The sequence below is a fragment of the Schistocerca gregaria genome, chromosome 5 (assembly GCF_023897955.1).
Source record: "Schistocerca gregaria isolate iqSchGreg1 chromosome 5, iqSchGreg1.2, whole genome shotgun sequence".
In the NCBI taxonomy this organism is placed as follows: domain Eukaryota; kingdom Metazoa; phylum Arthropoda; class Insecta; order Orthoptera; family Acrididae; genus Schistocerca; species Schistocerca gregaria.
This window is the reverse complement of record NC_064924.1, coordinates 180,083,604-180,371,961: the sequence shown is the minus strand read 5'-3', so window position 1 is coordinate 180,371,961 and position 288,358 is coordinate 180,083,604. Positions and strand designations below refer to the sequence as shown.

The following is a 288,358-nucleotide window of genomic DNA, read 5'->3' as shown; positions in this document are numbered from 1 at the left end:
GTCGAGTACATTGCACAGTTCACAACTGACGTGCGTCACATTTCAGGAAAAGACAACCTGATCGCAGATTGCCTGTATAGGAATTGTACCAGTTTAAATTCAGTTCGATGGACCGAGTTAGCGTCTAAACAACGAGAAGATCCTTTCTTGCGCCGTCTAATAGAGGAACAGAGAACTGCGCTGCAGCTCAGACGTTCCAGACGGAATTTGGTGTGATGTAGCAAAAGGAAAGGAGCGACCTTACATACCAGAACAATATCGTCGCGAGATGTATAATGCACTACATAACCTATCACATCCAGGAGTACGAGCTACAGCCAAGTTAGTTTCCTCCAAAGTAGTGTGGCCTGGAATACAAAAAGATTGTCGTGCATGGACGCGTGCATGCCTAACATGCCAGCGTAATAATATCAGCAGACATGTCTTTGCACCTATTGCTGACTTCCCAACGCCATCTGCAAGATTTTCACATATACATGTGGACGTTGTGGACCCGCTATCATGCTCTTCAGAACAACGCTATTTGCTCACAATCATTGATCGTTTTACCAGGTGGCCAGAAGTAGTTGTAATACAAGACATTTCTGTGGAGTCGGTTGCAAAAGCACTGTTGCATTCATGGTTCTCCAGGTTTGGCGTTCCGCAAAACATAACAACAGATCGCGGAAGGCAGTTTGAAAGCCAACTTTTCAATGAACTTTTACTACTGTGCGGGTGCAGCCATCTAGGCACCATAAGCTATCATCCATCTAGTAATGGAATGGTGGAACAATTACACCGCACGCTCAAAGCTGCATTAATGTGTAGTTCCACTTCATGGCGTGAAGCACTACCGCTGGTCCTACTCGGATTGAGAACGGCCGTGAAGGAGGACTTACAATGCTCTTCCGCAGAATTGGTTTATGGCGAGCAATTGAGGGTTCCTGGAGAATTTATCGTTCCAGCATCTACACAGCTGTTCGCCCCTGAGCTATGCACGCAATTCGCGAGACAACTCAGCGTTAGAATGAGAAACATCAAACCCACTAACCCTGTCAGACATGGAGACTAGAGAGTGTTTTTACGTAAAGACCTGCAAGCAACGTCCCACGTGTGGCTTAGGGATGATACGGTGCCCCCGCCGCTTGTTCCGCCTTACTCTGGACCATACAGGGTAATCACAAGAGGAAGCCACAGCTTCAAAATCGATAAGGATGGTAAAGAAGAGACAGTCTCAATTGAGCGACTTAAACCTGCTTACACCGAAGAGGGTACACTCCTTCCTCGGTCTGCAAAATCACCCTCAAACGTGGAGGCCAAAGAAACAGCAGATAGTCTCGCCGAGCCCTCGGTTTCAGATGAGGACAACGAAGCAGCAAGTGCAGAACAGGAGCAGCCATTGCCTGCACCAGATGTTTTCACGAGAGCTGGTAGAAACATCAAGTGCAAGTTTCCCCACATACCTGGTGCCCCCGGTTTCAAAAGGAGGGGGGCTCATATGGCGACGTCATTTATCCACTGCGCCAAAAACAGCGGGTGAAAGCTGCAGCTGATAGATATTTATCTTTGCCGTAGTCGGCTTGGTTACGAGTTGTTTATTCTTGTTAGTTTATGATCTGTGCTTAAAAAATAAAATGTTTTCTCATCTCATGAAAAAGCTGTTACTTCATAAAATATAAAGGCTCCCATAAGGTCATCGGTCTCATCGATTAGGGAAGGACGGGGAAGGAAGTCGGCCGTGCTCTTTGAAAGGAACCATTCCGGCATTTGCCTGGAGCGATTTAAGGAAATCACGGAAAACCTAAATCAGGATGGCTGGACGCGGGATTGAACGGTCGTCCTCCCGAATGCGAGTCCAGTGTCTAACCACTGCGCCGCCTCACTCGGTACAAGGGAGAAATCATGTATGGGGTTCCTCGAGGTTCAGTCTTAAGTCCACTACTGTTCCTCATATATGTAATCGATTTCCGTCTAGTACACAAGAAGCACAAACAAATTATAAATGTTCTGAATGTAGCGGTATGTGCAAATTAATTTGCGATGTGAATGTATAACAAGTCGTTCCACATCATTACGATCTATCATGCAAAGCTATCCATGGAGTATTTTACTTACTATCTGCAATGCTGTGCTAATTAGCCAAGAAAACGCTAAATGTCCACTCAAGTTCTTACAAAAAGATTGGTAAAATTTTCAATATTTGTCATCAAGAAACGGAATCATAACAATAGGTCTATTTATTCTTTTCATTCACTTTGCTTGACAGTGGAAGTTGGGAAACATTTCCTAAGGACGAAAGGTCATTGAAGTTCTGCCCGTTTTCGAATGCAGAGAACTCAGTCAAGTGCGCTTTATCAAAATGAGTTTTCGTTAGACGCTTGCCTTTCTTGTCTAAAGTAAAACGTATTACTGAAGGTTTCGTTACCTTTAGTTTGCTGGTGGTAATAAGATATGTATTAGCTAAGGAAGCCAGATCGCAGAGCTCACCTTCATCCAAGTTGATCACCATAACAGGTTTTTTTTTACTCTAGCTGTGGCTACCGTATTTTCTAGTTCTTCAGGCACCATGCATTTGACATTCTTTTTCCTTTTTTCTGTAATACCAAAACTCTCGATCGGAAGGTATGAACTGTGACCATACATGGAAAACTTGATTTGAACACTCTGAAACAAGGAACAGTAAAGCTATTAACATCATCCGATTTTTTTTCTGTCTGACACAGTTGTCACACTACAAAATGAGTTACACAATATTCAAAGTGCTACAATGGTATGAGCTTACAACATTCACAGGTTACAGCAATCATTGCCCTTAGGCACATGACATGTTCACTATGCCGCTGTCAATGGAATATCCATCATCCTACATCTATCGGACGTCTTGTGAACTAAAAGGGAACTTTTGTGGTGCTTCCAACCTTTTCCATGTTATTCGCATTAGCATATACAACATGAAAAATCTGACATTGTACAATTTTGGCACTTTCTACGTTTTCCAATTCGAGCCTTCAGTTGGTTTCTCTTGTGAGGGAACACTCGCACCATACAAAATCATTAAAACTAGTCCTTGTCCGACGTTTGAAACATGCCAGGAAAAGAAATCTGACAATAAAATGAAGATTAAAAAAACGCAACAGCACAAAACCCATTATCACAATATGAATTTGATAAAAATTAATTATAACTTCCGTTGCCAGCAGATGTCACAACCGTACTTACTGTCTGTGCGCATCAGCAGTTTTCAACATAATGCGAATTTCCTATTTTTGGCACAGTCAATAGATCATTGACGGCATTCCCGACGTGTTTCTCAGCTGATTTAAAAACGACGACACGTGCTGCATACCCTCCACAAATAGTCGGTTTCGATCAGGGCGTCGCTCGTGCAAAACAGGCAGTTTTGTGTTGAAGTGTTTTTGTGATTCGCAATAATAATAATAATAATATCATCCTCAATAGTATGTTCGTGGTGTAAAAAAAACACGCGTTTGAAGCATTTTCTCAATTCTTCAAAAATTTTAAATAGTGACAAGAAGTTTCTGTTGGTATGTTAGGAATATTGTATTTATCTACACTCCTGGAAATGGAAAAAAGAACACATTGACACCGGTGTGTCAGACCCACCATACTTGCTCCGGACACTGCGAGAGGGCTGTATAAGCAATGATCACACGCACGGCACAGTGGACACACCAGGAACCGCGGTGTTGGCCGTCGAATGGCGTTAGTTGCGCTGCATTTGTGCACCGCCGCCGTCAGTGTCAGCCAGTTTGCCGTGGCATACGGAGCTCCATCGCAGTCTTTAACACTGGTAGCATGCCGCAACAGCGTGGACGTGAACCGTATGTGCACTTGACGGTCTTTGAGCGAGGGCGTATAGTGGGCATGCGGGAGGCCGGGTGGACGTACCGCCGAATTGCTCAACACGTGGGGCGTGAGGTCTCCACAGTACATCGAAGTTGTCGCCAGTGGTCGCCGGAAGGTGGACGTGCCCGTCGACCTGGGACCGGACCACAGCGACGCACGGATGCACGCCAAGACCGTAGGATCCTACGCAGTGCCGTAGGGGACCGCACTGCCACTTCCCAGCAAATTAGGGACACTGTTGCTCTTGGGGTATCGGCGAGGACCATTCGCAACCGTCTCCATGGAGCTGGGCTACAGTCCCGCACACAGTTAGGCCGTCTTCCGCTCACGCCCCAACATCGTGCAGCCCGCATCCAATGGTGTCGCGACAGGCGTGAATGGAGGGACGAATGGAGACGTGTCGTCTTCAGCGATGAGAGTCGCTTCTGCCTTGGTGCCAATGATGGTCATATGCGTGTTTGGCGCCGTTCAGGTGAGCGCCACAATCAGGACTGCATACGACCGAGGCACACAGGGCCAACATCCGGCATCATGGTGTGGGGAGCGATCTCCTACACTGGCCGTACACCTCTGGTGATCGTCGAGGGGACACTGAATAGTGCACGGTACATCCAAACCGTCATCGAACCCATCGTTCTACCATTCCTAGACCGGCAAGAGAACTTGCTGTTCCAACAGGACAATGCACGTCCGCATGTATCCCGTGCCACGCAATGTGCTCTAGAAGGTGTAAGTCAACTACCCTGGCCAGCAAGATCTCCGGATCTGTCCCCCATTGAGCATGTTTGGGACTGGATGAAGCGTCGTCTCACGCGGTCTGCACGTCTAGCACGAACGCTGGTCCAACTGAGGCGCCAGTTGGAAATGGCAAGGCAAGCCGTGAAACGTCCCGAAACGTCCCCTTTGAAAAATTATACATGACTGTGCTTAAACTGACACACAATATTTTTGGCGCAACGCAATCTGACTTTCAATAATCTCTGCAAGAGAATGGCCCTGACTAAATTAACCTATACGTTTCACAAATCACTTACCTCACAAAAATCTTCGTTACTCGAACTACTGCAATACAGCGAGCGCCACTACTGCCAGCTAACTAAAAAATTCAAACTACGGAAGTCACTAACTACTGATAGGCACAGTTAGCAATTGAAAGATTTTAATAGAGAACAAACAATGTATTTACCTTAATAGTCATTATATATATATATATATATATATATATATATATATATATATATATATATATATATCAGTTCATGACACCAATTCTTACAAATTTCAAAACTCCGCCATCTCTCTCCCCACGTCCACCACTGCTGGCGGCTCACCTCCAACTGCGCAACGCTACACGCTGTTAGCATCCAGCTGCCGCTGCCCGACACTACAATGGCAGACAACAATGCAAACTAGCCACAGACTGCGCACAGCACAGCCAGTGATTTTTCATACAGAGCGCTATGTGGCGTTACCAATAAGGAAACCTAAACAGCCTACACACATAGCCCCCATGCTCCCCACAAAAAAATTTTACAAATTGTTTTGGGCAGTGGCCAATAATGATTTGATAAAATTTTTCACAGTTACTATAACAAAGATATCAAATGCACACAGTTATTGATACAATATTGGTCAAAAGCTAAAATTTTCTCACAGTCCATATAGACAGTCCTGATCATTCATCACAGTAAAATAGTAGTGTTTTTCTCAAAGACTGAGCAATAAAAGAACATGCACATGGAAGTAGTGGATTTCCATGCAGTCTTGAAGAAGTAGTGTTGTCCTTCCAACGGAAAGACAGTGCTGACTCTTGACATGCAGACAGGTAATGAGCCACAACAGAGCAAACCCACAGCACAGTCAGTCGAAGTTTTGAAGAATATTGGTAGGTAGGCCAACACAGAGTAGACCTGGTAGAGATTATGGTATTCGTGGGCCACCAGAGGTGCAGACCCATTGCAGTCCTTGTAGAAATAATGGTATTGGTGGGTCATCAAAGGTGTAGACCCACTGTAGTCCTTGTAGAGATGGCCAGCAGCCATCTGTTTGACTGTGCAGGCGCATAATCACCATTGAAGAGTCTTACGGATAATATAACAAGTCCATAACCACCACTTGTGCACTCAGAAATATTGTTTTTGAAATGTCCTTAGAACCAGCAATGCTGTTATCCAGTCCCTTACTGAGTTATTAACACACGTGCAAACACTATCAGTCCCTACTTCTCACATATTGTCCATATACTATGACCAACAGAAACGTGTGCAGTGAAATGTAATTTACAAGTTACTTAATTTGATGAACTGGTGTCAATTACAATTTTATAACATAAGAATGCAATAACAAAGGTACAAAATACATCTTTAAAGAACATAACAATACAGATAACATTTGCAGTAGTACAGGCTTTACAAAAGAATCGAAATAGCAAATACATCAGTGTTACAAAAATTACGACATAAGTACATACATAAAAGATCAGAATAACTTTTGAAACATCAACTTCACACGTGAGAATTAAAACAAAACAGAACAAATAATGGCTAAACATCTTTACAAAGTAAATAACATATTATTAACGCAAATTATATTTGAGAATAACAGTATTCTTCATCATAGTGAACGTAGCTTAGTATTAGAAGAGAAAAAATTCTATGAAACAGTACACAGAGACAGGAAGAAAACAAATACATAAGGGTACACAAACACATAGTGGGATAACACAAAAGGAAAGGACAGGGTTTGTTTTCAGGGTAACATTTGGTACTGCAGTTCAACTCAAAACTTCATTCTGTAGATCTTTCGTCGTATCTCAACATTTGTTTCCACCAAAAAAATCCTATCAAAGCATGCTTTCTGTATTTATATGTATACATATTTCTTACCTCATCATTTATTTTCCAGTATCTTACGTCATCATTTATTTCCAAGATAATCCTACCTATACCTGCTTTCTGTACATTTTTCGTATAACCTCTCAGTGCATTTCTTCCAATTCATCGCAACTCATTCTTTTATATAGGCTACCCCCTCTTAAGCTAACTTAAATCTACTGAGCTCAGATGCTTAACTAAGGGACGAGGCAGTGCAGCAGCACAAAACAATTTACACAAACAGCAATGATTAAAAAAATGGAAATTGGCAAAAAAAAAGGCAGCAATATTACAACTAATATAAGGCAATGCGCAGCAAACAAGCAAAATAAATCAGTAATAAAATTGGCTTAACCTAGTAATACAAAGTGACATTCAGTAGCACTATGAATGGCAAACAGCAGCAGCAAATGCTATAACTTATACCTAAACATGACAAAGCTCAAGCAGAAAAAATGTTACACTAAAGACAACAATGCAGATAAGGACAATGTCTATTCACATCTTAATGTCTATGCAATTAAAGTGGTGCACCACAAAAACTAATGCTACAACAAATTACCAAGTACTTGAAAAAAAATTATATATACAGTTACTGTTATTAGTCGCTTCTTATTGCTCTTTCCATTCCAAGAGCTCCTTTTTCGAAGAATGTGGATCATAAAATAATTATTTAATAGATCTGTCGACAGAAAGTGTTCACATTAGCAAATGCATTTAATTTTATAAAACTAATGCTGCAACACAGCTGGAAAACAGATATCAAATGAAATAAGCAACTATGGACAAAGCATAAAAATATCATTCAATAGTGATGTGGCATTTCATAAGTTAGTACAAGTTCTCTCAACTCTCGTAGAAAGACGCTTGTCATTATCAGGTGTGCAGAAGTAAATAAGTATCTTTTTCAGTAATGAGCGTGTCGTATTTGTGGTGCTTTCTACAAAGGAATGTCAATAGAGAGGATAATGGTCCTTTTTTTTACCTGTGCCTCTGAAAGGCACACACTAATGGCTCTCTTTTGTCAGGTGGTTGTTGCGCAGCTGGGTGCCCACGACGCATTACGTGCAGGTGGTCACTTAATTGTCTTACCGAAATATTTACGACACCAGTTTCCGCTACAGTGGCACAGTCTCATATAAAAAAATTTTACAGGTCGAGAATTTGCGTTACAAATCCGTAGAAATAAAATCCTATATATATAACAGTGTCCAAAAAAAGTTCCGTCGGCATTGTAATACATTCAGGCATTTACATACGTTTCATAACTCTTAAAATACGTTTCTCGGTTTCCAACATCCTTTTTCACAAATCAGAGTCCCTAACCACTACTCATTATTCCTTATTTTATTCGTCGACACTTCTTCAATATTTCATCATAACAGATACGTAGCATAATCAAATAACTCACATAGCATCAGCTTATTGATCATAAACATACCGCAACAGCATAATACACAAAGTCATCCTAATAATAACATCATAACACCTCATTCAACTCTCAAAACCGTCGTAGCTTCCTCCAATAATTTCAAAACCTAAAAAAAATTCTCTGCTCATGTCAAAGTGTCATCTGCGTCAAACGTACTTTAAAAATCATGATCCCACACCAAATACATCATTCAAAGCTCTCATAGTATCACAATAGTTCCGAAAAAATATGAACAGTTCACACAGTACAGACAAAATACAGTTTCATAACTGTCAAGTTATCCAACTGTGTAATTGTGTAAACATGTGTCACTGATGTAGTAACAAAAAAAAAATTTATCTCTCAGTTAAATTATCAGATAGCTGTGTAACTTATGTGTTAGAGAAATATGGTACCGATGTGTAAAGTTGTATAAGCAAATACCATATTAGCTAGGGCTCCTTGTGCTTGCCAAACACATGGTACACAAAGTAAGCGTGTACCCCCCTGAGGACAGATTACAGCAATGGAATGAAATGTATCAGGGAAAACCTTTATATCATTGTAGTTCAAAAATCTTTAAAAATAAATGTTTTAAGTACAAAATTAATCACTCAAATACGTGTACTGTAGCGCTAAACTGTGCGTCAAGTTGTAAGATAATCTCTGTGGAAGTGTCGTAGTTATCGTCCTCCGAAAGCTAAGTTGTGCAGAAGTCAATGTACTTACCTCATGATAAACAAAAGTTAAATGCTTTGCGTATAGATATCTTAGTCATTACGCTTATTGCCGTGATGAAGAAAGTACTGTGCTGTAACATATTGTTGTGCTACGGAAAAGGCTGTCTAATTGTAGCTATACCACAAAAGTTACTACTAAAACATGTTTTACTTTCCAGAATAATTCAGAAAAACTGTGCAGATATAAAACAGATACACCGCAAAACCAACATTGTAAATTGTCACTCATTAGTAGCGTCGTGATAAAATCGTATAGTTGTCACATAAACTAACCACTGTGTCATCTGGTATCTCACAGAAAGTACTTTAAATCCAGAATGTATCTTCAAGTAAACCAAAATGTTGCATAAAAATCTCATTAGCAGTACCAGTATATGTCCTAAGTATGTAAGCCAGATAGTCGTTACGTAATAGTGCAACTAACAAGCAAGAATGTACAACACTGTGTCGTCTGTTCGCTATAACAATGCATTCGTAGTTTCTGTTTAGAAATGTTCCCTAGGTTCTAGACTGGATATTTAACTTCAAACATTGTTGCATGTTAACAGTTGCTTAAGTCTGACAAAGCATACTAGAAATGCGAAGTGAAAAGTTTTATGGCAAAGACAAAAGTTAAAAAGCAGATTATCTTTCAATAAACGGTTTTATATGTGAAATGTGGTGTAAACCTTTACTCTTTTTCCTAGTACTTGTCGGTCACGTGGTGGAGAATTTCTCCCTGAATCGTAACTGCGCGCTGGACCGTTGCGTCTAAAGTTATTCTGTCTCCCCTGATAATATTTATTTTGGCTCCCATATTGTCTGTATCTCTGATTGTCCCTGTGATAGTCATTATTGCGGAGAGGTGATCTTTCCCTGTAATTATTACTACTCTGCCAACAGTTGTCATAGGGGTGGTGTCTGGTTTGGTCACGATTTGTGTTGTGAGAATAGCCTTGTCGTGTCCAGTTATTATTTCTTTCATCGCGGATTTGCGACGGATGTGACCTGTAATTGTTGTGTTCCTGTTTTCGCGATTGTCAGTGTCAATTTCTAATTCCTGTAAAAGTCCCTGAAAAGTTTCAAAGTCGTCTTTGCAACGTCCTGCCAAAATAATATGCCGTAAATATTCAGGTAATTTGATTAAGCAAATGCGGATGAGTTCTGAGGGGCTGTATGGGTTTGACAGGTACTGATTCTTGTGCAACATGTCTTCAAAATATTTCACAAAACTGGAAAATTCAGATTGTTCGAAATGTTTCATCATTATGATGCCATGTTTTACTCGGTCTTGTGTGGCTTGGGACCAATATGCTGAGAGGAAGGCATGGTAAAATTCTCCTTCACTGTGCCAATCGTGAATGACCGATCGCATTCTTACAGCTAGTTCATTCTCTAAGTAGCCACACATAAATTCTAATCTGTGCTCTAGTGACCAGTTGGGAGGAAAACAATGAGAGAATTGATGGAGCCACGCTTGTGGATGAATGTCGTTGCCAGAGTTCTTAAATGTTTTGAATTTACGTGTAGTAATGAACAGCTTATAGTCAAAATCATCGTGTCGGCGGGTCGCATATCGGTCATTGTTACGTCGTTTCGGCGGTTCCATCTCAAAATTCGGTGTACTTTGCCAATTTCTTTCATAATCTCCAAAGCGCCCTGAGTTGTTATTTTGCGGCAGTTCCGTATTTTTATGTCCCTCTTCCCATATTGGAGTGAGAGTGTCCTCTGAAATACGTAATTCTTGTATTACCTGTGTCAGCTGATCTTGTACTTCCCGGATTTCTCTTTGGTGTTGCGTATTAATTTGATTCTGATTTTGTTTGAATTTCCTAATTTGTTCGAACTCTTCTGTGTCATTAAAGACTACCGGTTTTGTGTCATTCAGATTATCATCTACCTTCGTAGATAAATTATTTAGCTGATCCGAAAGTTCAACTACTTTCTCTGATAATGAACTAATTTCCTCCATGTGTCTTTCTGAACCAATTTTCAGAGTATCTACTGTGTCCTTTAAGTTTTCTTGAGTTTTTGCAAGTTGCGTAACCGAATCGGTAGATGCAACTGAGTCAGTTTTAGCTTGCAAGGTCTCATGATTTTCATGAACAATAGTTTGCAGTTCTTTTATGGCTGCTTCGTGATTCTGTAATGCATTTTCATGCCGCGAAAAAATAGGTTGAAAATGCTCACAAATCTGTGTTTTTACGTCATTACAGACTTTTTGACATTTCGATTCAATGTTATGTAACTCAGTAGTTAAATCTTCACGTGTTTGTTCAAGTGTGGCGTCTAACTTTTGAAGCAATTGCTGTGTTTGTCTCTGATTTTGTTCCATTGTGTCTAACTTTTGAAGCTTTTGTCCCATTTGTTGCATTAATTGTAATGACAATGCACTGGTGTCTGAAACATGTTCCTCAGTGCTATTCGGCAATTCATTTGAACCGGCAATATACGCAGTTTGAAAAGCAGAAAATGTGTCTTGACTTATTTGAGAAAACGGTGAGGACGCAAAACCTGAATCTACAGTATTTGCAAGATTGTGTCCCGTCATTTCGGAATCCTGAGGCGAGCTTTTGCCGACCGATCGATAGATAATGCTTCCCTATTCACCAATTGTTTCACTGCCTACACCATTTTTTGCAGGCCGCTCCATTTCTCTATACACAATTACCAAATTACTACTTTGAACATTAGTTAATTCATTACTCGGTAGCGCTAACACACTGCTTTCGTCTTCACTGTCATTTCTCAGTTTCCTTTGGAGCCTAGTATTACGTTTTTCACACGCCATTATTGTCACAATACTTCACACAGAAAAGCACAATTTAATGAGCAAAAATAAGAGAACACATTAACGTAGCACTGAAAATAATATCTCGTTAATTGCAAGCGCAGCTGCGAAATACTTTCTGCAAATCTACATGCATGCCACAACTGTTTTACTGTACAACAATGAAAAACTACAACTGCAAAGGAAATTCTCTCTATAATTACGCGCTAGCAATAAACAAAATCTACACTTATTACACAAACTACAAGAAAAAAATCTGAAGATTCCAGTGAGGTATCCTCGGCTGAGGGTCGACATATGAAACGTCCACTTTGAAAAATTATACAAGACTGTGCTTAAACTGACACACAATATTTTTGGCGCAACGCAATCTGACTTTCAATAATCCCTGCAAGAGAATGGCCCTGACTAAATTAACCTATACGTTTCACAAATCACTTACCTCACAAAAATCTTCGTTACTCGAACTACTGCAATACAGCGAGCGCCACTACTGCCAGCTAACTAAAAAATTCAAACTACGGAAGTCACTAACTACTGATAGGCACAGTTAGCAATTGAAAGATTTTAATAGAGAACGAACAATGTATTTACCTTAATAGTCATAATATATATATATATATATCAGTTCATGACACCAATTCTTACAAATTTCAAAACTCCGCCATCTCTCTCCCCACGTCCACCACTGCTGGCGGCTCACCTCCAACTGCGCAATGCTACGCGCTGTTAGCATCCAGCTGCCGCTGCCCGACACTACAATGGCAGACAACAATGCAAACTAACCACAGACTGCGCACAGCACAGCCAGTGATTTTTCATACAGAGCGCTATGTGGCGTTACCAATAAGAAAACCTAAACAGCCTACACACAGCCGTTCCACAGGACTACATCCAGCATCTCTACGATCGTCTCCATGGGAGAATAGCAGCCTGCATTGCTGCGAAAGGTGGATATACACTGTACTAGTGCCGACATTGTGCATGCTCTGTTGCCTGTGTCTATGTGCCTGTGGTTCTGTCAGTGTGATCATGTGATTTATCTGACCCCGGGAATGTGTCAATAAAGTTTCCCCTTCCTGGGACAATGAATTCACGGTGTTCTTATTTCAATTTCCAGGAGTGTATATATATATATTGCTCCTTACATTTGGAAGAAGCGTTATATATAAAACGTAAGTTGTATTCCTGCATCAACATTTGGTTGTCTTGTGACTGCTTTCAGTCGCCGACTGACTGACCGCCTTGTAAACAAACGGAGGCAGTGACAATAGAGCGTAGCATCGCGTTGCACTAGGCTTCTGAACTGTACATCAGGCAGTTTCAAGCACGGGAGTGCAAATTCAACCTCCCACTCCTTTATTCGCCATGATGAATTTCGAGCTGTGACGTCACCTGCAGTTTGTTTACAACGGTGTCGTCCAGTGTTTCTATCGAAATCGTGCATGTGAGTTCGTGTTACACGTTAGTTTAATTCTTGTCCTGCCGAGTGTTCAGTTGGAAAGGAACTGTTCCGTGAGTCTTGTAGCTTCGTTCTTGGAATTATGTCTACAAATACGTCGTATTGTGCAGTTGTTGAATGTAGTAATAGTGCACGTAAGACAGAAAGCGTGATCTATCATCGTTTTCCAAAAAAATATTGAACTACAGCGTAAGTGGATTGCTCGTTGTAAACGAGAGGACAAAATTAATGTTAATAATGCAAGAGTTTGTTCTGAACACTTTTGTGAAAGCGATTACAAACGAGACTTGCAGAATTAATTGTTAGGTCTATCTACACGGAAACTGCAACAGGATAGTGCTGTTCCGTCTCTAAAAATACCAAACTGGCACGGAAATTAAGTCGAAGCAACACAGACGTTTTTACTGATCCGCTAATTTCACTTAAAGACCAGGAAATTCAAGCACTGAAGAAGAATTGGTTAGTTTGAAGATTAAAAATGTTCGACTAGAACAAAGAATTAAGTCCATGTTAGAAGTTATAAAGCAAGCTACATCTATAAAACGTAATGTGTCTCACACTAACAAGCACAAATATGTATGATCGGATGTGAGAAGTGTTGTGGTTGGCAGGCGAGCCAACACCGTGTTACTAGAGGAGGCCGAAAGGCACACGGTTTAGCTCACGCAGGCTGGCGTGAGGTCTGGAACAGGACAAGGAAATTAGACTTTCGAAAAACGGACGTAGCTGGTGGAATAAACTTTAATCCATTAACGGGGAACGTCGGTATTGACAGTATATAATTCACAATATCAGTAGTAATATAGAGTAGTACAAGTTTATATGCCAACTAGCTCTGCAGATGACGAAGAAATTGAAGAAATGTATGATCAAATAAAAGAAATTATTCAAATAGTGAAGGGTGACGAAAATTTAATAGTCACGGGTGACTGGAATTCGGTAGTAGGAAAAGGGAGAGAAGGAAACGTAGTAGGTGAATATGGACTGGGGCAAAGAAATGAAAGAGGAAGCCGCCTGGTAGAATTTTGCACAGAGCACAACTTAATCATAGCTAACACTTGGTTCAAGAATCATAAAAGAAGGCTGTATACATGGAAGAAGCCTGGAGATACAGACAGGTTTCAGATAGATTATATAATGGTAACACAGAGATTTAGGAACCAGATTTAAATTGTAAGACATTTCCAGGGGCAGATGTGGATTCTGACCACAATCTATTGGTTATGACCTGTAGATTAAAACTAAAGAAACTGCAAAAAGGTGCGAATTTAAGGAGATGGGACCTGGATGAATTAAAAGAACCAGAGGTTGTACAGAGTTTCAGGGAGAGCATAAGGGAGCAATTGACAGAAATGGGGGAACGAAATACAGTAGAAGAAGAATGGGTAGCTTTGAGGGATGAAGTAGTGAAGGCAGCAGAGGATCTAGTAGGTAAAAAGACGAGGGCTAGTAGAAATCCTTGGGTAAAAGAAGCAGGCAAAAAGGAATACAGACGTCTCAAAAATGAGATCGACAGGAAGTGCAAAATGTCTAAGCAGGGATGGCTAGAGGACAAATGCAAGGATGTAGAGGCTTATCTCACTAGAGGTAAGGTACATACTGCCTACAGGAAAATTAAAGAGACCTTTGGGATAAGAGAACCACTTGTATGAACATCAAGGGCTCAGATGGAAACCCAGTTCTAAGCAAAGAAGGGAAAGCAGACAGGTGGAAGGAGTATATAGAGGGTCTATACAAGGGCGATGTACTTGAGGACAATATTATGGAAATGGAAGAGGATGTAGATGAAAATGAAATGGGAGATACGATACTGCATGAAGAGTTTGACAGAGCACTGGAAGACCTGAGTCGAAACAAGGCCCCCCGAATAGATAACATTCCATTGGAACTACTGACGGCCTTGGGAGAGCCAGTCCTGACAAAACTCTACCATCTGATGAGCAAGTTGTATGAGACAGGTGAAATACCCTCAGACTTCAAGAACAATATAATAATTCCAATCCCAAAGAAAGCAGGTGTTGACAGATGTGAAAATTACCGAACTATCAGTTTAATAAGTCACAGCTGCAAAATACTAACGCGAATTCTGTACAGACGAATGGAAAAACTGGTAGAAGCCGACCTCAGGGAAGATCAGTTTGGATTCCGTAGAAATGTGAGACAATACTGACCCTACGACTTATCTTAGAAGCTAGATTAAGGAATGGCAAACCCACGTTTCTAGCACTTGTAGACTTAGAGAAAGCTTTTGACAATGTTGATTGGAATACTCTCTTTCAAATTCTGAAGGTAGCAGGGGTAAAATACAGGGAGCGAAAGGCTATTTACAATTTGTACAGAAACCAGATGGCAGTTATAAGAGTCTAGGGACATGAAAGGGAAGTAGTGGTTGGGAAGGGAGTGAGACAGGGTTGTAGCCTCTCCCCGATGTTATTCAATCTGTATATTGAGCAAGCAGTGGGGGAAACAAAAGAAAAATTCGGAGTAGGTATTAAAATCCATGGAGAAGAAATCAAAATGTTGAGGTTCGCCGATGACATCGTAATTCTGCCAGAGACATCAAAGGACTTGGAAGAGCAGTTGAACGGAATGGAAAGTGTCTTGAAAGAAGGATATAAGATGAACATCAACAAAAGCAAAACGAGGATAATGGAATGTAGTCGAATTAAGTCTGGCGATGCTGAGCTAATTAGATTAGGAAATGAGACACTTAAAGTAGTAAAGGAGTTTTGCTATTTGGGGAGCAAAATAACTGATGATGGTCGATGTAGAGAGGATATAAAATGTAGACTGGCAATGGCGAGGAAAGCGTTTCTGAAGAAGAGAAATTTGTTAACATCGAGTAAAGATTTAAGTGTCGGGAAGTCATTTCTGAAAGTATTTGTATGGAGTGTAGCCATGTATGGAAGTGAAACATGGACAATAAATAGTTTGGACAAGAAGAGAACAGAAGCTTTCGAAATGTGGTGCTACAGAAGAATGCTAAAGATTAGATGGGTAGATCACATAAATAATGAGGCAGTATTGAACACGATTGGGGAGAAGAGAAGTTTGTGGCAAAACTTGACCAGAAGAAGGGATCGGTTGGTAAGACATGTTCTGAGGCATCAAGGGATCACCAATTTAGTATTGGAGGGCAGCATGGAGGGTAAAAATCGTAGAGGGAGACCAAGAGATGACTACACTAAGCAGATTCAGAAGGATGTAGGTTGCAGTAGGTACTGGAAGATGAAGAAGCTTGCACAAGATAGAGTAGCATGGAGAGCTGCATCAAACCAGTCTCAGGACTGAAGACCACAACAACAACAACGTCAATAGTAACTGATAATGGCGCCTTGCTAGGTCGTAGAAAATAACGTAGCTGAAGGCTATGCTAACTATCGTCTCGGCAAATGAGAGCGTAAAAGTCAGTGAACCATCGCTAGCAAAGTCAGCTGTACAACTGGGGCGAGTGCTAGGAAGTCTCTCTAGACCTGCCGTGTGGCGGCGCTCGGTCTGCAATCACTGACAGTGGCGACACTCGGGTCCGACGTATACTACCGGACCGCGGCCGATTTAATGGCTACCACCTAGCAAAATACGGCGTCTGGCAGTGACACCACATTCATCCCCCGCAAATCGGCGTACGGTTGTGGCATAAGGCTTACGCCCGCCGTGGGGAGGACCTCATGTTGATTTATGCGACGAGGTGGGGAGCCTAACAACAGGCGAGGCTGTGCCACCCGCACCCCGCCATTTGGACCGCGGGGAGCTAGGAAACGCCTGAAAACCTGCTCGAGGGTGCACGACAACATGCTGTGTATGCACCCGTAGAGAGACAGGGGGGGCCAAAGGGTCGACCTCCATCGGGCCGGGGCACCCGACGGGCGAAGAGGACACATAGTCCGGAGCGGGCAAGAGTTTCATGTCGGAGGACAACTGGTCACGGGAAGCTACCGGCGGCGCGTGGCCCAGGGAGGCGCCCGGCTGTTGCAGCGACGCGTCCACTGCGGGCGTCGCCGGCGGGAGAACAGGCGGCGGCGGCGGTGGTGGCGGCGCCGCGTCGCCATGGGGCAAAATGGAAGGCAGCGTCGGTAACACCTGGGGCTGAGGCAAGCCAGTAGATGGGTCCCCGGGGCGCTGACCGCACGGCACCGTCGCTGAAAGCAGACGGCGAGCGGCAGATCCCGTGCGACGACAGAGGCGCAGCTGATTGAGATGCCGACGCACCTCACCAGAGCCCCCAAAACCAGATACAAGCGCGTCCGAGGCAGCGAAGAACGCGCCCTTTGAGCCAACGCCGTGAACCTCGGTAGTGGCGATAGTAGACAACGTCGCCTGGAGCAAACGCAGGTGTCTGCCGCTGCACAGGAACCTGATGCGGTGGATGTAGCAAAGACATCAAGGTTCGATGATGACGAACGTGGAGCAACTCAGCCGGTGAGCGACCGTTTCGGGGCTGAGAGCGATACGAGGACAAAAAGAGCAATAACGCATCCTCCAGAGAATGCGACTCTTTCAACTTCAACATCTGGGACTTGAAAGTCCTGACCAATCGTTCAGCGGCACCGTGTGACTGTGGCGAAAACGGCGCGGACGTCATATGTTGAATACCATTGGCCTTGCAGAATGACTGAAATTCTGCGGAAATGAATTGTGGGCCATTGTCGGAAAGAATAGTCTGTGGAAGACCTTCAATGCAAAATATAGCGGATAACGCTTGGATTGTGGCAGATGACGTCGTGGAAGAAATCCGGACAACAAAAGGAAAATTACTGTATGAATCTACCACAACCAACCATAGAGTATTCCAGAATGGACCAGCAATATCGATGTGTAAGCGTTGCCAAGAGGAAGTGGCTTTTGGACGTGCAAAGAATTTCCGCGGTGGTGCTGATTGTTGTTCGGCACACAACATGCAAGAAGAGCACATATTCGTAATCGCGGCATCGATTCCGAACCAAGTACAGTGCTGACGAGCAAGTTGTTTCGTTCTCACTATACCCCAATGTCCTTGGTGGAGAAGCTGTAAGACAAAGGACGGTAACAAATGTGGTACCACGACCCTAGACTGATCATTAGCAGAACGCAACAGCAAAACACCACGTCGTACAAAAAGTCTCTCCTTGTGAGCAAAAAATCGGCGAACCAACGGGTCCCCGATCCGCGACTTTGACAAGAGCCATTGGGTAGCAACAAAACGCAGAACGGGAGCAAGGACAGGGTCGGCAGCTGTGGCTGTAGCTACCCGACGAAAATCAATCGGAAATGATTCGACCACGTCATCGGTTTCCGCATCAATGAACATCCAAGCAAGTTCGGAGGAACCGAATGCCCTATCCTCAGCAACAGGCAAGCGGGACAATGCATTGGCGTTTCCGTCTTTAGCAGTGGACCGATGCAAGATATCGTAGCGGTACTGCGAGAGGAAAATAGACCAGCGAATGAATTTCTGCGCTGTACGTGGAGGTACAGGCTTGGTCGGATGAAAAAGCGATGTCAAAGGTTTGTGGTCTGTGATTATGGTAAAGTGACGACCATACAAGAAATCATGAAACTTTGTAACACCAAATACGAGAGCCAATTCTTCTTTCTCGATCTGTGAATAATTTCTTTGCGCACACGAGAGCAATTTGGACGCAAAGGCAATAGGGCGATCATGCGATACACCTTTGTGCACAAGCACAGCACCGATCCCGAAATCTGATGCATCCACCATCAACAAAAGGGGCTTCTGGGGATCGAATGGCGTAAGACAAGTATTGGAAAGCAACGCCGATTTAAACTGGCGAAAGGCGCCTTCGCATTCCGTCGTCCAGAGGAACGGAACACCCTTACAGAGTAAGCGTTGAAGCGGAGCTGAAATGGAAGAGGCATGTGGCACATATTTATGATAATAGTTGATTTTTCCCAGCACACTCTGTAGCTGCTTCAAATTCTGCGGTGAAGGCAAGTCTTGTATGGCACGATGGTGCGTGGGACTGGGATGTATGCCTTGGGCATTGAGTACATGTCCCAAGTATGGCAAGTCCCGAGAAAAAAACACACATTAGTCCTTCCGCAAGCGAAGACCATTTTGTCGCAAGACCTGAAATAATGATCTGCGATTGGCCAAATGTTTTTCTTCCGTCTTTCCGGAGATCACAATATCGTCCAGATAATTTACTGCAGTAGGGACCGACGCACAAACAGTTTGTAGATATTGCTGAAACAATGCAGGGGCGGATGCACACCCGAATGGCAGTCGTTTGAATTGATACAACCCAAGATGCGTGTTAACCACCAAAAGGCGCTGGAATTCTTTGTCCACCGGTATTTGCAAGTACGCATCTGCGACGTCCAACTTCGAAAAATATTTACCTGGGCACAGTTTGTCAAAAAGATCTTCCGGGCGGGGTAAAGGAAAAGTTGCAATCATTAGTTGTGGATTCACTGTTGCCTTGAAGTCCACACACAAAGTCTCAATTTGCCGGAAGGTTTTGGCAAAATTACTAAGGGTGATGCCCAGAGAGAACCTGCACACGTTCAATTACACCTTGTGATTCCAAATCGTGTAATGTTTTTGCGACCTCATCAGGCAATGCGTGGGGAACATTGCGCTCACTGAAAAACTTCGGTTGCGCGTTTACTTTCAGTTCCAAATGTGCTTTATAGTTCTTAGCGCAACCGAGGCCCGGTGCAAAAATGTCTGCAAATTCTTCACATAGACGAGATACACTGTCTGAAGGCACCGTCTGGTTCACTCATAAGACCTGATTTACTATAGACAAGTTAAACAACTGAAATAAATCGTAACATAACAAGTTCACTGCAGAAGAAGAACGAAGGACGTAAAATGACACAAGTTTTGTTTGTCCTTTGTATGTTGCAAGAAGGCTGCACTGTCCTAACACAGGGATCTCTTGACCTGAATAGCTAGTTAACTTAACATCTGCGGCACGCAACGGAGGAGTGCCCAGCAGTTTGTAACTGTCTTGATTGATCAGTGAAACTGTAGCTCCGGTATCGAGCTGGAATGGTATCACTATGCCGTTAATGTCCAAGTCTACAAAAAGTTTATTGTCCTGCTGACGACAAGAGCGACTGTCTCGCGCAACGTGAACTGACACTGGTACATAATCACTTGCGACTTGACGGGAGTTCCGGCGATGTCGACGCACACTATTTTTGGAACGAACACAGTCACTGTTAGAGAGAGTGGCACTGCGCGGAGTGGAATGAACTACATGAATTTCCATGGGCTAAGTTTCGCGAGCCTGAGTATCCTTGGTTCGATTCCAATTCCGGCGCGTAGCAAAGGGCTGGAACAGTTTTGAGCGTCCGATCTGAGCTTTTTCTGGCAAACACTCTGAACATGTCCTTTTTTATTACAATAAAAGTAAATAGCTTGGCGTGACGGGCAATTCCCACGCGAATGTTTAGTAGCACATCGCGGGCATGATTTGATCACTGCATTTGCTTGCCGGCGCGACACACGTGGCTGAGAGCCTAGCGGCAGCGGTGAGGCCGGGCGCGAGGGCTGTTTACTGCTCCGTGCAGCTCGCCCGGCGGGCCTGTTAACCTGACACACTGCTAGCGAAGTTTCAAATGATTCCTGAGCAAAGTCAAGTGTGTCCTGCCGATCCAATATGCCCATCACTTGTTGAAGGAGGGATTTACCAGGTTCAAAATCTGTTCCCTTATACGAATATCAGAAACGTTCTGTGCAATTGCATCACGTACCATAGTATCTGAATAAGGGAGTCTACATTGACACTCAAAAGCACAATCCCTAGTAAGGCCTTGCAATGTTGCAACCCACTCCCGATTAGTCTGACCTGCCGTACGTTTTGTAAGGTATACCGTTTCGCAACGACATTGACTCATTCTTTGAAATATGTATCTAATGCAGACAAAATTTCTTCGTAGGACAGAGTTGCTATGTCGCGTCGGGGAAATTATTTGACTATCACACGGTACGTGGTCACCCCTACTGAAGAAAGGAGAAAAGGCTGCCGCTCGTTACCGTGAATTTTGTAGGCGGCGAGATGGAATCCAAATTGGCGTGACCACTCCGTCCAACTTTCCAGTGCAGCATCAAAAGGTCGAAAAGTTGGTGCAACAGCGTGTTGTGGCTGCGTTAGCGGTGGAGCGGCTGCTACCGCATCCTTTTGCACCGCACATTGACCCTGGACGAGTTGTCCAAGGGCATCCAGTAAGGCCTGCGTCTGCTGATTCTGTAAGCGATAAAATTCGGACAGTACATCTGGAGATTGTGGCGAAGCCATTACACAAGTAAATCAGGGCAATATCGATAAGAACGCGGTTGTGCCTCGTCGTCAATTTTGTGGTTGGCAGGAGAGCCAACACCGTGTTACTAGAGGTCGAAAGGTAGGCGATTTAGCTTATGCGCGGTGGTCTCGCGGTTCTAGGCGCGCAGTCCGGAACCGTGTGACTGCTACGGTCGCAGGTTCGAATCCTGCCTCGGGCATGGATGTGTGTGATGTCCTTAGGTTAGTTAGGTTTAAGTAGTTCTACGTTCTAGGGGACTAATGACCACAGCAGTTGAGTCCCGTAGTGCTCAGAGCCATTTGAACCATTTAGCTCACGCAGGCTGGCGTGAGGTCTGGAACAGGACAAGGAAATTAGACTTTAGAAAAACGGACGTAGCTGGTGGAATACTTAACTTCAATCCATTAATGATGAACGTCGGTATTGACGGTACATAATTCACTATATCCATAGATCAATAGTAACGGATAATGGCGCCTTGCTAGGTCGAAGAAAATAACGTAGCTGAAGGCTATGCTAACTATCGTCTCGGCTAATGAGAGCTTAGAAGTCAGTGAACCATCGCTAACAAAGTCGGCTGTACAACTGGGGCGAGTGCTTGGAAGTCTCTCTAGACCTGCCGTGTGGCGGCGCTCGGTCTGCAATCACTGCCAGTGGCAACACGCGGGTCCGACGTATACTACCCGACCGCAGCCGATTTAAAGGCTAACACCTAGCAAGTGTGGTGTCTGGCGGTGACAACACAAGAAGTACACTTTCTCAGTGTTTCACATCAGGACAAATTCGTTGTGTGTTAAAGAAGAGGAAGCAAGTAAAATGGTGCTCAGAGGACACTGTAAATGCCCACACATTGAGAGCTTTGTTTTCTAAAGCATATGCCTACCTGAGGAGGAAGAATTATCCTTTTCCCTGCAGGTCAAGACTCCAGACATGGACGAAACAGTTCAAGTGGCAACCAGGTATTTTGAAACCAGTTTTGAAGTTAATTAAAGGTATGTCACAAATGTTCACATCATTAGAGGCGATGGGTTCCTAAGCTTTGACGTGACGGTCGTGTGACTTACGATTCGACCGACGATGTAGTACTCGGACCACACAACAATGTCCAAGTCGTCATGTTCGCAGCTTGTTTTCAAAATGGAAGCAGCCAGTCTATTATGACTTTGATGTTGCAGTGTCTAGTGATTTGTTACAGAATGTCATAAAAGAAGTTGAAACAGCAGGAATCCGTACCGTTAGCTGTTACGTGTGACATGGGACCAAAAAATATGAATGTGTGGAAACAATTTGGTCTGTCTACATCCAAGACATTGTTTTCAAACCCTGTTGATCATAGCAGAAAAGTCTGGGTTACTTTTTATGTTCCACATTTGCTTAAGTTATTAAGAAATCAATTTCTTGATGACGGAATCACTTTGCTTGATGGTACTGTGATTACAAAAATGGTTATAGAAGATCTACTTCGACATCTGAAAGGCGATCTTCCGATCAATCTTCATCTTAACGTTAGTCGACGTGATAGTCAGAATGTCCGAAGGGCTACACAGATATTTTCAAGTCGCACTGCCCAAGCTGTGAGATATGTTCTGCATAAAGATCGCGAAGGAAGCTTCATTGAGCTCGTGAACGATGTTTTCGATGTGCTCAATTCGAGATACCCTCAAGATGAGAAAGCTCCCCTAAAAGTGGTTACGGGTTTAATATCAGAAGTCAGGAAAACTCTCTAAAAAGATTTCTTAAAATGTGTTCTAATATGCGAGTAAGAAAAAGAAACAGTCTCCTCCCATTTCAGAAGGGATTCATTACATCAATAAATTCACTTTTTGTACTTTACAATGATATGAAAAATTACGGAGCTACTTATATATCCACAGCCAGACTTAATCAAGATTGTCTGGAAAATTTCTTTTCCAGAATCCGTGGCCTTGGTGTCTTCTACAACAATCCCACTCCTTTCGAGGTGAAAAACAGAATTCGTTTATTGATATATACTGGAAGTGCAAGTGAAATACCTTTGTCTTCTGGTGCTTCGACTTCAGAGCACAGAAATGAGAATTCTGCTTTTGAAAACTACCCGACATCAGCTGATGAAACTGAGGAAGATTTTGCAAGTTTTCTCTCGAGTGATTTATGTATAAGAGTAACTGATAAATCATTTGACGTCGCTACAGATGACGAAAACTTGCTCTTAGATTTCGAGCACAGTGTTGAGTGTGTACCAGTGAAGAAGACGTGAATGATGATGCTTTAAAATATCTAGCAGGATATATAGCATTCAAGTGCAAAAACGTTGACAGTTCTTTGGGAAATACAACAGAGCAGTGTGTTGTTGATACAGAATTAAGTCTGAAGCAAGACTGGATTACTATTATTTCAAAAGGGGGCCTCATTTCTCCCTCTACTGACTGGTTTGCTAAAATACGTGAATTAGAAATTATATTTGCTGCTTTTCTTGGATCAAATATTTCTCATTGTAATAGAGTGATGGCAACCTTAGCAGATCATATAAGTGCTAAATTTCCCGAACTTAATAGCAAAATAGTTCAGTTGTATGTCAGAACAAGAACTTTCATACGGATTAGACATTTAAACAAAGGAGCCAAAATTGATGCAGTGAAACGGAATTCGGCAAGGAAGAATCGGCTCTGGTCAGCGTCGCCTTCAGCATCTTCGACGTAGCCTCTGCATCAACTTTTTAAGGTAAGTTCGAAGATTACTATCTTTTTATTTACAAAAACATGTGTAAAATAGGCAGTACCCAACTGTCAAACATTTGCCGTAGGCAGATGCCTAAAACACGAGCATGAATGCGGATGCGAACATCGGCCACTAGTTTTGCGTGGCGATATATCATCATTGCTACTAATATTTAACGCAGATGCTGAAGCGTCTCTCTAGGGACTGCCAGAGACACAGCCTCACCATCTTTAACCGCATTTGGAGCGAGGGCGTGTTCCCGTCGCAATGGCGAAAGGGTGTTATTGTCCCCATCTTGAAGCCCGGTGCGGACCCTCTGGCGGTGGACAGCTATCGTCTCATTACCCTCACCAACGTTTTATGCAAATTGCTCGAATGTATTGTGGGGCGGCGTTTGTGTTGGGTCCTTGAGTCGCGCGGTCTCCTCGCTCCATCCCAGGGTGGTTTCAGTCAGGGCCGGTCTGCTGCGGACAATTTGGTGCGCCTGGAATCTGCTATCCGTACGGCCTTTGCCCGCCGTCAGCATCTCGTTGCTGTATTTTTTGATCTGCGGAAGGCATATGACACAACATGGAGGCATCACATCCTTGCTACGTTGCGTGAGTGGGGTCTTCGTGGTCAGCTCCCAGCTTTTCTTCAAAACTTTTTACTACGCCGCTCTTTCCGGGTGCAAGTCGGTGCCGCCTTTAGTTCATCTTATATACAGGAAAATGGGGTCCCGCAGGGCTCGGTGTTGAGCGTTTCCTTATTTCTAGTGGCCATTAATGGTGTGGCTGCAGCCGTGGGGTCGTCGGTGTCTCCTTCTTTGTATGCCGATGACTTCTGCATCTCATTTAGCTCAACGACTACGGGAGTCGCCGAACGCAGGCTGCAAGCAGCCGTTCGCAAGGCAGCATCATGGGCTCAGACTCATGGATTTCAGTTCTATGCAGCCAAGACTCGAGTTATGCACTTCTGAAGGCGTCGGACGGTCCACCCTCATCCGGAACTTTACTTCGATGGCCACCTACTTGAAGTGGTGGACACTAGCCGCTTCTTAGGACTCGTCTTTGATGCCCGGCTCACATGGGTTCCTCATATTACTCAGCTGAAGCAAAAGTGCTGGTGGCACCTCAACGCCCTCCGCTGCCTGAGCCACGCATCTTGGGGTGCAGATCGCTGCATGCTGTTGCGATTGTACAGAGCCCTTGTGCAGTCCAGGTTTGATTATGGGAGCCTGGCCTATGGGTCTGCATCACCCTCAGTGTTGACGTTGTTGGACCCCATACACCACTGTGGGGTTCGGCTTGCAACTGGCGCTTTCCGTACGAGCCCCGTGGATAGTCTACTGGTGGAGGCCAGGGTTCCCCCGCTGCTGATTCGCCGCCACCGACTGCTCGCCGACTATGCTGTCCACGTGCATTGCTCACCGGACCATCCCAATCATCGCCTGTTTTTCCCTGCCATGGTCTTCTCTCTGTCCGACCGGCGACCTAGGTCTGGGCTTTCCATTGCTGTCCGCGTCCAGTCCCTGCTGTCGGAACTGGGGTCATTCCCTCTTCTGCCACCCTTCCGGGTCCGTGCACCCATGCCTCCCTGGTGTATGCCCCGTCTGTCCGTCCGCCTGGACTTGGCAAGGGAACCCAAGGACTCGGTTCCGCCTGTGGCCCTCCGTCGCCATTTTCTTGCGCTCCTCGCCTCATTTTCAGGCTGTGAGCCTGTCTACACTGATGGTTCCCTGGTAGATGGTAGTACTGCCTACGCTTTTGCTCATGCTGCCCATGTTGAACAGCGCTCCTTGCCGGCTGGCTGCAGTATTTTTACTGCAGAGCTGGTGGCCATATTGCGCGCTCTTGAGCATATGCGTTCCTGCTCAGGTACGTCCATCGTCATCTGCAGTGACTCCCTGAGCAGCCTCCAGGCTATCGACCACTGCTATACCTCTTCTCCTCTGGTATCCTTTATTCAGGAGTCTGTTTTTGCCATTACCCGCTCTGGTCGTTTGGTGGTCTTTGTTTGGACGCCAGGTCATGTTGGCATCCCGGGGAACGAACACGTCGATAGGCTGGCCAAAGGGGCGATCGACGCCCCCACTTTGGAGATCGGCCTCCCGGCTCGTGATCTGCAGCTGGCGTTGCGCCGTAAGGTGCTTGGGATGTGGCATGACGAGTGGCGTAGCCTGACTTCACCGAATAAACTGTGGGCTGTTAAGGAGACGACCGATGTGTGGCGGTCCTCCCTGCGGGCTTCTCGCAGGGTCTCTGTCATCCTGTGTTGGCTCCGCACTGGCCATACCTACCTGATGCACGGACATCTTTTGTGTGAGGAGGATCCCCCCCTGTGTCAATGTGGGTCCTGGTTGACGGTCGCCCACATTTTGTTGGAGTGTCCCCGACTGCGCACCCTCTGGCAGTCTTTTAATCTCCCGGGTATGTTGCCTTTGGTTTTATGCGATGATGCCTCCATGGCTGACGATGTTTTAAATTTTATCCGTGATAGTCCTTTTTATGGTTCCATTTAGGGAGATCCTGCACCTTTCCCTTTCTGTATCTCTTGTCCTCGAGTCTCTCATAATTGGTTGCAGATTTTAGTGTGTATTCGGATGGTTGACTCTTTCCCTTTTTTGTTCTCATGGTCAGTCAACCAGTCTCTGGCCCTCTTCTTTTCTTCCGTTTCTTTCTGTCCAGTGTTCATCTGTACTCTTCTTGTCTCTAGTGTTCGCTGCCACATTAGTGTTCTTTCAGTGACTGGGGGGAGGGGCGTCTCCTCCCCCTTGGGGTTTTACCTGCTCCGTAAATTTTCGTCTCGCCTTTTTTTTTTTTTTTTTTTTTTTTTTTGAATGGGGGACTGATGACCTTAGCTGTTTAGTCCCCCTTAAACATCCCAACAACCAACCAACCATTTAACGCATTTCTTTTGGAAACCTTGTGTATAATATTAACATGGATGTGTTCAGCCCTGTGGGCGCGAAACTTTTAAGTTATATGAGAAGAGAAGAGACGTGAAAACAGTTCTTTTGCAATCTCTCATATTCTACAAACAGAGACTGCTGCCGTCTGGCTGCCGGGTGACGTAACAAGTCGCTGACCAATGAGAGAGCACTAAGCCAATCTGGCATACCTTTTTTATTCTATGTTCCTTGGTTTCAAGCGCAACATCCATAGGGATAATGTCCTATTTCATAGTTGTTTCTCGACAACTTCCAGTTCTTGTTAGCAGCTGATATTTTTCTTACATTAGCTTTGAAAAATTGCCTGACAGTAGAAATAAAACAGAGAGAGAGATTCGACATGACGAGCCTCACCTTTTCCTTGTGAATTCATGTACCAATGGTCACTGAAAGCAATGTCTTACAGAACATAGACTTCAAAGATACATACACAGATTGTATTGCGAAAAATATTGAAATAAGTAAAAATGTAACATCTGCAGTTCGCTAAAAAGAAAATAATTCATTTATCTGCATTTAATTATGGTATATACCGGGTGATCAAAAAGTCAGTATAAATTTGAAAACTGAATAAAACATGGAATAATGTAGATAGAGAGGTACAAATTGACACACATGATTGGAATGACATGGGGTTTTATTACAACCAAAAAAATACAAAAGTTTAAAAAATGTCCGACAGATGGCGCTTCATCTGATCAGAATAGCAATAATTAGCATAACAAAATAAGACAAAGAAAGATGATGTTCTTCACAGCAAAAGCTCAATATGTCCACCATCATTCCTCAACAATATCTGTAGTCGAGGAATAATGTTGTGAACAGCACTGTAACGCATGTCCGGAGTTATGGTGAGGCACTGGCGTCGGATGTTGTCTTTCAGCATCCCTAGAGATGTTGGTCGATCACGATACACTTGCGACTTCAGGTAACCCCAAAGCCAATAATCACACGGATTGAGGTCTGGGGACCTGGGAGGCCAAGCATGACGAAAGTGGCGGCTGAGCACACAATCATCACCAAACGAAGCGCGCAAGAGATCTATCATGCATCTGATAATACAGCTTCACTAAAAGCGCCTTTTTAGGTAACGTCAACATGCTGCGACTGCTGGTGCATCTGATTCTCTCTCTCATTACAGCTCCTATTATACATGATTGTCGTGCGCAGTCACTGATGTTTTGCTGTCCAGCGCCATCTGTCGGACATTTTGAGAACTTTGTTTTTTGTTGTTGTTGTTTTTTTTTCTCTAATTAAACCCCATGTCATTCCAAGCACGTGTGTCAATTTTTACCTCTCTATCTACATTATTCCGTGGTTTATTAAGTTTTCAAATTTATACTGACTTTTTGATCACCCAGTAATATGTTGATAGTATGACTTAATCTATTTTGTAAGAAAATATTGATGCTGGATTCTTGAATAATATTTTTTTTACTTAAAATTTTTGTTGGGAGATTTATGAGACATAGTCTAACGAAATTCAGTTTTCTGATTATAGACGAAATTGAGCAATGGGAGTTAATTCTCTGATGTATTTCGGCTGCAGCTCTGTAGCCTTCTGGGCTCAAACTGTGGAAAACGGTGACGCAAATTTCAGCTATTGTTTTCAATTTTCAATAAAAAAAAAAAAAACAACATATACAGGATCTCGCTCTTGACCACCGCCAGGCGCATTTCTCTGGTGTCTAGGTAGATATTGGCAGTTTCGTTTTTTCAATGTGTAGATAAAGTGGCGAAACAAATACAGCTCACCATATATTTTATATGACGCCCATTGTCAGTAGAATGCGTCAGTTTGTTTCCCGTTACAAACAAAGTTATTTATAAGGTGACGTTTTACATGTCCATTCGATAGAGCGAGCCCGATTTAGTCTATTGCTGTATTCGTTATATGGATATGTATACTGGTTTATATAAATATATATGCTGGAATATATAATCAAATAAATATTAACAGGGATGGTAAACCAGTACTCCAACAGCAACAGTAGCGCCCTGGCCTGTGCTGACTGTTGCCATGGATGTCACCGTCCCAAATATCCCAAAAAGAGATTAAAAATAGTCCAGCCCCCTATTGTTCTAAAAACTAATTACAAATAGTTACAACCCCCAATGCCAACCAAGGTTTTTGGGTAGATTTCCTTCCTCATCCTCAGAATGTCGCACCTGCTCTATGTGATCAAAAGTATCTGTACACGTGTTTGAAAACGACTTAAAGTTCGTGGCGCCCTCCATCGGTAATACTGGAATTCAATATTGTATAGGCCCACCCTTAACCTTGATGACAGCTTCCACTCTAGCAGACATATGCTCAATCAGGTACTGGAAGGTTCCTTGGAGAATGGCAGCCCATTCTTCACGGAGTGCTGCAGTGAAGAGAGTTATCGATGCCAGTCGGTGAGTCTTGGCACGAAGTCGGCGTTCCAGAACATCCCAAAGGTGTTCTGTAAGATTCAGGTCAGGACTCAGTGCAGGCCAGTCAATTACAGGGATGTTCTTGTCGTGTAACCACTCTATGACGGGCCGTGCATTATGAACAGGACCAGCCGCTCGACCACGAAATCCAAGTTTTCTCATCTCCCACCTGTCATAATACTTGCAGTGGATCCTGATGCAATTTGGAATTCCTGTGTGATGGTCTGGATAGATGTCTGCCCATTACACATTACGACCCTCTTCAACTGTTGGCAGTCTATTGTCAGTCAACAGACGATGTCGGCCTATGCGCTGTTGTGCTGTATGGGTCCCTTACAAACTTCATTATCACAGCAGAAACAGTGGACTTAGGGATCTTTCGGAGTGTCTAAAACTCGAGTACAGTCATATGACACAAGTGACACAGTGGACCTAGGGATGTTTCGGAGCGTAAAAATTTGGCGTACTGACTTATGACACAAGTGACACCCAGTCACCTGACCACGTTAGAAGTCTGTGAGTTCCGCGGAGTGCACTATTCCGCTCTCTCACTATGTCTAATGACTACTGAGGTCGCTGATATAGAGTATCTGGCAGTAGGTGGCAGCACAAATCACCTAATATGAAAAACGTATGTTTTTGGGATTTTCCGGATGCTTTTGGTCACAGACTGTATATATTCCTAACTGGCCTGTTTTCTTTCTTTTTTTTTTTTTTTACGTGGGCGCTATGTATTAGATATCCGATTTCTTTCGTGTGCATCACATGAAAAAGATTCAGTTATAAACTTGCAATCTAAGGGCTTAGCACGATGATTAGCGTATCCTAAAATCAAAAGACGAAAGGTTGTGGTGTCCAAATCCTTTTCGAACTGGCAGTATACTTACCGGTTTATTATTTATCCGCTCCGTATTTTTATAAATAAAATTAGAAGATTTGCAGTGAAAATCATATCATACTAATTAATTTCACACAACTTTCAGCATTCCAAGGGTGAGTTAAGCGAAGGGGAGCAGTATAGTCCTTGAAAACTCATAGATTTCAATCCTGTCACACGGAACCAGTCATATTTAGACTAAAGAGTTATTCATTTTGGGAAACGTCATTGCGGTACATAACAGACCTTTGACAGAAGTACGATATATTATTTTAGTCGTCAATCATCATATATCTGCGCCTTCAGATTTGACATCTTTTCATTGGTACTGATGAATTTAATGCGTATCAACGTTGTGAAAACAAACGAATTTTCTCTCTAGCTATAACACTGTTTTTAAGTTCTTTAAAGCTCTATCTTCATTCCATTCTTACTCAGTTCGTTCTGTATAGATTTTATGTCTCGCGTGTTAGCCAAAAAAGTCGGTCTTCTGTGCTTATAGCACTGAGCACTGTCTTCCAGATGCTTGTTTTCCGATACCGGTACGCTGTTGTCGGGGAACGTGATATCAATTGTTTTAAACACACTACCGCGAAGCAGTGTAGCATCCGTTTCATAGAGTGAGTAATTATAATCCGGTGGTGGTGTTTCGCTATGAATGGAAGTGGAGACATTGTAGTACAGGTTCGACAAGATAATGAACCGCGAATGACAAAAAAGTCTCTGCGAAAAATCTGCACGGACAACGACTTGTATGTGACGCCGCATTTAAATGATGTTTTGTATCTACATTACAAAGGCTTCAGTAAAATAGAGAACCTAGAAGAATACACTGGGCTGAAATGTCTCTGGTTGCAAAATAATGACATTGAGAAGATTGAGAATCTCGAAAATCAAACAAATTTGAAAAGTCTTTTTTTGCACTACAATTTAATTGAGAAAATCGAAAATTTGGAAGTGCTTCAGGAGTTAGATACAGTGGATTTGAGCCACAATTCAATCCGAAAATTAGAAACTATAGACGTTCTGCCAGTGCTTGACTCTCTGTACATAACACATAATAAGCTTCAAACAGTTGAAGACATAGAAATTCTTGCAAAATGTAAGCAGCTGAGTGTTTTGGACTTGTCTTTCAATCATTTGGACAGTCCCGACATTGTTAATGTGCTTGGTGCCATGGAAAACCTCCGAGTTCTTACTCTGACAGGAAACCCTGTACTCAAACAGCTTTCTCCATACAGAAAGTTAATAATAATAAACTGCAAACATTTATTACATCTGGATGAACGCCCGGTATTTGATAAAGACAGAGCATGCACAGAAGCATGGTTTGCAGGTGGGGAGGAAGCAGAAAAGAAACTAATGGAAAAATTTATACAAGAAGATAGAGATGTATGCCTAAGAAGTGCTTTGGAACTTATACAAATGCGTGATAGGAAAATTGCAGAGAGGGCTGCACAACTAGCCGATGACACACTACAGTGTGTTTCATTACTGTTTTCAGAATATTCTCAGTTACCCTACACACCATTACAAATTACAGCCAGTCATTCTAACGATGTCAAAAGTAACTACACAAATGCTGAGAAAACTGGGGAAAGTAGGTAAAATAGATAATAAGGCATTATATAAACAAATTTTAGACAGTAAAATACAAGTAACTAAGTGCAGCATGTTATGTAAGTCTCATATAAAAATGAAATGCTATCTGTTCTGTTTCAGACCTTGGAAAGCTAACAGTGCTAAAAAATACTCATGATGCAGAGCCCTCACAACATGCTGCCTCTGAGAGCAACAGCTGTGAATTTAGTTTGAATGCCATTACTGCTGCGGATAAAAGCACCTATGAAAGCTGCAACAAAGAAACTGCACTGCTCAGAGAACAAGACAATCTTGATAATTTAGGACACTGTGAATTAGAAACAGATAACGACTGCAAAAATACACCTGAAGTGGATGGATATAGAACCTGTGTGCATGAGAGAATCAAAATACATGACACTTGTGTAAACAACACAGATTGTACACAGACTCAGGCAGAAAATAATGGCAGGGATAGTCTAGTTTGTCATACTCATCATGATCATCAAATATTTTTTTCTTCAGTTTGTGGCCAGAAGGTCCCTGTACCTAATGAGCAGCAAATGTTCTATAGTGCATGCATAGAAAACACAGTGGAAAAACAGGAGGAGAGTGACACTGTTACTAGAGAAGGCAAATATAAAAACTTTACCTACGACAATTGTGAAAATGCAATAGCTTGTGATTGCAGTACAGAACATGCTGTTAAATGTAATGCAAAAATAACTGCTCATGGTCTTTCAAGTGACAAACAATTTACAGTACACAAAGCAGCAAAAAACATAGCATGCAACCTAAGCACTTCCTCATCTGAAAACAATAGCTGTAATAAAGAAAAAGAGCTTGCATTGCATGACAGAGAGAGAATGGTGCTTGACAAGCAGATGAAACCAGACTGTTTGAACACTAGGGTGTTGCAAAATGAAGGTGAAAAGAGCCCCCAGTCTGACTGTTATAACACAGATTTAATTCAGAAAGCAGTTGCACCAACCTCTGAGGAAAATGTGTTAATGTACAATGGGAATAAATTAATAGGTGTAGACATGGCAGAACAATTATTAAGTCAACAACAATCTGCATACAATCCTCAAGAAGATAATATTGTAGATGATCATGGTGAGGATAGAACACTGGGTTTGGGGAACAGTAAAGATGAAACTGTTGTGCTACAGAAACAATAGGTTCAGATTGATAATGCAAATGTTTCTTCATTTACTTATGGACAACAGGCTACAGGAACCAAATTTTTCACTTCACATTTGTTACTTTGATGGGTGCATACCAAGTGAAATGAGAAACTTCATAAAACACAATGTGCCAATTCTAATTAATGTATATGTGCCAATTCTAATTAATGTATATGCTTCTGATGAATTTGCTCTTACCTTACGTAAGAAAGCAGAGGTTTCTGAATCAGATTATTCTGTCTTCTCATTAAATAAAGAAAGACATACATGAAAGTGACGCAGAAAGCTATGAATGTAACAAATCCTACCAAGAATCTAGCACTACTCCCTCCTCCAAAGAATGTATGTAAGAAGACAATTTCAATAATCAGCCTTAGAATTTGGAAATACTACAATTAGTGCCAAACCATTTGAGTAATCACAATGACAGTAAGTTGTAATAAAATATAGAGTGTAAGTATTCAGATTTGGCTTCACATTAAACCCACATATTTTTGGACAAAGAAACAAAAAATTAACTGAAAATACAAAATATACTTGAGCATTTTTTTTGTTATACTTTTTTTACAGTTTACCAAATAACAATTGTTCTACATTCATCATTCCCAAACAATTTGATTAAAGGGTTCATAAGGATGGATGATTGGATTCTGCATTGCTGTTTTATGTTTGGTTGTTTTATACATATGTAATAACTTAGCCCCTGCAAGATTAATTTTGATGTACATGGCAACAATGTTAAATGAACATGAGAACACTTAAATTTAGACCACATTTGGTACCTTTTATTTATATGTTGTTACTCCTATTACTTTACCATAATTCTTAAGATGAATTCCAGCAACACTTTTGGATGAGTACTGGTGTATTGCTGTACAAAAACATTAATAGGTAACAAACTTAAATTCTCTTATCTGATGATAACATCCTCTTACAAATAAGAGAATTTCTTGCTCAGTGTGATGAGAATGAATAGTAAAGTGTTTATATTAATATGCTCACATGTGAGAGGCTGAACCAGCTGTATTTAACTGTCTGTCTCTCTGCACAGTAATTTTCTGGCGTAATATCAAATAGACAAAATACTGATGTTATTGCAAACAGTTGCTTATATGGCTACTGAATATTCATGTGGTGACAATGTGGTGGTAGCATTGATATGACGTCCCTTATTTGAAACTATTTTATATTTAGTGTTAATTTATCTACATAATACAAGTTCCAGAAAAAAGTTTTAAGTGTAAACTATATGTCTTCCCCTAGATTATTCAGTCTCTTGTAAGTCATGTTTCTTATTCACATGCTGACTTCATCTACGTCTACTTCTACACTTTGCAAACCACTGTGAGGTGCAAGGCTGAGGGTACATCTCACTATACCAGTTAATATGGTTTCTTTCTGTTCCATTTGCACACAGAGCAGGGGAAGAATGATTGTTTGTATGACTCTGTGCATGCAGTAATTCCAGTCTTATTCTCCTGGTCCCTATTTCAGCGATACATAGGGGTTGCAATATACTCCTAGAGTTATCATTTAAAATTGGTTCTTGAAACTTTGTTAATAGACTTTCTCAGGATTGTTTACATCTATCTTCACGGACCTTCCAGTTGCCTGGGGCACATCCAAAATTACTTCTGCGTCTGACACTGATTCTCTGTCCAAGATAAAATATTGTGTCCTCCCTACCAAAACATTCTTAATCCAGTCACAAATTTCACTTGATACCCCATATGATCACACTTTTGACAATCAGCTTAGGTGCAATACTGAGTCAAATGCTTCTCAGAAATCAAGAAATATTGCACCTGCTTGGTTGTCTTGCTCCAAGGCTTTCAGTATATCATGTGAGTAAAGTGTGAGTTGGGTTCCATGTGAATGATGTTTTTGAAATCCAAACTGAATAGTACTGGGGAGGTCATCTGTTCAAGATAGCTGATTATGTTTGAGCTTAGAATATGTTCTAAGATTCTACAACAAATCAGTGTCAAGGATATTGGATGGCAGTTTTGTGGATTGCTTCTACTATCCTTCTTGTACACAGGTGTGAACTGTGCATTTTTCAAAGTACTGGACATGGTGTTTTGTTCAGTGGATAGATTATAGTTAGAAGAGGGGCTAACTCAGCTACAAATTCAGTATGGAATCTGACAGGGATTCCGTCAAGGCCTGGTGCTTTGTTCAATTTTCACGATTTCAGCTGTTTCTCAACACCACTGACACTAGTACTTATTTCATTCAACTTTTCAGTGGCATGATGATTAAATTGGGGCAATTCTTTTGGGTTTTCCTTTGTAAAGTAACGTTTGAAAACTTGAGTTAAGCATTTCAGCTTTTGCTTCAATACCCTCAAATTCAGTTTCTGTCTCATTGGCTAAGGACTGGACATTAACTCTGGTGCTACCAACAGTCTTTACATAAGACCAGAATTTCTTTGGGTCCTGTGAAAGATCATGTGACAATATTCTACCACAGTTAATAATCTTCTCAATAACTGTTAACAGGCTCTGTACTATTTTGCATGCTGTATATAATGTATTCAATCTATCTAATGCTAGGTTCTTGGGCAGCAGTAATCAGTGACTCAGCAGTTTCCTTGTCACATATTTTTTTCAGTACCTAAGATGTATTTTATTTCTGCTGTTCAAATTTTACATCACGTCATGTGGAAGTATTAGTGTTATCAGTGTTGTTATATCTTAACAATGTTCACATCAAGTAGATCAATTACACTAGTCAACAGCCATTACATCAGCTAGTATGTATAGATGTGTAGAATCCAAATCTACCTTTCAAAATGTTTTAGCATGTACCATTTTTGTGTTTTTAAAGGTTTTTATTTTTCGTATTCAATATTTTGCTTTTTGCTGTTCTTCTGTTTTGACTTAATTGTTTGTTTTTGATTTGCAGAGGAGAGATAGGAGATCTAAAAATTGCCAGTAAATGGTTGGTGTGATAATCCAGTGGTGTGAAAGACATCCCCAGTGAGTGTTTCCTGTGAAAGATAGTGCAAAACTTTTGTGTTTAAAACTTACACTAAGAAAAATGGCAACTACTAAATCTCGTTTCTGTCTAGATCACCCCGACAACTTTTGTTATGTGTGTAGGAAATTCACTCCAAAAACCCAAAGAAAATCAGTCACTGGTTTGGTGAAGAAGGCATATAAATTGTGTTTTTATTGTCCTGTTGGTGATCAAGATAAACATTTTGCACCTCATATTGCCTGCATAACCTGTACTACAACCTTTACTGAGTGGTTGAAAGGAAAATGTCGAGCCATGCCATTTGCTGTTCCGACAGTGTGGTGTGAGCCTAATGACCATTAATCAGACTGTTACTTCTGTTTTACAAATATTTCAGAACATTCAAGCAAAACTAGATATAAAATAAAGTATCCAAATGTATCATCAGTGCATTTGCCTGTGCCCCATGATGAGGGGTTGCCTGTTCATGTCTGTAGCTTGAAGCCACAGAAGCAGACACTGTATCAAGTGAATCAGAAAGTATTGAACATATAGAAGAGTACTGCCCTCAATATCATGACACTTCACCTCAGCTCTTAAATCAAAAGGAGTTGAATGATTTGATTCATGATCTAAAAATTTGGAAACAGCAAGCTGAACTCTTGGGGTCTAGACTGCAACAACGGAACCTTCTAGCTCCAGGGACAACAATTTCCTGTTTCAGATCAAGAGATGCTTCCTTCGGTCAATATTTCAATAAGCAGAATTCATTGTGTGTATGTAGAAATGCCAATGGTCTGATGATGCAGCTAGGTGTACAACATAATCCACAGGAGTGGCGACTATTCACTGACTCCAATAAACCAGCTTTAAAGTAGTAGTATTGCATAATGGCAATGCATTTCCATTGGTACCTTTGGCTTACACAGTATACGTTAAAGAAACTTATGAAACCATGGCTTTGCTGCTAGAGGCAATCAAATATAAGAATCATGAATGGCAGCTTTACTGTGATTTAAAAGTTGTTGCATTCCTTACTGTTTTAAAGGTTGTGTTCATGAAATACTGCTGCTTTTTGAGTCTTGGGGACAGCCGTGAGACCAAGAACCACTATACAGTCAAGGAATGGCCTATAAGGAAGTCACATGTTCCTGGAAACATAAATGTGAACAATACACCATTGGCTGGGCCCAATAAAATCATTTGGCTCCCCTTCATATCAAGTTGGGCTTTATCAAGAACTTGGTAAAGGCTCTGGATAAAGAAGGTGAGGCCTTCAATCATTTAAAAGAAAAATTTCCCAAATTAAGAGAGGCAAAGCTGAAAGAGAGCATATTTGTTGGACCACAAATAAGAAAATTGCCGAAAGATCCAACCTTTATACCAAACTCACAGATACCCAATTAGCTGCTTGGTCTTCTTTCAAAGCAATTGTGAAGGGCTTTCTGGGTAAAAGAAAAGACAAAAACTATGTTACCATTGTGAATGACCTGTTGGACAACTATAAGAACATGAGGTGTAGAATCTCACTTAAAATTCCCTTTTTACATTCTCACCTTGATTACTTCCCGGAAAATTTGGGAACAGTAAGCGATGAGCGTGGTGAATGCTTTCACCAAGACATTCTTACCATGGAACACTGTTACCAAGGCCATTGGAACCCTTTGATGATGGGTGACTACTGCTGGGGTCTTGTTAGGGAGAGTGATGACAGGGCAAACAAAAGAAGAGCTCCGTTGTCACATTTAAAAAAAACAAAGATGATTAATGGTGAAAATATTTTCTGAACTAATTTGGACCTTTTATTGGCATCATGCCCATATATACATACAAAATAGTATTGATTTCAAACATTCTGAATGTGTAGTTTTGTTTGACTTAATTGTAACTTTAAATGCGAACATTTTTAGGTTAGGCTTTACCGTGACTGTTATTGACATTAAATGAAACAAGTTTACTGTTACCAGTCACTAACAGTGACTGGTAACAGTAAACTTATTGTTTCATTTAATGACTTAATTGTGCCAATTTTCGCTATTACCATTTTTTATTCTGCTGTGTATCTAGGAAATGTGACACCATAGAGAAAAACTGATTTTACCAGTGAATTCAGCACCCCAAAATTGGGTAAATCCACCCATTTACAAACCAGATCCAGAAAAAAGTTTAAACTTTGTTAACTAGTGTTATATAGAAAATCTTGGAATAGTTCCAGTCCTTTCTTTGTTGATGACAAATGGATGTCACCTCAAAATATAATGTAGTTTATAATCATGCTTTTGATGAACTAAAACCCAATTTTGTTTTAAGCAGCATACACTTTAGACCAGTGGTTGTCAAATGATTTTACTTGAAAGCCAATACTGACATTGTGGGATGGCACCTTGGCCACATATGTACTGATCTTATTATTAATTGGTAGCCTACAAAAGTTAAAGTGTGTTGAACCCCCAATATAGACTAGCTATAATATGGGCACAATAAGTTAGCTACTAGCCTCCAAGTACTGATCGTTAAAAGTGGGAACCATTTGGAACATTTTGTGATGACTTCTCTGTTTCAGATTGCTGCCACCCTCAGTGACCCCAAAGTTGTGACCCTTTAATTGCCTGACAAAGTGGTACAGTGTTCTCTGTGTGACTGGACGATCATATGATAAATAATAGTAATTGTATTTATATTTAAATGCACTAGTGTAACTAATGTTTTTTGCCCACAACTGAATGATCTGCAGAAAGCTCATCAAAAAAAATTCTTTGTTTAATGTGTACATCTTGAGGTCATCTTTGTGCCAGTGTTCCAAACTTTCACTTCTTTTACTACAACTTCAAAATTGTTTCATAATGTAACTAGATTTCCTTGCAGTTTGAAGAAGTTGACAGGTATTCTGTATATCAGCTTTAGGGGACTGTAATAATTTGGAAATAAGGTTAATATTTTCCAAAATCTTACTTTGAAATTTGAGAAGCAGGACAAAATCAAAAGTTTCCATATTTTTATCAAATTAGAAGCTTCTTTCCACTCTGCTTTCTTCTTACTGTTTAAAATGATACTGGATAGTCATAACAAAAATTTTATGAAATTGTGTTTGATTCATTGTTTCTTCAAAATCATCATAACGAGTCTGTCAGTTATAACAGTTTCATTTATTTGTTACCGTTGGACACACAGAAGAACTAAAGAAAACCAAAATTGTTGTAGTTCCTTTATATTCATGATGGACCATTCAGTACTAAATTAAAATTATGTGTTGAATGAAGTATAAGACCAGCATTTGAGACCCATGCTTTAATTCTTGACTGCAAATCTGAGTATTTGTCACTCATAGTTGCAGCACCATTGTATCCTTGACGCCTCAACCTGTTAAGTCGTATGTTAACCTTCTCAAAATCAGTTATTTCTTTTCAAAGCTCTTGGTGTCATGGCTTTGTACCTCCCAGAATCCTAAAAACTATGGCTTTATTTCAAACTCCTTTGTATATGGTTTGCTTAAATCTAAGTGCAAATATCTTAAAACAACATTAGATCAATTCTTTCTTGTTACATGAGGGGTTGTGTGTACAATAAGTGAAAAGAATGGCTGCTGTTTGGTTTTGAATTTGTGAGTTCAAATATTTAGTTTTAGTTTTTCCATTTGAAAGGTGTGCTTTTTAACTACTTCATCTTAGCAGGCTTTTAATTTTCTCTTTCGAGCACCACTTAAATATAACCTTGTTCTAGACATTGTGGTTTTAACTTAATGCAGATGTTTAACAGCAGTGCATATAAGAAAAGCCAGCAATATGTTTTACATTAATGTTAGCACTGTTTTATTTCTTCTTCATCTAAGCTGGGCACAGATAACTGATGTACATAGGTGCAATTTCTAAGTCACTTTTTATTAGCAGTTACTTGCACTGTAATGCTGCTTCCATCACAGACTCATGAAAAACTTAATGGATTGTTAGTAGGAGAGCCTACAGAAGGAAGTACGCAATGAAAAAGGTAGCGTATTATAGTGCACTAGCTGATGTTCTGGTCACTACTTGTGTAGAAAAATAATACTGATGGAATCTGTGTGCCACACACTGTTGCATTCTTGCTAACATTAAACACAAACAGGTCTGAAATGCTTGCAGCACACTTCTGTTCATTTCTCCTCAGTGGTTTTTCATGGGTAAAGTGAATATGAGATTACCTTTTTAAGTGAATCACTGAAGTCAGTTTGTGTCCTCACCCCTTGCCCCCTACACCAAAAGTAAGAGGTCCCATTAGTATGCTCCTCCCCCTGCCTCCACCTGCACTGCAGGTCATTATTTATGCCTCTGTTTGAAAGCATTATGCAACATGAGGCATGAATGCAAATGACTACTAAATGTATTGAATGCACCATGTTTGAAAATAAATGGTGCTGCTTTAAAAATTAATAACAAATCAATTTGTTACTTTCTACGGGCAAACATTACAGCACAAGCAGTGGCAACTGTCCAAGTTTTTGATGCATTAATCACAATCTTTCAATATCTTCACCCTTGGTCACACAACACACATCTACATGGTAATCAAATTCTTCCCATACTACGTGTTGCGCGTTCTCCGCGATGGTCTGCAGTGCATGCTTAATCCGATCACACACTTCCTCAAGGGGCACGAACATTGGTGGTACGTAAACTTGGTTTTTTAACAAACCCCCGCAGAAACAAATTGCAGGGTGTTAAATCTGGTGAATGAGGAGGCCATGGGAGAATGTTTTTGTCTGCTGTTGCAGCACATCCAATCCAGTGATGGTGAGATCATGATTAAGAGTCTCTTGTACATTCCTGTGAAAATGGGGCAGAGCACCATCCAGTTGAAAAACATAATCATCATAACTGGTGTTCAGGTGGGGAAACAGCCATATTTCCAACATGTCATGAAATGAGTTGCCCGTAGCCATTTGTTGCTTAAATAAAAGTTAGCCATGCACTTTCTCATGCAACACCACACAGAAAACCTTCAGTTTTGGAGAGTAACTCTGAAGTTCTATCAGCACGTGTGGTTTCTCGCTTACCCAGATACAGACAGTGTGTGTGTGTTCACCTTGCCTCTTATGTGGAAAGTGGCTTAATTGTGGACGATGAGTGTTCCTGCAAAACCAGTGTCCTCCATTTGTGACAGCAGTGCTTCACAAAAATCATGCCTTTTCACTTTGTCTGGTGGTGTAAGGACCTGCAATACATCCAGTTTGTATGGTTTATAACATAGCCACTTATGCAATGCCTTTCATGCAGTAATCTTTGGCATTAATAATTTCCTGCTTGCTTTACTAAGTGACTTGCAAGGACTTAGGTAAAATGCCTTGTGCATTCTTTTGACATCAGCATCAGACACAAGGTCAATCAGGACTCTTCCCCTTACAAAGGTATCCAGTTTTCATGAACTGTTGGTACCAAACACGTACATTATTCTTGTGTGACGGGTCTTTCCTTGCATTACACTGTAACTACAGATCTGTATGCCACCATGGAAACAAGTGCTATGCCTGCGAAGTAAGTGTGACAAGTGAACAGCAGGTAGCACTTCAAAAACTTGGACAATTGCTGGGGCTTGTGCTATAAGGTTCACCCATATAAAGTAATAAATCTATTTATCATTAATTTTTAAAACAGCAACATTCATTCATAACTACCTTGTATAATTTTTGTTCCACTCATTATGTCATATAATGACAGCTTACTGTAATTCCATATTTCTTCCTACAAAGACATACTGCATTTGAAGCTGACAGTCTCTGTAATGCCCATTAATAAATCCATGTTACTTTCATTTCAGATCTATACAATAGCAGCAGATTGGTACAAATTACACATGCCCTTGAGTTGTCAGTAAAGGAAGATAAAGAATAAAACATTCCCCCTTTCACATCTAATCCCACAGTGGCTGCGCTACTTACCCCTCTATCCGTGAGGTAAGCGGTCAACTAAACTAATGATTAGATCATGGCCAAATTCACCAGTGTTACTTAAAATTAATCACATCTTAAAAAAGTGCTGTCTCTGTTAGTATTTTTGTTTGTTACTGAGCAGGAAAACTATGCTCTTAAGAAGAACTTAACGAAAGTTGACATTTTTGGATTTGACTGTTTGTCACTAGATTCATATGACATAGAGGTGAAAAAAGTCATGGGATACCTCCTAATATCCTGGTTTTGCTGGGTGTAGTGCAGCAGGTCAATGTGGCATCGACTCAATAAATCACTGGAAGTCCGATTCAGAAATATCAAGCAATGCTGCCTCCATAGCCATCCGCAATTGTGAATGTGTTGTCAGTGCACGATTTTGTGCACATATTTATCTCTTGATTATGTCTCATAAATGTTCGATGAGATTCATTTCTGGTGATCTGGAGGGCCAGGTCATTTGCCTGAGTTGTCCAGCATGTTCTTCAAACCAATCACAAACAACTGTGGCCTGGTCAACATGGCATATTGTTATCCATAAAAATTCTATTGCAGTTTGGGAACACAAAGTCCATGAATGGCTGCATATGGTTTCCAGAGGGCCGCAAGTGACCATTTCCAGTCAATGATCCATGTAAACGCAACCCACACCATTATGGAGCCATAACCAGCTTGCAGAGTGGCTTGTTGACTGCTTGGGTCCATGGCTTCTTGGAGTCAGCATCACTCTCGAACTCTACCATCAGCTCTTACTTGAAATCAGGACTCATTTGATAAGGCCATGGTTTTCCAGTTGTCTGAGGTCCAACCGACATGTTCAAGGTCCAACCAACATGTTCACAAGCCCAGGAGCAGCACTGGATGTGACATGTTGTTAGCAAAGGCACACAGGTCGGTCACCTGCTACCAGAGTCCACTGACACCAAATTTTCTACACTGTCCTAATGGATACATTTGTCATACAGCCCACATTGATTTCTGCAGTTATTTCATGCAGAGTTGCTAGTCTGTCAGCACTGACAACTGTATGCAAAGGCAGCTGCTTACAGTCATTAGATGAAGGACATCAGCCACTGTGTTGCCCATGGTGAGAGATAATGCCTGAAATTTGATATTCTCAGCATACTCTTGATACTGTGGATCTCAGAATGTTGAATTTCCAAATGATTTCTGAAATGGAATGTCATATGCATTTAACTCCAGCTAACATTTTGCATTCAAAGTCTTTAATTCCCATCATGCAGCCATAATCATGTCGGAAACATTTTCACATGAATTTTCTGAGTATAAATGGTAACTCCACCAGTACATTGCCCTTTGATACCTTGTGTACATGATACTAGTGCCATCTGTATATGTGCATATTGCTATCCCATGACTTTTTCACCTCAGTGTATTACGACATGTAGTTGACAACCACAGGCCACACGAATAGTTGATTTGGACCACAGGTAGCCTGCAGCCCGCAGTTTGACGACCACCTCTTTAGGCAGTAGGATGATGTTAAATAAGCTGGTAATAGTCAACAACAGCAGATGAAACACAACAGACTGAAAATCCAGCTGGTAACAAAAAATTGGCCAACCTCTTAAATTATTATTATGAAGACTCTTTTAGAAAGTGATAGCTTTTGGTGCTGTTAATGGTTAGTTGGTTAAACCAGAAGATAATGTGCAGAATGTTCAAGACAATCTACAAGTGTCATTATTCTCAAGCTTTTAGGTTTCCTAATTATGTAGACAAGTAAACTGCAACAGTTGTTGCTTTTTCTTCAGTGGGAGCTGAATATGAGACTGCAAGTGATGCTTCCAAATCACATGTGTGATAGACTCACTTTCAAACGACCTTAGAGCTGATGAAATCCCTTGAGTTTCTAATTTACTTAAATAATATGTTGTAAGTGAGCGCACATACTGAAGCAGCTCATGCCTCCACAACCAACCTAAAGAGGCCACTGCACATTGGCATAGCAAGTATTAGCACCACGTGCCAAACAGCTGTATATGAGCCAGCATGCCAGGGTCGTCTGCATATTAATGTTTATGTGACTGATGTGTGCTCAATGTTAGACTGTGCATTAATGTACTTCTTGGTTATGTGTGTTTGTACTAAGTACTACTTCATTCAGTGTCTAAGTATATGCCTGCATGTGGAAACGGAATAGAGGTTTCTTGGTTGGAATTCTGATATGTTTGTGTAATGTTACAGTATAATCAAAATGTAATCAGGATTTTATGAGCAATCAGTTAGAGTGTGCAGGTACTGATTGTCTCTGGTTGGGACAGTCGAAGTTTAAGACACCTTTAGATATTTTACAGGTATGCAAGACTTGCATCTGTACCATCCCATTGCAGTCTTGTCAGGTGTTTCCTACCTCATCAAAGGTAGGGCCACCTGTGATAGGAGCCATGTGGCCCACCAACTTAACTGCAACCACTGTACGGCATTCTACACGGTCATGAACTTAAATAAGCTGTCTGTCTGCAAGAATGTTGCCTGCCAAAACATGGCCAAGAGACAGCTGGACCATCCATTTACTGAGTATGTAGCGCAAAGTGTAACGTGATGTGCTTGACTTCAACAGCAGTTTCACTGACCACACTGTCTGGATTTTTCTCATGAACACCAGCTATTCTGAACTGTGGAAGAAGGAACTCTCCCCTTCTTTGCTGCACACCCCCCCCCCCCCCCCCCCCCACCTTGCAGCCTCCGATGCTGCAGCCAGCCCATCATACTGACCCTGCCACATCCTTGCACAATCCCACATGCAGCATTAGAACATCCTCTACCACTCTTGTCCTGCTATCCCTCACCCTTCCTACCTCACGCTCGTCTGTCTCCACTAACCACCCCGGCCAAGATTTCTACTCACCTCTTCACTTCATAAATATAACAGTGCCCATTTAGGACCAATGTCCACAAAGGTAGGAAGGAAACACAACCTAAGTAGCTTGGTGTCAAGTGTAAGAGAGAGCTTGCAGTTTGACCAGCACTCTTGACTTGCAGCAACAGATGACTCCTCCCCCACATTCCCTATTGGATATACACAGCAAGTGAATCGAGGACAGATATGTTGTCAGCAGTTCAGGGGAACCAACAACCTTTTCTGAGGCAACAGTCTTACATGGCATGATGAACTATATTTGAAAAGTAATTTATAACATTTTTAAAGAACAGTTTAAGATAATAACTAGACAGGTTGTGAGATTTATTTATCTTGGAGGGATTTTGGGGTAGGGGTGTGGTGGGTGGGAGGCTGACCTATACAAATCTTATAGCTATGAGAAACAGAATGTAAAATTTACCAGATTGGTTATAAAAGTGTTACAATAATAACTTTTGTCAATGACTGTACAGTAGCCAGTACTGCTGTTGTTGAGGGCAGAAACAAAGGGTGAACATAGTGGTTCTCATCATCCGAAATAAGTGAGTGCTAAGAGTAGCATGAACAGAGGTTACTTGCGACATCCATATAGGTAAACTGTGTAAGTACAATATCACAGGAACACAAATACAATTATTATGGAATGTTTGGAAACAATTTTCTTTATGTAATAACCCAATATGAGTATTGAAAGTTAATTGACCTCCTTTCTTTTAGGTTCTATTGAGCTAACAAGTTTTCCACAGTTAGGAACTTAACTTAGCGGATAAATCCTGTTACAGAAATTTAAATTTTATGTTAGGCATCATTAAACCTTAGTTACAAAATATAGATGATGAAATGCAGTAAATGCTAAGAGCTATAATGGAACTGGATAGAAAAAAAAATCTACTCACCAAGAGGCACGAGGAGAAAACACATATAAAGGGTATTATAGCCTGCAAGGTCTCAGAGCCAGTGGCTCCTTCTTCCTTTCATACAGTGTTCATTAAAAAAATACATTAGCTTATTTGTTTTAGTTTTAAATATTTGCCATGTATTATTGTTTTTCTGACATGTTTTACATCCTGGAGGACCTCCTCACTACGGATCAATTGGAATGAAAGTAAATCTAATCTAATCTGGCAGAAGGGTTGAAGACAAAGAAAGAGGGGTGAAGGAACAGAACTGGTGAGGTTTAGGAAAAGGGGTAGAGTTTTGGAAAGTCACACAGAACCCCAGGTCAGTGGATAATTAATAGAAGTGGAGTTCCCAGTAGGTAAAAACCTAACTTGAATGGGAAAATACCATTACATCTTATGTTAAGCATCATTAAACCTGATTTAAAAACTATAGCTGTCTCTTCCTGTCTGGTAAGTCTCCTCTGACCTGGAGTTCTAGGCAGCTTTTCCAAACTCTATCCAGTTTCCTAAGCTCATCAGTCCATTTCCTTCACCCTTTTTTTTTTTTTTTCCTCTTCAACGCTTCTGCCAGAAGAAGGAGCCACTGGCTCTGAAAGTTTGCAAACTGTATCTGAGTGTTCTCTTGCCGCTGCTTGGTGAGCAGATTTTTTTCTATCTATCCAGTTACATTATATTTTCAAAAATTGATTATTTTCATTTAGATACTAAGAGCTGTAACTCAACACAGGCTCTCAAACCCTTCAAGGCACATATAGTAAGGATGGGAAAACAAAAATATTTAAGGAAAGCCCATGGAAAAACAAAAATATTTAAGGAAAGCCCATTGCTAGAGCCATGATAACATTAATATTCAGAATACATAATATGTAAGTATTATGACTTGCCATAATAAAAGACAGGTACTTATAACTGACAACTCGGCATCTTTTCTTAAAGCTAAGCCTATCTAGTAAAGCTAAACTCAATAAAAAATGTGGAACATATCATGCAGCTTGGATCACTGCATTTTTCTAATACAATGTGAAAATTTCATGTACTAAGGTAAAGTCTTTACCCCCCCCCCCCCCCCCCCCCCGCTCCTCTCCCTCTCTCTCTCTCTCTCTCTCTCCCCCTTCTCTTCTTTCTGTTTCTGACTATATTTTAAATGGTTGCCAGAAACTCTGAGCTGAAAGATGTAACCAGGTTGGATGACAATTCCTTTGTAAATAGATTTTCTAGTAGTGATAATCATGGCAGTACTGAAGGATTGTTCACCAGTAGCCTGCAATGAAATCCATGTAATGACAATTGAAATGATGTGGGGGTGCCCAGAGGAATAAAGTCTCTGTACGATTACAGGAAAACAAGGTAGTAACATGAATAATGTAAAACATGTCTAGAACAATAGTCACACAAACACTGAAAAGCAATAAAATATAAAATGGAACAAATGTTACAAATAGTCACTGCAAATTATCTTAAATATTAATGAAAGTTGTGCTCCAGCAATCTTCACAAAACTTCATCTACTTGTGCATGAATGGATGCTGAATGAGAGCATTAATTGTCCTCCAAGCTAGCTGAATGACATAAGAAATGTCCTTCTGTATTCACACTTTATTTTACAACAACACAGTCTCGGATACTAAGCAGGATGACTGATCATCTAAACACATGTAGCTTGTGCAAGAGCAACACAAGAGGTATATTTTACATGAGCCAATTTCACAATCATTTTTACCCATGTCTATTGCAGCCATGACCTCTTCTCTTTTTCACCTTGTCTTCTAGACTTCTTAAAATCATGATGCCAATGAACAAACACAGCAGGTGGAGATGCTTACTTGCCATATAGCATTGTAGAAATGATGGGTTCAAGCAGTTCTCTCATGTGAAAATATTGTAATGATTTCTAGCACAATAGGATGTCCCAAAACTTACTACTATTGTCACTAGTATCTTTTGTCATCACAGAAGCTTGAAAGCGGGCCATACAATCCTAAAAATACCATGTCACATCTTAACATGTAGTCATCGAAAGCCATTTGCATAAAAGGGATTCCTCAATTGGCTATAACATTACAAATCATTTTGTTACATTACACAGTGTACTTGGCATTCCAACAAAGAATTAATCATAGTGGTTCCAGATGACAGGTCTGCTAAATAGTAATGGAGTAAGACTTGAGAGACAAAACACACACTATGTGATGAAAAGTATCTAGACACCACCAAAAACATATGTTTTTCATATTAGGTGCATTGTGCTACCACCTACTGCCAGGTACTCCATATCAGTGACCTCACTAGTCATTAGATATTGTGAGAGAGTAGAATGAGGTGCTCTGCGGAACTCACAGACTTCGAATGTGGTCAGTTGATTGTGTCATTTGTGTCATACATCTGTACACAAGATTTCCACATTCTTAAACATCCCTAGGTTCAATGTTTTTAATGTGATAATGAAGTGGAAATGTGAAGGGACACATACAGCACAAAAGCATACACGCCGACCTCTACTGACAGACCACCGACAGTTGAAGAAAGTTGTAATGTGTAATAGGCAGACATCTATCCAGACCATCACACAGGAATTCCAAACTGAACCAGGATCCACTGTAAGTAGTGCCAACAGTAAAATTCAGAGGTGGTTGTGTTATGGTTTGGTCGTGTTTTTCATGGAGGAGGCTTGCACCCCTTGTTGTTTTGCATGGCACTATCAGAACACATCTACATCTACATTTATACTCCGCAAGCCACCCAATGGTGTGTGGCGGAGGGCACTTTACATGCCACTGTCATTACCTCACTTTCCTGTTCCAGTCACGTACGATTCGCAGGAAGAACGACTGTCTGAAAGCCTCTGTGCGCGCTTGAATCTCTCTAATTTTACATTTGTGATCTCCTCGGGAGGTATAAGTAGTGGGAAGCAAGATATTCGATACCTCATCCAGAAATGCACCCTCTCGAAACATGGCGAGCAAGCTACACCGTGATGCAGAGCACCTCTCTTGCAGAGTGTGCCACTTGAGTTTGGTAAACATCTCCGTAATGCTATCACGGTTACCAAATAACCCTGTAACAAAACGCGCTGCTCTTCTTTGGATCTTCTCTATCTCTTCCGTCAACCCGATCTGATATGGATCCCACATTGATGAGCAATACTCAAGTATAGGTCGAACGAGTGTTTTTTAAGCCACCTCCTTTGTTGATGGACTACATTTTGGAAGGACTCTCCCAATGAATCTCTACCTGGTACACGCCTTACCAACAATTAATTTTATATGATCATTCCACTTCAAATCGTTCCGCACGCGTACTCCCAGATATTTTACAGAAGTAACTGCTACCAGTGTTTGTTCCGCTATCATATAATCAAACAATAAAGGATCCTTCTTTCTATGTATTTGCAATACATTACATTTCTCTATGTTAAGGGTCAGTTGCCACTCCCTGCGCCAAGTGCCTATCCGTTGCAGATCTTCCTGCATTTCGCTACAATTTTCTAATGCTGCAACTTCTCTGTATACTACAGCATCATCCGCGAAAAGCCTCATGGAACTTCCGACACTATCTACTAGGTCGTTTATATTGTGAAAAGCAATGGGCCCATAACACTCCCCTGTGGCACGCTAGAGGTTACTTTAATGTCTGTAGACGTCTCTATATTGATAACAACATGCCATGTTCTGTTTGCTAAAATCTCTTCAATCCAGCCACACAGTTGGTCTGATATTCCGTAGGCTCTTACTTTGTTTAGCAGGCGACAGTGCGGAACTGTATCGAACGCCTTCCGGAAGTCAAGGAAAATAGCATCTACCTGGGAGCCTGTATCTAATATTTTCTGGGTCTCATGAACAAATAAAGCAAGTTGGGTCTCACACAATCACTGTTTCCGGAATCCATGTTGATTCCTACAGAGTAGATTCTGGCTTTCCAAAAATGACATGATACGCGAGCAAAAAACATGTTCTAAAATTCTACAACAGATCAACGTCAGAGATATAGGTCTATAGTGTTGCGCATCTGCTCAACAACCCTTCTTGAAGACTGGGACTACCTGTGCTTTTTTCCAATCATTTGGGACCTTCCGTTCCTCTAGAGACTTGCGGTACACGGCTGTTAGAAGGGGGCAAGTTCTTTTGCATACTCTGTGTAGAATCAAACTGGTATCCCATCAGGTCCAGTGGACTTTCCTCTGTTGAGTGATTCCAGTTGCTTTTTTATTCCTTGGACACTTATTTCGATGTCAGCCATTTTTTCATTTGTGCGAGGATTTAGAGAAGGAACTTCCTCTGTGAAACAGCTTTTGAAAAAGGTGTTTAGTATTTCAGCTTTACACATGTCATCCTCTGTTTCAATGCCATCATCATCCCAGAGTGTTTGGATATGCTGTTTCGAGCCACTTACTGATTTAACGTAAGACCAGAACTTCCTAGGATTTTCTGTCAAGTCGGTACATAGAATTTTACTTTCAAATTCACTGAATGCTTCATGCTTTGACATCGTTTAGTTTCTGTTTGTCTGAGAGGTTTTGACTGTGTTTAAACTTGGAGTGAAGCTCTCTTTGCTTTCGTAGTAGTTTCCTAACTTTGTTGTTGAACCACAGTGGGTTTTTCCCGTCCCTCACAGTTTTACTTGGCACGTACATGTCTAAAATGCATTTTACGATAGCCTTGAACTTTTTCCATAAACACTCAACATTGTCAGTGTCTGGCCTACATTGATGTTTTAAACACCTTCTTGCTTCCAAATGTTGAAGAGCAATGAGGGGATGGTGATTGCATCTTTCAACATAATTGAACACCTGTTCATAATGCACAGTCTGTGTCAGAGTGGTTACACACGGCAACATCCCTGTAATGGACTGGCCTGCACAGAATCCTGATGTGATACCTATAGAACACTTTTGGGGTGTTTTGGAACACTGGCTTCGTGCCAGGCCTCACCGAACAACATTGATACCTCTCCTCAATGCAGCACTCAGTGAAGAATGGGCTGCCATTCCAAGAGAAACCTTCTAGCACCTGACTGACACGCCAGCAAGAATGGAAGCTGTCATCAAGGCTAAGGTTGGGCCAAAACCATATTGAACCCCAGCATTACCGATGGAGGGGACAATGAACTTTTAAGTAATTTTCAGTCAGGTGTCCGGATACTTCTGATCACATAGTGTACATGTTGGCCCTTGTGTGGGCACAAGAGGAGGAAACTACTATAAGTGATACTGATTGAGGCTTTAGTCTCCTGAGTATACTAATAAGTCAGGAAGCAATGACAATCAAACAGCATAACAAATGATGACATAACACCAGATTGCATTTCATATCATGTGCATGTTGAGTAAATTACATAATTCAACTTTTTATAAAGTTTGGAATGCTGTTACTGGCCTTTAACAGGTCATCCAAGTTATAACTTCAGTAACAGAAAGATAGTGGAAGGGGGTGGGGGAAGGAGGCGGCACAAAGCAGGGAGTATTTCATTATACCAGATGATTACTGGCAACAAATGAATGGACATTGGAAACTGAAAATATGAATTTTTTGAGGGTGTCACAACACTGCAGTTCCGGTTATTGTGGGAGACTTCCCAAGTTGTGAACTAAGAAAGAAGTTTTCATTGGAGCATGGTTTACTCCTACCCAATTCCAAAATGTCCCTATTAATTTAGTATGACTATCACTGATACAAGATAAAATTGTACCATGAAAGTCATGGTGGTCTGGCTCACCCAACCAAGATTTTTCTCTTTCTGTGAAAAAATAAGGACTTACCTGTTCGAGAATTGACGTATAATTGCACAGTGTAGTTCCCACCTAAGAGGAAGATTAACAATAACATCTGAAGCACCTTTAGCCTCACAATTGAAAATGTGCCAATGTCTGAATGCCACCTGGTTGCAGTGATGGAATGTGACATGGTAAGGAAAATATTGGATGGTGCATAAGTTCATTGTGTTTTTCTGAAAGTTTAATAAACGCACCAGATACATATAACAGAGACTTTAGTCATCAATTATATATTCTCCTTCACTATTTAAAGTAATTGCCAACACTGGGGTAGCATTTCGATTCCGTGACTGTAAAATCACATGGTTTCAAGGTGACAAATTTTGTTGAGCCATGTTCAAACTGCATTTTCATCGAGAAAGGCTGTTCAATAGAGAACAGGAAAGGTGAAAATCTGAGGGCACAGGTGAATAAGATTGGTATGCAATGACTTCCCAACCCAACTCCTGTATAGTGTTTCTCACGTCTAGCAGAATGTGGGCAGGCATTATCACGGAGTAGCGTCACTTCATGCCGTCTTCCTGATTGTTGTTCGTGGACTGAATCTGCAAGGTATCTCAGTTGTTGACAATAAATGTCAGCTGTGGTGGTTACACCTTGAGGAAGCAATTTGTAGTACACCACACTGTTGCTGTTCCACCAGATGCATAACATTATCTTTTTTGAATGCACGCATGTTGTTGTACAGGGAGTTGCTGTTTTGTTGGGGCTCAACCATTCCTTTTCTTGTGTTAGCATAAAGACACCATTTCTTTTTGTCATTAACAATTCAGGATATGAATTGTTGGTGTTGTTCACAAGCCAATTTATGATGATAATGCAGAGATACACATATGGCCACACACTGATTTTTGTGATTTTGGCTAAGAGCATGTCAATCCACTCAAATTTTGAACATTTATCACTGCAAGCACATGTTGCACGATGGTGGTATGATCAGAGTGCATCACATTTGGCAGGTCTTGAGTGTCCTGATGTGGATAGTTGTGGATTAATGTGTTTAAATGATCTTCATTGAACCCCAAAGGTCATCCTGAATGTGGAGAGTTGCTAATGTCAAAACAGTTTCTAATGTCAAAACAATCCTCCTCAAAACAAGAAAACAATTTTGTTGCTGTGTTCTGTACAATTGCATTATCCTCATATGTGGTGCAATTGTTTCTGGGTGCCTCCACTGCTGTCACCCTTCTGTTGAACTGAAACAGAAGAATATGTTGGAAATGTTACAATTTCTCCACTTTGCACTCCATTTTCTAGCATCCTCAGCTCCATTCACTATCTCCAAATGACAAAATGACAATGCTTAAACTCAAACAGCAACAGTGAAGTACAAACAAAAAATGACAACCAATAAATAAACCTATAGCAACCAGAATACCACTCTTCAAAACAAAAACACTATGAACTAATGCACCAACGTAATACGTAAGCAGAGCAGAAGTTATGGGGAATGAGTCTAGTGGCAACATACGGTGTATATTTGCAAATCCACTGAGAAGCTTTTTTGGCAAATGACTGATTATTATGGCCCAATGTCAAGAACTAATATCTCAGAAACAGCAAAGCAGTTTGCATGCTATTGTTGTCAGCATCTATGGAAACATACCAAGAATTGGTTCAAGTTGTACTAAATCAATCAGGAAGAAAAACTGCATGTGGTTTTGATTAAAATCTGATATCTTCAGACTGCATACAACAGAATGTTATCAGAATGTCAACTATGCAAATAATACACACTAACAGCATGTTTGCAACTGTCTTGTCAGCAGTTCACAGTCTGTTGGACAGTGGGGTAAACACAAAGAGCTGGTCAGTAGTTTAATAAGGTGACCCAGGCACTTCATCATTTAGCAGATGGTTAAAGCATGAACATATTTGTCAATAAAATTCTTCTGGGTTTGAGGCTGCATTCTCAAGTATAGAATTCCGACAGTTCAGTGGTTATTACAAGACGCCTTCCTCAGGATGTATTGCTAACTGTTTATAGTTGACAATGAAGCCTCAAACCCAGAAGAATTTTACTGACTGTGACAATGGCCACAGAAGCCCACATTTACATGAGCATATTTATTAAAACTATTTACAAGAACATGTATTGACACATAACTTTTATAACATTGATAGTAGCTGTTACACTTTGTCTCAGTTCAATATTGTGAATCACAGGCTAGTGGTTAAAATGTGCAATCACTTGCTACCTGTTATCAGATTAGCAACATCATGTCAGGTCCTCGTATTCTCACTGTCAGTCTTCTGAGATCAGGATAGAGACCAGTGTTGCGTACTATGAACAGTTTGTGCTAAAGAGTGAAAACTGAAGATGAAGAACTATTTTTCAGATTAATTTGTCTGTTTTCAAGGGCCACTGTCAGATTGAGCCACATAATGTGGACACAGGCAATTGATCAGATACTTTCTCTTCCGAATGCGAAAATATTTTGTTGAGCCCAACCTACATAGGTAGGAATGATCATCAAAATAAAATAAGAGAAATCAGAGCTCGAACAGAAAGGTTTAGGTGTTCGTTTTTCCCGCTCGCTGTTCGGGAGTGGAATAGTAGAGGGATAGTATGATTGTGGTTCGATGAACCCTCTGCCAAGCACTTAAATGTGAATTGCAGAGTAGTCATGTAGATGTAGATGTAGATGTATTGTATACTATGAACGTATTGTAGAGTTTTACGTTTTCTCCTTATATTGTGTCACAAGTTTGTAGTGCCTCCTGTTCTCAATCTTTAAAGTAAATGAGGTATTGTGCTTCACTGACCCAGCACTTCATAAAATATTTTCAGACTGAGGATGGTGTCATTCTGAAATACAACTAATGTTCAATGACAAGAACGAGAAATCACCATACAGACCAGATGGTGCAAGTCACACACACAGCTTGTATATGTGTATAATCCAGTAGGCCATGCCGCCTGGTTGTTGTTGTTGTTGTTGTCTTCAGTCCTGAGACTGGTTTGATGCAGCTCTCCATGCTACTCTATCCTGTGCAAACTGCTTCATCTCCCAGTACCTACTGCAACCTACATCCTTCTGAATCTGCTTAGTGTACTTATCTCTCGGTCTCCCTCTACGATTTTTACCCTCCACGCTGCCCTCCAACGCTAAATTTGTGATCCCTTGATGCCTCAAAACATGTCCTACCAACCGATCCCTTCTTCTAGTCAAGTTGTGCCACAAACTTCTCTTCTCCCCAATCCTATTCAATACCTCCTCATTAGTTACGTGATCTATCCACCGTATCTTCAGTATTCTTCTGTAGCACCACATTTCGAAAGCTTCTATTCTCTTCTTGTCCAAACTAGTTATTGTCCATGTTTCACTTCCATACATGGCTACACTCCAAACAAATACTTTCAGAAACGACTTCCTGATACATAAATCTATATTCGATGTCAACAAATTTCTCTTCTTCAGAAACGCTTTCCTTGCCATTTTACTACTTGAAGTGTCTCATTTCCTAATCTAATTCCCTTAGCATCACCCGATTTAATTTGACTACATTCCATTACCCTCGTATTGCTTTTGTTGATGTTCATCTTATATCCTCCTTTCAAGACACTGTCCACTCCGTTCAACTGCTCTTCCAAGTCCTTTGCCGTCTCTGACAGAATTACAATGTCATCGGCGAACCTCAAAGTTTTTACTTCGTCTCCATGAATTTTAATACCTACTCCAAATTTTTCTTTTGTTTCCTTTACTGCTTGCTCAATATACAGATTGAATAACATCGGGGAGAGGCTACAACCCTGTCTCACTCCTTTCCCAACCACTGCTTCCCTTTCATGCCCCTCGACTTTTATGACTGCCATCTGGTTTCTGTACAAATTGTAAATAGCCTTTCGCTCCCTGTATTTTACCCCTGCCACCTTTAGAATTTGAAAAAGAGTATTCCAGTCAACATTGTCAAAAGCTTTCTCTAAGTCTACAAATGCTAGAAACGTAGGTTTGCCTTTCCTTAATCTTTCTTCTAAGATAAGTCGTAAGGTCAGTATTGCCTCACGTGTTCCAACATTTCAACGAAATCCAAACTGATCCTCCCCGAGGTCCGCATCTACCAGTTTTTCCATTCGTCTGTAAAGAATTCGCGTTAGTATTTTGCTGACTTATTAAACTGATAGTTCGGTAATTTTCACATCTGTCAGCACCTGCTTTCTTTGGGATTGGAATTATTATATTCTTCTTGAAGTCTGAGGGTATTTCGCCTGTCTCATACATCTTGCTCACCAGCTGGTAGAGTTTTGTCATGACTGGCTCTCCCAAGGCCGTCAGTAGTTCTAATGGAATGTTGTCTACTCCGGGGGCCTTGTTTCGACTCAGGTCTTTCAGTGCTCTGTCAAACTCTTCACGCAGTATCGTATCTCCCATTTCATCTTCATCTACATCCTCTTCCATTTCCATAATATTGTCCTCAAGTACATCACCCTTGTATAAACCTTCTATATACTCCTTCCACCTTTCTGCCTTCCCTTCTTTGCTTAGAACTGAGTTGCCATCTGAGCTCTTGATATTCATACATGTGGTTCTCTTCTCTCCAAAGGTCTCTTTAATTTTCCTGTAGGCAGTATCTATCTTACCCCTAGTGAGATAAGCTTCTACATCCTTACATTTGTCCTCTAGCCATCCCTGTTTAGCCATTTTGCACTTCCTGTCGATCTCATTTTTGAGACGTCTGTATTCCTTTTTGCCTGCTTCATTTACTGCATTTTTATATTTTCTCCTTTCATCAATTAAATTCAATATTTCTTCTGTTACCCAAGGATTTCTAGCAGCCCTCGTCTTTTTACCTACTTTATCCTCTGCTGCCTTCACTACTACATCCCTCAGAGCTACCCATTCTTCTTCTACGGTATTTCTTTCCCCTATTCCTGTCAATTGACCCCTTATGCTCTCCCTGAAACTCTGTACAACCTCTGGTTCTTTCAGTTTATCCAGGTCCCATCTCCTTAATTTCCCACATTGTTGCAGTTTCTTCAGTTTTAATCTACAGGTCATAACCAATAGATTGTGGTCAGAGTCCACATCTGCCCCTGGAAATGTCTTACAACTTAAAACCTGGTTCCTAAATCTCTGTCTTACCATTATATAATCTATTTGATACCTTTTAGTATCTCCAGGGTTCTTCCACGTATACAACCTTCTTTCATGATTCTTAAACCAAGTGTTAGCTATGATTAAGTTGTGCTCTGTGTAAAATTCTACTAGGCGGCTTCCTCTTTCATTTCTTAGCCCCAATCCATATTCACCTACTATGTTTCCTTCTCTCCCTTTTCCTACTGCCGAATTCCAGTCACCCACTACTATTAAATTTTCGTCTCCCTTCACTATCTGAACAATTTCTTTTATTTCATCGTACATTTCTTCAATTTCTTCATCATCTGCAGAGCTAGTTGGCATATAAACTTGTACTACTGTAGTAGGTGTGGGCTTCGTATCTATCTTGGCCACAATAATGCGTTCACTATGCTGTTTGTAGTAGCTTACCCCCATTCCTATTTTCCTATTCATTATTAAACCTACTCCTGCATTACCCCTATTTGATTTTGTATTTATAACCCTGTAGTCACCTGACCAGAAGTCTTGTTCCTCCTGCCACCGAACTTCACTAATTCCCACTATATCTAACTTTAACCTATCCATTTCCCTTTTTAAATTTTCTAACCTACCTGCCCGATTAAGGGATCTGACATTCCACGCTCCGATCCGTAGAACGCCAGTTTTCTTTCTCCTGATAATGACATCCTCCTGAGTAGTCCCCGCCCGGAGATCCGAATGGGGGACTATTTTACCTCCGGAATATTTTACCCAAGAGGATGCCATCATCATTTAATCATACAGTAAAGCTGCATGTCCTCGGGAAAAATTACGGCTGTAGTTTCCCCTTGCTTTCAGCCGTTCGCAGTACCAGCACAGCAAGGCCGTTTTGGTTAATGTTGCAAGGCCAGATCAGTCAATCATCCAGACTGTTGCCCCTGCAACTACTGAAAAGGCTGCTGCCCCTCTTCAGGAACCACACGTTTGTCTGGCCTCTCAACAGATACCCCTCTGTTGTGGTTGCACCTACGGTACGGCCATCTGTATCGCTGAGGCACGCAAGCCTCCCCACCAACGGCAAGGTCCATGGTTCATGGGGGTTGGCCGCCTTGTAGCATGTACATTATTGTCACAGCGGTGCTGTACCAGTTCATATGCCATGTATTTGTTGCTCACTTCCATCGGCACTATTATTAAAATAGCCCTTATCACTTTTCCCATTTTCTGTAATAATGTAATATTTCAAAACCATGCAAATTTTATGAATAAAAATTACTCCCTTTTCAAAAAATGTTTATTTAAACATGAAAAATTTTAGCATTGCTGCAATGGCTAATTGATATTTTGATTTTTTTACCCGGTTACTAGCAAAAAATAAAAACACCTGTTAAAACCAATACCAAAGAAACACCAAAAATACTGGTTATTCAGAACCAAAATATGGGTATCAGTTTTAACCAGTCAGTTTTTCCCATCCCTATCCTCTGATGGTGTCCATAGGACCACCCATTAGAAGATGGCAAGCTCTGGAGAGAGCCAGGCTCACTCAAAAAGTCTCTTCTTCTGCAGTGACCTGTGCCATGTGCAAATGACAAAGACAATGTCACTGCCACATAAATACTAGCTGAGCTGTATGCCCAACATTATTAGCAGCAGACTGTGGGCTTTTACCATGCCCACTGGCTACAGAATCCTTAAAAAGAACATGTCTATATCTTCCAGAACAACCAAGAAAATGTTCTGTAATATAAAATGTCAAATCACTAGCACTGTTACAAAAAACAACCAATAAACTGTGATGAACCACAATCTGTACTATTTGATTGCTGAAAAATGCTATGCACATCAATGAGGACCTCATATACACTGATGAACCATAACTTTATGACCACTGTGTGCAAGAGGACCAAATGCTAGCTAGTTTCATTTTGAGCACTCAGTGTAGCAAGGGAAGTATGTATGCAGAGTAGAGATGAATGGGAAATCATCCTAATGACAGTGTAGGCTGTTAATGGGGGAATCCACTGACATAAGCAGCTTTCACAAAAGGCAGACTGTTATGGCACAGTGCCTAGGAATTAGCATCTCATAAATGGCTAAGCTGTTCACTTGCTATTGAGCTCAGCATCTACGTGGGATGTTGGGACCATGAGTAGCTGACAAGGTGCCAAATGATAATGCCCCAAAAAAGAATGTGGAGGTCAGAGGCTGCCCCCTTCTGTGATGTATCTGACAACAGAGTACAGCTTGCACACCTTAACTTGGCCCCTGCGCAGAGGATGCTTGTAGTGGAAACATGTGATCAGCTCATAGTGCATTGGATATTGGGAAACCTCCCATCTCCTTCTCACAGAGTAGCCATCTAGTGATTTGGATCATCGCTCACCATTTATTGCATGCAAAATGATTTATTCATAATACTTTCAAAATTAAAACAAATAATCAGCTTTACATGAAAAATAAAGTTTTTCTAAATTTAAACAAAGTTTCACACTATTATAGCTTTCGACCAATAAGGCCTTTGTCAGCAGTAGACAAAATACACACACGCACGCACATACACATACACTCACGCAAACACAACATACACACACGTCTGCAGTCTCAGAGAGCTGAAACCACACTGCCTCTGAGACTGCAGACGTGTGTGCAAGTTGCGTTTGCGTGTGTGTGTGTGTGTGTGTGTGTGTGTGTGTGTGTGTGTGTGTGTGTGTGTGTGTGTGTGTCTACTGCTGACAAAGGCCTTAATGGCTGAAAGCTATAATTGTGTGAATCTTTTTGTTGTGCCTATCATGACTCAGCATCTCTGCTATATGGTGAGTACCAACTTTCCTTTTCTGGTATTCTACATCTACATCTACATCCGTACTCCGCAAGCCACCTGACGGTGTGTGGCGGAGGGTACCCTGAGTACCTCTATCGGTTCTCCCTTCTATTCCAGTCTCGTATTGTACGTGGAAAGAAGGATTGTCGGTATGCTTCTGTGTGGGCTCTAATCTCTCTGATTTTATCCTCATGGTCTCTTCGCGAGATATACGTAGGAGGGAGCAATATACTGCTTGACTCTTCGGTGAAGGTATGTTCTCGAAACTTCAACAAAAGCCCGTACCGAGCTACTGAGCGTCTCTCCTGCAGAGTCTTCCACTGGAGTTTATCTATCATCTCCGTAACGCTTTCGCAATTACTAAATGATCCTGTAACGAAGCGCGCTGCTCTCCGTTGGATCTTCTCTATCTCTTCTATCAACCCTACCTGGTGCGGATCCCACACTGCTGAGCAGTATTCAAGCATTGGGCGAACAAGCGTACTGTAACCTACTTCCTTTGTTGTCGGATTGCATTTCCTTAGGATTCTTCCAATGAATCTCAGTCTGGCATCTGCTTTACCGACGATCAACTTTATATGATCATTCCATTTTAAATCACTCCTAATGCGTACTCCCAGATAATTTATGGAATTAACTGCTTCCAGTTGCTGACCTGCTATTTTGTAGCTAAATGATAAGGGACCTATCTTTCTATGTATTCGCATCACATTACACTTCGCTACATTGAGATTCAATTGCCATTCCGTGCACCATGCGTCAATTCGCTGCAGATCCTCCTGCATTTCAGTACAATTTTCCATTGTTGCAACCTCTCGATACACCACAGCATCATCTGCAAAAAGCCTCAGTGAACTTCCGATGTCATCCACCAGGTCATTTATGTATATTGTGAATAGCAACGGTCCTATGACACTCCCCTGCGGCACACCTGAAATCACTCTTACTTCGGAAGACTTCTCTCCATTGAGAATGACGTGCTGCGTTCTGTTATCTAGGAACTCCTCAATCCAATCACACAATTGATCTGATAGTCCGTATGCTCTTCCTTTGTTCATTAAACGACTATGGGGAACTGTGTCAAACGCCTTGCGGAAGTCAAGAAACACGGCATCTACCTGTGAACCCGTGTCTAAGGCCCTCTGAGTCTCGTGGACGAATAGCGCGAGCTGGGTTTCACACGATCGTCTTTTTCGAAACCCATGCTGATTCCTACAGAGTAGATTTCTAGTCTCCAGAAAAGACATTATACTCGAACATAATACGTGTTCCAAAATTCTACAACTGATCGACGTTAGAGATATAGGTCTATAGTTCTGCACATCTGTTCGACGTCCCTTCTTGAGAACGGGGATGACCTGTGCCCTTTTCCAATCCTTTGGAACGCTTCGCTCTTCTAGAGACCTACGGTACACCGCTGCAAGAAGGGGGGCAAGTTCCTTCGCGTACTCTGTGTAAAATCGAACTGGTATCCCATCAGGACCAGCGGCCTTTCCTCTTTTGAGCGATTTTAATTGTTTCTCTATCCCTCTGTCGTCTACTTCGATATCTACCATTTTGTCAACTGTGCGACAATCTAGAGAAGGAAGCACAGTGCAGTCTTCCTCTGTGAAACAGCTTTGGAAGAAGACATTTAGTAATTCGGCCTTTAGTCTGTCATCCTCTGTTTCAGTACCATTTTGGTCACAGAGTGTCTGGACATTTTGTTTTGATCCACCTACCGCTTTGACATAGGACCAAAATTTCTTAGGATTTTCTGCCAAGTCAGTACATAGAACGTTACTTTCGAATTCATTGAAAGCCTCTCGCATAGCCCTCCTCACACTACATTTCGCTTCGCGTAATTTTTGTTTGTCTGCAAGGCTTTGGCTATGTTTATGTTTGCTGTGAAGTTCCCTTTGCTTCCGCAGCAGTTTTCTAACTCGGTTGTTGTACCACGGTGGCTCTTTTCCATCTCTTACGATCTTGCTTGGCACATACTCATCTAACGCATATTGTACCATGGTTTTGAACTTTGTCCACTGATCCTCAACACTATCTGCACTTGAGACAAAACTTTTGTGTTGAGCCGTCAGGTACTCTGTAATCTGCTTTTTGTCACTTTTGCTAAACAGAAAAATCTTCCTACCTTTTTTAATATTTCTATTTACGGCTGAAATCATCGACGCAGTAACTGCTTTATGATCGCTGATTCCCTGTTCTGCATTAACTGATTCAAATAGTTCGGGTCTGTTTGTCACGAGAAGGTCTAATATATTATCGCCACGAGTCGGTTTTCTGTTTAACTGCTCAAGGTAGTTTTCAGATAAAGCACTTAAAAATATTTCACTGGATTCTTTGTCCCTGCCACCCGTTATGAACGTTTGAGTCTCCCAGTCTATATCCGGCAAATTAAAATCTCCACCCAGAACTATAACATGGTGGGGAAATCTACTCGAAATATTTTCCAAATTATTCTTCAGGTGCTGAGCCACAACAGCTGCTGAGCCCGGGGGCCTATAGAGACATCCAATTACCATGTCTGAGCCTGCTTTAACCGTGACCTTCACCCAAATCATTTCACAATTCGAATCTCCGTCAATTTCCTTCGATACTATTGCACTTCTTATCGCTATAAACACGCCTCCCCTTCACTGTCCAGCCTATCTCTGCGGTATACATTCCAATCAGAGTTTAGGATTTCATTACTGTTTACGTCTGGTTTCAGCCAACTTTCTGTTCCTAGTACTATATGGGCGTTGTGACCGTTTATTAATGAGAGCAGTTCTGGGACCTTTCTATAGACGCTTCTGCAGTTTACTATTAGCACATTAATATTGTTATTCCTTGTTGCATTTTGCCTACTCCTGCATTGCCGCGTCTCAGGAGGCGTCTTGTCGGGCCTAGGGAGGGAATTCTCTAACCTAAAAAAAACCCATGTGCACTCCACACGTACTCCGCTACCCTCGTAGCCGCTTCCGGCGTGTAGTGCACGCCTGACCTATTCAGGGGGACCCTACATTTCTCCACCCGATAGCGGAGGTCGAGAAATTTGCACCCCAGCTCTCCGCAGAATCGTCTGAGCCTCTGGTTTAAGCCTTCCACTCGGCTCCAAACCAGAGGACCGCGATCGGTTCTCGGAACGATACTACAAATAGTTAGCTCTGATTCCACCCCGCGAGCGAGGCTTTCCACCTTCACCAACTCCGCCAACCGCCTGTACGAACTGAGGATGACCTCTGAACCCAGACGGCAAGAGTCATTGGTGCCGACATGAGCAACAATTTGCAGTCGGGTGCACCCAGTGCTCTCTATCGCCGCCGTTAGGGCCTCCTCCACATCTCGGATGAGACCCCCCGGCAAGCAGACAGAGTGAACACTGGCCTTCTTCCCCGACCTTTCCGCTATTTCCCTAAGGGGCTCCATCACCCGCCTAACGTTGGAGCTCCCAATAACTAATAAACCCCTCCCCCCGTGTGCCTGCTCGGACCTTGCTGAAGGAGCAGCCACATGTCCACTCACAGGCAGAGCGGGCGATGCCACACGGCCAGCCTCCACATTGACCCTCCGCCTCGTGCACCGCGAACGCCGCTGAACCCGCCACTCCCCTTGGGGAGAGGGTGGCCCAACCGCGCCCGGTACCCGCGAAGATGTCTCGACAGCAGGGACAGTGGGTGAAGCATCTAACACCTGGGGTGCACCATGCGACGCACCAGACTCCCCACTGCCGCTACACTCCGAGGCAGCAGCCTGAAGACGGCTGACCGCGGCCATCAACACGCTCAGCTGTTCGCGAAGAGTGGCCAGCTCCTCCTGCGTCCGTACACAGCAGCCACACATCCTAGCCATCCTAAGAAATCAATTTACTATAGAGTGTTAATCAGCTTTTAACTAGACTGCTAATTCACTAAAGGCGGTTGATTATTGACTAAACTGTGATTGCTAACCACTTCTTGTAGAAACAAGGAAAATAGCACTACCTGTCTCTGGACGGTATTGAAAACAAACACTAGCACTACGAGCACTATGGCTGACTAAAGGGACTCTCTGACTGTATTCGAAACACACACGAGATCTGTGGAACACTTAATAGCACTCTACTATTAAAGCTTCCTAAAAGCAAAAACACGCAGAAGAAGAAGTGACAAGTAAGAAAAATACAGATAATACTTAAATTAAGGTAGCTCGCTGCACAGCAGACGTGAAGCAGACGGCGGTTAGGGCGACACTGACACTACTGGCACTATGGCTGACTAAAGGGACTCTCTCTGACTGTATTCAAAACAAACACGAGATCTATGGAACACTTAATAGCACTCTACTATTAAAGCTTCCTAAAAGCAAAAACACGCAGAAGAAGAAGTGACAAGTAAGAAAAATACAGATAATACTTAAATTAAGGTAGCTCGCTGCACAGCAGACGTGAAGCAGACGGCGGTTAGGGCGACACTGACACTACTGGCACTATGGCTGACTAAAGGGACTCTCTCTGACTGTATTCAAAACACACACGAGATCTATGGAACACTTAATAGCACTGTACTATTAAAGCTTCCTAAAAGCAAAAACACGCAGAAGAAGAAGTGACAAGTAAGAAAAATACAGATAATACTTAAATTAAGGTAGCTCGCTGCACAGCAGACGTGAAGCAGACGGCGGTTAGGGCGACACTGACACTACTGGCACTATGGCTGACTAAAGGGACTCTCTCTGACTGTATTCAAAACAAACACGAGATCTATGGAACACTTAATAGCACTCTACTATTAAAGCTTCCTAAAAGCAAAAACACGCAGAAGAAGAAGTGACAAGTAAGAAAAATACAGATAATACTTAAATTAAGGTAGCTCGCTGCACAGCAGACGTGAAGCAGACGGCGGTTAGGTATTGTTACATTCCAACCTAGATTTTCCATTGTTTGATTCAAACAAAGTTTACAATTTTAAAACAACAATTCGACGATATAAAGCTTTCATACAGAAAAACAATAATTTAATTTAAAGCAGCTGCAAAATTTGTATGAATGACTTTAAGAACAATCCCTTAGTGGGCAAGAGGTCAGTAAGTAACACTTTATTTCACATGAACCAATTAGTAACATTTTTAGCAATTAACAAAGGGTTGAATTATAATGACAATTCCCAAAATTGATGTACAACAGATAATAAACCCCAAGGAGCAGCAACCATACTAATAATAATTTGCCCCTAGAAAGAACAAGATGATGGTAATAAAGGTCAAGAAATCAGTCCAGGAAAATGATGGCATCACAACCCCTGATTTTTAAAATTATTTTGAACAATACATGGTATTTACTATTAATGGTGACAAGGGATCCCCATACTCTTAAAGAATACCATGGACGAAATTCTTCATGCCCACCAACTTTTTTAGCAAACCATTAACATATGAACCTTTTTTCTTTCAGAAATATAAAAACAGAACAATGGTAAAAAAATATACCAAACTCAATTTACAATCCAAAGGCATGGTAATATACAACATTCATCTTCTCAATATACAATCTGAAGGTGTGGTAATATACAACATTAAAACCCTTTTCTTTAACATGGACTTTAGTGATCCCTTGCACAGCACAAACTACTACAGTGAACACCCCAAAATTGTGTTAAAGACTTTGAGGGGTAGTACAAGCTGAATACAGTTTATCTTGTATATGAAGTCCGTGCATGGAGTGGGCTTCAACAACAATGTCACACACAACAGTAGACACAGTTAATGCCTCACTAGTGTGACCGCTCAACAGTCACCGGAGGGACAAATAACATACCGATAGACTACGGGTGTATGAAACAGGAATCACAAGCCCCAATCAGGCTCAAATACTCACACCCACACACAGCAGTGCAAGGTTCAAAATCAACCAAGTTTGCCGTAGATGCTTAGAATACAGAGCGTGGGTTAGTAAATATTAAATTTCAGACACCCTAACCTGTACACAACCAATCAAATTAATACAACTAAGCCCAGAATACCTCCAGGAACCCCTATGTAGTGACAAAATTTCAACTGAGTGTACAAAATACAAATTACAAGCACATTTGGGTCTACAGCTAAATCAAGTGATCAGGAAATTTAAATCTTAAAATTATCGTGTCAAAACCACATCAAAATTGCCATAAAACTAGTCTTCCAGTTATCCAATTACAAATCAGTCTTACAGTCATTGCTTATCTGGTGCAGAGGCAACACCCAAAACTCTCCAGAAAATATCTGATGGAATAACAAGGCTGTCAAATACAACCTCTGATTAGCAATACACAGTGCTGCCTGGAACAGACTAAATGCCTCTACTGAAAGGGCTAAAATGACAAATACCCACACAGATTTTCCTGGTAGCAATCAGTGAAATGATTCAACCCCGCAACACCGACCCCCACAATAAATCATGAATATGAGTTCAGGAGCGAACAGCAAACTGCAGATATAGAGGCCAGAAAATGAAAAGTGTGTACATAAAACAACATAAGCAGCACTGGAAAATCACATTAAAACATTTATAAGAGTCCACATCTGACAGCATAAATTCTCCAATTAAGGGATAAGTGAACCAGGCCTACATAGCAGCAACAGCTGTAAATGACCCCCAATTGTCTAGTCTCCCCAGCTTGTCCACAACATACTGCAAGTACTGCCAACACTGACTAAATTGATGACCACTTTGTGAGGCACTTGTTAGGCTCATAGTGTTTCATGCCTCTCCATGACCCCTTTTCTCCCTGCCAGAGTGCACAACCTTGCACTCAAGTCGCAACCAATGATGAAAGACCAAAACAGAAAGCAAGGATCAATAACCAGAGAGCTGCCACAGGTCACACACATGGATTTTAAAAGAAATGAAAATCTAATGGATTAATTCATTTCAGAAGTGACACAAAAGTTCATGGCAAGTTGCTAAAAGGACCAGGTACCGTTTTTTCGCTCATTTTTGTAAATAATATTTCAATCACTTCAACAACATTGCACACAAATGAACACTAGATTCGCAGTTGCTATGTACTGCTACAGTGCACTGTACTGTTATGTAGCTAATGTTGGCAATAGGTGTAAACATTCTGGAATGGCACGAAGTCATCTGGCTTTCACCAGCTTTCAGAGCACAATGTTCTGCACACATTGTTGAATGTAAGCCAATGACATTTTCAACTAAAATTGCTGTGGGCACAGAATCATGGATGTTGAACTGTGGATCAACGTAAACTTGTCATCTGGTCAAATGAATCCTGTTTTCTTGTCACATCAGGTTGACAGCCACGTCCAAATATGCTGTCATCCAGATGAACCACTATGCAAAATATGGCTTTGGACTACACAAAAATTATTGCGAACCACCTGCACCCCTTCATGCTTGAAGCCTTCAGTCAGGTAAAATAAAATAAAAATGAGCAAAGAGATTGGGAAGCGCTGCTGAATTGGTATGTATTCAAAAACAGAGTTAGGAAATAAGACCAATTCGATTTGGTTGAGTGTATATGTCCTGGAACATCCAGATCCGGACCAGAATGCAGTATGAACACAGCATAATACAAAGCCAACTGACTGACAGCCAATGCTATGTATAAACTGAGACTGGTGTATTGTAATCATTTTGAATGGATTCATGAGCGGTACAAGGTGCCGTCATGTCATATGTGATGAAAGACTGGTAATTCAAAATACAACCAAATACATGAGAATATACCTTGACTAAATGTCAACTGGAAGACACACACAACAGACACTAGACAGGACAGAACAGAGATGGACTGATACAACTATTTCATGGCAGAACTTGTAATTTTTAAAAGGGCATGACATGTATTGAGACATGGATGAATATAGGTGGTTGAACTATAGCACACACACCATCAGTGTTAATAAATGTATTTCACATAATCACACACAATGTCTTTAAACAAGATATTTTGTCATGAACTATGAAGCTGCGCCACAGGGTTCAAATGGTTCAGAGCACTATGTGACTTAAGTTCTGAGGTCATCAGTCACCTAGAACTTAGAACTAATTAAACCTAACCAACCTAAGGACATCACACACATCCATCCCCGAGGCAGGATTCGAACCTGCGACCGTAGAGGCCGCTCGGTTCCAGACTGTAACGCCTAGAACCGCACGGCCACTCCAGCCGGCTGTGCCACAGGGCACACACAAAAAAATGAAGCACAAGCCAGAAATCTCTTGTTTGTGAGTGTTCTGGAAATGGCACTGAATTCAAATGATTGTCACCACATTAACTAAATAGAATTGCAACACTTTCCATTGGTGGACACCATAAGAGAATAACTTAATAGTCTCACACTAATAAATTCCAGTATTAAAAATAAGAACACAAATGAGACAAACCTTAACTGGCAGGTAGCCCAACAGAAAATAATATTATTTTAATCCTAATGTGTCTCTGAATCTCTCAGTTTTAATACTGCTCAGACATATAGTTAAAATGTCTGCCACATTGTCTCAATTGACACATACCTAAACTTAAGAAAACCATCCAGACTTTATGATAATGCACACTGAACGTTTTGGTTGTTTCTGACACATTCTTTTTCTTGGTAATCTCAGTGGCACCTGTGTTGTCAGCATTTGCCTCTAGGGGGAGCCTAACAAATGCACAGCACTTCACCTCATTTAGAAAATCTATAAGCCATTTCACCTCCTTGCATGTTTCATGCATGGAAATATATTCAGCTCCCACTGTAGAGGTCACTACAATGGACTGCTTTTTATTCTTCCAGATGATTGCTGCTCCAGTAACAAAATCGTGTATTCCATTATGAATTTACTATCAACTGGGTCATTTGCCCAGCCAGCATCACTGAATGTGCCAGTATCAGAACAATCTGTTCTGAAACATAAACTCAAATCTTAAGTTTGCTGCAGGTAATGAAACTCCTTTATTATTCTGACGCAATGAGAAACACTTGGTTTAGAATTGAATTGACCCATCCTTCCTGTAATAAAGACAATATCAGGCCAATTACATGTGGAGGCATACAGCAAACAATCCTCTGTCTTTTGATGCATGTTTTGGCCAATTGGCTTATCATTCTCATTTTTACCAAAACAGTTGTCATTACATAGTTTATCTATACTCTTGTAGCCATGCATTTTAAATTATCTTAGTGTCTGCCAAATGTAGCTAGTATGATTTAATTTCACCTGTCCTTGAAACTGTTCAATCTCAAGTCTTAGAACAAACAACATGTCATTGATTTCTTTAATTTTACAGTGCTCTCTTCCACACCTATTACAACACCATCATCAACATGAATCCAAATGATTAAATTATAAGAAGAATACACAAGGATCGTTTTGACATTGTTTCAAACCTAACTTAACCATCACAGAGCATAAAAATCATTCCAGCCCTTACATGCCAGTGAGGCTCATACGAACTCCTATTGAATAAACACACTTTACTCCTCACATCAAACAATTTGGGTTACTTCATGAAAATGGTGCCACTTATGGGGCTATTCAGATAAGCAGTTTCTACATCAATGTGTTTGGTTTTCTACCCTCTTAGTACTGCTATTGCTATCAGAATCCACAAGCTACTTTGTCTTATCACTGGGCTGCTTTCCAAATAAACTACTCCTAATATCTGGTTATAGCCAAGAGCTACTAACCTTGCTTTAAATTTAGTAGTATCACCTTCTCTGGTTTGCTTTGTTGTAAATATACGCTTAATTCCTATAATAAGATCAGCTTTTGATCAGCGTGTGAACTGAGGCTGAAGACTCATCTCCTGATGTTAGACCACATGGATTCATTTGGCACATTGTAACTAAAAAACATGGAAAGAGATACAAACCACACTTTTTCAGTTTCACCAGATGTGAAGCCTGTCATAACTCTACTTCACTATTTTCACTGGGAGTCTCACTTTTGAACACCACATCACATACTTCACTGTCTCCACTGTTGGTAATTGCACTGTCTTGTGTATCATATCTATCTTCTTCTCTGACCCCAGATTGGTTCCCAACTCCTCGAACAGCTGTTGACTCAACTACATCATCTGTTACTGGTTCTATATTCCTTGGTAGCATGTTGTCATCATCTGTTAATAGACCCTTGAAGGTCAACGGCACTGTATTGGCATCATCTGCTGTCATCTCATTGCTGTGTGGATCAGCTTTCTCCAGGTGACACAGTTCTTTGTTTACCACAGCTTTCAGGGGGCATACTCTCTCATCAAAGATGACATCTCTTCTCAAAAGGATTTTTCACTGTGCTAGGCACCATAGATGATATCCTTTTGATTCTGCTTCCACTCTAAGATAAACACATTTTTCTACTTTTCCCCCCAACTATGTCAGATATCAACATGCTTGTCCAGACTCTGCAGCCAACACTATAAGTGTTTTCAAATCTTCTTTAACAAGTTCTTTTCATTTCCAGACTTCATATGGGATTTTTCTACCAATGGATTTAGTTTAACATATATTTCAGATGTAGTGGGCCAACATCAAAGCTTCCCCAAAAAGGTGTTAGGCAAACCACCTTGGAATAGTAGACACCTCACAATGGATATGAGTGTCTGATTAGTCAGCTTGGAAGGAGGAGATAAACCGTGCATATCAAATGCAATATGCTATCTTCCTTGAACAACTGATATACTCAGCCCTATTATCCAGTAGGAAAGTTTGCAGTTTTCTTCCCATCTCACACTCTACAAGTCCCTTTAGAACTCCACAAAAGACTCAAACATTTTTCTGCTTTAGCAGTTTCACTACCAAATACCTTGAATGATCATCCAGGTAAGGAGCATAATAACATGCTGCATCCAAGGAGGACTGTCTAATATAACCTATATCAGTATGTACCAGTTCTAGAACATTTTCAATAGTAGTCTGACTTGGTTTGAAAGGCTGTCTTTACATTTTTCCTAGCACACACACTTCACTTTTTTTTTTAAATAGTTATCACTGCTTGATGATCTTCCTCTAAGCTCTTCCTTCTCAACAACAAACATACCAACATAACTGTTGGATGTAATGCACATTCTTTTCTTATCCACCTGTTTAACATTAAACAAGTGCTCACCCTGTTCTTTCAGCAGAAGCATTTCCGTTAACTTGACTGACTTGCCATCACATGATTTTACTGTTTCCATGATAACACTTCCCTTACCAATCACTTTAGTAACCTTCCTATCAGCCAGTTTCATTTCTCCAAATTTATCCATCTCTAAGTCCTGTAGCATCTCTGGTGACCAGTCATATGACGTGAGTCATGTGAATCCAGAACCCACACCTTTCCATCAGCACCACTTCCACCTTTGGCCACTGTTGTAGCTTCTATTTCATCATTATCATTCACACTTGCACTTGATGAGTCTTCTCTGTTTGGATCACTTTTAGTACTGTTGGGTTTGCACCTGCTTGCTCTGTATGCTGATTTCTTGGAAATATTCTGCTTGCTAGTTACAGTGCCTGATTGTTTTTCATGGAAATTTAGGCACTCCTTGGTGATGTCCTCTGCTTCACAGCAGGAGAAACAGAGTCTATTTCTGTTGAATGTGTTCTTTTGACATACTTGGTTTTGGTTATGGTGTTTGTAATGGCTCTGGATGAACTTGTGCTGTTTCTTACTTCCACGTTGTGCTGGATATGCTTTAGCTTATTCTCAGCTCTCAGTGGATTTGTACTCTGGTTCCAGGTGCTTCTCTTCTGATTTTAATCTGTTGATGACAATGTCTGTGGTCAACTGGTGCTTATCTCTTTATGAACTTCCAATGAGGCCTTCATACTTCTCCAGAGGCAGCCTGAGAAGCATGAAGCCTGCACCTATTTTGTCATTAAAGCGAAAGCCCTCTTGCTTCACTAAGCCATTGGCAGCCAGTACCTTCAACACATAGTCATGCATATTTGTATCTTCTTCTTTCTTCATATTTTCTATCTCTCTCATTTTGGATATTGTGCTGAGTAGGTCATTTCTGCAGTGTATGTTCTCAAGCTTCTCCCATGCTTACTTTGCTAGACTGAGAGTGTCAATCATCTCTCGATAGCAGTTTTTGACAAGAATTAGAATGATGGACAAGGCCATCTCATTTTTCTGCCTTTACCTGCATTCAGTTGATCATAAGATGTTCCAAAGCTGGATTCTATAGCATCCCAAGCCTCACGATGCTGTATCTGTGAACAAACATATAACAATCACATGAAATCATTGCTACTGCACAGGCAATCTACCTTCATTGGTAGTTCTTGTTATAACGTCAAGTTTAAAACATATATTTCAGAACGAGTAGTCACAGAGTAAGTTGACAAGCAAGACATATGTACACGTTAGCATTCGAATGAGCACTGAGTCCCAGTCTAGCGGCTGCTCCTCGGCTGGCTGCTTAGGTGGCGCAGCTGCTGCATGGCTGGCAGACAGTGCCACACATGGAGGACGCGCGTAATTGTGCAGCGGAGCTTTGAATGATCGGTGAGTCACAGCACTTTTCCCCCCTTTTAAATTGTTGCACTGGTACTGATGGAGGTGTTCTGGAGATGGCTAACGTCCATAGGCGTTGTTTCACTCGCCGTAAAGTTTCGAGGAGGAGGCTTCCCGTACAGACGGAAGTGTCCCCAATGATAACGGGTCGAGATGACAGGAGATGTAGGGGTCGAACCTGCTGGGGCCCCATGCACCAATCAGCCCATTGCGTCAAGTCCAGGAGACATGGGTGATGTGTCAGTGTCCGTTGGAGGAGGAGACGAGTATATTTGCTCTGACAGAGGATGGTTATCCGGTTCCTGCATGGGCACGTCTCCTGGTGGCGACCATTCTTGTGCTGGCATCGCGATGACGGTGAAAGGGCTGCGTTGTGAGTATTGAGAGATGCCAAGATCCCATGCGTCAGGTAGAGCCGAAGGTGGTGTAGCGGCATTCGGAACAGGTGTTGCCAGCACACGAGGCCGAAGCTAGTCCAAATGACGCACTGCAACATCCGTGTCTGGCTGGATTTCATACAGGCATCTGCCACGGTGTCGTAAGATGCGGCCCGGGCTCCATTTTGGCTGCCTGCCATATCCCCGTACCCACACGAGGTTGTCGGTGGTGAACCGACCAAGTGAAGGCACCTCCGACCGTGAGGTGGAAGGCCACAGAAGATGAAGTAGCGTGTGGGGCTGTCGGCCATGTAAGAGCTCAGCCGGGCTGTGGTCACCCATGGGGGTGAAACGGTAAGACGCCAGAAACTGGAGAAGCGCATCATCAGCAACAGAAGAAGTCAGAAGTTTCCGCATCTGAGCCTTAAATGTGCGGACAAGACTAGAAGGGAGGCCTTCCAAAGAAAAAATGCGGGCAAGAGCACTGGTGGCTGCTGCAGTGGTAGGCGACATGCAATGGACAATGAAAGGAAAGTTAGAGTATGTGTCAATTACGAGGAGCCAATAAGTACCCAAAAAGGGTCCCGCAAAGTCAGCTTGAATGCGCTCCCTGGGCTTCTCAGGCGAAGGCCACAGTGACAAAGATGACTTCAGGGCAGCGGCCTGTGATGCACAAGGGCCACAGGCAGCGACCATATGTGCTATTTCAGAGTCGATGCCAGGCCAGTACACATGACGGCGCACCAGAGATTTTGCTCTAGACACACCCCAGTGCCCTTGGTGAAGGAGGCGCAAGACCGAAGCACGCAAAGACACAGGTACCACAACACGTGCGAAGCATTGTCAGTGGAAAGGAGGATAACACCATCCCTAGCCGTGAGGCGGTAGCGCAAAGCGTAGTAGTTCCGCAACGGATCAGAAGTCTTAGCAGATGGGCGATCTGGCCAACCCTTCTGAATACAGCGTAAAACCCGGGAGAGGGTAGGGTCAGAACTGGTAGCAACCGCCAGCCTGTCCCCAGTGATGGGGAACCCGTCCACAACACGCTGCTTGGCAACATCCAGGTGGAAACACAAAAGTTCGTCCCTATCAAATGGCAGATCAGGACCCATGGGAAGGCAAGACAGAGCATCAGCATTTGCATGTTGAGCCGATGGCCAGAAATGAATCTCATAATTGAAACGAGACAAGTAAAGAGCCCAACACTGGAGGCGGTATGTAGCCTTGTCGGGAAGTGACGTTGATGGATTAAACAAGGAAACAAGTGGTTTGTGATCCAAAACAAGATGAAATTTTGAGCCATAGACAAAAACACCAAACTTAGGAAGAGAATAAATAATGGCCAAAGCTTCTTTTTCAATTTGAGAATACTTTTGTTGGGCATCCGTGAGCGTTTTGAAGGCATAAGCAATGGGTTGTTCCGAACCGTCAGAAAAACGATGTGCAAGGACTGCACCGACCCCATATTGAGAGGCATCTGTGACAAGAACAAGATGTTGGCCAGGTCGATAAGTAGCCAGGCACGGGGCCTGTTTCAGCATAGTCTTCAATTTCTGGAAAGCCGCATTGCATGACGCGGACCAGTGAAAAGGCATGTTTTTATGCAACAGGCGATTCAACTGCTGAGCCACCGAAGCTGCAGATGGTAAAAACTTGTGGTAAAATGCTATTTTCCCCAAGAAGGCCTGCAGTTCCTTAACAGACGTAGGGCGAGGAAGGGAATCGATCGCAGCGACAGTTTGCTGAAGCGGACGAATACCATCCTAAGAGAGTTGAAACCCCAAGTACGTGATAGATGCCTGAAAAAATTGTGATTTCTTAAGATTACACTTAAGACCGGCAGTCTGTAAGACATGAAAAAGTGTGCAGAGGTTTTGAAGATGTTCTTCAGTTGTGGAGCCAGTGACAACAATGTCGTCCATGTAATTGATACACCCAGGGACAAGGAGCAATAATTGTTCCAAGAATCGCTGAAAGAGAGCAGCGGCGCTAGCAACCCCGAATGGCAAGCGTCGGTATTGATAGAGGCCGAAAGGCGTGCTAAGGACCAGAAACTGCCGGGAAGCAGCGTCGAGAGGAAGTTGATGATAAGCTTCTGACAGGTCAATTTTAGAAAAATACTGGCCTCCAGCAAGTTTAGTGAACAGTTCTTCAGGACGGGGCATAGGGTAAGTGTCGATGAGGCATTGAGCATTTACAGTGGCTTTGAAATCGCCACAGACACAAATATCACCATTTGGCTTAGCAACGACAACGCCAGGAGAGGACCACTCACTAGAAGTGACAGGAAGCAAGACCCCTTAAGTAGTGAAACGATCCAACTCCCGTTTTACCCGATCACGAAGGGCCACAGGAATAGGCCGAGCCCGAAAAAACTTAGGCCGAGCCGTGGGTTTGAGCGTGTTATGAGCGTCAAAGTCATTTGCACGGCCTAACCCAGAAGAAACAAGGGACGAAAATGTCGTCGACAAGGAATCCAGTTGAGCATAAGGAATAGCATCAGAGACAATACTGACAGAGTCATCTATGGAGAGCCCAAAAACGCGAAAGGAATTGAAAACCAAAAAGATTTTCTGCATTGCTCTGGTCGACCACAAATATGGGAACAGTGCGAACGACGGATTTGTAAGATACCTCAGCATTAAACTGTCCCAAGGGAGAAATCTTCTGTTTATTGTACGTCCGTAATTGCCGAGTGACAGGTGACAGGAGTGGAGAACCCAACTGAAGATACGTCTGAGAATTGGCTCTGAGCACTATGGGACTTAACATCTATGTGAAACGTCCCCTTTGAAAAATTATATACACGACTGTGCTTAAACTGACACACAATATTTTTAGCGCAACGCAATCTGACTTCCAAAAATCCCTACGAAAGAATGGCCCCGACTAACATTAACCTATACGTTTCACAAATCACTTACCTCACAAAAATCTTCGTTACTCAAGCTACTGCAATACAGCGAGCGCCACTACTGCCAGCTAAATAAAAGATTCAAACTACTGAAGGCACTAACTACTGATAGGCATAGTTAGCAAATGAAAGATTTTAATAGAGAACAAACAATGTATTTACCTTACTAGTCATAATATATATAGCAGTTCATGACACCAATTCTTACAAATTTCAAAACTCCGCCATCTCTCTCCCCACGTCCACCACTGCTGGCGGCTGACCTCCAACTGCCCAACGCTACGCGCTGTTAGCATCCAGCTGCCGTTGCCCGACACTATAATGGCAGACAACAATGCAAACTAAACACAGAATGCGCACAGCACAGCCAGTGATTTTTCATACCGAGCGCTAAGCGGCGTTACCAATAAGAAAACCTAAACAGCCTACTTACATATGGACATCAGTCCCCTAGAACTTAGAACTACTTAAACCTAACTAACCTAAGGACATCACACAACACCCAGCCATCACGAGGCAGAGAAAAATCCCTGATCCCGCCGGGAATCGAACCCGGGAACCCGGGCGTGGGAAGCGAGAACGCTACCGTCTGAGAATTAATTATAGTGGCAGCAGAACCGGTATCCACCTGCATGCGAACATCTTGACCAAGGATTTGGACAGTGAGGAATAACTTCCCTGAAAGGGAAGAAGTGCAATTAACAGACAACACAGAATCCGAATCAGCGTCATGTTCATGAACATCATGTATGCGGTCGGGTTTGCACACATAGCCCAATGTTGGGGACAATAGTCGCGTGAATGTTTCGTAGGACACCGCGGACATGAAGGAAGTTGCCGGGGGTTTCGCTGCAGTTTCTTAGCGAGTTGTTTACGGTTAGGCCGAGGCTGCGCGCGGGAGGGCACTGCGGCCACATCGGACGGTGGGGACGCGCCGCAAGCGTCTTCAACAGCGCACAGAGGTTGTATTTTCCCGACATCACCCCACGCCTCCATTTGCGCCCCAGCGGCGCGAGAAATTTCAAGAGACTGCGCAATGGAGAGAACTTCATCTAGAGTCGGATTTGCCAATTGAAGGGCACGTTGCCGAACTTCTTTGTGGGGCGCCGACCGGATAATAGCATCCCGTACCATGGATTCGGCATAGGATTCTCTGTGAACGTCGGTAACAAATTGACACTTTCGACCGAGGCCGTGAAGTTCAGCAGCCCAAGCGCGATAGGATTGATGTGACTGTTTTTGACAACAATAAAAGGCAACACGAGAGGCTACCACATGAGTTTGCTTTTGAAAATAGACAGACAGAAGTGAGCACATTTCAGCAAAGGACAAAGATGCAGGATCCTTCAAAGGAGCCAATTGCGACAACAACCGATACATTTGAGGTGAAATCAAGGAAACGAACAGAGACTTACATGGTTGTTCGTCCATGACATGAAATACCAAGAAGTGCTGTCGAAGACGTTTTTCATAATCAGACCAGTGTTCCACTGTCTCGTCGTAAGGAGGAAAAGAAGGTATAGCCAACAACGAGAAACGCCCCGAATTTGACGCCACGACGAAATCTCGAATCGCCGCTGTTAGAAGCGTTTGCTGTTCAGGGAGATTTTGCAATAGTTGCTCGACAGTAGCCATGGAAACCTGTGGGTCAACGGTGAAAAGGAAAAATCCACTACCTCGTCGCCAATTGTTGTAACGTCAAGTTTAACACATATATTTCAGAACGAGTAGTCACAGAGTAAGTTGACAAGCAAGACATGTGTACACGTTAGCATTCTTATGAGCACTGAGTCCCAGTCTAGAGGCCGCTGAGCGGCTGGCCGCTTAGATGGCGCAGCTCCGTCATGGCTGACAGACAGCGCCACACGTAGAGGACGCACGTAATTGCGCGGCAGCACTTTGAATGATCGGCGAGTCACAACAGTTCTGTCATTCTGAATTGCTTTTTCATTGTCAGCTATTGTAGAACATCACATATGTCATCCTCATTGGTTCTGGCATTTAGTGTTCTTTTTCTTGTTGAACACAAACATGCTCACCACACTCGTGCACTGGGCCCATAACCTGTTGTAATTTTCAAAGTGCGTGATTCGTATTGTGATGTGGATGAGGAAAGGTGATTGTGGTGTCACCGCCAGACACCACACTTGCTAGGTGGTAGCCTTTAAATCAGCCGCGGTCCGGTAGTATACGTCGGACCCGCGTGTCGCCACTATCAAGGATTGCAGACCGAGCGCCGCCACACGGCAGGTCTAGAGAGACATCCTAGCACTCGCCCCAGTTGTACAGCCGACTTTGCTAGCGATGGTTCACTGCCTACTTACATTCTCATTTGCCGAGAATATAGTTTTGCATAGCCTTCAGCTACGTCATTTGCTACGACCTAGCAAGGCGCCATTATCAGTTATTATTGATATTGTGAACTATGTAGCGTCAAGAGCAACGTTCATCATTAATGGATTAAAGTTAAGTATTCCACCAGCTATGTCCGTTGTTTCAAAATTCTAATTTCCTTGTCCTGTTCCAGACCTCACGCCAGCCTGCGTGAGCTAAATCGCGTGCCTTTCGGCCTCCTCTAGTAACACGGTGTTGGCTCTCCTGCCAACCACAAAATTGGCGCGACGAAGCACAACCGCGTTCTTATCGATATTGCCCTGATTTACTTGTGTAATGGCTTCGCCACAATCTCCAGATGTACTGTCCGAATTTTATCGCTTATAGAATCAGCAGACGCAGGCCTTACAGGATGCCCTTGGACAATTCGTCCAGGGTCAATGTGCCGTGCAAAACGATGCGGTAGCAGCCGCTCCACCGCTAACGCAGCCACAACACGCTGTTGCACCAACTTTTCGACCTTTTGATGCTGCACTGGAAAGTTGGACGGAGTGGTCACGCCAATTTGGATTCCATCTCGCCGCCTACAGAATTCACGGTAACGAGCGGCAGCCTTTTCTCCTTTCTTCAGTAGGGGTGACCACGTACCGTGTGATAGTCAAATAATTTCCCCGACGCGACATAGCAACTCTGTCCTACGAAGAAATTTTGTCTGCATTAGATACATATTGCAAAGAACCAGTCAATGTCGTTGCCAAACGGTATACCTTACAAAACGTACGGCAGGTCAGACTAATCGGGAGTGGGTTGCAACATTGCAAGGCCTTACTAGGGATTGTGCTTTTGAGTGTCAATGTGGACTCCCTTATTCAGATACTATGGTATGTGACGCAATTGCACAGAGCATTTCTGAGGTTCGTATAAGGGAACAGATTTTGAAACTAGTCAATCCCTCCCTTCAACAAGTGATAGACATATTTGATCGGCAGGACACACTTGACTTTGCTCAGGAATCATTTGAAACTTCGCCAGCAGTGTGTCAGGTTAACCGGCCCGCCGGGCGAGCTGCACGGAGCAGTAAACAGCCCTCGCGCCCAACGCACCGCTGCCGCCAGGCTCTCAGCCACGTGTGCCGCTCCGGCAAGCAAATGCAGTGATCAAATCATGCCCGCGATGTGCTACTAAACATTCGCGTGGAAACTGCCCGTCACGCCAGGCTATTTGCTTTTATTGTAATAAAAAAGGACATGTTCAGAGTGTTTGCCAGAAAAAGCTCAGATCGGAAGCTCAAATCCGTTCCAGGCCCTTTGATTCGCGCCGGAATCGGAATCGAACCAAGGATACTCAGGCTCGCGAAACTTCGCCCATGGAAATTCATGTAGTTCATTCCACTCCGCGCAGTGCCACTCTCTCTAACAGTGACTGTGTTCGTCCCAAAAATAGTTTGCGTCGACATCGCCGGAACTCCCGTCAAGTCGCAAGTGATTATGTACCAGTGTCAGTTCACGTTGCGCGAGACAGTCGCTCTTGTCGTCAGCAGGTCAATAAACTTTTTGTAGACTTGGACATTAACGGCAAAGTGATACCATTGCAGCTCGATACAGGAGCTGCAGTTTCACTGATCAATCAAGACACTTACAAACTGCTGGGCACACCTCCATTGCGTGCCGCAAATGTTACGTTAACTAGCTACTCAGGACAAGAGATCCCTGTGTTAGGACAGTGCAGCCTTCTTGCAACATACAAAGGACAAACAAAACTTGTATCATTTTACGTCCTTCGTTCTTCTTCTGCAGTGAACTTGTTTGGATTCGATTTATTTCAGATGTTTAACTTGTCTATAGTAAATCAGGTCCTATCAGTGAACCAGACGGTGCATTCAGACAGTGTTTCTCGTCTTTGTGAAGAATTTGCAGACATTTTTGCACCAGGCCTCGGTTGCGCTAAGAACTACAAAGCACATTTGGAACTGAAAGTAAACGCGCAACCGAAGTTTTTCAGAGCGCGCAATGTTCCCCACGCATTGCCTGATGAGGTCGCAAAAACATTACACGATTTGGAATCACGAGGTGTAATTGAACGTGTGCAGGCTTCTCTCTGGGCATCGCCCTTAATAATTTTGCCAAAACCTTCCGGCAAATTGAGACTTTGTGTGGACTTCAAGGCAACAGTGAATCCACAACTAGTGATTGCAATTTCTCCTTTACCCCGCCCGGAAGATCTTTTTGACAAACTGTGCCCAGGTAAATATTTTTCGAAGTTGGACGTCGCAGATGCGTACTTGCAAATACCGGTGGACAAAGAATCCCAGCGCATTTTCGTGGTTAATACGCATCTTGGGTTGTATCAATTCAAACGACTGCCATTCGGGTGTGCATCCGCCCCTGCATTGTTTCAGCAATATCTACAAACTGTTTGTGCGTCGGTCCCTACTGCAGTAAATTATCTGGACGATATTGTGATCTCCGGAAAGACGGAAGAAGAACATTTGGCCAATCGCAGATCATTATTTCAGGTCTTGCGACAAAATGGTCTTCGCTTGTGGAAGGACTAATGTGTGTTTTTTTCTCGGGACTTGCCATACTTGGGACATGTACTGAATGCCCAAGGCATACATCCCAGTCCCATGCACCTTTGTGCCATACAAGACTTGCCTTCACCGCAGAATTTGAAGCAGCTACAGAGTGTGCTGGGAAAAATCAACTATTATCATAAATATGTGCCGCATGGCTCTTCCATTTCAGCTCCGCTTCATCGCTTACTCTGTAATGGTGTTCCGTTCCTCTGGACGACGGAATGCGAAGGCGCCTTTCGCCAGTTGAAATCGGCGTTGCTTTCCAATACTTGCCTTACGCCATTCGATCCCCAGAAGCCCCTTTTGTTGATGGTGGATGCATCAGATTTCGGGATCGGTGCTGTGCTTGTGCACAAAGGTGCATCGCATGATCGCCCTATTGCCTTTGCGTCCAAATTGCTCTCGTGTGCGCAAAGAAATTTTTCACAGATCGAGAAAGAAGCATTGGCTCTCGTATTTGGTGTTACAAAGTTTCATGATTTCTTGTATGGTCGTCACTTTACCATAATCACAGACCATAAACCTTTGACATCGCTTTTTCATCCAACCAAGCCTGTACCTCCACGTACAGCGCAGAAATTCACTCGCTGGTCTATTTTCCTCTCGCAGTACCGCTACGATATCTTGCATCGGAAACGCCGATGCATTGTCCCGCTTGCCTGTTGCTGAGGATAGGGCATTCGATTTCTCCGAACTTGCTTGCATGTTCATTGATGCGGAAACCAATGACGTGGTCGAATCATTTCCGATTGATTTTCGTTGTGTAGCTACAGCCACAGCTGCCGACCCTGTCCTTGCTCCCGTTCTGCGTTTTGTTGCTACCCAATGGCCCTTGTCAAAGTCGCGGATCGGGGACCCGTTGGTTCGCCGATTTTTTGCTCACAAGGAGAGACTTTTTGTACGACGTGGTGTTTTGCTGTTGCGTTCTGCTAATGATCAGTCCTGGGTCGTGGTACCACGTTCGTTACAGTCCTCTGTCTTACAGCTTCTCCACCAAGGACATTGGGGTATAGTGAGAACGAAACAACTTGCTCGTCAGCACTGTACTTGGTTCGGAATCGATGCCGCGATTACGAATATGTGCTCTTCTTGCATGGTGTGTGCCGAACAACAATCAGCACCACCGCGGAAATTCTTTGCACGTCCAAAAGCCACTTCCCCTTGGCAACGCTTACACATCCATTTTGCTGGTCCATTCTGGAATACTCGATGGTTGGTTGTGGTAGATTCATTCAGTAATTTTCCTTTTGTTGTCCAGATTTCTTCCACGACGTCATCTGCCACCATCCAAGCGTTATCCGCTATCTTTTGCATTGAAGGTCTTCCACAGACTATTGTTTCCGACAATGGCCCACAATTCATGTCCGCAGAATTTCAGTCATTCTGCAAGGCCAATGGTATTCAACATCTGACGTCCGCGCTGTTTTTGCCACAGTCAAATGGTGCCGCTGAACGATTGGTTAGAAGTTTCAAGTCACAGATGTTGAAGTTGAAAGAGTCGTATTCTCGGGAGGACGCGTTATCGCTCTTTTTGTCCTCATATCACTCTCAGCCCCGAGATGGTCGCTCGCCAGCTGAGTTGCTTCACGTTCGTCATCATCGAACCTTGATGTCTTTGCTATATCCGCCGCATCAGGTTCCTGTGCAGCAGCTGACACCTGCTTTTGCTCCAGGTGATGTTGTCTACTATCGCCACTATCGAGGTTCACGCGTTGGCTCAAAGGGCGCATTCTTCACTGTCTCGGACGCGCTATGTATCTGGTTTTGGGGGCCTCTGGTGAGGTGCGTCGGCATCTCAATCAGCTGCGCCTCTGGCGTTGCACGGGATCTGCCGCTCGCCGTCTGCTTTCAGTGACGGTGCCGTCCGGTCAGCGCCCCAGGGGCCCATCTACTGGCTCACCTCAGCCCCAGGTGTTACCGACGCTGCCTTCCATTTTGCCCCATGGCGACACGCCACCACCGCCGCCGCCGCCTGTTCTCCTGCTGGCGATGCCCGCAGTGGACGCGACGCTGCAACCGCCGGGCGCCTCCCTGGGCCACGCGCCGCCAATCGCTTTCCGTGACCAGTTGTCCTTGGACATGGAACTCTTGCCCGCTCCGGACCATATGTCGTCTTCACGCGTAGGGTGCCCCGGCCCGATGGAGGTCGACTCTTCGGCCCCTCCTGTCTCTCTACGGGCGCATACACCGCATATTGGCGTGCTCCCTAGAGCAGGTTTTCAGGCGTTTCCTAGCTCCCCGCGGTCCAAATGGCAGCGTGCGGGTGGCACAGCCTCGCCTGTTGTTAGGCTCCCCACCTCGTCGCATACGTCAATATGGGGTCCTCCCCACAGCGGGCGGAAGCCTTATGCCAGAACTGAACACCGATTTGCGGGGGAGGAAAGTGGTGTCACTGCCAGACACCACACTTGCTAGGTGGTAGCCTTTAAATCGGCCGTGGTCCGGTAGTATACGTCAGACACGCGTGTCGCCACTATCAGGGATTGCAGACCGAGCGCCGCCACATGGCAGGTCTAGAGAGACTTCCTAGCACTCGCCCCAGTTGTACAGCCGACTTTACTAGCAATGGTTCACTGCCTACTTACGTTCTCATTTGCCGAGAATATAGTTTAGCATAGCCTTCAGCTACATCATTTGCTACGACCTAGCAAGGCGCCATTATCAGTTGCTATTGATATTGTGAACTATGTACTGTCAAGAGCGGCGTTTATCATTAATGGATTAAAGTTAAGTATTCCACCAGCTCCGTCCGTTGTTTCTAAATTCTAATTTCCTTGTCCTGTTCCAGACCTCACGCCAGCCTGCGTGAGCTAAATTGCGTGCCTTTCGGCCTCCTCTAGTAACACGGCGTTGGCTCTCCTGCCAACCACAAAAGTGATAACACACATATAGTCACAGCTAATAAATACAATGTATAGAGTGGCACTATCACCATAGTATTGTCTTTACACTGAGATGTTTTGCTGCAAACTACTAAGCTGCCCCAAAGAGCACACGCAGAAAACAGAAGCGTGAGCTGGAAATCCCACAGTTTCCAAGTGCTCTGAAAATGGCGCTGAATTCAAAAGATGGTCTCCGCTTTAAGTGGACAGAATTGCAACAAACTTCGAAGCTGTGCATGGAAAGCTATCCTACTTACATCTAAGGCATTTATTAGAGCACCATTTACTACTTGACTGCTTGACAAGCTTCAAGAAAGACTCTACACCATCGAATGTGTAATGGGCTACTGTGCTCCCTCATGAGACTATCCTAGATAATCACAAGATAACAAGCATTTTATGGTAGTCTATAATAACTGATTACCATATGAGGGGAATATAAAAATCTCTTATTAAAATGATAGCTTTCTTATACTACTGTTGTGCTGTCATTGATTTACAATGACGAGTATAGCTGCCACACCACAGCAATGCTGTATTGCACAACAATGATGGGTACAGCCATCATGTGGCTGTAATAGCGAAGCTGACAAATGTTTTGAGCTTTTTATATTTGGAAGTGATATCTATAATTATTACACCATTTTTTTCATAAACTACATTTGTATGGTATTTTTCTTAAGAAAGCTCATTCCTTTGTTTGACTTATAAACTTTCCACTAAAACACTCATTGTGGTTGCATGACTATATTATGATGTTAAGTTCAGTAAGCTCCCTGATGCCATGAGGCATTATCGATGTCTCCCACAATCATTAATGTATAAAATTATCTGAGAATAGTTTACCTCAGCTTGCAGAGTTCAAGATTCCACACCTGGTGGCAGAGAGTTAAAACAATAATAATTATGGGTGCTGGTTTGGATGAAATGAAGCATGATGGAAGAATTCAGATTGGTTGCTGGTAATTTAAAAAAAAAAAAAAAAAAAAAAAAAAAAAAAAAAAAAAAAAAAAAAAAAAAAAAAAAAAGGTTCTCGTCCTCTCAACTATTCCACTATGGTGCACATAACACACAGAACAATCATCTGCTATGTAAGCTGCAGAGTGGTCACAAGCAAATGTAATGTCGCTGATGGAAGAATATAGATACATAGGTGATCATGGGATACAAGAGAGTCCCAAAATGAAATACCAAAAAAAAAAGTTTAGTAGTAAACAGCCAAAGCAATCAAGGGTGCAACTAAGCACATGAGAAAACTAGTAATTTCATTCACTGGATGCTAAACAATAATGTTGTATTCCAAACCAAACAATGTGCAATGTATAATGTAAATATTAAATTGAATAGACTGCCAATTAAGAAAATGTAAGCAGCACAACATTTTTAGGAGCTGTTATGGATAAGCAATCGACATGAGGGATAGGGGTGAGGGGTTGGGGTTGATGTTGTGTGTGTGTGGGGGGGAGACATAGATGTACTGTGTAAAAAGATAAACACACATATTTTTATCATGCTCAAACCAGGAAAAACTGTTTAGTATCTACACAGGTGTGACAACACCACTAGACTACACTGTCAGCAAGGGTACTTCACAGGCTGACAGTGGCTCAATAAAAAAGAGGACATGAAAACTTACCATTTGATTCAATCTACAGAAACAGTAAGTCTGGCCACATAAAGACATGCATGGGGATAATCTTAGCATGTGGTGGGTGCAGCCAGCAGATGACTGAGTACTAGGCAACAATACTCAGCACCGAGCCCACTTCTGCCAATGAGTTTGCCCATAGTATGAGTTGTGTGCACCATCCTTGGCAGGTTTCCACACTATTCCACTGTGCTAGCCACTCCAGCTCATCAATCTCCATCGCGATGTCCGGTGTCGGGTATACTAAACTGTGGCTGATAAAGTTCATAGTACAGTGTAGTATGGATTTGGGTTCCCACATATCTCCAACTCAGTTCATATATGGGGAACTGCACAAGCTATCTACTTAAAAAGAATATTTAAAATTCAGAAAAGAGCAGTGAGGTTCAGGCCTATAGCAAAAATACCACCCAGACATACCTACAGACAAGCTTCAGTACACTTTAATATTATGGCTGTGTACTCACTTTATATACAAGGTCGTTATAATTAAACTGACAGTGTGCTGAGTGCTGCAGTATGGTCTGTATTCACTTCCAGAGGCAAATACATTGTAGTTATACTTTCTGTTGTTGTTGTTGTGGTCTTCAGTCCTGAGACTGGTTTGATGCAGCTCTCCATGCTACTCTATCCTGTGCAAGCTTCTTCATCTCCCAGTACCTACTGCAACCTACATCCTTCTGAATCTACTTAGTGTATTCATCTCTTGGTCTCCCTCTACGATTTTTACCCTCCACGCTGCCCTCCAATACTAAATTGGTGATCCCTTAATGCCTCAGAACATGTCCTACCAACCAATCCCTTCTCCTAGTGAAGTTGTGCCACAAACTCCTCTTCTCCCAAATCTATTTAATACCTCCTCATTAGTTATGTGATCTACCCATCTAATCTTCAGCATTCTTCTGTAGCACCACATTTCAAAAGCTTCTATTCTCTTCTTGTCCAAACTATTTATCGTCCATATTTCACTTTCATACATGGCTACACTCCATAGAAATACTTTCAGAAATGACTTCCTGACACTTAAATCTATATTCGATGTTAACAAACTTCTCTTCTTCAGAAACGCTTTCCTTGCAATTGCCAGTCTACATTTTATATCCTCTCTACTTCGACCATCATCAGTTATTTTGCTCCCCAAATAGCAAAACTTCCTTTACTACTTTAAGTGTCTTATTTCCTAATCTAATTCCCTCAGCATCACCCGACTTATTCGACTGCATTCCATTATCCTCGTTTTGCTTTTGTTGATATTCATCTTATATCCTCCTTTCAAGACACTGTCCACTCCGTTCAACTGCTCTTCCAAATCCTTTGCTGTCTCTGACAGAATTACAATGTCATCAGCGAACCTCAAAGTTTTTATTTCTTCTCCATAGATTTTAATACCTACTCCAAATTTTTCTTTTGTTTCCTTTCCTGCTTGCTCAATATATAGATTGAATAACATTGGGGAGAGACTGCAACCCTGTCTTACTTCCTTCCCAACCACTGCTTCCCTTTCATGCCCTCGACCCTTATAACTGCCATCTGGTTTCTGTACAAATTGTAAATAGCCTTTTGCTACGTGTATTTTATCCCTGCTACCTTCAGAATTTGAAGGAGAGTATTCCAATCAACATTGTCAAAAGCTTTCTCTAAGTCTACAAATGCTAGAAACGTAGTTTCTCCCTTCCTTAATCTAGCTTCTAATATAAGTCGTAGGGTCAGTATTGCCTCACGTGTTCCAACATTTCTACGGAAGCCAAACTGATCATCCCCGAGCTCGGCTTCTACTAGTTTTTCCATTCGTCTGTAAAGAATTCGTGTTAGTATTTTGCAGCTGTGACTTATTAAACAGATAGTTTGGTAATTTTCACATCTGTCAACACCTGCTTTCTTTGGTATTGGAATTATTATATTCTTCTTGAAGTCTGAGGGTATTTCGCCTGTCTCATACATTTTGCTCACCAGATGGTAGAGTTTTGTCAGGATTGGCTCTCCCATGGCCGTCAGTAGTTCCAATGGAATGTTATCTACTCCGGGGGCCTTGTTTCGACTCAGGTCTTCCAGTGCTCTGTCAAACACTACACGGAGTATCGTATCTCCCATTTCATCTTCATCTACATCCTCTTCCAATTCCATAATATTGTCCTCAAGTACATCACCCTTGTATAGACCCTCTATATACTCCTTCCACCTTTCTCTTCTTTGCTTAGAACTGGGTTTCCATCTGAGCTCTTGATGTTCATACAAGTGGTTCTCTTATCTCCAAAGGTCTCTTTAATTTTCCTGTAGGCAGTATCTATCTTACCCCTAGTGAGATAAACCTCTACATCCTTACATTTGTCCTCTAGTCATGCCTGCTTAGCCATTTTGCACTTCCTGTTGATCCCATTTTTGAGACGTTTGTATTCCCTTTTGCCTGCTTCATTTACTGCATTTTTATATTTTCTCCTTTCATCAATTAAATTCAACATTTCTTCTGTTACCCAAGGATTTCTACTAGCCCTCATCTTTTTACCTACTTGATCCTCTGCTGCCTTCACTACTTCATCCCTCAAAGCTACCCATTCTTCTTCTACTGTATTTCTTTCCCCCATTCCTGTCAATTGCTCCCTTGTGCTCTCCCTGAAACTCTGTAGAACCTCTGGTTCTTTTAGTTTATCCATGTCCCATCTCCTTAAATTTCCACCTTTTTGCAGTTTCTTCAGTTTTAATCTACAGGTCATAACCAATAGATTGTGGTCAGAGTCCACATCGGCCCCTGGAAATACAATTTAAAACCTGGTTCCTAAATCTCTGTCTTACCATTATACAATCTATCTGATACCTTTTAGTATCTCCAGGCTTCTTCCATGTATAAAGCCTTCTTTTATGATTCTTGAACCAAGTATTACCTATGATTAAGTTGTGCTCTGTGCAAAATTCTACCAGGCAGCTTCCTCTTTCTTTTCTTTGCCCCAGTCATATTCACCTACTATCTTTCTGTAACCAGGTGAAAATATGTTACTATAGGCAGTCAGAATGCAGGGTGGGAACATGAAATGGGGAAGAATGATCAGACACATGACAACTATGCTTCTGTAACATTTATTAAGATATGGTCAGAAGTTACAACATGTGTTCAGTGTGATCTCTTGACTTGGTAACATGCTGCATCCATAACATGGCATAGTTGACATTTGCTCAGAGCACATCTAGAATAACCAGAGCAATATGTGGTTGTATACTACCCTTCATATCAGGAAGAGTCTGAATAAATCCCTGATAGACACCATCTTTCAGATATCTCTACAACCAGAAGTTACATGGATTTAGGTAAGGGGATCTGGAAGACCACATATCTTGAAATTGGCTAAAGATGATGTGGTCGTTAACCGAAGGCATCTTGAAGCAAATCTTTCACCTGGCAAGTGACACACATTGTCACCCCATCTTGCATGAAAATAGTGATGTGAATACAGTTATGTTCTAGGATGGCTGGAATCATGTGTTGCAGAAGGCGGTTCTTACAACATGCAGATGTCACTGTATATCTCACATGCCTGCAAGATGTCATCTCCTCGAAGACAAATGGACTCAGAATGAAGGAGCTTGTGATACCATACAACACAGTCACAAAAGCTGAGTTCAGTGGATGTTCCTGCACAACATGGGGTTGAGTAGAACCTCATATGTGACAATTCTGTTCATTCATGGTACCATGCAGAGTAAAATGTGCCTCGTCCATCCATAGAACATTCCCCAGCCACATGTTGTCCATTTCCATATGTAGGAAAAAATGAGGGCAATGTCCAGTGCTTCAGTCTATCTCAGGACTTTATTTGGTGCACACTCTGAATCTTGTAGGGATACTAGTGTAAAATGCACCGCAGAATCTTTTTAAGTGTTAATAATAATGTCGTGTGACTGGAGCCTCCCGTCGGGTAGGCCGTTCGCCGAGTGCAAGTCTTCCAATTTGATGCCACTTCGGCGACTTTTGCATCGATGTGGATGAACTGATGATGATTAGGACAACACAACACCCAGTCCCTGAGCAGAGAAAATCTCCAACCCAGCCGGGAATCGAACCCGGGCCCTTAGGATTCACAGTTGTCACGCTGACCACTCAGCTACCAGGGACAGACTTTTGAATTGTTGACCCAGAGAGAGACAATTCCTGTGACACAGTTCCAGAACTGGATGCAAAAACCTGACACTTTTTTCTGCACTGTATGCTATACTTAAAGCGACTTCATCAACAACTGCCATGGGCCTCCCTCTTCCTGCTGCACCACCAATTCACGTGTTTCTTCAAATTTCTTGATCATATTCTGTAGCCTACTTATTGAAAAGGGGCCTCTTCACAGCTCTCACAGCTGTTTCTGTCAGCAATATTCCTGCAGTGCAGCACTGCTATTGCTACTGTTCTGAGAAAACAACTTTACCAGGAGTGCAAGATCTGTTTTCTCAATAGTCATTGGCTTTCATACAAAAAACTTCAGTCTACTTAACCCTTTACACCAACAGATAGTTCACAAAAGGAATCAAGACAGGTTGTCAAGCAACAGGCAGTGAAATAGGAAACTGACTCCTCACATCACCATATTTTCACCTTGTGGCCTTAAGTGAAAACATATCTAAGGAAGAGTTCTACTAGGAAGTCAAAATAAAATTCAAAACAGGACCAAAAGGTAAACAAACAGTTAATAACATCCTGTAAATCACTCCAAGGGTTCATCTTCTGCTGCTGCAAAGGGAAAGAGTCTATATTCAGTTCGAGTCATACCTCAGAGATTTTGTGACTGTTCGGAAATGCTTCAATTACTGGGTCCTATGTCACATATTAAAATGTTGTGATATAGAATCAGTCTGTGGAAAATGTGTGAAACCAGACCACAAGAAGTTAGAATGCTGAGAGGAAGCCACAGTTGGAGTATACCACGTAAATATAGGAACATGTATTTGACAAGGCAGGGGGACCTGATCGTTCTATCTACAAGCAGTTTGTATGAGAGGCAAATAGAGTCCACTGAAAATGACTTTACCAACAACATTCACTGAAACAGAGTACAACTACAATGATCAGATATTAAATCCCTCCTGAAATAAAGGTACAGATATGCAAAGAAACAACACATGCAAGCTTAAACATAAGTCTTCACCAACTAAAATGAGAGACTGGCGGTGTGCAGTCACCTGGTGACAAAATATGGATAGCACAATTAACAGATCTAGAAATGAACAATCTTACATTGCTGCAAATATTTAACATAATACAGCAAAGATATTTTAACATCACTGATTATGTAGATGACATTTGTGCAGGGCGCCATTGACTACCTTGTAGGAAGACAGATAAAAACACAAAATATTCCAGTGGAAAATCTTCCAGATCGGACTTCTACTATGAATGAAAGACCGGAAGAGGAAGGTTTCTGCCAGTGTAGTGGGGAATGTAACAAAACAACCAGAAAACAAACACGAAAGAATGCCCTGGGGCACTCCAGTGATACCAACACATATTCATTTCACAACACTGAAAAACAAGGAACAGATATTGACACACCAATACAAGAAACACAAAACGATACAACAATTGTTAACAGTTCACTAGGTCAAAACACATCCTTAAAATTACAATCAGAATATCACTAGCAAGTGCAGACCATACACGAAGCCCGTACATTTTACATGTGGTGGCAGCACACACAGCACAAACACACAGAAAAATAGCCACAAAGAAAACACTCAGTTGCCAAATAACCTTGGGTTAGGCAAACAATATTCCAAAAACAGAGATACTGGAAGTCTAATGCTAGGTACAAACAATCTACCTAATAATACAGTAAAAAATACTTCATCCACACACAATTCCCAGTGTACACAAACGATAGAGAAAGACAAATGTTTCACAGGACATGCACAGAAACCTTATCGACACAATAATATGATTCCTGATTATGATGGTTTTGAGAGTAACTTATGCATAAGCAGGTTAGGAAACAGGGAAATTTTTCAGACTACTCTGTGTGTGATGATGACCCAAAGTGGGGAAAAATATGTTTTCCTACAACATAGCAGACTGACAGAATGATACTTGGGATAGAGAACCTGCCAATCAACCATCGTGAACTCTGCAGTCTCTTAGGATAAGCTTGCACATGAAGAGGTGCAGGTTTAAATATAGATAAAGTCTATAAGAACTTTGTTAGGGTGAATGGGCACATTTATTATGACCCTAAAGAGACAACAACTAAGTTTTTACTAGATACCCCCTGCTGTGAAGGTCATACAACTGAACTGTAATAGCAGCACTTTGGTTGAAGTGGAACTGGGTAGACTTCTGAACGAAGTACAGATAGATATAATCTATCTTGAACAGGCATATATGTGTGGCAGGAGACTTCCAGGCCAACCCGAACAGGTCATCACAATTATCAGGACCTAATTTTCGACAGCTGCAATTGTAATAGTGAACTTACATTACACACTCACAAAAACACTAAAACTTTGTTCTGAACATGTAACCACAGCTGAAATTACTCATGGATGAGAATCTTGGATTATCTCATCCATGTACACACAGCTTTCATATGACATAGGGCGCTTTGCTGACCAAGTAAGAAATATAGCACAATTTTCTAGGGACAAAATAGTTCTCATTCTTAATGACATCAATGCACGGTTGACTCTATAGCACTCAAACAGAACATACATTAAGAGACAAATTGCAGTTAACACAATAAAAAAATGAATGCAGCCTCTTTGTTCTAAACAAAGCAGGACAAATGCCTATGTATTGCAACAATGCAGGAGGAACTAGCAACATTGACATCTCACTAGTAAATGTGAAGTCCATAATACACGTCAAGAAATGGGAAGTAGTAGAAAATGCCATACACAGTGGCCATAGCAAACATACTCATCTACCTAAACACATACACATACACAACCTTCACATCAACAAAAACAATGACTTCTTCTAAACAGGCCTGACTGGCAAAAGTTAAGATGGTTAAAGAATTTCCCTCCATACAGTCAATGGTGGCATAGACTATAAAACTCAAATTCTGATGAACTTACTTCAAAAATCACAACAATTAAATATAACAAAGACCAAGTGTGCACTGAAATAGAAACTCTCCTGGTCCAACGAGTTAAAAAAACTAAGGAAAGATGCTAGAAGCAAAAGGAAACATTACAAAAAAGCAAAGGCAGCTCAAGAGAGGGAGGTAAGATTGCAACTATACCACGATGCAAAGCAAGAATATGAAAACAAATTGTACAAGAACAAACAGGATCACTAGAACAATTTTATCAAAATTCAGCTACAAAACAATACATGGAGGGGGGGGGGGGGGTCTTTTAAACTTCAAGGAGATAAAGTAAGGATGCCTACAGCACCGTCAGCTCTTGGCTGCACAGACAACACTACTACAAGGGGCTGCAGATTTTCAGCAACATCATACAGACTTATGAAGACAAATGGATCACACATACACAAATGGCCCTGTTACGGTCCCATTTGCCCAATAAGAGGTAGTATTAGCAATAGAACTATTAAAGAATAAGAAGACTCTTGGACCAGATGGTATACATTCAGAAACATTAAAATACTGTTGCACAGGTCAGCCCCCCCCCCCCCCCTTTCTGACAGAGTTACTAAATGAAGCACTGCTGCAAGGTAGGATCCCTGCCATGTGGAAAACAACAAACATAATAATCATCAAAAAATCAGAGAATCATGACCCAACAGACCTAAAGAGCTAAAGGCCATCTGCCTCTTGAACACTTTGGCTAAGGTGCAAGAGAGGTTCCTGTGTAATCGATAACAGTCATACAGGACGCTCTTCGACCTTCATCCACATCATCCGTTTAGAATGATGCACTTAACCACACACTGGAAATGATGCAGGACTTGAGAAAAAGATGGATTAGCAACAGTAATTGATATAGGAGGTGCCTTCGACAATCTCCGGTGGCCTGTCTTGTTTGACAGATGCAGACACCAGTAGTGCTATACAATAGGTTACTCAACTATTGAAAAGATGGTGGGGGGGGGGGGGGGGGGCAATGGAAAGCAGGAATGCAAAAGGCTATCAAGAAAACAAAAGTATGACCACAAGGCTCAATCTGCGGGCCAATTTTCTGGGATACTGCCATAAAACCACTCCTAAACAATCTGGACAAAGGTGATAGGGTGAAGAGTATAGTAACTTATGCTGACAACTTGCAGGAAGTAATAACTGCAAACCTGAGAGTGCAACTCAAAAGCAAGGTTACACAACTCATAAAATTAAGTGACTGGTGCAGCCATAACAAACTCACAATTGCAGCAAACAAGACAGCATATTTACTGATCAAAGGGGCCTTGCTGAGAAACCCCACCATTAGGCTGAACAACACTAGCATACAAAAGAAAAAAACCACAAGATACCTAGGGATAAACCTCGACAAAAAACTGACATTCAATGAACACATAAGACTTACAACTGAAAAATCTACAAGACTAATGCACAAACTCGGCACGCTAAACTAAACTCACTAAGACTACCATTGCAGGCACTGTGAATGTATCATACAGGCCTCTTTGAATCTATAATGTGTTTTGTGGCAAGTGCCTGGGCACACTGACTGTCACTCATGACCCAATAATCCATTGTGAGGCGTAGACAAAGAGGTGTATTGCTCAGAATGTCAATGGCATGTCACACCATATCCACGGAAACCCCATGTGTTTTACTTGCAACATACCCTATTGGCATAATCATTAGACACAGTGTGGCAGTATACTGGCTCAAAAGGGGCAGACTGGATAAGATGCATGACATAATAGGGGATAATATTACAGAAAATTTTCAAGTAAATCTTTGGAAGACTGAGACATGGAAAAGAGAATGAGCAATGTGACAGGAGCCATCAGGTTTTCTCCTTCTGCCCAAACATCTGGAAATCATTGAGGCTCAGATACATTGACCCAAGTTGCAGTATGGTACATTTCCTAACAGACTACAGGCCTTACCTTACACATTTGCGCCACTTTGGCCTTAGCCAAAGTGATATGTGTGAATGTGGGTAACATGGATCCCCCGAGCACATAACACTAAAATGTGGCCCACCCTCACATGAAAGGTTAACATCAGAAATTGAAGACATGTGGCAAGCTTTAAGAGACCCAGGTAACTGGAGCATGCTTAATCACATCACTGATGCAATATCAAGAATGCTACGCAAGAGTTATAACTAACAATGACCATGTATAAGATCATGACTTGAACACACCTACACCACAACATGATGCATGGAACAACAGAGATTCAAACACTGATATGGAAACAGATGAACGTATAGACACAGATGAATGAACACTCTAATACGATCAGATACATATACAGCATTATAGCAGATCACATTATTGCAACAATACTACAAGCAATACATACATGGAATTTAGAAATAAGTTAGAAATAAATAAAACAACGAATTTTCTTGTTTGTACAAGTAAAACAAGTAATTATTTAGTTGTTTGTATCGTTATTTTCACACATGTAATTGTGTAATTTGTGAAATGTATAAGATGCAAACTGTAAAACATGTGAACTTTATAAAATTGTGCATAAACATACATATGCAGTATAATGAGATGTAAATACACAAACAGAAATGCACGACATAGATAGAAGCGCCCATTGGGGAGAGGATGCTCAAGGTCAACTTCTGAGGCTCCTTTCCTGTGTACTGGGTAGTTAAGTTGAGGAGGCAATTGTAGTAACAAACAGTACTGTTGTAACATATATACACATTATGTAGATTTAATATCACAACATACATACATACAGTAGTAGCTATAGTGGAATAGAATATACTCGAAGTGTTTACCAAAGACTTCCCACTTGAAATAGTTAGGTAAAGCGACCTCTTTTGCTGCCTAAATCTTTCCTTTTGTGAATTATTTTCTTCTTAAGAATATAATAATTTTATAATTTTTTTTTTCCATTCCCAAATTGTACAAGCAAACAATTCACTATAGTCACCAGGGTGGTGAGTCACTCTGTAATGTTATCCTTCACATCGTTTAGTTATCTTCACTTCATTATTTTTCAGATATTTGTCAACTGGGATGTCTTTCAAGACACTGCCACACTCCTTTCAGATAGTTCTAATCACAGTTGCACAATACGTGCATGAAACGTGCTACAATATGGGAAATTCTGAGCCGTGTACACCTGCCTCCTACTACTACACAACACTAGTATACCAAATGCAATTATCTGAACTGTGTGGGGCCACTGACAGCAAGCATGTCAGGGGTGAACGTCCTCCTCATTCTGAAACAATGTACCATGATGTACAAAAACAGCCCTTCACCAAAAATTTACAAAAATTGATATACTGACATCATCTATAAATAGAATGATGAACTATGTATCTATGGGACCAGTTTCACCAAAACAATTCCACATTAAAAAAATATTGGTGTTAAGTAAGTCCATGTTCTACAAAAACAGTTTTTTTTTTCTACAAGAATGACCCTTGTAAATGGATGTTTTTGTTAGAAATGTTGGCTATTCTGATAACCAAGAAGACTGCCTCCATTTCAAGAGTTACTCAATTCCATTGTTGGTTTTGTTACATTATTCTGTTACATTTACACATCCTTTTCAACACAGATAGTGAGGCTAATAGTGCAAGAAAGCATGCAAACAAGAAAGAAGAAATGATTACAGATGCAAAAGTAAAGGGACAAAGTCGTATTAATCATGCTGGAAAGATGGCGTCAGAAAAACAATTTGTTTTGCATTTCCTTGTCAAAAGCATGCAATATTTGAATATAATTCTTCACTATTGTGTTTAGCTTTACAGATAACAAAATTTAAATAACTTTAAATAACATATAGTAACTTATTTTCATTGTTGTCTTTCAGTGCATCTGATACAAGCGCTTTGTAAGAATAAATGCATAGCAATGTGAGAAATCTTCACGGAGTTCTCCAAGATGCCAATTAAAAATGTTCAGGAGTCTTATTTAGCTGGTTGAATTACAACAGATGCTGTGCAGTGCAGGAGAGAAATGGAAGGTAAATGGAAATACAAAGTTCAGCCACTTGTCATTGTTCTTCTACAAGGTAAGGATTAATGAAAATGGCAGTCCCACAGATGTACCCAAATGTAGAAATGCCTTTTTAGTTTACCAATAGATTACAAGGCCACATCAGAGGCACATTGAATCCTCTTTAGTCTCTGGCTGTCCATCACCTAAAGATCAGAGAAGCAAACATGATTATAGTCCATGGATGTGTCCTGAGGATACAGAGAACTTGGTTATTGAAAATATTATGTCTTTTAAACCAAAAACATGTCATTAATCAATCAGAGATGCTCCAGACTGCAGACACTAACTAGAAACATGGAGTATTAATACAATGCATACCATGTTTCTTGAGATGTATTACAAAAATATTCCATACAAGTTATATTCAGCTGCTTTTTCTTAAAAGTTTAATATGAAGTTTGGAGTACCTATTTCTGACATATGTACTCTTTGTGACATTCTAAAGGTTAAAATTCAATCACCATCTTCTGGCAAAGCAACCAGTGTGAGGGAAGAGGAGTTGCATCTCTGAAAAACAGAAATGTTTCAGGAAAACACAAGGAAACTGAAACAGCAAACTCAGAATGGAAAATGCTCAGTAGTTTCATTTGATTGTGTGCAGTATTTATCTGTATCAAACCTACACACAAACCAAACATTTTATGCTAGACACTTATGGCATCTTGTTTTTTGCAACTACAATTTCTATGACAATAACACCTCTCTATACATGTGTCACGAGGGTGTTGGGAAATGGGGTCTAAGCGAGGTGGCATCACATCTTGTCCATTACATTAGAAATATGAAAAATGAGAGAGATGGTCTACCCTTGGTGTCCAATAGGGTTCCTGGCAAGAATAAGAACTATAGGTCCTGTATCTGTTGGTGCACTGTTTGAAAATGTTCAATATGATCACTACATGTTTCCAGTTAGGGGTCATTCATACCTTCCCAATGATCAGGACTTTGCACTCATCTGCAAGGGAAAAACCGTGGAGACTGTAGATACTCCAGAGCAGTGGAATGACACAATGGTATCATGTCATAAGAAACCAAGCCTCTTGAAGCTTGTAGGTGTTGCACAAAAAAAGCACTCCGTCTTCAGACCACGAGTGGCCTACCGGGACCATACGACTGCCGTGTCATGCTCAGTGGAGGATGTGGATAGGAGGGGTGTGGGGTCAGCACACCACTCTCCCGGTTGTTATGATGGTATTCTTGACCAAAGAAGCTACTATTTGGTCGAATAGCTCCTCAATTGGCATCATGAGGCTGAGTGCACCCCAAAAAATGGCAACAGCACATGGCGGCTGGATGGGCACCTATCCAAGTGCCGGCCAACAGCACTTAACTTTGGTGATCTCACAGGAACCGGTAAGTGCTGCCCAAGAAAATGTAAAGGACAACCTCCCCAGCTGAAGAAGCTTAGTGTGTACAGGGTGGATAGGCAACATACACTTGCAATTGTGAGAGACACTTATACTGGGCCATTGAGAATATGAATCATTTGACACAAGGAACGTGTGTCTTCAGAATTTAATTTTCCCTGGCTGAGAACAAGATGACTTCATATCAATCGTGCAATAATGAATGATTTGCAAAGTATGTGTCCTTTATTAACGGATAAAGGAATGAAATTTTCTTAATTATTTTATAAAAGTAACAATGGACAGTGCTTGCACTGATGAGGCAGATATAGCAGTGATGAAGAGCCATGAACAAAAAATTGGAAAAAACTATATGAAGCAAGTTTCTATGTTTTAGCATGCTCAGTTATGTTGTAACACTAAAAATTAACCAAATGAAAGCTATTAAATAATTCAGTTATGTTATAACATTACAAATTAACACAAATATAGTTATTAAAGAATATACTGGAACCACTTCTTTTCTCATTCAAAAAAGAACTTATTTTCCATGGTTTTCTTACAAAAACAGCTCATGTCATTAAATAATCATGTTTACTACATCATATCTTGGTCATAATCAACCAGAAATAAACCTATTCAAAGGTTAAAATATATGTTTGATAGTCTAGTTATAATGTAAGACATTTCAACTGTCTGAAAACTGTGGATTACCAGAATGTTTTTTCTGTAATCTGAAAAATTATATTGTAAAGACCCTTCCCATTACAATTTTGTCTTTTTTCGATTGCTTGACTAGCTGTAGCTGACTAACTGCAGATTAACAGGAATTGACCTTGGAGGTGATGGCAAGCAATCAGATGCCAGGACATTTAGGGCAACTAATCTGTAAAATGATATTTTGAATGTTCTGCAAAACTGGCTACCACTGAAGGAATTAGGTGGCGCATTAGTGAAAGTCCCTTCAGTGTTGAGGGAAAATGAAGCCTTTCCCCTTTTGAAAAATTTAGTGCATCCATTTCCTGGACTGCCACTGAGTGAAGAAGAAAGGTTATTTAACAAGAGGTGATTGCTGGCAAGAATGTTGGTGGAACACACATTTGAAATTACAGCCAGCAAGTGGCATATTCTCCAAAAGGAAATTGGAACTTTGGTTTGTTGTGTACGACTTCATACACAATGGTAGGGAAAGGTGGGCTACAGACTGGTACAGCAACTGTCATCATGGGAAAGCTGGACAGGAGCAGAAATGATTAGTGAGCAGGTTAACAAAGTGAACAGAAGATTTACTTAACCTGTATTTCTCCATTACGAATAAGTAGTAACTGATCACATGGAACACAAACTAACATACGCATACGTTGGAGTTATCACATTGGATCGCATCACATAGCTCGACTCAGGCTGCCTTGTATGGGCATTTCCATCATTAAACCATGCCCCAAATTGTGATGTGATTTCATCACATCACTGCTAGGCTTGCCATTGCATTGCAGGCGGTGTACATTCAGTCAAAGTGATAAACTGTGCCTAAATAAAGATATACATAATAATGCAACAAGAAGAAAGGAAAATTATTACATAAGGCAATGAAATCTCAAATTGATGGTAAGTGTTCCAGTTGAAGCACACAAAAGGTCTTTTAACAAGGAACCAAAATCAACCACAGAAGAAAACCAACTGATTGATTGATTTATTGATCATCCATCTTATCACATACCATGACATGGAACATGTCATATGTTGATACAAAAAAACTTAAATAATAGTGTCTGTACACAACTCATGCAAATAATTAAGTGAATAAACAGAAGCAAACCATACAGATACGGATAAAATCATACAGATAACCAAATACATTCTAAGTTTAAATTATATCCAGTTACACACGGCTATGTTTATCTTAAGTTATGGATGTCCACAAACTCATAAAATTTATGTACTCATCAATACTATGAAAGCTTTCGGTTATAAGTATTATCTTAAGTTAATATTTAAAAGTGTGCAGCTTTGGTATCTTTTTAATTCTTAAGGAAAGGGCACTAAAAAGAATTTTGGAATTACATTTTTTGATACATGGCTTTCTTATGTACTTCTCTATGGAATCAGTTTCATAGTCGTGGTAATCACTGTTCAAAGAAAAGAACTGAGGATGGGGTTTCAAAAGGCATATACTTTCATGGATATATATAGATGGTAGAGTCAAAACTTTCAGTTCTTTGAATATTTCTGTACAGGACTGCCTAGATGAAGTACCTTTTAAAATTCTTGTTACTCATTGTTGAAAAGTAAAGGACTGTTTTGCTAGACTTGAAAAATCCCAAAATAAGACACCTTATCACAGTAGATTATGCATGAATGTATAATAGGGCACTCATAATTGTTTCTTCACTGCAGGAATTTTTGAGCATTATTAATATGTAACAGCATTTACTTAACTTTTATTGAGTCGTTCTATACGTTTATCCCATTCAAGATGACGATCTAACCAAATTTCTAAAAATTTTGTATTTGAAGTTGTAGTGTTCTCTGTTTGCCTAACTTCACTATTATGTTAGGGATTACTTTACTTGATGTATGTCTGCAATTCATCCATAACATTTTGTTCTCATTAACAAATACACTCCTGGAAATGGAAAAAAGAACACATTGACACCAGTGTGTCAGACCCACCATACTTGCTCCGGACACTGCGAGAGGGCTGTACAAGCAATGATCACACGCACGGCACAGCGGACACACCAGGAAACGCGGTGTTGGCCGTCGAATGGCGCTAGCTGCGCAGCATTTGTGCACCACCGCCGTCAGTGTCAGCCAGTTTGCCGTGGCATACGGAGCTCCATCGCAGTCTTTAACACTGGTAGCATGCCGCGACAGCATGGACGTGAACCGTATGTGCAGTTGACAGACTTTGAGCGAGGGCGTATAGTGGGCAGGCGGGAGGCCGGGTGGACGTACCGCCAAATTGCTCAACACGTGGGGCGTGAGGCCTCCACAGTACATCGATGTTGTCGCCAGTGGTCGGCGGAAGGTGCACATGCCCGTCGACATGGGACCGGACCGCAGCGACGCACGGATGCACGCCAAGACCGTAGGATCCTACGCAGTGCTGTAGCGGACCGCACCGCCACTTCCCAGCAAATTAGGGACACTGTTGCTCCTGGGGTATTGGCGAGGACCATTCGCAACCGTCTCCATGAAGCTGGGCTACGGTCCCGCACACCGTTAGGCCGTCTTCCGCTCACGCCCCAACATCGTGCAGCCTGCCTCCAGCGGTGTCGCGACAGGTGTGAATGGAGGGACGAATGGAGATGTGTCGTCTTCAGCGATGAGAGTCGCTTCTGCCTTGGTGCCAATGATGGTCATATGCATGTTTGGCGCCATGCAGGTGAGCGCCACAATCAGGACTGCATACGACCGAGGCACACAGGGCCAACACCCGGCATCATGGTGTGGGGAGCGATCTCCTACACTGGCCGTACACCTCTGGTGATCGTCGAGGGGACACTGAATAGTGCACGGTACAACCAAACCGTCATCGAACCCATCGTTCTACCATTCATAGACCGGCAAGGAAACTTGCTGTTCCAACAGGACAATGCACGTCCACATGTATCCCGTGCCACCCAACGTGCTCTAGAAGGTATAAGTCAACTACCCTGGCCAGCAAGATCTCCGGATCTGTCCCCCATTGAGCATATTTGGGACTGGATGCACGTCCAGCACGAACGCTGGTCCAACTGAGGAGCCAGGTGGAAATGGCATGGCAAGCCGTTCCACAGGACTACATCCAGCATTTCTACGATCGTCTCCATGGGAGAATAGCAGCCTGCATTGCTGCGAAAGGTGGATATACACTGTACTAGTGCCGACATTGTGCATGCTCTGTTGCCTGTGTCTATGTGCCTGTGGTTCTGTCAGTGTGATCATGTGATGTATCTGACCCCAGGAATGTGTCAATAAAGTTTCCCCTTCCTGGGGCAATGAATTCACGGTGTTCTTATTTCAATTTCCAGGAATGTAGACTGTTTTCTCTAAACCATTTAACTACTTCTTCGTTTGTTATTTCCATTTTTTGTGTAAGTCAATCCACATTCTGAGCTTTAACAAAGAGACTGGTATCATCTGCAAACAGTACAGCATCAGCCTTTGTTAAACAAGTTGGTAAGTCATTTATGAGTATCACAAGCAACAAGGGTCCTACCACCAATCCTTGGAATTTAGTACAAGTTTTAGGGAATATAACAACGAAAACAGTCAATTATTAATAAAATTATTTAATTGGATAGATAAAAAATCTACTCATCAAGTGGCAGCACAACATATACATAAAAGACTGTTGTGAATGGTAAGCTTTTGGAGCCAGTGGCTTCTTCTTCAGGCAGAAGGATTGAAGGGAAAAGAGGAAGGGTGAAGGAAAAGGACCGGAGAGGTGTAGGAAAAGGGGTAGATTTTGGGAAAGTCACCCAGAACTGTGAGGCTTACCATACGGGATAAGAAGGGAAGAATGATTGATGGGGACTGCATCGGACGAGATTAGAAAACCTGAGAGCTTAACAATGGAAGGCAGGGTAATATGCAAGACAGAGATTACTACTAAAACAACATCGTGCATGAGTTTATTTATTTATTTACATTTTATTTGCGTGGAGCCATCGTAATGATGGCTTTTGCAAATGCCAGACTTAATACTATGGTTATATTTACACTTACAAAATACACTATGTTCTGTAGCTGTTGCTTCTTATGTCTATTTTTTACATTCATCACATTACAACTGATATGCTAATGCCTTATGTTACAATCACTATCTTAAAATTAGTGGAAAGAATACAAACATTTTTCTATTAGAAAAGATTTTAATTTTGTTTTAAAAACATTTCCTGTGTACGTTCTTAGAGAGTTTGGTAGCTTGTTGTACCAAATCAAACCACTGATATTTGACATTTTTAACATTGTTCTGTTACGGAAATAGTTACACTTTGTTCTAGTGTTGTGACCAAGTACATCACTGCCCTTGATAGCTTCTGTTGGTTGACTTATAAAAAATACAACTATTTTTAAGATGTACAGAGAATATATTGTCAGATATTTGTGCTTCCCGCCATGAATCTCTATGACCCAACCCATGTATATGTCTTATTGCTCTTTTCTGTAGTAGTAGCATTCTTTTTAAATGTACAACAGCTGCACAGCCCCACAGTTCAATTCCTAATTGAGAAAAGAGTAAAAATGTGGTATGTCCACCACAAATTTTCTTCAACATACACACCCAGGAATAAGAGTGAGAAGCTAACTGCACTGTATGTAACAGAGGTGGGAGGGGGCGGTGAAAAATAGATGGGAAAGACAATTAAAGATGTAGAAAACTAAAACAGAGTGAAGCAAAGAGTAGTTACAGCGAAGAAAGGCTGACAAAAAGAAATTGACGTACATTGACCAGGTGAGTGGCAAGAATTAAGGACATGTTGTGGTGCTACTTCCCACCTGCAGAGTTCTGAGAAACTGGTGTCTGAGGAAACAATCCAGATAGTATGTGCAGTGAAACAGGTGCCGTTCATGTTGTAGAGCAGGCTCTGCAACAGGATATTGTGTGTTGCCAGTATATATCCTCTGCCTATGTCCATTCATCCTAATTGATAATTTGTCACTCTGTTTTAGTTTTCTACATTTTTCATTGTCTTTCCCATCTATTTTTCACCGCCCCCTCCCACCTCTGTTATGTACAACGCACTTAACTTCTCACTATTGTTAACTCGTACACAATGTGGTAGTAGTAGTAATCTCTGTCTTGCACATTACCCCACCTTCCACTTTTAAGTTCTCAGGTTTTCAAATCTTGTCTGATGCAGTCCCCAACAATTAGTCTTTTCTTTTCATTCTATACAGCAGTCTCCCCTGACCCATGGTTTTGAGTGACTTTCCAAAAATCTACCACTTTTCCTAGACCTCTCCAGTCCTTTTCCTTCACCCTTCTTCCTTCCCCTTCAACTCTTCTACCAGAAGAAGGGGGCACTGGCTCCAAAAACTTGCCAATCACAACAGTCTTTTGTATGTGTGATCTGCCGCCACTTGGTGAGTAGATTATTTATCTATCCAATTAAATACAGTTTTAGGGAATTATATACACACTACTGGCCATTAAAATTGCTACACCAAGAAGAAATGCAGATGATAAATGGGTATTCATTGGACAAATACATTATACTAGAACTGACATGTGATTACATTTTCACACAATTTGGGTGCATAAATCCTGAGAAATCGGTATCCAGAACAACCACCTCTGGCCAAAATGAGAGTCTTGATATGCCTGGGCATTTAGTCAAACAGAGCTTGGATAGCATGTACAGGTACAGCTGCCCATGCAGCTTCAACACAATACTGGCGTATTGTGACGAACCAGTTGCTCGGACACCATTGACCAGCCGTTTTCAGTTGGTGAGACATCTGGAGAATGTGCTGGTCAGGGCATTAATCGAACATTTTCTGTATCCAGAAATGCCCATACAGGACCTGCAACATGTGGTGGTGCATTATCCTGCTGAAATGTAGGGTTTCGCAGGGATCGAATGAAGGGAAGAGCCACGGGTCGCAACACATCTGAAATGTAACGTCCACTGTTCAAAGTGCCGTCAATACGAACAAGAGGACATCGAGATGTGTAACCGATGGCACCCCATACCATCACGCCGGGTGATACGCCAGTATGGCGATTACAAATACATGCTTCCAATGAGCATTCACCTTGATGTCGCCAAACACAGATGCAACCATCATGATGCTGTGAACAGAACCTGGATTCATCTGAAAAAATGATGTTTTGCCATTCGTGCACCCAGGTTCGTCACTGAGTACACCATCGGAGGTGCTCCTGTCTGTGATGCAGTGTCAAGGGTAACCACAGCCATGGTCTCCGAGCTGAGTCCATGCTGCTGCAAACGTCGTCGATCTGTTCATGCAGATGGTTGTTGTCTTGTAAACGTCCCCATCTGTTCACTCAGGGATCGAGACGTGGCTGCACGATCTGTTACACCATGTGAATAAGATGCCTGTCATCTCAGCTGCTAGTGACACTAGGCCGTTGGGATCCAGCATGGCGTTCCGTACTACCCTCCTGAACCCACCGATTCCATATTCTGCTAACAGTCATTGGATCTCAACCAACGCGAGCAGCAATGTCGCGATACGATAAACTGCAATCATGATAGGCCACAATCTGACCTTTATCAAAGTCGGAAATGTGATGGTACACATTTCTTCTCCTTACACGAGGCATCACAACAACGTTTCACCAGGGAACACTGGTACCAACCTTGTGTGAATGCTGTGAAAAGCTAATCATTTGCATATCACAGCACCTTCTTCCTTTTGGTTAAATTTCACGTCTGTAGCACATCATCTTCGTGGTATAGCAATTTGAATGGCCAGTAGTGTAGAAATTTCAGATGATCTGTATTTTTTTTCTAAAACCATTTTGTTTATTAGCTAATATTCCACATTCATACAAAAAAAGCAGAGTGTCTTTTGTACATTATTCTTTCAAAAAAATTTTGAGAAATAAGACATCTTTAATGAAAGTGTGTAACTTTTTACCTTATAAGAATAACTTTTGTTGTATAATGGTTTTATTTTCGATAGATTAAGTACTCTAGGGAAAGTACCAGCAATGGAAGAAGTATTAATTATATCAACGAGTGGAGGAAAAATATATTTGCTGTGTTTAATTACTTTACCAGAAATGCCATTTGCACCACAGGAAAATTTAGTTTTCCGTTTGCTGGTTGCATTCTCTGTGTCTTAAACTGTTACAGTTTTAGGATTTACAGAGATGTGATGATTAATCTTTATGATTGATTTTTATAAGATTTTGTACTAAACTTGTGTGGTGGCTACTGAATATAGTGACAATTTGTGAAGAATCATTTACATTTTTGCCCTTGCTTTTAAGAACAATGTTGATGTTTTTTTCTTTGTTTCTGTTTAAGTTTGTATTTATCATATTGTAAACTGATTTCATTTTTTCCTACGCTTGTTTCTGTCGATGTATGAATTGTTGCTTAATTTTTTTGTTGCTGTAACAGTTTACATAGTGTTTCAGAGCTGGATTTTGCCTAGCTTAATTAATTAAATTTTCCTGAAGATTTTCTTATCCCCTGTGTTACCAAGTGTACCTCACAGAGAAATGTATATACAGTATGAGTAGGTATTAAGTAATCGAATTAAATATTACATCTATACCTATATTACATGTTATATTGTAACAGAAAGCATCTAATTACCTCATATGTACCTGTAATGTGTAGTTTTGTTTTCTTTATTGTACTTTTGTTGTATATGTACTGAATTTAATCTTTGATGTAGCAGTAATGTGACATGGTAAATGCAATCGGAATACATATGTTCGTCTGCCATGGTCTGTCTGCCTATAAAACTGTATGATAGATACTGTACTCTCATCTGAAAATTATGAGTTGGGTCCATTGATAAAGAATGAATGAATGCACAAATAAATAAATTTCATCAGGAGGGAATGAAGTGAATAAGCAAAACCTCTGCAGTTTTTCTTTGTAAGTAAATGTAGATTTATCTTTCTTAAGCACACTTTAATAAAATCTTTGAAGTGCGTTCGTGTCTGCCACTACCAGTATCTGAAATATAAGGCTAGTAGCTGTTGATATGGTAAACAATTAGTCTCCAGTTGTTCAGAACAATAGTGTAAGTTATTTCAGGTTACCATATGTTGCTTGTCAGCCATTAGTGTTCTGCTTTTAAATTAATCCCTCACTTGTAACGAGACAACACAGAAAATCTTTCAGTAATGTGCTGCATTGGTATGTGGAAAGTTTGGGAATAATGCTAAGGATTGCTGAATCTGCATTTCAGTGTTTAGCACACTATGCCCACAAAAATTTAGACACTTAAATTTTTCTTTACCTACGCCACTTTGCTTCCTTCACAAGAATTAGTGTACTCATGATGTCAAATAATCCTATATGAACACCAAAGGCTTGCATCTTTGCTAAAACTTAACAGGTGAAACATGTGCACTGATTATTTGCACAAAAAAATAAAAAAAACACATCATGCATAGGATTGGTATACTATATTTGTTCTCTCATGTTCTCTTCCATTCCCTCTGGTGTAAACCATTGTACAAGGGAATAGTAGTGGAAGAATCAGATGCAGGTGGATTTTACTGAAAAAGTGCTTAATTTCTCAAATTTCTTCAACCAAATAAATCTGCTTCCCTCACCCCCTGCCACAGAAATCAGAAGTTTTGAATATTGTTACAACATTTTTTTTACAAAATACTGTTGTGAAACACATGTTTTTAAAACATAATTTCTTATAATCAAAACAATAAAATCACAAGATTTAATACAAAGTACAGGTACTGTCATCTGTGCCTGTAGCAGTGTCACTTTGCACCCATATTCTGCTTCATTTACTGTGCTGGTAATCCAAGATAGGTTGAGCATTGACCTATAGTCTAACAAGGGTGCAGGACAGAGAAAGAGGAAAAGATCTTGATGTCATGGGAAAAGAAATGTGAATGAAAAAATTACGTACTGGCTTGATAGGCTAACAAATTTTAGACATGCATGCCCCATGCACACAGTTGACCAGCAGGTGAGGCATAAATTATGACACAGAGAAACAAGATTTTTTGAAGGCACATTATACTGATGCTCACGTTCAGACTCCCTTACATTATTTATTTCTCATTAACACACTTAACACGAGACATTGCAATTTTACTAGATCACTGTGGTTGCTGGCAGTCATGAAGGAAAGGCGATATTGTTCGGACAGTATATTATGCCAATTTTAGATGAGGGTGTTTTGATCTATGGTTGCTGAAGTTACTGGCAGACATCAGGCCTGTCTCACCACTATTGCAGCACTGCCAACCATTATCGAAAGCCTCATGTATTCTCCACTTTGTTTTGATTTTTGTTGTGCATTGCTAACCTCAAATTTTGAACTGAGTGAAGACACTGCTCCAGATCCATCATGGTGTTCGAGCACGGCTCCTGTGACGCCTAAAAGGAAAGGGAGATTCATATTATGAAGTAGTGAGCATAAAAGACAATGTGCTGGAAGATGGAAAAGGATCACGAAAAGCTCCTACATCCTATATCTCGCCCATAAGAGGGATGCCACATACACTGGCAAAAGTGCACAACCTCTAGAAAGGATCACAAAGTTAGCAAGCTCTCATCCAGGCGAGTTGCCTGGCATTCCAGAGAAGAAAAAGTCAGTTTTCGTTCTAATTTGTACTGCAGGAGAATAATGTTGTTTATATTTGACAATGCTTTCAACTAGGCAGCTGGTAGGTTCGAATTATTATACTTTTATTTTGTTTCACTTAGAAAGGGCATAGTCATTTTCAAGAAGAAGTCAGCGTCTCGAATAAATTAGTTATAAATTACAAGAAATACAATTGTGGAGTTCTACACACAACAGAAAATAGTTCCTAGCATGGCAAAACTTCTTCCAGGGCTTTGTGAGAACATAACTTGGAGATAGGGCAGTACGTTATTAAAAACTTTACTGATACTGATAGGATTCATATGGAAATTCGTAATGAACAAACTAAATCACTTGTTAGAATGTGAGGACATTCTCCTTTGGCTGTCTTGATTCTTTGCACACGTGGGGAGTATTTGGTAAGGTCAACAAAACTTTTTTTTGTCTTGATGAGCCGCGGACTGACAGCAATCTAATATCCGCCAAACGCTAGCAGAGAACACGAGATGTATTGGGTGTTGTGAGCCTCCAGAAGTACGATTGCGGCAAATGTTGCCTTGAAAAACGGATTTGTGAAGCAAGAGGAGCTTAAGTTTTGGGCGAAATCGAGGCAAGGAGATTATTATGGCCAAATGATTTCTGAGAATTTCGAGAAGAGATGGTACTCCCAAATCTTCTGCCCAATTCTATCATTTTTATGGACAGTGTGTCGTATCACTATAGGCCGGTGGACGAAACAGCATCAATGTACTACCCAAGAGAGGCGACGACAGAACGGAAAGTTAAATTTAACGACAGCATGACAAGGACTGAGCTGTATGCTCGGGTGCAGGCAAATCAGCCAAATGAAATGAAGATTGCAGTAGACGAACTGGCTAAGAGTGAAGGCCATATTGTGTTTCGCGTGCTTCCATACAGTTGCAGTCTGAACGCAACTGAACTTCCATGCGCGAAAATTAAATGTTACGTAAGGGAGCAGAGCGTCTCTGGTGGCATGTCTGCAGCCATTCTCAAGAAACTAATAGACGATGCTTTCAATTCTGCCACTCCAAACTACTGGGAACAGTAGTAGAAAAGTGCTAGAGGTGGCTTATAATTATTGGGTGGGGAGGGGGGGGGGACAGTGTAATGCAAAATGGCAATAAATGACATTATAACACGTGCTAATGATTCTAGTGATGACTCATCTAATACAGACACAGCGGAGCATGAGAGCTCATCCCATACGGACATAGCTGATAATTATCTTCACGTACCGATATGGCAGACAGTGACTGTGAAAGTTAAGAAGCGCCAAGCATTTTCATGTAATATGTAAATGTTCTTTATATTAAATTACATTGGTCTTATATCAAACATCGTGTTGATATTTAATTATCCTATCATTTATGATGACTGTTAAGGCCCATCCACGTCTCCGCACATCACATCTGCGCAGACAGATCGTTGCGTGTGGACAGAAGATTTGCACCAACCTGATGTGTGGGCAAACCTGGAAGTTGCAGTTGGAGGTTTGAGCGAAACCACTCAAATCTGTGGGTTCAAACCACATCTGCGCAGACAAGTTGGAGCGTGTGGACAGGAGATCGCCGCAAATCTGGCGCGAAACAGCTGTTTGCTCAATCTAGTGTTTGTATTTGTGCGCACAGGGTATCAAAATGGCTGATAACTCGTCAGTTTTCTCGTGAGCTTGTCAGTGAATTCATTTAAATATATAGAAACCACCCATGTTTGTGGAAGATTAAAAGTAAAGAATATAATGACCGAGACAAAAAGACAGCACCATACAATGCTCTAATTGAAAAATTGCGGGCAGTTGACGCCTCGGCAAACAGAGAAACAGCAATAAAATAAAAAAAAAAAATTGTTGCGATCTGTTTACCGAAAAGAGTTATCCAAAGTTCAGAAATCTAAAAGATATTGTGTAGGAGTAGATCAAGTATACCAGCCAACGTTATGATATTTTGATCTGTTTGGCTTTCTTAACATTCGCCCTGCAAATCTCGCAGTAACTTTACGTGAGAAAACTGCTTTCACTTTAGCAGCCACTGTCTACACCATTTTGACCGCTTTCTTTGTTTCCTGCGGTTGGTCTGAATGTTTTTTGCAACACAAGTTGCGAACACAGACCACAACAGAACTTCCTCCATTTCAATATTTCAAAATAACTGAAATAAATTTTTGGCGTTTACGGGTAGCGCAGTTGCTTGCCACTGATTTCTTTTCTACACCGACAGATGGCGGGCGAGTAGTAGATTGGGGTTTGTGTCGTGTGAGCACACCACATTAGCAGCGACCTTTTGCATGTACAGACATCTGCGCCAATGTCTGCGCAGACAGATATTTGCGTGTGGACCGGGCTATACGCACTTTGTAGCAATAGATATCTTCATTTGTCCCAGCATTACTGTAACTACGGTTGGCTGCCCTGGCACATGAGGGAGACGGGGAAACTCTAAAGGCCGTTGTGCTCGTTTGTTTACACTCGCCGCAGACTGCAAAGGAGGTTAACGGCTGCCACTTTATCGTGTTCGTATAATAATGATACTAATATTAATAATACTGTATTCAACATAGAATTATTCATTGTATATATGTAATATGTATTGATCAAATCTTCGTAACGAAGCCAAACAAATTTTGGTTGTACTGTAATTCTCTGAGGTTGCTCGCACTCGTAAACAAAAGACAGTCAACACGAAGGTTACGGATACATACTGAGCACAACTTACCGTAGGTATAATACACACACACACACACACACACAGAGAGAGAGAGAGAGAGAGAGAGTACATTATCCCACAGCCTTGCCCGTCGGATTACTGGTGCCGTCATAATGGCAAATTATACTTAGGATAAAATATAGCGGCACTACTTTAAATTGCCGGTGCCGAATTGTTCCAGTGAGTTAAAAAATTTCCTGGAAGTTATCGGAACGCCGTTCTAGCCCAATTGCAGCCCTGCATCTAACAGCTCACGTGCTACGTTCACAGCTGCGACATACTTTCGAGTGACGCAAGGACGTCTCGGCTCTTAACTTTCAAGCGTGTACGCACCATCACAGAGAGCGGGGAATTCCAAGGCCAGCGACGCAGAGACGCCAATGCTTGCTTCCTCGCAAGCAGTAATGCTTACATGTTTTCTGGCTAACAAAGTTAAGTTACGTCCACACGATGCCTTTTTTGTGTTCAACTTTGCGCATGGCATTTGTGCGTGATTTCTTGCGAATGGAGGCCGTGCGTAAGGCGCATTGCTACCAGCATTCGGTGGGAATCACTGCGCTTCTTAGCAGACGACAGGTAGCTGAGACCCATGTGTATTTGGCCGCTATTACTCTATCATATTTCTTTGTCAAACTTGGCATATCAAATATCTCTGTCGAAGAAATTCGAGACTATAATAGGGACGTTTGTCAAATCTCGCCTTTCGTCAAAGAAATATGATCAAATCCACAGCCTCCCCGCAGATTTAATCTTCAACATCGTTCGTCTCTGTTCACTACAATGTGAAATGTAACCGCTGCAGCTATATGACGTCTCTGTAGTGTGTTTGTAAACATGGCTTCAAATGTGAGACCCGTGTTGGTTGGTACTAGAGATGGGCAAACTGAAACGCCTAACTGTTTTGAAACAAATGAAACAGTGCAATGTAATGTTTCGAAACGCTCTTTCGAAACAGTGAAACAGTTTGTGTTTTGTAATAGTATAGGCCTTCACATTGAGTGTCTACTGTATAAATATTGTCACAAAAACACAAATGAGGTGCGAGACCGTCAATCATATAACAGAAAGTATGAAACTTTCACTTAGGCGTCTTTGTAGTTCCATATTTCCTCAGACTAAATATGTTTGCCACAACAGATTTCTCCAAGCTCGTTTCGCTGTATTCTAGTGCATAATTTTGATAGGTTTAATGAGTGATAATCTGTATGTGCTCTTGAAAAGGCATGTCATGAGATATAATTTATTGATATAACATTCTGGGAGGCGAGGCACTGAATTAACATTAACGAGTGTGCCACTCAGACTTTTATTACTCACAGTTAAATTTTCCATTGTTTGTCACACAGAGCAAAGTGTCTGATGGACACAGATCAAAAAATCACCGTAACAGACTGGAGGATGTATCACAATGGTCAAGTATGGCAGTTTCTCATCAAACATTCACAAGTTAGCTGGATACATCTCATAGTAAGTACACTTGATAGAATTGGAATTTCAAGGAAACTGAAATGCAGAGATAGGTATGTTTCTTTGAAGTATAAAATCCAGACTAAAATTTAAAACAATTCATACAGTGTAATGCCTTTGTGATACCTGTATCATGGCAGATCTGCCTCTACACCACTTATAGTTCTTGCTAAAGATGTTTGTTTGAGGTACAGGTACATGGAGTTGCCACAAGTACTCTCAGCAAGCAGATGTATTACCATTTTATTATGCACTTCACCAGGAAATCAGAGATGAAGTTCATTTGCTGTTGAAATGCAGTTTTTATCACAGTATCTGAGCGCCAAAAACAGAAGTATCGAATTACCATTGTTGATTTGCCTGAGAATTATTTATCATAAGTATCAAGATGCCTATAGTGTAATAACCAAACACAGCACATTTACAAAAATAAACACACAAACATATACATACACAAAACAGATAATTATTCTCAAACGCATAAATGAATAAATAACATACTAAAAAAAATTAAACCCACTGAATGGTGAGTAAAAACGTGTTTTCTGTGTGCAACAAATTTGAGAAAAATGTTCTTGTAAAGTAGCTACATGCACACTTTAGTGGACTAAACAAAATACAATCAAATATAAATTCAGTGCACTCTGCCCAGAGAAGAACAAAATCAATTGAAATTTTACTGTTTCATTTCTGAATAGATCTGCTGGATCTATTTTAAGTTGTAGTTTAGAAATATCAATTTTGATATTTTTTTCTTGAAAGACGGGATCGTCTGTCTGTTATTGTTTGCCCTCGCCTTGAAAATATGCCCTCACATGGAACAGAGGTGGCCATAACACAAAGACGTCGTTTCATTATTTCAAACAGTGTAGGCAACAACACATGATTTTCTTTCCACCAGAGCAATGGATCTTGTGATATGTGTATCAGTGGCTTCCTCATATATTTATCAAGCCCGACTATTCTTGAAGCACGTGGATTGTCTACACTTTGGATCAAGCCACCTACAGATTGGTCAAAATCTTGCCAAATGTTGCCATTGCTAGAGGTGAATGTGCTCACCACAACTGGTTTTGCTGGTGGTGGATTTTCTGTAGAACACCGAGTGGGTTTCTGTGGTATTCCACAGCACTTGTTAATTATGGCAATCTTTTCTTTCAATCGATGCCCAGTTTTTGGAAAACCATGCTCCCTGAGGCGAGGGTCTAATAATGTTGCTTCACAAGCAATTGCTTTATCTGCAAACTTTTGAACGAGGCGGGTACAGATTCCGTCCTCAAGTTTAGCAGTTACTGTATTAGTTGCTACATTGCTGTGATCTGAGTTTTTCAGTCTCAGACAATGACTTTGTAAACCTTTGCTTAATAAGATAACTTTTGACAAGGTTACATTTCTTTCACTGTCAATTTCTGTTGTGACTTGTTCACAAGATTTTTCAATAACTGACCAGTCTTCATTGGACAGTTTTGTTTGTGAATCCACACTGAGGATGGCGAGAGTTCTTTGCAAAGGCTCTTTGATTTTCAAAAGCCTGTCAAACATTTCATATGTGGAATTCCATCTCGCAAGGCAATCTTGTTTTGATGTTAAAATAGGGAAGCTTGCTTCTGGATATTGTGTAACTTCTCAAGTGCTTGAGGACTTCTTTTGAAAAATTCCACTAATGACTTCGCTTTTGCCCTTGTGTCTGTAATTGGTTCAAGGCTTGCTTGCACAATTAAATTCACTGTATGTGCAGAACAAGGTACATGCCACCATTTGCACATCATCACTGACTTCACCATATTAGGTGCATTATCTTTAGTGCAAGCTATAATTTTATTGGAAATACCCCAAGTTGAAGTCACATTTCGAAGTTCACTGGAAATGTTTTCTGCCGTAAGCTTGTCATGGAATTTTGCAGTTTTCATCAATAAAGTGAACAGTCGCTGCAATATAATTCTCATTTTTCACAGATGTCGATCCATCAGTTGTAATGCACATGTACGATGCAGCTTGCACTGCAGATATTACTCGCACTAGTGTGCTGTCGAACACTTGAGAGAGTAAACTGTGGGAGAGTGTTTTTCTACTGGAAGGTACATAGTTTTCATTTAATAAATAAGTCATTTTTCTAAACTCTACACTGTCAACTACATTAAATGGAAGGTTTTCTTTAACAACAAGTCTTAAAATCTGTTCGTCTATTTTGGCTCGTTTGGATGATGGCACTGGTCTTGATGCAAATCCAGTAATCTTTGTTTGTGTACCACATCTACCCAGAACTGAACTGCTGGAAGTGCTGGATATTTCTTGCACAGATTGTTCATCTTGACGCACAGTCACTGAAATGGCAGATTCCTGAACAGTTGCTGTGGAAACTGAACTGGCTTCATCACTGCCCAGATTCATAAAAACTGATTTCGAACGAGTTTCACTTAAATTAACTGTTGGATGCTTATGTCGCAAGTGTATGTTTAAGCAAGAAGTTGAACTACTTTTAAACGACAACACTGCCGAGCACTAGTTACATTTAATTTTCTCAAGATTTATCTTCATAAAATAATCCCACACTGGGCTTCGTAATGCCATAGCTGAAGACAGAATAACCAACACGAACGGTACTGGAGGCTGGAATAAACTGCAGAAACAACGGATACGGTACTGGGATTCCCACATTTCGTTATTATGGGTAATATATACCCGGCCTGCTAATATCCATGCACACACACAAAAAATCATTGTGGACAATAGGCACATTGACTATAGACTCACAAATAAAGACACATAATTCGAATAAATAAAATATAAGAGAAAGAAATTTTGTCCCTCAAGGTGTTTCGAATCATTACTGTAAATTCACTTTGCTTCCCAGCCCTTCCCATTCACCATTACATCATGAATGATCCGTAAATCACATTGCTTGAAAGTACATCCAATTTACGTATATGTCTAAAAACTGCCACCTTTTTTAATTCAAAATGTTGTAGGCTTAGTTGCGTTTTTTTTAAAATATGATTACTGTAGATAAACAGAGAAGCATATATTATAGGAGTTGTGTAATTTAACTGAATGTTTTTCACACTTTTATTAGAATAGAATAGAATCTTTATTTGCCTTTCAATATGTTTTCCATACAATTGGCATCGTCAGTGCGTTGAATACATTTTATTAAAAAAAATTACAATAATTATTATTGTACATAATTGTACCTGTGTGGGGCAAGCACATGCCATGCTAAAGTAATATTGATAATACCACAATTATTCATTCACCATAGTAATAATAATAATAACAATAATAATAATAATTCATCATAACAGTTAAATATACAATAGTATCAAGATATATTTATGGTCCATCTTACGTATCCATGTAAGAAGTCTTTGCTGGTACATTACTGTCACAAACATATATGTGTAATTCGCATGGCAGTTTTTTTGTTTCATGTAGCATATCACTTTTGTGTCACTGTATAGAAACACGTCAAGTGAATAATATGGTGTACATTTGAACCACACTTCTATTGTCTGCTTAAAGTTATTCATCGATAGTTCGCTCACAGCTTTTGGGAGTTTGTTATAAAATTTTAAGCTAAGGTGTTTATGGCTCTTTTGTGTCAATGTCAACCTTATGTATGGTAGGTCTATGTTACTATTATTTCGAGTATTATGAACATGCACTTCAGATCTTAAGTTAAAGTTTTTTACATTCTCTTTAGCATATATTAAACAATTATAAATGTATATACTAGGTAGTGTCATTATCTTTAGTTCTCGAAAATAGTTTTTGCAACTTTGTCTTGGTGCTAGTCCTAAAATGCACCTGACTGCTTTCTTCTGCCCCTTTGAAGATGGTACTTGAACCACCTGAGTTACCCCAAAGAAGTATTATTTTGAATGCGAATAGTGTGCTTTATTTTATTGTCTGTTAGTGTTTATAGAGCATATATTACGCCATTTCGGAATAGAGCAGTCAATTAGAAACGAAGCTTTATTTTCGGAAATCTTAAGCTTCATGCTGTTGTGTGTCAAAAAGATTTCGACACTCTTGAAAGAGTTTGATGAAGTATTATATTAAACGTATTTCCGTATCTGTGCCGTGCCCGAATCTCGTCCGAGACAAAGCGAAATGAAACATCACTGTTTCGATACAATTAGTCCGTTCCAAGCACAAGTGGTCTGAAATAGCGTTATTCTGAAACAACGATATAGTTTCTGTGGCTGGTTCGGGATCGAATCTGGTCCCGTTGTCCGACACAGAGTGGAATGGAACACCACTGTTTCGAAACAGTGAAACATAGCCGTTTCAAAACACTGAAACAGTTCCACGTATCGATACACTATACCGAAACATAGAAACAGTGGGCAAGTCTAGTTGGTACTCTTTAAAGACCTTGCTTTGACTGAAGTGGGGAGGGGTTGAGTAAGGGCACTATGCATATTATTATTCGCTGCAGGCGACTTCACAATCACAGAAACCGCTTCCACTATCCACCTCTACATCTGGAAACATCCAGGCAGCTTTTCAGCAAACCAGAATAGAGGATGTCGTCACACACTAAAGTAAGAAGAAAAATGTTAGCTCTCCATTTTAGTTTCTCTATTTTTGAACTCTGGACTCCACAAGTTAAAAAAAAAATGCGTCATCTGTTTAGTACTTATATTAATTTTATGGTTGTTGGAATACTAAAGCTATCAATCAAATTATTCAAAAGTAAATATTGTTCTTAGTACACATATAGTGTACTAATCATTTATTTGCCAGCAGATATTCCCCCTTCATTGCTTTATTAAATCGCTTCACACCTTTCTGGAATTATTTTGGTTAATGTCCAGTGTGGTATTCTAGGAATGCCAGAGTAGCTCTCTCCTGTATCAAGAAATCGTAGTGTCATGGTGAGCCTGTCTTCTGCACATACAGCATTTCGCAAGTGAGTATTCTGTTTTGTAATACGATAAGTCCCTTTACTGAGCAAATATTAAAAGGCATACTGTATTTGGTTTGCAAAATGTGATCAGTTTGTGTTACAATGTACTTTTCTGAAGTAATTACTTACGTAAAAGTCTCCTTGCAACATATTAAGACAAGAATAATTGTAAAATAACTGTAATGCTGTACCTGTAAGACATATGTCGTCACCAACATGTTTAAAGGTTAATAAATATTTTATTGTATTCTACTCTATGCACTCTCATCCATTCGTTAGTAGTGACTTAATGTCCTCCACTTGCAGCTCTCGTAACAAATTTTGCTGCACGCTGTTATTATTGAGACGTAATACCCATGGCATCACCCAAGTAAACTTCCTTTTTTCCCCGTCGCATTTCCTCCAAATGTACACACAATGCAGTTGTGGTACAAGTAAATGCAGTGCATAATAATAAGTAGTTGTTATCTGCGATATTGAAATTTGACGAAAAATATGACGACAGTGTAATACACCAAATAGCACCACACCATAGATCATTGTCAAAGAAATATGACGAATATTTGATCTTTTTTCTTTGTCAAAGAAATATGATAGTGTAATACCGACCTAACGAAATTTCATTGCGAACCTTATCGTTGGAGTTTCCCGAGCAGAAAAAGTAAAATCTCGGCGTGACCTCTTCGAATTTTGCGGACAATACATTGTTGTCACGTTGTATTTTTCGTACCTCTGTTATTTAGATACCGTACTTCTTTACCAACAGTCGCTTTTGTGTATTCTTTTTATGTCGCCTTTTCATCGCAATAAACGCAACAGAAGCTCCCACGCAAAGAAGAGAATTCAATGCAGATTGCTTGCACAACGAGGCAACGTGTGAACAAGAGAACGTCTTGTGTACATGCGTTCTTTCCCCAAATTTTTGTGCATGCCCTCTTATTCCCGTGCGTCTGCGATTGCGCACGACGGAAGAGGTAGGGAGAGGATAGTTCACTGTGTACTATATGAGAAGTCTTGTTAATTATTCTTCCAGCGTAATGTAATACCCGAACAAGCAGCGAGCCAACAACATACGTTACATCTGGAATTGATTTAGTGTTAGGTATACGCTCAGGAAGTTGCCCTGTATTATTCTTGTGTCAAATTGTGGAAACAAATTATGAGACTTAACATCTGTGGTCATCAGTACCCTAGAACTTAAAGAACTACATAAACCTAACGTTAGTTAAGGACATCACACACATCCAGGCTCGAGGCAGGATTCGAACCTGCGACCATAGCGGTCTCACTGTTCCAGACTGAAGCGCCTAGAATCTCTCGGCCACAACGGGCGACGCAAGTTTTGAACAACTAAGTTCATGTGTCAAAACAAAACATTTATGTCATTACCGATACCGTACTGATTTTTTAAGTTGACGCAAAGTATTTTGCGTACGTGAAAAGAAATGCATGTAAAACTAGCTGTTTAAGTCATTTTATCTTGTTATCAGATCCATTGTGTTCGAATATTTTTTACACTCGCAGACCGGCACCGGTATATGTAGCAGTGTATATTTCTCTCTCTTTGGTAAACACGAAAGAATCGCACTAAAAATTATACTGATTACTGAAGCTAAAGATTATACCGATACGCTCGCTACCTGCAGGCTAACTGACGCCGTAAACTGCCGTCAGGCTAATGCTTGTTTCTGTATTTGCTGTTGTCAAGGGGATGCGAAATCAGTTGTTTTCAACACACTGCTGAAAAGTATGTTGTGGTAGCGTTCCTTTTAAAGAGTGGCTATTCGTAATTAACTAGTATTTCACAATGGATGGAAGTGGTGACTTCCTGGCACGATCCTGTCAAGATGATGGAATACGAATGACAAAGAAGTCCCTGCGAAAAATCTGTAAGGAAACCAGCTTATATTTGACACCACATTTAAACGACGTTTTGTATCTACATTATAAAGGTTTCAGTAAAATAGAGAACCTAGAAGAATACACTGGACTGAAGTGTCTGTGGTTACAAAATAATGGCATTGAAAAGATTGAAAATCTCGAAAAGCAAACAAATTTAAAATGTCTCTTTTTACATTATAATTTAATTGAGAAAATCGAAAATTTAGAAGTGCTGCAAGAGTTAGACACGGTGAATTTGAGCTATAATTCAATTAGAAAATTGGAAAATTTAGATACTTTGCCAGTATTGAATTCATTGTACATAACACACAACAGACTTGAAACTGTTGAAGACATAGAAATTCTGGCAAAATGCAAACAGCTGAGTGTTTTGGACTTGTCCTTCAATCGTTTGGACAGCCCTGACATTGTTAATGTGCTTGGTGCAATGGAAAACCTCAGAGTTCTGACTCTGACAGGAAATCCTGTACTCAAACACCTTTCCCCATACAGAAAGCTACTAATAATGAACTGCAAACAATTATTACATCTAGATGAACGTCCTATATTTGATAAAGACAGAGCATGCACCGAAGCATGGTTTGCAGGTGGAGAGGAAGCAGAAAGGAAATTAAGGCAAAAATTTATACAAGATGAGCAAGACAGATGCCTCAGAAGTGCTTTGGCACTTGTAGAAATGCGAAACAAAAAGGTTGCAGAGAGAGCTGCACAAGTAGCTGATGACACACTGCAGTGTATTGCATTACTATTTTCAGAATATTCCCAGGTGTCCTACACTAACTACACTTTTGGGACACCAGAAGATGCACCATTAGACACTACAGACAGCCATTCTGAAGATGTAAAAAATAGAAACATTAATGATGAGAAAACTGAACAAAATGTACAAGGTATAGTATATAATAAGACACTATATAAAGAAAATTTAAATAGTGAAATGTACCGAAATCAGTGTAATATGTGTCAGAAGCCTCATACGCAATTCCAATACTGTTCATTCTGTTTCAGAGCTTGGAAAGCCAACGGTTTTAAAAGAGGCTAATGATGCAGAGTCCAAGCAAAATGTTGCCCCCAACAACTGTGCATTTAGTTTAAATGATATTAATACTGAAGATAAAAGTACCTTTGAAAGCTATAACAAAGGAACTGTAGTGGTTAGAGAACAAGAAAATCTAGGAACTTTAGAACAATGTGAAAAGACACATGAGATGGATGGATGTAAGACCAGTGTATGTGAGGGAATCAAAACACATGACACTTATTCTGCAAATAATACAGAATGTACACAGACTGAGGTAGAATATAGTTACTGCCAAGTTTGCACTGAAAATACAGCAGGAGAAAAGGAGAAGATTGTGAAGGATAGTAGGGAAGGTGAATGTAATAGCTCGGCTTACTGTGATAGTGGAAATGCAATAGTTTATGACTGCACAACAGAACATGAGGTAAAATGCCATAGCAAAAAAGTTGTTCCTGATATTTCATGTGATATTCAGTTTACAGTATATAAAGAAGGAAACAGCACAATATGCAATATTAGCAGTTCCACCCCTGAAAAAATGAAACCAGATTGTTCTAGCAATGGAGCTTTGGAAAAAGAAAGTCATAACTCCAGAGTTGATTGTAATGTTACTGAAGAAGTTTACGGAGCCAGTGAATCACTTGTCTTTTGTGCCTCTGAGGAAAATATGTTACTGCATGATAGTGATATACCAACAAATCTATGCTGTCTGGAACTTGAAGTCATCAATGATGCTCAAAATCAAATATCTGCTTGTGGTCCTCAACAAGATAATGTTGCAGATGAATATGATGCTGATAGAATAGTGGCCCAAAGGACTAAAGAAGATGAATGTATTGCAATGGAGAAAGAGGAGCAGCAGATTGATAATGCAGATTATGGAGATGAAAGGACAACTTGCTGTAGGGATCAAATCTTACCTTGTACACCTTTTACTAAAGGAGCACATTTGGAAAGGGAAACTAGAAACATTTTAGAATACAATAAACAAACTACAATTGTCACATGTAAAGCAGATGTGTGTGCCCTTGCCTTACATAATAAAGAAAAAGTTTCTGAAGTAGCAACTGATTCTGTTCTGCCAGTTAATGCAGAATCAGAGAAAAATACATGTGACAGTGACACAGTAAGTTGTGAATGCAAGAGAACTTGCCAAGAAACCAGCCCTTCTCCCCCCATGAAAAGACTTGACCAAGAAAACAAAATACATATTCAACTATTTGAGGAATCAGAGTGTCTTGATAACAAAACAATAGCTTCACTTCACAATGACAGTACATTGCCACAAAATGTAGAGTGCATGTATTCAGACCTGGTTTCCCAAAAACAAGAAATGTCTAACTGTTCTCAGCAATTTCCAGAAAATGTGCAAGATAATAATTCCAATCCTACCTGGATGACAGGCTACAAGAAAAATGATATATCCTTGGACAAAGAAACAAAAAAATTAAGTGAGAATCCATAATATACTTCTGTGCTTTTAAAATATATAAACATATTATTTTACAACCTATCAAAAAACTGTTGTTAATTCATCATTCCCAAATAGTCTGAAGACTGCGTGAAGATGGATGGTCATATTGTGTGTTTCTGTTCGATTTACAAAGGATAATTTTGCTTATGCGAGATTGTTTTTGACAGAATAATATATTTACAGTCAAATTGAAATTAATTGTGATATTGGAAAATGTACACAACAAAAATTTTAACTAAAAGTGAGAAAAATGTATGTTTAAATTGAAATATAATTTTGTATTTTGTTAATCAGATTGCTTTATGGTGGGTGTAGAGATGATTTCTGGCAACAATTGGATTACATTTCAACACCATAAAATGTAAATAATTATTCTCACTGCCTAATAAAATGCATAATACACCACATATTTGGTAAAGGAAGAATGTACTTCTTATGGAAAGCACTTACTTGTAACATAGTTAAATTGAGTATATGATGAAAACACTGTCTTCCACTTAAATGTAAAAATATGTTCTCAATATGTGGTAAAATGTTTGTGCTAACATGGCCACTTGTGCGATAATGTTGCCCATCTCTTTGAACAAGCTGTAATCTAAAATTGTTGTCGAGTGGTGTTGCTGACTGTTATTTACAGGTTCAACATTAAAAAAAAACCTGCAAGTGTAGTTTGGTCAAGTGACAGATCAATACTTTTGTTGTTACTAACTGTTGCATTTCAGGCTGCTGAAGATTCATGTGGCATCATTCATGTGACCAACATTATGTAATCGTAACTCACATTTATTATTGGTTTATCAATATTATACACACGCTTCAAACATGTTTTAAACTCCACCTGTCTGTCTTCTTCAAGATTGTTAATAAGTATTCCCTCTTCTTTACATACTGATTTGTTCAAGATTTTTTTATAATATATGCAACAATTCCAATGCAAACCGTCTCTTTCCTGTGAGAACAAATTGATAAGTTTGTGACTATACAAAATATTAATATTTTCCAAAAAAAAGCAACTTTGTATCTCAAGATGCCTCCTTTCAGCTCAAGTCACCACGCCCAATGTTTCCTCACTTTTTTTTTTATTCTCCTAAAAATACAATTGTCACAGTCTCCAAATTGTGAGTTTGTTTCTGCCATTATGTCTTCATCGGACTGAGCCAATTTTTCATTTTGTGATGAGCAAGAAAACGCTCAGAGCCAAGAACATTTTCTCCACCATATGGTATCATTTCTGTAACAATTTCTTGTAAAATCAATCCATTAATGCACAATAATATGAGCCTCTGCCAGATAGTCTATAAATATTGTGTGGGTGAGTACTCCAAAAAACCTTAGCTGTGAGTTTTTGTGACAATTTATTTATTTATTTATTTATTTATTGTTCCGTGGAACAAAATTAAGGAGAAGTCTCTATGGTCATGGAACGAGTCAATACATGAAATTATAACACAATATTAGAAACAGATCAAATGAAATATAAAAAAAAAAACATATTCAGGTGACAAGTCGTAAGTTTAAATAAAGAAAATCAACAATGTAACACTGGAATTTGCTTAATTTTTTAGCTCTTCCAGGAGCTCCTCGACAGAATAGAAGGAGTGAGTCATGAGGAAACTCTTCAGTTTAGACTTAAAAGAGTTTGGGCTACTGCTAAGATTTTTGAGTTATTGTGGTAGCTTATTGAAAATGGATGCAGCAGAATACTGCACTCCTTTCTGCACAAGAGTCAAGGAAGTGCATTCCATATGCAGATTGGATTTCTGCCTAGTATTAACTGAGTGAAAGCTGCTAACTCTTGTGAATAGGCTAATATTGCTAACAACAAACGACATTAAAGAAAATATATACTGTGACGGCAATGTCAGAATTCGCAGACTATTGAATTGGGGTCGACAAGAGGTTCTCAAACTTACACCACATATAGCTCGAACAGCCCATTTTTCAGCCAAAAATACCCTTTTTGAATCGCATGAATTACCCCAAAAAATAATACCATACGACATAAGCGTATGAAAATATGCGTATTTACAGTAAGAACTCTTCTGAGTGCATTATTGTTTTGTTACAGGTTGTAACTAATGGAAACACATTTCATTAAGCAGAAATGATGCCACAATAGGACATTTAGATTGTTCTTGAATTTGTTTAAACATTCCTGTGAAGTGATCACACAATAATGCTTTTCATGAACTGTGTGAATTTGTGGCAGCCTTCCTTATATTCAATGTTCATGCAGAATATTACGAGTTCACTTGAGAAGTTTACAGTTTTGGCAGTCTCATGAATTTTTGCTTGGCAGTGTTCCATCAAAATCTCGTGAACTTTGTACAACATTTCAGTAACTGTGACCTCAACTGAACATCTTGCGTGCCTGGTACCTCTCATACTCAAATTGAAACAACTGCATGGAAATTTTGTGAGCCATGCCATTTGATGGAGCATAGTCCATGTAATACATTCTCAGTGTTTTTCCCATTCCTTCCTTGCCTTACCATGTAAAACGAAATGCTTTATCAAAAAACAAAACTAACTATTCTCCATTTTTGCAAACAACATGCAATGATGCTTTCAGTTGCTTTCAAAAATGCACTAGGACACAAGTACTGCTGAATTTCTGTGATTAGACACAGAATAGAGGACTTCAGTGCCAGTAAGAAATCTGCGATTTGAGTGTGATTTCTTCTGAGTCATGGACTTAGCAATTGCCCTTGTATTTAGCAGTTCCCAGGCGAGAAGTTTGGCCGCCAAGTGCAAGTCATATTGAGTGCGATGCCACATTGGGCCACTTGCGCATCGACAGTGGGGATGAAATGATGATGAGGACAGCACAATACCCAATCCCTGAGGGGAGAAAATCTCACACTCCACCCAGGAATCGAACCCAGGCCCCCGTGCGTGGCATTCCAGTGCGCTGACCATTCAGCTAATGGGGCGGACTATGAAAAGGATAGATTGTTACTGATCAAATACCAAAGGTGTTGAGTCTCCAACAGGCTGAAAGCTTACATGTTTAGTAGTATTTTGTTGTACCTGTCTGTGACTCAGCACCTTTTCTATATGGGTCACCTTCACTGAGAGTAGCACTCTTACCTACTCTTGGTATTGTTGTTGTTACAATCTGGAGTCTCCTAGTTCCTCTAATGCAATTAGCAACAAAAAAGTTGTGGGAACAGATAAAATTTGTACACATGCAGAGATTGCAAAACATAGTGTACATTCTGTAGTAAAGGTGTCTCATAGGTTTCTTATAGAATCATCTTCTAGGGCAGTGCATCTACAGCGTGTGTGGCTCATGATTTACTTTCTGGCAAAGGTTGCAATCTTTACTGATCAAAACGACCATAGACCTTGGGCTACACTACAGATCAGTCAGTTACCACCATTATATGGGGAGGGGAGGGGGGTGGTGGTAATATCATATTCTAGCCAAGAGTTGACATATTTTCAACTCCTTTCCATTTCAAAATCAACTTTTAAATAATATAAAGAGCTATATCAACATAAGATCTACAGGTAGCATATATATCTCTCAATGTCTCATTTCCTGACACTTTATCACAACAAATCATGCCACAACAAATGTTTTGGAGAGATTTTTAATGAAACACACTAGCTTCACTGCATGCTTAACACTCTCATGTTTACAATTCTAAACTTGAGACATTGTTCAATATGGGGCATTTATGAGTTTGTGAAGTGAAACAATGACGTTTCTCTAACATCATGGATCTTTTGCTGTGTTTGGTTGACAGAAACAAACCAAGAAGCCACCAAGTGATTTAAGTGTTTGCAAAGGTAGCATATGGTATTTGTTGTTTTTCGTATCAGTACTTGTGTATTATGAAAATATGTAGTTCAAGTGATTTTGCATTAAAATTATTCCAAAATGCATCATTTTCAGTAAGGTTTGCTGTACTAAATAGTCATATAATGCAATGTTTGTAGAAAAACACGTTACTACCCATTTTTAATCACTTCATATGGTAAGCAAATAGGTAGTTACAGCAAAGGAAGTGCTTTTTATCACCTGTTAGTGCACATTTTGCTTACCTTAATGCATTTGTTTGTCCACAAAATCAGCTTGTCTTCCATGTTGCAAAGTGGTCTATGACTATTTCATTAAAATTTGGATGGTTCAGTAGTTCTTATTCAAATTCATGTTCAAAATTTTTGCCTATTATATTGCGCACTGAATTCATGTTGTGCTGTTTTCAGATTTGTGGTACACGGCAGTTATTTGCAAGAAAATAATACTCACTACAATTCAAGGTGCAATATATTTACAAAAAGGAACTTGCTAATATTAGTAACAGAACATTTTTCGCAAGCGTATTTCCACTGTTTATTCATGAATGTCTCGATATGTGGCAACATGTATTTAATCATATTCTAGTGGGCTCTACCAAGACATTTGCAGACTCGTAACTACAGTGGACAGACTTGCCAATGTCAGAAAGGAAAAACTACAACAGTATCAAAATATTAATACTATATGTTGATTAATGATGCATAAAGCATAATAGACACATACAGAGAGAGGGATTTGATAGCAAAGCTTCAGCTGTTCTGTTCATCGCCTTTTGATGCAAGCAGCAGAACAAAAAATCATGTGGAAGTTGGTAGGACACCATTCGGCTACATGAACAAAGCCTTTGTTGGGTCCATAAGACTCATACACCATAGAAGCCACATCCTCAAGCTCTTATTACAAGAACTAACCATATTTTCAAGGCACAACCTTAAGACTAGCTATTGCTTGTTCAAAAATTGTCACTGGACATCAACAGTTCCAAAAGTGTTAACTGTTATTTGTGTGGAAAATATTCCAAATGCATCATAATAATTTATATTCTGAAATACATTACTGAGAAATATATTTTAATATATATTTTGAGGTGGCTCCACCTCCAAGCCTTTAAGAACAAGCCACACCTGATCTAAATTAGATAAAGTGTTTATTCAGTGAAAGTGACTAATGCAAATATTGAAGCCTTTTTAAAGATGTTGGAATTTTTTACACTCACTTTCCAATACATTTACTCTTCAATGTTTTTTGTTGCTGATAGTAAAAAAATCAGTGTCAGAAGAAATGTGAAATACACAGTCACAATATAAAACACAAAAATAATTTTCATGGAGATTTCGCCTCCTGGTCCTGATTTCAGATGGAATTATGTACCCTGGATGCAAGATATTCAACAAGTTCCCATCCTAACATGTATCAAGAATCAGAATACTCACCAAATCAAAAGACAATTAAAAACAAACTTCATTAATGTGTCTTTCCACAAACTATCGAAATATTGGATTGAAAATTTCTATTAGCTACATGGCAAGTAGCAATGTTTGTTACAAAGCTGTATGACAAGAAGTAACGTACAGTAAAATAAAACTCAATACATAAAGATAAATATATTTTTTTGACATATTGTACTGCAGTTAAGTTAATATTACAGTAATAGGTAAACAGCAATAATATAGTACAACTGATGAGGAACCAGTTCTTTTTAGTGCGGCAGCTTTCTTATTAATTTACTCAACTAAATTAAGAGTTATAGCATAAGCATGAACAGCATTAAGTAGTACTGTGATAGTTTGTTGTTAATGCAGTATAGAGATTAAGTTTCTACAGTTTCCTAATGTATACATTGACTCGTTCCATATCCCTGAAGGTGTTTATTCTTGATGGAATCTATGGAACAAGTCAAATAAATAAATGAATCATGATGCTTAATTGCTAATATTCTGTGGCAAATAATAACACGTGGAAGAAAAGCAGAGTGCAATGAATGAATGTTGTCATAAATTCAAGAAGTATTTGCAACATACAGATATACACAACTCACCTTGGTGAATTAGTAGTATATGCTATTGTTTCTTTGGGTACCTAGGATGCAAAATAACCAGTAACTTTCATTGTAGTCAATAAATATAAACAAAAGTAGCTACTGAAAAAGAAGTAGCAGTATTTTCTGCAGTCGATTGAATAAACAATCAAGGAAAATATCAGAAGTGTTTAGTATGGCATTTTACCGTATATGGTGTCAAAATACAGATACTATAATGAAGAGATGAGAAATGCTTAGATGCTTTAGAGAAGCACATTTGAAGAGGAATGGAAGGTGTAAATGAAAATGGCAAATACTCGAAATACTTAATCCTAGATTACTAAACCCTTGTAAAAATTTATGATTGAAGTAGCATATAAAACAGATGACATTTCATACTTAATTTGGTATGTAACATACCTTCGGAGATCTAATAATTATAATTAAGTAATGCATAACTTGTAAATTATGAATTCCTTTGAATAAAATGTGGAGTAGTAAACTTTACAATGGTTTAGTAGCACTATAACATTTTCCGCCCTTTAGAATTCTTGGGTTGCGAGAGGGGAAAGAAACTGACCAGGATTCTGGATTAGAAAGTACTGCATAATAAATGATTCACTAGAAGGTATGAAGACTAGAAAGATGACACAAAGAAGAAGAAACTAGCTAATTGACAAAATCGAGATAAATGTATTATACACAGCTACAAAAAGGATGATGAAAAACCAGGATTGAGTGATTTTAAACTTGGAATGATGTACCTGCCTTATGGGCAAAACTCACCACCACCACCACCAACAATAACAACAACAACAACAACAACGACGACGACAATAATTAACAATTAATATTGATGCCAGAAAGTTTTCTGATATACTGTATCTGATAAAGTGATCATCGATTATAGGCTACTGCTGATCATTGAAACTGCAACACCAGGATGGAGAACAAACAATAGAATTTTAGTTGGTGTGTAGTAGGAAGAATACATGGATAAATTTCTAGGTAATTTAGGGGTATAAATCAGTAGGGATTTTATATATATATATATATATATATATAAAAGAGAAAGAAACTTCCACATGGGAAAAATATATTAAAAACAAAGATTCCAAGACTTACCAAGCGGGAAAGCGCCGGCAGACAGGCACATGAACAAAACACACAAACACACACACAGAATTACGAGCTTTCGCAACTGGCAGTTGCTTCGTCAGGAAGGAAGGAAGGAGAGGGAAAAATGAAAGGATGTAGGTTTTAAGGGAGAGGGTAAGGAGTCATTCCAATCCCGGGAGCGGAAAGACTTCCCTTAGGGGAAAAAAAGGACAGGTGTACACTCGCACACACACACACATATCCATCTGCACATACACAGACACAAGCAGACATATTTCTGCTTGTGTCTGTGTATGTGCAGATGGATATGTGTGTGTGTGTGCGAGTGTACACCTGTCCTTTTTTTCCCCTAAGGGAAGTCTTTCCGCTCCCGGGATTGGAATGACTCTTTACCCTCTCCCTTAAAACCCACATCCTTTCGTCTTTCCCTCTCCTTCCCTCTTTCCTGAAGAAGCAACCATCGGTTGCGAAAGCTAGTAGTTCTGTGTGTGTGTTTGTGTGTTTTGTTCATTGTGCCTGTCTGCCGGCGCTTTCCCGCTTGGTAAGTCTTGGAATCTTTGTTTTTAATATATTTTTCCCATGTGGAAGTTTATATATATATATACCACCTACTCCAGTCCTGTAACCCGGAAGGTGTACAAGATCAAAGGGAGAGCCACGTGTGAAAGCACCCACCTGATTTACCAACTGACCTGCCTGCACTGTGACGCTTTCTATGTGGGAATGACCAGCACAAAGCATGAATGGACACAGGCAGACAGTGTTTGTTGGTAATGAGGATCACCCTGTAGCTAAACATGCCTTGATGCACGGCCAGCACATCTTGGCACAGTGTTACACCGTCCGAGTTATCTGGATACTTCCCACCAACACCAACCTATCCGAACTCTGGAGATGGGAACTCGCCCTTCAGTATATCCTCTCTTCTTCAGTATATCCTCTCTTCTCGATATCCGCCAGGCCTCAGCCTCCGCTAATTTCAAGTTACCGCCGCTCATACCTCACCTGTCTTTCAACAACTTCTTTGCCTCTGTACTTCCGCCTCGACTGACATCTCTGCCCTTACTCTTTGCCTTTAAATATGTCTGCTTGTGTCTGTATGTGCGGATGGATATGTGTGCGGATGGATATGTGTGTGTGTGTGTGTGTGTGTGTGTGTGTGTGTGTGTGTGTGTGTGTGCGAGTGTACACCTGTCCTTTTTTTTCCCCTAAGGGAAGTCTTTCCGCTGCCAGGATTGGAATGACTCCTTACCCTCTCCCTTAAAACCCACATCCTTTCGTTTTTCCCTCTCCTTCCTGAAGAAGCAACCATCGGTTGCGAAAGCTAGTAATTCTGTGTGTGTGTTTGTGTGGTTTGTTCATGTGCCTGTCTGCCGGCGCTTTCCCACTTGGTAAGTCTTGGAATCTTTGTTTTATATATATTCTGTGTCTTTGTCATCTATTGAAACCATCTGGTAATGGGTCACCAAGAGACTGGAACATCGTCACTCGTCAGGCACTACAATTGATGAACTCTGACACAGAGTTGAAGCACCAAGGAATGACATATCTGTGTCTCTCATAAAAGCTCATTTCGACTCAGTGCCCAGCCAGATTAGAGTCACCGTTGCTGTCAGGGGTGTCACTCTCCATGTAATAAGTTAAATAAACAAAGATTCCAAGACTTACCAAGCGGGAAAGCGCCGGTAGACAGGTACAATAAAATAACACACAAACACACACATACAAAATTTCGAGCTTTCGCAACCGGCGGCTGCTTCATCAGGAAAGAGGAAAGGAAAAGGAAAGATGAAAGGATGTGGGTTTTCAGGGAGAGGGTAAGGAGTCATTCCAATCCCGGGAGCGGAAAGACTTACCTTAGGGGGAAAAAAAGGACAGGTACATGCTCGCGCACACACACACACACACACACACACACACACACACACACACACACACACACACACATCCATCCGCACATACACAGACACAAGCAGGCATTTGTAAAGGCATATAGTTTTTTGCCTTTACAAATGCCTGCTTGTGTCTGTGTATGTGCGGATGGATATGTGTGTGTGTGCGAGCGTATACCTCTCCTTTTTTCCCCCCTAAGGTAAGTCTTTCCACTCCTGGGATTGGGATGACTCCTTTCCCTCTCCTTCCCTCTTTCCTGAAGAAGCAACCGTTGGTTGCGAAACCTTGAATTTTGGGTGTATGTTTGTGTTTGTTTGTGTGTCTATCGACCTGCCAGCGCTTTTGTTTGGTAAAATATATATATAGTGATAAACTTATTACATGGAGAGTGACACCCCTGACAGCAACGGTGACTCTAACCTGGCTGGGCACTGAGTCGAAATGAGCTTTTATGAGAGACACAGATATGTCATTCCTTGGTGCTTCAACTCTGTGTCAGAGTTCATCAATTGTAGTGCCTGACGAGTGACGATGTTCCAGTCTCTTGGTGACCCATTACCAGATGGTTTCAATAGATGAGGAATATGGATGATATGCTGGCCAGGGCAGCATGTGCAACATGTGGGGAGTCTGTAAAATGAAAACCACTGAAGAGATTCTAATGCCTTTGCCTACAGAAGAAGTTGTGATCCCTGTAAGAGTGCTGAGGTTTCAAACAAGCCAGTAGAAGGATATGAGCGCACACCCATAAGGTGACAGTGATCATGTGCCTGCATCTGATGTCCACTGCATTCAGTAGTGCTGAAAACAGAGAAATACATATTTCAAATGAAGACAGAAAAGGTATAACATATTTTCTTAGCGTGGAAGGTGTGTGGGGAATTTAAATTCATCAAAGAATGGTACATGCGTATGAAGAGTGCTGCATGTCCATTGTAAGAGTCAAGATGTGGCACGAGCAATTCAAGGAAGGATGGGTCTCATTGACCGATGACGCATGACACGGAATGTCATACCACATTACCAATACCATGTCCTGCAGGTAGATGCCCTCATTATTGAAGACCAGTGAGTTACAGTGGTAGCCATTCCATTGCTCCAGAGATGGAACTGAGAGTGGAATTGAAATGGGTATGTGCAATGCTCTTCGCACACTTGTGCCATTCTTTTTTTAGAACCCCAATTTCTCTGTTTTCAGCACTATTGAGTGCAGTGGATAGTCAACGCATACAAATGTTCACTTGGTCGCCATGTGGGTGTGCATCTGTGTCACTCTGTGGCAAGTTTGGGGCCTCAGCACTCTTATGTGGACCACACCACCTTCTGCACCCAGAGGAATTACAATTCCTTCAGTAGTTTTCACTCCTCCAGCTCATTTATTTTTGAATGTACCTTATACATAGGAAAAAGGAACAAAGTCTGTCTTCAAGTGTTTTTCCAGGTGGTAAATGATATTTTTGAAAGATAACATGGAGACCTGCGAGGACAGGATGTAACACTTCAGAAATGGAATGGTTGCTGTCCAAACTATTGACTATACAAAGTGAGGTGATCGTGTTGCGTACCCAATGGACCCACACCATCTCATCAGTTACTGGGCTAGTATGACAATGACAATGTTGTTGGGTCACTACTGTCAGAGTACCTCTCTTCTCTGCTGCACTAAGGGAAGCCCCACAACAATCACTGTGCTGTTAGTCTGTGGTGCTCCAGGCTTCATTGCATCACCTTTGTGAACACTTTTCTTCTTGCAAACTAGCCCATTTCCTGGCTCAAAATATGCGACATGGCTGTATGGATGAGTGAACATGTGGTCTGTTCTTTCAGGGGCTAGTTGTGTGGGGCTGATCAGATCCTGCACAGTGTTGAGTATGCCCCTCCTGAACTTGTCAATTCCATATTTGCATGACAGTCATGGGATCCCAACCAGTGTAGGCTTTATACTTCCCAACCAGTGTAGGCTTTATACTGAATATGTGGTTGAGTTAAGCCCTCTTCTAACTATAATCTACCATAGATCCCTCAAACAAAAAATGTGTCCAGTTCTTGGAAAAAAGAACTGGTCACATCTACAAGAAGGGTAGTAGAAGTCATCCACAAAACTTCTGTCGAATATTCTTGATGTTAATTTGTTGTAGAATCTTGCAACATATTCTGAGCTCAAATACAATGAGGTCTTTTGAACAGAATGACCTCTTCAATGCCAACTGCCATGGATTCTGAAAATATCGATCATTTTAAACTCAACTCGCTCTTTTCTCACACGATATACTGAAAACTTTGTATCAAGGCAATCAGTCAGATGCAGTATTTCTTGATTTCTGAAAAGCATTTGACTCAGTACCATACCTACACTAATTGTCAAAAGCATAATCATATGGAGTATCAAGAGAAATTTGTGACCAGATTGAGGCCTTTTTGTTAGGAAGGATGCGGTGTGTTATCTTGTATGGAGAGTCATCATCAGATTTATAAGTAAATTCAAGTGTACCCCATGGACATGTGTTGGGGCCCTTTCCATTCATGTTGTATATCAATGACCTTATATACAATTTTAATAGTAAGCAAATACTTTTTGCAGATGATGCAGTTATCTATGATGAAATAGTGTCTGAAAGAAACTGCATATATATTCAGTCAGATCTTGTTAAGATTTCAAAGTGGTGCAAAGATTGGCAACTTGCTTTAAATGTTCAGAAATGTAAAACTGTGCGTTTCATAAAATGAAAAAAATGTAGAGTCGTATGACTATAATATCAGTGCGTTACTATTGGAATTGTCCGCCCCCGGTAGCTGAGTGGTCAGCGCAACAGAATGTCAATCCTAAGGGATTCAATTCCCAGCTGGGTCGGAGATTTTCTCCGCTCAGGGACTGGGTGTTGCGTTGTCCTAATCATCATCATTTCATCCCCATTGACGTGCAAGTTGATGAAGTGGCATCAAATCGAAAGACTTGCACCTGGCAAATGGTCTACCCCACAGGATGCCCTAGTCACACAACATTTACATTTTACTATTGAATGGAAGGATCACACAGGCACAATTGTGGGTAAAGTATGTGGAAGACTTTGGTTTATTGGTAGAATACTGGGGAAGTGCAGTTCGTCTACAAAGGAGATTGCTTACAAATCACTTGGGCGACAAGTTCTAGAATACTGCTCAAGTTTGTGGGACCTGTACCACAGGGATATTGAACGTACCATATTTACCCAAATCTAAGCCACACCTGAAATTTGAGACTCAAACTTCAAGGGAAAAGTTATAGACCGCACCTCCAAATCGAAACAAAGTTGGTACATTGTAACATGAGAGACAATTTAGGTCAAATGGGTGAACATACAGCTACAGTAGTTTGGTTCGAGTCGTACACTTAGCAGTTAAGGTAGCTATTGCTATGCATCAGGCACTCCGCTTGTAATTATACGGGAACCCTTCCTTTTTTCACATGCTATGTCTGGTTTCAATCGATTGCTTATTTTGCTTTGATCTGATAAGTGCTGTTCTCTTTGTTATAGGTGTTAACGTCACTCTGAGCTGAAAATGCATTATTGTACTGTGTCATGCATTGTTTGCTGATAATGAGTGTTTACGACCTGTCGCCGCTTGCGGCATGGCTTGCTACTGGGCGCGCTGCCGCCGCTTACAAAAAAAGAGGAATTGTCTCATTAATGAAACAATGGGAAGAGACTGCTATTTGTTGTTACTTACACTGCTGCTTTCTTTGATAATGATCAACAAGAACCAAATAATAGACTGTGTATGATAGATGATGTTCTGAATGAGAGTTTAGCGAAAATTTTCTCCGTTTGAGAATCTTTGCAGACACCTCTTTAGTGCATTACATTCTGCACAGAAATTAGAGTCATCTTAGACTTAAAAATCAAGTCAGTTGCTGTGCTTCATTTCTGACTGCCTCACTATTCAGCATAAGAATAATATGAATATAAACAGTTTCGTAGTTTATTAGGCATACAGTATTTAAATGATATAGCAGCTAACCCAAAAGAATACATGGCATAATGTGTACATTCATATTATTGTTATAATGAAGAGAATACTGCATGTGATTCATAATTCATAAAAGTTCCTATTACCATCTCTTGTCACAGGTAGCAAAACATTCAGAATGTAGAGTTGGCCATATTGACATACATCCCAAACAGTCTTGCATTTTCGTAGTAGATTTTTAGTGATGACTTCAAATGCACAGTGTGTTGTTGTTGTCTTCAGTCCGTAGACTGGTTTGATGCAGCTCTCCACGCTTTTCTATCCTGTGCAAGCAGAGTAGCAACACTTATAAACTAGTGAAAATAATTTAGAAATTAAACACTGAAATTTACAACAAAATTCTATTAGGTTCGTAACACATCTTATACGAAATGTTTACAATATCAGTCACGATTCTGAATCACTATCACTCGATTCTTTGTTGCTTATTTCTTCATACAGAGCATCGTCCTCCGTACCATCTAGTGCATTGGATATCAAACATTTTTTTAAATGCTTGTTGCACAATCTGATTTGGAACACACTTCCATGCATCATAAATCCATTGGCACACTTGCACATTTTAAATGTCCTGTTGGTGTCAGATGTCTGTCACTTTTTGAAAGCCAGTCTGTGTACAAGCGGCTAAGCTTGTCCTTAAATGGTTTATTCAAACAGACATCAAGTGGTTGCAGAATTGACGTCATCCCGGCTGGAATTACTGCCAAGTCCGTTTTGCTGTCCTCTAATTTTCATTTTACTGCAGGTGTTGTATGGCCTGCGTATGTATCTAATACCAACAGACTGCGTAAACCAAACATTGTGCCAGCACGATTCCACACACGCCTAATCCGTTCCAGCACCATGTCGTCCGAAAAACACCCAGTTTTGTTTGCTCGTACAATTACAGTTTTTGGAAACACTTCCGATTTCAGTTAAGTGTTTCACTTGAAAACTATGAATGGGGTTAATTTATGTCCAACTGCTGTGCAAGCAACCATGATGGACACCCGCTGTTTTTCACCCCTGATGTAAGAACACTTATGTCTTTCTTTCCTTTGGCATCAACCATATAATTTGACAGCATGTCAAAATATACAGGTGTCTGGTCAGCACTTCCTATCTGACCAGAAAGGTATTATTGCTTTCCTGTGCGCCGCCTAATTATGAGGCGCTGAAATTCCACAAGTTTTTCTTCATAATTTTTTGGCAGCTTCTGTGCAACTGAAGTTTGCCTCCGAAGTGAAAAAGCCCAACGCTACATAAACAGATCAATCCAGCTGCGACTAGCATTAATATTTTCGATTTTTTTCTCTCTAGCAATTTCATGTGCCTTAATTTTTAAAATTTCTGCGTTCACAGACAGGAATTTCTGACACTGTTCTGTAACAAATCCATTTAAAATCACTTCTAGTGCACGATATCGGCCACACTTTGGATCATTAAATGCTTTCCTGCTCCTTGAACATTTGCTCTCATCAATCCCGTATAGCAGACCTGCAGCATGATTAGAACTTTGTTCCGCAAAAGAAATAACTTGCCTCTTGAATTTGGCACTATAATGAAAGCGCTTCATTGTGGTTCACTAACACTAACAAGCATTTCACAAAATTCCACGAAGCAACAGGTGCTCCTACATGAAATCTTATTGAGCCCCAGCATATCATTTCGTGCAACAATCCTAAAGCCTTTTGCATTGTTGGTATTTATGTGTAAAGAAATTTATTTTTGTTGCTATGAATATTTGAAAGGCTGCTACATTTGAAGATGAACAATAGGAAATTTCTATTTACTTTGTTGGATAATTTATGAAAATGCAGTGGTCGACACTATGGGCGGAGAAAAAAGCTCGTCTTCTACCTTTTTTTCAATTTTTTTGTACAGAGGTTTTGGCGCCTGTATTTATCTTTGTGCCTGCAAAGCATGCCTGTGTAGTGGCTACATGTATTCGAGAAGTTAGTTGTGGCGGCACCTACCAACATTTTTCAGAACTTCCGCTTACTTTGCACTCAATTCTACGCCGCAAGCTGTTTTCTGGATTAAAAAAAAATAGTGCGGCTTAGATTCGAGTAAATACAGTATACAGAGGACAGCCCAGATGGTTACAGGTTTGTTTGATACAGAGATACTGAAGAAACTGAACTGGAAGACTCTCGAAGATGATGTTGTTGTGGTCTTCAGTCCTGAGACTGGTTTGATGCAGCTCTCCATGCTACTCTATCCTATGCAAGCTTCTTCATCTCCCAGTACTTATTGCAACCGACATCCTTCTGAATCTGCTTAGTGTATTCATCTCTTGGTCTCCCTCTACGACTTTTACCCTCCACGGTGCCCTCCATTGCTAAATTTGATATCCCCTGATGCCTCAGAACATGTCCTACCAACAGGTCCCTTCTTCTTGTCAAGTTGTGCCACAAACTCCTCTTCTCCCCAATTCTATTCCTCCTCATTAGTTATGTGATCTACCCATCTAATCATCAGCATTCTGCTGTAGCACCACATTTCAAAAGCTTCCATTCTTTAGTCGTAAACTATTCCGAGAAAGTCTGTTAACAAAGTTTCAAAAATTGGTTGTAAATGATAACTCTAGGAGTATACTACAACCCCCTAAGAATCACTTACGTAGGGACCATGAAGATAATATTAGAACAATTACTGCCTGCACAAAGGCACTCAATCTATCATTCTTCTCATGCTCTGTATGTGAATGCAATGGGATGAAACTCTAATAAATAGAACAATAGAATGTTCCCTCTGTCATGCACAACACGGTGGTTTGCAGAGTGAAGATGTAGATGTATATGTATATGTAGATGCAAGCTGCAGTATTGTAGAATGGTAAACCATATACTTGAAAAGTCACAATCCTGTTGCTGTCAAATTCTGACACACACTTGTTGACATTTCTTCTTCTCACATCTGATCTAACACTATCTTCTCACAAACAAACCCCACTCATATGCAAAATCTGAGTGAAAACTTGGTGCAGAATCAATCCTTATACAATGAGTGTATGTGTTACCCCTGCCTACTCTGTGTGTTTAACTGGTAAATCATTTTCATATCCTAGGATGTACATTTGATGCCATTTTGTTGTCTTCACGATGTTGCAATTTTAATGGCCAACATTGTAGCATTTGCATTTTTTTCCTATTGTTCTGTTAACAGTTTATAGCTCTGAAGTGTGAAATTAATCCTGCTACAGTTTTCACAATGTATTAGTGCTTTCTTTCAAGGCCAATATTTTCTTTATGTTACATCTGTTTCAGAGTATCTGGGTAAAATACTTGGTGATAATCTCTGAAGCCTTTCATCAGTTATCTTGCTCAAGTATAGTAAACTACCCAGCTGGCACTGGAGCAATGTACCACTTATTTCTTTTGTTACTAGGATAAGTCTCTTGTGTACAATATTCCATCCCTGTGTTAGATAAACTGTGTATTGTTTTCATCCCTCTGTCTTGCAATTCAAACATCAATAACTTTAATTACTCTTTTCCTGGTACCATTAATGTGGTAACAGATTAATGCTCATGTGTGGAAGATGGATGTACGGTGATAACTGCTCAGCTTTGTAATAACTGCCAGCTAATGGATAGGCTGGTGAAAAGTTGAAAAACACTTACTGAGAAGTCAAACTTTCTGTTTCATAGCAAAAAATAGCTTTCAAAAGTTTAAAGTTAATGTCTTCAAAGGAATATTTTCTTCCAACAGGTAGAGGTTAATATGAACTTTGACGTCTTGAAAAGATTTCAACTCTAATTTCAAGTAATAAGTGTGTGTACTGTAAAAGAAGTGTTAAAAATATACTGCTGTGTGTTGATAATTCAATGGTGCCCAGTCTTATGCTGCATAGGAAAAAGGAATGAAATCTACCTGCATGTAAGATGTTTGGTTGAGACTCTTCCACCCAAGATTAACTCACCACAATGGATCCATTGTTACCAGGACTGATACCAATAAGCCTGACAGTCATGAACACTGCATATTTAAGCCTAAAATTCATGATCTTTATATCCTCCTCAGGGGTGAAATGTCATTGGAACCGACACCAATCCGACTAGTGGCCCCTAAAATGTTGGATTTGATATTTGTGTTGTGAAATATTATTGAATGCAATCAACTATATATACTTACTTAAGGTGGTGATAATATCATTCATTCTACTACTCAGCTATGTTTGATTCTATTATAAAGTGAAGGGGAAATGGTTTAGCTGTTACCAATTCTGGATTATTTAAAACTTTTGCAGCATATCAATGTGAATACTGCATTATAAATTTCACAAAAAGTTTATTTACTTGAAGGCACGAGAAAAATGAAATCAAGTGCTAAGATTATAAGTGTGCCATTAAATCGTAAAACAGGAAAGACACTGCTGTGCATTAGCTTTCCATATAATACTACATAATTCAAATTATAAAAATACTTTCAGTGGTGTGAAAAGAAAAAATGTACTAAATATAACCATGCCGTGACACTGCTTCCATATTTTTGTAAAAAGTAAATGTTAACCTTTATAAAATCATTTAATCAAAACCATTCAAACACAGTAAAAGATTGAACTGACAATGCACATGCAGGAAGCAATACGTTAGACAAAGATAGAGAATACTCTACGTTCCTCTTCAATGTGCCCCTGCTGCAACATTTAGAAAGCAGTGCACAATCATTTTGATGACTAATAATATGAAACTCAATTAGAATCTTAATGCAGCAGTTTCATTATAATGTAATAAGTGAATAAATGTGAATATGTACTTATAAAAGATTATAAATAAGGAATACTGCAGCAATAATACAGCCACCGGCGGCTAAAGTTGATCATAATTCAAATGTAAAAAAAAAAAAAAGCTGGTTACTGTTACATAAAAACTGTTTATCAACATTTTAACATTACAACAAGAAAATATGTTGTTCATTCTGACAGTATATAGAAAATGAATATTTGATAATAAATAAATAAAGGAAACAGCTCTCAGGACACAGTTATCTTTACAGACAAGCACTAACATTCCTCAAAAATTTACTACTACTTATTCAACATATCCATATCAAAACTAAACACCACTTAGAAAACAGAATAACATTTGAATTAAAAAGTTCGTGAATCATTTTAAAAATTTCCTGTTTTTATAGACAAGACATTTTGTACTATCATTAAATGAAGGAACCTATCATGATAGTAAAGTCAACAATCAAGCCATGTTCTTGAGCTTCATAACTTATTGAAAGAATTATGTTCCTCTTCTTCCACTTATAATCAGATAATGCAAGACATCTCAGAGTCATTGTTTTCGACACAGAGTACCTCTTAATATTTTTACATGTAATAATGGAGCTCAGATAGATGACTGACATTGAGCTACCAATGGAATGTCACAATACAAAGATTTTACCTTTATTTTGTCCTCTCACAAGTATCTTAAACAAGCATGTAAACATTTTTTAAACTGTAGTATGTATTATGCCAAACTGCTTATTATAAACTATTGATAATGAACTACAAAACATGAGTGTGTTTGAAATTGCACAATACTCCTGATACAATAACAACAGGGCTCATTTTTGATTACACACAGTAATATTTTCCTCCTTATGGGCCACATCTGATGTTCACTTAGTATGGCAAACAACAACATCCCCCATCAAATATGCTACTAACATTATCTGCACAAACCAACAGCACTGTCCTCTGGATTTCTTCTGTTGCAATCTTTTCTCGGCTGATTAAAGATGACCTGCATCTCTTTCACCTCAAATATATTTTAATTTTTACATACAGACAGGTTATAGTTTACTGCACATATTGCTATACTCGCTCTGCTTTTGAAACTACATTTTTTTGCGTTATACTTTCATATGACTCCAAAATTAATTTTGTTTGTTTTCATATATACCAAATATAAAAGAAAGCGGGTACTAAAGCAATATTAAACCTATACTGTAACAACAGACTATTCATAACAAAAATAAAAGTACACACAAAAATCACATGGTATTTGGTAGTGGTTCTAAGATAATAGTAAATCATTATTTACATTAAAAAAACAGAAAACTGGTAGCATTACATGTGGCTTTCTTTGGATTATAACTAGAGTAATCATGGATTCTAAGCTTCCATCTCCATAAACAAACTTGCTTTGATAAGAATTTTCATTATTTTGTCTGTTACAATTTGTGGCAATAAAACAGCCAGGGAGTAAATAACAGACAATGTTTATATTCTCTTATATCTCACGTGTAACCGCAAAGCAGGTAAACACGGCTTTAAAAAATTTATACTAGTCACCAACATGAATAATTTCATTTACCCCTTGAACATTACCATATTAGCATTAGAAAGGAGATAAAAATGTTGTAAAAATAGATGCAACTTTAGAAAAATGTATTGTTTCTGAGATACTTGACCTGTCTTGTTGTTCAAGTTTTAGAAACAAAATTTTGCAGACAGAAGATATCAAAGGTGTATTTTACAAATAACTTTCTTCCTCCAATTAACAAGTTGTACATTGTCAACAGCAACAGCTCTGACATAACACATTTTTATTACATAAATATATCTTATTTACTGAGTACCATAAAGTTACTCTGTATACAAATATACTTTCATGGAATATATATACAAAGAGGATAAATTTACAATGTACAGTTTTTACATTTGTATTTGGTGGCATATTCTCAAAAATGATGATGTAACACTGCTTGCAAGTTCCATGAACTTAATAGAGTGGACAAAACGCGATCACAGATAATTATGAATGAATACCTTCATGAGATATTGTGGAATGCTGGCTTAATCAATATGCAGTCTTCCTTCACCAAACAACCACAAACAGATCCGGTCTACTACAAATGACAGCACAAAATCTGCAATCAGTACCTGGACCAGAATTACCCGGAACTGAAAATAAGAAAAAGTCACAGGTTAGTGAGCACACTGGATCTGTGTATTTTGATAATCACTAAGCTAAAAGGTCTAATATTTGCATGCATGAGTGTGTGGCTCACTACATTGCACTGGTATTGCAGCTCAACTGAAGTGAGGAGTTGCATAGTGTGGAGTGAGCAATGGCAGAAAGGAGACAGTGGAGGGGGTGGGGGGTGGGGGTGAAAGGATTGGGAAGAAAGGTGGTTGGCGGTGGGATAATGATGAGGCCCAACTGAGCTCACTCTGGTGCCAGCAGGTGGACTTGTGTGCGACACACACTGATGTGGACAATAGGTTTTGGGGTGGGGGAGTGTGTGTGTGTGTGTGTGTGTGTGTGTGTGTGTGTGTGTGTGTGTGTGAGAGAGAGAGAGAGAGAGAATGGACGAATAGGGAGATTGCAGAGAGGAAGGTGTGAGTATAGACTGAGTGATAGTGCATGCAGAGGTGGTGTGGGAGGACATGGGTAGAGTTAGGTGTGGGGCAGAGGCTACTGAAATCAAAAAAAATTTTTTGTTCAGTACAATTTCCATTTACAAAGTTCAGAAAGGCTGCCACCCCATTAATTCTATAAAGTCTCACCCAACATTCTGGCTACTCATGGAAGGCATATCAGCAGTGACAAGGGTCCATTGCTTAGTATGCTAAAGAGCTTATCACAGACCTACTCCACAAGCAGACTACCTGTGCCACAGCCATGCATGGTAGCATGACAATCTATCTTGGAATGTGGACAGATGGGCAACTGCAGTCAGACACCCATCAGATGTTCAAAGGAAGGTAAACATACAAGATTGACATATGTCAGTGAGGTGTAGTCGCTGGAGCTACCTGATAGGAATGCAGTCAAAACCAAAAAGGCATGTCTGACTCATGTTGGTCAATGGGTAAATGCAGCTAGAGCATCAATTTCCACCAATGACCAAACTGGTGAAACAGCAGAAACTTATCATCTCGGTAATACGATTATTAAGATTGTCAACGTCTATAGTCATAAAACATACAAAACCACTATAGGACGGAGAATTCTAAGTTAAATCATGTGCAGTGCATATCCACAAATACCACACTATGGGTAATTATTTATAGTTAATATAAGAATAATAAATTTACTAATATCAAGAAAATTAATAGCACCAAAAATAATTAATGTTAACAGCCTGAGGCACACCATTGTATCTGGCTGAGTGAGCACTATTTAATGACACTATGCAATTTCAGGGTAAGCACTGTACTCAGAAACAAGCCATAATTAATTAAAATCCATCAATAAATTGTAATAATCACTAATTATACATTTCCCAGATAGGCAAGCATGTCAGCCTGGGAAAGCTATACTGTATAGTCATAGTGTAGTGTGGTTTGGTTAGATAGATATTTTATGGTGGTGGTGGTGGTAGTAGCAGCAGTGGAGGCACTTAAAGTCAGGAAATAACTTTTTTTGTACATAAATCCTAAACAAAGTGACGTATTCTGATGAACGCTAGCACACACAGCAGGCAATGCCCATTAAAACAAATACCATGTATGTAATGACAGGTGCAAAGGATTAGAAGATTCTGGTTAGAAACAGTTCGAAAAAGTCTTAATATTAATTTCCTGATTTCTCTCAAACTATTAAGAAAAACATTTTGAGTTTTATATATGTCAATAGGTGGCATATGCAATCATGAACATTCATTGCTTTAGTTTTCCTGTGTCCATTAGATTTTACAAATTATTTCAAGTTGTGCATTTTGAGCTCAAAATTGTGTATTTACTGACGTGGAGGAGGAAAGAATTCAATGTAAGACAAAACTGTTGAAGTGTGTGACACCTTATTCTGGCAGTGTGCATGAGACTTCCGTACCACCTGCACTGGGAGACACTTGGTTTACCCGTTATGTTTGAATGAAGTTTTTGTGGTAGTCCGGGTGGCATCTAGCTGACGATTGAGATATTTTACCTTTTCATCTTGTAGCAAAGTTGTTCCTTCAAGCTGGTTTTAGTTCATTAACTGTTTTTACAATTTGTTTTGTAATATCTGTTGCTTCTGTTAAATCAAGTCTCCCTTGTCTTTGCAGTGTTTCTATTTTAATAGTCTAGCATTCTGATTGAGTGAACTAGTAGAAAGCTTTCTTGACTCTTACTGAAACAGTTTTGAGCATTTGTTTATTCCATAAATGGGGAACATACTATTCAAATAAATTCGATGTTACAATACTGTAAGCATGTCATTCGCCACTGCATGGCAGTCTGCTAAGTGCCTCTGTCTTATAATTTTGAGGTCTAAAGATGGTTATCGAAGACTGAAATCAATTACTTAGTATCAAATAACAGGGTCTATAACAGAAAATAAGTATAACAAAGTAAAAAAGTATTTAGAAAATTGTGGTCACAGATTTGTAGAATTCCGTGAGCTGCTGAGCCTAAATTTGTCTTTATTTGACCATCATTCTCAAACAAAACAGCCTTTGACTTTTTCATTGATCTTCAACCATAATGTATTCCACACCTTCCTCTCTGCAGTCTCTCTCTTTCTCTGTTCTGTTTTGCCTCCCAGTCCCTTCCTCCACACCATTCCACAACAGATGAAACTCTCCCTGCCTGTGGCAGAGCGAGCTCACCAGTACTATACTTCTATCCCACACATTTGCTGCCTTTCCCTCACTGCTGTCAGCCACCCTTCCTTCCAACTCTCCTCTCACCTCTACATCTCCTTCCTCCCATCATCCACTCTACAAAACAAAATGCTCACCCCCGCACATGTAGGCATACATGTGTATGCATGTGTCTGTAGGTGTATTCTGCAATAGCTCTGGTGAACGACATCATTTGACAGCTTAACAATGTTTGCAGCCTCATTTACTTGCATCTCAACCATTCAACCCAAATCAATTAGTTCTGCTGAGTGGACCCTTACTCCTTCCATTATTTATGTTCCACCAAGATCTTTTGATTATCTCGTTAATACTGATTTGTTAGAGTTGTGGAGCACCTTGTGTGCTTGCTTATGACTATTTACTTAGGCAAAAATAATACGTCTGCACAAATTAACATTCCACAAGCAGTGATTGTTCAAAATTCAGGCTGCTCACTTGTTACAAGATTTAGAAATGAACGAACAATGGGACTACGATTTGACTGATGTTTGGCATACAAAGATGAAATGTAATACCAAATATTCAATGCAATCATGAACACTATCTGTCAAAACCCACTAAATCTCTATCAATGGCAAGATCAACAACTAATTCACAATACAAGCAAACACAAAGTGGCATGTAAGCAAACAACATCTCTTTCGTGTTACTAGACATACAGACCTAAAACAGAGCAGCATCAACAATTTAACTGTTTGGTAATCAGAGAGCAGAATGAGATTCACTGGAATAATTCAGAAAAATTTTAACTTGTCTATGAAGGACCCAACTCACAAAACTTTCAAGTATTGGCAAATGAGATTTATCTGTAGTCCTTATCAAATATGACTACTAGGGTTTACAAACAACAATTTAAGAAGCCCCCCCCCCCCCCCCCCCCCATGAACCATGGACCTTGCCGTTGGTAGAGAGGCTTGCGTGCCTCAATAACACAGATAGATGTACTGTAGGTGCAACCACAACGGAGGGGTATATGTTGAGAGGCCAGACAAAGGTGTGGTTCCTGAAGAGGGGCAGCAGCCTTTTCAGTAGTTGCAGGGGGCAACAGTCTGGATGATTGACTGATCTGGCCCTGTAACACTAACCAAAATGGTCTTGCTGTTGTGGTACTGCAAACGGCTGAAAGCAAGGGAAAACTACAGCCGTAATTTTTCCCGAGGGCATGCACCTTAACTGTATGATTAAATGATGATGGTGTCCTCTTGGGTAAAATATTCCGGAGGTAAAATAGTCCCCCATTCGGATCTCCGAACGGGGACTACTCAAGAGAATGTTGTTATCAGGAGAAAGAAAACTGGCGTTCTACGGATCGGGGCGTGGGATGTCAGATCCCTTAATCGGGCAGTTGGTTAGAAAATTTAAAAAGTGAAATGGATAGATTAAAGTTAGATATAGTGGGAATCAGTGAAGTTCGGTGGCAGGATGAACAAGACTTTTGGTCCGGTGAATACAGGGTTATAAATACAAAATTAAATAAGGGTAATGCAGGAGCGAGTAAAAAAAAAAGGGGGAGTGAAGCAGTGCGGGTAAGCTACTACAAACAGCATAGTGAACGCATTATTGTGGCCGAGATCGACAGGAAGACCACACCTACTACAGTACAAGTTTATATGCCAGCTAGCTCGGCAGATGATGATGAAATTGATTAAATATATGATGAGATAAAAGAAATTATTCAGGTAGTGAAGGGAGACGAAAATTTAATCGTCTTGGGTGACGACAGTAGGAAAAGGAAGAGAAGGAAACGTAGTAGGTGAATATGGATTGGGGGTAAGGAATGAAAGAGGAAGCTGCCTGGTAGAATTTTGCACAGAGCATGCCTAACTTAATCATAGCTAACACTTGGTTTAAGAATCATGAAACGAGGTTGTATACATGGAAGAAGCCTGGAGATACTAGAAGGTATCAGATAGATTATATGATGGTAAGATAGATATTTAGGAACCAGGTTTTAAATTTTAAGACATTTCCAGGGGCAGATGTTGACTCTGACCACAATCTAATGGTTATGAACTGTAGATTAAAACTGAAGAAACTGCAAAAAGGTGGAAATTTAAGGAGATGGGACCTGGATAAACTGAAAGAACCAGAGGTTGTACAGGGAGAGAGGGAACAATTGACAGGAATGGGGAAAAGAAATCCAGTAGAAGAAGAATGGGTAGCTTTGAGGGATGAAGTAGTGAAGGCAGCAGAGGATCAAGTAGGTAAAAAGACGAGGGCTAGTAGAAATCCTTGGGTAACAGAAGAAATATTGAATTTAATTGATGATAGGAAGAATATAAAAATGCTGTAAATGAAGCAGGCAAAAAGGAATACAAACTTCTCAAAAATGATATCGACAGGAAGTGCAAAATGGCTAAGCAGGGATGGCTAGAGGACAAATATAAGGATGTAGAGGCTTATCTCACTAGGAGTAAGATAGATACTGCCTATAGGAAAATTAAAGAGACCTTTGGAGAAAAGAGAACCACTTACATGAATATCAAGAGCTCAGATGGAATCCCAGTTCTAAGCAAAGAAGGGAAAGCAGAAAGGTGGAAGGAGTATATAGAGGGTCTATACAGGGGCGATGTTCTTGAGGACCATATTATGGAAATGGAAGAGGATGTAGAGGAAGATGAAATGGCACATACGATATTGCATGAAGAATTTGACAGAGCACTGAAAGACCTGAGTCAAAACAAGGCCCCAGGATCAGACAACATTCCATTAGAACTACTGACAGCCTTGGAAGAGCCAGTCCTGACAAAACTCTACCATCTGGTGAGCAAGATGTATGAGACAGGTGAAATACCCTCAGATTTTAAGAAGAATATAATAATCCCAATCCCAAAGAAAGCAGGTGTTGACAGATGTAAAAATTACCAAACTATAAGTTTAATATGTCACAGATGCAAAATACTAACGCGAATTCTTTACAGACGAATAGAAAAACTGGTAGAAGCCGATCTCGGGGAAGATCAGTTTGGCTTCTGTAGAAATGTTGGAACATGTGAGACAGTACTGATCCTATGACTTATCTTAGAAGAAAGATTAAGGAAAGGCAAACTGACGTTTCTAGCATTTGTAGACTTAGAGAAAGCTTTTAACAATGTTGACTGGAATACTCTCTTTCAAATTCTGAAGGCGGCAGGGGTAAAATACAAGTAGTGAAAGGCTATTTACAATTTGTACAGAAACCAGATGGCAGTTATAAGAGTCGAGAGACATGAAAGGGAAGCAGCCGTTGGGAAGGGAGTGAGACAGGGTAGTAGCCTCTCCCCAGTGCTATTCAATCTGTATACTGAGCAAGCAGTAAAGGAAACAAAAGAAAAATTCGGAGTAGGTATTAAAATCCAGGGAGAAAAAATAAAAACTTTGAAGTTCGCCGATGACATTGTAATTCTGTCAGAGACAGCAAAGGACTTGGAAGAGCAGGTGAACGGAACGGACAGTGTCTTAAAAGGAGGGTGTAAGATGAATATCAACAAAAGCAAAACGAGGATAATGGAATGTAGTTGAATTAAGTCGGGTGATGCTGAGGGAATTAGATTTGGAAATGAGACACTTAAAGTAGTAAAGGAGTTTTGCTATTTGGGGAGCAAAATTACTGATGATGGTCAAAGTAGAGAGGATATGCAATGTAGACTGGCAATGACAAGGAAAGTGTTTCTGAAGAAGAGAAATTTGTTAACATCAAGAATAGATGTGTGTGTCAGGAAGTCATTTCTGAAAGTATTTGTATGGAGTGTAGCCATGTATGGAAGTGAAACATGGACGATAAATAGTTTAGACAAGAAGAGAATAGAAGCTTTCGAAATGTGGTGCTACAGAAGAATGCTGAAGATTAGATGGGTAGATCACATAACTAATGAGGAGGTATTAAATAGATTTGGGAGAAGAGGAGTTTGTGGCACAACTTCACTAGAAGAAGGGATCGGTTGGTAGGACATGTTCTGAGGCATCAAAGGATCACCAATTTAGTACTGGAGGGCAGCGTGGAGGGCAAAAATCGTAGAGGGAGACCAAGAGATGAATACACTAAGCAGATTCAGAAGGATGTGGGCTGCAGTAGGTACTGGGAGATGAAGAAGCTTGCACAAGATAGAGTAGCATGGAGAACTGCATCAAACCAGTCTCAGGACTGAAGACCACAACAACAACAACAATTTAAGAAGGGTGACACGGAAACAAAGATACTCATCAGGAAAAGGATTCTTGTAACAACTGTGAGAACTATCCTCCAGGAGGAAGGCGATCATTCCTCTGGTGCAAAATTTGTGAGTAAAGTGTGGCTTTCTCTCTTGCAGCATATAATATGATGTTTTGAAATGCAACACATTTTAATTCTCCAACAATTTCTGCACTATTCAAATAATCAAATGTAACTTGAGTTTTCAGATCTCCTCACAAGTTAGATCACAATCATGGTCATCACACACTTTAAAGGACTCCTACAAGGGATGTTAAAAATGTATCCGACCTTATTTTTTTAATGTTGAAATCAAGAATGGTGTCAGGACTCGCACACTTTCTTTGTTTGTAAGTACATGTAGTGCACATGCCTAATTTTTTTCATGACTTTGGAAACAATTAGTTACCAGCTAGCTGTTGACAAGTGAACATGTGTAAGTGGTAGTTAGATTTTATGTTATTGGCAAAATGACAAAAAAGTGAAACAGCATTATTGCATCAAATTTTGTTTTAGGCTTGGTAATTCTCAAGTTGAAACAATCTGCAAGATTCAACGAGTGTTTGGGGACGAAGCAATTGTTACCACACATATAAAGGAGTGGTACAACCAAAGATGGCCACTCACCAGTGAAGAGTGAAGCATGTTCAGATAGGCACTCAATATCCACAAATGAGATTGTTATTTATCACATAAGGACTCTGGTGAGGCAGGTAGGCAAATCATGATCAGCAAACTTGCGGATGAGGTTAAAATTAGTACTGGATTCATTCATTTAATTTTAACAGAACATTTGGCCCTCAGGATGATCAAAGCAAAATGTGTGCTAAGGTTGGTACAAACTGAGCAGAAGCAACTTTGTTCAGAAACTGCACAGGATATGCTTGATACTGTGACCAGTAATCCCAACTTTCTGAACATAGAGGTCACTGGTGATGAGTCTTGGGTTTATGGGTATCATCCCCAATTTCTCCATTCAGTAATGAAATTTTCAGACTGATGGTCTGAAGACTGAGACACAAAGATCTGGGGAAACTGGAGTTGTAATGTTCTCAGCTGTGGCAAACTTTTCTCTTGCCATTTAATATTTGTTGCATGAGCTGATTTTTATCTCCAAAAGACTTATTATAGCTGACACAGAAGAGAATTTCTATGATGGTTGCTATGTGCAGATGAGATATTTGTCTCATCAACCTGCGGATTGTGCAATAACTTTCTCTGGTAAAATTACAATTTATAAATAATATTTCAGATGGAACAGTAGGTTGCACCTGTGTTTACTGTCATCCTGTGTCAAATCCCATTTTCCACTAGACTTGCCATTCATTCACAAAAGTTTCAATATCAAGTGGATATAAATTGCTCAACTGCTCTATATGGAAATTTCAGATTGAGACTTAAATCAGTTACACAATCCCAAGACTTCTAAAAAACCTGCACCATGGCTTTGACTGACTTTTTGTGTGTCCTTAAATTAAAAAGGTCCTCTCCAAAATCACTTTTAGCCTTAGACATTGAACTTTAAACATTCAAAATAAAAAATTACAGTCGATGATAAAGACAGTTGATAAATAAAACCATAGCAATTGGAGTACCATCATACAAAATGGAAACTTATCTCTGTAACCAATAAAATTTGGATACATGCTACATAAAAAGTTTTATACGATTTAGTCTGTACTAACATCCCTGAGGCAAGTCTTGTACTGCTGCAAGTTGGGCACAATTAAATGCATGTTATATGTGTGTGGAATAACAGAAAAGAGAGTTGGAACTTATTTCATCATAGCAATTTCTTATTACTTCCACCTGCACAAGAAACAGTAACATAAAGGGAACAAGAACATTTATTGTGGAGAACTGATACACTCATGACTTACCATCAAAGCTGATGACATATGGTCACTGACTACAATATAGATAACAGAGTTTCACCGCAACACTGTTTGCAGCACAGAATAAGCACGCCGACAGCGCTCCACATGGCAAACACATACATACCTCTCTGACAGATATTGGTGATCAGCTGATCACACCCCCACTGCATACATGATCTGTACTGGTCCTACCCCCCTACATATAAATCAAGCCTCCTGAAACACTGTGTGTGTGTGTGTGTGTGTGTGTGTATCATACACTTGAAAAATAATATACATGCTTCTGTAAGTAACAAATATAACAATGGAATATCAACAATATTATGAAAAGGATAGATTACTACTCACTGTAAAGATGACACATTGAGTTGCATACACACACAACAAAAAGACCACCAACAGTACTTGCAAATTCAACAGCTGAAATCTCTTTTGAACCCAAAAATCCCTCCCATACAACCTGGTCACTCAGGGACAGCATATCTGCAGAGACAAGAATTCTTTTGCCCAATATGATGGTCTCACGAAGACCTTCAGAGACAGGCACTATCCCCAGACTTGGTCCGCACACAGCTTTGCTGTGCCATTTCCCCTCACTCTCAATCCTCCCATCACACCCAAGAACCAGCTTTGTCACCCAGTACCACCCCAGGCTGAAACAACCACACACATCCTTCATCAGCACTTTGAGTATCTCTCATTATGCCCTGAAATGAGGGAAAACCTACCCAAGATCCTTCCCACCCCTCCTAAAGTGGTGTTCTGTTTCCCACTCAACTTCCACAACATCCTAGTCAATCCCTATGGCACTCCCACCCAGCCTCTTGCCACATGGGTCATATCCCTGTGGAAGACCCAGTTGCAAGACATGCCCAATCGACCCACCCAGCACTTCCTATTCCAGTCCTGTCACAGGCTTATCCTGCAACATCAGAGGCAAGTCCAGCTATGAAAACAGCCACGTTACATACCAATATTGCTGCAATCATTGCACAGCTTTTTACATAGATATGACTAGCAAACAGCTGTCCACCATGATAAATGGCCACCACCAAATTTTGGCAAAGAGCAAAGTGCACAAATCTGTGGCACGACATGCAGCTGAACATAAAATGCTTGATTTCAATAACTGCTTCATGATCCAAGTCATCTGGACCCTCCCCTCCACTACTAACTTTTATTAACTGCAGTGGTGGGATTTATCCTTACAACACATTCTCCACTCCTAAAATCATCCCAGCCTCAACCTATGTCAACCTACTAACCCCACATCCTCCTCCCAACAGTTTCTGCACCTTCTGTTCCATCACTTCTTCCAAATTAATGTCCTATCACACTTACTATGTGCCGCTCTCTGCCAAGGCCTCCATCAGCCTTTTCTCCTACCCAGCTCCTCTCCTTTTTTTACTCCCCTCCCCCCATCCCCCAACACCTAAGTGCGACTGCAGCCTTGTCCTGCCACCATGTAGACCCTGCATGTCCTCCAGGCATCACTGACTTTTCTCCCCCACTCATACCCAGCTATCCCTCCCAATTTTCCATCCCACTCCAGACGGCTGCTGCCTTTCAACATGACACAGTTGCATTTTGGATGGAGATAGTGGTTATGTGCACGTGTGTGTGTGTGTGTGTGTGTGTGTGTGTGTGTGTGTGTGTGTGTGTGTGTGTCTGTGTGTGTGTGTGTGTGTTTCTGAAGGAGGCTTTAGGCAAAATCTCAATATCTGCAAGTCAATGTGTCATCTTTACACTCAATAGCAATCAATACCTTTCATAATACTGTTGATAAGTGACAAATCTTTCACAATTTACCTACGCAGTAATTCTGTTCCCATCAAAATGTTTTACAATTACTGTTAACTGAATCTTAACATTTGTTATCATCTTACCACTGCATCCAGTATCTGAGTTATTCAGCTTTGGTTCAAAGCAAATTGTAACAACATGCTAAACAACAGCTAGTCACAAACTGTGCAAAGTCTCTCACTCCCACACCCCAAAAAAATCATCCCACTGAATTTTCCAACAGCCATATCTTGTCACAACATCTCCATAATGTTATTTCTATTTAACTATCAGAAAGAAATTAATCTTTTACATTTTTCTGGGTTTTATGAGCAAGAATGCCATATAAATACCAGTTTTACCTCTTAATGATGTAAATGAAATAGAAAGAAACTTCCACATGGGAAAAATATATTAAAAACAAAGATTCCAAGACTTACCAAGCGGGAAAGCACCGGTAGACAGGCACGATAAAAGAACACACAAAATTTCGAGCTTTCGCAACCGGCGGTTGCTTCGTCAGGAAAGAGGGAAGGAGAAGGAAAGATGAAAGGATGTGGGTTTTAAGGGAGATGGTAAGGAGTCATTCCAATCCCGGGAGCGGAAAGACTTACCTTAGGGGGAAAAAAGGATAGGTATATACTCGTGCGCGGAACTGCCGGTTGCGAAAGCTCGAAATTTTGTGTGTGTGTGTGTGTGTGTGTTATTTTATCGTGCTTGTCTACCGGTGCTTTCCCGCTTGGTAAGTCTTGGAATCTTTGTTTTTAATATAGTTTTACCTCTCATTTTGATATAAACCATTAAATAACAAAATGAATATTGTTATTATTAATAAGCATGACTGCTCTAAATTCTATGCATAGGTGTACTTACCTCTGCAGGAAATTCCACTATTTCAAACTGGTACGCCATTTCAGGCACTAGTCCCATAGCTAAAATTAAAATAGCTGCAGCCGACCCAACAATGCTGTACAGTAATGCTTTGTTCTCTGTTAAACTTTCCATGAATGGATGACCCTGTAGAAGTCAATTACAAATGTTAATATAACAATTAATAGAAATGTTATTAGTATTAATTACAACTTGATCTACTGATAAATCAAAACTTAATCATGTTGCATCAGCAAGATTGGCAATTATTATCTGAGATGCAGCCTCCAATAACTGTGACAGTCCTTCACCAGCAATGAAAATAAAATCATGCCAGCAAAACATCAAATAAACGTACAAACATCTACTGAAGACCGCATGAGAAATTTGACAGGCAAGAGATCAATAAACAGTCACAAATGCCTCAATTAGTTAGGTTGTATCCATTCTTGTTATTTATGTAACACCTAAAGTGAATCTCAATCTTCCACATATTGCCTAAGATCCCCCAAGTGATAATAGCAGGGTAAATGAACAGCAAAAAATAGCAAAAGAATCATAGTCTATCGTCCTGTACACATACAAAAATTAACTGTTTCAGACCTGAATTTTTCTGGAGGAAGGAAAATTTTTCTTTATGGGGTAATGCTCTTAGGTGATTTTTTAACTGATTTCAGGTGCAAGATTTATACAAAAATACATAGTTTGTGCATTTTGCTTCATGTTATGGACTAAAATAACCGATTACAAATTATTATCTACTGTAATAAATAGTAAAATGACAATTCAATAATTACCACACAAAATAATAACAATATTCAATTACACAGTGGAATATAGCAAACCAATCACATTTGTGTACTCTGGTGGTCATGAGCTCAACAGTTGGCAGTACTCGTGTATGATTGAAAGGCTGGACATTCACAAATATGTATCTCAGGTTTCCATAGAGAAAAATAGACACAATAAAAGTAAATGTACACAGTTGTAGCCAGAAGGACCGAAAGGGTTAAGGTCTCCCAACGCAGTTTCTGTCTGTATGTTCAGGCCAATTTCAGAAACTACTGTAGGGATTTTGATATGATTTTCACAAGTAGATAGACTGAGTCATGAGGAAGGCTTGCAGGCACAGGTAACGTAAGGTTGATAACAGTAGTGCCAGGCTGGCGAGAGCTACTGCTACCATTATCATACTGCAACAAGGAGGCCAGTGTGAGTTACTTGCGACTTCCTAAATGATATAAAGTTGAAAAGAACAGATTTTTTGGTACAGAGATAATGCTTGGACAATGAAGGGAAATGTGGGAAAAAGTCTCACAGAAAATGTAGCTGGCACTGAGTCGGGTGGCCTGCAAGTGGCAGTAGCTTGTGCCAGACTACACTGTGGTTAGGCAGACCTCTCTGAACTGGAGCTTATGACCGGCAGATAGTAAACAGAAGCTGATCACACCGAACTGGCATCACAGTCAGGCAGCATGAAGTAGGGTCCATCGAACATACATTTATTGCGTTTAGTACTGACTTGAACACAGAACAACTTCGAGCAGTGAACACATGCAGTGTTACTGGTTATTTAAATATATTTGGCGAGTTTACAAACCACTATATTGGGGACTTGGGCTATTTTCAATTCATTTGCCAACTGAGACATTGATCCACAGTCTGCATTTTAGTCTTGTGATAAAGGTGAATAAACTGTTAGTACTGGACTTTAAAAATTTCAGTTGGTAAACGTCATTTTGCAAATTGCATCTCTCTTCAACCTAAGATTTATTTATTCTGATCTCTACACCAGGACCAATTATTTTTATTTTATAAATGTCTGATGAGGTTACAGTATCCCCATGATGACAACAGAACCAATTAGTTAACAAAAAGCAATACATGCCCAATACTTCATATGAAAATGATGAACTTGTTCTCTGTATTTTAATTGTATTCCCATGGCCCATAAACAAAATTACCACTATGCCAGGTAAATCGTCAGAGGTGGGTCACTAGTTGTAGAGATCTAAATGACATTCACTGCTAGCATTTTCCTATGACCTTCTTACAACTATCATTGATGGCCATGATCTCTACCCAGTCTCAGGTGTTGAAAATAAAGAAATAAGCCAAATTTAAGATGTCACAATTACTGGTGGCACTTCCATGTTAGTTTCAGTGCAGAGGCAGATTTAAAAAGAATGATTTCAACTGTTATTGCAATCAATGTTTTGACATTATTGCAAAATATGAAAATATTACAGCCAAATTGTTGCAAAAGGAACATTTTCATTTCTTTCTGAATCTCTTTCATTTATTTATTTATGGCACCTCTATTCCATATATGTTTCTGCCTACTATGATTTTTATGAAGCATGTAAAAATCAGGTGGAAAGTGTTGCTGTAGGTATACTGTCACTTCATCAGGCATTTGGAAATAATAAGTAATGTATATCATCATGGACTACTGTTGCTGTTTATCCATGCCAACAGAACAAATAATACTATACAGGAGACTACTTTCTTACATAGCTCAGTTTATGTTTGTTATAACCGTTCTGAAATTCCCACTATTGTAGTATTTATTTCTATTTACACCCATGATCTGTTGTTGAACTCAGACAACCCCTCATCAACACACGAGTGCCAAGGCAGTATTAAAAGATCACAAAAAATTGTGTTATCTTTTAAGTGTGCATGTGTGCCACTAACATCTGCATGTGAAGGGTTGGTCATTCTTCATATTTGTTTTACTAACATAAGCAGCTAATAGATACATTTCAGGCCAGAAGACCTGTGGTGAATGTACATGCTCTCTGCTTAAGAGTAAGACTGAAACCTATTTTATATCTAAAATTAGAACACTCTGCACTAAAATACATTCGTGTTTGGTAGATGACACACTGTAGTTTCTACAGAATCTATGGCCACTAAATAATCAACTTTTAGAATAGTACACAAGTTTCTTTCAATAATCTATCAAATAAAGTTGTGTTCTCTCATACACAACGTTTCACAACATTTAATGCCTATAAATGATTTTAAAAAAACTAAAAAGTTTGAGTTGTAAGAAAACAATCTCCCATTAAATGTTAATTTAAGGGATTGGGGGGGGGGGGGATTGGCACCATAAATAAGTTATGTATAAAGTTCTACATAGAAATTTAAAATGACAGTTGAAGGAGAACGGTTCAGAACAACTGTAACTGCAAGGCTTCGGAAAAATTTGCATGTCATATAGTGACTTTGCCTCTGAACTACACAGACAATAGTTACACATTATATGTGATCTAGGTAGTTAGTTTTTTGTGAAAGAGTCATACAATTACATCATGCCACAAGAGAAAACAAGACTGGATAAAAACAAAAATAATTAGGAATGAACATTTAGAAATACCTTAAAAAGAGATAAAAACCCATGATCTAGGGGTAGCATCTTTGATTAATAATAGAAACGTCCTTGGTCCCGGGTTTCAGACCCACCACTGTTTAAATATAGATCAATAATCAGCATTGGTGGCCAAAGACTTGCAGCATAAGAAGTTATCCTCATTCAACCAATGGTCTTGTGAAAAGAGCAGAGGAGTGGACAGAGATTCAGGGCACACTCTTGTCCGTGGAGTGGGAAATTGCCCTTAAAGGCAGAAGAATCTGCAATGATCAACAGCATGAGGATGCAGAAGGCAATGGGAATCCTTGCATTACAGACACATAAGGTGTATCCACACGACATGTGGCCAGTAGTTGAAAAAGTGTCATGATGATCTCTCCTTTGGCAAAAGATTTTGGAGTAGTCCCTCCCCCCACTCAAATCTCTGCAAGGGGACTGCCAAGGGGTAGGTGACCACGAGAAAAAGACTGAATAACCAATGAGAGGATAATGTTCTACGATTCAGGGTGGGGAATGTCAGAAGCTTGAACGTGGTAGGGATGCTAGAAAATCTGAAAAGGGAAATGCAGAGGCTCAATCAAGGTATAGTAGACATCAGTGAAGTGAAATGGAAAGAAGACAAGGATTTCTGGTCACATGAATATAGGGTAATATCAACAGCAGCAGAAAATGGTGTAACAGGCATAGGATTCGTAATGAATAGGAAGGTAGGGCAGAGAGAGTGTTACTGTAAGACGTGCAGTGACAGGGTTGTTCTCATCAGAATCAACAGCCAATCAACACCAACAACTATAGTTCAGGTATACATGCTGACATCGCAAGCTGAAGAGGAAGATATAGACAAAGTATATTTGGTTTGGTTTTGTTTAGGGCGCAAAAACATCTAGGGTTATACGCACCCATGTGAGAACTCTAGAACACAAAGACAAAGAGAGGAGTTAAAAATGACTATATGTTAGTCCCAATCAACTGAAGAGAAGACAGTTAAAAACAGGTACATAGAACAAGGTCTATAAAAATATGCCATAGAGAAACCATATTGTTCCGATGGATAAAAAGTAAAACCTGGTCGACAGCCTGTGCATCATTCATTAAAATGGTTGATAACTCAGACGGCAAACAAAAATGAGAATTTAAGTGGTTGAAAAATGGGTATGCCATCAGGAAATGACAGACTGTCAGAGGCTGATAGCAATGGGACAAAGTGTTGGGTGAGCACCTCTTAACAAATGGCGTTAGCTAGAAAGACAGTGCTCAATAAGCAACCCAGCTAAAATGATTTCCTCATGGCGAGAGGGCTGAGAGGAGGTCGTCCAAGCTGCTGGGAGACATTTAATAAACCAGAGCTTGTTCCTTTGAAGGGAGGACCAGTGGTGATGCCAAAGTGACACCACCTGCTGACAGACGGCAACACAGAAATCACTGGAGGGAATGGAAGAACTAGTGGGTTGAGGTACGAGGACTGTGTCTCAGCAGCGCCCTCACGTTCTGTCAGACTGAAGTGACCAGGAACCCACATAAACATCACAGAGGCTCCATCAAGAGTGAGCAAGTGGCAGCTTTCCTGGACCCTTGCACTAAGGGATGGGTGGTTTACAGCACTGAGAGAATTGGAGCAGATGAAGCAATTGAAAATCCTGTGCCGCCGGATGTACTGTGCAGCCTTATAAAGAGTGAAGAGCTTTGCTGTAAAAACTGAGCAGTGTTTCGGAAGCTGATACCAAAGAACGTTGGTGCCAATGACGAAGCCACACTTGACGCCTCAGTCAATCCAAGAGGACCAAAAAGTTTCCTATTGAGCACGAGCCCCAGGAATTTTGTAGTTTCAATGAACAGAAGAGCAACAGGCACAAGATGTAAAGATGGTAGAAGAAACCAATTGCACCACCAGAAATTCATACAAACAGTTTTGTCAGTGGAAAAATGAAAGCCATTGTCGATGATCCATGAGTAGAGACAATTGAGACATCGCTGAACACACTGCTAAATGAGGCAAGTCCATGGAGAACTGCAATACATGGCAACATTGTTAATGAAAAGGGAGCTGGAGATTCCCATCTGGAGACAGGTCATTATAGCATTAATGGCGATAGCAGAGAGGACGACACTCAGGCACATCGTTTTACTGGCTAAAGGTGTCCGACAAGGCAGAACCCACATGTTCATTGAAAACTCGGTCTTTTAAAAATTCCTGAAGAAAATGGGGAATGCAGCCATGGAAGCCTCACGTGTAGAGTGTACGGAGGATACTCGACCTCCAGCAGGTGTCGGAGGTTTTCTCCAAATCAAAAAACACGGCCATGGTTCTGGAATTTCCGCAGAAAGCTATTCATAACATCGATGAAAAAGTGATGAGATGGTCAACTGCAGAACAGTGTGCTTGAAATCCACACTGTGCAGTGGTTAGTAAATTGTGAGACTCGAGCCATCTTGCCAGCTGGGCATGTATCAAACATTCCATCACCTTGCAAACACAGCTGGTGAGAGAAATGGGGCGGCAGCTAGAAGGAAGATGTTTGTCCTTCTTGGGCTTAGGTATGGGTATGATAGTGGCTTCATGATGATGCGGTTGTACATAAGGAAAAAAAAAATAAATAAATAAATAAATAATGTAAATGTAAATAATGTGTGACTAGGGCCTCCCGTTGGGTAGACTGTTTGCTGGGTCCAAGTCTTTCAATTTGACGCCACTTCGGCGACTTGCACATCGATGGGGATGAAATGATGATGATTAGGACAACTCAACACCCAGTCCCTGAGTGGAGGAAATCTCCGACTCAGCCGGGATTCGAACCAGGGCCCTTAGGAATGATATTCTGTTGCACGGACCACTCAGCTACTGGAGATGGACAAAGAGAAAGTGCTTGCCTGCAAGAGAAAGGTGCTGCAGCATCTAAATGTGAACATCATCTGACTCTGGGGCCGAAGGTAGGGATGAAGTGAGAGCACGATCGAGCTCCCTCATAGTGAAGGCAGCATTGTAGCACTCACTATTCTGAGAAGAGAAGGGTGTGGCCGGATCCTCTCGTCTCGTTTCCAATGGAGGAAGGCAGTGTGATAGTGGGAGGAGCTCAAAATCTCCACAAAATGGAGACACAAGGTGTTGGAGATAGCAAGAGGATCCACTGTGACATGGTTTGCTACTGTCAGGCTGGAAATTGGGGAATGGCCCTCGATCCAAGAGAGCCGTCGGAAGTTGGCCCACACGACGGAAGAGGGAGTGGAACCGTTAAAACAATTAGTAAACGAAATCCAGACAGCCTTTTTGCTATACCGAAGAATGTGATGACACTGTGCACACAACTGTTTATAGAGAATGCAGTTTGCCATTGTTGGATGGCGTTAAAAATGTGCGGCATGCCTCAGTCCATCAAGGGACTTGGACACGGCGCGAAGCAGAGGGAGTATGAGGAATGAAATGTTCTGTGGAGGTAAGGATAATGCTTGTAAGATATTCAACCTGGTCATCACAACTGGGGAAATTTTGTTCATGAAGGTCGCCAGGGAGGAGTAAAGCCTTCAGATGGCCTCAGAAAGCTGCCAGGGGATGGTGTGCATTACAGTCACTGAGCAACTGAAAGGGGTGAGGTAGGTGCCCAATAAGCTGGAGGAAGGTTGTTGTCCTGGTGACATCGAATAACGGAGGGGAAATGCCGAGTGAGGACGGATAATGTGGACTGCGATGCTTGAAGCCGCGTAGTCAGCATAACTACCCCATGAAATGGAATGCCATCCTTGAGGGGAAGGTCAAACTGGACCGGGACGAAATGTGAGAACTCAAAGTGGTCCTGAGGATGAAATTTTGTTTCCTGGAGGCAGAGTACAAGTGGATACTGCAGTTCTAAGAGCAGCGGGAGGTCCTCTTTGTTGGATCAAAGGCTACGAAAGTTCCATTGGAGGAGAGTCATGTCGAAGAATAATGGAAGGGGTTTCACCTCGGCAGTACCAGAGTGCCAGCCTTCGAAGACTCACTGCTACAGGACACAGAGGCTGGAGGATCCTGCTCATGAGGTCTAGAGGTGTCAGCATTCTTCTTCTGTCTGCGGAGTTCAGGGCAGAAAAATGGTTGGTGATGTGCACTGGCAACACGGTCAACTGGCCAATGGTATCACAGGGCGACACTGTCGAAGAGGATCTGCAAGTCAGCGAAGGAGAAGACCATTTCCCTTCATTTGATTTCTTGGAGCCTTTCATGTTGACAGAGGAAGACACAGATGTTTGTTGGCTGGAGGGTGTAGGAAGTGGGGGTATTCCTTCTGTCCTTTCAGCCTGCCGGTTGTGTAGCAGGGTGGTGGTGGTTAGTGTTTAACGTCCCGTCGACAACGAGGTCATTAGAGACGGAGCAGAAGCTCGGGTTAGGGAAGGATTGGGAAGTAAATCGGCTGTGCCCTTTCAAAGGAACCATCCCGGCATTTGCCTGAAACGGTTTAGGGAAATCACGGAAAACCTAAATCAGGATGGCCGGAGACGGGATTGAACCGTCGTCCTCCCGAATGTGTGTAGCAGGGACTTGGTCCCCTTGAGGCATATGTTTGGTGGCTTGTTGCACAGTTGGAGGAGGAGATGGGGACTCTACCATGACGCTGGGCATTTTCCCAACCGCGGTGCTAAACTTGAAGCTGCATGTCTGCGTGGCTATGTCCTTCACGTAGCAAGAACAGTACTGTAGATGCTAGATGGTAGAACGCAGGGTTTCCGATTAACCACAACTTGCAAGTGACTGGGTAAGGCACTTTTCCCTTCACCTGGCTCTCCTGGACAGCCGCTCATTGAGGTACATGGGACAATCTCAGGAGGAAGCAGCATGGTCGCCATTACAGTTCATACAGCAGAGGGAATGAGGCGGACAACTGCCCTCACGAGCATCCCTACTGCGGATGATGGGTATCGACATAACTCCAGAGTGTGATTGTAATGATGATATTGGTAACAGCTCATCGGGTTCAGGATGTACGGTTGTATCATGATAACTTCATAGCCTGCTTTGATCTCAGTCAGAAGCATCACTCTATCAAAAGTGAGAAAAGAGTGCATGTGGGCACTAAGGATGCATCTACATTTTTCACCACCTGATGGACTGCAATGACACTCTGATCAGAGAGGTACATTTGGATCTCTGCCCCAGTCAGACCATCGAGTAGCCTAGTGTACATTAACACTTTGGAAAGAATTCAGCATGCAATGGACCTCAACATGAACAAGATAGCCATGGAGAAGTGAAGCTGCAAGCAGCTGTTGTGCTTGAGAATCAAAAGTAGTCTCCAAAAGCAAAGTGACGCTTATAAACAAGAGAAGGATTTCACAGGGCTGGCAACTGCATCAAGGCCTTTCTAAATAATGAATGGACTTACTGTCGCAAAGGATGTGAAACCACGAGGAAATGTGGTGCAGCTGGGAGAATCTTTAAATTGTTAGCCTCATTCCGTTTACAGTTGGTATACATTGACGGTGAAAAATATGATTGGCTCATAGCGAGAAAATCCCCCATCATTGCCAGCATTTCCGATAGTGCGCTCCTTCCAACTGGGATGCTCCCCTCAGAAAGGGGTGCACCTGCCTTAGATGATTGTTGACACCTCAGGACACACCTCCCAAACGCCTGACAGAGGGACCAATCAGCAATTTAGGAAGGTAGTAGCTCAGACAATCACCCCTCTCTGGACCGGGCCTTTACCAGGGACTATGTGCGAACCCTGCCTGTCATGTTACCCAGTCACCTGTTATGCGTCAAGACGCATGGGATGGCTTTCAGGAGCTCACAGGGATGAAGAAGAAAAAGAGGAGCCTTGAACGCCTAAGTGGAGGAAGGATAAGGGAAGGAGAACGAAAAAAAGAAAGAAGGAATGAAAGACAGTGGAGAGACTGTTCTGATATCAATGACTGAATATGCATAACACAGTTCCAACAACATCCCAGACATGTTACCCAAGAGAGGAAAAAGAATAGCAAGAAGAGAGACATGTAGCACAGAAGGGAAAAGATGCTGCAAAGACCGGGGCCCTATGGTAGCCAAGCACAAACCCACCAAAGAGCAGTGAGCCCTTGGAGGCAAGAGAGAAAGTATGTGAATATTGAAAGGGTAATACAGTACATAAGGGGAGATGAAACACTAATAGTCATGGGGGGAATGGAATGCAGTTGCAGGGGCAGGAGTAGAAGAGATGGTTACAGGTGAATATGGGCTTGGAACAAGGAATGAAATAGGTGAAACACTAAGTTCTGTAATAAATTTCAGCTAGTAATAGCAAATACTCTGTTCAAGAATCACAAGAAGAGGAGTTGTACTTGGAAAAAAGGCCAGGTGATACGGGAAGATTTCAGTTAGATTACATCTTTGTTAGAGTGATATTCCAAAATCAGTTACTGGGTTGTAAGGCATACCCAGGAGCAGATATAGACCCAGATCACAACATTATAGTGCTGAAGAGTAGGCTGAAGTTAAGAGATTAGTTAAGAAGAATCAATATGCAAAGAAGTGGGATACAGAATTACTAAGGAATGATGAGATACACCTGAAAATCTCTAAGGGTATACATACAGCAATAAGGAATAGCTCAGTAGGCAGAACCGTTTAACGGGAATGGACATCTCTAAAAAGTGCCGTCACAGAAGTTGGATAGAAAAACACAGGTACAAAGAAGGTAATTGCAAAGAAACAATGAGTAACAGAAGAAATACTTCAGTGAATTGATGAAAGAAGGAAGTACAAATATGTTTATTGAAATACGGAACTACAAGATACTGAGGAATTAAATGCATAGGAACTGCAGTGGGGCTAAGACGAAATTCTTACATGAAAAAAGTGAGGAAATCTAAAAGAAATGATCGTTGGAAGGACTGACTCAGCAGATAGGAAAGTAAAAACAACCTTTGGTGAAATTAAAAGCAAGGGTGGTAACATTAAGAGTGCAATGCAATGCACAAAAGAGTGGATACGTGGAAAGAGTACACTGAAGGCCTAAATGAGGAGGAAGAGTTGTCTGATGTGATAGAAGAAGAAGCAGCAGAAGTCAATTTAGAAGAGATAGGGGAGCCAGTATTAGAATCAGAATTTAAGAGAGCTTTGGAGGACTTAAGATCACATAAGGCAAAAGGGATAGATAACATTCAGAATTTCTAAAATCATTACGGGAAGTGGCAACAAAATGGCTATTCACGGATGGATGGGTGGCGAAATACCACCTGTCTTTTGGGAAAATATCATCCACACAATTCTGAAGATTGTAAGAGCTGACAAGTGGGAGAATTAATGCACAATCAGCTTAACAGCTCATGCATCTAAGTTCTTACATGAATAATACACAGAAGAATGAAAAAGAAAAGTGAGGATGCACTAAATGATGATCCATTTGGCTTTAGGAAAGGTAAAGGCACCAATTCTGACACTGCGGTTGATAAGGGAAGCAAGGTTAAAGAAATATCAAGACATATTCATATGAATTGTCAACCTGGAAAAAGCATCCAACAATGTAAAATTTCTCTTGCTGTTTGAGAGATGCTTTCCATTAGAAATTCTAAAATGGGTACTAGCAGTAAAAGGCAGCCTGTGTGGCTGACTATTGGGATAAGGATATCATGTAGAACAAAGAGGGAATTATATCAAAATGTTAGAAGTAGTCACAATCAAGCTGCACTAATCCATTACAAATGGTATTGTGAGGTGCTTAAATATGTTATTAGGAAGGCAAAGAGTATGTGGTATGCAAATACAATGGCTAATTCACATGATAAAATTAAAACTATATAGTCAGTCGTTAAGGTCAGCAGCAAGCACATGGTTGATGATATAAAGTCAGTTTGTAGTAAAAATATTTCTGTTACTGATAGGTCAGATATATGTACAGTATTTAATAATCATTTTCTGAACATTGCAGGTGAATTAAATAGATGACAAATATAATGCTTTCCTTAACACATTTCTCATGCTGTTTGACAGGACATGTGGCCAAACCATTGCGAGGACATGTGGCCAACTTTTGGGGCAACTGAAGCAACACATGGGAGCTGGAATGTACCGTTTCACGTCACATCTGTACACCATTATCTTGGCCTTATCAGGCAGCTCCATTATCTTGGCCTTATCGGGCAGCTTATCCCCATCAAGCAAACAGCAATCAGGAAGATTAGTACCTGCATCACATTCCTCCAGTACATGGGATACCGTCAGTCTGACACCAAAACCACATTGTGAGGATGGTTTGTTACGCAGGAGGAAACAGTGGGTGAGCCTGGTGTGACCGATGTGTAGATGGCATAAAACAGTGGACTCCTTCTCAGAGGAACAGAAGGAAGAGCGCCAATTCTCCCCGATTGTGCAGAGTTTATTGTTGAGAGCAGTAGCACACCAGTTGTCATCCCATTTTTGGGCAAAAAAAGATCTGTCATAGATCCACATATCTGCAGGTGGAGGCATGAAAGGGAACAATGGGTGAGTATTGACTTCTCTAGCCAAACGATCAACCAGTTCATTCCCTGGTATACCCACATGACTTGGGACCCAGAGAAAGACAATTGAGCACGCGGCACAGCCAAGGGAGCAGAGGAGGTCATGGATAGCAGAAACCACAGGATGACAAGAGTAGCATTGGTCGACTGCCTGCAGGCTGCTCATTCAGTCAGTACATATTAAAACACTGTGGAGGGAGGCCTGAGTAACAAAATGGAGCGCCCTGGTAATGGCTAGCAGCTCTTCTATGAACACACTACATGATTCCAGCAATTAATGGTGTTCTAAGCCAGTAGGAGATGTGAAAGCATATCCTGCTCTATCTATTGTCTTAAAACCACCAGTGTAGACGATGGTAGCACCCTGGAACTGCAAGGATGGAACGTACAAGACATTGGAATACCATAGAGGCAACATAGACCTTACTATCCTGGAATAGGTTGGTCCTATTCCATGGCCTAGGCACCATCCAAAGGGGGTGGGGGGGGGGGGTGGGGGGGGGTTGAGACAAAAGATACAGGGTGCATTCCAGTGAGTGGAGATGGAGATCCCAACAGAAGGAAGTGGGACGCATTTCAACGGGCTATCCCACCCATGGGTGTTACCATCCCTCGCTTGCAAAGAGAACACGGTACACAGAATGGTCAAGGAATCTGTAAATGGCAATTGCACAAGAAACCAGGAGTTGGCTTCATCATATTTGTAAGGGGGGGGGGGGGGGGGGATGAATCACTGCTTCTGCAAGGAGACTGTCAACAGGATAGCCAGACACAACCCACAATGGTGAAGACGATCAAGAGTTTTCAGAGTGGAAGGAGCCATTGAGCCATAAGCCAGACTTCCATAAATTAGTCTGGACAACACCAAGGCACGGTATAGATGGAGAAGAGTAGCATGGTCTGCACTCGAAGATGTGTGGGTGAGGAGGAGGAGAGTATTAAGCTTCCACATGTATGTAATCTTTAGATGGCCAATATGGGGCAGCCACGTCAGCTTTTTATCAAAACTAAGGCCCAAGACTGTGCTACAGCATCTAGGAGCTTGTCACCTAAATAAAGTTTGGTTTGAGGTGTACTATGGTTTGACAACAAAAATGCGTAACTGGTGTTTTGGGGGGAGAAAACTGGAAACCATGGGAGGTAGCCCTCACAGAGCTCCGTCAGATGGTGTCTTGGAATTGGAACTCAGCAGACGCTATCAATTGGGAGCTGCACCAGATTCAAAAATTGTCAACATACAATGCCAGGATAACCAGAGGCCCAACAGAGGTTACAAGCTTTTTGATGGCTATGAGGAAGAGTGTGACACTTCAAACTGAACCCTGTGGGATACCGTTCTCCTGAATCTGACGGGTGCTGAGTGATGTGCCCAATTCGAACCCGGAAGAGGCAGTGGGATAAAAACTCGTGAATAAAAATCAGAAGGGAATTGCGAAAGTCCCAGTCGTGGAGGGTAACTAAAATGTGATGGCACCAAGCCATATCGTATGCCTTATCTAGGCCAAAAAGACCACGATAAGGTGCCAGCAGTTAGTAAAAGCCTGTCAGATTGCAGTTTCCATTCTGAGTAAATGGTCAGTTGGAGATCATCCTTCCCTGAAGCCACACTGATACGAGGACAAGAGATTCGAGTACCCAACATAATTGAAAGCTAACCATCCTCTCCAGCAGTTTACAAAGTGCATACGTCAGGCTAAACGGGTGGTAGCTGCCGAGAGATGTTTGGTTCTTCCCAGTTTAAGGACTGCGATAACTGTACTGTCTCGCCATTGCGAGGGGAAGGCACCTGTGAGCCAAATGCGGTTGAAGACCCTGAGTAGATACTGCCTCTGTGTAACATCCAAGTGTTGCATCATCTGGTTGTGGATGGAATCTGGGAGGTAACAGCCTGCGAGAATTCATTTTCAGTGAAGGGGTCATTATAGAGTTCAGCTTGGTGAGGGTTGAAACAGAGGGAACGGTCTGTTCAACTCAGTGTTTCTGCCAGAGAAAGGAAACAGGATATGAAGAGGACACCAATGCGGTCGCAAAGTGTGTTGCACAGTGTCCTGCAAGTACATACGAATCATTAGACAGAGCATCTTGGAAGATAAAGGCCCTGGACAGTTGACTGTCACTGGTGGCCCAGAAGGCTACAGAGCTTGGACCAAACCTGCAATGAAGAGGCATACATCCCCAGGGAGCAAAGATAGCATTCCCAGCATTCCCTTTTACTCCGCTTAATAAGGTAACAAGCATTAGTCAGGAGCGCTTCAAAGTGAGAAGGATGGACTGTGAAAGTGGTTGTTTAAATTGCTGCAGCACCCGTTGGCAGTCCAGGACTGAATGCTATGTCCTTGGGCCATTACGGAACAGGTCAACAATGAGCGAGATCTCTGAATAGAGGAACAGCAGTGCCAGCAGCATGAAGAATAGTGGCAGATATGCCCTGCACGACTGCATCAATGCAATTCAAAAGAGAGGTGTGGAAGTACACAGCAGACATACATAAAGGCCAACTGGTCCGACGGAATGATCAACGTGGGGGCACGTCTGCCGGGCGATGGCAAGGGAATGATAGAACCACTGGAAAGTGGTCACTGCCACAAAGATCATCTTGGAGTTACAGATGTAGGGAAGTCACAAGAGAAGGAAGGAGATTGTGAGATCAATAGTAGCAAAGGTGCCATGAGCAACACTGATGTGGGTAGGGGAACTGTCATTGACAAGACACAATCAAAGTCTGCAATAAGTTGGTCGAGCAGGAGACCCCTACCCGATGAAGTGGCTCTCCCCCCAGAGGCGGATGAAGCACCCTGGAGGGAGGTACACATTGCAAACGGTGATTGCTGGAGTCATCTGCACTTTAATCGTATTGCTTCCATGCTGGTATGAAGGTGGATCCAGTCACTAATGACATCAACGCAAACCGAATTGTAGACCTCTTCAGACACTGTCCGGAGCTGGCATGGCTCAGACAGAAAACACGAAAACCACGAAATGTTGGAGAGTGGGTATCGTGAAGTGCGTTTCTTGAAGAGCAAGACAGAAAAAAAAGAGTAGGAGGAAACAAGGCCTTCTATTTCCAATAGGTGATGGCAATATCCGTTTTAATTCTACTGGATTATCAAGTGGTGAGAGTCCAGGTGAGACATAAAGAAGCCGAAAGGACGTCACATCACGTGGTCTTCACCAATGAGGATGGGGTGGCATGACGGTCTGATTCAGGATGAGGAGAAGGGGGCAAAGCCCCCGGAAGCCCAGTCCTTTGACTTACATTTCTTCTTCTTCTTCTTCTTCTTCTTCGGGACGGAGGAGGCATTATCAGTAAGGGAACAAGTGGCAGTGATGTCGTGATTGGACAGAGATATAGTGGCTTTGGAGCCCTTGGAGCGTGGGTCTCTAGTCCGACCTGAGGGTGCAAGCTTCCTGTACTACAAACACTTGGGAAGGATGTTCCAAGAGGGAGCCCCATCCATAGGATGTCTTCCCTGGTCGAGGAGGAGGAGGAGGAGGATGATGAGTAGGGGCAGTTCCTGGAGGGGAAGGGACAGGAGGCATTGAGGTTGAGGGAAGGGAAGGGGGGCAGGATGGGGGTAAGGGGGAGAGTGGGGTGAAAGGCCTTCCCACATGAAGAGGGCGGCCACAGTCACCACAGATGGGAGGGATATTGCATTGCGAGGACATGCGGCCAAATCCTTGCGAGGACATGTGGCCAAACTTGAGGCAACGGAAGAAACACATGGGAGGCGGAATGTACACTTTCACGTCACATCTGTACACCATTATCTTGACCTTCTCGGGCAGCTTATTCCCATCAAATGACAGGATGAAAGCCCCAGGGTCTACGGGCAAAATGGACACCACATTGTACCAGATTTGCCCTGCGTTCATCATCGGACTGGAGGAGAAGGTCCCTATAGAAAATTACATCCAATGTCATACTGAGTGACTTGTGAGGAGCTATAATCATGAGGATGTCTCCTAAACGGTTGCAGCCACAGATGCAGGCTGGCTAACTGGCAGAAGTTGTCTTTATAAGCAAAGCGCCAGATCTCACCTTGCTTAACAACTCAACTTCACTGAAATTGTCCTCAATTTGGTCCACAAAGAAAAGGGGTTTGGTGGCGGCAAAAGTCTCCCCATTGGTCCTGGTACAAACCAGGAAGCGAGGAAAGGGTTTTACCCCAAGCCATTGGGCCTGGCTCTCCTCCCAGGGGGTAAACAAGGAGGGTAAGGCCAGTAAGGCAGAAACAGGAACTGAGACAGAACTACGTTGAGAAAGAGGCACGGCCACAGAAGAGGGGTCAGAGAGTTTAATACATTTCATGTGCCAAACATCTGCCCACATATCACCTACTCCGAACAGGGGCTCGCCTTGTGAGCATCACCCAGCCACAGCATTGGCCACTTGGAGGACAGTCGTTGTTGGGTGTTCCGATGTCCCAAAAAGATGGGCAAGCACTCCTAGGATTGCACAAGGCGTTCACAGGACAGGTCCCAGCAGTGTGATCTCTGTGGAGTCAGTGGGCCCATATGGGTACACAACAGCCCTACCACACAGACTGGCTACCAAGCTGGTGACTTTGCAAGGAGGCAAAAGGGCTATGGCAGGGAGGGAAGCGAAGGGAGGAAAAGGTAGAGGGCGAGGAGGAGGAGGAGGAGGAGAGGAGAGGAAGATGCTAGGGAGGGAGTTCTTCCCCATCTGGCTCACACTACAGATTTCAAATTTAGAGATGGAAGTCAAACGCCTGAGGGGGACCAAAACAGAAAAGCCAAAATAGAGGAGGAAAAGCAACCAACCAAAATCACAAGATGAAGCAAAGTCATAAGGATAGCTGGGCCGACATGAAGAACAACACCAAGAGAGGGAAAGGAAGGGGCAAAGGGAAAGGAAGACGGATATGGATGGAGAAGGAAGGGGAAGGTACAGCAGCTTGGTAAAGAATAAAGGCTGCAATAGCTCGGGGACCCATTCACATCGCGTATGTAGCCACAAAAGACAGTCTGTTGTCCCCCTGGGGTACAGCGCAGCTACTGACTCTGTACCTAGCGGCCCTATCCCCCCAACATCCATACTTGCTCCCACAGCTGCACATCATCTTCCATCACCCCTACCCTGCCACCCTCTCCCCACCTCATGCCTCCTTTTTATCCACACCACTCATTCCAGATTGTTGCTCATGCTAGATGCTGGCAGATTCTGCAGTCAGGGTCTGAGCAGCCATAGGCAGTATCCATGTGTACACAAGTCATTTTCGTCTTTGTTTTCTGCTTCTGGAGAAGGCTAAAAGTTTAGCAATCTTTTAACTGTGTGTCTGTGACTCAATGCCTCCTGTATGTGGTGAGTAGCAATAATTGTTTTTGTATTACTGTTATACCATCCTGGACTTTCCACTGCCTGAAGGTTACATGGGTCAACTGAGTAACTAGTGAGCATGTAATGAATCTAACTGGGGAAAAAATTATGTCACAACTTGATTATAAGAACAGATTGGTTGGTAGGACAAATCCTTCAGCATGACGTCTCATCATTTGGTAATGGAGGGAAGTGTGAGGGGAAGATGACTTTCTCTTCGCAAAATGCTATTGAGAAAATTTAGAGGTGAGAGATTTGCAGCTGACTGCAGAATGGTTGTATTGCCTCCAATGTACATTTTGCATAAGGACCACAAAGAGGAGGTACAACAAATTTGGGTTCATATGGAGGCATATAGACAGTAATTATTCCCTTTGTGGTGTATGGTACCTTCTGCCACATGCCATACAATGGCCAGTTGTCGGACTGAAGACCAGCAGAAAAACAACAACGAAACATCCCACAACCTAAGACAAACAGTGTCATGCTAGCAATGACTCTGCTTTGCTTACTACTGAAAGTACACAATGACTGACAAATTCAGGTATGTAACCTAAAATACTGCAACTGAAATTACAGTTTTAGTAGCTAATAAAAGCAGTATAATAGATATCTTTTTGTTTACAATGAATCTTTACTTCTGCACTTTCTTACAAAAACTTACAGTCTATAAAAATTATAATAAAGTAAAACATAGCATAATATACGTTATAGAGAATAGAGGATTCATGTAGCATAAAATACATTCTACTCTCGACATAAGACAAACAAAAATGACAAAAAAGCAGAATTTTAAAAATGAAGAAGAAAAAGAAGAAGAAGAAGAAGAAGAAGAAGAAAACAGAGAACTAATAATGCAACAAATGCAGGAAATTTGGAAATACCTAATGCTCAAATTGTTACTCAACACAAATTAATATTGTACAGTTACAGTGTAGAAAATTTTATTTATTTTATAAAGATTCTGCATACTAATAACTTTATACATATCTGTTCCAATACAGCTGAGAAACAGAAGACAATGCAACCATAATCTCAGATATGTAGTGAAGTGAACAGCTTCAGAAAATTGTTCCAAAAAATACATGGACTTTGTCAAACATGAATTCACTGTAATGTGGAAGTTACAACTTACCCTATAATTAATGGCAAATGTTGCAACTTGCAGTGCCATTGAAATTATGTACACTGTGCTATTAAGTAAGCTTGGAGCAAATTCTTCTTCTTCACTGTCAACATCACCAACACTTTCTGTGGGCTTTTCATCCCTGCAAAACAATAATAAAATCAGAAAAGATAATGTTGAGAGAAATATATATGGAATAGCAACCCAAAAATAAAATCTAAATTATAGGGAGGGGGAAGAATGAGTTAATTGTTCTTTGAAAATATTTTCTGGCTCATATACCATCTTGAATTTTTTTTCTATTTTAATAATCAGTAGCTCTGCACTCAGGATGGTTGGATCACAATGGTAAAAGTAAAAATTAGGCAAGGAACAACTTTATTGCTCATATGACACATTTCGAAATTTATCCATCGTCAGATATCCAGAGCGACTGCCGCATGTGAATGTATGTTTCACATACAACTGGAAACACTTCATCTACATGCAGCAATCACTCCTGGATATCTGATGATGGACAAATTCTGAAATGCATCATATGAGCAGTAAAGTCATTTCTTGACTGTTATTTGACTTACGACTGACCCAGTCAGCCTGAATGCACTACTACTGATTATTATAATAATTGTCACCTGCCTCCGGAATGACTTTATGTCACATTTATATTCTTCTATTTTATTGTATATTTTTACATTCATGGGAAAAAATGGAGCACCAAGGAGGAGAGATGCAAACAAAAGTTGGCAGATGTGTTTCTACTTCTGAAAGATGATACCTATTCAAATTTTGGATTTGTTGCATAAGAGTGAGGATGCAAATCATGTTTGCTTTACACACACTCTGTAATGGTTGCGTGAGTTTGGATGTGGTGTGCTGATCTCAGTCCAGAATTCCTTTAAACTGACAAGACACCATTACCAACACTCGACTGTGGCATGTGAAACTACCGAGAGAGAAGACCACTGTGTTCGACATATGGTTCAAATGGCTCTGAGCACTATGGGACTTAACTGCTGAGGTTATCAGTCCTCTAGAACGTAGAACTACTTAAACCTACCTAACCTAAGGACATCACACACATCCATGCCTGAGGCAGGATTCGAACTTGCTTTAGTCTGCTCTATCACATCATCTGTCTCCAATCGAGCACATATGGGACAACATCTGATGACAACTCCAGTGTCATCCAAAACCAGCATTAACCGTCCCCTGTCGTTTGACCAACAGCACTACCCATGAACACTGCTTGCTGTTTGATTCACCCTTTAGAAATTTCAACCTCCCACACTTTTTGTTGCGAGCTCTATATTTTCAAAGTAATTTGAAAGTAGCAACTTCATAAAGGCAACTGCTTGAAAAATCAAGGTGTAGTAACAACAATCTAACAACATATTTACTCTCTAATGAAGTCTGTAATGAAGAATCACGAAATAATTCCAAATAATTGTAGCATTCACAGATATAACACGAGGAACAAAAAATCACTTCTTAATATTACTCCTGTAGAGGAAGAAGTATGCTGCCATAAAAATATTTGACCATCATCCTTGTGAATTAAAGGTTCAGGCAGATAATGGAAGTTAAACACATTACTATCATTTCTACATGAGAATTCCTTCTACTCCATAGATGTATTTCTGATTAGGTAGTATATGGGAGGTGCGTCCATAAAATATGTTTTCCCACTTGTTCCACAGCTAGCAACCCATATGACATGAAATGGTGTATGTGCTAACAACTTCCTGGGATCTCACGTTAACTTTGCAGCAGCAGCTGAAAATTGAGGTTTGTATTCCAGCCCCCCACCATGTGTGATGTGAGACAGGTGATAAAGTTTATGAATGCACAGAACACAATGCCGATTGAAATTCATCATCAACTGTGTCAAGTCCACAGGTCTAACGTAATGAGTAAGCAGACGATGCATCACTGATGCAGAGACTTTACAGGACGCACCAAAATGTTCATGCTGATGAGCGCAACACAGAAGGCCATCCATAATTACAGTTACTCATGTATGGAGAATCATCACTTCACAATCAAGGAACTCGGCAGTCAGTTTCCACAGATGTCTGCTCTTTGTTGCACGAAATTGTCAAGAACACCTGTTCCATTTATGAATATGCCTCTTACATGATTGGGTTACATTTATCAAATGTTGTCATGCTTTAAGATTAAAACAAGAAACCCGATTATGTAAATGGTCAGCAAGTTATGTTTTCTCTGAGAAAAAATATCTACTGACCTACTGACACATTCCATGCATCATGATGATTTTTCCCAAATATGATCTGCAAACATGTGAAAGACCCAAACTAACTGAACTAAACATCAAGGGCACCAAAATGGGAACATTACATTATTGTTAAGTTCCTCAGTCTGAAGAGTGGTTTGATGCAGCTCTTCATGCTATTCTATATTGTGCAAGCTTCTTCATCTCCAAATAACTATTGCTACCTATAGCCTCTCAACATCATTGTGCACTGATGGTTTCTTCCCAAGGAAGAAATTTGACTAAAATGATGTCTTTTCAGTATTAAAATACTGAAGTCATGATTTTTTTGCCCGAAATTGTAGTTCTGAATTTTCTGGCAGATAGAGAACTGGTGTCATGCCCCTGTGATGACAGTCTTTTGGTTTCAGGCATGTAATGAGCCACCCACATTCCATATCAAATCACAATAGAACTCAGAAAATCCTTACCATCCAATTCAAGTCACTCAAGTAACTCGCAGGTACTACTGACCCAACCTTTCTTGTGCTGCTCTGTCAGCTATTTTGAAACCCATCTTCAGCACACTGGCAAGTATCCCAGTGTTCCTGCAAGTGTCTCTTAAGGTCTTCCAATCCTCTGTTCATCATCAACACTTGTTCTGCTTCCACTAAACTACATAAACCACTTAAAAAGACTCATTCTGTTCATAAAACTTTTGCAGTAAACTATTTTTGTTCGCGAAAAAATTATGATTGATGTTATTCCTTCTACAAAAAGGAAGCTGATCACAGAATGTGGGTTGCACTTGGTGGGACTTCTTATCAACTTCTTTCATACAACTGGACACTACAACATGAGTTAATGTACTATTTTGTTCCTGCGATGCTCGCTCTTATCAGAGGATACCCCCTACCACTCAGTGTTGCCCACCCTCAAAAAACCACAGTCCATTACGGTCACAGTATACTTACTTTCTGAACATGCATCACAGTTACAGGGATGTTTCTGTGTAAAGGGGGAGGTGGGAGGGGGGGGGGGGGGCGGAAGGATTATAGTCTCATATGAACTCTGATTTTTTTGTGTTTGTGAGAATCGGCACCACCAAAATATATTTTAAATCACGTGTTTTCATATTTTATTTCTCATTGGTAAGGACATTGCCGAAGCCTTTAAATAAGACAGTGCTCATTGATACATGGCATGTGCTACATTACACACTGGTATTAGTAGTCTGCGACTTGTTCTTAGGAGGATGTGTGAGGAAGATAACTATGAGTCATTTACCACAGAGTTACTGTTGACTAAGACTTTCAGTACTTGCAAGCTTGATCTTTTTGTCTTTAACACCAAGCCTAACAAATGTTAATTTCACACTGAGCTCATCCACCTTGAAATTAAATTAACTTTGTCTCAGAATGGGATGGACAGGATTCTGAGAGACAGTGGAATTCCAATGGGATAGAAGGATGTAAGCAGCTTAGAGGGCTTCCTCAGATGCTGTTGAGAATGACATTCTACATATAAACTGTTTCAATGTATGTATATATATTGTTTAAGAAATGGCTGCACAAGCTAAGGCTGACTCAGTTATGTTCTACATATTATGTCTGCTGTAATACGTTTGACATACCACTACAAAGAACAAGAAGCAAATGTGGTACCCTATTTTTAATAAATAAATAAATAAATCTTACAAAAGCAATTTGGTAGTTTTGTTAACAATTTTCACTTACTTTGGTGGTGATCTCAGTGACGCTTGTTGCACTAGGTATATTAGGCACACAAAATGTACCGTAAATTGAAGCAAGACTGTTAGAATAGTGTAAAGGTTGAAGATGTTTGGAAGAGGTCTTTGCTTTGATAATGTCTTCAATGGCTTGAAATGAAAGAAAAACAATCATCATTTGATACGAACAAGTCAATCACTGGAGTACAATTATTTGTATGAAATATGATTTTTTTATTACTAACAAATCACTTTGAATTAACAGTAAGACCCACATTATCATCAATATCATTATACATGTCAATAAAACACACACACACACACACACACACACACACACACACACACACACACACACACACACACAAAAATAAAAATTAATGTTTCTTACATGTCGATGATCTAATAATTATATACCATATGTAAAACTGGATTGGTCTAAATTTAAAAGCTAGATTTGTAAGGATGATTACATGACTACTACATTTAACTTCTTGAGTTTACTTTAACATTTGTCCCACGTACCCCATTAATGAATCAAAGCTACTTTTCTATATACAATTTTGAATTTAAGTTTCTATATTTTGATCTAAGAAAGAAAAATTTTAATTTTGTGTAGCTCGTATCTGCATTTTATTAGTATCTAGTGTTTGTTTCTTCAACTATACTGCTGTCATCATGCTTATTTCTCAGCTTACCACTACCCTCCCCCCCCAACCTCTTTTTCTGCAGTCAAGTGTGACCGTTATTTAAGATGTTTCTTCTTTCATAAATAAAACTGTGTTACGTGATGATCAGATACCAGCAATTTATACCTTTAGTAAGGAAAGGTCTGGTAATGTGTATATGATAAGGAGTAAAGGAGACCAGTCATCCAACTACAGAGACTTTAAGGGGACCACACCGTCATTCAGGTTGGGAGGGGGGGAAGTCGATTTTCAGTTTTCATCATATTTCGATAGATTAACGCTTTATTTAAATACTCTGAAAAGGACTTAGATGGGAAAAAAAAAAATCCGAGTCTATTCCTACCACGTGTGTTTATGTGCCATGCCCACTTTTTTGGCATATATTTTAGATCTTTATATCCCCTGCAATGCATGTTAGGGATTTTTTTAAATTTTTTATTACCGAGTGTTTTGGCTATCCTTGGAATGCAATGGTTGGTATTCTTTTGTTTCTGCTGTTTTGTTGTGTTTATTGAAGATAACAAAACGTATAGGCATTTTCAAGAAACAACAATTTAGAGGAAACAAGTTTAGAAAGCTTTCTATACAAGAGGTTATGTCACCTGGTAACAATGTTTCTAATTGCAATTCTTCAACAAGTGCATCATCAAAGAAGCTCTCACCATTTCAAGAGAGTTACAACAAATTTACTGTAATTGACAAGGGGTGCAGTAACATTATTATAAATTTGAGAATATTATCAGATGTAATTTCTAAATTTGTACAATGTAGACAGTGTGGTCAGTCACAGAGTGTGAAAATTTAAGAGTGTGCCAGTGGGAGAAAAGGCCTAGCAATTGCTTTGGATTTAACTTGCACTAAATGCTCAGCTGTTTATGAGTTCTTCAAAACCAGAAGCAAGTGGCCCTTGGGAAACCAATACTAGATTAGTTTATGCCTTATGATCCACAGGCAAGTGCATGGCTGCAGGGAGAACATTTTGTTTAGTGATGAACCTACATCAACCACCAAATAAATTTGAAAAACTGACTGCAATATTAGAGAAAGCTGTATGTGAAGTCAGTGAGGAAAACATGAAACTGGCTGCTAGGGAAGCAGTGGAAGAAAATGATGGATGTTCGGATATTGCAGTTGCACTTGATGGAAGTTGGCAGAAAAGAGGACATACTTCTCTGAATGGAGTAGTGGACATTTCATGAAGTTTTAGTGGGTATGTTAGCAATTTGTTTTTGGATAGAAATCGGGGCTTCAGTTATCACTCTAGTTCTCACTACAATATCATTTTTATAATTTCCTCACTACACTGATCTTCCCCCTGGATCAAACATAATTGCCATTATTTCACTCCATCAATGACTTCCATGGATATATGAAAAGAAAATATGTTGCTCAAATCTCTTGAAAAAATATCTCTATTACCTTCTTTCATTGCAACCAAAGGAAGAAAATAATAAAGTATGGATACTAAAAATAATTTAACTTACTTTTGATCTAGATATGAAGAGGAAGCAAGCAGCTAACAAAAGACCCTGAAGAGTTGCTTGTGTATCACTAAATTTAATACCATCTAAGTACAGAACTGATTGACTGTAAGCCAATATAAGGGCATTCAGTGCAAGTATCTTGAACATCTGTAATGTTGTAACCAGGGTGCATCTGCCTTGCTTCACAACATGACAAACTGAAAATAAAAAACAATATCTATTAGCGATTAGGTCGTATTACTTATTATTCAATAATATACAAAAGTTACAGCACTATCTGTATCAAAACTAGTGAAAGGTAGTTTCAGTTGTCTTGAACTTGGCAGTTAAAAAAAAGGTTTTTCTGACAACTGTGTGTTATACACTGAAGAGCCAAGGAAACTGGTAAACCTGCCTAATATAGTTTAGGGCCCCTGCAAGCACACAGCCACAAGACAATGTAGCGTGGACTCAACTAAAGTCTTAAGAAGTGCTGGAGGGAACTGACACCATGAATCCTACAGGGCTTTCTTTACATCCATAAGAGTAAGAGGGGGTGGAGATCACTTCTGAACAGGATGTTGCAAGGCATCCCAGGTATTCTCAATAAACACTTCTGAACAGGATGTTGCAAGGCATCTCAGGTATGCTCAATAATGTTCACCTCTGGGGAGCTTCGTGACCAGTGGAAGGGTCTGAACTCAGAAAAGTGTTCCTGGAGTCACTCTGTAGAAGTTCTGGACATGTGGGGTGTCACATTGTCCTGCTGGAATTGCCCAAGTCTGCCAGAATTAAAAAATGGACAAGAATGGATGCAGGTGATCAGACAGTTGCAAGTCACCTGTCTTATTATCTACCTGTCGTATCTACATGTATCAGCGGTCCCATACCACTACAGAGCCTCCACCAGCTTGAAGCCCCCTGCTGACATGCAGGACCCCTGGATTCATGAAATTGCCTCCATATCTGTACATGTCCACCCACTCGATACAATATGAAGCAAGACTTGTCTGACTAGACAACTTATTTCTAGTCACCACCAGTCCAGTGTCGATGGGCCCAGGTGAGGTGTAAACCTTTGTTTCGTGCAGTCTTTCCCTCTCACTCCATTTGGTAAGTCTTGCCTGGCCCAGAGTTCTGGGTGACTTTTCCGAACTCTACCCCTTTTCCTAAACCTCTGCCATCCTTTTCCATCACTCCTATTCCTTCTCCTTCAACCCTTCTCCCAAATGAAGGAGCCACTGGATCTGAAACCTTGCACACGTAATACATTTGATATGGCGTGTTTACCTGCCACTGCTTGGTGAGTAGATCCAATCACACTAACTATACAAAGAAAAATTTAAGACGATAAAATGTCCTGACAGATTTGAATATTATGGACACTTTACCAGAGACAACATGTGATGGAAGTGACAAGTTTGAAAGATGGTAGGAGGGCATCAGTGCAGTTAACTGTTTCCTGGGAATAATTTTAACTGGTTAACTATGTCATTTTATGCTCGTAGCATGCTTCCCCCCCCTCCCCCCCATGAATTTCAGTATTTAAAAACTCTGAATACCCGCTAAAACGCTTCCTTATAGTCATGTGATACCTAGTGATGTCACTGGCTAGCATGCTGCTCCTACTGTCATCCACAGTGATATTTGTTTTTGGAATTTACAGTTCTGAAAATTGGTTACAAATGGAGTATAGTGCCATGTGTACATCTATAAAAACTGCTGACAAATTGCTTTTGAGTCTTCAAACAAAGGAGAAGATGAAACTTCCTGGCAGATTAAAACTGTGTGCCGGACCGAGACTCAAACTTGGGACCTTTCCTTTCGTGGGCAAGTGTTCTACCAACTGAGCTACCCAAGCACAACTCACGCCCCATCCGCACAGCTTTACTTCTGCCAGTACCTTGTCTCCTACCGTGCTTAGGTAGCTCAGTTGGTAGAACACTTGTCCGCGAAAGGTAAAGGTCCCGAGTTCGAGTCTCAGTCCAGCACACAGTTTTTATCTGCCAGGAAGTTTCATATCAGCGCACACTCCGCTGCAGAGTGAAAGTCTCATTCATGAAGGAGAAGAAGCATAAAATGTGGTTGCAACTCCCTCGTAGAGATCCAGATGGGAATGGAGTGACTATGTGGTTTTATTTCTGTGAGGTTCATTTTGATATAAGTAAGCACTCCATATTAACATGTTGTCCTTTTATGTTCCAATGTAATGTTTGCAGGATTGTTCCTCATTTGGAGCAAGGTTTTTTTTTAAGGATACTGCAGTCTTTTTTATTTATGATACAATTATGTAAGAGCTTTAAATCCTATATCATATGACATTTTAATATCTATTTTCCTTTATTAGCTTAATTTTACACCTGATCAACTTGAAAGGAATCAGGATGAGGGCATAAAGAAATTCTATTTTGTACCTAAAGTAGATCTTTGTCTGAAGAATCTGAGAAACCATTTAACAATTTCTGAAACATTATTCTTCCCAACCAAGTCATTAGAGATAATTTGCCACTTCCAACAGTCTCCATCGAGCTTGTTGTAAAGGGGTCTCACAAAGAAAAAAAATTGACCATTGCTTGGAAGCTATGAGAAAATGCATTAAGACCAGGGGATTATGTTAAAATGAAAGATGGTCCAGCTTAAGACTTTTAAATCATGGTGTTTCAGCAGCAGTTAAATATGTAGTAGAAAAAATAGATATATTAAGGTTCCGCTGCATCAAGTGTGTATTTTATAGACATATTTTTCCAGTTGTTTAAATTAATGAGCTAGAAAAACAGAAATACTGCAATGTGTAAAACTGTTGGATGCAAACACAATGAAAATGTCTGAAAATTGATAAAGAGAGGTATCTGGAAAACAATAGTTCTGATAGCAACACAGCAATTAACAACCAAATTATCTTCTGGATGAAAAACTTTTGACTGTGTTTTATTGTGCTGGCTTTCATAAGTTATTCTGGAAAAATATTCTCAGCATGATCCAATCAAATAATCCATTTCCAGATTCCTTTAGTTTTAAGATGTTTTGGTACTTATTGCTGTGTCACGGTACTTCCATTCCAGTCAACACGCAATGCAATTTTCACATTCTTATTTCTGGATGATAAAACCTGTGTTGTGTTTTTGAAGAAGAAAGAGGCCATAGACTCATCAACTTCAGGAAGGTTTCCACAATCAGCCTTCACAAAATTCCTTTCCATTGTTACTTAAAAGTTGTTAACAAGTTTTCCATGACTAAATAACTACACTGTTTGCAGAAAAAGTACAGAAAAACACTAGCAACTTTGGCTAACACTCCTACAATGCACATTTAAAATTTAATTATTCTTAGGTTTTATTTACATAAAAATAACAGATATTTTGTGAGAATATTGACCAAATATGCTATTTGAATGTTATAATCATACAAAATATCAACAATCTAAACCAAATTTTTACCATGGGTAAATAGCCTATTGGATGTAAGGAGAAGATAAAGCACTGAACTATTATTTAAGAATTAAAATACGGAACAGTGAAGCTTTAAAATGGGAAATTAAATTCACTGCAAATAAGTTTATCACCATAACTAACTAAGATTTTGGGAAAGGGGAGCGGCAACAGCACACACTAGCCATAGGTTTGTGGCTATCCATCTTTCCCTATCACAATCAACTGCTAAATAACATCAAAAACTAACTCCAAGTTAAATCTGTAACTAGCTTATTTATCTGCTGTCAAGTGTGTGTGTGTGTGTGTGTGTGTGTGTGTGTGTGTGTGTGTGTGTGTGTGTGTGTGTGTGTGTGTGTTTGAGGTTTACGGGCGCTAAACAGCGTGGTCATCAGCGCCCAAACGCATAGAAACAGGAACACAAGCGGTGAAGGGACGAAGACGGACGCCGAACAAGGAGAACGGCTACAAGACACAGGCCTGACGCAGTTCCAAATGCGCACATACAGAGGAAAAACAAGAGGATAAGAAACACACTAAAAAAGGAAAGGAAACACAAGGAAAAGAGAACAGATACTGAAGGGGAACAAGGAGGTAATCGTGACTGGCGGACCTCTTACCTAAAACCTGGGTGAGCCAGTCACCCAGCAGCACATTAAAACCTTCTCCCTAAAATCCGAGGCAACAGAATGGACAGGACACAAAACCTTAAGACCTTAACCACAGTCGCTGCGTCGTCTTGCAAAATAGAGGGCAAATCCGGAGGCAAAGAAACCACCGCCCTCTGGTCAGAGAATAAAAGACAGTCAAGTAAAATATGGCGAACAGTAATCTGGACGCCACAAGCACTGCAGATTGGGGGGTCCTCCCGCCGGAGTAAAAAACCATGCGTGATGGGACTGTGTCCAATGCCGAGGCGAGTGAGGAGAACCTCATCCCGCCTGTATGACTGGTAGGACGTACGCCATGGTCGCGTAGTGGCCTTTACCCGACGCAGCTTATTGTCAGAAACTGCCAACCACCATCGAGGATGGTAAACGCCGCAGGAAGCCGTAACTTGACGACTCGATCAGGGAAAACAACAGCACAACCAACAGAGTCCCCCTGTTTAGAGCCATCTGTGAATACAGGTACATGGTCCGGATGCTGGTTTAAAATATCGTAAAATAAGGAGGTAAAAACAAACGCCGGAGTGCAGTTCCTCCGGTTCTCCGACAAGTCTAGAAGGATGCTGGGCCTCTGGAGCAACCAGGGAGGCAGGCGAGTAAAACCTTGTCGTTGGTGGGCCACACGCTCCACACCAAGGGACTCAAGCAAATGCTTGGCACGAAACCCAAATGGTTTTGTTGCCCTGGGACGACTGGAAAAGAGACGTTCCATAGGCGGTCGGGCAACGGTAGGGTACACAGGGGAGGTAGGACAGGCAAGGAAATGACACACCCGTCGCACCATGAGGATTTTCCGCCGGATGGCGAGCGGCGGTTCCCCTGCCTCAGCACACAGGCTGGGGATGGGACTGGTACGGAAGGCACCAGTGGCCAGCCTGATACCCTCATGGTGTACTGCGTCAAGGATCTTCAGATACGAAGGCCTTGCTGACCCATACACGGTGAAAGCATAGTCAAGACGCGATCGGACGAAAGCCCTATAAAACTGCAGCAGACGCGCCCGATCTGCTCCCCAGGACCGATGGCTCAGACACTTCAAAATATTCAGTGCCTTCAGGGCCCGCACCTTGAGGTCTTTAAGGTGAGGCAACCACGACAACCTCACAGTGTCTCTAAAAGGAAGAACGGTGTCCCTCAGACGCAAGTCAGGGGAGGTAAAAAGACGCCGAGAACGATTAAAATGAACACACACAGATTTGTCTGCAGAAAAGGTAAGACCCGTCTTTGCAGTCCATGCCTCTAAGCGCTTTATCGTAAGCTGTAACTGCCGACTAGCACTGACAAGACTGGAGGAAGAACAGAAAACAGCAAAATCGTCCACAAACAAGGAGCATTGGGCAGGACTCCAAATAGTGGACGTGATACTGTTAATAGCAACGGCAAAGAGGGTGACACTTAAAACACTGCCCTGAGGAACACCATTCTCCTGCACGTACAAATCCGATAGCACATTACCAACCCGATACCGAAAGAGGCGGTGAGAAAGAAAGGACCGAATGAAGATGGGGAGACGGCCACGAAAGCCCCACTCATGGAGTTGATTGAGGATAAGGCGGCGCCAAGTAGTGTCATACGCCTTATTAATGTCAAAGAAGACCCCTAGACAATGCTGGTTACGTAGAAAGGCCTGCTGGATGGCAGCCTCAAGCAGGGTCACGTTGTCTATAGTGGAACGACATCTGCGAAAGCCACACTGAGAGGGGCTAAGGAGCTGCCTGGTCTCGAGCAGCCAAACCAGGCGGCGGTTGACCATGCGTTCCAACGTCTTCCCAACACAGCTCGTTAAGGCAATACTCCGATAACTACTAGGATGCATTCGGTCCTTCCCTGGTTTGAGGAGGGGAATCAAAATTGCCTCCCTCCACGAGTCAGGGTACGTGCCAGATAACCATATCATATTGAAACAGTTCAGGAGAACTTCCTTGGATGGCAGCAACAGGTGCCGCAGCATGCTGTACCGGATTTGATCATGACCAGGCGCAGTATCATAAGCCACAGACAGCGCAGAATCCAGTTCCCACATTGTGAAGGGCAGTTATAGGGTTCAGAATTTAGAGACCGGAAGTCCAAGTGACCCCTTTCGATGGCAGTGCAGTAGCGGCAGAAATCTGGATCACAGTTAATAGTGGCGATAGAGTCCGCAAAATGCATGGCCAGTGTCTGGGCAATGTCTCTCGGCGCCGTGAGGAGACATCCCTGATGCAGCAATGCCGTGACAGGTAGCTGGCTGAGTTTCCCGGAATTCCTCCTGATGGCTTCCCATACTTTCGTAGAACTAGTGGAGCGAGAGATGGAATTCAAGAACGATTGCCATGACCGTCGTTTGCTCTCTTTAATCACTCGCCGCGCTCTGGCCCTTGCCACCCGAAAGGCCGCAAGATTGTCAGCTGAGGGACGGCACTTGAAGCGGCGCAGTGCTGCACGGTGGGCGCGGATGGCTGAGTGGCACTCAGTGGTCCACCAAGGGACAGGACGCCTCTTGGGATGACCGGATGACCGTGGGATTGACAATTCAGCAGCATGTGAGATCACGGCTGCAACATGGTCTACCCATTCGTGGACGCTGGCACGGTGTTCCAAAACAGCCAGTTGGCTGAAAAGTGTCCAGTCAGCTCTGCAAAGGTGCCACTGGGGTGGCACTGGTAATGCCACAGCCTCATCCAGGAGGCGAATCCAGAGGGGGAAGTGGTCACTAGAATGGAGGTCAGCTGCAGCCTCCCACAGAGCAGAATCCGCGAGTGCTGGAGAGCAAAAGGAAAGGTCAATAGCCGATGACGATCCGGAAGCAGTACAGAAATGAGTGGGAGCACCAGAGTTGAGGAGGCACAGTTCTTCAGACATCATGACGCTTTCCAGAATGCGACCCCTGGGACAAGTAGTCGGAGAGCCCCATAAGACATTATGAGCGTTGAAGTCCCCCAGAAGAAGAAATGGGCGGGGGAGTTGGCTAATAAGGTCTGTGAGAGCCTCAGAGTCTATCGCATCCGGAGGCGGTAAATAAACTGAAAAGACTGTGAGCCTCCGACCCACAAGAATGTCAACTGCAACTGCTTGCAAGTCGGTGACGAGAGGGAGCTCAGATGAGGGGTGCACGTCACGGACAAAAACCGCAACACCACCCTTTGCCCTTTGCCCCGTCAGATCATCTTTTCGATATACGGTATAGCCCCGTAAAGAAGGAGAATCAGTGGCCCGAAAATGTGTCTCTTGGAGACATAAGCACAAGGGGCACTCTCGTATAAGGAGTTGTAATTCGGCCACATGCGTCCTGAAACCATTCAGGTTCCACTGTAATATGGGAGCCAGTGATCAGGGTGGCTGAACTTTCACCCTGCCTCTGTGCTTTGGAGGAGAGACCGTACTGGCCGGAGATTTATTCCTGGGGCGAGAAGATCGCCCCCGGACGACATCAATGTCCATAAGATCCGATGACGACCCACGGGAGATGTCAGACAGTACGATGGCATCATCATTGGACCGACGCTGACTAGTTTCCTCAGGTGGCAGAACCTTCATCTTCTGAGGCTTTGTCTTGGGGGGGCTTGGAATGCAGAGCCTTGTCAACAGTTGGAGGTTGACTCGCCTGGGCAGAAGGCGCCATATGGGGGGAGGCTGGAAGTACCTCAATGTCAGCAACCACGGCCTTGTCCGATGTAGCGGGGAGAGCCGCAGATTGCAAAACAACCGCAGCAGCACAAGTGCACTGGCAAGCGCAGGTTTTAGTGCTAACACTAGCAACCTCCGTTTGTGTAGCAACAGTGGCCAGTTGTACCGGTTTTTTGAGAGCGGAAGCGAAAGATGTTGAAAACACAGGAGGTTGCATGGCCTTAAAGAGCTTCTTGGCCTCACCATAGGGGATGCGCTTAGATGTTTTAATCTCCTGTACCTTCCGTTCTTCGAGATAGATGGGGCAGATCCGGCTCCAGACAGGGTGACTCCCAGAGCAATTCACGCACTTCACAGGCGATGAACAATCGGCTCCGTCATGGGCAGGCTGACCACATTTACCGCAAGTGGCTATCCCATTGCACCCCAACGTAGTATGCCCAAAGCGCTGACATTTAAAACAGCGCATTGGGTTGGGGAAATATGGCTGTACGGGCAAACGTAAGAACCCTGCTTTAACATGCTCTGGGAGTCTCGGGCAACTGAATGTGAGAATAAACGAGTCAGATTTGACGAGGTCCCTATTGACTCGTTTCATAATGTGCTGCACGTCAACAATTCCTTCGTCAGCCCACTCAGATTTGAACACGTCTATGGGGATATCCACCAAGTCCCTACACTTCACAACACCCTTACTATAATTCAAAGTGGAGTGGAGCTCTGTCTCGACAGCGTACTCTCCTAGACAATTTGCTTTCCGAAGGGCAGCGACTTGACGGGAACTAGAAGTTTCAACTAACAGAGTACCATTGCGCAGTCGCTTTACAGATTTCAGTGTTCCTGCAATTCCCTCAAGACCCTTGTGGATGTAAAAGGAGAAACCCTCTCAAAGCTACCCTCCTTCCTTTTAATAATCAAAAACACATTCTGATTATCAGCATGTGCTCTGTTACTACATTCTGTTAAATCTCTAGCAACACCAGGCGCTGGAGGACTCGCAGCGCGTAGCCGCTTTTTCGATGGGGTGTGTTTTCCTACCAGCGGCCCACCCAAGCCACTGGTAGGGGGAAATGTAGAGGTCGAAGGGTCCATTGCGGTCCCACGAGCAGCTAGGGAACTGAAAGTCCGCTCAGACAGAGCCCCGCGTGCCTGAGTAAGCCTTATACAACTGGGGTGCGGCAGGTGCCCCAGAGGTTGCCCGCTTGCGACTGTTCCACCCCAACAGCCATGCATCTTCTAGGCGCGGAGCTCACCGAAAGATTGAGGGGTTTTTATAGAGGTTGGCCTTCCTCGCAATCCAGGTGGTCAAGCCAAGATTACCATTCCCCGCAGCACACAACATTTCACCGACGCGCCGTACGGTGGTCGCTGAAGCATGTTCGGGGGTTACGGTGACAGGACACTGGTGGTGCAGACCAGTCCCCAGCTCAGGACCCTGGGGTCGCCAAGCCCGTACTCAGCAAGTGAATGCTGAGCCCCTGGGGGAATCTGCTGTCAAATTTCCTGTGTTCTGGAGAGGTTTTCAAGGCTGCATATGTTAGCTTCACTGTATGCTTAATGTTTTTCATGTTTTCAGTTCTAAACTTTAGATGTTTAATGTTTTGTGTGTGTTCAATCCAAGGCAAAATGGTGATGTTTCTGTGATTTTATGCCTCTTTTGCTATATTTGTGGTAAACTTCTGTGTATATGTGTCTTATTTTATGTGAGCCCATTAAGGCATAATGGCCAGTATGTCGTTAACTGATTTTTAATTATAACTATCATATTAAGAACAAAGTGTTTGATACATCTTCAGTGCACCATTGCCTTGATACAGCATACTTTCATAACACCTAAGTTACAAAACAAAAACAATGAAATATGAAAATTCTTAACTACCAACATGATGTGTACCATCATTTCTTACAGCAAATCATACAAATAATGATGCATTTTTGAGAAATTTTCTATGTGCTGGTGCTTTGAAACAGCAATTTTCAAAGGATGTAAGTTATAATAAGAAATCCATGAAATATGGGCTTCAACTGATAATGATGAAATCCAATATGGTATCTCCAAAGTTCTGCTTGCGACACAGATTTGAAATAGGATGGCTAGAATGAAGGACTGAGCCTTCAGAAGGCGACAAGAACTGTACACTATAGATGTCACTCCCTCAAACCTCTGCTATATATAGCTAAGTGAAATTTCAAAGTACAGTCTTAAGACTAGACCTGTTTGAAAAACATCAGCTGACATCAACAGTTCCAAAAATGTTGAACGTCATTATGTAAATTCACATGGGAAGTTTAGTGTCGTAATAATTTAAATTCTGTAATCCATTATTGAGAAATGTATTTTAATAAATATTTTGGCGCAGCTCCACTTCAGAGCCCTTAACTATGAGTCACGCCTGAGGTATGATGATATTAACATAATTTAAACAACTGTCTACATTACAATTTCTAGCTCCAACTGTGGGGACATTTCAATAATAACTTACTACACATGATGGAAGATAGTTTTGATGTGAAGGGGGCAGCAATACTGGCATCTCCAAGTTTAACTATCTGAGCTTGATCTTGCTCTTCCATTTCTTTCAATAATTTCTGAATCTGAGCAACACTCTGAAAATAGAACAAAATTTTCATTTTAATGTTCTAATAACTACTGATATCCAAAACCACTCCAAAAAGGTTAATAGGGAGTTTTAAAATTGTATTTACATGAAAAAATTCCAAAATCATGTAAGAGTCACATTTAATAAAAAATTCAGTGTTTGCAATATAGTAAATGGTACACACAAGAGCTTATAAAATGGAACAGCAGCAAGAGGTATTCCTAAAAAAATTTATGGCTCTTCAGATATAGAGGTAAGCTGTGGTTCTCACATACTGCTGTCACAAGGTGTTCCTAAATAAAACATCCAATTTGAAACAATTATACGCATTACTGCACACATAAGATAACATTAAATATCCAGTAAGTCTCTGTGTTTCATCAATCATACTACAATTGTTGCTCATATCCCTCTTACACTGTAACATAAATATTAAGACAGCATTAAATTCACCCTGAAGATGTTTCAGATCACATTCCTGCTCAAAATTAATAGCCGCTCCTATGTTTCTTTTTTTTTTCTTCTTTAGCTGAAACAAGTCAATTCAAAAATGGTAGAAAAAATGTTTTATATATCTCCACAACAATAAGTAACATTATGGGATCTGGTTGAAGTCAACCTACAAATGGTGAAAGAAATGATTACCTTATAGATCTCAACAATAATAAATAATATTAGGGTATTTGGGTGGCCAAGAGTCTGGTCCCAAAATTCTGTAATTTAGTTCAAAAGCGAAAGCACTGGTGTCTTCACAACACTTGACAGAAGCACAAAAGGCCACCGTATACAGAAATTTCCTTCTGTATAAGATTGGCACAAAATATGTTAATAGCAGACAATTCTTCATCATTCTCCTCATGCTTCCACGCTAAAATTCAAATTGAGGAAGTGACTTTTGTCTTCCAATTCCTTTACAACATAGTCAATTAACTATATTTTCTTCTACCAGTTGTCTGCAAGCAAAATACGCACTAATTGAAGTCACTCTGGTCTCATTACAATTCACTGTATGAAGCTTTTTAAACACTTGGGCAACACAATGAATGAATAAGAATGTGACTTCACAAAAAAAGCTCCTTTAATTGTTTTCAGATTTTCATCATAATGACAATACATGTATTTTTTGCAGTTCTGATTTTTTTCTTTTACATAATAGGTTGTTTGTTCTGACTACTGATAGTTCCAAAAACAGTGACTATCATTATGTAAATTTATGTGGAATATATTCAAAATGTGTCCTAAAAATTTAAATTATGTAGCCCATTTTCGAGAAATTTATTTTAATATCTATATTTAGGGTTCAATTGACGTCAATGATGAATGCTTCTTTGCTACTAGTTTACCAAAACAAAAACATTTTTGAAACCAGCAAAGTATCACAATTGTAAATTTGGTCTGGAAATTCTGTAGATCACACGCCCACTGTAGCTGTGAAAATTACCAATGCACTGAACTTTTTTTTTTTTTACAAAATATTGTATCTTGTCCACTTGAGTAAGCCTCTCTCTCATTAACAACAGTCCTAGACTAATTTTGCAGAATCCTTAAGGTTCACCAATCTTTCTTACTCTGATCTTTTCTTTGCTTCTTTTCTGCCAAGAGCAGCACCTAATTTCCAAGTAATACTGCCTTTTTACCTTCAGCTGCTCAGTGAGACCTTCCGTAGACCACAATGCCATTGAACACCTTAAGTAAGAGAAGTGCAAACAGCAGTGTCAAACTCTATCACATGTCCATACAAATACTGTTCGGACTGAATCACTTATTTTCGTTACGTCTCTGATGATAACAGACAAAGACACAATTTGTAATTGTTATGGTCTTCAGTCCAAAGACTGGTTTGATGCAACTCTCCAGAGTGTAACATTTATGTTGAATGGATCATAAGGTACCAGACCTTCAGTCCGAGCAGAAGCACGTGGCAGTTTGGTGATGTGAGGCCTCCAGCAAGGCGGGAATGATGTGCTGGCTAGCTATTGGCTAACAGAAACCAAATCTTATATGGGCATAAGAAAAATTCAGACCTCTGGTTGGCCAAAGAGTTTTGAGGTCAGGAATGACTTAGTCACAGGTTGAGGTGGCTCACAGTGATGCCTAAGCAGACAGTTGTGTATTGATCACATGTCATACAAAGTGTTGCCTAAGAGCTTAATTATTGTCAATCGAAGTAAAAATCATTGTTAAAAGAAAACATGAACAGTCGCAAAACTGATGATGATCACACTTGCTAAATTGGTCAGGAATGTGATGGTCGAGAATCACACATATCACAAAGTGTAGACAAATTGCTACTTACCACAAAGACAACATGTCAAGTTGCACAATTAAAAGATATGTACATAGGTTTCTCCTACCCCCTCAGTGACTGGGCCACCTGTGAAAGCAGCCTTGTCATTTACCAGCTCTGCTGCAATTACTGACAGCTTTTTTATATTGGTATGATTATAACCAGCTGTCCACCAGGATAAACGGCCATCGCCATACTGTGGCCAAGAGCAAAATAGACCACCCTGTGGCACAACATGCAGCTGAACATAACACACTTCATTTCAATGGCTGCTTCACTACCTGAGCCATCTGGATCCTTCCTTCCACAATCAGCTTTACTGAACTGCACATATGAGAGTTATCCTTACAACAATTCTCCACTCCCATAATTATCCCGGCCTCAACCTACAGTAACACACTGTCCCCCACACCCTCCATCTAACAGTTCCCCCACCCCCTTGTCCTGTCATCTCCTCCCCATTCTCATCTCCCACTCTGTATGCAGCCCTCTGCCAAAGCAACCGCTCATCTTTCCCCGCCCCTCTCCTTTTTGCTCCTTTTTTCCTCACCTTCCTGTCCCACAACCTCCTGATGCTCTGCCTGTTGGCAGTCTAGTCCCTTCACTCTCCACAGAGTGTTCGTCTCTCTCCTCACCCATACACTACTATCCTTCCCTTCCCCAATCCCCACAGATTGCCACTTGCATCCCAGGTGATAGTTGCATTCCAGCTTGAGATGCTGGAGTTGGCAGTTGCGTGCTCGTGAGGTGTGTGTGTGTGTGTGTGTGTGTGTGTGTGTGTGTGTGTGTGTGTGTGTGTGTGTGTGTGTGTGTTACCTGTGGTCGAAAGCTATGTGTGTCTTAATTGTGCCTGTCTGCAACTTGATGAGTCTTCTTTATGGTAAGTAGAAATCTGTCTTTTCCTACATTGTTGTTATTCCTATCTACAGCTCAACTGTTTGATAAAGTGTAGTTAGGCATTTTTGGATTAATGTGCTGTAGATTATTAGCGAGTGTAAAGTGTTTTGATACTGTTCTGCAGTAAGACTTGCAGACAGTGATTAAAACTGACATATCTGTTTGAAGTGTTTATTACTGAAGAAAATTTACTTAGTAGCCTACAATATTCACTTAACAATACTCGGACATCTTGATGAGTCAACAAGGCCACGAACTGGAGCTGTTATCTGCTGCAAGAGAGAAACTTTCATAAAAGATGCCACGCAGGAAAACTCTGTACATACTCTTTTGGGGGTTTGATGGATTAGCACACCTCCAAACGTAACACCTGTGGTTATAGTCGATAAATGTCAGGGCACATACATATTAACATACGTTTAGTGTTGTGACACTGGTCCATCCTGCACAAGAATCTCTATCTCTGCATAATTATTGTGACCCACATCTAAACCTGCTTGCTGTAGTCATGTCATTCTCATGCTAAAATTTTTAACATGCAGGTATCATCCATGTATTCTACTTTCTATCACGATTCTTAAACCAAATACTGGCAATGATTAAATTGTTATCTGCGAAATTCTAACTTGCAGCTTCTGTTTTCATTTCTTTTCCTGAGTTTATGTACTACTACTTTTCCTTCTCTTCCTTTTCCTAATATCAAATTCCAGTTTCCCATTACAACTGAATTTTTATCTCCCTGATCATCTGAATAATTTATTTCATTTCATCATAAATTCTTTTGACATTTGCAGATACAACTGCACCACATTGCAGAGCATCTTAAAGACTTTATTTAATTGTCATCAGTACACCTATTCATGTGAACCATTTGTAGCACAAAGAATATAGAGTCTATATTCAATTTCTTGCCAAGTTCTTTGTAATATTTCCTCTGTTATTGTTGCAATCGCATTAGTGATACGATGTTGTAACGTAGGAATATCATCCACTTTGGTAGCATACACGCGGTCCTTTACGAATCCCCACATGAAGAAATCAAGCGGCACAATGTCAGATGAATGTGGTGGCCAGGTAATGGGTCTTCCGCGTCCGATCCAACGATTGAGAAATTTTCTATCCAGGAACTTGCGAACAGCTGTTGACCAATGCAGTGGAGCTCCATCTTGTTGAAATATGATTTTGGGTTGCAAGTCTTGTAACTGCTCCAACATGTAAAGATTCACTGGCCCATTCAGTGTTTGTCCACAAAGAAGAACAGTCGAACAATCCTGTCGCGCATTAGCACACACCAGACATTTAGTTTAGAGCTGTCACAAACATGTTCAGTGACAACGTGCAGATTTCGCGAACCCCAAATTCAATCATTATGCCTATTAACCCTTCCTAATAGATGAAAGGTTGCCCCATCTAAGAACAAACATCTTTTGAGCAAGCCGGCATCCATATCAATACGCTGCAGCATATCCGAGCAAATTGTTGTTGGTGTGGTTTGTCGTTCGGCATCAGATGTTGTAGAATTTTCACTTTGTAAGCACACATACACTACATGATGCAATGTTGATCGAAGTACATCAAGTTGCCTAGATGCTTGAAGAATTGACTTAAGTGGGCTTCTCAGAAACATTAGTCTGATGTCCTCCATTGTCTCTTCTGAAACTCCGTTGCGTGCACCGCCAGAATGTTTCAGAACACTTCCTGTTGCCAGAAACTTCCTATACCATTCCTTAATTGTTTTCACATCAGGTGGATCACATTCATACACACAGCGATCATTTCTTTGCACAGTAATCGGCGATTTTGTTTCTGCAAACCACACTATTGCTTGCACACACTGCTGTGGAGTTGGCATTTTCACTTCACTGCACTCTGGCAACAGTACTTGGCACTTCTGATGTGGGAATATAAATTCTTTGAGATGCTCTACAATGTGGTGCACTTTTCATTGTTGTGTTTACCATGGTTTTTCTCTCCTGTGTCCTTGAAATCAGGGAGGTTTGAGTGGGACATCCTGTATAGTATGCACATAAACGTTTACTACTGTGGTGGATGTTGGCTTAGTATCTCTCTTGGCTATGATAATTTGGTCACTACGCTGTTTACAGTAGCTTAACTGCACTCCCGCTTTTTTATTCATTGCTAGACACACTCCAATACTGCCCCATTTCACTTTATAGTTACAACTCTGTACTCACCTAACATAAGTCCTGTTCTTTCCACTACTGAACTTCACTAAGACCCAATACGCCTAACTTCAACCTATCCATTTATCTTTTTTAGTTCTCCTATTTACCTACTCAGTTAAGGATGCTGGTGACATGCCAAATATTTTGTAATCATGCTGATTACTGAATTAGGATTTTTCTTATTGCAGCAATATCTACAACTAAATTTCAAGTTGTTGCATGACAATTTCAAATGGATCACCTGCACATAATGGAAATAAAACTAATGAAGCACGAACACTTGTTGTTCCACAAGTGTACTGAAATACATCTGGAACCAAATAATTATAATCCAAGTCTATGAACTTACCTGAATATTCTAATACTGGAGCTACTTGTCCTCAATGAAAGACATTTCTAATTTGAACAAAAAACTAAAAATCAGGCTACATTCTGAAAATCTGTCACATATATACTTACCCTTTTTTCTAGAGTATCCTTATCATGGTGCCTAGTTCCTCCAGAACTACTTTCATTGGAGAAATTTCTTCTGAACCTTTTCTCCTCTGTTTGAGCTTGTGCATCTTTCCCATGGGGCCTCCACTGGCCCTAAAAATTATTGTGTTTCATTAACATCTACAATTCTTGAGGAATAAAAGCAGGAAGCATCCATCACACTAGGAATTATCAGCAATGTAAACATGAAGAAATGGTAACTATGGTTTGTAATAAAATACAAATTTTAAAATGTAGTGATGTATAAAATCTTTCACTCTAATTTGTTTGTGACAGTGAAACATTGGATACAGAAAGGGAAAATTACAAAAATCTCAGCATCACAAAACATTAAGTACATCTACATCTATATTCTGCAAGCCACTTACGTGTGTGACAGAGGGTATGTTGTGCACCATTACCACTTCCCCCATCCTGTTCCAGTAGTAAATTTTTCACGGGAAGAATGTTTGCTGCTAAGCCTCCACATAGGCCTGAATCTCTCTAATTTTACCTCCCTGGTCGTTTTGTGAGATGTACATATAATGAAGCAATAGATTGATTGATTCTTCTAGGAACGTATGCTCTTGGAAACTTTTTCAAGCCATGTCAAAAATTGCATTCCTTTATTAAGTCTCTTTTTTTCTTTCCCTACACAAGAATGAGAATATTGCTCTCATTGAACAACAAAACACTGAAGTTCAATCTTTAGGAAACCAACTTAACAGGAGACCTACATGCTTATTGGTGCCTAGGATGAACATGGTAACCTGCTCACGATAAATGATTTCTGGCTGTAATATACTTGCATTAAACCTGTCAAAAATTTGGTACTACACAAAGCAATTTGCCTTTTAAATGGGATTTATGTGGCAAATCGGCAAGTTCCACCTGATCAGGCACAGGAGCCATTTCAAATGAAATGCTAAATGATCTCAAAAATAACTCAAAAACAGATATAAAATTTACAGTATCCTCAAAAGGTTTAGAAAACTGAGCTTGTAATTCTTTCAACAGCATGATAAATTCTTCAAAATTTGCATTTTCTTTAATGCTAGTGAGCTTTAGGAAAATGGACGGTGTTTTATGTCAGCAGTGGTTTCTTCCAGAATTCAGTTCTCTTTTCAAGTGCACCCACTTTCTCCTTGAAATCATAAATAAATTGCTTCTCACCTTGTAATGTCTTACCAAGGGCAGTTTGCAGCCAATTCAATTTAAAACATGACATATACAATCCATTCCACCTCTTTTAATTTTTGTTCTTGCTTTCCTTTTGCCATCAGAAATATAACAATCTTTTTTGTTCAATTTCATCAAAATTTTTTGCAACTGACGATGTAATTATGTGTTCAACTTCAGACCATTTATCATTCATAGCACCAGTTTCATCATGTGCTTCACACCCACAAATTTAGCACATAGTGCAGAACAATTAATCCTGTACAAATCATCTGTTGATCATTGTAATTTTTTGTTCTTTCATGATCAACTAAATCCTTAAATTCTTTTTGCATGGTGATATAATACAGTTTCATAGCAAATTTGTGGGAGCCATCAATTACGCAACTGCATAATACATAATGAGAATTCTCAACCTTCTTTTCTGCAATACGCGTTCATTTTTAGAGGCCTATGATGACAGATTGCCAGATTGTCTCTTTTTGTGCAAACAGGCACTGCACCTGTGAACTTCCTTTACACCACAAAGAAACTGCAGGTGATAAACAGTGTTGACAAAATGATTCTGCCTAACTCAGAAAAGTTATTCCAACTGAAAAATTCTGTACAAAAGGCCAGAAGAAAGTGTAACATTGCACTTCATTGCAGCACATCGTGCTTGCATGCAATTTTGCCTGCAGTGGCCAGCCCTACTGTAGAAGCATAAATGGCTTTAGGAAACATGTATGCTGTAAGAAGGAAAATTAAAGAAACCTTTGGTAAAATAAGCAGCAGCTATATGAACAATAAGTGCTCTGATGGGAAGCTGGCACTAAGCAAACAGGTGGGCACTGGAAAGTAGAAGGAATATGTTTAAGGGCTCTATAAAGGAAAGAAACTTGATAACAATATAGTATGTCTGTGTGAAACATCCCTGACTTAAAAGAAACTATGAGACATAGGTACTTGCAGTTTGAAGCATCATGCAAGTTAACTCAGAAAATTTTGTTTATGTTTTCCCTACACGATTCCTTTATTATTGTTTCAGGTGCTAAATTTTTACCAAAAATAACTACATCTCATTAAAGAGCCCAAGTTGCGGTGTGGTATGATCTGCAGAAACAAAATCACCCACTGCTGTCCAAAGAAATTACTGATGTGAATTTCAAAAGGAAACCATAAGATGTTACTACAATTAAAGCTTGGTATGAGAAGTTCCTAGCCATGGGAAAAGTACACAGTCAGTCAGTTTCTGGCAAAAAAAAAAAAAACACATCTGACGAGATGGTAGAGGGGATCAGAGAGACCATACAAAGAAGTCCATCAAAGTCAGCATCACAAGAGTTAAGCATCTGTTGCTCAACAGTTCACAAGGTGCTGCACAAATGACTTTGCTTGAATGCACTCCTGGGGTCTGGAAATCCCTGACAGTTTTGGGGGACATGTCGAAGACAGTGAAACGGTGAAAGTGTGGTGTGTGCTGATGAAAGACAGCATAGTTGGACCATTTTTCTTCACTGAGAAAACATTAACAGGAACCGGAACCATTTATTTGGACAAGCTCAAGCTCAAGAAATTTAGTATCCCTCATCTTCTGCCAAAAGTGATCCTCCAGCATGATGGTGCACAACCACACTGGATTTTACATGTTCACAACTTCCTGGTCCAAACATTTCCACAGAATGGATAGGATGTGATGGATCAACCAAGTGGCTACCATGACCTCCGGACATTTCTTCCCGTGTGGTTATGTGGACTGTACGTGACTTTGGCAATCTCCACAGAAGAACTGTGGATACAATAGCTTCCATCACAGCACTGTCTAGACATTTTATGGGTTATGAAAGGAACCCGCACTGAAATTATTAATTTTTTGTACAAAACTTACTTTGTTGGTTTTCATGATGCTACAAACTGCAAGTATCTTTGTCTCCCAGTATTTTGCAAAAAAAACATTTAGAAATCATGAAGTTTTCATGTGACATCTTTATTATGGGAAGAAAACTGAAAGTGGATGAAGATGAGGTAGGTAATGCAATACTGTGAGAAAAATTCAACATAGCACTGAAAGACCTAAAATGAAACAAAGCATTTGGAATAGACAACATTCTCTCAGAATAATATATCCTTTGAACAACCAATCTTGATAACTGTTTCACCTGGTATGGAGGGAATCTGAGACAGAGAAAATGCTCACAAAGAATTTAGTACTCCTAAATACCAAGAATGGTAGGAAGATAGGTCTAACTAGTGTCAATATTGCTGAATAAGCTGTTTATAAAGTCATGATTAAAGATACTAACATGAATTTTCAATACATTTAGACTGACCCCTCATCCATGCTTGACTGGTAGGTTGTTTGAATGAGTGACAAGCAGCAAAAGACTTTCCGGTGGACCGATGTTAAGGCCTCCACAATTTGTCTGACAAAAAGGTTTCAAGCACTATCTGTGGCACATAAAAATCCTGAGCCAGCTGTAGTCATTTGCCCTGTTTCTCAGCCTGCAGTATGCTGGCATTCATAGGGGGTACAACTACTGATACTTGGCAGCTCCAATGTCAGATGTGTGATGGAATCCCATAGTGAAATGGCTGCAAAGGATAGGAAAAAATCCAGTTTGTACCATGGAGGAGTCATTGCAGATGTGGAATGGGTCCTCCTGGATGCCATGAAGAGCACAGGTTGCAGTCAACTGCAGGTGGTGGCTCATGTTGATATGAATGACATGTGTTGCTTTGGATCATAATGGATTACCTCTGGTTTATAGTGGCGATCTGAAGTGGTAAAGCAGCAGTTTTGCTTGGAAGATTAAGGCACAGATCACCATCTGCAGCATTACTGACAGCAGTAATTGTGGACCTTTGGTACAGAGCCAAGTGAATCAGAGGCTGAGACAGTTCTGAAGCAATACAGACTGCAGATTCATTGATTTGTGCCTTAAGGTGAAAAGGTGTTGGGATCCACTTAAAAAATCATGGGCCATTACACACAGCAGGCATTTAATTGATTAGCGGGAGCTGCGTGGCATGGAGTGGGTAGTTTTTTTAGGTTAGAGGGTCATGGAGAATTACAGGCAGGGGTTCAGTTCCAAAGGGTGCAGGTCAAATACAGGATGCGGGTAGATTAACGAAATATTGATATTATAGTTTTAATCTGTCAAAATTGGGTTTGAAAAGAATGAGTTCTAAGCATTAATGAAAAGCACTGAATCTGAAATTGTTCTAGGTGCTGTAAGCTGGTTCAGCTGGAGGTAAGTTCAGCTGAAGTTTTTCAGATGTTCAAAAAGGTTATATGAAATTCGGTTGGTTGTGGCATGTTTGCTGCTGTCTATAGGGAAATTTAAGTAGATAGTTACTTTGGCTAGAAGTTATACTTGATAACCAGAATTACTTAATAAATAATTGTTTCCCTTTACGAAGCCTCCACAATGAAACTGTCTCAAAATCTGGCAGAAAATCCAATGAGAGTCTGGCCATATGTAAAGCATAAGGGGAGTAAGATATTATCAATACCTTCACTGTGGGATAATGTTGGTAACGTTACAAATGACAGCGCCAATGAATATACAGTAAATATCCCAGAATTTGAAACTGCCAACATGGACAACATAGAAGTAGGTACACTCAGTGTAGTGAGGCAACTTACGTCATTTAATAAGGTCAAGTCTTCCCGTTCAGACTGCATACGAATTAGGTTCCTTTTGAAGTATGCCGAGGTAAAATGACCTTTGATTTATCCACGCAAAACAGAGATGATAGCGTGGCGCCACTGTACACAGTAAAGGAAGAGACCTTTATGCGCATGCATGAATTTTGTCCCCACCTTCCAGCACATCAGTTGCTGCCTGTCAGTCGCTGAGTGAGGTGCTACACAACGTCTTCGTCGGATTACCGATTCTCTCAAGATGACTGAATGTGTTGAGAAGGTTACTTCATCAAATTTGGTCAAAAGCTTGGTGATTCACAAAGTGAAACACTTCGTAAGATTCAGCAGGTGTTTGGAGAAGATGTGATGGGTGTAACACAAATTAAGGAGTGGTTCAACCAATTCAAAAGTGACCGAACATCATCAGAGAGTGACCAGCATTGGCAGGCCCCAAACTGCTTGGAGTGCAGCTGTTGTTGAGAGGGTGCAAAATTTGGTGATGGCAGATCGTCATTTGACTGTGTGGGAGATTGCCCAAGAGGTTGGAGTGAGTAAAGATTCTGCACATGCAATTTTGCGTGGTGATTTGGACAAGCACCGAGTGGCTGCAAAATTCATGCCCAAGTTTTTGTCGCCGGAACAAAAAGACCTCCATTTTGACATTGCACAGGAACTTCTGGACATCACCAACACTGATCCTGGATTTCTGAACACCGTGGTAACTGGAGATGAGTCAAGGGTGTACTGGTACGTCCTAGAAACAAAGACAGTCATCGTAATGGAAGCACTCTGAGTCTCCAAGGCCAAAGAAAGTGCGGCAGGTGCGAAGCAAAATCAAGGTGGTGCTGACTGTCTTCTTTGACGTCTGTGGAATTGTGCATCATGAATACACGCCAGAAGGACAAAGTGACAAAGAAGTACTATCAAGATGTTCTCCGACAACTCCGTGACGCAGTTCGGTGCAAAAGACCAGATGTGGACAGCGAAAAACTGGCAGCTGCATCAAGGCAACACACACACATATTCATCCCACTTGATCCAACATTTCTTGGCCAAACATGGAATTACAGCTGTTTGCTGATCTCCAGAAGACATGGTTCCTTGCAACTTCTGGTTGCTTCCAAAATTGAAGGATTCAGTTTTGAGAGCAGAGTAGAGATAATGCGATACATGACTACAGAGCTGAACCCCATTCCAAAGGAAGACTTCCAGAGGTGTTTCCTGCAGTGGAAAGATCGGTGGGCTAAGTGAGTGCAAGCACAAGGGGCCCACTTTGAAGGGGATTGGGGTCTCAACCCCGTCTGTTATTAGAGAAATTTTTCTGGCCAAACGTCAAGACACTTTTTAGACAGGCCTAGTAGTTCCACATTTAGCAATCGTATTCAATCATTCATTCAACAAAAGATCTGTAGTTAAGGTCTAGAAAGCTGCACCGGTCACACCAATACACAAGAAAGGAAATAGAAGCAATCTGCTGAATTATAGACTCATGACACTGACATTAATTTGCAGTACGATTTTGGAACATATACTGTGTGCGGACATTATGAACTACCTTGGAGGAGGGGATGGGTGTACTGACACACAGTCAGCAGGAATTCAGAAAATATTGTTCTTGTGAAATATAACTGGCTCTTTATTTACACAAAGCAATGAGTGCTATTGACAGGGGATCTCAAATTGATCCCAATATTACAGATTCACAGAAGGTTGTCGACACATTTCTCACACATCACTTCTAATCAAATTTTGTGTCTAGTGAATATCATTGCAGCTGTGCGAATGAACTCACAATTTGCTGTCAGAAAAGTCACACCTCATAGTAACTAACAGGAAACACCAGATATCACTTCTGTTTCCCTTGATGACTTCCCAAGGACCCGCTATATATAGACCCTCTGCTGTTTCTAATCTATGTAAATAATTTAGGAGACAACCAGTAAACGCCTCATTCTTCTCTTTGTGTAAAACAGTTTCAAAAATTTGATCACTTTACAATTGAGTTAATGTATTAAATATTTGGCATTATTCGTGTAAGCAAGAAAAGTTTCAGAAAGGGTTTGAAATTATGTTTAAAAGTTTGTTGGAAGTCACTAAGCGCTCTTATTATCAAATATTGGGTAAGTATAGTTTGTGTAATTTGTATTTTATTTTATACAAAAGCTAGTTTTTCCATCATGCATCTCAATGCTTATGATCCTATCTCCTGAACTATATGGCATACAATGATGTAATTTTGCAAATATGTTCAGTGAAATATGTGGATACCATCTACAAAATGTATTGCACACAGAATTAGTAGCTCTCATGTGCTATTTGAGAGTGAAATGGTAAAGAAATAGTTTTACAGTGATTTGATGAATCTTCTGCCAAGCATATCAGTTGAACTGCGGAGTAGTCATGTAGATACAGATGGTCCAAAGTCTGTGAAGGAAGTGGTTCTTATCTTTATTATGGCAGGCTATGCTATGGGCAACTGGTTGGAGGTGTTGATCAACAAGAGCAGATGTGCCACGTCCTGGATATTGACCTCCATCTCCATCTCTCTGTTGAGTTCACACATACCTCTGTCCATATCACACCTACCAACTATCAACAGTACCTGCATTCTGATATGTGTCATCCCAAGTTCTGGCCACTGGTAGACAGCACATGTGCAATAATTAGAATTCTCTTGTCCAACATGCAGGACGTCTCCAGGATCTTCACAGACACGCAATAAATCCCTAATTCACAGATAAATTTCCTGCACCATATACCCACCCCTCTAAGCCTTCCAGTAAGAACTAGCTGCAAAAGAACACCCTCTCTTATCAGCAAACATAATTCTGAACTGGAACAACTGAACCATATTATTTGCTAGTGTGTTCACTATTTATAATTGTGCCCAGAAATGAGAAACATCCTACCCACAATCCATCCCGCCACATCAAAAGTGGTATTTTGCCTCCCACCCAATTTTCGTAATATCCCAGTGTGTCCTTACGCCACACTCATGGCATATGGGTAATGCCTCTGTGGAATGTCCAGGAGCAATTCTTTTCCAATTCATCAATTCCAGTCCCATTACAGGCTTATCCTACCTCTTCAGAGGCAGGTCACCTGTGGAAGCACCTACGTCATATACCAGTTCTGATGCCTTTCCTACATAGCATTTTATGTGAATATGACCACCAACCAGCTATCCACCCAAATGAATCAGCACTGCCAAACTGTGGCCAAGACTAGCTAAGACCACCTAGTGGCAGAATATACTACATATACTACAGAGCACAACTTACTCTTATTGCAATGGCTACTTCACAACCTGTGCCCTCTGGATCCTATTCCCGAACACTTTTTTTTTTTTTAACTACAACGATGGGAGTTTACCTTGCAGCACATCCTTCATTCCCATAATCCTCCTGGTCTGAATTTCTGCTAACTTCCTGCTCTACACTTATGTTCGCACTGCCTCAGGGCTCCCCCAGTCTCCCCACCCTCTGTTCTACCACCACCTCTCAAAGCACTCCTCCACAGTCTTCAGTGTGTGCTGCACTAACTGATCTGTGCTGGTGACTGTGCTGCTTTCCTATCCCAAGTGTCTGCTGCCTCTACCTCCCACATTTCTATCCCATGCACCTGCTACCTCTTTCTGTGCTATCTGTCAGTTCTCCCCAACCCTCCCTCTCATTCCCTGCCTCATTTCTCCCCTCATCCACTCCACTAAAAACAACCTCTCACCACAGTCAAGCTGCAAAACTGCAGTTTCGGCACTGCAAGTTCAGCTGGCACAGTGCCTGTCTGTTTCCAGTCTTTTTTATGTTCCTGTTGATAAGTGAATAGCTCTATCGCCAATGAGTTGTTACCTTTACCTCAATTACAACCTCTGACAAAGTTCAGTTAATAGTCTTGTAACATTAACATAGATGAACTATGAACTACAGTTACCTTACTGTAATATGATAGTGACCTCCCATAACTACGCATCCCTGAGCTCAGTGATACATGTCCTGGAAACTTTACACAAAGTCTTCCTTTGAGATGGTGTTCAAAAGCTACATCATGTTTCATTGGATGTCAGGACTATCGTCAAATCTCTTTCCTTTCAAAGTGATTTTGAGTCAAGGGAATAAGAAGAAGTCTTGAGAATTGAGATCCTGCAAGTTTGGTGGATGTTCAAGTTGCACCACCCCGTTTTTTGCTGGGAACTGCTTGATGATATTGGCTATGTGTGGTCGAGTGCTGCCATGAACAAAAAACCAGGAACCTTGATGTGCGTACTGGGGTCATACCCTGTGTAGACGTCACACAAAACAGGTCAAGGTTTCAACGTACCATGCAGCGTTCAATGTCGTTCCGTCAGGTAGAAATGTCTTGACTATTGAAAAAGATGATGAGCATCATTTTGATGCATAGTTTTTCAGCTCTGACCTTTTTTCCGATGAGGTGATGTCGGAGAATGCCACTTCTCGCTTTGCCGTTTCGTTTCAGGGTCGTACAAGAGACACCAGGTTTCATCCTTAGTGACAATATGGTTAAAGAAATTGGGTGTCGCACCCACTATTTCGACAAAATCCTATGAAGCCTCTAAACATGCCTGCCTCTGATCGTCAAACAAATGATGTGGCACAAGACGACAACACGTTTTCCTCTTCCCTAGCTCCTGGGTAAGGATTTGTTGCACAATTTTACGGTTTATCTGGAGTTCATCCACTATCATACACACAGTTATTCGACGGTAATTCATGATTAATTTCCTCACTTTTTCAATGTTTTCGTCACTGACAGTGGTCGCTGGTCGTCCGCTACAGGTATTGCCAGAAACAGTTTCCCAGCCTCCCCAAAAATGGGCAAACCACTCGTACACACACTTAATGGACAGTGCTTGATCCCCATACACACGTACAAGCATTGCATGCTTTTCTTTCGTTGTCTTGCCAAGCTTATAACGAAACTTTAAATTGATCCTTTGCCCGTTCATTGTCCTGTTCTCAGTTCAGAACCAAAGCACTAAACAAGCACTTCGTGGAACAGGTCTAACACGAAACACACACAACACTCAACTGAACTACGGTGGGGGCAGATTGTCAACAATGGCCACTACGCAGGTGCAGTGTTGTGAGTCGCCAGTGTTGCCCGATTGACAGTTCTGACCGTCAGATGTTGTATCTACATTATGTGAGGAATTTCAACTACAATATTTATAAACAATCCATAATTCAATAATTAAATGGTCAAAAAGCTCAGAGTCATAAAGTTTCATACACAAGTATATAGGCTATCTATGGCTGTCTAAGAAGGGGCAGTGTTCGGCTCCTCAGAATGGTTATACAACTCCAGGAAAACACACACACACACACACACACACACACACACACACACACACACACACACACACAGAGAGAGAGAGAGAGAGAGAGAGAGAATCATTGTGGAGGAAAATATGTAGCATCATTCCAAGACTGATGGGTCAATGTAGCCCTACTGTACCTTCTCAAGGTTCAGTTAAAATTCAAGAACATTTTTTACATATGATTATACTGGTTTTCAGCCACTGCTACACAAAATATTTTCAACAAATTCAAAACACAAAGCTATATGTGCTCTGCAAAAAAGGCAAAACTCCTGAAGCAAATATGCACATGCTTTATTTTGTAATGTGTGTGTGTGTGTTTGTGTGTGTGTGTGTGTGTGTGTGTAAAAATCTGGAGTTATGCCTTCCGCAAGTAACAAAAGTACACATTTAGGATACCAAGATACCAGTTTATGCATTGCATCAGCAGGATGCCTTGAAAGCTGATATTCCATTTTGAGATGCCAGAGATGGTGGTCATGTGTGTGTGAGGCGTGCTTGCTTGTGTGAAAGAATGTGCATGTGTTTTCTTTTCTGAAGATGGCTTTGACCAAAAGCTAAATTGTAATAATCTTTTTGTTATGCCTGTCTGCTACTCAACACGTCATCTTTACAGTGAGTAGCAATCTATCACTTTCCTGGTATTGTTAATTACTCATATACAGTTTTATAATGTCCACGTTTTAGAATCATGACCATGGACATAATATACACAATACTTTCTTACAATTAGTTAATTTCATCAAAAATAAAACAATATTTTGCTGGAAAATGCATCTCTTATACTTCCAATCGCAGTCTACATCCACATACATACTCCACGAGTCATCATACAGTACAATGTGGAGGGCACCTTGAACCACTGTCAATCATTCCAAGGAAAAGTGACATTCTATATGATTCCGTACAAACCCTGATTTCTATTATCTTATCTTCACAGTCCTCACGTGAGATACACATTGGTGGCAACAGAATTGTTTAATAGTCTGTCACAATTGTCAGTTCTTTAAGCTTTCAATAGCATTTTGAAAAAGGATACCTTCTTGACTAGAGCGGTTCCCATACAAGTTCATGGAGAGTTTTGTACTTGTGATGCTTTCTAAAACTGACCAATATGTGGACAGCAGCTACTCTCTTTCAGGGGACTTTATCATATTTAAGCTTCTAATATGTTTACGTGAAACAATGTGACTGAGTGATCACACAGTTTAGTGGGTGCAAAACAATTTTCAACATACCATCTGTTAAGAAAACCTACCTGTCTGGTGTGTGTAACCGAGTTTGGCAATGATGGAGGCATTCTACTCCTTTCTCTCTCATTCTTTTCTGTCTTTTTCCTCTCTGGCAATTTCTCTGGTGCATTTGAAAGAATAGCAACACCTAAAACAAATAGAGCACGATATAAAATTTTGTAAAAGTAAAAATAATAATTAATGGACAAAAAGAAGAGAACAAGTGTGTGTGTGTGTGTGTGTGTGTGTGTGTGTGTGTGTGTGTGTGTGCAAAAGTTAACAAACACATAACTCAGTAGTGGTTCATGAGTCTACTTGTGTACTTCAAACTCATTAGCCTGTTTTCTGGTGTTGTGGGATCCAGACAACTTGCTCTTGAATCTACTCAGATTTCAATAATACAGGCAACAGTCAAAAAAGTGGATATACAGGGTGAGCACAAAGTCTTGCACTGATTGTAAAAATGTATAACAGCGTAACCATTTGACATTTGATGTTGTTACGTAGGTTAGTGTTACTAGTTGTTGTGACCAATAGATGGCATTAGTGCTCCATAACACCGAAGTGGTCTGTTGGGACATTTTAGTTGCTAGCAAAATGGTATCGAAGCAGGAGAAACCGCAATGTGTGCTTTGGTTTCACGAAAAGAAATCGTCCATCTGTGTTCAGTGTAAACTTCAGGATCCTTATGGATGCAGCCCTCCTGATGTTAAATCAATAAAGCAATGGTATGCAATGTTTAACAAAACAGGCAGCATTGAAGATCGTCCTTGAAGTGGCATGCCTCGTGTGAGCGATGCAACTGTTGATCATGTTTGGCAATCGTTTCAACAGAGTCCATCTAAATCAACTCATCAAGCATCACGTGAACTTCAAATACCAAAAGCTTATCATGGAGATTCTTCATGATAGGCTTAGGATGCATGCTTCCAAAGTGCAAATCATGCAGGCCTTGCAACCGAATCATTTGCTGATATGTGCTGAATTTGCAACTGAGATTCTTTACAGGATTGATGGCACTAACAATTACTTAAATCACACATGCTTTACCGATGAATCAACCTTTCATGTCCCTGGAATGGTAAATAGCATAATGTCCATATATGGGGTTCAGAGTCTCCACATGCTCCTGTACAGTTACAGTGAGACAGCGAAAAAGTGAATGTTTGGTGCGGCCTCATGCATAACAATGTTTTTGCAGAAAAATCCATTACCACTAACATTTACTTAGACATTTTGCAACAGTTCATTGCCTCACGGTTAGAAGAATATCAACCATGGATAATTTTCAAGCAAGACGGAGCAACCTTGGTACAACAATTTGTGTGCCCTGTAGTCCTGGTGCTACTTTTAATTAATGTTTATGCCAATTCTGTTGGATGACAGCATATAGTATAAACTAAATTGGAGTTTTGATTGATACTCCATCAACAATACAATGTGTGGTACCAATCTGAGTGTGTGACGTACAGAGCTCGAGTGAGAGAGAAGCAGATAGACAACAACTTTGCTACGTCAGCATCTGATATGGGCTTTTGAAGAATCCCATTACTGGTTCCTGTTTTATTATCAGTAGTTTAAATAGTCACAGTATCTATTTTTGCTGACATATGCTGCAGTTGTTATCGGAAGGCAGTCCACTGGGCATAAGGTAATTTAAGTGGCAACAACATGATAGATGTCCTGCACATTCTCCATGGATAATCATTGACTTCCTTAGCAAAACATTTGGAGATTGTTTGATAGGTCATTCAGGAACCACAAATAGCTACAAACTTACCTGTCTCTGAGGGAGAATGGAGGAGAGGGTGGGGGACGCATGGGGATATAAAACAAGAGATCTAAAACGAAACACTAACAACTCCTGAAGACATGAAATGTCATTTAACACACGTACTGGGATGAGTGAACATGCCATTTCATGTGCGGTACTGTCTGACATGGCTTCATAAGATGTATCAAAGCTCAAGGTCAACATCTAAGCACTTCAGACAACAGTCACAATAATAAATACATGAGCTCCACCTGAGTTTTGTGTGTGATTAAATTTGAAACAGTGGAACAAACATTTGTGGGGCCTCTTCTGATGATACGACAGTGGGTTATGGCATCATTATCTTATCACTATTTTATCAAGTTCGAAATATATGCCACAGAAAAAAATCACTGTCATAATTTGGCAGCCATAAATGTTAAAAATTACTTCTGTGCATCACAAAATTCAGTCCACTGCTTGCTATAACTTGATAAAAATTGTACTTTACTATATTTACTCATTCTGAATATATTTTGAGTGTGGCCAGTCTTAGCTGTTTTGCTCTGAATAGAAAACCACTTGTGTTTGCAGAAAGTGATCTATGATGTATGTAGATAAGAACAGGATGAAGTACTAATATAACTGCCTTCTATATTACAGTGTTGGTAACTTCCTACCCACATGAACCATGGACCTTGCCGATGGTGGGGACGCTTGCGTCCCTCAGCGAGCGATACAGACCCGTACCGTAGGTGCAACCACAACGGAGGGGTATCCGTTGAGAGGCCAAACAAATGTGTGGTTCCTGAAGAGGGGCACCAGTCTTTTCAGTAGTTGCTGGGGAACAGTCTGGATGATTGACTGATCTGGCCTTGCAACACTAAGCAAAACGGCCTTGCTGCGCTGGTACTGCGAACAGCTGAAAGCAAGGGGAAACTACAGCCATAATTTTTTCCCCGAGGGCATGCAGCTTTACTGTATGGTTAAATGATGATGGCATCCTCTTGGGTAAAATATTCTGGAGGTAAAATAGTCCCCCATTCGGATCTCCAGGCGGGGACTAGCAAGAGGACATCGTTATCAGGAGAAAGAAAACTGGCGTTCTACGTATCGGAGTGTGTAATGTCAGATCCCTTAATCGGTCAGGTAGGTTAGAAATTTTAAAAAGGGAAATGGATAGGTTGAATTTAGATATAGTGGGAATTAGTGAAGTTCGGTGGCAGGAGGAACAAGACTTCTGGTCAGGTGAATACAGGCTTATAAATACAAAATCAAATAGGGGTAATGCAGGAGTAGGTTTAATAATGAAAAGAAAAAAAATAAATAAATAAATAGGAGTGCGGGTAAGCTAATACCAACAGCATAGTGAACGCATTATTGTGGCCAAGATAGACACAAAACCCATGCCTACTACAGTAGTACAAGTTTATATGCCAACTAGCTCTGCAGATGATGAAGAAATTGATGAAATGTATGATGAGATAAAAGAAATTATTCAGGTAGTGAAGGGAGACGAAAATTTAATAGTCATGGGTGACTGGAATTCGAGAGTAGGGAAAGGGAGAGAAGGAAACATAGTGGGCGAATAAGGATTGGGGGAGAGAAATGAAAGAGGAAGTCGTCTGGTAGAATTTTGCACATAGCATAACTTAATCATAGCTAACACTTGGTTCAAGAATGATAAAAGAAAGCTGTATACATGGAAGAATCCTGGAGATACTAGAAGGTATCAGATAGATTATATAATGATAAGACAGAGATTTAGGAACCAGGTTTTAAATTGTAAGACATTTCCAGGGGCAGATGTGGACTCTGACCACAATCTACTGGTTATGGACTGTAGATTAAAACTGAAGAAACTGCAAAAAGGTGGGAATTTAAGGAGATGGGACCTGGATAAACTGACTAAACCAGAGGTTGTACAGAGTTTCAGGGAGAGCATAAGGGAATAACTGAGAGGAATGGGGGAAAGAAATACAGTAGAAGAAGAATGCGTAGCTCTGAGGGATAAAATAGTGAAGGCAGCAGAGGATCAAGTAGGTAAAAAGACGAGGGCTAGTAGAAATCCTTGGGTAACAGAAGAAATGTTGAATTTAATTGATGAAAGGAGAAAATATAAAAATGCAGTAAATGAAGCAGGCAAAAGGGAATACAAACGTCTCAAAAATGGGATCAACAGGAAGTGCAAAATGGCTAAGCAGGCATGACTAGAGGACAAATGTAAGGATGTAGAGGCTTATCTCACTAGGGGTTAAGATAGATACTGCCTACAGAAAAATTCAAGAGCCCTTTGGAGAAAAAAGAGCCACTTGTATGAATATCAAGAGCTCAGATGGAAACCCACTTCTAAGCAAAGAAGGGAAAGCAGAAAGGTGGAAGGAGTATACAGAGGGTCTATACAGGGGCGATGTTCTTGAGGACCATATTATGGAAATGGAAGAGGATGTAGATGAAGATGAAATGGGAGATATGATAATGCGTGAAGAGTTTGACAGAGCACTGAAAGATCTAAATCGAAAAAAGGCCCCAGGAGTAGACAACATTCCATTAGAACTACTGATAGCCTTGGGAGAGCCAGTCCTGACAAAACTCTAACATCTGGTGAGCAAGATGTATGAGACAGGCAAAATACCCTCAGACTTCAAGAAGAATATAATAATTCCAATCCCAAAGAAAGCAGGTGTTGACAGATGTGAAAATTATCGAATTATCAGTTTAATAAGTCACAGCTGCAAAATACTAACACGAATTCTTTACAGACGAATGGGAAAACTGGTAGAAGCCGAGCTCAAGGAAGATCAGTTAGGATTCTGCAGAAATGTTGGAACACGTGAGGCAATACTGACCTTACGACTTAACTTAGAAAATAGATTAAGGAAAGGCAAACCTACATTTCTAGCATTTGTGGACTTAGAGAAAGCTTTTAACAATGTTGACTGGAATACTCTCTTTCAAATTCTAATGGTGGCAGGGGTAAAATACAGGGAGCAAAAGGCTATTTACAATTTGTACAGAAACAAGATGGCAGTTATAAGAGTCGAGTGGCATGAAAGGGAAGCAGCAGTTGGGAAGGGAGTGAGAGAGGGTTGCTGCCTGTCCCCGATGTTATGCAATCTGTATATTGAGCAAGCAGTAAAGGAAACAAAAGAAATATTTGGAGTAGGTATTAAAGTCCATGGAGAAGAAATAAAAACTTTGATGTTCACCGATGACATTGTAATTCTGTCAGAGGCAGCAAAAGACTTGGAAGAGCAGTTGAACGGAGTGGACAGTGTCTTGAAAGGAGGATATAAGATGAACACAAACAAAAGCAAAACGAGGATAATGAAATGTAGTTGAATTACGTTCGGTGATGCTGAGGGTATTAGATTAGGAAATGAGACACTTAAAGCAATAAAGGAGTTTTGCTATTTGGGGAGCTAAATAACTGATGATGGTCGAAGTAGAGAGGATATAAAATGTAGACTGGCATGGCAAGGAAGGTGTTTCTGAAGAAAAGAAATTTGTTAACTTCGCGTATAGATTTAAATGTCAGGAAGTCGTTTCTGAAAGTATTTGTATGGAGTATAGCCATATATGGAAGTGAAACATGGACGATAAATAGTTTGGACAAGAAGAGAATAGAAGCTTTTGAAATGTGATGCTACAGAAGAATGCTGAAGATTAGATGGGTAGATCACATAACTAATGAGGAGGTATTGAATAGAATTGGGGAGAAGTTTATGGCATAACTTGACGAGAAGAAGGGACCGGTTGGTAGGACATGTTCTGAGGCATCAGGGGATCACCAATTTAGCATTGGAGGGAAGCGTGGAGAGTAAAAATCGTAGAGGGAGTCCAAGAGATGAATACACTAAGCAGATTCAGAAGGATATAGGTTGCAGTAAGTACTGGGAGATGAAGAAGCTTGCACAGGATAGAGTAGCATGGAGAGCTGCATCAAATCAGTCTCAGGACTGAAGACAACAACAACAACAACAACAACAACAACAACAACTTCACTTTTATGAATATCTCTCATTAGTTGTGTAGTAGTGCTGAAGTATACTCTTATTTTGAATTATTGAGAACTTTATTTAAAAAATACATATATCCTGTAGTCTATACAAATCACATTTACGTCTTAATGTAAGAAATGGGGAAAATTCTCATCAACATGATGTTGATAGACACCTCCAACCTGCCCCCCCCCCCCCCCCCCCCATGCTACTTCTGTACGTCCACTACCCACCACAAACATTATCACTACTCACTTCAGTCTGGACTCAGCACGACAATATGACAAAGGCCTTTTGTGTGTGTGTGTGTGTGTGTGTGTGTGTGTGTGTGTGTGTGTGTGTGTGTGAGAGAGAGAGAGAGAGAGAGAGAGAGAGAGAGAGAGGACTTAACCCAGTAGATTATCCAACATTATACTTGTAAATTTGTGCATTTGCTGCTCAACTCCTCCTCTATGCGGTGAGTAGCTTTCTATCGTACTTCATATTGTTATTGCATCCTGGATGGACATTATTTTCAAATGTTCATTTGCAAAGGAAAATTCAGGAGTACTGTCTCAATTTAATTCTCGACCCACTGCATTGATGTGTGAAATAGATATTATTGATGCTGAGAAACAACTGAAATTGCTAATAAAACTGAACAAAGCTCTACGAACCAATAAAATTCCTATCAAAATCTCCACAGAATTTGTCACTGAGATAGCCCCCTATCAATCATAATATGCTGTAAATCCCTGTAACAGAAAATTGTGCCCAAGGGTTGGGAGAAAGCACAGGTCACAGACATTTACAAGAAGGGAAACAGAAGTGAGCCACACAACAAACATATTGTGAGCTCAAGCATAATAAGGTGTCTCAAGCAGAATGGCCTCTTCCGTGTAAACAAGTATGGATTCTGAAAACAGATCATGTGAAATCCAACATGCACTTTTCTCAGATGACATACTGAAAGCCCTTTCACAAGGCATTAGAGTAGATGCAGTAGTATTTCTTGATTTCTGAAAAGCAAATGGAGTTTGTGATAGGAATGAGGATATCTAGGCAGGGAGGATGCAGCACACTATCTTGAAGAGTCATGCACAGATGCAGATGTAACTTCATGCGTGAACCAGGAAAATATGTTGAGACCCTAGCTGACCATGTTGTATATTAACAACCTTGAAGACAAATTAATAGTAACTTCAGACTTTTCGTAGATGAACCAGTTATTTACAGTGAAGTGCTATTTGGAAAGAGTTGCACAAATATTCAGTAAGATCTTGATAAGACTCTGAAGTGTTGCAATGATGGCAAGTTACTTTAAATGTTTAGAAATGTAAAACTCTTCACTTCACAAAAACACAACATCCATAGTATACTGTGACTACAGTTTCAGTCAATCACAACTGGAGTCAGTCAATTCATACAAATACCTTTTCATAACAACTTGAAGTGGTGTGAAGTGGAAGATCACACTGCCTCAGTCATAGGTAAAGTTAGTGGTACACTTCATTTCATTAGTAAGATACTTGGAAAATGTAACCTGACAATGAAGAAGTTTGCTTAAAGAGCACTCATGCAGCCAAACATAGAATATTGCTGAGTTGTGTGGGGTGCATACCCTCCCATACTAAGATGACTAACAGGGGATACTGAATGTATGCAAAACTGGGGAACATCAATGGTCACAGGTTTGTCTGACCCACGAGAGAAAGTCATTGAGATGGTGAAAGAATTGAACTAGAGGACACTAATATAACTACAATCCCTTGTGTGTAGCTCCCATAGGGATTGTGAAGACAGGATTAGACTAATTATAGTAGCCACAGAGGCATTTAATCAATTGTTCTTACTGAGCTACATGTGTGAATGAACAGGAAGAACTCCTAGTAACTAGTACAAGGGGAAGTATCCTCTGTCATGTACTTGACAGTGGTTCGCAGAGTATGGACATCGATGTAGATGTACAAGCCCGGCAAAGTGACTGAACTCTGAACTGACAGGATGGGCGGTGTGTGTGTGTGTGTGTGTGTGTGTGTGTGTGTGTGTGTGTGTGTGTGTGTGTGGGGGGGGGGGGGGGGGGGGGCAGGTAAAAGATAGTTGTAAATCAAAATCTACATGATAGATAACCACAAAGCCTTGTATTTGAGAAGTATGAGGTTTTCAAATTGGAAACTGCTGGGCAATCTTTCCACAAGCTGATCAACAGCAAATACATTGTTGAGATATATGAATTACTTTGAAGTTATAAATTGGGATAGGGACGGGAGTGGGAGAGAAAGAGAATAGTCTTTCCGCATTTGGAGAAATAAATGAATTTCAAGTGACATTACACTGTCATTCCAACACAGTAAGAAAAGTAATGATGCTCCAATTTATTACTTGACAATAATAACTTCAGTTGATTCTGTATCTTGCTTTTTTGTGTAACACTTAAAGAAATATCTACATACCTACATCAGCATGCTTCAATGCTCCAACATCATTTGTTCCATCACCACACATAAGAGTTGTAAATCCCAATGACTTTAATGTAACGATGACAAATTCTTTCTGTTTTGGAGCAACTCGTGCGAACACTGTAATATGTGGCAAGATTTTAAACAGAAATCCTTTGTGTTCTGTGCTTAAAAATGTTAATCCCTAAAACAAAATTATTACATATTTTTTCATTAACATTATTATGTGCAACAGCCACTAAACTAAAACATGCTCAGACAGACATCACATAATGAAGGACACAAAAATATCAAAATAATGTAACACTACTGAACACGTGTACTGTTCTGCAAGTTGTCCGTTCTCTGATATTTCTTTGAGAACAATGGAAACACCTCCAAAGAAAAACATCTTCCAAGTTGTAACAGACACTTCAATTAAATTTTTAACCATTTACACACATTACATACATTCATAAATTAAGAAAACTAATATAATAGACTGGTTATTTCATATTAATTCTGAGGTCTGTCTCTGTAAAATAATTTAACAAAAGCATACACACTTTTAAAGAAGAAAAAAAAGTTATTTTTTGTGAACAATATAATCTTATTTGACCCATAACTGAAACTAATTATGACATATAATTTTTAGTCCTGATGTGCAAGTTTTATATTTCTGGATTTTAATTTACGTAGATTGAGGGAACACACACAAAATCCTAATTGGTTTTTTTTATTTTTCCAACAGATGGTAAGGGAACATTTTTTATAAGATCCATATCTGATTTTAATTTAAGGCTAGAACTGTTACACATTAGATGACAAAATGCACTGCACTCAGTCACTTCTAACATCACATAGTTTTATTTCATGTTGAAAAAAAAAAATCTTCATTTATTGTGTTCATGCAGCAAAAACAGCTCTTACATTCATACAAATTGAAGATATTTATCAGTAACGGTTTAAGATTTTTCTAGAGAGGCTTCGAGATTTACTCAGTGCCCAACACAAGCGGTACCAGTGATAACATCTTTCCTTGATGTCCGGTCTCAGGCCACAACTGGCCCACATTGGCTTTTCATGATGATTCTGAATGTTTTGTGCCAGCATATGAAGAGCAGCGACATGCATCACTTAACTACAGATTGCCACTCCAATGTCGAGCACAGCGAGCAACAAAGCACACAACAAAAACAAGAATCTTGCTGACACTATCTCATTATCATCATTTTCTGAAACCAACTAGGTGGAAGAATCAGAGGTGCATATTGCAGTTCATAATGAGTAACAAACCCTTCCTCAAGAACTATGCCTTCTTGAGCCTGGTTTTATGAAAACCCATGGCTATTCCAAGACTCATCAATTTTGGGGTGCACTTCACTAACAGTTCCACAATACATCATGGCCACACCAGGTGATGGGATGCTTGTATACTGCTGAGAAGCAACATGATAGGAACTATGAAAGATTGTCACTGATTAAGTCACAGGGGCCAGGCTTGGACTGTCTGATGCCACTTCAGTTAAGCCATCTCCTAAAGGTAGCCCTTCCAAGGCTACTGTATGCCATCCTGCCAGATCAGAAGTTCTGCACAAGCTCCACAGTCGCCTACTTGGTGTTCAAACCATTCTGCTTGCTAGGTCCTCAGCCCTGGTATCCTAATGCTGATTTTTGTCAATCGACAAGATGTTTGCGGGTGCCAGATATACCCCTGAAATTTAACAGTGTGCTTTGATGCCTTGTGATGAGATGTTGGATGATTGTTTGCTTTTCAACATTGTGTTGTTTAACAGGATGCTGACCTGCTGGGCACTCTATATAGTGTCTTGAGATGCGTCTTGGTCCCAGACTATAGTGGAGCAGCATGCACAGCACAAGGGAAAACAACAATTGGGAGGCCATGCGTGGGAGCACAGCAGCATTCTGTGGCACATATACACAAGGTTTCCTGAAATTCCCCACAAAGGGAGAACAAATGTTCTGCACAGTTGTTTCTAGTGTTGCAGTAACTCACTGATGCTTCTGCCTGCAGTTTGTAGTAACCAAACGGTATTCTACATGAATACACAAGTCACTATTATGATAAGTAAGTTTGATGCAATGAGAAATGACTCGAGCCACTCTTCAAAGAATTTCAAAATGTGGCATTCATTTTGGGCAAAATTAGCATCTATTTTTGGTGAATTTAGCATCTTTCTTTTCATAAGGGATTAAATGTATATATTTACAAGTTTGCTATGCTACATGCCTGGATGAAATCAACTGGAAGGGAGGGGGATATCTCTCTCTCTCTCTCTCTCTCTCTCTCTCTCTCTCTCTCTCTCACACACACACACACACACACACACACACACACACTGTTGATTCATTTATCACAGTCACTGGTGATCAGGCCTGTCTTTGCACCCTCTGTTTTGTCTCTGTAGGCAGTAGTTGCGCTGACTTTAGAGGTGAACAGTGTTTGCAACATTCATTCTAGGGTACAATCATACCACACTGATGAATATGTACTCCTGGTGAACAGCTTCTGCCACTTGAATGGTGTCGCATTGTGGATAAGCAGGGAAATGCATGCATGTACTGATGGATTGCTGCATACGTTGGGCATAACATATTGGTAGTGTGCTGCTGCTTTCAGCAGTGGGCTATAGAACATTCCCACAGCCACAGACAAGTTTCCAGATGTGCACATAGTACAGGTGCATGTCAAGATCAGTGCATTATGTGAAGAGCGGTGGCCAACTGAACAACATTCAGGGACGAGATCCGAGCCCATGTTCCACCTGCTGGGTCACCAGAAACCATTTGGAACCATCCGCTTCCAGCAGGACTAAGATGAACTGTACCTTCAGCAAGGCTAACACTGACACCACATCAGCAAGCATGGCTTCTCTGGTGTCCTCAAAGAGTAGAATGGAGAACCAAATGCAACTCTATTGTCATCAGTGATGAGAATAGGTTCTGACTGTATGCAAGTGGTAAATGTAAATGTGTATACTGTAGACCTGATAAGCTGTATATTCCGGAGTGCATTCACCCACATTGCCCAAGTCCCTTCCCAGACTTCATGGCTGCTGTGACACAACATGCTTTTAATGGTGTAAAAATACTGCCCTGGCAGGCGAGATTAACAGATCTCTCACCAATTGAATGAGTATGGAACATGATGAGTCAGGAACTCACTTATTCTCCAGATCCTGCAAGAATCATTGCCTGAAGAAAGCACAAAAAGAAGGGGGGAAAAAGAGAGAGATGCTTGTGATCCCATTTGGCATCTTTATGATTATCTTTTTTTCTGAAATGGCCTCTGTTGGTTCTCTTCTTTTTATTCAATTTAAGTTTCAAAAAGCGGTTGTAAGTTTTTTTTTCTTTTTTTTAAGTAGCAGAATTTTCTTGCTGTTTAACACAGCGTTTCTCCCATTTAAGGAGTTTCTCAACATGATCTTTTTTCCCATTCAGATTGTTAACTGCAAAACCTGGTGAACAATGATTTTGAATATGTAGCATATAAGTTCTGGTTAGTGCATTGCAAGGCCTATTCATGAGCATTTGTAGCTGTGTGATGTATATTTGTCAAGGCTTGAAGTGTTTCCGATTGGCTTGGGCTGTGTGGTGGTTTGTTATACTTCACCTCACGTGCTAAACACTTAAATACACTGCTACCTTAACAATCCTTTTATATACAATGAATGTTGCTTACTGAATATTTGGTTACAGGTAAGTACCATTAATCAGAGTCCAGCTAGGCTGTGCCCTGAATCCATGTGCCTCCTTCCTCCAATTTGACTCAGACTTTGCCTCCTTGCAGGCTGCAGATAAAGGTGCTGAAAATTAACTTCTCATTCACATCCACTAGATGCAATTCACCTTCTTCAGTTATCTTCAAAATTACAACTCAGAACACGATTGCACACCACCTCTCTATACTACGTACATAACATATTTAATATTCAACTTGATTATCAAAAATTAAAATATACTCATTATATGTTGACATTTCGCACTCTTAGATTTCACGGAGCTCTTTCTTCCACACTGCCCACTCCATGGAACTCAGCAGTTAGGTACATCTGACTGCTGCCTACTTCCGTACAGTCACTGAATTGATAGCTCTGGCATCAGCACCTATGATTTAAAACACCTCCCAACAGCGGGGTGTTCACCACTTAACGACTACCTGTCACCAACATCTTTCGTCCGACATGTCTTTAAGGACATGATACCTGCCATTCCAGGGATGGGATGTGTCACTAAAGGCTACAAACAGGACCAACAAGGTCTTACCATAAAAGTAGAACCAAAAATAACTCTTTATATAATTTTACAGGAAGACTCTAAGTGTGGTCGAAATATGTCAACTAATTTTGATTTCTGGTTTCTATAGTGTAGATACTATGTGGCATTCATCCTCTAGTGTAAACAAACAAGAATTTGATTGGTCTAGGCTACAGGAGAGGTGCAAGGGGGACAGGCTCTCCCTCTCTCTCACAGGATAGCCAGTGTACAGACATGTTCGCTGTTTCTGTGAAAGCAGAACTGACACTCATATGCATAATTGACTCCTTTTGGCATTGTATGAGTCATGCATGAACTCTGTCTCACGAGGATTAGTCCTCCACTCATTTCAAAATAAGAAAGGAAACACCCATTTACACACAATGTAAGGCAAAGCAGAGTGAACAAAGCATTCAGTAACAGCTACAGTGCAACAGTCTGCCAAGGTTGGCAGTGTCATAAACTAGGTAGTTCAGACACCCACAATCTACCAGTATCATACACAACAATAGTTCAAAACACTCTGCACCTAAAACTGCCATGATAAAGTATCCACATATACCAACACTTATCCACAGACAAATGTAAACATTTCTGGATGAAGCATACGTCGACATATGTGAAGTGTATCTTTAGAGATCACTCAACTCCAACTTGAGACCAGAGCATAACTTCATGTGCACAGTGATATGTAACTGCATTCTTGCATTGGTGTGCTATTCATTTTGCAGAAACCTTCTTAAGCACACTTTCTTTCCAACCTGGTCTTAAACAGATATTGTGCAATATCACTAACCAAAAATATGTTACTTTTTCTCTATTTACATAAAGAAATAGAAATTTTTCAAACAGCCTCATATAATATAGTTCATGTGCATGCAGTTCTCTATGAAATAGTATTTACATGGCAAATTCACGCTTTTAGGCAGAATTTGTAACTAAATTTGAATTTATCGCATGTGAGAATTTTATAGGTCCTTAACAATTACTTACGTGCAGCAGTGCCAATAACTTTTGCCTGCAGCATGCTTTATCAATTGGCAGACTGCCTAGATTTCTCCACTACAGCTGCAGTCTTAAGCATCAAAAACCTATTATGATGCTATCTGGGTGGTACTGAGGATTGAACATTTTCATCTATTTGCCACTTAAAACCACAGCAGCTGCTACAAGCATTTAGCCTGTTCCACAGTTTTGCAGTCACACTCCCACAAGGATGATGTCAAAGCAATGTGCGGAGTCATGCGAGACAGTTTATAAATGGCTTTTACTTCATATTCATACCCCCTCAGGAGCACTTCTGTGCTCCATCATCTGGATATGGGATTGGGCATATCATCTGCGAACTGTTTGGGCCCGTTCTACGGTAAGCAGACTGTGGTCCCCATTTCTTTAGCAATTTGGAGAACGGAGCCTGTTATGAGGACCTCAAGTATGAGATTCATGGAACTGAGCAACACCTGACTATTGAGCATTCTGTAGTAAGCACCAGCAGCCATGTCAACAGGATTTCGACAGAGTATTTGCAATGTTTCAATGATGAGATGCCTGTCTTATTTCATCTCCGTAGTATATGCATTCCCACATGCATAATGGTAAATGCCTTTCATGACAATGGCGTTTTGTACACACCAGTCATGTCTGCTCGTGTCTGTATTTGTGCGGATGGATGTGTGTGTGTGTGTGTGTGTGTGTGTGTGTGTGTGTGTGTGTGTATGGGCGCGCGCGCGCACGGGCACGAGCGAGAGTGTATGCCTGTCTTTTTTCCCCCTAAGGTAAGTCTTTCCGCTCCCGGGATTGGAATGACTCCTTACCCTTTCCCTTAAAACCCACATCCTTTCGTCTTTCCCTCTCCTTCCCTCTTTGCGATGAAGCAACTGTGGGATACGAAAGCTTGAATTTTGTGTGTGTATTTGTGTCTCTATCAACATACCAACGCTTTTGTTTGGTAAGTTACATCATCTTTGTTTTTAGATATATTTTTCCTATGTCGAATGTTTCGGTCTATTTTATATATAAAAAGATGCTGTGACTTACCAAACGAGAAAGCGCTGGTAGATAGACACAATAAAAAAACACACACATTTCAAGCTTTTGCAACCCATGGTTGCCTCATCTGGAAAAAGGGAAGGAGAGGGAAAGACGAAAGGATGTGCATTTTAAGGTAGAGGGTAAGGAGTCATTCCAATCCCGGGAGCAAAAAGACTTACCTTAGGGGGGAAAAGGGACAGGTATACACTCGCACACACACGCACATATCCATCTGCTCATATACACACACAAGCAGACATATGTAAAGGCAAAGAGTTTGGGCAGAGATGTCAGTTGCGGCAGAAGTACAGAGGCACAGATTTTGTTGAGTGACAAGTGATGTACGAGGGGCAGCAACTTGAAATTATCAGAGGTTGAGGCCTGGTGGGTAACTGGAAGAAGGGCAAGTTCCTATCTCTGGAGTTCTGATAAGTTGGTGTCAGTGGGAAGTGTCCAGATAACCCGGACGGTGTAACACTGTGCCAAGATGTGCTGGCCGTGCACCAAGGCATGTTTAGCCACAGGGTGATCCTCATTACCAACAAACACTGTCTGCCTGTGTCCATTCATGCGAATGGACAGTTTGTTGCTGGTCATTCCCAAATAGAAAGCTTCACAGTGTAGGCAGGTCAGTTGGTAAATCACGTGGGTGCTTTCACATGTGGCTCTGCCTTTGATCGTGTACACCTTCCGGGTTACAGGACTGGAGTAGGTGGTGGTGGGAGGGTACATGGGACAGGTTTTACGCTGGGGGCGCTTACAAGGGTAGGAGCCAGGGGGTAGGGAAGGTGGTTTGGGGATTTCATAGGGATGAACTAAGAGGTTACAAAGGTTAGGTGGGCGGCGGAATGACACTCTTGGTGGAGTGGGGAGGATTTCATGAAGGATGGATCTCATTACAAAGCAGGATTTAAGGAAGTCGTATCCCTGCTGGAGAGACACATTCAGTGTCTGATCCAGTCCCAGAAAGTATTCTGTCGCAAGTGGGGCACTTCTGTGGTTCTTCTGTGGTTCTTCTGTGTGAGGTTCTGGGTTTGAAGGGATGAGGAAGTGGCTCTAGTTATTTGCTTCTGTACCAAGTCGGGAAGGTAGTTGTGGGATGAGAAATTTTTTTCAGGTTGTTGGTGTAATGGTTCAGGGATTCCGGACTGGAGCAGATTCGTTTGCCACGAAGACCTAGGCTGTAGGGAAGGGACCGTTTGATGTGGAATGGGTGGCAGCTGTCATAATGGAGGCACTGTTGCTTGTTGGTGGGTTTGATGTGGACGGACATGTGAAGCTGGCCATTGGACAGATGTAGGTCAACGTCAAGGAAAGTGGCATGGGATTTGGAGTAGGACGAGGTGAATCTGATGGAACCGAAGGAGTTGAGGTTGGAGAGGAAATTCTGGAGTTGTTCTTCACTGTGAGGCCAGATCATGAAGATGTCATCAATAACTCTGTACCAAACTTTGGTTTGGCAGGCCTGGGTAACCAAGAAGGCTTCCTCTAAGCGACCCATGAAAAGGTTGGCGTATGAGGGGGCCATCCTGGTACCCAAGGGTGTTCCCTTTAATTGTTGGTATGTCTGGTCTTCAAAAGTGAAGAAGTTGGGGGTCAGGATGAAGCTGGCTAAGGTAATGAGGAAAGAGGTTTTAGGTAGGGTGGCAGGTGATCAGTGTGAAAGGAAGAGCTCCATCACAGCAAGGCACCGGACATGCAGAATATTTGTGTATAAGGAAGTGGCATCAATGGTTACAAAGATGGTTTCTGGGGGTAACAGATTGGGTAAGGATTCCAGGCGTTCAAGAAAATGGTTGGTGTCTTTGATGAAGAATGGGAGACTGCATGTAATGGGTTGAAGGTATTGATCTACGTAGGCAGAGATACGTTCTGTGGGGGCTTGGTAACCAGCTACAATGGGGCGGCCGGGATGATTGGGTTTGTGAATTTTAGGAAGTAGGTAGGGGTGCGGGTTGTCGGTGGGGTCAGGAGGTTGGTGGAGTCAGGTGAAAGGTTTTGTAGGGGGCCTAAGGTTCTGAGGATTCCTTGAAGCTCTGCCTGGACATCAGGAATGGGATTACCTTGGCAAACTTGGTATGTGGTGTTGTCTGAAAGCTGGAACCCTTGTCCGCCGGAAGAATGACTATGTATCGGTCAGCCTTCAGATCACGGATAGCTTGGGCTTCAGCAGTGGTGATGTTGGGAGTAGGATTAAGGTTTTTGAAGAAGAACTGAGAGCAAGGCTGGAAGTCTGAAATTCCTGGAAGGTTTGGAGAGGGTGATTTTTAGGAAGAGGAGGTGGGTCCCGCTGTAACGGAGGACGGAACTGTTCCAGGTAGGGTTCAATTTGGATAGTGTCTTGGGGAGTTGGATCATTAGGAGTAGGATTAGGATCATTTTTCTTCGTGGCAAAGTGATATTTCCAGCAGAGAGTACGAGTGTAGGACAGTAAATCTTTGACAAGGGCTGTTTGGTTGAATCTGGGAGTGGGGCTGAAGGTGAGGCCTTTGGATAGGACAGAGGTTTCGGATTGGGAGAGAGGTTAACTACTGAATTAGGGTGTTGTGGTTCCAGATTGTGTTGACTGGAATTTTGAATTTTTGGAGGCAATTATTAAGTTACAGGGAATGGAGAAAAATATGGAAACACTAAAACACAATACATTATGGATGGCTAATACGGTGTAGGAAAACCACACGCATTTAAAACGGATTCCAGTCATCTTGGAATGGATAAATACAGGTCCTGCATGGTTTTCACGGGAATCTTAGACCATTCTTCGAGCAAAATGTGGCACGTTCACGTAAAAATGATGGGTGCAGATAGTGATCACACAGCCTTCTATCCAAGTATAGCATGAAAATTCAATAATATTCAGATCTGGTAACTGTGATCGCCAGGGGAGATGCAAAAATTCATCCTTGTGCTCAAAACAACCAGTTCTAGATTATAGAAAGTATGTGAAGAGGGGCCCTGTTGTCATGGAACACAGCATCACCACTGAGGAACAAACTTTGTACCATGGGATAGACATGACCTACCAGAATGGTCACACAATGCTTGGCAGAAATGTTACCTTGAAGAATAACCACGGGGCACATGGAATACCATGATATAGCTGTACAAATCATCAGTGAACTGCGGTCCAATTTCACTCTTGGGATGTAAACGTGGCCAGAACTTGAATATGGTGTCAAACAAGATTCATCTGATAAAATGACTTTCTTCCAATGCTTCATAGTTGAGGTTTTATGGAATATGCATCAAGTTTTCTTGTTACGGTCATTTGCATCACTGATGAGTAGTTTTGGAATTCCAGCTCCCTCTGAAGTTCCCTGGTTTGGAGCTCCCTTGATGCCGTTTTATTACTGAAGGGGTTCGCGAGTGTGACATTCAGTCCTGAAATATATTTGCAGCTGACATCCTCTGATTATTCATCACAATCCTCAAAATGGCCTTTTTTTATCACTCCACACACTTTTCATCCGCACCATGGCTCAGTGTATGATGTTTTTTTCTCTTTTCCAATATGTGGTATAAATCTTCGGTATAGTGTCTCTTGAAACACCGAACCTTTTGGCTACCTTGGTTACAGCAGGACCCACCATATGTGCACCAACAAATTGTCAACATTTGGATTCAGTTCGCTACACACACCACTGCTTTGAACATGACTAACACTTGCAGTATGGTGAGAACATCGCACAACTGCTGCTTGTGGTAAAATTTAACAGTGCATCCTGTAGGCTTGGTTAGCATTTGCGTCTACAGTCACACATGCAATTCTCAATGTGTTTCCATATTACTGTCCAAGCCCAGAATGTCATCACAAACTAACACCAACTAAAGAGTATAATTAAGTAATGATGCAAAACACTGAAATGAGGGCTTTTTAAGTGTAAACACAATAGCATGAGTTTAATTTATTTGAGTATGATTGACACATTCGGCTGCCAGATTCCAATCTATTATTATAACAAGCTCACTGAGGTTAAATGCACATTTAATTATTTCATTGATGCTTAGTGGTCTGGTTATATCTGTACATATACTGACAGATCCAAAATTCCACAAGAGGAATATACTGGATGTGCTTTTCTACTTCCACTGATTCAAATAGGTAAAGCCCACATTTGCTTAAATGAAGTCAAGTGCGAGAGAAAGCAGCACTGGCAAGAGATGTGAAATGTATCCCAGCAAATGAAAGGTGGATATTATGCAGCATTACAAACTCAAATTACCACAATACCATGGTTAATGAGGACGCATTTGGACCGATCTAAGATTTCCACCATCATTCAACTCCGCTTTAACTATGCCTCATTTCTTTGACTATGCCTCATTTCTTCTATGTCTTTAGAATTAAAATTTATGATTCCCCTGCACATGAGTGTAATTCTGAGTCAAAAGCTGATGTAATCCCGTTTTTGTTTCCAAGTTCCAAATTTGACAATGAATGATCAGAATGTTTGGAGACTCTGACAAAGCCAGTCGGAGTGGCTGAGCGGTTCTAGGCGCTTCAGTCTGGAACCGCGCGGCCGCTATGGTCGCAGGTTCGAATCCTGCCTCAAGCATCTATCTGTGTGATGTCCTTATGTTAGTTAGGTTTAAGTAGTTCTAAGTTCTAGGGGACTGAGAACCTCCAATGTTAAGTCTCACAGTGCTCAGAGCCATTTTGAACTCTCTGACGAGTACGGTTTATCTCCTCACTCAGAGTCTTCTCTTTTGGCTTCTAAAGATATCCACCTGTATAAAGTGATGGTTTTCTTAAGAGTATAGGATAAAATCTGTAAGACTCATTTTCATTTATCTGTATCACTTATTATTAAATTTAAGAAGTACTATGGACTGATAACACAAATATGACTTGTTTAGTGTAATTATTAAATATTTGTTGTGGAAAAAGTTGATGGCCTGAGCTTTCAATTCTGTATGTGGGCATTTTTGTGTTTTCTCTGTACAATTATGTTTTCTATGTAAGCATGTGTTCTTGATGGCTAAACAAAATACAAAGCCATAGAAAACAAACAAACAATTTTTTATTTAAACGTTACAAATACTTGAGATAGTTCTCCTTCATGAATGGATCCTAAGAAATTAATAAATTTACTTTATGGAATGTTTTAATGTTAAAAAGTGAACTTAATGTTGTCATCCTTTTGATTTATTTGTCAATCCCTAGTGATTTCATGCTACTTACTCTTTGCCGTAAGTGTTCAAAATTATATAGATTCAGATAGTTAGAACTTATCATTAAGCATTGGTGGCAAGACTAACCTCTCCAGTGACACACAGGTCATATTTAGAAACAAGGTCCTTGTAATTATTTTTTGGGAGAACTGGAAGCCTCTGTGTCTGGTCAATACTCTCCCAATGCCATTCATTCTCACTATTAGTTAGAATCAGAACTAAAGATTTTTGAACAAATTTTAATTCTTTTGCAACATGGCATGCCGTTAATGGATTGTCTCCAGTGATCATCACAACCTGTAAACAGGACATAGACCTAAATTAATATTGTAATGCATTTAACTGCTAAGATAGGAAACAGGTTTTTTCATGTACCTGGTGAGAGGCATTAAGAATCTCTTTTATTACACTTTTTGAATCAGTTTTAAGTGGGCAGGATATGACTACAAATCCAGCAAATTTTAATTCACATTCTATGTCTTCCCTTGACAATTCACGTATTTGCTGTGGAGTGAGACGACCAATCTCTTTCCAACCCAATGCCAATACTCTTGCACCTCGCCGAGACATTTCCAGATAAACTGAGTCGTAGTTGTCCGGAATGACAGAGAACTGTAATTTCATTAAAGGAATGCACAGATTAGTCAAAACTTGCACATATTCTCTTTGTACATGTAGATAACTATGGATTTTTTTGATTGAAAGCAAAACATCACCATGGACTTGAGTGTTTCTGGTGCTCCTTTCACTGTTGCTACATATGTTGTATCTGTGCTTCCAGATAACGTATACCCAGCAATAACAGACATTCTTTTTAAAGCTGATGAAAAATGATGGCGATAAAAAATCTTCATTCCAGGAGCTTTACCTTTCTTGGGAATCACAGCATCACCTATAACAAGAGATTATTGACAAAAGAGTAAAGAAATAATTGACATGAATACCATATTCTGCCTTTTTAGCGTGCGCATGCGAGCGCGCGCGCGTACACACACACACACACACACACACACACACACACACACACACACACACACACACACACACACACAAATATGATGTATAAAGGGAAAAATACAAGGTTATTCAATCAATAAATTGAATACATCATGGACAGAAATGCATGAATTACTTGGCTATTTTCTTGTTCAAGATTTATTTAGTCACTAAAAACCCAAACATCAGTTGGGACATCAGGAAACATAAGAACATGGCAGAAGCACTTACCTACTGAGCTGTCAAAAAAGTACTAAAAAGTATTGGTACTACGTGAGATCAGACAATGGATCAAATTCATGTCATTTGTCCAGGTGCTCCAGCACGATGGTGCCAAAATGAATGTTTTAAAATGGAAAGAGCCAGCAGTGCACTTGCTACTTCCAGCCACAGCACAAATATGAAAGTTATATAGCAACAAGAGGCTGTCAAATTGAAATTCAGCTCATTTAGCACAACAGAAGAAAGTCCAATGGACCAGATGGTGTGCTTTGTTTAAGCTAGAGTAGCAAATATGCAAGAGAATAGACTCAGTCATATGTGAAACCCAGCTTGCTCTGTTAATTCATGACATCCACCACATGATGTTTAGGTTACCGTCACAATTTTTGATTTCCAGAAAGCCTCTGATACAATTCATAGCACTTACCCTTGTAGGGAAAAGAAAAGTGTATGGAATGTTCTAATAGGAATACAATTGGTTAAGACTTCACAGTCGACATAACTCAGCACTCATCCTTAATTGGGGAACATTATCAGAAGAAAAAGTGTTGAACAGCATCTCTGAAGGTAGTGTAATAGTATAGCTATGGTTCATAATGTGTATTAATGATCAGGTAGATAGTGTCTGTAGCTCTACAAGGCTGTCTGTAGATTGTAGAATTATGTACAGGGAGGTTACATTTTACTGAAATTATTATAAAATGAAGACACATGCAGATTATTACCTCCTGGTGCAATAGCTGGCAGCCAACTATCAGCATAAATAAATGTAATGTAATAAATGTAAATAGAGGAACAGATCTCATGTTACTTGAGTATGCTATCAGTCTTGGGAATCAACCACAACCATCAACTTTATAAGAGTACCTATTCACAGCAATTTAGGATGGAGGAACCACACACATCAAGCCATTGGGAAGGCAGATGCCAAATTCTGATCTACTGGAAGGAAGGCTCACTCAAAACCCTTTCTTAGATACTTTTAATGGTCTGGAAGCCCGATGAAGTAGATTGACAAAACAGACAATTCAAAGAAAGCTCTGCATATGGTGCTATTTCAAATACATAAAAGGGAAAATTAAAGCTTTTTTTCAGCCCAACCTCCCATAAAAAGAAACAAAATCTGCAACAACATGTTGGCTTTGTATGTGCACTCAGTAGCATGTACAAGAAAAAAGTTACCTGTTAAATTTGCATTACATTCATAAGATTAAAATGAAATGATTGGATAATTAAATACCTTTGGTAAGATTCCAATCCACAGCAGTTAGCGTAGCTTTTTCTAGTGGATCACCAACCAAACCATCATCAAGTTGTGCTAAGGCATGACAAGTTGCAAGGACTTGTATACTTTCTAATGGAGCTTCTGACATGGGAGTCACTCCTGAGCGGCCCCTACAAGAAACAAATCTACACTCGTATATAAGCTTAAGTAATATAGAAGCTGAATACAAGGAATAAAACACTTAATCCCATATATAAAACACATATCCAGAAGAAAAATGAGCATTCTGTTCAGTTACCAAACACTGCAGTGTGTATGTAGAAAAAGTTTGTATGTGAAACAATGTCTGACATTCACCAAATTCTACTTTGGCCAGGATGCACACCACAATACTACATGAGCTATACTGTGTTGAAGAGAACAGTCATTGTCATCATCTGTAACAGCATCAATAACAGCATCAATAGACCTTGGTAAACTTTCCTTGACATGATATTGGTACCTCTGCGATGCTATCCATTCCATCACTAGATCACCACCACAAACATATGGGCTTTCAAAATAAGTGACATAAATCACTCACAATTACAATATTAGATTTTAATGGCTTGCTTCTAATATTTTTACACACTCTTGATATATAACAATGAAATGCTTTTCATATTGTTGCAGAAGAAGCTGAGTAGCAGTCACCACGGTGTAGTAGTTATGATACTAGACTGTTGCATGGAGGGTTGTGAGTTCCAAACTCATCTTTGTTTTTTTGCATCTGTGTGCCAAAGCTGTGGGCATTTTCCTGTTGAAGATAAATTTCTGGCAACAATACTTGACAGATGGGTGAATGTTAATTATTTAAATACGGAATGTACACAATCACTCAACAACAGCTGCTGTGTAAAGGCCTTTTTTCCTAGTGAACTTCATCATAGGTAATCATGTTACTACTTCATAAATAATGTAGAAGTAAAGGGGACCTCTCACTAAGTGGCAGCTCTCATCTAATAGTAGAAGTGTGAGTTGTTGACAGGCTCACACAAAAGAGAAAGAAAACTTGCTAGCTTTTGGAAAAAAATCATTTCCTAAGCTAGATTCACACACACACAGAGTTCTGGCTGGATGCACCATTGCTAGGACTGCAGTTTGTTGGCAGGTGGACTACAGTAGGGTATGTCGGGTGAGGGTGGGTAGAGATAAAGTGGAGGGACGATAAAAGAGGGGCTGGTGGTGGGAAAGCTAGCAGCTCAGAGGGAGGCAGCCAGTTAGATGGCTAGGAATGTGGGAGGGAGAGGTGGCAGCTGAGCAGGCCAGGTATGTCATGTACAGGTGCCAGAGCTAGTGGGGAGTGGTCCATGATGAAGATGACATGGAGACATGAACTGGGTGGGGGTGACTGGAGAAAACTGGGAGGGGTGAATTGACAGAGGAAGGGGAAACTGTTGGGTGTAGAGTGTGGTGACAATCTGTTAATGGAGACTGCGGCCAGGAGGGTTACAGGAGCAAAGACTGTTGTAAGGAGAACTCCCATCCGCACAGTTCAGAAAAGCTAGTGGTGGAGGTACAGACCCAGATGGCCTGGGTTACGAAGCAACCAGTGAAACTGAGCATGTTGTGCTCAGCTGTATATAGTGATTAACTTTGTTCTTGGGCACTGTTTGGCCGTGGCCATTCACTCTTGGGCAGCTGGTTGGATGTCATTAGCACAACAAGCTGCGCAGTGATTGGAAAAGAGTTGGTATATGACATGGGTGCCTTTGCACGAGATTCTCACTTGAATGTAGCACTTGATTAAAATGACAGAAAAGACTCTTCGACAAAATCTTTAAATAACAGTTGTGAGCTGTGTATGTCAACATGTACAAAGCATCCATCTGTATCTACACAAGACGAAAATTCTTCGAAATCTGGAGCATATGAGAGTGAGAGTGAAATGTGTGGGGAAGATAATGTTTTAGCGATATGCCTGACTGGAAGACATGTCATTTGTGTACAGTTGTGCAAGATTCCAACAATCTGTCATTTTTTCTAATATTCCTAACAAAGAACAAATGAAATCTGTAGCAGATGATACAGCAGGTTTTATTTAAATTTCACAGAAAATATGTGAAAATCAGTGCATTTTCTACATTTACACCTAAATATGTATTCTACAATGTTAGGTGGAGGGTTTTTCCTGCTAATATTATCAATTTTCTGTATTACTTCATTTACACATTGAGCAAGATGAAAATGAGACTCTATATGCATTGGTACAAGTCCAAATGTGCCTTGTGTTACAGTCATAACCTCTATGCAAGATATACAACAACGTCAGCATAATGGTTGCACAATTTTCATGAAATGCAAGTTCTTTTAAGTTCCTCAACAGGTTTTTGTGATAACTATGCCATCCTTCTTCCAAGTACACTGATTTACGTTCTCCGAGCCTTACTGTTGCACTTTCGTATGGGTTACACCAATCCGTTAATCTAGCGAAGTTTCTGATTTCATTCAATGTCTGTTGTGCCTACACAATAGAGCCCCAAACACTGGAACAATACCCTACGCTTGGTCGCATTAGCATCTTGTATGCGATTTTCTATGAAAATTGTACTTTCCAGAACCTTTTCAACAATTTTAAATCCATACCACATTCCATAGTGAATTACAGTCATATCAAATGCTCTGCATTCATGACGATACTACTGTTCAAAGAGAAATTATCATTCAAAAATCATACTCTGTCCAAATGGAGTACATTTGCAATAAAAAAAATTAAGCTGTGTGCTTGTCAGAGTGGTTATGCCCTGGATTTAATCATAAATAAAATTGCAACAATGGAAATCTACTGCCACAATGTGAGGAAAAGCTGTGACATAGTGGCAACACTCATGAAGCTGTATGTGGAACAGGAGCACACACTATGTGCTGACAATCACTGTTTTGAGTCCAGGCCTCTTCCTAGGGCTTCATAACAATAGAACGACCACAACACTACTTTGTAAGGACAATTTGTCAAAACTACATGACAAAATTAAATGAGGTGAAATCAGTTTAAGTCCACTGATATAAAGCTTGGCATGAAGTGGTGTGGGAAAAGAAATGTTTGTATGTTGCCACCTGTAACACCACGGAAAAGTTTTAAATGAAAAAGACTGACGGAAGGAATGGTGAAAGAATACTCGAAACACGGTACATTGCAGATTATAATTCAAGTATGGGGACAGTTGGCCACACTGACATGTCATTGAGTTCAGACAGATCAGTGAGGAGGACTGTGAAGCTTTAGAAGAAGTTTCTTTTGTGCATACTGGACCTGTGCATTTTAGATAGTTACGTCTTCCACAGAACAACAATAGAGTGAAAAAAACGTCAGCAGCAGGGTTTCATCTGTCTCTGCTCAGAGAACTTACTGAAAAGGATTTTGATGTAAAAGGTATTCACACACTTAAAGAGTCCCCGACATTGAAACTTTTTGCAATTAATTGCTGTGCAGACAAATGCACAGGCTTAACGGATTTCAGATTATATAACATCTATATCCAATATGTGAAGTACAAATTAAAAACCAAATTATGTAAAATCATATTTTTCTGATGCACAACTATACTGATGGAAATGGCAATAGTTACACAATGAACACATTCCACAAATGCTGAAAAATTGATAAATCTAGTATTTCCATGCCTTCAGAGTAAGTTGTTTTAAATTTCACACTTGGGTGAGCTTACTTCAGTATAGGTAAAAGCCAGTCCTGCAGATGAAAGTAGGTATGAACACATACATAGTGGCTACTGCGCGCGCGCGCGTGCGCGCGCGTGCATGTGTGTGTGTGTGTGTGTGTGTGTGTGTGTGTGTGTGTGTGTGTACCGGAACTTTTTAGGTGAAGACTGCAACACAGCTTGCCCAGAAGACATGCACATGCAACTTATTGCCACTGAGGATGGATATTTGCATGAGGGTACAGGAGCATCATACAGATAGATCTTACAGACGCTGACTGTTGTGCAGTGACTACAGAATGAGTGGTGGTGATATGGACTCAGCACAACAGTGCGGCAAAAGAATCTCTTCAATTGGTTCTGACAGATATATGACAACAGCTGAAATCCAGACAGGGGTTACAGCAGAATGTCATCATCATGAACTGTCTGAAACAGATCACTAGAAGCTGGGTTGAGAATTCCAGTTGTCATGCATCATTTACTGCTAACGCCTAGCACATACAACAGAGACTTGCATGTTGGCCAATGTCAACTGGGACACTGAGTGGCATTCTGTGGAGTTCAGCAACCAGTCTCACTTCTCTTTGTGATAGTTAGATTGACTCCAAAGTATCCATAGGCAACCTGGTGGAAAGTCACAGGAACCCATACCTGGGGGAATCATGATTCAGGGAGCTGCTGGATATGACAACAAGACTGACTTAGTAACTGTTGAAGGGAGGCTGAATTTTCATCAACATATGGCAAGAAGAACTTTTATCTAATTCATAAAACAATCATACAGCAACCAGTGATAAATGTTTTGCAGAGCAACAGTTTTGGCTGCAAAACAGGCTTTGTTATTTTATATTTTGCCAAATAATATTGTTTGTGTGGCCGGAACATATACAACAGCATTTCTTACATGTTTACATTTTCTGATGCATTTCTGTAGGCCTGATTCCACTTTTGACATCTTTGGACAACGCTACATATTCTACAAGTGCACTCAAGTCTCTTACAATTCGACAATGGTAACTACCTCCTGAGGTCTTATGCACTTTAAATGTAACTTTTCTTCTACTCAACACTATTTAATACATCAGGGCACCATGCAATGTTCTTAAGATATAGACAACTGTGTTTGCCTGCTAAGACATTTTCATGGACAGCAGCCTATGTGTTTAACATCTGATGAGCCAGCCAATCTGAAGATGCCTTAAACACGGTGAAATGAATTATTGGCAAAATATGAAATAACAAAGCCTGTTTTGCAGTGAAGACTGTTCATCTCTTCAAAATATGGCAAGAATGTTAAACCCTCACGTTGTAAACTCCAGGACCAGTGTACCAGAAATGTCATCTTTCAGCAAAATAATACAAGATCCCACACAGCAGTTCACACCACAAATGCCTTAAGGAATGTGGGGATCCTAGCCAGGCCAGGTTTGCTACCCATAGAGTGTCTCTGTGATGTGATGAGAAGATGTATACTCTCACGTCAATAATCCTCATGAACTGACAAAGCAAGTATTTCAGGCATGGCAAGAAACTCCTCAAGATGACATTCAGAGACTGTTGGTTCCATGTCACAATCAGTACATAAATGTTATCTTGCTTGTGGCAACCACACCACATACTAATACTGATGAACATATGTTCCAAATGGAATGGAAGACTGTTCATATTACCCACTACATGATGAACATCTTCAAAAAGTCTGATAAATATTGGACTGGTACTTCATGGCAAACTGTTGTACATTTAGAATTATTGTGTTTTATAAGTTACATCCAAAAAGTTAAAAATGAAGCATTGCTACAATATAGACCGCAACCTCAAAGAAAGGCAACCTATTCACAAGAGTAAATTTGAAACTAAAGCAGCCCTTTCATTAGATACTATACTAAAAGACAAAAGCTGTGCCTTACTAATGTTTTATACAAATTGTACTCATTACAAATAGACACTCTCTCCAAGTACAACTACGTACTCAATCTGCTATATTCTAAGGAGAAATCATACATAAAATATCAAACAACTCAAATACAACTGATTCAACTAGAGTGGAATGAATAAATTTTTACTGTGTTTCACAGCAAGTGTCGATGGGTTAGAGTGATATGACAGACCTGAGAAATATTTAATAGGTAATTTAAAACTATAAATCACCCTGCAGTGAGCTGTGGGTCATTTTCCTCTTCTTTATGAACATGTTGCTTTTGACCAATGCTACTAAAAACATGCCTCAAACTAGGGGAAGATATAATTCTTAGTTGAGAAAACAATTTTAATGACTCTTGGTATGTGAAATAATTCATCTGCAGAGAAGTATCTAAGTCAGAAATTCTGTGTGTCCACACAGCTTATGCACCCACAGTATTTAAATTGTATCAATGCAGAGCAAACTCAGGGAAACATAGGGTAACTCAGCCCCCATTAGCTGTTTGAGTACAAGGCACTTAGTGAGCAGGTAGATGGATTACCAACAGCAGTTAAGATAATGTACACTGAACACATTTTAAAATTAATTAATTAATTATCCATCCAAGTAAAACAACACACACCAACAACAATAATATAATCCTAAAACTACAATCTAATATTGATGACACACCAGCATGGTCATTCACTGCAAACAAATCTTCCATGTCACATGATTCACTCATTTTGCTGCAAACCAACATGTGTTCAGAATCCTCCTTTGTCCCACACTCAGAAGCTCATCATCACTGATACCCAGTTTCTTCACATTAGTCTTGCATCTGGTCACATCTGCCCTCAGTCTGTTGAGTGTCTTCTAAGTCCTGTATTGGAGATGGCAGCCTGATAGTAGTTTCTCTTTTGCGGTCCATAATCCTCCAATGGACTCTGTTCTCCACAACTAAGTTTGGCTGCAATTGATGGTATTACAAGGATGAAGATTTTCTGGATTTCAATCATGATGGATAAGCATGAGTTCCAGACAATGGGTGCCTAGGATCTGTTTCTCGCTTCTTTTCAATCTTTACTGCTACCTAACTTCTTACACCTGGAGGTGCTACTCCCATGAGCGCAGAGTTCTTCTTAGTGACTAGAGTTGGTCTTAGGCACCCTACGACAATGCAATGTCTCAAACAGCCATGTCAGCTTGATTAAAATGTGCAGAGTTCCTCCAGACTGCAGCGGCATACTCTCCAGCAGAGAAACACAGAGCAGGAGCTGATGTGCGATGAACACTGGGCTGCACTTCCCATATGGTGTTTGTCAGTTTGTGGATGGCTTTATTCCTTGTGCATACTTTCTGTCTGGTGTGTATACAGTGTTGTTTATAAGTTAAGGCATTAGCCAACTACAGTATAACTCAGCTTTTACATTCATGGAATTAACGCTTTCCCACCATATACGACATTTTATATCGGCCCCGTCAAATTTCCTGAGCCCACAATATTAATTTGCACCTGATTTTGAATGAACATATTTATAATTTTCCTGTGATTTACGCATTTCGAAAAAATGTTTGTGGAGAAAATATGATGCTGGCATAATGTTGGCCATCCAATAGTGTTTACAAATACTAAGTGGTCAAGTTTCTTGACACCAGGGCACTCTATCCAGTGGACTTGAAATGGGTAAACCAGTAAAAGTTGTAACAATTCGTGCCGTATCTCCCGCTGCTGCCCAGCTCTACGTGGCGTGGTGGCTCATGGGAGTATATAACTAGGTCCATTCGAATGAAGATATCATGACCAATCACAACCATTTCCAAACTGTGTCTACTGTGCAAATGCAGTTTCGTGATTGTTGTGATCATTGTGACACCTTTGTCGATCCATATTTAGCGTGTATCAGCGTATGGCCACATGGAGCACTAGTTGACACAGTCATTCATTCAGTTTGTGTTGCTAAAATGTTTTTAATGTAAACACAGTGCCAGTTATGTATTGTATTCATGCTGAGCAAAACATGTTTAGAGAATTTATTCTCATTGTCAAGTGCAGCATTTACATATGTATTTTTTTGTGATGTTCCACAAATGAACAATGTGAGTGATAGTTTGTGTGTGTGTGTGTGTGTGTGTGTGTGTGTGTGTGTGTGTGTGTGTGGGTTTTCTACATAACTGATGAGACACAGTACCTGATAACCTCAAAAAGCCGCAGAATAACACATATTCAAACACCACACAAAATGCTTGTTTACATATTTGCACTTGACAACGAGAAAAAATTTTCAAAACATGTCATGCTAAGCATGAAAAAATAATTAACTAGTGCAGTATTTCATCATTCAAATAATGAATGACAGTTGCAGGCATGATTATGACGTTTGACTTAATTTCAAACGTTTCCACTTCTCAGACAGTTATCAATTCCAGTTACATCAGCGGTTTTTATTAGCCAATATACCTTATTACATAATAAAAAAGTTACTGGCAAGTCTTTTGCTGCCTGTTATGTACATACGTCATACATAAAGTGCAAGAGGGTATCCTATATGTAACTTTCGCAGCTTAAGACACGATTTCCCACATTTTACATCTTCCCGCATTTTACACAGTTTTTCTGAAGTCCCTTGAAAAGTGTAAAAGTGGGTTTTGACTGTTTAACACTAGGAGTTGGGGTGAACACAGTTATTTAAATTGCGTTCTTTCCAGTTTTCTTCTTGCCTCCTTTCTGAGTAGGTGGAATGCACACACTTGCGTTTTATCATAGGTACTATGGTTATCGTCTTTGATAGCAAATGTTAGGTTGGATTCTATTTATTTGAATGTTGCCACTACTTAATCAGCGACAGCTACCTCATCTACATAGATGAAGGACTAGCTTTCAATGTTGCAGGGCTGATCATTGGCATACATGTAATGTAATATCGGAGCTAGCACACTTCCTTGGCTAAGACCAGTTGTCTACCTTCTCCACTGGCTTTTTAAAGTGACAAAATTTGTGTATTATACAGTAGGCACTGAGTAAACGGCATCAATCTATAATCCTTGCTTGTTGTATACAGCTTTTATGTTAGTTTCTATGATTCATGGCACTATAACCAGGTGTAAGACCATGAAAGTAACTCCCATAATTTGTTTTCTTTTATAGCCTTCCTTGATGTGTTAGGTTAGATTAAGTATCAGCATCACCTAGCAAACATTTATTTAAGGAACTCGGGATATGCACAGTACCTTCACAATACATATATTCTCTTATGAAATTTATTGTTAATAATCCAACCCAATTCTAAAATAATAGCAAAGTGTGTAGCTACAACACTGGAAGAATGGATGATTTTCACTATTCTGGATTAAATCTGGCTTTGGCACAGAAAGGGGTCAATTATGCTGCCACAAAAATCTTTGGTCATTTGCCAAATAGCATCAAAAGTCTGACAGATAGCCAACCAACATTTAAAAACAAATTAGAAGCATTTCTGGATCACAACTTCTTCTAATCGACAGATGAATTTTTAAATATAAAGTAGTAATTGTACGTACTTATAATTTGTGTGTTTGTGTGTGTGTGTGTGTGTGTGTAATCAAAACTTATGTTAAATTGACATGTTCCACATCATTATGAAATGCTGTATTCACGATATATGGGACAAGTGTTAATGTGATATAATGACTAGTACATTACTTTCCTGGGCTGAAATCTGACTGTTCTTTAATATAGAAATTTTTTATCTTCACAAGTACACAACACCAAGACTTTGAAATAAATATAAAACTGTTTTGCATACTGCTAAAGCAATCTCTTAAAAAAAAAGAAAGATTGCATTTTTGTGTCTGTGTTCCTAAACAGCTACAGAATTTTCAAGTCACCATGAACAAAAGAATGCAGTGTTTATGGCATTCTATAATAATGACAGAAGTAGGAGGCAGACTGACAGTAAATATTCCTGTAAAGTGCTAACTACATATAGTGCATAAAAGTTAGAAGTAGAATATATTAAGCTTAACTCTGTGCTGAATTAAACCTGAAATTTTAAGAACAGCCCTTGAAATCAAATAGTTGCCATCATTATGTTCACTGTACAGTCTTGCAAAAACAACAAATAAGCAGTCACCATGTTTATATAAATATATAGGGGCATAATCACAAACTTGGTACACTGACTTAAGCCGCAGTTATTCAACTGCTGAATGAGGCATTTATTTATATACTCTGTTTACATATGAGGTTGACTACTGTTCTGGTGTGTATAAAAGGTCTACCTCAAAACCATACAAAAAATTCTGGCTTACATCACTAGTGATCCAAACTCTCCATGTGTGAATACCAGCCCTCTCTCAGACATGTACCACTGAACATTTTAGTCCACCTATTTCATAATTTCTCTAGCAACAACACAGTTAATCAAAAATTTATTCCTCCTATCCCTCAGCTGAGACTGGCCAAATATTTATGATAAAAATTGTTGTTCTGTGACTGATAGTATGGCCCAAACTACCTCTTGTAACTCCTCATATTTCAGTTTAAACTTTTAACAATATTAGAGAAGGAAAGTTGCCACTCACCATATAGCGGAGATGATGAGTCACGATAGACAACAAAAATATTCACACAATTATAGCTTTCGGCCATTAAGGCCTTTGCCAGCAATAGACACACATACATACAGGCACACTCATGCAAACGCAACTTGTACACATGACTACAGTCTCACATAACTGAAACCACACTGTGAGCAGCAACACCAATGCAAGATGGGAGCGGCGACAGGGTGGAGGTAAGGAGGAGGCTGTGGCGGGTAGGGGTAGGAGTAGTATGGTGGGGGTGGCGGACAGTGAAGTGCTGCAGTTATAGACGGAGAGCAGGAGAGAAGGTGGGGAGGGAGGTGAGGGTAAGTAGCAAAAAGGAGAGAAATTAAAAGACTGAGTGTGGCAGTGAAATGACGGCTGTGTAGTGCTGGAATGGGAACAGGGAGAGTATGCCAGCCTCATCCTTACGCCCACCCAGTCACCTCTCCCATCATACACTGGTGCTGCTACTGCTTGCAGTGTGGTTTCAGTTGTCTGAGACTGCAGACATGTGTGGAAGTTGCGTTTGAGTGTGTGTGTGTGTGTGTGTGTGTGTGTGTGTGTGTGTGTGTGTGTGTGTGTGACAAAGGCCTTAATGGCCGAAAGCTATAATTGTGTGAATCTCTGTTGTGTCTATTGCAACTCACCGTCCCCACTATATGGTGAGTGGCACCTTTCCTTCTCTAATATTGTTAAACTCCATCCTGGATTTTCCATTGTTAGTTTTAACTTTTAATAATATTGTATCAACATCCATGCTGTTTCATTTCCAGTATCTAATTAACAGGCATTCAAGACAATATTTTAATGCTTCTTACATAATGGGACCTCCACTGTATATCAATCTGTCTTCTGCTTTGAATTTGTTTTGTTCTGTTCATGAATGAGTTATTGGCTCTCTCTCTCTCTCTCTCTCTCTCTCTCTCTCTCTCTCTCTCTCTCTCATAGCAACTAGGAACAACATGCTTGATTAACAGAAACAGATCAAGGAAAATATAAGATGATAATAATAATAAAATTAATGAAAGATGAGGGGATTTAATAATCACTTGAAACTTACTCAAGACCAGAAACTCCTTCTACTACAAGGTTATCACTTGTGAGTGTTCCTGTTTTGTCAAAGCAGCAGATCTCTACTTTCCCCGCAAATGGAATTCGGAATGGCTCTGTACAAAATACCGCTGTAAAAAGAACATATTGTAACTTTATTTGGAAACCAAGGAAAATTTATTCCTTTTTTTTTCACTTCTTGTACTACATCTGCCACTGTAAACTTACCTAATTTTGACAATGATAGAAGAGATGTATTGACAGCAAGTGATAATTCTATAGGAAGCTCTGGAGGAACAACTGATGTCAGTATCAGTGCACATTCAAGGAAGAGCTTGTACCGATTACGTTTTGGATCTTCTGAACCTATACAATTTAACATTCTTATTAATCATAAAAAAGTTGTAATGTTATTAAAACAAAGAACATCAAAGGACTAAAGTGTCTGTTTATTGTCAGTGCAACAGAGTGACTGACATACTAAGCTCAGATATAACACCATAGTTTCATTTTGCACATTAACTTTTGGTCCACTAATCTTACAAAGAACGAGAAATCTTCAGCAAAACAGAATACGTACCGGCATATAATTAAATCTTTGAACACATAAAGAGATGTTTCTTATAGCACTAGGATACTTAACATTATTCATGAAGTGCTCCTTGTTTTCCTGTATTTTGTTTTGGTAAGAAAAGAAAATGAAAGTACATTCTTTCAGGCGCTGCTGTTTATGAGAAAAATTTTAAAATACTCACACAAAATATAGTTTCGTGACAACAAACACTTTCTTCCCCTCAATGTATCTTTTTCTGCAAAACTTTTAACTTTCATTTGCCTAAAATAAATTCTACCACAAGCCGTTCCACATATAGGCCCTACCTTAACTGTTGTCTGGAATTGGTGGGGTTTTATCCCAGTAAATTAATTCATAATTTAATCATACTACACAAGATTCCTTAAAGTAATTACCATGGAAGAGCATAATGATCAAGTGCAAATATCATGCACAGTATTGACACTGTCTGTATCCTTTCTGCTGGTAATCCACACGCCAAACTCCTATTACACAATACAGTAGCTAGCATCATAATACCGGTAGTTGCTACCTTATTCGACTGCAAATGTAGTAATTTCTCTGGTCAAACTAAATCACTATTGCTATTTCACCCAGCAGACAAAGGATAATGAAACCTAAATTTTTGTTGCTGCAGCACAAGAATAGTGCACCTCTAGATTGATTCCTGTTTTAAACAGACTACCCATCACCCTCTACACATCCTAAGAGCTTGTAAGGTAAGATCAAAAACAGCCTCTATAAAAGCAAGACTTCCCACAAATGGATCTCTTTAACATTCACTCCTAGTACACCAACACACAATGGTCACAACTAAGGAAAAATAGTCAATTACTTGTCAACACAATTTCACATATGGCAACAATGCCAATCGCCTAATGGAAGCTGAAGGTCACAGCAGTTCTTTATCCCTTGACAAAGTCAACAACTGGTATCTCATAAAATATACACAATATAAGTAAAACCCCTCTCGGAATGGTATCAGTATTAAATATCCGCAAGTCTGTCCTTATAAAAGTCAAAGTACCAAATTGATGCAAACCGTGACAAGGAGCAAGATTATTTTAGTGGCATCACCTGACGTCAGTATGGAAACCAAATAGCATGCCATGACATTACTGTTTACCACTGTGGTACCAATACCCAGATGGAGCCACTCCTCAGTGATGTCCTGTGACAGGACACTGCCAGAATCTCGCAGATAAGCTGGCCCAAATCTGGTCTCGGTGAGCAGTAATATGATCTATGGAGAGTGTGGCAAGTATGCTACCAGTTTAGCTTATGTACTAATATTGTGGACTGTGTCAAAGGTATGGACTGGACTGGACTGGACTGGACTGGACTGGACTGGACTGGACTGGACTCCAGTCTGCAATACAGACATAGGTTAGCTTGTGTTGTTTCCAAGTTATTCTGTATATACTTCCCATTGCAAACAAACAAGGCCAAACGTCCCTGCTAACTCTGTGCATCTCACCTCCAGAAACTTGGCAACACACTGGGCCCCGTGTGCATGCAAAATGGACTTTAAAAATTTTGGTTATCAGGAGCTAACAAGAGCTATATTACAGGCATTGCAAGCATTATCAAATGCTGCAGGAAAGTTTTCTGTGACACCCATGTTTATAGCTTTTATATCATTCAATGACCAAGATAATTGTGGGACACTTACTGCTGACACTTGCAGTTATATTAAGTAGGAATTTCAATTTTAAATGTTTCTGTACATGGAATTATTCAGACTTTCTTGTAAGGGATGTTACAATTTACTTTACCTCTGACTCAGAAATGTGGAGCCACAAATGAAGGAAACCAGGTCTGCCTCTGATGGAAGTAATGTGAACAGTTCAAGCCTGTGAAATTGCCCACACAACCCAGAGTTTGTTATGGTGGAAGAAAGATGGTCAGCTCTATGGCACCGACCACACTAGACACGATGCCACTTCTGACCGGCCCCCATCTGTTCCATGGCCCAGATGAACTTGTAAAGCACCATCCCTGCAGCAACGAGTCATATCAGTGACAGAGCTGTTACCCAGATGTAAACAGTGTTTCGTTCACCACATACATAGTGTGTGCCTCCACTGGAGCACAACATGCCACAGGTGTGGATAAAAGGGACATTTGTAACAATTGCAGACTTCATGGGATGCAGTCCTACAAATCTCTGACTACATGCTCTTTCACGTTAGTGCCCTCTGCGGTTTTCTAGCAACTTTTAGAGTCTCCCTGATTTAAGGGTGCAACCCTGTGGAGTGGTTTCATGGCTGCCCATTACTGCATGGTCTTGAACATGCTGTGACCACTGCCAGAGCATGTCACTTCCGAAGCCTTTCCTTGAAAGGTGGGCACACGGGTGTGGGTCTGCGAGTCCGAATGCCCCACAACCTGGATCTCTGAGATGATCTCTGCCTGTCAAGGGTCCTTGATGTTTACGGTTCTCTCTGTCCATGAACATATGAGGTGCTGCCACAATTAACTCTGCCACTGCTATCCTGGTCAGCAGCCATCATTAGCTCTTCTGTCCCTGGCGACTAATGCACCTTCCACCAAGCCTCGTCTTGCATCAGCCTTCCACATCTATGCCCATGGACACTGACTTACCGCTGTTTCCAGTAGAAGCTTATTCAGACCACATGCCACCTGTGATTCTCCCTAATGCCACTATGTAAATTGACTAGCTGGCACAAAATTACTGTTGGCTGCTGTGGCACCACTATCCAGAGTGGCCATAGTCATTAGGAGCACCCTTCTATGGGACCATGCCAGAATCTAGCATATGAATTGGTCAAGTGCTAGTCTGAATAAGTTGTGATGCAATCTGTGGAGTGTGCGGTGAGTATGATACACATTTGGCTTAGATACTAATATCATGGACACTATCTGTCGTGGTCGGAACTCTGATACAACATGGACTGGACTTTGCTTTGCAATACGGACTTTAGTCAGCTTGTACTGTTTCTGATAAACATCCTGTATAAATCTCTTGTTGTAAATAAACCTAGGCAAAACCCCACCAATTCACGTGTCACTTGTGTTTACGAAAGTTATAATCTATCTAGTTATGGCTTCAATTCTCTTACAATAGCCAGTTCTTGTTACAGATGTTATTCATATGTTTGCTCAGCACTGTAAATTGTATTATAAGTGGGGCCGAGTTCCAGTCTGGCAGTTTTAATCTGTCAGCAGGTTTTGAAAACAGCACATACACTGTTGCAGAGTGGAAGATTCATTCTGGAAATTATGCATCACTCTTCACAAGTGATAATTACATGGGAGATTTTTAAACCTCATTTGCACCAAATGGTGTTTACAGGACCAAATAAAGTTTGAAGTATCCGTTGAAGGGAACACATACTAATATACAAAGTGATACAATTTCTTAACATGGTTGATTTAGCTCAATGGCAGTGCCACAAAAAAAAAAAAAGTGCTTTGAAAATGATTAACTTGTGACTTTTAGAACTGATTCTTGTGGCCAAACAACAACTGCTAGGGCAACAAGCTAACCAATCAAAACTAGACGCATTTGTCTTCATGGAGTTACCATGATTATTACTTGTAATTTGGACACTTTTTAACACAATAACTATCATATTGTATTATGGACTAATTGAACAATAAACACTACAGCTGGAACAATTTAGGAAGCACAAGCTTTTAAGAACTAAGTGTTTGACACTCTTTTGCATGAGCAGAAAAGTTTATTCCTATCTAGTTTTATTCATTAAGAGCTAAAGAAACTGGTACACCTGCATAATATCACGTAGGGCCCCCATGAGCACGCAGAAGTGCCACAGCATGACATGGCATGGACTCAACTAATGTGCTGGAGGGAACTGACACCATGACTCCTGCAGGGCTATCTGGAGTATGAGGGGGTGGAGACCTCTTCTGAATAGTATATTGCAAGGCATCCCAGACATGCTCAATCATGTTTGTGTCTGGAGAGTGTGGTGGCCATAGGAAGTGTTTAAGCTTGGAAGAGTGTTCCTGGAGCCACTCTGTATCAATTCTGGACATGTGGGGTGCCGCACTGTCCTGCTGGAATTGCCCAAGCCCATTGTAATGCACAATGGATGTGAATGGGTGGAGGTGATCAGACAGGATGCTTATGTACGTGTCACCTGTCAAATCACTCCAACTGCACATGCTCTAAGAACCTCCACCAGGTTGAAAGTCCCCTGCTGATATGCAGGTCCATGGATTTGTGAGGTTGTCTCCATACCCGTACATATTCATCCACTCAACACAATTGGAAATGAGACTTGCCCGACCAGGCAACATGTTTCCATTCATCAACAGTCCGATGTTGGTGTTGAAGGGTCCAGACAAGGAGTAAAGCTTTCTGCCGTGCAGTCATCAGAGGTAAACGAGTGGGCCTTCGGCTCCGAAAGCCCATTTCGATGATGTTTCCTTTGATGGGTTGCACGCTGACACTCGATGGCCCAGAATTGAAATCTGCAGCAGTTTTCAGAAAAATTGGCATAATCCATATCACTTCATAGTCTCAGATATCTTTAGCATATGTTAAAATTCAGGAGTGAGTAAGAAACACTTTTTTTTTTATTTTGTCCAAAAAGTTCCTGCCCCGAGATACAGGCCTCCAAAGATGACACTGGACACCATTTTGAAAATGCTAATTTCGAAAAAAATTTAAAATGCTGTATCTCTGTAAAGTTCTAGATATTGTATTTTGTTAGAGTTTTTTTTATTTGAAAGATTATTTAAGATTACAATGGTATTCTCCATTTGGGCATGTCTGTCAAAGCTCTTTTTACTGCTGCCTGTTGAATTTTTTTTATAATTTACAGAAAAATTCTTTTTTTTTTTTTTTTTCAAAAATGCCAATCCAGAAAAGTTAGATTTTTTTTCTGTTGATTAGTAACGTGTAGTACTATGTTCTTGGTTAAGGATAGCTTCCACTATTAAGTTGGGCAGGTTTAATTAAAAAAAAAATTTAACTCTCAAGAGTAATGTCTCTCTTCACTGAAGTTGTTTCTTACTAATTTCTTTGTTACAATGTTTATTTCTATTGTCTTTGTTGCAGTTATTTCTCATCACTTTCTCTGTTGCAGTTATTTCTTTTCACTTTCATAGTTGCAGATATTTCTCACACTTTGTTATAATTACTTGTCAGTTTCTTTGTCGTGGTTGTCCATTGTAGGTTTCTGTATTGTAGTTCTTTAGTGCTAATTTGTTTACTGAAGATGCTTCTAAGAAATCTGAGGCCATTCAGTGAGGTCTGTGTTTTCGTGAGGAATTTGCCAGTTGACATAGTTTCAGTGTGTTTTGTGAAAAGGACTGTTTGAAGTGTCTTCTGACTAGAGTCACAGGAGAGTGAATTGTGCTGACTATTTGCATATCTGTGAAAGAGTGATACACAAGACAAACAAAAAACCAGACTTTGTTCAGGTTTGGAATAAGTGTTCTCATTTAAAGACTCTGCTTCAAAGTGAATATGTTTCCAGTGATGACTTTTTGTGTTCTAAATGTTTTGACATAGTAACAACAATGATAGTATCTGAACAAGGTGAAACCTCCCATGGTGCAGATGATGCAGATGTTGCATCAATAGAGGAAGAATTAAATACCCTGAATTAGTCAACTCAGAGGTGGGTGTTAGTCCTGTTAAGAAACTGTGGCCATTCAAGTCGAGTCATAAGCTCTATGCGTCAAGAAAGCACAGAGAAATTACTAAAGCTATGGATGAACACACTACAGTAAAACTGACCACACTCTTCAAATTAGAAATTCCATCTTCAGAAGAAAATGAACCACAGCACTCTTGCACCTCTTGCCCAGAATTTTTCACAAATATCAATTCAGCTGTTGAATACTGTGCATCCTACAGTGAAAATGTGCAAGTTTTAACTATTATTCCAGAGACATTTTCAAAAAAGACAATTTTGAACCACATTGCATCAGTATCAAAGTACATGGTAGACAAATCAAAAAATGTGAGTTCTTTAAAAGAAGTCTTTGGAAGACCAGATCCCTATTATGGTTATTCTGTAGAAGCAGCTCAAGTTCAAATAGTGAAGTCATTGTATCTGGAAGGTAAGTGGGACTGTTCTTGCCAGAGTGCAAACAAAAGAGACACTTTAACTTTAATATCTGAAGGTCAAAAAGTTGTGAAAGTGAAAAGGTACACGAGTCACAGTATTTAAGAAACTTTTGCAATTTATAAGAGCGACTATACAACTTCAAGTATTGGAAGATCAAAATTTTTGCACTACGACCGATGCGGGTAGTTCCACACCCACCTAGAGATGTCTGTTTATGTGGGTACTGCACAAATTTTGAACTTTGTGTGGTAACTTTGACGAACTTACTGGAGCAAATGACATATGATACCTTAGTTGGGCGTGTGATGTCATTAGTAGTCTGTGACATAAAGCGAGATGACTGGTTTGTTTCAAGAATGTGGTGACTGCCCTGGAAAGGGAGGACTGTCTTCACAGACACTTTGTCTGCAAGATGTAGCAGATAACTCTGCAGAAATTACACATGAGACATGGGAGGAAAATAAATTAATTAAGACAACTGTTGCCTTTGACATTTTCATTGATGAACTTGGTAAATGGTCAGTGAAAGCAGTAACACACCGCATCTGAAGAAATTGCAAGAAGAACACATTGTAGAAGTGAAAGGGTGTGTACAGGCTGAAGAAATTATTTAGTGCTTCACTGTGATTTTACTGAGAACTGGTCTGTAACTCTCCCACAAGAAGTACAAGGGTATCATTGGAGTAATGACTGGGTTCCAATTTTAACACGAGTGACCTATTTTCAAAACAAGACCAAAAGTGTTGCAGTTGTAAGTGATGACACAGGACATGACTCAGCACATGCTTTGCTAGCAATGCGCAAAATTCTTCAACTGCAAACAGGGGTAGAGAAGATCATAATTATTTCTGATGTTGCCCCTAGTCATGTTAAAAATCGTTACTAGCTGTTTGAATTGAGTAAGCCACTTGTGCCAACAGACTGGGTATACAGTCTACTGGTCACGGTAAGGCGCCTTGTAATAGTGTAGGTGGCCTGCTGAAGGACCATGCTACAAAACACAATCTTTCTAAACCAAATACAGCTGTGATTCAGAATGCTGAGGATTTTACGAGAGTCGTGAAATCTTACACACCCACAGCCCTCAGTCTTTTGTCCAAAGAGGAAATCTAAGAAAAAAGAATGGTCCAAAGAAACTACTACTGTGAAAGGAATTCAGAAGACACATTTTTGGATTCAAAGTGATGGGCAAACTCATATTGCACTCATTTTAAAGAGCAAAAAAGAAAAAATTTCGTTCGTTTGGCCAACACCTCAAAAACAGCGGGATAATATTCAGATTCATAACCTGAGGATGGGGGCTGTTTGTGGCGTGTGTGTATGACTGTGACTGGTGTATTGCAGAGATTATAGACACCAATTATGAGTTAAATGAAACTGTAGCGAACTTTATGCTACCACATGGACCAGCTGCTGGATGTAGGTTTCCAGCTGGAGGACAGCAACAATGCCATCAGTGCTCACTTCCTGTTCACTATGTTTTGAAGATCATAAGTGCTCCAGTTTCTATTGGTTCAACAGGAAGGCATCACTCTGTATCAAAAGAAGATACTGAAGTAATGGAGCACATTTTTAGTTCATTGACTGGCTAATTTCAGTTCAAAATAGAATGCACAGAAGTTGTGTAAACTGAAATCTTTAAGTCTTTGGATCTTTCATATACATTTTGGAACCATTCAAAATGACTCTCTTACTCATCTTTCAAAACGAAAACTTTGTTAAATAAGGATAGGTTTTGAATTTTATGAGCTTGTTATGTGATAATGTGGTAATAAAACAGGTTTATGTACAGCAAAAATTTCAATTGTTTATAAAACCTGTTCAACCTAAAAGTGGAAGCTCTCCTTTTCATGGAATGTAGAACTCTATGGTACTAATCAACAGAAAAAAATAAAATGTTATGGTTTGGCATTTTTGAAGGGGGGGGGATCCATAAATTATAAAAAAGTTCAGAATGCTACAGTAAAAGAATTTTGACAGGTAAGTCCAAAAGGAGGATTTCTTCGTAATCATAAAGCAATTAACTTTCAAATAAAACAAAGCCAACAAAATACCTAAAAGCATTTTTAATTTTTTCCAAAATTCGTATCTCCAAAATGGCATGTCCAGTGTCATCTTGGAGAGCTGTATCTTGGAGCAGAATTATTTTTAGAAAAAACAAAAAGATGTGTGTTCCTTACTTACTCCTTCATTTTATCATATGTTAAATTCAATAACATCTGGGATTTGACGGTAAGATTTTTTCCTAGCCTACCTGAATTGATATGGACTACACCAACAGGACTTCTGTCACACTGAATGACTCTTCAGTCATCGTGGGCCCTGTTTTTGCAAGATTTATTTCCAGCCACAGCGATGTCAAAGATTTGATGTTTTGCCAGATTCCTGACATTCATGTACACTCGTGAGATGGTCATATGGAAAAATCTCCACTTCATTGCTACCTCAGTGTGTCCCATCGCTCATGCACCAACCGTAACACCACATTCAAACTCACTTAACTCTTGATAACCTACCATTGTAGCAGCAGTAACCCGATCTAAGAACTGTGCCAGACACTTGTTGTCTTATATAGGCGTCAGTGATCGCAGTGCCACATTCTACCTGTATATGTATCTCTGTGTTTGAATACGCATGCCTATACCAGTTTCTTTGGTGCTTCAGTGTATATTGCACACACCAATACAAATTTAACCATGTACTGAAAACTAAAAATCTTTTATCTTTATGTTACTTACCCTTTACCCAAACATAGGCAGCAGCAGCAATTGCAAATATCAAGAGAAAAAGGATGAAACCAAATGTTTCCAAGTTGTTTGCCGTTACACGCTTAACTCCAAACAATATTGTACGAAGCAGCTTTCCTTGAGAGGTATTAAATCCAGTTCGTAACACGTAAGCAACACAACCATTATCCTGTGCTGAAATAACATCAGAGATTTTGTGAAATGACAGAATAACAACAACTAAGGAACAAATTTCCCAGTTTACAGAAAGAACATACCTACAAATATATGTTGTTTTTGAAGTAGGAAAGGTTAAAATATGACAAAGTTTAAAACTAATTTCAGAAGCATTTTGTACTCTACTGACAATACAATAGTCAAAGACATGATTTTCCAAATTTTTTTCAGTGTAAATTATTAATCTGCTTCAAATATGCAATTCACAGATTACATGCAAGTTAAGGAAATGTGTAAGCTTTCCGAGACAGTGGTTCTTTCTTCTGCCAGAAGGGCTGATGGGAAAGAATTAGTGAGGGTTAGAAAATGGAGCAGTTATGGAAAAGTCACCCAGAACTCCAGGTCTGGGGTGACTTACCAGACAATGAGAAGAAGCGACTGACTGTTGGACATGGCACTGGATGAGATTTGAAAAACTGAGAGCTTAAAATGTGGATGATAGGGTAACAAGCAAGGCAGAGATTACTGACAAAACACTGTGCAAGAGTTAATAAGAGTGGAAAGCTAAGTGCATTATAAGTGGTCGATGTATGGGGGGGCGGTGTTGGGAAAAAATGCAGGTCAGAAAACAAAAGATACGGAATACTAAAAGGAAGTGAAGAAAGGAATAGTTACCGGTACTGAAAATAAATGCTGAGACTGAAGATATTAACAAATTAAGGCCAAATGGTTGGTAAGAACAAAGGATGTGTTGTAATGCCAGTTTCCCAACCGCGTGATTCTGAGAAACTGGTTTTGGGGGGAGAACTCGTGTGGTGAAATAGGCACCAAACTCATGACTGCCATGTTCTAGAGAATGCTCTGCAACAGGATACTGTGTTGCCAGTACACACGCTGTCTATGTCCACTCCTTTTTCACTCCCTTTTAGTATTCTATATTTTTTATTTTCTGTCCTGTCTATTTTTCCCCAACACTCATCACACACTGACCACATATAATGCACTTAGCTTTTCACTCTCATCAACTCTTGCACGATTTTTTGTCAGTAATCTTTGCCTTGCTTATTACTCTATCTCCCACCTTTAAGCTCCCAGTTCTTCAAATCTCATCTGGTGCTGTCCACAACAATCAGTCTTTTCTTCTCCCCCTGCCCAGTAAGTGTCCCCTAACCCAGGGTTTTGGGCAGCTTTCTTGTATCTCTCCCCATTTCCTAACCTTCATCAGTCCTTTTCCTTCATCCCTCTTCCTTTCCTTTTGCCAGGTGGAGGAGCCACTGTCTCAGGAAGCTTGCACATTTCCGTAACTTTCTCAGAAAGCTTGCACATTTCCTCAACTTTTACATGAATTTTTAGCCATCCAATTACAGTACATTTTCAAAAATTGATTATTTTTGTTGACAGATTATATAGGGTAAGACACCCACAAAGATAAATGTTTAGTTCATAGTGGCAAATAATGAGATACAAAACGCAATCCTCCAACCCCTCCCCTTTGCTTTAAACTGAGAAGACATTGCAACTGAATTTCATGAAGTTGAGAGCTATAATGCATTCCTGTGCTTCACAGAGTGTTAGGACAAGATAATAGTTTAGGATAATTCCAAGCATCTGTGAGCTTCAGCTCAGTCTAAATGTGTACAGCCTCCACTTCAAAATACCCAAATTAGTCTGACCAGTTCCCTAACTGTCAAATCCACAATCCAACCACATATGCTCTCCACCTGAATGCATGTTGAGCACCCAAATTCATGTTACAGTGAGTGAGTTCGAGTCCAATCCACAGCACACCGTTTCAGTCTGCCAGGATTTTGGATTGCTCTTTCTCTCAGATTGATTTTTCACTAATAACTTCTATTCATCTAATTTGTTGTTCACAGGAAAAAGCATTACAAACAGATCTTGAGAATAAATGAGAGTCGATGTTTTCATTAATACTGTTAATTTACATTTCTTCCAGACACAATTTGCCTTTGTTTACTATATTAATATATTTTACCTCTTAGCCCAGCTGATGTTTTACTGGGAGGAGTGTGCTGAACAACCTTCGTCCCTCCAAACAACACATGTAACTTTCCATCTGTCTCAAGATCAAGGATTCTGTCCTGTTCTAAATTCTCAATTGGTTCCTTCATCTGAGGAACAGATTCACCTGTGCACACAAAAAGAAATAACCAGATAACATGTGAGGTATGTAACAAAATCTGCAAGAATGTATCACTATTTTACTTACCTGTTAGCATGCTCTCATCAACAATGCAAGGGCCTCTCAGAAGTAACAGATCACAAGGTACTAAATTGTCATTCTGTGATCTTGCTATTGACACAATGTCTCCGGGCACCAACTGATCTGTAAAGATGGGTCTCCATCGTCTATTTCTATATACCTGTAACCATCAGACTAGAGATAAATTCTGGAAGGCCAGAATTCAAATTACATATTGACTTGTTTAGTTCAAAGCATCAATTTTCTCCTCTCCAATTTTAGCATTTAATAAAATAATATTGGGAGGAGATGAACATCTGATGAAAATGATGATAAAGTATGTGTACATGTATGTTGTCTAACTCAGAGGAAGGTCTTTTGGCTGAAAGCTTAGTTGTTTAGTAGTCTCTTCGCCGTAGCTGTCTGCCACTCAATATCTCCACTATATGACGAGCAGCAATCTATTCTTTTCATAATACTGTCCTTGGACACAACCTGATACAGATACAAAAACAGAAAGCTAAAGAAAACATGTTTTGTCCCACAGATACACTCTCAATCATCTGGGATAAAGCTCAGTTGTGCACCCAACTTCAACTTTCACTGCTTGAACACAAAAGCTGATGTGTGGAGCCAAGTAAAATTACTCAGAATTGCCAGCATTGGGAGTTGTCCACCTAGATGATTCTCAAATGCCACACCTTGCTATGAATAGCAAAATAAACAGCCCACTTAGGAGAATTCTGCGCACACAAAAAGATTCTATTACTCTGTATACACAGAAAAAAGGATCCAAGGATTAAATAAGATAGCATGTACAGAATGACATCTTCAGATTTCGAACCCAGAATTGTGGAACAACTTAAGAAAAAGATGCAGGAAGCTCACATCGAATTTCACTTACACACCCTGCCTGTTAATAAGCTGAGATCAAGAACCATCTCTATGAGTACAATTGAGTCTATTCTATTATCTTATATTGCCCACCAAATGCTACTCTGAAAAAGTATGTCTCCTAGAGATTAATCTGCGACTTTCACTACAGGATCCTGAAGGTGCTGATTGCACATTGAAATGTCATGGTGGCAGGAATATTAGATGTTGTGGACACACATACATTGTGTAGATGCACAATCCATCTATATATTATGGGGAGGCGTTTAGCTATAGAATTCTGGAGTTTCCTTTTCCTTTCAAACAACCTTTTTTTTTTTTACTTCTATTACTTCATCAGTACATTTTCTTAATATCATACCCATTATAAATAAGCAATAACAACAAAATTTCATTGATGTTACTGTGTAAAAAATTTTTGTAGTCTTAGCAAAAAACAAAGCAGAGTTTAGGGGGAAAATAACTACAATTGCAACAATACCTGCATCATGTATGGCTTGTTACCCATCTTGCGTATTTCAGCCATATTTCTCAACTGCTGCTGGACCAGTGTACACTCAAATAAAATAAGCATTGCAAGTGTAAAGAGTGAGTAGTACCAGTACTTGTCCAAACACCACAGTGCCACACAGAGGACTTGGAAAACAAAGAATGGCGCAGTAGCACGCTCCTTGAAAAGCTCCATGAATTCTGGTATAACCATGTCAAGCCTGAAACAAATTTTATACAGTGGACAAAACACATTTTTTTTCTGCACTGTAAATACTTAATGAATAAACAATATGAGAAAGAAGCTCTATTGACACTTCACTGTACAGCACATAACTTTCTACATGTCTTATGATAACTTATTTCCTTAATATTTACTGGTATTAATACCAGTTCAGGAGATTATCATTATGAGAATCACCAACAATGTGATAAATATGAAGTAATTCTACAATTTGATTTAGTACAATCACTGTTATAAAACTGAACCATCCAACAAAAATTATGGTTTACATTTGTTTTCCAGCACTACATATGTGCTGCCTCATTTGAGCACTAACTGCTCATTCAAAGCATAAATTATGGTCAAATTTCAATAAAAACGTCCATGAATTCATATTTTGCAAAGGCATATAAAAGTACGAAGTTAACTACAGTTGTCCATCAATAAACAATTATTCAATTATTTTTGGAATACGTAACATGAAATGGCAAACCCAAATGGTAATACCAGAACTTCACAAAGTCAGTAAGAATAGCATAGCTGCCAACCTTGGAAGAGGCTTCAGTAATCACACGGCAAATATGGAGGTGGGTCCCACACACTTAACCGAATATTCTAGGATGGGTCTTGCGAGTGTTTTGTAAGTGATTTACTTTTCAGACTATTTGCATTTTCTAGTACTCTGTAAAGCACTGACATCAGCCTCTTGCTAGATCTACTGCTGGATCCATGTGATAGTTACATTTCATATCCCTACAAATTGTTACACCCAGGTATTTGTATAAGTTGACTGATCCCAACTGTGAATCATTCACACTGCAGTTACATGATATTACAATTTTTATTATTATTATTATTATTTAATTTTAAGAAGTATGAAGTTTTATATTTCTGAACATTTAAAACAAGTCATCAATCTTACACCATTCAGAAATCTTATCAAGATCTGACAGAATATTTTTGCAACTGTTTTTAACTACAGTACTTCACTGCAGACAACAGCATCATCTGCAAAACATCTGAAGTCACCATTAATATTATCTATAAGATCACTAATGTAAAACATAAATAACAAGGGTCCCAAACATTTCCCTAGCACTCCTGGGATATCTTTGTAAGTGACAATCATGAAGCTAGGAGAGTATTTCTGCTAGAAAGAGCAGATAAGCAGTTGTTAGCATACCACTTAGACAATAAATTGATATCATTTAGTTCCAGCATTAAGGATGTAGAGGAATTGTGGGCAAAGTTTAAACAGATTTTAAAGTGTGCTCTGGAGAAGAGTGCAGGGTAAATCGATTAAGGCTGTAAAAGATCCACTGTAGTTTAACAACAAATGACGAAAAATGCTGAGGAAGCAAGGCTGTAGCAATCTCAGTTCAAAAGAGAATGCAGAAGTGATGACAGGCAAAAGTTAGTATAGATTTGTGCATCAGTGTAAAGATCGATGTTCAAAGCATGCAACTACCACCACTGTCACACCTTAGCAAAAGATCTCTCTGAAAACCCGATCCACAGAAAAATCACTAATCGGGTCTTAGGCTTCAATCCAGTCACTTGTTGATCAATCTAGTGTCAATACAAGTCAGTAAAAGGAAAGCCGAAGTTTTCAATTTTGTGTTAAGAAATTATTCGTGCAGGAGAATTGTACAAACATACCATTGTTCGACCACCCATTTGGAGGACACAGTAATAGGCATTCCGGAATAAACAACTGAAAGAGTCAAAAATAAGTTGCCAGGTCAATATGGAATCCCAAGTCCCTTTTACAGAGTACTCTACTGCATTGACCCCTTACTTAGCGAGCATTTATTGTGCATCTCTCACCCAGCACTAACTCTGAAGAGCATAGAGAAAAAAAGGCAGATGACTCCTGTATATAAGAAGAGTACAATAAAGGTCCCGCAAAATTACAGACCAATATCCTCAACATCAGTTTGCTGCAGGATTCTTAAACATATTCCGAGTTTGAATACAGTAAATCTCCTTGAGACCGAAAAGCTTCTGTCCACAAACTAGCATCGTTTTAGAAAGCACAACTTGTGCAAAACTCAGCTTGCCCTTCAGCCACAGTGGTCTAACATCGAGAAATGTTCCCACATGACCATCATGGATTTTGATGAAATTTTGTATGAACATTCACACATGTTCTCAACGAACACTGGTAAAGCTTCAGTTTCAGAAATTCAATACTTTCAGAGATACAGTCACTTGTTTGAAACCATAGCACAGCTTCCAATAGTGCATCCTTGAATTTTCAGCAACTTTGTGATGAGATATCTCTAAGTATTTGCACGAAAGAAACAAAACTTGGTCACCTTATACAACTTTTAGTAAAGTAAAATATTAAGAAAAGGATTTCTGAGCAATTTTTATTTAGATAATTTGAAGGAAAGTTGAGCGAAAAAATAGCTGTATAAAAAAATGTGAACTTTAGTTTTTTATATCTCCAAAAGTAATTGTGGGATGTACATGAAACTTTGCACACCATAACTCACCAACACAAGGACTAAGAATATAAATTTTCGTTCTCCTATTGCTTTCCATTACTTCACAAATCTAGGGTGAAGTTGACGATTTTTCAAAAAGTGCTAAAATGGGTATTTTTAGTCAACGTTTTAAAAAAAGTGTTTTCTCCAAACTCTTCTAAACTATTGTCATTAGAAAGAGCATATTCTAAACTATCTAGAAAAATGGATTTGGTTTTGCAATGCCCTAAAAAGTAGCATCATCAAAGAGGCGCACTGGAAGTTTGAACACATTTTTCTGGCACTCAAATTATACCTGAAACCTTTTATTATGCCTAATAAATGTTTATTAGTGCCTTGCATAATTGAAATAAAAAGATCTGGTAAATAGGCAATGAGACTGTCAGAAAAACTTGAAAACTATGAGAAGTAGCCCTTCTGGTTTTATCATAAGTGTTCATCTGCATAAAACTCTTCTAATTTGTAAAAAAAAAAAAAAAAATATATATATATATATATATATATTCAATGAATAATAGCTTCATATTTTTTGTACTTCTCAAAATTGTAAATGAAGACCTAATTTTTGGATTCAATTGTATAAAACATTTTTCCAATAAAGAATCCATTTGCTTGAATTATGCATCAAGTGATGTAAATTTTCCAATCAATATTGCAGAGGTGTTGTAACCTGTGAATTTTTGTCTTAAATTATTAGGGAAACATGTGAAATTGGTTGATTAAACATCTAAGAGTTTTAACTTTTTATTTAATCACACTTAAATGTAGCCTACTACCTTGGAAAATATGTAACCACTAGTTTCACAAAGAAAATTCACAAGATTCACTGTTTATAGAAAATATAATGGCAACAATTACTTTAACGATCAGATTGTTTCATTATTGTGAGCCTTGTTTGAACAATCAGTATTTCAGTGGTGTGTTTGCAGCATAGTGAGTGGGTTCTCTTGACTGAGTGTGGCTTGTAAAGTGATTCGTATGACCATCAAAGTTTGTAATCTAATTTACAAAAAATTGTTTTGATTGTGTCTTTTATAGCATATATCTCTTATTAGATTTTTTTCATTGGTATTATACATTGTGTATAATTTCATTCAGTAGCAATTTGTCTGAAATTTAAGCAGATTATAATTTGCGCTTAAGAGGCCTAATACATTATTTAGTTACTGATTAGAGATGGATGAAGAAGGGAACCTCATACCTTCCTGCCCAATTGGGCAAGGAGATAGTTGAACAAAGTGTCATGTCGCTTTCTTTGCCAAAAAAGCTGCTTTAAAATGGTTTGCAAATTTAGTGATGAGGAAAAACAGTTGTTGGTCCGACGTTCTGAAGCAAAGCTGGACAATACCTCTCAAGTTTGCCTACACCATGAAGCCCTGTTATTGACACAATATGAGAGGTTACAAAAAAAATGCTTCAATCCCTTTGGGAAGGTGAATCATAATGTTAAGGTAGGAATTCGCACTGTTGATACTGAAACAGCTAATAAGGCTTCTGATATGTTGAAGAAGCAGCTTGTTAATAACATAAAGCCAGGTCAGAAAATTTATCCGGCTTGCAGGACTACCTTCAACAAAAACTTGGATGAAGCTTTATCAGCCTCATCATCACATTCTGATGAGGAATTTACACCAAAAGAAGAATAAAATAGTAGTTAATTGTCTATCGGTATTTCACCTCTGAAGAGAACAGGAAGCTTCAGAGATAAGCCCCAATATGTGAAGAAGAAAATTCAAAAGGCTCAAAATGTAATTAAAAACAGAATTGTAAATGCAATGGGAGTAAACCGACAAATTGAAGACGCTAGTGAAATTAAGGAATGTGGAAACTGTGCCAACTACGCACATTTGGTGTCTGAACTGAAAGCCAAGATGCAGAATGCAATTCATAAAGAACAAATGCAAATTTTAACCTTGGCGCCTGTAAGTTGGACAGTCAGACAAACAGCAGCTCAGTTCGGCGTGTCTGAAAGAATGGTGAAGAATGCTCAGAAGCTTAAGGCAGAGAAGGGCATTCTGGCACTTCCTGAAAATAGGCAAAGCAGGAAATTACCAGCAGAAGTTGCTAGTAGAATGCGAATTTTTTTTGAAGATGATGAGTATAGTAGGGTGTGCCCTGGAAGAAAAGATAGTATTTCAGTTAGACTTTTAGACAGAAAGACATACATGCAGAAAAGATTGTTACTTTGCAATTTACAGGAAGTGTATGTTATCTATAAGAATATAAATGGTCCAGAAATAGTGTTCTCAAAGTTGTGTGAATTTAGACCCAAATGGTGTGTAACAGTAGGATCAGCTGGAATGCATGCAGTTTGCCTCTGTACAATTTACCAAAATGTTAAGCTTATGCTTAGGGGAGCTGGTATACGTGAAAATTATAAGGACATTCTCAGCAAGGCAGTCTGAACTCTAAACAGTGCATTCTACATCGCTGTGAAAGGTGTCCTGGGCCCGAAGCTATAGCATCTGAAATTGCCAGCTACTTCCTAGATCATGAGTCACAGGAAGTTGTGTTTAAGCAGTGGATAAATACCGATCTGGATACACTGGACATGAAACAAATGGTAGTGGATGAATTTATTGAAGATGTAAAAAATAAAATATGGAGTCTGTCATGCCACCATTACATTGCCAAGCATCAAAACTTGCATCTTAAAGGCCTTAAATGTCATCTGAAAGACGAAGAGCTTGTTGTCCTAATGGATTTTGCAGAAAATTATTCTTTAATCATTTGAAATATGTCTGCTTGTGTCTGTGTATGTGCGGATGGATATGTGTGTTTGTGTGTGTGTGCGAGTGTACACCTGTCCTTTTTTTCCCCTAAGGGAAGTCTTTCCGCTCCCGGGATTGGAATGACTCCTTACCCTCTCCCTTAAAACCTACATTCTTTCATTTTTCCCTCTCCTTCCCTATTTCCTGACGAAGCAACTGCCAGTTGCGAAAGCTCGTAATTCTGTGTGTGTGTTTGTGTGTTTTGTTCATGTGCCTGTCTGCCGGCGCTTTCCCGCTTGGTAAGTCTTGGAATCTTTGTTTTTAATATATTTTTCCCATGTGGAAGTTTCTTTCTATTTTATTTACATCATCTTTAATCATTCAGAATGATGTGCAAGGCTTCCACTGGGACATTAGTCAAGCAACAATTCATCCATTTGTTATCAACTTTCGTCAAAATGAGAAAGTAGAATCTTTAAGTTTTTGCATTATCACTGACTGTTTGCAGCATGACAATATTACAGTTCACGTTTTTATCAAGGAGCTCATGAAATATATAAAATCACGGTTTGCACAGATATCCCACATTCATTATTTCAGTGCTGGCTCCAGTGCTCAATATAAAAATTTCAAGACTTTCCTAAAGTTGTGCTATCATAAGAGTGATTTTGGAATGGCAGCCAAATTGAATTTTTTTGCTACTAGTCATAGGAAATCACCTTGTGATGGGATTGGAGGTACAACAAAGCGGTTAGCAGCAGGTACAACAAAGCAGTTAGCAGCAAGAGCAAGCTTGCAACAGCCACTTAATGGACAAATTCTTGCTCCCCTAGTTCTGTTTCACTTCTGCTCTGAAAACATTAATGGAATTAAATTGGTTTTCGTCAGTAAAGATGAAATTGAAAAAATTATTGTGTCACAAGAAGAGAGGTTGAAACTTGGACAAACTGCAGCAGGCACTAGAGAAAATCGTCAATTTTACCTATTGATGAAACAACAATTCAGGTCAGCAGAGTTTCAAATGATTGTTCATCTTTTCTAGCTAAAATGGGTCACAGTAACGAAGGAGGCATATTAATGTCTGCTCTCCAACCAGGACAACATGTTGCATGCATCTATGAAAACGTGTGGTGGATTGGGAATATCTGTGAGACCTCCACAGAGCAAAGGGGTGCATTAGTAAACTTTATGCACCCACATGGCCCAGCAAATTCATTTTACTGTCCACCAAGAAGTGACAAGTGCTGGGTTCCGGAACACCACATTATTGCAGTTATTCCAGCTCCATCAGTAAATTCGTCCGGCCGGCAATACACCATTCCTCTTGATATTCATCAGAAAATTAATGTAGCATATCAAAAATTGAAATAGGTTAGAGGAAACAATCTAAGGAACCCAAGAGTGCTTTCTAATTTTACACAGGGCACTTAAATAATTTTACTATAAGACTTGGGAACCTGTGTAAAGAAACCATTATCAGGCTTGGGATCCTGCGGTAAAGAATCCCACCCATGGCTGTTGTTGCTTAGCTATCGGGCGTGGCCCCTATGGCAATGGGAATGCTGGTTTTCTCAGGTGAAATGAAACACATCTTTCCCATCAGTAAGCTGGTGTAATTCATCAAACAGGTAACTAATAATTAGTTGATTATGCGAATACATTTTATGATTTACATTAATTCTTAATAATAATTGTGTGTGTGTGTGTGTGTGTGTGTGTATGAGAGAGAGAGAGAGAGAGAGAGAGAGAGAGAGAGAGAGAGAGAGAGAGAGAGAGAGAGAGAGAGAGAGAGAGAGAGGAGGGAGAGAGACTAGGTCCTATTCGTCAGGACTTCTTATTTCACTTATCCCAGACATTAATAAACATGTATAAGGCAAAATAAAAGATTTCAGGTATAATTTGAGTGCCAGAAAAATGTGTTCCAACTTCTAGTGCGCCTCTTTGATGATGCTACTTTTTAGAGCCTTATATGCTTGCATTGCAAAACCAAATCCACTTTTCTAGATAGTTTAGAATATGCTCTTTCTAATGACCATAGTTTAGAAGAGTTTGGAGAAAACACTTTTTTAAAAAATTTGATTAAAAATACCCATTTTTAGCACTTTTTTGAAAAATTGTCAACTTCACCCTAGATTTGTGAAATAATGGAAAGCAATAGGAGAATGAAAATTTATATTCTAAGACCTTGTGTTGGTGAGTTATGGTGTGCAAAGCTTCATGTACATCCCACAATTACTTTTGGAGATATAAAAAACTAAAGTTCGCATTTGTTTTTAAACAGCTATTTTTTCGCCCAACTTTGCTTCAAGTTATCTATATGAAAATTGCTCAGAACTCCTTTTCTTAATATTTTACTTTAAAGAGCTCTAAAAGATGTATAAGATGAATGTATAAGATGACCAAGTTTTGTTTCTTTCATGCAAATACTTACAGATATATGTCATCTCAACGTTGTTGAAAATTCAAGGACACACTATAGAAAGCTGTGCTATGGTCTTAAACAAGTGGCTGTATCTCTGAAAGTATTGAATTTCTGAAACTGAAGCTTTACCAGTGTTCATTGACAACATGTGCGAATGTTCATACAAATTTCCATGAAAATCCATGAGGTCATGTGGGAGCCTCTAGACCACTTGGCATGGAATGACCCAGGTACTAGCATACAGAATAGATTCCCAGATAAGTGAGTTACTAAAAGACTTCTGAAGTAACAGAATCAAGTACATTGTCCTATATGGCGAATGTTCATCAGAGGTAAAGGTATTGTCAAGAGTGGCCCAGGGAAGTGCAATAGGACTGCTGTTATTTTCTATATACATAAATGATCTTGCGGAGAGGGTTAACATCTATCTGCGGCTGTTGGCTGATGATTCCCTGATGTACGAGAAGGTTTTATCACTGAGTGACCACAGGAGGATACCACACCAATGCTTCAATTTTGAATAAAAACCATCAGCAATGGTGCCCAAAGAGTACTGACATAAGAAGTCACCGCATTCAGCTAAAGCTTTGTCAAAGAGGAGGAAGGTGCACACAGAGGTTCAGGCCATCTCTTGCCCTGAGGGTGGGAAACTGTCTCTAAAGGCAGAAAAATCAGCAATGATCAATGGCATGAGGAAACAGAAGGCAATGGAAACCACTGCATTAAAGGCACATAATGTGTGTACACAGAACATGTGGCCTGTAATTGGAAATGTGAGATGACAATCCCTCCATTGGCAAAAGATTCTGGATTAGAATTCATATCTACGGGAGGGAGCTGCCAAGAGGGAGGGGGCCATGAGAGAAAGATCAAATAACCAATCAAAGGACAACATTCCACAAGGCAGGGTGTGGAATGTCAGAAGTGTGAACATGGTACGGAAGTTAGAAAATGTAAAAAGGGAAATGCTAAGGCTCAGTCTGGATGTAGCGGGGATCAGTGAAGTGAAATAGAAAGAAGAAAGGATTTCTGGTCAAATTAGTACAGGGTAATATCAACAGCAGCAGGAAATGGAATAATGGGAGAAGAATTCATTATGAACGGGAAGGTAGTGCAGATAGATAGATAGCGTGAATAGTTCAGTGATAGCACTGTTTTCATCAGCATCTACAGCAAACCAACACTGATAATGATAGTTGAGGTATACATGCCAACACTGCAAACCAAAGATGACAAGGTAGTGTGTGAGGATATTAAACTGATAATTCAGTACATAAAGGGAGATGAAAATCTAACAGTCATGGGGGATTGGAATGTGGTTGTCGAGGATGCAGTAAAAGGATGGGTTCGGTACTAGGAATGAGAGAGGGGATAGATTGAGTTCTCCAATAAATTTCAGCTAACAATAGTGAGTACTCAGTTCAAGAATCACAAGAGGAAGAGGTACGCTTGGAAAAGGCCGGGAGGTATGGGGAGATTTCAGTTAGATTACATCATAGTTAGGCAGAAATTCCAAAACCAGATACTGATTTGTAAGGCATTCCCAGCGGCAGATACAGACTCAGATCAAAATTCAGTAGTGATGAAGAGTGGGTTCAAGTTTAAGAGACTAGTCAGGAAGAATGAATGCACACCCAAGTGGAATATGGAAATACTAAAGAACAGAGAGATAATGTTCGAAGTTCCCTGAGGCTATAGATACTGCAATAAGGAATAGCCCAGTACAGTTGAAGAGGAATGGATATCTCTGAAAAGAGCAACCATAGAAGTTGAAAAGAAAAATATAGATAAAAAGAAGGAAAATGCAAAAAAACCATTGGTAACAGAAGAAATACTTCAGTTGATCAATGAAAGAAGGAAGTACAAAAATGTTCAGGGAAATTCAGGAATACAGAATGGCAAGTCACTTACAAGTGAAATAAATAAAGAAATCAAAAAAGGAATGATTGTTGGAAGGACTGACCCAGCATACATAAAAGTTAAAACAACCTTTGATTAAATTAAAGGCAAGGGTGCTAATATTAAGAGTGCAATGAGAATTCCACTGTTAAATGCAGAGGAGAGAGCGGATAGGTGGAAAAAGCACACTGAAGGCCTCTGGGAGGGGAAGACTTGTCTGATGGCATGACAGAAGAAAAAACAGGAATTGATATAGAAGACATAGGGGATCCAGTATTAGAATCTAAATTTAAGAGAGATTTAGAAGGCTTAAGATCAGCAGAAGGGAGAGAGATCATTTCATCAGAATTTCTAAAATCATTGGGGGGATGTGGTAACAAAATGATTATTCACATTGGTGTGTAGAATGTATGAGGCTGGTGATATACCATTTGACTTTTGGAAAAACATCACCCACACAATTCTGCAGATTGCACGAGCCGACAAGTGTGAGAATTATTGCACAATCGACATAACATTTCATGCTTCCAGATTGCTGACAACAAAAATACACAGAAGAAAGGAAAAGAAAACTGAGGATGTGTTAGATGGTGATCAGTTTGGCTTTAGGAAATGTAAAGGCACCAGAGACACAATTCTGATGCTGCAGCTGATAATCGCAGCAATACTAAAGAAAAATCAAGAAAAACTCGTATGATTTGTTGACCTGGAAAAAGCTTATGATAATGTAAAATGGTCAAAATTCTGAAAAAAAAAAAAAAATTGGGATAAGCTACAGGGAAAGACGGGTAAATTATGTACAAGAGTCGAGAGGGGACAATAACAGTGGAAGACTAACAACAAAGTGCTCAGATTAAAATTGATGTCAGACAGGGATGCAGTCTTTCACCACTACTGCTGAGTCTATATACTGAAGAATCAATAATGGAAATAAAAGAATGGTTCAAGAGTGGAATGAATTCAAAGTGAAAGGGTTTCAATGATAAGATTCGTTGATAACACTGCTATTCTCTGTGAGAGTGAAGAGGAATTACAAGATATGCTGAATAGAATGAACAGTCTAATGAGTACAGAATATAGTTTGAGAGTAAATTGAAGAAAGATGAAAGTAATGACAAGAAGCAGAAATGAGAACTGTGAGAAATTCAACATCAGGATTGGTGATCATGAAAGAGATGAAGTTAAGGAATTCTGCTACCTACACACCAAAAAAACCCATGACAGACAGAGCAAGGAGGCCATAAAACGGTGACTAGCACAGGCAAAGAGCGCATTCATGAGCAAGAGAGGTCTACTAGTATGAAACATAGATTTTAATTTGAGTAAGACATTTCTGAGAATGGACATTTGAGGCACAGCATTGTATGGTAGTGAGACATGGACTGTGGAAAAAGTGGAACAGAAGAGAATCAAAGCATTTGTGATGTGGTGCTGCAGAAGAATGCTGAAAATTCGGTGCACTGATAAGGTAAGGAAGGGGGAGGTTCTGTGCAAAATTGGTGAGGAAAGGGTTATACGGAAAACACTGATGATAAGAGGAGACAGGATGATAAAATATGTGTTAAGACCTCCATGGTGGTAGAAGGAACTGTAAAGGGTAGAAACTGTAGAGGAGGTTTAGCTCTAAATGTAGAAAAATGTAAGGTAACATAAAAAAATAGGAAAAGAAATCCTGTATCGTGTGAATACAGCATTAACAGATTAATAGTGTGCTGCTTGACACAGTCATGTTGATTAAATACCTAGGCAACCTGTTACAAAATGATATGAAATGAAATGAGAATCTAAGTTTTGTAGTATGGAAGGCAAATGGTTTTCTTTGGCCTATCGGAAGAATTTTAGGTACATGTGGTTCATCTGTAAAAGGAGACTGCATATAGGACAGTAGTCTGACCTATTCTTAAGTACTGCTCGAGGGTTTGGGATTCGCACCAGATCAAATTAAAGGAAGACATAGCAATAATTCAAAGGCGACCTGCTAGATTTGTTACTGGTAGATTCGAACAGCACTCAAGTGTTATGGAGAAGCTTTAGGAACTCAAATGGGAATCGCTGAAAAGAAGTAGACATTCTTTTCAATGAACACTATTGAGAAAATTTAAGGAACTGGCATTTGAAGCTGACTGTAAAACTAATACTACTGTTGCTGATGTATAATTCACATAATGACCACGAAGATAAGATAAGTAGGGACTTGCATGGAGGCGTATACACATTTGTTTTTCTTTTGCTCTATTTGTGAGTGGAACAGGAATGGAAATGACTAGTAGCAGTACAAGTTCCCTCTGCCACAAGCCATATGGTGGCCTGCAAAGTATGTATGTAAATGGAAATAAATGACGCACTATCCAACACAGCATGCTGCATCCATCAAACCAAGAAATTTTCAATTCAGTCATAAATTTTATTTGATACTTCATATAAGTGCAATTTGCTAGTAAGAGCTAGCATGGTTCCAAGGAAAATGTTATTTGAAAGACCAGAGAGATTGCATTTACCTGACTTCCTTCATCCATGACTTTCAGGGTGACATGAGAACAGTGGGACTTGGATTTCACACAACTGTTTCTGAAATTCATGCTGGTTGGCGTGGAGAAGATCATTCTGACTGAGGTAACCAAAAATGGTTCAAATGGCTCCTAGCACTATTGGACTTAACTTCTGAGGTCATCAGTCCCCTAAACCTAGCTAACCTAAGGACATCACACACATCCATGCCTGAGATAGTAGCGGTCTTGCTGTTCCAGACTGTAGCGCCTAGAACTGCTTGGCCACCCCGGCCAGAGACTGAGGTAAACCAATTACACTTGAGCTGAGAATATGTTCTCTGATTCTAAAACATATGGATATGAAGGAAATTGGATGTCTCTTCTGTGGATCACTTCGGCTATGTTTTTTGTTGACAGAAGTGACTTGTGTGTTTTTCCAACTCTGAGGAAAATTTTTATACATGGGATCTATGATATATTATAGGTAAAAAGAGGGGCTAACTCGAGTACGAATTATGTATAGAATCTGATAGGGCCCTAGACTTCTGTTCAATTTTATAGATTTCAGCCAATGGCACTAATATGTATATAGCTCATCTTTGCAGTGATGAAAGAATGAAAAGCAATATTTCACGATTTTTCTTTGCAAAGAGCCTTTTAAAGAATGAATTAAGAATTTCTGCTTTTGCCTTGGTACCCTCAATTCCAGTTCCTGTGTCGTCATACATGAGCATCTGTACATCAATTTGGTACCAGCGACAGACTTTACATATGACCAGAATTGCTTTGGGTTTTGCAAGAGATCTTTCAGTAATATTCTGCTATAGTAATCATTTAAGGCTTCACTCACTGCCTTCTTGATAGCCCGTTTCGTAGCTTTCTATCTATATATTTATATACTTTGATTTGCACTACTGTATGCTAGCCTCTGCTTCTTTACAATGACTACACCAAGGAGAATTTTTGAATTTGAAAAATTTGAATTTTTGGGCTTACTTCCAAATTTAATTTTTTCCCCCTCCATTAAATGTAAGAGGAACTGCTGAACTATAGCTTTTGTATGCCACTGTCTGTCTACACTGCTAAAAATTGCCATGAAAAGAAATGATCTGTGTACACTTTTCTCTCAAGGTATAGGGACAACAAATTTTATGTCCTTTTTTAAAGTGTTTGTCTTCAATACAATTTTCCTCATTTTTACTAAAAGTTTTACCCCCAAAAATGATAAACAAAAAAGCAACAATAAGAAACTTACTGGTTTCTTCCATATCTGAGGTCTGCATTTGCCACATCACTGTCTTCTTGATGTCCTTTCCAGTCCATATAATCCCCAAATGGGAGACTAATGGGAAACTGTAAGCCACGAAACTGCTTCTTTTCAGGATCCCAAACATACTTTGTTTTTTGAAACATAAACCATATGACTGGTTCCTTTGTTACTCCATCCTGAGGAGGAAAAAGAGCTCATAGAATGTGCAGATAAACCTAGCAATTGCTGTATTTTATTTATTAGGAAAATTAATGCTCTGCACAAATTGACAGTTGCCAAGAAAGAGTGTTAATACCACTGCAGTGCAGTACAAATACCGTAAAATTACCAACTGAAGGCATACAATCCCAGGCACAACAAGAAAATGTTGCACTCAAAAAGAAACAGCTCAATAACATTATGTATCTAATTGTTGAACAACTTACCAAACGAGAAAGCGCTGGCAGATAGACACAATAAAACACACACACACACACACACACACACACACACACACACACACACACACACAAACTTCAAGCTTTCGCAACCCATGGTTGCTTCATCAGGAAAGAGGGAAGGGAAGGATGGAAGGATGTGGGTTTTAAGGGAGAGGGTAAGGAGTCATTCCAATCCCGGGAGCGAAAAGACTTACCTTGGGGGGAAAAAGGGACAGGTACACACACACACACACACACACACACACACACACACACACACACACACACATCCGCACATATACAGGCACAAGCAGACATATCTGTGTGTGTGTGTGTGTGTGTGTGTGTGTGTGTGTGTGTGTGTGTGTGTGTGCGGGCGCGCGCGTGTATACCTGTCCCTTTTTCCCCCTAAGGTAAGTCTTTCTGCTCCTGGGATTGGAATGACTCCTTACCCTCTCCCTTGAAACCCACATCCCTTCGTCTTTCCCTCTCCTTCCCTCTTTCCTGATGAAGCAACTGTGGGTTGCGAAAGCTTGAAGTTTGTGTGTGTGTGTTTTTTTATTGTGTCTGTCTACCAGTGCTTTCTCGTTTGGTAAGTCGCAGCATCTTTTTTAATATAATGGTTGAACAACTTATATTGTACCAATATTTAAACAGATGATGAAACAGTGTTTTTTTTATGGCTGAAGGCACAACTACTGGCATCTGGCATTTACAACTCTTAGTTTGAGTTCTAGACATAATATGTAGCACATTCCATGAGAAACAAGAGAAACATGGCAAGAGCACAACTACACCAAGATTATTGTGACTAATTACCACAAACATACCAATATTAACAGCTTTATCGAAATAAACTCAAATCATCTTTACAGTGCACTACTATCCACTACATGTTGATGACACATTATGTTAAAATATAATAAAAGTCTCTCAGATTTTATATAACGGTCATTCCAGATATTTGACCCAGAATAACATGGAAACAACATATGGTTCTGTCTACACCCAACATAACAGAAATTTCCATCAAATATGTCAGCTGTGTACTATCATCACAGTAACATAAACCTGTACATTTCAATAGGCTGTATTTATTTAGGAAGCGAATATGTCATCTCACTGTCAAAGCACACTATTTTCCAGTTGGGCTTCCATCATGTATTCGGACATCACACCTCAGGGATCAGTTCTTTATGCAGATAATAAACAGTCACTTTACGACTGTATGCAAACCACAACCTTGAGGAAAAAGTCAATCCAATTTCAACGCGAAATAGCAATCAGTTAGCAATACTAGTGAACTATTGCCCTATTATCTAAGACATTTTTACACGGAAATGGGTTAGAAGCCAAATTTGCCAACATTTCATTAAAAGCCATCAATTTTTCATTACCCGTCACAAAATTTTCTTGTCTTCAGAGATGCATCAGGTAGGAAAGATAACCCGAGAAAAATACTAAACTGTTTGTTACTCTTCGTAGTTGCATTAAATGTAAAAAGTTATTGTAAAACCATTAATCAGCTGCACAATACTCAAATATTTAAAATAAGACCACAGGTGAAGAATGGACTTTCTATTCAAGAAAGAATGAGCAAGGAGGCACACGCTTGGTTAGCAAGCCGCAAAATCAGACTTATTTGGACAGATGTCCATAAATTAATGGTTGTATGTGCTAGTTTAAGGATACTTTTATTACTTGTGAGTAGACACACTTTTTTCAGCTCTTGCCTACCTAACTTTCAATCTACAGTATAAGTTGACAGACACTGGGCTGAAAGTGTGGTTATATCATACTGCAGCTTACTTTAGTAGTTAAAGATGATTCACAAAGGATGTCATAGAAAAGATGATTCCATAATGCATTTCATACAGACTAGGCAAGCTTTATTGAAAAGTAAGGTTTCACAATCATGTCATCTGGTAACATAGGAAGTTAATCAATTATCACTGCACTTGCTCATGTTATAGTATTGGATTTTATGCTCTTATGACTTCTTAATACTTATTTTATTGCTTCTTTGTTCTTATGACCTGAACAATTCATATTTTTCCTTAAACTGTCCTCCCACAAAAGAGATTAAACATCTGAAAGTAAAACATTACTTAGGCTCTAAAATACCTGAACAAAGAAAAAGCCTACACTATGCACAAATAAGAACATAAATACCTAAAAATATGTTTCATTGTAATGGAAAGTCCTGGTGAAACAAAAATAATTTAAGGAGTAAAGATAACAACACAACAAATAGCAGGAATGTCGAGTGGTCGAAAGGGACACAAACAAGACTAAAAACTTCATTAGCTTTTAGATGAACAATCCTCATTCCACCCCCAAACTCTCCCACTCACAGCCACATTGAAGAGGCTGACTACATTGCACCAGCACTGTGATTCTGCAACTTGACAAGGGTGAGGTTGTTGAGTTGGCAGGAGAGGGTGAGTGCACAAAGTTGGAGAGCAGGAGGACAGTTGGAGGGAGGGTGACTGGAGGCTGGGAGGGAGAAGCAATGGGTGCACAGGCTGGAATGTGGAACAGCCACATATTCCCGAGAGCTCATGCAGTGCTTGATTACATGTAGGAGTGGCTTGGGGGTGGGGTGATGGACAGGGAGAAGAGTTTGTGGGGAAAATACTGAGGACGTAGGATGAGTGAAGTTATGGTCCTGGGGCAGACGTGGAGGTGGGTGTGGGACAGGGGGCTGGCAGAGATTGAGGATTACTGATCGAATGATGTGTTGCAAGGACAACTCACAGATACATAATTCAGATAAGCTGGCATAGAAAGATCCAAATGGCAGGTGCTGTGAATCAAACGCCATCCACAGGCCCTGGCAGGTCAATCAGTACTGACCACCTACCATGTAATCCTCTGCCAATGGTGTCACTCGAAGCAGTATGGAGGGCATGAGGCCAGCACACCACTCTTCCAGCTGTTTTCACTTTTTGTGTCCTGAAGCTGTGACGATTTGGGCAAGTAGATATTCAGCTGGCACCACGAGGCCAAGTGCATTTGTTACACTCCACACGTCAAGGAAAAATCTCTTGTACGTGGGCTGTCCTGACCAGTCGGCCGTTGAAATCAAGCCACTACGAAATAGTGTGGACAGATGGCTGGCTGTTATGCCCACGTAAAATACTGAGAAGAAACTGCAGCAGAACTGATAAATGATATTAAACCTTTCACAGCTGTTATTTGGCTAAGAAAAGAAGGTGCAATGAATAAAGAAAAAAATGACATTTGCTTTGTTATAAACAGAGATACGTAATCAGGCAGAATACGGCACTGCGGTCGGCAAGAGTGATATAAGACAACAAGTGTGTGGCGCAGCTTTTAGATCAGTTACTGCTACTACAATGGCAAGTCATCAAGAATTAAGTGAGTTTGAATGTGGTGTTACAGCTGGTGCATGATCAATGAGACACAGCATCTCCGAGGTAGTGATGAATTGGGGATTTTCCTGTATGACCATTTCACAAGTGTACCATGAATGTCAGGAACCTGGTAAAACATCAAATCTCCGACATCGCTGCGGCCGGAAAAGACCCTGTGAGAACGGGAACGACGACAACTGAAGAGAACCGTTCAACGTGACAGAAGTGCAAACCTTCTGCAAACTGCTGCAGATTTCAATGCTGGACCATCAAGCATCAGCGTGCGAACTGTTCAATGAAACATCATCAATATGGGATTTTCCACTGGCCACCAAACTCCTCAGACACAAACATTACTGAGCATATCTGGGATGCCTTGCAACATGCTGTTCAGAAGAAATTTCCATCCCTTCGTACTCTGGACAGCCCTGTAGGATTCATGGTGTCAGTACCGTCCACCACTACTTCAGACATAAGTTGAGTCCATGCCGTGTCATGTTGCCGCACTTCTGCATGTTCATGGAAGCCACACACATTAGGCAGGTGTACCACTTTCTTTGGCTCTTCGGTGTTAGAGGGTAATCCCAAAAGTAAGGTCTCCTATTTTTTTTTATAAGTACATCGACCCGTTTATTTCTACAATGGTTTACATCAGTTTACAGATTGAACATTTAGCAATTTTTCGACATAATGACCATTTATGTCGATGTATTTTTGTAGACGCTGTGGCAGTTTTTGTATGCCCATGTCATACCAGCTCGCCGCCATGCTGGTCAGAAAGTTATGAGCTGGCGTGATTGTTGCTTGGTCTCAGGTTTCCATTAAAATTCTGTGAGCGGTGCTTCGGGAAACCTCAGGAACCAACGTGCAGAGATCATCCAGGGTGATCCACCAATCTTCATGCTTGCTTTGCTCAACCTTCAACACTGTCTCCTCAGAAATTGACTGTCTCCCGCTCCTTTGTTCGGCGTGAATTTCGGTCCGACCAGCTGCAAACTCTCTGCACCATTTTTGACATCCATGCACGACTCACCATACACTTTCGTCAATTGGGGATGGATTTCAATCGGCACAATGCCCTTTGCGTTCAAAAACCGAATAATTCGAACTTGGCGGTAACATCCAACGGAAGCTCCATTCTCAACGGCTGCCAAGCCAAGACTGAGCACCTCAGCATGGCGTGCGCATGTTTACACACAGAGCATGAAGCACTCTTCATAACAGTGTGACCAACTGCCACATGAACAGAGTTTTGTACTTATAAAAAAAAAAAAAGGAGACCTTACTTTTGGGATTACTCTCATGCAAATAAATGTTGACATTTTGAAATGTTTGTACAGTTTTGTATTCTTTAAGTGCCTTGTCAGCTTTTAGAATTTACCAAAGGGCCTTTGTCAAGAATATGCATAACAAACTTTGCTTTTGAAAGTAATAAAAGCTACTAACATTACTAGACAATGAACTGGCTTCCAAACTTTTAAGAAATTTTTTTTTAAGTTGAACACTGTAGTAATTAACTTAAATTGTGCTTTCCTACTAAAGGCAAAAAGAGAAAGCATTGCAATTTGAATGAGAAGACAGTAGACCCAAAGGTTTTTCCCTCTCCAGTATTGGACTACTGACATTCCCACAGGCATTTATATGACATAATATTTTGAAGAAATAGTGGAATTCTTCTTCAAAAATAACATGGGGAAGCTGTCAAATGTTATTTTAACCTACTTTTCAAGGCAGAAATAAATTATATTCTTGTGGAGGTCACATCTGTTAAAGAACCGCACCGTGGAGCTAATGAATTTGTCTATATGTTTGGTCTTCAAAATACCCTATTTATCATGAACTCTAACCCAAGTTCAAAAAGCATTAAGATAGCTTCATTATTGTGAAAAAAAGAGTTATTGAACCACATGAAGAGAAACAGTTTCAGGCAGAAATCAAGGAAATATTGTACTGCACCTGGTTGCACCTCCAAACGATAGTACGTTTAAAATTACTGTCCCTCGCCACTACAGTTTTGCCACATCGGCTGCCAGCTACTGTTCAGTTATAGACAACACACAAACACGGCAAGTTACTTCACAAATTATGCTATTAATGTGTAACGCGGAGTAATGTTGAAGGTGGCCACTGCGAGGTATTTTGGAAATGCGAGATAGTCTGTAAACAGCTGATTTTAATGGGTTGCGGTAGGAGATGCATTTTGTAGCCCTGTATTGTAACTTGCGTCCTAAGCTAACCTCAACCTTGTGATGTATCTGAGAAAGCATTGGTCAACATTCTGTGGCAGAACTAAAATCACCGTTGCTTTGTTCATGGCTATTAAAGCTAACCACTACGAGCAAACTCGAAAAAGAAAAAGTTCAGTTTCAGTGCTAATTCAGTTTCAATGCTAAAAGTGAACTGTACATTCTTGCTATCATTGGTTACTTGAAACTATCCTCTCACTGAATACATGAGTTGTCGCTTGGCACTTTTACATCCCAGCTGATGTTACTCAGGCAGTGAATTGTATTTAGGTTCAGTCAGCACTTTCACTTAAGCTGGTGTAGATGGGGAATCCATATCAACTGAGAATCAAAAGCCAGTGCTAAAAAGCGATAAGTCTCCACCACTTTGAGTAATTGGTCATCGTGGTAAAGTTCTGTTTGTGGGTGAACAGTATGACATCGACAGAAGAGCTTGACGCGAGTCCTGGCGATGGAAAACTGAAAGCCATGTGTGAGGGCTGCTGATTGTGCTTTTCGTATGGTGTCTTGCAGTTGACATTCAACAGCACCCACACTAGAGGAGCAATAGTGGAGGCAAAACTCGTCAGCATACAAGGGGGGCAATACTGAGGACCCAACAGCTGATGCTAGACCATTGATAGCTACTACAAGGAAAGGGACAGTCGGTACAGAACCCTGCAGGTCCCCATTCTCTTTTATGGGGAGGTACTGTAGGAACTTAAATGCAGAACGTACAATGCAACAGGAAGTTCTTGATGAAAATCAGGAGTGGACCCCAGAGATCCTCCTTGTGCAAGGTTGCAAGGATGTGGTGTTATAAGCCCTTTGGAAGTCTAGGAAGATGGCTACAAGATGTTGATGTCAGACAAAAGCTGTTTGTATGGCAGACTCCAGGTAAACCAGGTTATCAGTAGTGGAATGGCCTTGATAAAACTATCCTGGGATGGAGCAAGAAGACACCGAGATTCAAGGAGCCAACACAAATGCTGGATCACCATGCGTCAAGCAACTTACAGAAAACAATTTGAGACTTATTGGGTGATAATGTCCCAGCCTAGAGGGTGCTTACCCAGTTTCAGTACTGGGAGAATGGTATTTCTCACCACTGTGATGGGAACTCACCCTCACTCCAGCATGCTATATGGCAAGGATATTAAGGTGACAGTCCACAGACCCTCCAGTGGATGGACGGGAGAAGAAAAAGGCTGCAAATGGAAACATCAATGGCCGAAAAACTTCCGTCTGCCACACTGAAGTGTGTGGGGGTAACAATATTCAAGAGGCAAAGGTAAGTTGTGCTAGTAAATTTTCGAGGTCTTTACCATGGCCAGTGACCATGATTCCACCCTGCACAGGGTTATGGGCACTGAAACCATTCAAGAATAGAAAAGGTGGGGGGAGCTAAGAAACCAATGCAAACAGTATGTTCTGAGACACTTCACAATCTGGGAGGGAGGTAAACACTGCAGATGATAATGTCCTGAAATGTCCTTTCCTGAACAGCCACAGCCTCCAAAGGTGTATTAAGAGGCATGAGTCTCGGACATATGTGCAAACTGTACCCAATATCCTGCCATTAGTAGCATGATTGTTGTAATATCCCCAGTATCCATGAAGGGCTGAGGTCTGCCGTGCTGGAGATCAAGTTTCCTGAAGGGCAATGCAGAAGGCAGATGGAGTGTTTAAAAGATGATGTGGCTCAGCCACATGGTGGAAAAAACTGCTACAATTCCACTGTCGGTGTACAGTGAGGCCATGATGAGACAAAGGGGCAGGTTATGCCTTACAGTCACCTGCTACCTCTGGTTGAGGGGTTATGGCATCAAAATACATAGCTTTAGGTTCCACTGTGTGGTGCGAACTGGGTCCTCAGGGGCCGCTGGAATCTCTGCCTCAGTCACACGAGTGGAACAGGTGGGATCTAGTGGCATGGGGCTCACCGTACTGTCCTCCTTCTTGGAGGACTTTTCTTGCCTTTCCTCTCCTTAAAGGATTTTGATGACTGCAAGGGTTTCTCTGAATCAGTTTCAGGTAAAGATGATCGCTAAGCCCTGTGACCAGCAGGCTGTGGCTCCTTCAGCCACTGGGTGATGTCCAGCTGTAGACAGGTGGAAACCTTGTAAGGAAGTGTCCCAAAGGATCCCTTCCTGGCAAGAGAAGCTGTCGGAAGGTGATTTCCATGCGGCTGGGAGATGGGGACCAATATCCCCGGTGTGCGGGAAACCATCAATCCCCAATGTAGATGTGGGGGAAGCAGCAAGAGGGGAATCCCCAACCATCAGGGGGGCTGGCATGGTCGGGTGGCCCTGAGGGACTGCTACAGGAGGTGTAATGGGCAGGGGTACCGTCACCAAAAGGGGGTGACGTCATCATAGCTGTAGCATATGACTGTTTGACATGCTGGGTGCAATCACTCGTACTACTTCTTGGCCTCTTGGTAACTGTGTTTCTCCAGAGTCTTGTATTTTCATTTTCTTTCTCCCTGGAAACTAGTGCAATCTGGTGAGCAGGTGCTTTCCACAGTTGACATAGGTGGTGGGAGGTACAGGGAGTGTCTGCAAGTAGCACTTGTCCACAATCTTGACAGATGGAGCCAGCATTGCACCACAAAGGTATGTGCCCAAATTTTAGACACTTGAAGCACTGCACGGTGGATGGGTGGGGGTACGCTCAAACGGTTTCACGTCACATCAGTATACCATCACTTTGACCTTCTCAGGCTATGAATCACACTCAAAGGGCAAGATGAAGGTACCAGTAATGAGCCTACTGTCCTTTGGCCCCCTATGCACATGATGGACAAAGTGTACACCCCGTCACTCCAAGTTGATGCGTTGCTCGTCATCAGATTGTAAGAGCAAGTCTCTGTGGAAAATTATGCCCTGAATTAAATTTAGACTGTTATGTGGAGTGACAGTCATTGGTCCATCACCCAGCTTGGTTCAAGCGTACAGTGCATGTGAATGGGTAGGGGATGCCATTTTGACCAAAACTGACCCAGTATTCATTTTAGAGATGGTTGTCGTTTCCCCAAATTTGTCTTCTAAGTTCTCCACAAAGAGCAAGAGCTTTGTGGCCAAGAAGGAATCACCTTCAGTCATTGTACAAACCAAGTATTGTGGGTGGTATTGCTCTGCTTGCCACTTAGCCCCACATTCTCCCCATGGCGCAATAAGGGAAGGGAACATTTTAGTGTTGTATCTCTCTGTAATGAGAAAGGGCTGTCCTGTCATAAAGACTGCTTGGGCCGTATGACCATCAGCAGGAGATAACTTTATCCACTTCATTTGCAGCTGATCTGCCATGGTGCCACCCACTCTAAACAGGGGCTCTTCCCATGGGCACCACCCAGCCTCAAAATTGGCTACCTGGCCCGTAACTTGTTGCTCAGAGTCCCCATGTCCCAGTCATGACAGGCACACACTCTTTGGCATAAATGGGGAGTTTTCAACTCAGGCACCAACATTGCAAATTCTGCTTGGTCAGGGGGCTACCAATGTGCAGGTATTTGATAAACCCCTCACAATCAGATGGCTACTGTGCTGGGTTTTGTGTGTATTACTATACTAAAGGGAAGGGTACACAGATGGAATGCCACAAATGTCGAGCACACATCACATTGGGCCACCTGCCCAACACCACTCGGACTGCTGGAGAATTTTGAAAATTGGTGGCAGGTCAAACCAAACAACTGGGACCATGTATTTTGTTAATGAAAAGCCGTAGAATACATTGAAAGTGGAAACTAGAGGCCCAATCGTAAACCAGGTCCAAGCAGGGTCAGCAGCTAGAAAACCATCTGATGGAGAGTCAGTGAGGAAATGGGGCAGTGGATATATAAGCAGGCAGCACGGAAATTAAGTAATGCTGCAAAAGCTGGGTGCCCGTGGTAGCCAAGTATGCATTCACAAAAGGATTGTGAGCCACCTGGGGGGTGTATGTGTGTTGTTTGTGATGTGGTTATCATGTATGATGAAATACAAAATAAAACTGACAGACACACGATTTAAAATCAAAATACATCAAGAAAAAATCCTGGGCGTGGAATTGGAAGTGAACTGACCACTTGTTGTGGTAATTTCGCAACAGCGAATGGTTCGGGTGTGATGTTGAGTGCTCTAATTGGAGGAAACCAACTTCCAACGCGTGAAGTGTCAACTATCAAGTAATTTTAATCGGAGTATAAGGTGACAATACTTATGGTCACAGATTCATGCAAGTTGGTGATCACTCTCATAGATTCGAGGTAACAATAAACATGCCAGAAAAAAAAGCAGACAGAAAATAACGCCAAAACTGACAAAGAAAAGTAAATGAAATTGGCAAACCATAACACTGATAGAGAGTGTACAATAAAAAAAATTTACTTTCCCCTATCCTATTTTTCTAACATCAATAGTCACTTCATGGTCAAGACATAGACCCCACACTACACATGATGAGTGAAATATGGGCTTAAGAAGCACTGTAGGAAAACAAACAAAAAGAATACAACACTCCAGTGGTTCTGGGGAATATTTATTATAGTTCCAAAATAAGTTAATGTGTAACTCAGATGATTTACCTTAGCTTGATGTACAGACACTAGTTCAGAGGACCCATTGTTGGCTGTTGGTACAACTTTTGCCACTTTCGCTTTGAAAGGATCATTAGTCTGAAAAACAGTAATACACACTTTTAAATAACCTATACCAATAATACTGTACTTATAATACAACAAAGCAATGCACAGATAACAACAAAATAAATGATAATGAAGGAAGCACAACACTGAATCCTAATATAGCACAGCTAACATCTTTATTGGACTTAATTAGCATGTATTTACTTAGGGTAGGTTAGTATCTAAAAATGTATTCTTTAGCTACTAGTGTTATCCCAAATATTTTAAAATTTTGAATATTTATTGAATTACCATCAACTTGGTACAATTATCTACTGAATAACCTACACACTTTGGGGGGGGGGGGGGGGGGGGGGGGGTTTGTTGATTTTTCCAACAAATGTCACTTGTTCTCTCTTGCCCTTTTATCACTCTGTTGGACATCATGACAAGTGGTTGATTATGTGTCTTTGAGATGTGGGATAGATTTTAAGTTATTCACTCTTTGTATTGTTATAAACGTTCTATTTGGTGTCATCAATTTCATATTTCATCATTACTCACACAGCTGTAGGTGAACACTCATCTTCACACTGCAAATTCTCTCTCTCATTCCTATAATTAGGCTTGCTGTAAATTTTCATACCTATTCTGTTCTATCAATATAAATATCTGCAATTCCTCAGACCAACAGCTATGGGCATATTCTAAGGCAGGAAAGCTATTTGATACAATTTCCACTTTACTGCACAACTTTCTGACATTACAGGTGACAGTAAGCTTGACATTGGCAACTTCAGGAGATGGGATTTTAAAGCAGCCTTTGTGAACTGAGAAACCAGTGCAGTTTTTAACTATTTTCTTTCTACTGAAATGCAAAATGCAATCATATCTTTAAATTTTACTCGTCAAATTCTCCCAATCTTACTTCAATAATAAAAGCTGCAACAGGCTGTCTTTTATTTATAACGTCTAATTTTATTCGTCAATATTTCACTTTTGGTGCTTGGTTTGTGATATGGGAGTATGTTACCAGACAAGATTTCATGTTCACATTTGTTAGCTTCACCAACTCACAGCTAGAGCAATGAGTGAAGCCTTTAATGACTACCAGAATATTGTCCAATGATCTTTCACAAAACTCAAAAGAAATTCCAGTCGTACGTAAAGGCTGTTAGTGGAATCAAAGTTAGTGCCCAACGCCTGGCAAATGAGACAGACACTGAAACTGAGGGTGGCAAAGAAAAGCTGCAATTCTTAAATCTGTTTTCACATGTTCCTTTAAAGGCCTAATGAAATCCCTATTAGATTCTATACTAAATTTGCAGATGAGTTAGTAGTTTGAAGAAAGCACAGGTCATACCCATCTACAACATGGGTAGTAAATGTGATTGTCAAAACTATTGTCCAATACCATTGACATCAATTTCTTATAGAATCTTAGAACTTATTCTGAGTTCCGACATAATGAGGTATCTTGAACTGTATGACCTCTTACATGCCAACCAGGATGAATTCCAAAGAAATCGATCACACGAAACCCAACTCGTATGACGTACTGAAAGCTTTGGATCAAGGCAGCAACTTAGTACCACACTAATGCTTATAGTCAAAAGTACAATTTTATTGAGTATCAATTGAAAATTGCGCTGTGCTGAGGACTTTTTTGTAGGTAGGCTGAAGCGCACTATCCTGGATGGAGAGCCATCATTAGCTGTACAAGTAATTTTGAGTGTGCATGTGGGAGGAGTGCTGGGACTCTTGCTATTCAAGTTGTATATTAATAACCTTGTGGACAATATCAATAGTAGCCTCAGACTTTTTGCAGACGGTGCAGTTATTGATAATGAAATACTGTCTGAAAGAAGCTGCAGAAATATCCAGTAAGATTTTGGAAAGATTTCAAAGTGGTACACAGATTGGCAAGTTACTTTAAATGTTTCAGAGATGCAAAATTTTACACTTCATGAAACAAAAAAATGAAGTATCCTATGAGTTTAATATCAGTGAGTCAGTTGGAACTCGTCAAACCTTACAAATACCTGGTTGTAATATCTTGTATGGATATGAAACACTCAGTTGTGGGTAAAGCAGGTGGTAAACTTTGGTTTATTGGTAGAATACTTGGGAAGTGCAACCATTCCACAATGGAGATTGCTTACAAATCACTCATGGGAGCTATTCTAAAATATTGCTCAAGTGTGTGGGACCTTTACCAAATAGTATTAACAAGGGATATTGGGCATGTACACAGAAGGGCAGCACAAATGGTCACAGGTCTGCTTGACTCATGAGAGTATGTCACAGACTCGGAAGGAACTGAACTCGCAGACTCCTGAAGACAAGACGTACAATACCTTGAAAAAGTCTACTAAAAGTCTCTGTTAGTCCATTTTTTCAGAGATGGTTGTGGGGCTCAGCTGTTCAGTACAGAATGCCAAATCAAACACCATTCAGCCATCTAATTTCTGAACTGTTATTTTACTGGGTTCCCAGTTTCGGCGTTTTATTATGCCACCTTCAGGCACCCTGACTGACATGCAGGAAGATTCCAGGCTCTGTTCCAGTCAAGTTGAAGTGATAGCCTATCAAGCAGAAACCTAAAGGTACCAGTCTTTGAATGCTGGCCCCTATTCTGACGACAACTGAGGTTGGTATAATAAATCACCAAAACTGGTAGCCCAATAAAATAATGATTTGGAAAGTAGACAGCTGAAAGGTATTTGATTTGACTATCTACTAAAAGCTTCAAGAACTGGCTTTAAGTGATGACACTTCCACAGCACCTCTGTATCATTCACATTAGGACTGTGAGGACAATTAGAATAACAACAGCATGCACACAGGCATTCAAAACAATCATTCTTCCAGCACCTTCTACATGAATGGAATGGTAAGAAATCCTAATAACTAATATAATGGAGTGTACCCTCTGCCTTGCACTTCTCGGTGGTTTGCAGAGTATAAGTGTACATGTGGAAATAAATTGTCAACATCCAATCAAAGCTACGCATCAGGCTACACTAAAGGTCAATTGGTAAACCACACAACCCGCATTTCAAAAAATATTGTCGGTGTTTCATTTTCTTCCAGTTTGCACATATATGATGTCACATCATTATGTCACAGAACCATTAGAAGAGCAGGAATTCACAACTACCATCCATTATTGTAGTACAGCCTACGTACAATTCCACAACAGATAAATACAGCAAAATTATCCCCTATTATTGAAGACAGCCTCTCTTCACAACTTCTATTCCAAATTGCATTATGAACATCACTGTGAGAGATTCTTTCAGTGCTGTGTGGTTGAAAAATTTCATATTTATCAATGAAAAATACAAACTATGGATGCTTTACGGTACCAATTTATTTAATGACTCAGTTGTTTGCTCACATGGTCATAATAACTTGTTAATGTTGACAAATACTGTCTAACAATGGCCTTTTAAGCCATAAATCTGGTCACAAAATAAAGTAATGTTGCAGGACATCCAATGTTCGTGGCTTTCTATTGAATCAGGAATATAACAGACATTAACATTTGATACATAAATGTAAAAACCAATACCTTGTCTTTCCTTTTGGTGACTCTTCACTGTTCAGTCAGTTGAGTAAATTGACTAGGATTTTTTTATATATGACATCCACGGAAGATTACCAGTAATAATTCAACTGAAGGTGGACGAGCAATGTCACGAGAAATAGGTTTTGATCAACATATGAAAAATACGAGTTCCCTGATACAAAAATCATCACAATTCTGGCATTATCAGGTACCCAAACAAAATGCAAAGTTCAAAATATTTACAAAACAGTTGGTTAGCTTCATGTTCCAAAGATTATTTGCACAATAAATCATGACTTGGAATGATTTCTTTTCCATTCCCATAACACACTAAATTGCAAATATGGCAACATGCTGACCATTTACTAGTTTGTTTCTCTCTCTCTCTCTCTCTTTAAAAATAAATAAATAAATAAATAAGAAAAAAGCTGTACGCAATACCCACTCACCAACTTTTTCACACATTACAATAGCACAAAATCTACATCTATACTTTGTAAACCATTTATGCTGCCCTTCTCTGTATACGTTCAACATCCCCCATTTAGAGCAAGCTGCCAATCTCTGCACCATGTTGAAATATTATCTATATCTGACTGAATATTTATGCAGCTTCTCTCAATATTAGCCTACTTCATTATAGATAACTACATCATCTGCAAAAAGCCTGAATTTACTATTAATATTGTCTGCAAGGTCATCAATATACAATGTTAACACCAAGGATCCCGACAAATTTCCCTGGGGCCACACCTTAAGTTACCTCTACATCTGATGCTGCCACTCCATCCAAGATAACATGCTGTGCGCTCGCTACCAAAAAGTCCTCAATCCAATCACAAATTTCACTTGATACCCCACACGATTGTACTTTTGACATTAAGCGTAGGTGGGGTACTGACTCAAGTACTTTACAGAAATCAAGAAACACTGCATCTACCTGGTTGCCTCCCACAAAACAGAAGTAGTCAACATTTTATATCATTCGGTAAGTGATTAAAACTTTTGGCTGCAGCACTGTGCAGCCCTCTATCTGCTAAAGACAGTATGTTGTGAACTGTCAGCAATAGTAACTGAAAATTTATACTGCATCAAATTTGTATTGCTATGTCAGCATAAATATCAAAGGGCTGTGAAACACACACAAAACTTACAATAGGATTTAAACAGCATATCCGCAACAGCCTACTGTCTTAAAAGATATTCACAACTAAATGCAATACCTGTGGACAACACCACACAGTTACATCAAGAGTAAAAGCCAATGGGCTATACCGTGTGTAGTATAACAAATACTATGATGTCAGTCTAGGTAATAGTCTAATAATGTGCCAAGTTTGTGATACGCAACTCTGAATGAAGTTTTATTGATATGACTTTTAAATTCTACACCAACAAATCTTTCTCCAGAATCAACTGTCTTAACCCTCAATAGTTGAATATTTTCGTGTTTACAAGTTAATTTATCTGCACTCATAATTTGGGTTTGTAGTTGAAATTAACACTATAAATAGAGATACTGCCATCTGCTCCATACTAAATATGGTGCAAACATCATGTTGCCATGTATAAGATTACACAGATACCTAGGTCATTTATGTATGTATAAAATTACTGACAGTACTACGAAACTGAATATTTATTTCAAAAAAATTGTACAGACAAGGATACTTAAGTCACCAAATTTGTTAAGTTTATAGTATATATCATATAAAAATGTGAAAAAAGGTTTAGTGTTTTCTCTCTGATTTACACTAGGCCTACATCAAAGTATTATAAATATTACTTAGGTAATTAAGTATGTGAATAGGTTCACTCATCAGACGACAGAAGTGGTGGGATCTCTAACGAAATTATTGTCGATGAATGTCTTTTCACAGCTAGACAACAATACTATTTTTGTTCTGAATATTCCTATTCACGGTACTGAGCAAACTGTACACGATTAAAAAAATATATATATATCAAACTTTACAGCAAGTTCTAACACATTCAGTAGTTGACAGTTTATCAGCTGAAAGCTAACTAAAAACAACTGTAAACAAGTTGTGTACCAGCTGTTGACACAACGTCAGCAATGTATTTCTCACAACAGGGCGCACTCAAAAACAAACTTACACTTTTGCATGTTAGAAAGCAGTGTACATGTACAGACCAGTGGCAGCAAAGGCAGCTCAATATTTGCAGCAAACCGATCACCGCCACTCCTATCAGACCGGCTTCATAATATTCCTCAACTCCATACACGGTAACCCAAATATATATCCACAGTCCATAAAGACACATAAACGGTAAAATGTATCCATGGAAAAGCAATTTTCTTGGTATATGCAAACTGACACACTGCACCAGTTCATCGATACGTGCTTCCCCCTTCATTATTTTGGAATTAACACGAGACTGATGCGAACCACGTCTTTGCACTTCATGTGGCACACTATCTTTGTTGAAGCAAGGCTTCCAACATAAACAATCATGTTCGAGAAAATTATTGTCACTGCTTTGCGACCAGTGCCCTATGATGATCGATTTTTCGGCTAGTCGAATGTTAGTCAATAACGTTCATTTTACTTTACAATACGTTTATGCCATCAGTAATTTTCTACTTCGTTAAAGACTGTTAAGAGTTCGCTAACTGCTGACTCCGATGCATTGCAACTGCCCACGTTTCGCATACCCTATAATACTCCTTTTGCAGACGGCAGTAGAGTATCGACCGCAAATGAACAGCAGAAAGTCGGTCAGGCCCAGCGGTTCATTTGAAGTATCTGTTCGGGTTACACGTTGCCGTTAGAATGCTGACACGGTTAGAATGTTGTGATCAGAAAATACTGACGATTTTGTAAACTATATTACCTTAAGAATAGTATTGGCTGCAGACGCAAGAAGACTGGTAGTAGGTTCAAAACACAATAAACAATGCTTAGTTGTGGTTGATTTATGGCGCATTATTAAGTATTATAAATCAATATCCTGAAAAAGTAGTCTGCATTTAATAGTATTGTTTATATAGTTTGTTTAGGAAAAGAGTCACATATTCCTATAGGAGGTAGTATTGGTGAAAACTAAAAGAAAAGTTTCCATAATTGATATGTCAGGAAACCAGTACCTGTTGGAGATATAGGCCTGTCTGTCTTCTCATTCCCTCCTTTCTTGTACATAGAAGTAGACTCTATTGGCACTGGGCCCCTGGTTACCGCGTATCCTGACATATCCTTCAACCCTTTATAGGCAGTGGGCACACTCCCCTGAAATGTCTGCATGTTGTCGATGGGTTAGGCATAAATCAATGCCCCTAAATGTCGCCATGGAACTCCATAAAACGAAAAAAACGTAGTAGGCTACGACTATAATATCAATGATTCACAGCTGGAATCGGGCAAATCATACAAATACCTGGTTGTAACACTGTAGGGATATGAAGGAATTATCTATCACATTGGGTAAGTTCTAGGTAAAGCAGTTGGCAGACTTTGGTTTATTGGCAGAATACTGGTTCTCCAAAGAAGATTGCTAACACTATCACTCGTCCAACCCATTCTAGAGTAAGTATGCGTAAGTGTGTGGGACCCATACCAAACAGGACTAACAGGGTATAGTGAACCTATACAGAGAAAGGTAGCACAAATGCTCACAAATTTGTTTGACCTGGGGAGAATGGCAAATAAATGCTGAAGAAACTGAACAGGCAGTCTCTTGAAGACAGACATACATAACCACGAGAAAGTCTATTAATAAAGTTTCAAGAACCAGCTTTAAATGATGACTCTAGGAATATACTACAGCTCCTACGTATCTGTCATACAAGGGTTGTGAGGATAAGATTAGGATAAATACGGCACACATAGAAGCATTCAAGCAATCATTCTTCCTATATTCCATATATGGAACAGAAAGAAACCTAATAACTTGTACAGTGTGACATACCCTCTGTCATGCACTTCGTGGTGGTTTGCATAATATACATGTAGATGAAGATACCTAGAATTCAAACAGATTCAGATCCAGTTAATGGGGAGGCCACACTACTGGCATTCGTCAACCAGTCAATTGCCCATGAGACACTCTGATGAGGTTTCTGTCACACATACTGCAGAAAATATGGTGGTGCCCCATTGGGCATAAACCACAGTTATTATCTTTCTGCAAGAGTAACATTCTTCTATAGTGCCGATAATTCGTCAACGATGGATTGCAGCATTAAATTGGTCCACACCATGGAATTTTACACATAACTTGTCACAGGTGAAATGGCCCATATCTCAACAGATATTGGTTTCCAGATGTATAATTATAGGAACTTTTCTTCTAGTTTCCACTGATACCATCTCCTGCAGAAATGTGTGATTATTTTTTAAACACCCTGTATATTTCCTCATGTAGTACATGTTAACAAAAATGGCCCACAAGAAGTTTGATTATGTATAGGATGTTAGTAAATTATAATGTGCAGTAAAGTGAAAATTACTGGTAACGCTAAGGACAAAGTATAAAATGTAACTGAAACTGCATTTCATGACACTACTACAACATACATTTTATTTAAAAAAATAACTGTACATTGTTCTGTAAAAAGATATACAGTTCCAAGAATATAAATTTGTTCAGAATATTTGCGTTTCACAGTATCATGTCATTTACTTTCACTTTTTTTTATTTTTCTCCATGGACAAATACAAGGATTTGTTTTGGATGTTTACATATTGATCTTTCCCCTTATAACATTGTGGGAACAATTATATACAATAGGTCTAACAGATAAAAAATTATGTTACTTTTATTTATTTATTTTTTACATGTAAATGCAATTTATACAAATGAAAGTATTCTACTCCTCTGAGAGGGATTCCTTAATACACTTATTGCTGAGGAACTCCTTCAAGGCAACTTCGAGGCAGCTTCCACTTGAGCTTTTTAATTTTTTTTGGAAGTTATAAAATATGATCCCCATATAATAGGGGCTCTTGTCTGCATTTTTTTGTATTATTTCTTTCCATGTGATAATCATAGTCCCTTCTAGTACTGTACCTGTGCTCTTCTCTATTTAGATGATTGTACTGCTTGTATTTTAGCATCAGCTGAACAGCTTTATAAATAAATAGTAATGGAAGTGTTAGTAGTTTCTTTATTTTAAAACTTGCTTTGCAAGACTCATTATATCTAAGCTTACATATGATCCCAACTGCCTTTTTTGTTTTTTTTGTTTTTAAGGATGAATACCCTATTTACATGTTTGGCATCAACACATCCCTATACTTCAATTCCATATATGAGATAGGGATACACTAAAGCATAGTAGATTATACTCATTTGCTCGTATTTAAGGAAGTGTTACATTGTCCACATTGCATAAATTGATTTGCTAAGTTTTTGGCACAAGAAATCAATTTGATGCTCCCAAGAGAGAGCCTGATCTAACATTACGCCAAGGAAGGGACTATCATCAGACACAACACTCCATTGCATTTCATCTTGTTTGTGGTGTATTTGAAATTCCATTAGATTTGTTTTATTGGTGTTTAAGCTTTAGTGATTGTTTTGGAAGTAGTTCTTCAATCCAAATAAGACATCAGAAAAATTTTGGGCCAAATCATACTCATCAGTTCCCCAGTTAACAACAGTTGTGTCATTCGCATAGTTAAGTATCTTGCTGTAGAGTTCTGTGGGCAGATCATTAACATATAGTATGAACAATAAAGGACCCAGAACTGACCCTTGGGGCACACCGTACTTTACTATAGCTGGACTTGAACTGTACTTCTTAATAGCATTGTCCACTTTGTGTGTGACTTGTGTGACCTGATATCTGTCTTGTAGGTGTGACTGTATGAGACTTTTGGTTATTCATCTAATACCATAAGTTTCCAGTTTCTCAAGTAGCATCTGATAAATCAAGGAACAAACATGCCACCCTTTCTTTTTCATCTAATTTCGTAAGCATAGTATGTACTACATCACATATTGCAGATAATGTTGAATAGCCTTTCCTAAAACCATGTTGGGTTTCTCGTAGCACTTTTTCTTTGACAAGAAAGCTTTCTAACCGTAGTGAATTAATCTTTTCTAGTACTTTGCTTAGAATTGGAATTATGCTAATGGGTTGGTAGTTTTCAACTTTGTCGACACTACCTTTTTTGTGCAATGGCTGGACTATTGTATATTTTAATTCAAATGGAAACACAGCTTTATTCAAAATTGCGTTGAAGAGATGGACCAAAACAGGTATGAGTGAATGTTTGCATCATTAAACTGAGCTTTAATTTCAACATATTTCAGCATGTTGACCAAATATTTTGATGATAACTGATTGTTTCACACAAATAACTTAAGATGTAACGAAAGTAAGAAGGTCACTTGTTAATTACCCTTGTATTTTTTCATATAGGCCTTCACTATAATATATCAATTTTAAAGATTTCATGGTAAATATTAGTAGTTCTAGTACAGCATGAGTCATATACATGTCACTGAAGTTATCTGTAAGGGCAAGTATTCCAGAGCAGCACTTATTTAGCTGTAAACTCCTGTCTTATCAATAATGGACATAAAGTACTTACTAATGGATAATTTACTCAAATTATTTGCTCATCCTCACCTCTGATTCAACCAATCTCCTTCTTCACTACATTCCGTACTGTCTTTTTTTGTTGTGTGATGTGGCTACTCTCTTCTCATAACTGATTTGCTTCAGTCAGTGTGAACCAATATGGATGAAACTGATAGATTGCTATTCATCATACAACAAGAATGTTGAGCTGCACACAGGCAGAACAAAAAGACAGCTAAACAATGGCCGCATCACAGTGGTCATGCATGTGTGAACTGTGCTTGTTTAGTAGCCTTTTATTGTGCCTGTCTGCAACTTATCTCCTGTATATGATGAGTAGCCATATATCATTTTCGTAATATTGTTGCTTTCCATTGTTTGACAGATGAGACTTACTTCTCTGACTGAAAGATTACCAAGAAACTGTGGATTATTCAATGTACAAAGGTATTCAGCAGCACAAAAAGAAAACCACATTTGTTGGTCAAGAATAATTGTGATATTACTCCGGTTACTGCAGCAAGTGTCACAGGCCTTTGTACCTTTGTTGTGTGCTTGCTACTGGTGGTGGTTCTTGGGTTTTTCGCTCTATGAACAGTCTGGGTAGGGAGATATGTGATGGAGGGCTGCATTCCACTTCCTTGCACTGTGAGGTTTATTCAGCAGTTTGAGGTAAGATCTTGGGATCTGCACACAGTTAAATAGAAATATCTCAATTAAATGTTAATTTTTTTGACTTCTGAGGGATTTCCCATTTCCATTTAAGTGCATGCCATGCTTTGTATAATGTTCTCTGGCCATATCATCCACTGCAAGGAAGTATGTATTTAGGAAGACTTGGTAGAATTTTTTATATAATTTATTTGATTCCTTAATTTCTTCTCTTACAAAGCAAAAAAACAAGCAAGATTGTATCTTTTTGGAATGGCCATAACAATAACTTGATGTTGAGTAGTAGTAATTTTATTCATCCGTATATCACTTTTATAAGGATAGTGGACGTATCTTGCCATTAGAATTTAAGAACAGCAATCATCATACGTAGTTTTCTGGAGTCTCTCTTCCACACCAGCATGGGGTGTGCATGGTTGTTAATAGATTTTGCATGGTTAATTTAAGCAGTGGCATGATGCCCTTCCTGCCGCTTCTCCGTTATCCCTGGAACAGATATATGTGTGCCTCCGGCTGTCTGCATGAACTGTTATTCATGGGAAAGTGAGTGAAAGTTAAGTAAGTGGTTGCGAACCATATAATTATGTGGGACTTAGGTACCAGTACAGTATTCACCTAACTGGGTGTGGGGAACTGCCTAAAATCCACATTCAGACTGGCCAGCACACTGACCCTCATTTTTAATCCACTGGGCAGATTCAATACAGTGCAAAGTCTGATGAGGACAGGACAGGTAACTGGCCATGACAAGTTGGAAGTATCCCAACATTTGCCTGAATTAATTCAAGGAAACCACAGAAAACCTAAATCATGATGGCCAGATGAAGATGGAGCCTCCGCCCTCTTGAGTACAAGTCCAGGCTGTTTAAAACAGAGCTACCTCATTTGGTTTAGCCATAGTGTACAATGCTGTTTTACAAAAGAGTCAGTGTATTTAATAATGTAAAAGGCTAGTGCTACATTGTTCATTCACTTCTTACTCCCTTTCACTGCATGCACTATAGTCATATTTTTCATATCATAACCCACTCTCTTCTGATCTCAGGAACATAACAAAGATGTCTTTTGCAGTTTGGGTACTGGAACTTCCCATTTGCTTGCCTGAAAAATTGAGTTGCGCCCCTCTGTAATGAGTGAGATTAAATATAAGTTGTTAGTATTATATACAGTATAGTTTTGGGAGTAAATTTTTCCAGAACAGGAAAAAAAATAGTGTATAAGTGATTTGTGAAATGATATGTTTTATTATGTTATTATTATTTATACGTGTAACATGTTTACCAAACCACTCCTGTGTGTTATCTTAGTAATCCTTCAGTATATGAAGTTTTTGCTGAATAAGTATTTTTTAATTGTCTGTTTAAAGACGTTTGTTTTAGTAATTGCTTTAAGCTGTTTGGGCAATTTATTGTACAGTTTTATCTCTTGAAAGAAAATACTGTTTTGAAATTTACGTTTACAAATTCTTTCTTGGCGAATTTGTATTCAGTCTAGCTCTTGTTCTCTAGTCATGGACAGAGCTGTTTTTGCCATAATTAACAGTACTATTTTTTTATCTGTACAAGCAGTAAACACACTCATGTGGTGTAGCTAAAATCCTCAGTGTTTTGAACAGATCTTTATAATGAGCTCACCTACTGTTTTGGTTATTATTCTTATGGCCCTTTCCTGTAGTTTGAAAATGGTGTTCATGTTTTGGGCATTTGTTCATCAGAAAAGAATTCCATAGCTAAGAAATGAGCTTACATATGAATAGTATGTAACTCAAACACACTGGCTGCTACAAACTAAGTAAAGGACTCTCAAGAGCGTAACATGCTGAGTACATTCTATTCGCAATTATATTTTGCATGTTCACATCACTTCAACTGAGGGTTAATATTCAGTGCTAGAAATTTTGTGTTTATTATGCATTGTACATGCTGACAGTCTTGCTGCAGCAGTAACACTGGTTTGCATCCGATCACCGAAGTTAAGCGCTTTTGGGCTGGGCTAGCACTTGGATCAGGAACTGTCAAGGTCTGCCAAGCATTGTTGACACTCAGCACTTGTGATGTCAGTTGAGGAGTTATTTGACTGAGAAGTCGCATCTCCAGTCATGACAACTGACAATGGCTGGGGAAGCAGAGTGGTGACCACATGCCCCTCCATATCTACTTCCAGTGATGCCTATCAGTACAGGAAAAGAAGGCAGCTAGTCAGTACCATTGGGCCTTTTGAGGCCTGTTCAGATAGAGTTTAGTTTAGTTTTTATGCATTCTATAGAGGTGTTGTCTACATTTAATTTAACAGTGTCATTTTACCTCTTCAAACTGAAATTATTGGCATTTGTTTTCTTTGTATTCAGTGTCACTATTGCATATTGACTAATTGTAAATGTTTTTGAGGGTTTCATTTACTTTCTCTGCAAGGAGTTCTCTTGTTTTGTCAGTGACTATAATACAGGGTGTATCAAAAGGAATCATCTGATTTGGCACATCTATATTTCTGAAACTAATAAACATATACAATGAATTTTGTTTTTTGATGAACAGGAGACTCAAATAGTTTATTTTTTTCTCCTTTTTTTATCTTACCTTTTCATTGGCGTTCATTATCCCCCCCCCCCCTCCTTTGAGATGGTCTGCATTTGTCAATACAGTATTCAAATTGTTCCCACACTGCAGCAGGCATGTCTTGAATTACAGCTTCCATAGCTCCTGTTATGCGATCTCTCAGTTCATTCATTACTGTTGGTAATGGAGGCACATGAACAGAGTCTTTTTTATAAATCCCCACAAGAAATAATCAGATACAGTCAGGTCCGGTGACCTTGGAGGCCAGTAGTGTAAGGCTGAATCATTTGGTCCAGTGCAACCAATCCATCATTCAGTAATCCTTTGATTTAAAAATTGCCACACTTCCAGATGCCAGTGTAGCAGTGCCCTATCCTGTTGATAAATGAAGTCATTTGAATCAGTCTCCCAGTGTGTGAGAAAAAAGTTCTCAAGCATATCGAGATATGTGCTTCCTGAAACAGTGTTCTTGGAAAACAAAAATGGACCATATGTCTTTTCCCATGAAAGTGCACAAAACATATTAAATTGTGGTGAGTCCCTCCATGTTTTACAGCTTCATGTGGTTGTCCTGTACTCCATATTCTCACAATATGATAGTTCACCTTTCCATTTAAATGGAATGTTGCCTCATCACTAAACACTAAGTGTGGAAGAAAACTGTCATCCTCCATTTTGTCAAGAACAAAATTACAGAACTCCACAAGTTGTTTTTCACCTTCACAAAGAACTTGCAGTAGCTGAATGTTGTATGGTTTCATGT

General features: G+C 40.4%; 4 protein-coding genes across 4 annotated transcripts; 2 read left to right on the top strand and 2 right to left on the bottom strand.

The window, feature by feature from the left end:
- The first annotated feature begins 30,927 nt into the window (after window positions 1-30,927).
- Window positions 30,928-33,035, top strand: LOC126273277 (dynein axonemal assembly factor 1 homolog). The gene is made up of 2 exons (XM_049976821.1): window positions 30,928-31,873; window positions 31,996-33,035. Exons 1-2 carry the CDS (start codon window positions 30,928-30,930, stop codon window positions 33,033-33,035), a joined length of 1,986 nt encoding a protein of 661 aa, XP_049832778.1.
- A 79,077-nt stretch (window positions 33,036-112,112) lies between these two features.
- On the bottom strand, window positions 112,113-112,919 carry LOC126273276 (E3 SUMO-protein ligase ZBED1-like). The gene has a single exon (XM_049976820.1). The coding sequence runs from the start codon at window positions 112,917-112,919 to the stop codon at window positions 112,113-112,115; it is 807 nt and encodes a 268-aa protein (XP_049832777.1).
- Window positions 112,920-117,800: 4,881 nt separating this feature from the next.
- LOC126272909 (dynein axonemal assembly factor 1 homolog) lies at window positions 117,801-122,101 on the top strand. Its single transcript, XM_049976174.1, has 2 exons — window positions 117,801-119,078; window positions 119,197-122,101. Exons 1-2 carry the CDS (start codon window positions 118,094-118,096, stop codon window positions 120,672-120,674), a joined length of 2,463 nt encoding a protein of 820 aa, XP_049832131.1. The 5' UTR covers window positions 117,801-118,093; the 3' UTR covers window positions 120,675-122,101.
- A 15,918-nt stretch (window positions 122,102-138,019) lies between these two features.
- Window positions 138,020-280,506, bottom strand: LOC126272238 (endoplasmic reticulum transmembrane helix translocase). Its single transcript, XM_049974941.1, has 22 exons — window positions 279,940-280,506; window positions 274,212-274,301; window positions 263,609-263,799; window positions 250,113-250,341; window positions 248,765-248,918; window positions 248,531-248,683; window positions 246,370-246,552; window positions 237,218-237,355; window positions 237,000-237,120; window positions 225,785-225,939; window positions 224,043-224,218; window positions 223,702-223,938; window positions 223,414-223,623; window positions 211,861-212,050; window positions 203,701-203,822; window positions 192,289-192,417; window positions 186,343-186,466; window positions 176,179-176,375; window positions 174,013-174,155; window positions 170,074-170,206; window positions 151,783-151,926; window positions 138,020-140,413 (listed from the first exon to the last, which is right to left on the bottom strand). Exons 1-22 carry the CDS (start codon window positions 280,198-280,200, stop codon window positions 140,306-140,308), a joined length of 3,588 nt encoding a protein of 1,195 aa, XP_049830898.1. The 5' UTR covers window positions 280,201-280,506; the 3' UTR covers window positions 138,020-140,305.
- Window positions 280,507-288,358: the final 7,852 nt, after the last annotated feature.

Excerpts from the sequence above, each read along its gene's own strand:
- LOC126273277 (XM_049976821.1), top strand. The coding sequence starts at position 30,928 with ATGAATGGAAGTGGAGACATTGTAGTACAGGTTCGACAAGATAATGAA. Across the intron at positions 31,874-31,995 it reads TGCTGAGAAAACTGGGGAAA|ACCTTGGAAAGCTAACAGTG; the intron begins GTAGGTAAAATA and ends GTTCTGTTTCAG.
- LOC126273276 (XM_049976820.1), bottom strand. The coding sequence starts at position 112,919 with ATGTTTGACAGGCTTTTGAAAATCAAAGAGCCTTTGCAAAGAACTCTC.
- LOC126272909 (XM_049976174.1), top strand. The coding sequence starts at position 118,094 with ATGGATGGAAGTGGTGACTTCCTGGCACGATCCTGTCAAGATGATGGA. Across the intron at positions 119,079-119,196 it reads AACTGAACAAAATGTACAAG|AGCTTGGAAAGCCAACGGTT; the intron begins GTATAGTATATA and ends ATTCTGTTTCAG.
- LOC126272238 (XM_049974941.1), bottom strand. The coding sequence starts at position 280,200 with ATGAAGGGGGAAGCACGTATCGATGAACTGGTGCAGTGTGTCAGTTTG. Across the intron at positions 248,919-250,112 it reads ACAAGCCATACATGATGCAG|GTATATAGAAATAGACGATG; the intron begins GTATTGTTGCAA and ends TGATGGTTACAG. Across the intron at positions 203,823-211,860 it reads ATTGAAGCATGCTGATGTAG|GTGTTGCTATTCTTTCAAAT; the intron begins GTATGTAGATAT and ends TATTTGTTTTAG.